The sequence below is a fragment of the Struthio camelus genome, chromosome 2 (genome assembly GCF_040807025.1).
Source record: "Struthio camelus isolate bStrCam1 chromosome 2, bStrCam1.hap1, whole genome shotgun sequence".
In the NCBI taxonomy this organism is placed as follows: Eukaryota; Metazoa; Chordata; class Aves; order Struthioniformes; family Struthionidae; genus Struthio; species Struthio camelus.
Genome location: NC_090943.1, coordinates 122,981,752 through 123,270,109, shown reverse-complemented (window position 1 = coordinate 123,270,109; position 288,358 = coordinate 122,981,752). Strand labels below are relative to the sequence as shown.

General features: G+C 39.3%; 1 protein-coding gene across 1 annotated transcript; it reads left to right on the top strand.

The window, feature by feature from the left end:
• The first annotated feature begins 125,831 nt into the window (after positions 1-125,831).
• Positions 125,832-248,369, top strand: CDH2 (cadherin 2). The gene is made up of 16 exons (XM_068932426.1): positions 125,832-126,526; positions 138,749-138,860; positions 208,154-208,380; positions 210,219-210,365; positions 211,403-211,558; positions 213,368-213,512; positions 214,599-214,771; positions 219,134-219,271; positions 219,639-219,824; positions 222,073-222,329; positions 223,817-223,959; positions 225,210-225,443; positions 225,777-226,010; positions 228,184-228,323; positions 239,838-240,002; positions 246,964-248,369. The coding sequence occupies exons 1-16, from the start codon at positions 126,452-126,454 to the stop codon at positions 247,168-247,170; spliced, it is 2,739 nt and encodes a 912-aa protein (XP_068788527.1). The 5' UTR covers positions 125,832-126,451; the 3' UTR covers positions 247,171-248,369.
• Positions 248,370-288,358: the final 39,989 nt, after the last annotated feature.

The following is a 288,358-nucleotide window of genomic DNA, read 5'->3' as shown; positions in this document are numbered from 1 at the left end:
ATTCAAAAACTCATATCCTCACCTGGGGACTAGGTGGACTTTGCCAGTCAAACATATAAAGCCATAAACTCCTAATTTTTTCTCAGGTTTAAGTTCATGAGCCAGGACTCCACATAACACAAGGGGGATCAGAGTTGCATTCCCCTCCTCCCAAGTCTTTTTTAGAGCTTACGTTTGCTGAGTGAGAGGTGAGGAATCTGTTTTGAGCTAACCAGTTTTCATGTGGACAGTAGTTTGACATTTCCGTGACATGAGATATGGCAGTTGCTTTGCTGCCTTAGCTAAATAGGTAGCCAGAAATGTGATGTTTTCCACTGAAGACTGCTTGGGGCTTACATTGGGCCTGCAGGCCCAGATGTTTTTCTGACTGCTGTCTAAAGTCTGGAAAAGTTATGAAAATAACTCACTAATCTACAGGGACCAATGTGCCTCAGAGGAGTATCTTGCTATTTACTAGTAATCTGCTGACCAATGGACGTAACTGGGAGAGGTTACGCTTTTTGTTTCATGGAGTGTATCACCATATTGGTTTGGGAGCTCGGCTGGAGGGCATCCCAGGATCATTCTCACATTTAAAATAAAAGCAAAGCGGTAACAATAGCCAACAGGACAAACTTGTGCCTTGATGCCAGGGTAACTGTGAGTCTGTCCATCCTTTAGTGACCATGTGCAATGAGTAGGCCATGTTTCCAGTCACCAAAAGGCATGACAGAGCACTTTATAAGACATGCTCTGCCACTGAACAGTTCTCAAGGAACTGAGACTGCAAACTGCTGCTTTCTTACCAGTTACATTCAGGACTATTTCCCAATTTCTATCTAAAAAGGCAGCTGTTAGTTCCTATTGCAAATTCCTCAGTTCCACAACTTCACAGCTAATGGACTGATTTCTAAATTGACCTCTAGTGACTGGGAACTCATAACTGCAGTAAGAGAGATCACGAGAAGGTTAGGCCATCTCTAATTCAACTGATAAAATCAGTCCCCTTGCAATGATGGAAACGTCAGTATGCACAGAAAACAGGGAGGGTTTTCAGTGTTATTGAAGAATTAGCCAGGGATGGTGGGTTTTGGTAATAAGAAAAAGGCTCTTTCGTTAACAGTGTTAACGATCTTGGAGGAGAAAGGTATTCAACACGATTGCATTGCCAGAAAGAAAATTGACATAACAAAGTTTTCCGGCTTTATAACATATATTCACTGAGGTAGGTAATCTAGCTGCTAGCGTGTTGAAAATTACCTTTTTAGTGTACTCAGAGGTAACTGAATTTCAATGTAAACGTTTATTGCACATGTTAGTTTTGATATCTCTCACTCCTATTTGCTTTTAATGGTAGCGATGTTTTTATTTGTTTGGGTTCTTCTGTTATCTTTTACGTCAAAACTTGAGATTCACTAGACTAGAGATTTTTAGGACAGGGATTATGACTAGCTCTCATCAGATTAAAATGCTTGTACCTCTTTCATGTTACCAAATGAAAAGACAGCCAAAACTAGAAGCTGACCATTTAAAAGAGAGCAGATGGAGAATCAGTGCTCCAGAACTGTGGTTACAAAAGGTTTGGGGATTTTTTCCTCAAATAAACAGCTCTCACCTAATCATGTAATAAAGAGGAGGTCTGGCTTTGAGTGAAGAACCATTTGTTAAGACTGCAGAATCAGCCTATTGGAAGAAAAAATATGTTAGCAACATATATTTGAACAGTTAAAAAAATTCCTTTACATTATTTACTGAAATAACACACAAGATTAAAAAAAAAAAAAAGAATTCAGAAGAAAACAGAAAAAGAGATAAGGACAATTTGCTAAACTAATGCCTAAGTGTGAAACTGTGGTTTTAAAATTATGACTTTCAAGTGCCAGGTTGCCGGGGAGCCAATTGACATGGTGCTGCTCTCCACCATCCAAAAGCATTCAATCCTGTTTCTGTGAACCCTCTTACTAACAGCTGCATGTTAGATCTTTTGGAAGGTCTAAGGGCCTCCAGTTAATCTCCGGAAATTTAGACACATTTGTCTCATTCTGCAGCTCTTCTCTTAACATCGTATAGAAACCTGATAGACACATACATTTCAACCTTGACTACATAAAATCCAAAGTTGCCAAAACTTCGGCTGCACATCCAACAGGAGCAGTCTGAAATCTGCATTAACAATTTATTCCTCTGCCTTGTTGTACAGAGTACATGATACCTGTGGTTTTGTGACGAATGATCTTTGTCTTCCTTCTGTGCTCCCACTGTTAAGATACATTCCACTAGCCTCAGCTTTTCTGCCTTTTATGAAACTATCTTCTCGTTTTGTTTTATGCAGTTAGGGTTAACTTTGGATTCTCTGGAAGGTCAACTATTTTGCATCAAATTTGGAAAAGTGATTGACAGGCACTATTGGGCTTATTATTAATATTATTCCCTGTTTGAATCTGATTCTGGTTTCTGGGGATATTTCAGGGATCATTTTTCCCCACATTTTTGGAAGTGATAACTTAGAAAAGGAAGAAGCAGGTGTTGCATTCTTAAGCTACTGTAAAAGTAATTTCAAACTATGCCAAGGACACCTACTGCATATTCTATAAACTATTCTATTTCTAAAATACCTAAAGGATTTTACTCTTATGATTATCATTCTGAGTTGGTACCTTAGCTGGTAAAGCAGTTGATGGATATGTGAGCAGCAAATTTAGTGTATGTTGTTGTAAATGTCAGTATCATTGAAAGACACAAGAAGGGGTCTGGTTTCTACTTCATAAATAAATAAAGTCCTCTGACATTATAGGAAGAAAACATGGATTAACTTTGCCCTTCCCAGGTGCCTACCTCTGTCATATGTACCCTGATGCATTTCTGTGAAGCCACGAGGTCAGGTTATTCAAAGTGGAAAATTTCCATTGATTGTGATTCTAAATTACTTAGATGTTTTGGAAAATTCTGCAACAAGTCTTGCCTCATTTTAAAATGAGAAACTGGCTTGTCTATCTTTTAAACAGAGATGAAGGCCATCAGAACAATTATTGTGCATCTTTGGTCTTTGAAAGATATACCTCTAGAAAACAAGACAGCTCTTGTAATCTGCTGTGCCTTATGAAAATTTTCTGTTTCCCTAATTTTGCAAAATAAAGCTAGAAAAGCAAAACAAAATTTAAAAAAATTTAAACCTTTAATAACACAGCAAATTGTTTCTGTATTCTAAGGTTCTCAACTAATATAAAGCTTTTCCGCTCCATCAAATTTAAAGTAGCTAGCCAAAGTACATCAGCTATGGATCTGGTAAAGCTGTATGTTAATCCTCTTTCTATTTATTGAAATGAAAGGATGAAGGTATTACATAGCCAGATTCTTCCTCCCCTTGATGCTATTATTGTCAACATCGTATTGATGTTGACAATCCTAGCCTGACCAACCAGTGTAACAGAGAGCGGTGATTTGTGTAAGCCAAGGGTGTGAGTGCCTCACAGGCCTATCTCAGAGAAGACAGCAATTTCCTCTTGCTCTTTTTCAGTATTCTTTATACATAGCTTTATGAAAATTTATAATATTCCCAGAGACAGAGAGAGGATCTAGCTAGCCTTACTTACTCAGATCTGAAAGCTTTAAAGGTTAGTCTTGAGGGACCTTATTACACTGCAGGTCAGTAATGCCTGGTAACCTTTGCCATGTCTCCTGAGGGCGAACACACATTTCATGATACCCTGTTCTGCTACAGATGAAAGCCTTTGGAAAGGCTGGTTTAAGGTTAGGAACTTTAAGGAAAAATCCCCTTGAGACTACTCCGTAAGGGTACCGAGAGCATGTGGAACAGCAGCACGTTTGCCTCTCGTGCTCCTCGCTCTGATGTAGCTCTGTCTTCGAAGAAAAGGGACTAATGGAATTCTTGGCGCTAACAGAAGCTGACAAAATATTTCAGATCCAAGCTTCCCAGACCAGGTGTTTTTAAGGGAAGCATTTTGGACTTTGCCGCCGATGAATTTCAAAGCAAATTGAAGAAAAGACTGGGGAGGAGGCTTGGGGGGTGTGGGTGGTTTGGGGGGGGTTGGAGTTTTTTTAAGATCTCTTGAATTTAACATCCACTACTTTCTTCTGCACTTACAAGTTGAAGTTTTTGTTCATTCCTTTTTGTGATTTTCCAGCTAAGCATGAAAATTGCTCCAGGAAACTTTCAGTGGAGAATCATTTCAATTTTGTAATGCATTTGTTTCAACAGTTACCATGGCCCTTATCTTAACCTCCTAAATTAGAACAAGCACAGAAGATTTTGCTTCAGTGATAGACTGAAGAGTGATAAACTCAGTTTTTGAATTACAGTCTATCAGATTATAGTAGTGAGATTAAACAGTACTATTTAAGTTATTTGAAAAATCATACTTAAAGGAAATACTTGAAATCTAAAATTTCAATCTATAGTATTTTCTCCTCATGCTTTTCTTCCTTACTTACTGTGCACTTTGGCTTTTGTATCTCTGACTTTTTGTATTTGTATTTTACATTCTGACTTGAGTTGAATGTTGCTCTGATTAGAAAGGAGCCTAAAATGAAAAAGAACAAGACAATTCTGTCTCCTCTTGGAAATTCCTAGAAATTCAAGGTATTTAAATTAAGCTCTTTGCTTTCTGCTCACAGCAGAAGAGTAGTTGCAAAGTTAAGCTCACTATCTAGTCTGCAGTTCTTAAATTCCAGCAGTGCTTGAGGTTGGATCATGGGTCCACCTTTACTAGTAGGGGCTTGAAAGACTAGCAGAGAAAATCACATCCTTTGCTGGCATGAATAAATGTTGCTCAGCTGAAATATGTTTTTCCACACCAACTTGAACAAGTCACAGATGTAATTTGTTAGATGTATAGGAGGAAAAGTTCAATAGTGCAGGAAGTTCATGTTGCAACAAGCCTTTCTACCTGTTTTGGCTGTGAGAAACACATTTCAGAAGCAGCTCTGCCTCCAACTTTCTGTTTTGGCCCAAAAGACTAATATCATAGGGTACTGCACTCTCAAAGCAGAGGGTTTCAAAACAGCTAATCACTTTCAAGAAGCATCACTATCAGGTTCTTGAATTTGTTGTAGTTTTTTTTTTTTTTAACTTTATTTTTGTCCCTTCTAGATTCCCTGCCGAAAGGTTGGCTTTCAAGTTTGAAAGAGGTCCACAATCCGATTTATCTTTGTTTTCCTTTGTATTTTCAATGTCTATTTCTTCCTTTGTCAGTTTAGTAAGGTACAGCTTTCGTGGTTTCTCTAGAATCAAAAGTAAGCCTCACAGTGTTCAACAGCAAGGAGCATAGCTAGAAGACATGCATAGTAGAAGCAAAGATTTGTTGATACAGCACAGTATTTTCCTATCTGATTTTCAAGGATTGACAATTTGCTGTTAATTATGTGTGTGTGTATGTTCCAACAGGATTAATTACTTTTGTAAATCCAGTTTTAGTCTCGCACACACACATTCTGATTTTGCACGTTGCTGAGCAATGAACCAGGACTATCAAATCTCAAGTGCTGAGTGTACGTCACCTACTTGGCTCTTCTTCACTCTCCCCTGGATTTAGGGGTACTCCTCAGTCAGCTCTTTACCAAACACTACAGTGCATCTCTTGCTCTTCACATCACAGACCAGATGCAGAGGTATTCTGCTATCTACAAGACACATCTTCGGAATAGTCACCCTGTGTGGCTTATTCCACAGATGCAACCTGACCCCACAGCCGTTGTAGATAGGCTGCAGATAGTGCCTCGTGCATCAGAAAAGAAGAAACCCAAGTTTTTTCTTTAGTGGCTTAATGGGACATAAGTAGGCTCAGCACTTCAGAAAATCAGGTCACTTATTTAATCACCTAAATGTGGATTTAGATCCCTATTGTTGAAAATCTAGGCCGCAGCATATGGGCCATTTTTACTGGGACACCCTGGCTGCTTTTCATAGCTCTAGCAAACAAAGCAGCCATAAATCTGGCTCGGTTTATGGCTGTTCTGCATTAGTAGAGCAGCAGATAGCAGCCAGAGAACACTAATGAACCTGTCCGTATATATCAAATACTTGACATTGTCCTTTTCAGCTGTCAGCTTTTCAAAGAAATAAATACATACTTTTTAATATCTGTTGGATACTGGACAACGATAGTTAAAGAGCAGTTATCTCTGTATTCTTGGCCTTTCCACTGCTGAACTCTTAACTTTTCTAGGAAAAAATGCTTTTCGCTTCATTTAAATAAAACTACTTGTCTTGAGCTTCTGGTTGCAAAGCAGTGCCAGTATATAAATGATTTCACCTTTAAGTGCTTGTGATGAACAGATAGCACAATATACACTTTCATTATTACCAGTCAAAGAGCACACAGAACGAAACACTCTGTACCTTTCCAGCATCAGAAAAGGTGACTGTGTAAGTGAAGGTATCACAAAGCATTCTGAGATGGAATAGAAGACGAATTGGGTTTGTCATGCAGCTGAAGGCTTAGTAAGCCATACTAACCTATGATGAACCGTGTTCATACACAGATGTATGATCTACATATATACGGTCACATTCTGAGAAACAGTCTGTAATTTTGCATTTTCTTGATCATCTTTCCACCAGTCATTCACAATCAGTTAAATGTATCTATTTTCTCTGCTTATGTAGGAAAGTCTGCTTTGATAATTACATTCACTGCACACACAAAGTGTTTTGGTAAAGTCTTTTAATCTGAACAAACTACTGCTTTACTCTACATCACAGCTGGTGGATAGCCCTGCCATTGAATAAGTCAATTCCACAGTTAGAAACTGGTTGGGAAGTAAGCCAAATCATAGATTTATACATTAAAATAAAATAGATGTAGTCTGACTACATAATAGGTATATTCTGTGCTGTGAACATACAGTCACCCTTCACAGTTACTTCATTTTCCACTTTCAGGCAATCCTTCCCTAAAGAGCATTTCAGTGTAAATATACTCCCAATAGAAAAAAATAATAATAAGTAGTAATAAATCATATATAAAACATAAAAATGTTATAAGAAATAGTATGATTTTGTGAAAGTTTATTCTCATTACAATATGAGGCCTTAAAGAGTGAAAATCAATTTATGCTAATTATTTCTGTCACCAGAAAGGAAATCAGCTGGGACTTGTCACAAACACAGATATGGCCTGCGTTTTCTCCCCTAACAAAACTGCTCAATGACCTTCCCACAGGGGTAGTAAATGAGTCACTACTACTGCTAACGGCAGCCAGCGTGTACATTCTATGAAAATATCTATATGTATATAATTTCAAAATAGAACTGGTGTAGTTGCCTCTGTTGCATACAGGAATCTCTCCACTTGTTTTTACACTGAATGTGATGATTTGACTGTATTGCGGATATCAGGATCAACCAAATTTTTGCTTCATCAAAAAGAAGTCAGGGCATAGCCATTGTAGAGTCAATTTTCGATAATACCTCTACATTCTTTGTCTTACTTTTGCAGTTTTCCTTCAACTAGCATTTGCTGCATCTCCTTAAACTTTCTTCACTTTTCGTTCTCTTTTAAGCCCAAACTTTGCTCTTTACAGTTCATCTTCACAGCTGAAAGAGGGATTAACGTGAAAATATGTGCAGTTCCCTCAAATGCTGAGGTAGTTTGGAGCAGCCTTGTCTTGGGTCATCCACCACTGACCCAAGGAACTGAAATTAACACTGTAAAAGCTTTCTTTGTTCATTTTTCTTCTCCTGGCCATGTACCTGATACATCTTCTCTACTAAAGGGAGCTACAGCTCATTATGTAGGAGATGGGGGTGCACCAAGGGAAGTGAGGAAACAGATTTACTTAGAGAAGGCAGTTAGAAATATGTCTTTCAGTATCAACACATAACAATCAATATTCCAAGTAACCAACAATAAATGATTATATAAAAGATTTTGTGCTGTGTGCCAAACTCTCCAAACACCAGTGATGGACATTCAGCATTGGCCATAAATATCTGTTCAGTGTTCGGTACTGTGAAGTGACTGGCTTTTGGTCTGAACTCTGATCCATAACTGCAATTCTCATGAGATAGAGCTAGAACAAAGGAGTATTTATTAATATACAGGTAGCATTCATGTGTTGGACCAGGACCACTTCATTCGTTCGAATACAAAACTACAAACAGCACCTTCCCCGTAGACCTAGCAAATTATGGTCTCAGTTTACAGCACATCTGCAGAAAGTGGCCATGTGCATGTTTTAGTCCTGCAGTAAATGTGAAGTAATGCAGTTCATCAGGAAAAGGAAGGAGAAACGCATCCTAAAAATGGCTATACCTTTCAATATGGGGTATAAGATATGCTTCCTCAGCATGAATAATGTTATACTTCAAGTAACATTACTGGAATGCAAACATACTGCCATAATTTGGATATAAATATTAATATATATAATATAGTTATATATATATATATATATAGTGTACACATCGGCAAACTTAGCCCAAGATTGTATAATATTTGCAACATTATTCTGCATGGTTGTTGCTGGTTACGCCAGCTGCATTCAAGATATCATTGCTATTTTGAGAAATCAGCTATTAATAGATATATGCATATGTAATAGTATGCTACTGTTAGTATATGTTACAAAATACAAGTCTTCGTTCTGAAAGTAAAACTGACATAAATTTACTTGTTCAACTTTTATGGGGAAGGCTGAGGTCTGAAATAGCAATGGTGTCACAGGTTAAATCTCTTCCAGTTTTAACCTGATAACTAGCGCCGCTGATCATCAGCTGGAATTTTGGGGACAGAGATGTTAACAGTGAATCGAATTACTTATTTGCTGTCTGGTTTCACAGTTATACATATTGCATCAGTAGACAAAGCCTGGGTAAGAAATTTCCTCTTACAGATGCACTGAAAAGATACTACTGATAAAAAAACAAAAAAAAATGAATAGCTTGTTTTATCACAAACTTTTGGGGGAAAAATATTAATTTGGGTTTTAAACATTTTAATTTTAATCTATATAAATTCTTAATTGTTTTTACATTATTTTGTAACACACCAGTCACAAAGCATAGGAGGAATAATATTCTATCATGATGTAATATTTTTAAATATTCTATTTATTATATTTTTAAATTAAGATTTTACATAGTTCTGATTGGAATACCTTTTCTGAATCAAAACACCTTCAGCTTACTAGTTTGGCTTAAAGTTTGTGATAGCATATATAACTACAGAATTAAAAGGAGAATTTTAGGACAATTATGAATCTCTATTAATTTTATGGGCATGGTTTATCAAGTGAAAAACATACTGAATGTTCAGAATAAATTAAACTAGTTTTGCCTTCATATTTTCTGCTTAGACTGGAGATTTATTCATAAAATAATTAGGTATTTTAACGTAGTGTCTGTTACAATCCCAAAATTGCTATCCAAAATACCTATTACACTACAGCTCTAATTTTTATGTAAACTGTCTTCTAGCTCTGATTTGATATGTGCTCACCACTGCTGGGAAATGTTGCCTAAAGGAAAATGCATTTCCTGACAAAATGATTAGAAATTAGCCTGATAAGAAATGGTACGTGAAACGATAATGTTGGAGGAGAAGTGGTCTCTCTGTGATAAATTCAACTGTTGAAACACATTGATTAAATACGGTTTTCAGTGAAGTTCCACAGCCTTGTTCTTAAGTGTTTATTATTCTGTATCACCCCCAATATATGTATAATGGTTCTATTTTTATCTCAGGAAAAGTTAGTCTATTCACAGCAAGATATGTACCTGAATACCTCTAATTAAAAGGCATGTCTCTGTTTTTAACACCCAGAGCCACCTTTTCCCACAACGTGTGGGATTTGTCCCACCTCAAAACATGTGAGTGGCAGTATAAATAGATGTTAACATTAAACTAAGACACCACTGCTCCAAATGTTTGAAATGTTAAAAGCTACTTTTATTTTCTGCTTCATATCTGCATATATTGAGTTTCTCCTGTGTGTCAATGTTAATAATATGTATATTTGCTAATCATTTGGTGACTTAATATAGTTAACTATCCTGACCCATTGTAGTAGTTGGAGCTGTGGTGGTCAAACAATATAAAAAAAAAGATAGAAGGTTTGTCGATTTTATTAGACTAACCGACATTGTGGGAAAGAACAGACAAGCTTTGGAGAAAATAAACCTGCTTTATGTTATTTTTGGCCAGATTAAACATTATATTGACAACTCTGGCATCTAGAATGGATGTTAGCAAATTTGGTACCATGGCAGTGAGTAGAGGAAAACCTCTGTGTTCCTTTTAACAAATAAAATTTAAAAGAATTTGAGTGCAACTTATTACCTGGAAGAAACATCTGTGGCATTTCTAAGCCATCTGTCAAACAGGCATCTGAGTGCTAGCCATAGTTCAACTGACTACACAGACAAATGTTAAAGACTCTGATCATACTCGTTCCATGACAGGAATGTTGTTTATTAATATGTTTTTTAACAGTCACTCCACATCTTAACAGCTTTACACACATTAAAATACAACTATTTTTCTACACTCGGTTTGAACACACATTGTTGAGCACTTGTTAGCTAATGTAGCTTCATTTTTCCTTATTTCCCTCTTATTGTCTGCAACTGCAGATTTCTCCTTAGTGGGGGAGGATGAGAAAATTATGACAACTTATGAGATACCATAATGCTACCTCATGAAACTATTTAATGATACTCCACACGATATATGGGCTTCAGAAAAGGAAAAATTCTCCATTCTACTTGCAAAATCTTGAACTACAGGCAGCTTAGTACTGAATGGGGTCATTCCTAGGTTTTTTTCTTATCTGTACATTTTTAGTTTTTGAACTTAAGATAATCAGCTCTATTTCTTTACGCTTGATTTCAGGTTCTGAAAGCCATGCTGTCCTGCGGCATTGAACTTCAAAACCAAAGGGTGTCACATCCCAAATCCTATACTGTGTGATAGTCCAAAAGATTATTTTCCACACTGTAGTGATTAAATTAGGCCAGAAAGTACCACAGCCCCTGATGTGCATGTGGTAGTATTCTGAAAGAACTGAAACAGTTCCCGATAGCTTAAAGATTGTCCAGCACAGAGTAACTGCTGTGCGGTCTTTTATCTTCCTACAGATAACGTCGAGCATATCTACTGCTGTGTGCGTTGTGTAGCCTTAGTAAGTGAAAGAAAAAAAGTCTGCAGGACTATAAAATACAGCTAAAACTACCACTTTCTCTGTATACGCTGGTAGATATTTGGGATTAAAATAGCATAACTCCAAGGTGTTTTGTTTGTTTTATATATAGTGAGGCCTTAAAGGCATTTAGATTTTTTTTTTGAAGTTCCTACTAAAAAAATAATGCAGCTATAATACATGTAATAATTACAGTAGTCTCAAACAACTTGAAATACAATCACAGTATACACTGACCTTAGAAACAGGTCAGATAATTACTGTGCAATGTCAGAAAAAACTACAGGTAGCAGAAGTTGCTGTCACTGCTTTTGCTCTTAGTGGTGCTAATGCAGCATATTTAAGTTACATAATAGATTGATATGTCAAATTAATCTTTCCCCCTGCACAGTCTCCAGAAAACACCTTTGTTTCTAGGTACCCTTTAGGTACATCCCACTGTGAATCATCAGTCTATGTGATTAGTTTCCTGCATTAACTATGTAATATCATGGAAGGTGACTTAAGTAAAGTGACCTGAAGTACTGCAATATATTGCATGAGCTTGAAAACACCATCAGAGGCAGAGGAAGGAAGCAATCTCTCACAAATGCCCATCCATGCTTTATTTTATTTTATTTGATTTTGTTTTATTTTATTTTGTTTTGTTTTTAGCACAGTTTTCTTCTAATCAGTTTAAGGCTTTTTGACAATCCTGTTGATGCAAAACATGAACATGCTGTGCATTGTCAAATTAAACACACATGTACTGCAACAGAAGCACAGTTATCTATATTAAGAGGCCAAATCCACAATCAACCTTTATTGTGCCTAAGTGTATCCTGATCATGTTTTCCTTGGCAGTAAAGGCCATTTAAGAAGTTCCCGTGTTCCCAACCCTCCCACGAAACAGTTTTTTCTATTATTTGACTAACTCTTTGAGAGGATTTAAAGGTTTGGGTCAATTCTTTGTTGTTGTTTGGGGAGAGATTTTTGAACCTGTGTGACTTCGGTGATCCAGTTCCTAGCTGGGCACCCCAGCCAGGCATAGCACAGTTGAGAGGAGCAGCAGTTGAATGGGCAGGTGGAAACAAACAGCACTGGGCAGAGGAAGGAGGGAACTCCTCCAAAAGACATAATCATATCGTTACGCTGAGAGTTTATGGTCACACTTTTGGGATCCAGTGTCTGGCCCTGAGTGCACTAACAGGCTCCGCCACTCCCCACCACGCAGGGACCTGGCTACCTACGCTCAAGGCCAGCTCTGACCAGGCACAGCCAAGAAGCCTGGGATCGAGCGGCTGTGAAAGAGCTGCAGGAGCCAAGCTGGGAGGAGCCCTGCTGGGGCCCCTTCCTTAGCCTGGGAGCTGCTTTTAAGGCAAGAACCTGAGCTACATCACAGCTGTGCCTGTGCCTGTCCTGTCCGTGGTCCTGGCTCGATTCCTAGGGTTGTCTACAGCCTCACTGCTATGGACTTGCCTGGTGATCTGGGTCACTGGCTGTCCTTCGTTATCGTTACCGAACCTACTCTCCTCTTTTCGGCCAGACATCATGGAACCGCATCCCTTATTAGAAAGGGCACTGCCCTGCTGGCCTTGCTGCCACTGTTGGCTCCTGGCTCCCTTTCCCCAGCCGAGCAGCCGGATCTGCTGCTCCCTGACATCCAATTCCAAAAAAATGTAAATAGACCTACGTTAGGACTGCTGAAGTCCTGTTTTTGTTCATGCATTCCTCTCCCTCCCTTACCCAAGCTACAGTACTTATCTGACTTTATATGGACCCACTTCCAGGTGCTATAGCAACTCCAAAAAATCACTGGTTTTGGTAGGGTTGATTTTATTTTAGTTAAGGTTTGGTTTGGTAGAGTGAGTTCAGTTTCATGAGCAATCTCAGCTTAATTTTGATGTAGGGGAAAAGATGAACAGAAAGAGTTGTTCAGATTAGCTGGTCACTTCTTAGATCTCCTTAGCTGTAGTGTGAAACTACTTTTGAGGCTGAATGAAAGTGCCTAGGCAGGCATGAGAGTCCTTTGGCCTCTAATGCAGGTCAGTTCTTTGTCACAAAAATGAGCCAGAGGGAGCAAAACTGAGTTTATTTTCTGGTGGTTAAGGAACTTCTGTTCAAATTAGTATTTAATTAGCTATTCAGAGTAGAACAGCTACAACAAGAAACTCACCCCAGAATACCTCTACCTAACCCCTAGGTAGAGCGTTATGGCAGTAATACATAAAGAAAAAGGGCTGAATTAAAAAATGCTTCTGAAGAGACAGGGTAAACTCTTTTAAATTAAAAGTAAACACACTTTTTCTTTTTTTTTTCCTCCACCAAAACTCCTTAACTAAGTTTGACCCAAACTCATAAACTATTCTCATCAAACTTGAAATTACATTTTTCAGCAGATAAAAAATTCACTCAGTTCTTTCTTTTCTATAGTTTCAAGATTTCAGCACTGCCTAAACAATCCTTCATGGATTCATCTCTCTTAAGTGAGGCCTTCTTCTCAGGCAGTTGCTACAGGTGGCATCTGTGTTAAAACACGGACAAGGACTGCGATACACGGTTCTTTTCAAACTAGGCTGAAAATGTTATTTCCACAGGCTATTTTCCTTGCCTCCCCTGCAAAAGACTGTCCACATTACAGAGGCAGCAGAGTAAGTAGCATGTCTACTCCTGAGCTATCCATAACCAAGAGTAGTAGCTTAACTGATCATACATTTTTGTTTTGAATGTCAACCTCCAGGTGAACACACCACTCGATCAACCTAGGCAGTAACTACTGCCAGGGTAGGTGGCTGAGGTCATAACCTTTCCAGACACTCAGTCCAGCAAGTCTGTATGTAGGATAGGACAATCTCACACCAGCAAGTTAGCTAGTTTTGAAAAATTAATGCTTTTCACCTGAAACAGACACTGATCGTTTGTCTATTCCTGGCTAGTTTTCAGTGACACTCCAGCTAATTCATTATGTTTCGCATGGCAATGACTTAGGCTTTCCTAGCCCTTGTGGTGAGTCAGTAGCCCCTCAGCTAAGGCTGTTTAAAGAAGTGTAAACCAGAGCAGACAATGTTCTTGCTCCCACTGATGTGCTGGCAACAGTTTTGACTAACTCCAGAGTAAGTCCTTTCAGAGTAAAATCAGCCCAAACAAAAAAAGAGCACTTAGTGTGGGGAGAATTTCTCTCTCTGAACTGTTTCACTCTGCAGGACCTAAAAGTGCTGATGTCAGCACAAGAAAAGGAATGGAAATATTTTTCAGGAGATGCCAATAAAGGCAGAACCATAACCGTGCTTAGACGGACTTAAACCGACACAGGACTGTCCCTCTGGGGACAGTAAATTTCCAGCTGTAGGCAGTAGCCTCTTAAAAAATAGTAATTCAATCACTTGTGATTGTGTGACCATAACCTGAGATTAATGGCTGACACCTGTCCATTAGGTGTAAATGACAACCATTGTAGGCAATGGGTGTTTGGGCAATAAACATTTCAAATCTAGTTCTTGATTAAGTTTCCTGTTTAGTAGCCATGCCATGATAAAATACCCTCTCAGTTTTATTAAGTAGCCTGATGGATACAAGTGCTAATGAAAATGGATGGGTAGGTAATGAGGGAGGTACAGCCAGAACATAGGATTAAAATCAGGTACAATTAAAGTTCAGCTCCCTAGTCAAACATAGACTCCTCTGGGGCCCTAGGTAAATCATTTATGCACAGCTTCTTAGGCTTTAAAGGGAAGATAATAATATTCATTATCTTCACGCGTACACCTTGAGAGTATAAGTACTTTTTGTGGGTTTTTTTCTTAACTCTCAGAAGTGCCCAGAGTATCAATATCATGAGTACAATACTAGGCAGAGCTGGAGCTAGGCAGAGGGTGCATAGGTTTCTTCACAGAGCTCCACTAATGGATTTCAGACCTCCTTACCCCTTATGAGCTATGCTATTCCACTCTAAGCTTAAGACAAGCTGCCAGGAAAATACCTGTTGCCTACAAGAGTGATGCCACATCATGAGACAATCAGTGCTACTCTAATGCTATTCCCAGAGAAGCTGCCTTTAAATACCATGTCTCTGGTAGTGACTTGAAAGACTTGGCAGACAATGGCAGCACAAATGTCAAGTATCTAGTGAGGGAAAGAGCAAAATACCTGTCCTACCCAAAGGTTGTAAAACAGAACCAAGCAATGAAGACAATTGCAGCGGAAGGAGTGAAGGGGGGAGCCAGCAAGAGGGAGAGAAACCACAACATAAAACCGTCTGGATTAAAACCAAATCAGTAATTCTAAATTGGTGCTTGAGTGCTGAGCAAATGAGCTAGAGGAAGGAGAAAATCTGTCTGTTTGTATAGCTATATTGCAGGGCATTAAGGAAGTGGTGTTTTACATTTTAAACAGAGGAAAGTCCGTGTACAATCTATTAGCTCTGGTTGATATTATGAAGCTGTTACTAAGTCAGGTGTATTTGGGGATGTCCCCGTGCACATGTACTGCTGACCGAGGGCTGCATTACAGCCCTTCCAGATCAGGGACAGCAGTTAGTAATTAAATCTTAATGGTTATCTGCTGAGATGAAAACACCTGGGACAGTGAGAAACTGAAGTTTATGAGGATCACTTCTCTGTAGAGAGGGAGTTTAGAGCCAGGAAGAGTTATTAAAGGCAAAACAAAGATATTAGAAGGCTGGCACAAAGAACAGAAAGCAGAGAGATACTGAGGGAAATTAAGAAAGAAGAGATGGGTGTGTTTGAAAGGAGAATAGCTGACTTACTTGGGGGACAAGCCAAAGAGAGAAGTTAACTCATGAGCTGCAGATGCAGCCTCGGTTGTCCCAGAGTGAAGAGAAACTCACACTGGAAGTATAAACAGGATGTAATATTTTACATAGGCTTGAAGATTTAATAGAGAAAAAAGTTTGTTTATAGCACCACATGCACTGGAGAAGTGAGTTGCAGCTGACCAAGCATACTCTCACACTGGCTGAAATCTGGGGAAGGGTGAGCTGGGGGGCAGGACAAATGTCAAGGACTGAAGTTAATCCTAGGACTATGCAGATTTTGTTCGGACTTCAAGGCTTAATGCACACATGTTCTAGTGTCTGGTTAACGTCTAGCCAGGGAGCTTAGCCAGATCTATTACACATGGATTACGTCTACATGCACATGCCTTTAAACAACCAAGCTTGTGCTTTGTGTATGGGAGCAAGTGCAACAGAACGGCCTCCAGACCATGTTTCATTGTGCACTGAAGTCTGTCCAGAAAGCAGATGGTAGTCTAATGTTAATGATCCATTTCACTTCCAACTTCACTTTCCCCCCAAGTAATCTGGCAGGGGCAGGGGGGTAAGGGGGGTGTGGGTTTGTTGTTGTTTTGTCTTTAATGTTGTTTAGGAACATGAATTGAACTGGTGTAAAATTGCTCTATACTCAAGAGCTTACACTCACTGTGAGAAATGGTCTGACATGGTCTGCAGTTCCAGGAGCCTGGGGAAAAGGGGAGAAGAGATGCTATTTACAAGCACTTCACTCATCCACTGTGCCAGTCTAAGACTGGAAAGCGAGAGGGAAGGAAAGTTTTACCCACAAGCATTTACTGGTGGGAAATGGAATAGTTGCAGGTACTGGCTTAATTATCTTTCCTATTTTTACTTTTCCACCAAATGTAGTTGAAATTGGCTAGCAAGGCTGAAAGTTACTGAAGAGAACACTAATATGTGTTCCATACCCATGTGGCCATGTGAACCCTCACTTCCTTAGAAACCTGGATACAAATATTTTGAAGTGATCTTCTCAAGTTTATGTAGAGTCTTGGTTTGTCTTCTTCTCTCACTTTACACCTATATCAAAATAATCTGAGATATGATAAGGGTTATTGTTTAATTCCTTATTTTAGCTCCCATTTAACTTAACCTAAGTTAGCTCAAGTAAAGGAAAATATCTATCCTATGATGGAGAGATGAAAACTGCAGGTGTTCCACTTATCCTTGATCGTCCTCAAACTTGTTTAGCGATGAAATAGCTAATGCCATATTTCATCCTGCATGCTCATGAAAGTCCTCTGCTTGATGATGTCCAAAGGCTGGTATCGTGCTAGAAAGCCTTTTAAAAATACTTGATACCTTCACCAAATTATTTTTTCTCTAAATAACAACCCATACCTTCCTTTAGAAAACAGCACTTAAAATGAGAAGAAAATTCAACTTCCAGTATGAAGTATTTTCAACACAAAGGGGAAGGAGAATTTCCAAGGCTTCCAAATAGAAGACATTCTGCTTCTGAATCTAACAAGTTGCAAGATCTCTGAACTGGAATTTTTGGTGGCTTTACAGTCACCATATCATTCTAGTCTGGTTCCCTCTGGAAACATTGCTTGTACAACTGCTCTGAGAGAATATACACACATATGAGCGCATGCCAATATGGTGGCTCACCTCAATTTTGAAGAAAGACATGAATCTCACAGAGAATTTTTTGCAAATTTCAAATAAATAAATAGCAGAGAGAAACTCTTCCTGTGCTCTGAGGCAACACTTGCAGCATGAAAGCTCACTTTATCAGACACCAAGAAATCCACAGTGCAGGATCACTGCAGCACAGGTTACAAGCAGAGCTCATGATCAACTGAAAGGTACAAACCCATTAGCAACAGGCTTCATAAGGTCTGACACTCTCAGAATCAAGTGTTAAAAATTACGTTAGCCCCATGAGTATAAATAACCCTAATAAGCCATCTGAACATCCTCTGCTTCCTTTTTCTTTGCAGATTGGAGTATTGCCAGAAAAAAGATGAAGAAGAAGAGCAAAAGGACTTCATGCAGGTGCTACATTTGTGCTTTTGTTATTTGAAATAATGTGGTGCTCCCAAAATAGGCAAAAATGTTTATATCATAGCATGCTGCCTTCCCCTCCTCCCAAACGTAATATAACAGTATATGTTTAGAGTCCATAAAGTCTAAGCAAAATTTTGAACCACAAGGAAGAGGATGAAGCTACTGGAAAGTGCTGGCCAAATTACATTGTTCAGAAAAATACATACTAGACAGATCTATGACTCTTATCCATTGCCATCTGCTAGACAGAAATAAGCCGTCTTTGCCTCATTAAGGTAGAAATGATCCTCTTTTGTACTCGATGACCTCCTGACCTGGACACCAACTGCTCACATCAAGAAGGTTTGGGTGGTTGATGCTGTTAGTACCCATTTCCATCTCAACCTAATAAATGGTAATTTAACCAATCTTCCACTACCTTGTCCTGAAATAATTACTCCAGGTCGCAGCATTAGGACTCAGTCAACTTCTCCTCCCTCCTGCTTGGTTGAAGCAACAAATGTAATAAACTGCAGAGCAGACATCCCTAATCAAAATAAATTCTCCTTTCTCCTATAGGCTCGTGAAACTTGCCTGAGTATGGGAGTGATGTAGTTTAGTGAAGCCTAAAGATCAGCTCCATGGGTATTTCTTATATATTAGCACTAAGAGAGTAGGAGGAACTCATACAGGTCCCCACGAGGAAAAAGGCCAGAGGAACAGCTCTTTTCTGGCTCTCCACACATCTGGGGACTTCCAGGTGCTCCCTGCAGCCATGGAGCCGCAGAAATGCTCATGAAGAGGTCCTGCCAAGTGTGTGCCACCTGCGACCTAGTGCTGGTGGCCTGGGAGTGGAGCTGAAAGGCACTGAAAGCTTTTGGATCCAAGAATTCAGGTCCAGATTCAAATATAGTCACATCGCACTGTGTGCACCCATCTGTGCTGGTGTGTGCAAACTGAGTGTGTGCATGTGTGCGTGTGTGCGCATACATGCATACATGGTCAAATTCTACAAAAAGCTGCATTTCCTGACCTCCCTCAATTCCAGAGATATCTTTTGGAAAAAATAAAAACTAGATGGGGGTCCTCTTCTATGTCAGCTGATCCGCGCATTTCCAGTAATAGAGCTCACAGCATCTGTAAGCAGGTGGTAGCACAAACCTGTCAATTTTATGGAAATGGATGAAGGTAAGGTTTTTATTCTGGGAATTTACAGTTGTTTTACAGACTGCCATCCACTCACTTGTGGAGTCCAGTTCAGTACACAGCCTGCAAGCTGAAATACTAGGAAACTCAACTGCTGAGCTGGGACTATCCTGAGATTATGGCCTTTTCTGTCATCACATGTACAGCATCCAGTTTTCATAACATCAAATGGCTTCAGAAAGGGAATTCACATACTTTTGTTGCAAATTCTGCAAAATTACCTTCCCTTGAAGATGAATTTCACAGACATTCCCATACTCTAAAGAAGATCCCTCCTATCTGATTCCCTGATAAAATATAGAGGCACTAAAATAAAAGATATTCAAGATTTTCAACTTGTGACACTTTAAATGCTGAAATATGAATCTTTCCACTTTTCTTTAAGACTGGTGAATTATGGGATCAGAAGATTTCTTTCATTCCTTTCAACCCTTCCCCCTCAAAAAGAAAAAAAAAACTTTTTATCTATATTTTATAAAGCACCTAAGCCATGCTGAAGTGTGTCTGACTTCGTGCAAGTAAACCAGTCCCATAACAGGAGAATTTCCTTCTAGCTCCTCACAAACATCACTCCTTGCTGCCATGAGAGCATGGGAAGAACAACTGAAATGGTTTGAAAAGTCCAGTGTTGCAGCTAGAGGCACCCAGGGTGGTTCCTCGGAGTGCTTGGAGAAGATGGGGGTCATGTGACCTTTCCCTTTAGGGTGATGGAATTTGGAAAGACCTAATAGGTCTGGCTAGCCCAGGAAAGCACAGGTGTTTTTTCAGCCTCTTTTATTTGAAGGCCCCAGGCAAATGTTTGAAAAACTGCTATGGACAGTTTTGCCATGGACCTTTCCCATAATTGTCTGACAGAAGGTGAAGGGAAGCAATAGATAAATCAAATACTTAGCACTTTAGTAAATACATATTTTTGTTTTGCTTTGCAAAGTTGTAATTTTATTGTTAGAATTAGCATCATTTTAATTAGGCACTGACAGAAGTCAAAAACTGGCTCCCAGCTGTGCCTGCCTGCTCAGAGACAAATACCTGCTAACTGTGGAGGAGTTGAGCGCGTATGTGTTTAGAAATGAACTGCAATCATTTCGTAGCTTGCTTTCTCAAGTCAGACTTCCCTGCAACGATATCTGAAACACAGCCTGAGTTACCCCGGGCTTGGTAGGGCACATCAGTGAGATGGCCAAGGACTATCTTGGCTTGGATGAAAAGTCCTTGACTAATAGCAGTAGGAGAGTATTACACTGACTGCTGATACTGATTCTAACACCGCTTTTAACTAATATTTTCCTTATTAAAAATTCCTTGTTTTCTTCATCTGGCAGCTCTCTGCACTCACCGTTCCAGTGCTGAGGGTTTTTTTCCTCTCTGCAGGCATAAACTGTTACTGGCTGACTGCAGTGACAGCTTTAAAGTTCACTTTTTTAACTGGAGTCAGGAGCTAAACAGCTCTGAATACCTGAGTGGGGTTCACCGGGTGGGGATGGGGGTCTAAACTAGTTTTCCAACCTTGCAGGCACAAACATCTGTTCCTCTGAGAACGTCTTGCTCATTGAATGATTTTAAAATCATGTTCCTGGAAGTCTGGAGTACATTTCTTTCTTTTCCCTCCTCTTCTTTTTCTTCTTTTTAAAGTATGGGCACTTTTGTGTGTGTGTCAAATACTACCACTGTCAAAAGTGTGACATGTAGTCTAGTGCAACTTATCAAATATAGGCTAACTGGCGCTTAATTCCCAGCACATAGTGGTTGTCTCATGAGCTGTGACAAAGGCATATATAGCTCTGATTTCTAGATCTCATGACTGACCCTGTACAGCTGCTGTTTACAGAGCTATCATATTCAAGCAGAGGGTTTTAATGCAAACCTTCTCACCCAGTAAAGATTATCTTGCAAGAGATTACTCAGAGGAAATAAAACAAGGAACAGATTTGAAAACCATACCTAGATGCTGCAAAATTATGTTAAATAAGCAATAAGGCCATATACAATACACATATGTACCCAGACATGCAGGTGAATATATTTATACATTTATGCATATATAGGAGTATATTTCTATGATTATTGAAAAAAACTGTAATGTACATGGATTGCATTCAGTTAATAGCATATTTCAGTACATTTTGCAGTCAAAAATGCGTAAATTTCACTTGCATAAAATCCTTTTTCTTTTACGAAAATCTTTAAAAGCAACTTCCTTTACTGAACCTTTTTTATGCAAACCAGTTTATAATAGAAGGGTACAGTAAGTATCCTAAACTAACAATTATAGATGACGACATTCTCTTTCATTATCTGGGATAATAAGCAATTTTCATTCCTTGGAAACAAGCAGATTCTAAAGCAAGCCTTCAGTAAATAGAAAGATGCATAAGAGATGCTAGGATCATATAATGTTTCCCTTAATTTCAGGCTTTTTTCTGAATAATAAAGTTATATTGTAGACTGTAGATTATTTAGAACAGAAAATAAGATATCCTGAAAGTAAGATCTTTAATTGGATTTTAAAAATACGATTTTGCTTTCAGAATTGATACTACCTTGTATGCAATGCAAGAAGAGGTGTTCTTATTCGTAGTTCTGGGGGTGTGCGTTTGTTCCTTTTTAACTGACTGCAAAAAACTTTTCTGACATAGAGCTAGTCCTCACCTGGACAGTTGCAGGCATTCTTCCCACTTGGCCTATAAAACAAAACACAGTTTTTCTAAAAAGTAAATTTGCCAGAACAGAGCAAGATCAAAAAGGAATATAAAAAGATCTATGAGAAATTTGCTGACAAACATTGGCAGGAATTAGATGGAAAACCATTTCCTCAAAAGCAGTGGATGAAAGCATCTAGCATCTTTCTTTTTTCTTAACACCCCTACCTCATGCATTGACTGGCCTTAAATGGCAGTTTAGTCAGAGACAAAGTGAAAAACAGTCTAAAAACATCAAGATTAGAACTCATATTCTGCTTTTAAAAGAAGACACTAATTATTTGTAAGTGGGTACATGGTATACAGGCTTCATTTGGGCTGTCTCACAGCTCTGGCAGATTGCTGTGCTCAGCCCACTCCTGATGCAAGCCCAAAGTCGGCAAAAGATTTACAAATAATTTTAAATAGATGAAAAATAGACATCTGAAGGACTTTTTATTTTGTTAAAGGTAGGAGAAGGCTGAAGGACTAGGCACGGATTTATCAGGGAGTAAAGAGGGCATAGCAGTGCCTCCCTCTTCCCTCAGAGCAACACCGGCCGCCCAGACAGTATAGCACCACCTGAATACGTACGATTCTAGCTGTGTCGCCCCCCACCTCCATGCATAATGGTATTGCATTACCTCTCAATACATTCGAGACTGAGATTTGAGATGTTTATTATATCCTTCCCCGAGGTAAAACTACAGGCTGTGGCCCCCCCTCCAGCTGTGCAGCCCCAAGTTGACGTGCAAAAGGGCTGAGGTATCAGGCGTACTTCAAGACACATCATCACTGAAATAGGGACATAGAATATAGCTCCTTTCCGGTATTTCAGAAGAACATCTGTTTAAAGAACAGTTGCCTCTTACACGAATGTCCCGATGGTAACTGAAGAAACTCTGTCACGTTGCTTCCAACCATACATGCCCACATTGCACAGAGACTGTTTGGGTCTTTGGTCCATCTTCGAGTCTTAACATACTTTGCAGCCTTAAATAACAGCAGAGGTAAAATAAAATGAGGGGTTATTCAAGAACCAAAAGATAAAAAGTACCTGAGATTTGGAAATGGGCATCGGATCAGACGTGGGAGAGAAAGAGTGGCTCCAGGAACAGGATCTGCAGAGGTGACAACTCTGGTCAAAAACCAGCAAAGATTATAAAAGCTATGAGATTACAGTGCTGTCAGTGCTTACAAAGCTCAAATCAGTTTGCATTCACTTCACACATATCTCATGGTTGCACACTTAAAAAGCAGTGCCTGCATATTCATAACATTTTTGAAACATATGCTTATTTTTGCAACAACTGTTCCCTATTTTTTTCTAAGTAGCTACAAGTCTAAAATGCATTGGTGTGTATGGAGAGACACGCAGACTTCAAAATATAGCATGTGCTATCAAAGTATAGTAATTCTTTGGTTTTGACTAGGTGGTTATCCATTTTGTGAAGTAAACAGAGGCTAAATGTCTTTCCTCAAGAAAAGTTGTTCCTTCCTGGCAGGATAGGTTCCTTCCTATCCTGCGAAGGGTGCTCATAATGGAGCATTAAAACAAAAGCTGACAAGAAAGAAAAAATATCTACCTATTTTATTCAAACTCAAATATTCTCTGTCACTTAGCTAGAAAAGAAATTGGAACATTCACATAAAATTCACCTTACCAGCATGATGAGGAACCTTTTTTTAAAAGGAAGATGGCTGGGGTAAGTATTTTTTCCAGTGAGCCTAGTGTAAAATGTCCTGATGCTTTAGAGAGACATTAAACAATTAAGTAGAGCAATTTTCTTTCCGGTTTGAAAAAATAGAGGATAATTTAGGGTTTGTGGCATAACAGCAGCAAAGTAGGACTAAGTTGTATGTAGACAATGGAATGAAAGAGAGCAGGAAATCTGTTTGTCTGAAGCTGTGGTATTTACTAATGGCTTATACAGCATTCTGCTAGTAAATACCATGTCCCTAGCACATGCAAAGTATACAGTAGATACTACAACTCAGCATTCTGCCTGATTCTTTAGAAAGTGGCTGATTTTAACTTTAAATCATTCAAACACTTCCAGCTGCTGCAAAGGTTAAGATCCATTCTTCCCGCACCAGGTAGGATGCTGTTGTCACATCCATACTAACATCTAAAGGGAATAGGAAAGCAGTACTAATCATTTATGCATACTGTTTGGAAACAATTCTCAGGTTTGAAAAGTGCCTTTCAAATAAATATAGACCAAGGAAATGCAATCATCAAAAACAACTTAGACATCACCCTCTTCAAAAAGAACAAATTACAATCACGACATGTAATAGCTCTTGAGCAATGTTTACATCCCTGTCAGGGGGTTTGAGAGATTGACAAAGAGAGATGTGGATATTAAATGTTTTAAAAAAAAAAAAAATACACATACACGACAGCAGCTTCCTGGCAAGCTGAACTTCACAGTTATTGTCACTTTTTACAGCCTGTCTTGATTCATATAAATTGCTATCTCCAGTACGCAAAGCTACAGCACAGGGGGAACTGCTGTCTCTGGCCGTGCACAATTGACCTAATTCTTTTTGTGTGGAGATTAAAACTGAAGACTCTGGAAATGTTGATGTCCTCTATCTCATCTAGGTTCTGGAAGCTCCACATCGCTCCCAAGTTATGAATCCTGGAAGCAAAAGCCTCTTCGCCAGCACTAGTTATTCCCTTCCACAACAGTTAAAATAAGAATGAGGCAGTTTCTAGAGTCTGCTTCCTTCACCCCTTGCCCCACAGCTGAAGCCCTGAGAACCCCTCTGATGAGCTATCTGGGGAGAGGAGGAACCAAAGGAAATCCTTCCTCCCTCTCCACAGACCACCTGCAGAAAGCTACTCCATTGCTCAGTGGTATAAAGGCTATATGTCTGCCTTCTCCCATTAAAGTATATCCCAAAACTATTTGTTCAAACAGGCTCAAAACTGGCTGATTACTTCTCCACAGCTTCAAGTGGCATGGGAGCAAGTCCACTGACCAGCAAGTGCTTCTTTCTCCCACAAGCAACCTTTTGCTTCTCTTTTTTGTTTGCTTTCTTTTCTGTAGTACTAAGGCAGTACAACGAAGCCTCTCACTGACAGGCCTGCATCTCACTGTGGGAGCAGTATTCATAGCCCATCACCTGTGAACCCAGCATGGCCCTGACTCCTCTCTGTAGGCTCCTGAAGAGGAGAGGAAGAGGATGGAGAAAATGGGAGTATCTTGTACGCCTTCCACATACTAAGCTTTCTTCCAGGTTGGCCTTTTTTTTTTTCTTTTTTTTCTTTTTTTTTTGCTTCAAGAATGCAGAGCAAATATCATCAGAGTGGTTCTCTCCACTGTGGTGCCCACTTCCCCAGACCTAAGCAAATATCCCCCCCCATCTCAAAAGGAAACTTGCATTCAACCATACTGGAGTTGCATTAATAACAATGGATGTATTTCTTAGAGGCTGTTTTCAAAGCATGGAGAATGAAATCCCCATCTGTTGCTTTATATCCTGCTGCTTTAATCCTCTGACTCACTAGCAGTGGGAAAGGAAGCACTGGACATGCGAGAGAGCTCTCCCATCTCCTTCCTGCCATCCTGCCACGGTTGCAGTAAGAAAAGCCACTCAAGCTGAAAAAGAAGATGACGGTTGCAGAGCACTCTCTCTGAGGAACTCACAGCTCAGGAGAGGACTCACTGATCTGAAATAGTGTGGGTCCGCTGATCTTCAGGGCATGCTACAAGAAGCATCCTTCTGCTCACAGAGTTGGTAACTGTGACGTCTGCAGGAAAAGAAGAATTTGTGGGAGTTCTGGAACAAGTGATGGGAGAGAGTGGCCACCTGCTGTAAGTGCTAACAGCAAATTACCAGTTTTTAATTCTTTCTTTTTAATGATTTGTATTGAGGGAAAACTTGCACACATCCCAAGAAGATGAGTAAATGGCACAGAAGAGCAGTGATAATTGTACCTTGAGCTCCCCTCACTCCCGCCTGTGCTCTGAGTTACTTTTAGTCTTTATTTCCTGACATTGTGCAATAGGCTTGTATTTCCCTTGTGCAGGTATATCTGCAGCCTAGCCAACTTCTGTAGCCATAATACTTTCAGCTCAGCTTTAGCCTTTGGGCACCAGCAGCTTTTCTCTCTTTAGCAGGGCTGGGAACAGGTGTCCTTTGTTTGTGTTCGGTTTGCTTTAGCGCAGGTTGTATGCTACAGGGAGGGAGATAAAGGCAGGGGATGGAAGGCTGATTTAGAACTGAAGTTGCTAAAAGAGAGGCTAGTGTCTCCTCTCAGTCCCAAGTGGATTTCCTTTTGTTTAGTCTACCAAAGAACAGCATATTTCCTGCTTTACATGCACAAACAAAAATATAAGAAAACAAAACCAAAGATGTTGAGATCTGTGGTCTCTTAGGAAAAAATAAAACAAGAACAAAACAACCCCCCCATCACCAGCTTCATTCAATGACACAAAGCATCATAAACAAAGTTCTAAAGCTAATATATTGCTGATACATAGTAATATATAATATCGCCCATAAAATTAGTCATGTGTTATTGCACAAAGTGGTGTGTTCCATATGAGCTGCCTATTTAGCAAGCTTGATCAAGAACATTAAATATGAAAATAAGGAAAAAACATTTAACATTGTTGAAAAGTAATTAAAAATATATTTCACCATATGCTTCTCTGCCATTACTTCATTTCAGCAAAACAAATGCCTGGAGCATTTATTATCCCCCATCATTTTTTAAAGAGGCCTAATGTTCCTACTTGGCACAGGAGACATGCAGATAAAATGAATCAGCCCTGAAATGAATTGTGTGAAATGCATTTGTCTGAACTCAAACAGCTTCCCTGTAGTCAATAAATGCATGAGTACTTCCGATCTCTCAAAATGCGTATCTCTGAAAACAACTATTTTTGTAGGTTATGCACTGTGTTTAATCTTTGCAAAAGCTGAAATGTTATTAGCTTTATTGGGGCTCTGCTGCAGTCAGCATTACAAAGTTTGTGTTACTAACAGCCTACAAACAACATTGGCATTAAAAGCGCAAAACAAAATAAAAATGATAAATAAAATACAACATATACATCAAAAAGCTTTCAGAGCACAGCTGAACTCATGAGACTAAGTTCATCCATGGTGCAATTATGCTCTTTCCTGTGCTGTGACGCCAAGAATAAATTTGACCACAGGCCTTTAAAGCAATTTTTTAATTCATGGTGGACAGAAGAAGAAGGTATCTTCTTTCATAAATGATGATCCAAAGAAAAGTAGCACGCACTGCTGCATTTTGATATTTATTTAAAAAAAAGTGATGCATCAGCCAATCAATTAATGGTGGGGGAAAACAGGGATATTATTTTTTGGAAGAACAATGGCTTAGTATAAAGGCACACTAATAGAAAAAAAGTCCTCAGTTGTGTCAAGTGTTAGAAACACCTATAATTAATGAAAACCCATACATAAACACAGCTGGATAAAGATATTCATGCTGTGCAGTTGATACTGTGGTTTATGCATTGCTGGCATTTAAATTTATGCTGTTTCTCTTTGTCTATTTTACGCTGACTCCTTTTGAACATGTGAAACTTGACCCAGCAGCCTGTACAACAAAGCTCTGACATGCGAGACAGCTCGCTGGCACTGACCTGGCACATAGCTGTGAGACAAGTGACCTGAGACAGAAATCAAACGTCGAAGTTTCTTCCTGGGTGACCGGAGGCGAGGAATGCGTTGGAAGTGATGTGAGAAAGCCCCGCGAAGCTCTCCAGTGACCAGAAATAGTCCTTCCCTTCCTAGGAGCAGGGAGCAGAGACAGAAAGGACTGAGGAGGAAAGAGCTCATTGCATCAGGCTAAAAGATGTGGCTTTCTCTGTCACTATGTGGGAGACAGCGTGGATGAAAACAAGGTAGGGATTGAGGCAAGGGATATGGTGCTCAGAATGGATGTGGCAAACAGAGCAGGAGCAAGCTTTCCCACAACACAGCAAAGCCCACAGCCTGCCTGTCCTAGCAAATAACATTTCTCTTTCTCCCTTCTTCCTTTCTACCCCAAAATGTCATTTGAGTTCAAACATCTCACTTTGTTTTCATCTGAAAAAAGTATGACAATGCAGCATTGACTTCACACAATATCTACTAATAGAAAGGTTAGATTGAAATTTTTCAGCTGTGAACCAAAACGGAGCTTGGTAGTCTGGAAATCCTAGCAATTCCTAAATGCATCACTACTGTGCACTGCTGACCACCATTAAATAATACAGCTGACCAGGAAAAACATATAAATAGTCATAACAATATCATGAGAGCTAGCAGAACTGTATGGTCTTCAGCAGGTGCAGTTTTATTATCGTTCCAAACTACAGAAATTGGCTATTCAGTTCAAGATTCTACAGATGTGTTCTTTCAGCTCGGGAAGTCTGTCTTTGAGCAATGCTTTATTTGCCAAGACGATAACACTGACGCAGGGAATGTAGGTGGTGAAGCTGGAGAAAGTATCAGATTTGCATCTTTATCAATGGGGACCAAGGACATACGCTGATCAGTGAGTCTCATCAATAAAATAATGTGTTTCTCAACACTGCTGTTTAAGTGAGAAAGTAATACAACTTTGAATGTGCTTCTTTACTACCGTCAATTTATGATTTGATCCATTCTTAAAAGTTTTGCTGGCCTTACTGTGCTGATCAGAAGTAGGAAAAAAAAAAATCACACTTTATACCAAAATGTATAGAGACAGTTTCTCAAGGAACATATTTTACTCTACCCCAAAAAATGAATTATTTTTCTAATATACTGTAGATAATTTTAGGTGCAAACCAGCCCTGTAAAATGAATGAAATATTTAAGTGCAGAATCTTAAGACTGTTGTAAAGCATAAACTTAATGTTTGTAAACAGGTGTGAAATCTTGAGATGAAAGATACTCTAGGAGCGTAAACTACTACAAGATTAATTACTGCTAAAAAATAAATATGTTAGTAATTCACTTAGCTGAAAGACTCATACCAGATTGTCCGTGCTTTTATTATGTCTTAAAGCATCTATAATCTTCTAAATTCAGCATGGAGGATTTGCAGTATCAAGCTTAGAAGCAGAGGGAGGAGAAGCATCAATAATGCTTGGCATGGCCACTCCCTAGATCAGCTGTATATGCCCATCTGAGCCCTACCCTACGAATGAGAGAGGGATATATGTTCCAGGTGTCTGTCAGCCTTCACACCTGTTCTATGAGGTTGAACAAAGCAGCATTATAACATTGCTTATACTTATTCTGCTGTTACCATGCAAGATATAGATATTAATGCAATATATGTTTTAATTAACTAGTATTTTTAGCTACTGAGAATGACCGAAGCTCACTTTACTCCTGAAAAGATGTATATTGTGTAAGGAAAAATTAGCTCTATTTTGAGTTCAGAAGTGGTGCGTAAGAATATTGCTGTCCTTCTTCAAAAGGTGAACTTCTGACAGAAAGAGAGGAAATAAATGAGTGTCATGATCATAAAAGGAGAAGAGAAAACACATATGTGATTTGGAAACAGGATTACCCATACATTCAGTTAACAAATCCAATTACCTTATTTGATTCATCAAAACATGGGGAAGTAGTATTTGATATTTATTATCAAATTAAGTTATTCTTTGGAAGTCATCCACTTAAAATAATTGTTTTGTAGCATCAATCAAAAGCAATCAGAAAATAAAGGAACATAAAATGTTTTTCTATTGCTACGTGCAAGACGTTTGTTCACCTTTTTTTTGAGCACCAATTATCCCATTATAAACAGTGGCAGAGAAACTCAAGAAATCCAGATAAGTAAATGGCTACCTCTTTAGCATCTCTTACTCAAGCACATAGGAGATAACCACCTGCTACGGTGGTTTAAAAGCAAGAGATCCCACACTCCAGACTCCAAATAAAATGATCTTTTGGAAACCTGGCAAATCAGCTACTGCTGAACTTCCTTTCCTCAGTGAAATAGTGTGTGTGGATCAAACTTTGACTCTCGGTACTGAAATGCTCTGAGGTGCATCTGTTCACAGGACATTACTTTCTGTGTGCAAAGTACAAAAATAATAGCAATACTGCTTCACCAGTATTGGTATGAGAAATATTGGTTCACCTATTTCAGGAGTAATAGTTTAAGTAAAGGCGTAGAGAGATTAAAAAGTCTAGTGCAAGTAATCCATTTTGGCTACAATGTGTTCCCGTGACTCACTAGAATGGGACATGCAAATGTGATGTATGGAGTAAAGTAGGGAGAAAAATACTTAAAACCTTAACCTTATGCTTTTCTAAATCTTCTTTCTGCAAGTTGACCACATTCGGTACAGTCTTTGAACTTTAAAGCAGTAAGATACCTAAAATGCTGTCTAATATTCATTTTGCTATACGAAAGAATTAAGCATCCCCCTGGTTTTTGAAAAGGAGATCATCAATCAGACCAATGGAGAAAGGGCTTTTTTTTTTTTTTTAACTATCAAAGACCTGTTTCATCTCATGCAGAGTGAGATCCAATAGTTGGATTAGAAAGGTTATCTGGCAGCAACCAGAAGTTTTTGTGTTCACTCTCTTCTAGGCTGAGAAGGTTTTCATATGTCTGCACAGGAAGCCTCTGGTGTGTTTCTTTGTTGAATCACCTTCCTTTGCAAAGCTAAACATGATGGCTTAGAGTTTAGGACAAAACTGTGCCTCATTGATGACAGATTAAATTTTAGGTGACAAGTTTTCTAACTTTGGAGGAGTGACAGTTTGGAGCAGCTTTCTACTAGTGTAAGTGTTAAACAAATGATCAATATTAAGCTGGAATTTGAATAATTTATAAAAAGTATTGCATGATGTCATTGTCCATGAAAAGCATCATTATGTGCAGGATGGATTTAATGACCTTTTATTCCTTTCTTACCTATATTCCACATTCCTAAATAACTAGGAGCTACAGTGTTGTACCACCAGTGTTCTCTAACCATAATCCTTTGGATATCCGGGTTGTTTAGCTTTATGCCATTGCATAGGTTCAAGCTGGGGTCTAACTTAATAATGGATGAGCTACAGAACTCTTCAAAGTTCACTTATTTCAATGCAGCAATATAATTCTGCCTGGTGGAGGTTATCCTTACTTATCTAGGACCACATTGCTTTCAGTTGGTGGACAGCAATCTGAAGGCGGCATAATCACCTGTATACAATTGGAAGCAAAATGCTGGAAGCTCACAATACCTATAAATCTTAATGTAACTGCATGCAGAAATATGGTAAATATATATACAATATTGTGCACATACAGTTTGTAAATACAAATGGATAAGTAGATTTCTACCTGTAGAATCTTGTGTCCTGTTTTTTCTTGTAGCAGACATCAAACAAGTTAATTTTTAAAGATTCCTCATCAAGATGTTTTTATACACTACAGTGAAATATTTTGGTTTAATTTTGAACAAATTATAAAAAAGTGCATTTCGAATGTTTACAAAAAACTGTAATTAACTATTATAATATTTTACAATTTTAAAGATTTAAATAATCTTTATAGCAGTAATTATATGTATGAAAGCTAAATTAAAAATATTCAGAAAATATTAAAGTGTTAATACAATGTCTAGAATTGCAATTATAAGCATTATATAAAACTTATCACTGCAAAGTCAGCTTCTGAGCTAGTTTAATCTATCCATTTCATTTCGTGATGCTCATTTGCAAATAAAATTGCTGTACTTGAAATTTTAGGGAACCTGAATGGAGAACAGTTTAGATAATAATAACTGATGTTGTACCAGAATGATGATATTAGGATAGTTAAAAAGGGAGAAAACCAATAATGATTCAAATAAATGAACAAAGAAGAAAACTCGCAGATAAAAATTAAATCAAATACCTTTAGGTTACTGTGAAGTCTGAAGCAAAGTACTACAGGCTAATTTCAGGGAGAAAAATCAGAGGCAAAATTCCTCAATGATTGTAAACAAAGTATACCTTGACCACAAGGATTACCTGCAGAGCACTACGTGAAAAATTAATCTCTTTTTGTCATCAGGATTCTATGACTTCATGTTTTTTTTCAGTTCCACTGTAATAGTATTTTCATAGTTCCCAGTTCTCACTATGTGCCTCACCTATATTAGTCCTCCAAAGTGGAGAAGATCTAGGCTTCTCTAAATCTAGGCCCCACCACATTCTCTGGTTTTCTCAAAAAGAAAACAGCGGACTGTGATCAGGAGGGAACTATCTTATGTTTCAGTGGTGTCAGAGTCCTCTGACCAGGTTCTTTTAGATGCTCCATGCATGGAGGGTGTAATGTTTAATATCAAGTTTACTTACTTGACATGTAATGTTACACAGGATTTTTGATTTAGCAGAGTGATACAGCAATATACTGAAATCAGAACACAAGTGTAAAGTTGTTACACTTAGCAAAATATAGCAATTGCAATATACAGTTCAATCACAATACCTAAATGATTCCCACTACTGGTCTCTATAATATGCTCACTGTCATGATGCTGTGTGTCCCCAGTCACCAGGTAGGAATACGTAGGTTGAAACCAGGTTGGGCCCATTGCTCTCTTAAAAATTCATCTGTTAGTTGTTCACTTTTTATACTCTGTATTTGGCTGAGCCACATATACACCTCTCCCATGCTGGTCTGGTTAACTCAGGGAGACATTCACACTCTTCTGATGAACTCAGGAAGAAATATTTACACCAGTTGATCCACTCAGTTGTGATGTAGTCAGATGATCCACTCAATTGACAGAGCTGTTTATCTAAAACAGATGCCACCCTCTGATCTCCCTTGTGTTGAGATAAATTCAACTTTCTCCGCCACAGTTGTGGTCAGTAGGTGCCCAGAGAAGAAAATCAAGGGTGAATCCTAAGGTGTTTCATGGGGCAGAACATCTGTGACCGGGCAGACTTCAAACCAACTAATTAAAAATTGTGGTAGGCAGAAAATTCTAGCCCTTTCCTGCCTTATTTTTTGTAAACTTAAATCCTCTACAAAAGCTAATTTGTAGTAAGTCCATTCCTTGGACTTCTACTAAGTCACTCTTACCCTGCATAGGCAGCCAAATCCAAATATGGGGTGTGATCTTACAAGATGCCTGGCTTCTTCAGCTCTAGCTTGTCATTTGCAGAACTGGGCTTTTGAGCTGCAATTAAACAAAATATCAATTTGGTGTTTAAAAAGAGAGAAATGATCAAAGCAAACTCAGAACATGCAAATATTTTTATTGAATAACAGATTATGAAATATTAGGCGATATGGAGAGTAATATATTTTACACCCAAAGGCTAAGTTCTGAGTTTATTCATCATTTTCAAAACACTTTATGGGATAGACCAAAAATTACCTGCAGGCACTCAGTCACATGGCCCCTCACAACCATGGAACTCACATCCAGAAGAGATCAGAAACCTTGAGAACCTCAGTACCTTCAGAAACTAGCAAAGAAGCTACCTTTTATGCTCAATCTTTCCTCAGGAACTCACAGAGAGCACTTTTATTTTTCCCATCAGCATGGAGAAAGCAGAGAGTCACAGAGATCCCTTTCTGTCTATCTGTACATGCACTCAGATACCACAAAGGCAACTGTAGTATGGCAACTAGCACTTGTAAGGGTACAGATGTTGACCTTTGTTTAGTAGAATGCAGCCATTATCCTTCGTGCTAAAAGGTGGTGGGCTGCGTTTTGATGTGCTAGAGTTAAGTGGCGTAGTGCCATTTATACTTCTTGAAGGTCTGGCGCAGTGTCTCTGTCGTGGTTTGTCCTTTTGCTAGCTGAATTCAGTGAACTCAATTTCCATTCGTACAGAGAGAACAATCTTTGAAGTTAGCAGGGGCAGGTGTCAATGTTATCATCAATAGCACTTTTGACATATGACTTCCACTAGGATTCTAACAGCATTTTTGCCAATACACAATCTTTCAACTTCCTCTGACTTAGCATAATTGCATTACAGGAATTTCAAAGAGTTCTTTGAACCAAGGTACAATTAACATCGTTTCAAAGGACATTCCCACCCTGCAGTTACCCTAGGTAAACTTCCTTTCTGAAGAAAGAGTCTGTTTGAATGTTAATCGGCTTCTTCACTTCTGTGGAAATTGTCTTTAGTCTCTTCTCAGATACACTTTCACACCAAAGACATCTCCAGGTTTTATGCATGTTATAAGATACATTTTCAGCTATCAAACAGATAAACAATGAAGTTAATCGAATAGATGCAGTCAATTATCAGAAACAGGATCTCTACATCTAGGTTACTAAATAAGCGATCCAAGTAAGCAAAACTTTCAGATACTGCATGTCCAAGTGAAAAACGTCAGTGGTCTTCAACCTTTAATCTAATTATCAAGGTGTCCCCAGAAATCCTTACTGCAAACTTCAGTTCATTGGAACCTGAGTGGCAGCTGTAGCAGGCAGATTAAGAATTGTCTGAAAGGAGCAAGGACTGAATGATCCTTCCTGTCTTATGCCCACTGTTGGGTAAAGAAAAGACTTCAGCCTGCAGAGCTGTCATTTTAGCACCTTTATAGAGCACTAAAACACACATTTAGAAAAATCCAAGTGCCTTAATCTCTGTGCAGTGTCATTTAGGATATCATCCTACATTAACTAATCATGCATATCCTCTTTCCTTCCCTAAGCCAGGCACTGCTGCTGAATGGGAGAAGATAAGGAACGTATTTTTAAAAGCTTTTAAACGACAATGTTTAATTTCATCATTATTTTTAGGGAAAAAACCTTTATAAACCTTTTAAATAATAGTCCACGGCCCTGTGGTAACATCTCTCCCGGCAATTATAGGTGAAGGTACCATTATATGAGAAGCTTTGAAATATCATAAGAAATTCTTCTCTTTCCTTCGCATCTAATCATGCTACAGTTGCCAGGCTATACTGCACTCAAGCCATGCAATTTCCAGGGAGAGCACAGTCATGTGCTGTAAACATTTGAGTTGTACATCGTACAGTATTTATTAGAATTTGGATAGAAAATGAAGAGTTTTAATGGGGAAATTTTATCATATTTTTATAAACACATGCAAAAGGGCTTCAGCAATTCCATCTTTTTTTTCTGGGATTATCAAGGATTAACTTAATCATTTCTTGTAAAATGGAACCCTCAAAAAAGGAAAGAGAGGAGAAGGAGAGCAGAGTTTTGATCATATTTAAACAAGGAAATCGTTGCTAATAGTTGAGCAGTAGCCACGAAAGGATCACTAGTACCATCAGCCAGTTCTGCTCAGGTTGGGTTTGTTCTGAGCTGACTGCTCAACTTTTAGATCTCTTACATTGCAGATCTCATAAGCTTCATCTCTTTTCTGAAATATCTGATGCTATGACTAAAATCCTATCTTCTTCATCACAGGATTTTAAGTTAAGAAAACCTTTGTTCACAAGTGACATACAATCTCTTTAGCTCTCTCAAAACATCACTTAACTGTCAAGCCATGGCCATACAACCATTCTGCAAAGGAAGCTAAGTACTATTAAACGACAATTTTAGGAACTGGAAGAAGAAATCTCATTTAGGTGTAGCTATGAGAGTAGTTTGCACTACGTATTCTGATATTTCTTGTTCAAGTCCAAAACAGGAACAAAGCTGACATTTCATTTGGAGAATACACGGTAGAGGAGAGCTAGGCCTGTGTTCCCGAATTAGTTCTTTCAAAGTAGAGTTAAAGGAGGTTTTAATCAAGCAGTATTAATAAATGCCTCAAGCCCTTCATGAGGATCATTAGGGTCATGCTTTCAGAATATATCATAAATCTCAAAAACAGCTGCTCTCAAAAAAAGAAAAAAGAATAAAACAAAACAAGCCTAAGCTCCTAGAAACTTAATCCTTGCTGTACTAGTCCAGACTGTCTGGGGTGAAGGGATAAAAAGCATTGGATTCACACTGCTTCAAAAATGAGGCAGAGTAGGGGTGAATCACGCCATTAAATTTATAATCAGATCTGTTGACTGTCCATAGTGCTTTTCATTCTGTTCTATTTTAAAACAACTGGGGTTTTACCTGAGAAGAGGATATATGTAACAGATAGGTTAGCATCCCTGAAAAGCTGTTCAAAAAGGATGAAGTCTCAGATTGCCAAACTTGCCAATTCCATATAAATTTCTAGTCAAATTAATTGATCACAAAGCCCAAAGGATTTGTGAAAAAGGCAGTGAAAATGGAGCCGCCCGGGGAGCTGATCTGAACTGGTCGTCATTTGTCTTCCACTGAGATGGACGTGTTCCACTTTGTTGCATTCTTTTCTTTTTTTTCTTTGTTATACTGACAGGTTACACCTGCCAGTGCTCCCTTCTTCCTCCCCAGAAGAAAATGGAAAAAAACAAACCTAAGGCTTTCTGGGATTTATTTAGCCAATAGATTCAATTTTTCCAGGGATAAAGAATATGTAGTGAATGCAAAAAAAAAAAAAAAGGTTATTTAGATTTGCTTATGCTAATTTCTATACTAATTTCTTTCTCACACAGAGATTTGAAACATTGCTTTTAGACATGTGCATACATGCACACATACATGAATTCAAATATTGTATTAAAAGGTGATTCTTCTCTTTGCATATTTAATATATTTTGGCAGAATTACCTACATAAACAACAACAACAAAGTTAGCAGGTCCTTGTTGGGAATAACACTAAACAGCTATACTTTAGTCGTTTGGTGATCAACCTTTGGTCAGAGACAGGGAGTATTATATATTTCCTCCGCAGCTGTGTAGTCATTTCTCTTGTGTACATTATGAGTATATGAAATGGACATTCTTTAAACAAAGACAGCAAGAAATAAAGTCATCTTCAATCACTGTCATGAATATTCTGTTTCATTGCTGATGGCTTTTACTTCACTGAATTAGAATGCCTTGTCTGTTGTTTTGCAGCTGAGCTTTGCTGCAGATGAAAAGATATAGTGGACTCCACTTGCAGTTCTCAGGAGACCCAGAAAAAGCGCCAGTTCACACCAGTATCTGCTGTGGGGTGAGGATGGTGCTGCAAGAGGGGACAGACTTTCCTCTGTCGAGGCAGAAGACAAATGCCTTTCTGAGTCCTGCTTTCTTGATTGAAATGACACATCACTACTGCTTTCCCTCATACATGATTCTTACAATCACAGCTCATTATTTTTGACCTGTCCTTAACACTGTACGGTCTGCCTAAAATACAGGCTGAAAAGACTTTCTGAGTGTTCTGTTCCCACAGAAAACTTTCATTTTGTCAGTAGCCATAGATTTTGAAAGAAAATCTACCTTGACAACTCCAAGAGACCTTGACTGTATCAGGAAGGAATTCTATTCTTTTAATAGAAATATCTCCCCTTGACAAGGAGTAAATATAATGCCCCAAACTGCCTTTGCTATTTTCCTGTTTGACGTCCAAAAGAGGAGCTACAAACAGAGTATGTGGCTGATTGGCCATGGAGAAAACAGTAATTCCATCCTAATGAGGAAAACAGGCAATTCTGGAGGGAATCCAGCATCCAGAGAACAGGAACAAGAGTCAAAGACGAGTCCTGATTTTGATGGCCACATACAATAATCTTCCCAGTTTAGAAAATGCAACATTCTTTTGAAATGCCTAGAGAAACATCTGCGGGTTTGTGGGTGAAGCCCGCTTAAATGTTAACCATTTAATGCCACAGAGTAGGAACATTTCATAGTCTGTAATCACTTTGACCAAAATACTGCAGACAAAGCGGGATAAGTTTTCAAAAGCTATATACCCAAAACTTAGTAAATCTAAATAATATATTTCATCCTGGCCACGGCTTGCCTTGACGCAAGAGCACAAAAGCTGTCTTGCCGTTGCTGCTGAATGATGGTCTTTCTGTCTAAATTACAGTTGGTGTGCCTAAGAGTACGCTTCCTGCGGGAAGCCAGGCGGGTTTCACAGAGCGCTGAGTCAGAGGAGCTGGAACCCAGCTGCAGAAGGCACCCACCGCGGGAACCGTAGCTGGCAGCCGGCCTGTAAAATTCATAGCACGTGTAAAAGGAACCGAAATAAGAACGTTTTTGGGCAAAGGGAGATAAAGAAAACCTAGGAGGCAAAATAAACTGGAAGGCAGGGTAAGTTACAACAGATCATTTCCCAGTAGGGAATATTACACTGTAGCACTTTGATTATATAGAGAGTAATGCCTTAATATTTAGGACTAAGTCTTTTGACATATTCATGTGCCCAATATTGGACTAAGGGCTCAGATATACAGGCAGGTCACCATACATCAGCAAAGTGATCTGCCCTGGTAAATTTGAGGCAATTTGACCTAGTTTAGTTTTCTGTGAAAGAGACTTAAGAAAGCCAGCTCGCTTTATGTTTGCCTAAGGACAAGCACATAGGCAGCTCTTGCAGGTCAAGTGATAAGCTGTGGCTTGTTAAGTGACAGTAATTCACACTAGTATCTAATGCACATCATGCCTAAATACTTGCGAGAGCTTTAGCGAACTTTTTCACTTCGGTAAGGGTAAGAGTTTTGGCACCTCAGCTACCTGGACTTGCCTTCCACAGCTGGCTCTGGAAGGCAGGAGAGGCGAGGGCCATGCAGCCAGTGCTGAAAAGAAAGAATGAAACTGTGGTTTACTTCTTTGGCTTTTTGCCTGGAGATGGGAACATGAAAAACAGTAGGAAAAAAATAAAGAAAAGATAGGGAAAAAATGGTTAGGAAACAAGTGGCAAAGTAGTTGTAAAATGTTCTATTTGCTTCACAGGGGAGTACAAAATATATTAACTCGGTATTTTCAGGGATCAAATTTACTATCTGGAATCTGTGGACATAACTCTCAGGATTCAGCCTTTACCTGTGGTGTGCTATATTGCCAGAAGATGTAGTTTCAGAGAAAAAAAAAAAGGAGGGGGAAGGGAAAATTTGCCTAGGCTCCTGCGCTATACATAGATGGTCTGTGGGTTGGCATTAAAAGCGGTTTAAGCAGCTCCCAACCTCCCCAGCCACTTGTTCCTGCTCCCTGTCATCATCTGTGTTGTGTCTGTGCAAAATATGTGTGGAGCCACAGTATGGACTATATTAGAGATCTGATCCATCCGAAAATTAACCCTCACCAAAACTGTTTGTTTTCCAGCCAAAAAAGTAATTTGGCTCTGTATACAAGCTTTGGGGTCAGAGTAACAAAGAGGGCAAGAAAGAGGGCTGCAAGGCTATTTTAGCCAGCACCACAGTAGAAAAATGTCCATGTAACCACAACCTTCTTCATAATCCTCAATGTCTTTTCCTGCTCCCAGCTCTAATTCCAGCCACCAGGGACCTGATCTTGTTTCCACATAAGTAAATTACAGCTTTGTCATTGACCTTGATAGCAGTAAGATTGGTTCTTGGTAAAGTAAAGTATATGATTTTCCACTTCTCACAAAAGGCAGCATAGGTCTGGAGTAGCACACCAACATCAAGTCCAGTCCTCTGCACTAAGCTGTTCCATAGCAGATGCTCAGTCCCCAAGGGCTCAAAGAGCAAACACCATAAGCCTGCCGTAACTTACAGAAAGACTCCCAACACCCCAGCACAGCAGAGCAAAGGCCTAGCGAACCCTGGCTGATACCACCACGATAGGAAATGCTGAGAGTTCTGTGAATGTGTCATTTTCATTAGCACAGAAGGTAAGTCTCACACGTAGGGTGTCTTTCCACTGCAACCACAGCCCACCTAAGTCTATTCTGCTGTAATCCCAGCTCAAAAGAAGGGACATGAAAGGAGGGAAGGGGAGACCCATATCAGCAATAACAGTAGATGGTAACTTGAGATGCAGTGAAACTCTACACTTAGGCTACCAAGTTCAAAGTGGACAGATCTAAGCTTGTTTACAGCTTTGCCACAGGCAGGAAGCAAAAGCCAAGCCAACTGAAGCCTTATTTAACCTTGTAAAGTTGCACAAATGGTGAGCAAGTTACTAGCCCAGTGCAATTAAGGCCCTCAGTTTGGTCTTTTCTTTCTCCATTAAGAAAGGAAACATAGCAAGTCTTTATTTTTTTCGTGGTCACTTGGAGCCTGACCAATTCCTCACCTGTCACAAGATGTAGGGTTTTTACTTAGAATCTTTACTTAGAATTCTTTCTTTTTCTTTTTGCTCTCCCAGCTTTTACTTTAAAAGGATTGCTGGTGCAGATAAGCTACAAAAAAAAGGCAAACAGAGCTGCTTATGCTCCCTTGTATCTTTAAATAGGCAAAAGAGGCTGAGCACCAAATTTCAGCAACACCATCATGGAGCAATGTTTTGAGAAGCAACTAACTGATCAGTGCAGTGAAATGTTGATGAGTACCTTATGGAACCAGTTATACAATTAAAAAATAACAATTTATGCCACTGTTTTCTGTATCATACCATTTGTTTCAAAGTTTTTTTCAGGAACTACATTTATTACAATTAGCAGAGTCTTGGCCCAGATTTTAATTTGTAAGGAATGTCATACTTTAAGCATCTCAGCTTATTCATGCTTGTTTTATTTATTTTCTCTAAGGAAACATTTTGCATTTCAATGGAAAATATGAGGCAGTTTTCTTTAAACCATTTATTAGGGTAACTTTTAAAGAACGCTACCCACAGTACGTTGAGGAAGAGAACGATACAGATGGCTTTGGGCATTCAAATGTCAGGATGGACATTTGTGTGCTATCAGAGCAACTTGTAGGCTTTCTGCAGACGACTCAGCTCTATTTTATATATACTTTCTCATCACTACATGTTATTCTTGCTCATAGAAGCTCACTTATTCGTGCCCTTTCATTCCTTAATATTTTTCCAGATGAAAATCTGCCTGGAGCATTTTATGTACTGATAGGAGTTCTCTTCTTTTTTTTTTCTTTTGATTTAGGTTTTTATTTCATTTTTCCTAAGAAAAATAGTCAAAGCTGATAAGTCGGGGTATGTAAGGACAACAGAGACAAACATCTAGAGAAAGAAATGGGACTACTGCTCAAGAAAACCATACAAGCTTGTACAAATGCCAAGTAAAGCTGCCTGGAATGTACAGAGAGTCCCTGCAACATGTATTTTCTTAGTAAACTCCTTTCTCTGCTCCTGGCTTCTTTACTTTTCCTCACTTCCCCCCGGCAACGTCTTTCAAAATGTCTTCCTCATTTTTCCTCATGGCCTCTCACCACAGAAAAGTAACAAAGTCTATGGATAGCAGAGTAATCAAGCATCTCTTTAGCACGTGTCCCCAAACGCAATTCTATCTCCAAAGCAAATAGGCAGATTTGTGCTGTTTCACAGTTGTCAATGACTGTTTTCTGTCTGACTCCAGTTTTCGTCCTGTAGCTGTTGAAATAGTCCATAGGAACTAACAATTGTAGGCTGCTCTGTTAAACAGGGGGCAAGTGGTAAGAGCAAAACATCTGCTTCTGTATTTCCAAGACTGAAAGGCACTTTGACAAACACTCAGTGCACTGTTGCTCACAGAACCCAGTTACAAATGAACTTTAAATCTCTCTGCTGTCTTACTTCTAGAAGCGTTAAGGAGGTAACACTGTGAGGGCTGGTCTATGCAGAGACACTTAGAACTAAGTTATGACCTGCTAATGGCCTGTTAAACAGGTTACAGGAGCATAAATAAATGTAGGATTGCATATTTTACAAGATTTAATTTTATGCTCATTACTGTACTAGTTGGTTTCCCTTTTTTTTTGTTTTAATCTGAACAGCATCCACAAAGGAAAACTCCCATCCTTCATACCCTCTTAGAGAATTCATAGTGATAGCTAACTACTGCAGGCTCCTAAATTTTTAGCTTTAAGGGCAAGCAGTGCCTGCAGAAGAAGCGCAATGAATGAAGAGCAGAAGAGCATGCGTACCAGTTTAAAGGGCCATTATTCAAAGTCACTGCCCCGGGGCACAGCATCTCTCTGTCTCCGCTGCTGCAGTGAGCTCCCTCATTAGCTGCCACGCAGGAAGGGGTGAGGCTGGGAGGAGCGGGGCCGACACAAAGTGCTCTATTGATGGGTGCGGATGTCTCCCTTGGGCCCTCTGCGAGGCTGGTGAAGGCCACTGCTGCCTCTGAGGCTCTTGGACTTTGAAGTGCTAGAGTTTTCCCTCATGCCTTCTTGTGTCCTGGTTGGCATTTGGGATCATTTTCAGGCAGTAAGAATAGACGAGGAACACAAAAGATCCATTTAAAAAGTAAATGGGAAGTTTTAGTCATAAGGGAGGATTGGAGTAACCACATATTTGTATGATTTAGAAATGACTGGGCGTGTTGCAGGGTCAGAGGTCTTACATCCTATGGCATCCCATGGCTACTCGATACTGGCAGTTTTATGCTAAGAACTCCAGGTTTGCCTGTGGTGCAAAAAGCATGAGTGTGGCTTGTATCTCAGTAACACAGATTAATCATTAGTGGTATCACCTGACTTCAGTTTACCATGAGTCTAATATATTTGAAATCTGATTTTCTTTTTGGGTAGGATAGGTTCTTAAATCCCATGGTGCCTTCTTATTATTAGAGCATATATTGCCCCTGTTGAAATCATATAATTGCCTATTCATGGCCAACTCCTCGCGTTCCCTAATCATGTTTGGACAGGGCACTGAGTTTGTTAATAGCAAACAGCACTTTCTCTAGCTAGCCCTGCCCCAGATCAATCCAAAGGCTGATATTTTTGGATAAAAGAGAGTTTGATGTTCCAGCAACAATCAGGAAACCTCTAGCTATAAACCTTATTTCACAGACAGAGCCACCTGCATGTTGTGAAACCAATAGCTAATTTTAGGTAATATATCCTTAAACGTAGTACCTTTTCAGATTAATAACATTCTACATTCCTCATTTTTATGTTAGGGTTGCCCCATCGATTTAAATATGAAGTTAAAGGCTAAGTTATATTAGGGCCAGATTGACTCGTGGCTTTGCAAGATACTTAAAAGAAGCTTGTAGCAGCAGCTGAGGATCTTAGTGCACATTCTCCCTTGCGCTGCTCTTGTAGAGTGAGGGTGCAGCTAATATAGCAGCTTACTTTGGTGATTCATAGATGCTGTAACTGCCCCAGGGGACTACTGCAGGCTGGCAGAGAGGAACAGAACAGCCTTGCTCTTCCACCCCCTACCACGGGATCTGATTTCCCACGTGTCCTAAAAATGGAGCATTTATCTGTGAAACCAAACTCACCATAAAATGAGGCAAGGAAATAACTGGGCGACAGAACAGAGGAGCTGCCTCCATGGTCGTGTTTTAGTGTGGTTGCAAGAAGCATTAGTCAGAAGGCAGGAGCTCTAGACATGGCATTGCCAACAACAATGTTAATCATGCCTTTGAAGAGGCAGAGGAAGCAGTAGTCCAGAGGTATTAAACAACCTTCAGGCTCAGTGTCTAGTTAAAATTAATGAGCCAGATTCACTAGCGTGCTCTGGATGCTTTGCACTGCCCCAGCTATGGAAAGGAGATATAAAACTAGTCTGATGGGCCAGATAAACGCCATTTAAGATTGCTTTAAATTTCTGTGGAAGCACAAGGAGAGTTGGTACACCCGATCCAGCCTATTTCCACTTCCCTCCATAAGTTATGATGATATTTAATGGCTAATGTTTCCAAACATATTGGAAAATGTATTAATATGGAAAGAAGGCAAATTAAGAGATCTAGATTGTTCTCCACCTTAGTGTGCTAATATTGATTATATTTTATAAGGCATGTAATTATATTTCTGAGCACAGCAGTAAAATACACTGACAGGCTTTCAAGTACTGATCGAAAAACATACATTAGAATGACAGCAGTATTCTTCACTTTCGAAGGAATATAGGAATTTGACCATATAATTGTCTTCATCTCAATAATGAGAAGAAAATATGACTTGCTAGATCCACAAAATCGTTTAGGAGCCAGTGCTCCATAAAAATCAAAAGGAGGTAAGAGATTGAATGGTTTTGTGGATCCAGCTGGTATGTAAATGACAGAAGTCCCTACCTCTTCTGCCCTCTTTATTACAGGTGGAAGACAACATCAGCTGCAGGGCCAAGGGGGCAACAGAAAACATTACAAAACTGAGATTACTGGTATTCACAGCTCCAGGAGTATAATATATACTAAGCAATGTAGATTTTTTTGGGGGGGTGGGGGGACAACTTATCCTGATGTTCAGTAAGGAACATGTGCTTTCTGTAGTGAGGCCTGCACTATCTGACTCCTTAGTCCATTTAAGGAAGTATATAGGAAATGAATACCTCAATATGTTAGGCAATGGTTTGAGGCAAAAGTAGATGTTCTGGACAATTGAAATCTTTTCTGAGGTTTTTATACTTAAGAAAGGATTGATCTTCTGTCTCTGAAGTGCCTCTAGCTCACATGGATTTCAAAATAGCTTTTAGATTCATAACTATTACGATTCAGTTGCCTTTATTCTCCACAGATATGTATTACTTACGAATGATTTTAATAAAGCGTGTTTCACATAAAAAGAAGCAAAAAATTACTTTTTGCTGAGGTCATCTTTTATTTCATAGATATGAATTAGCAAAATGTGCTTACTAGGTTGAGAAGACTTCATTAAGTCAAGCCAGTGAAATACCTACACTTTATATGTTACAGAAAAAGGACAAAAATGTATTCACAAACAACATAATCATCACATCAAGAAAAAAAAGGTTGTCACATCCCATCACAAATATCAGATAATCAACACTTAAATCCAAAAAACACTCATGAGTAAACAGGACCTGATTCTCCCTTCCTTAGCAATATTGTAAATAAAAATAATTCTGTAACATTTGTGGAATTACTCCAACATGGGATAAAGAAGATCAGACTAATAAAATGCAAAACATATCAGCTCAAATAACAGATTCCAGATGGATTAAGAATAAAAGCAATTTTGACCAAGCCTCATCCAGATTGCAGGCACATTTGTGCCACTATATCCATAACATCCCCTGATCTCTTCGGAAGCCCTTGCAGCGCACTGCTACTGTTCCCAGATATGAGGACAGCATCCAGCATTTGGCTAGACCATCAGAGCTGGAGCCAGAACAGCTTCCTGCTGAGCAGACCTGAAAAAAGTTGTCCAGAGGGCTTTGGTAAAAATTAGTGGGCTTCAGTAAAATTGCTCAGCAGACCTTAGTGAAAATTAATTGCATAGCCTAGCCTAAAGCACAAAGGAAAGCAGTACCAAATGAATGGCCGCTAACTGTGGCTCAAGAAAAGCGGTACCAAATGAATGGCCGCTAACTGTGACTCAAACTGGAGAGTGCTAATTTGATACTGGTTAAAAAGAGGGAATTTATTTTGTTACTGATTCCAACAGTAAATGGAAATAAAACTTTTTAAGGGTGTATGTTGAGTCACCCTTCTGAAGTTTTCTTCTTTATACTTCTGAAAATTATATGCAGTGCCAAAGTATCTTCTAGTTCAAACAATGTTTTGGCATGCCAAAGCGGGGAGGAATGTGTGCCATGTTACATGGTTTCTGTAATTCAACATAAAGAAGCCGATGAGGCTGGTTTGATCCCTGTGGAAATCTAAGCTATATTGAAGACTTCTTGTGTTTGGTACTGCTTTAATCAAGAGGTTCTGTATAATTCAACATCACTGGAATAATAGTTAATTTGAGAAGAGTACAGTGATAAAAATAGAAAATTGAAGAAATTAAATTCAGCAAGCCTGCATAAGACTTCAGTGGGACTATGGACAACACAAAACTATTGAGGCAGCAGATTGCGTTGCTTAGAAATGGAGTAATTGTTTAGTGTAGCTTAAAAAAAATCACTCCTCCTCCAGGGGTCTTTATTGTCAACAGCTTGATTATCTGTTTATTTGCTCCCTTTATTAGAGTGCAGGTGAGCTCTACATAATCCAACCAACTCATATCACTGTGCAAAAAAGCTCTGCATTGTTTTGGGCAGGGAATACCCACATTTCCATGGAAAGGGACCCATTTTTCAAAGAATTATAGTATTTGGTGACAGAAAAGACCTATTAGGTCGTAAAATCTCTTCCTCTGCCAGCACAGGATTTGTTGCATCTATGTACATTCATTAGTGTTTTGTTCAAGCTGTTTTTCAATAGAAGCAAGGGGACTTCCAGTGCTTAACTAGGGATACAAAAGCACGCCTGAGTAGATCTTACCAGAAACTTGCACTTACACCCTGTCTACGTTTACAACTGTTGCATTAAATACACATTTTTTCCAGAAATGCCTCTGTACCAGCAAAATGCTTATCACAGTTGCCTGTTAACTTAAAGGAATAATTTATTTTCTTTCAGATAGCTGTTGTGTCCCATATTTAGTCAGAACTGTGGTGACTGAAATTTAGGAAATGAAAATGTTTCCTACTTGAACCTTCCCATGTCTCTGAGTATGGCAAGCAGGATGTAGGGACTGGCAGGTGACAATTTTGAAGAAAAAGCCATGTACTGTGTATCAACATGATACTGATATTTATATCACCTGTCTTTGTCTTACCTGAATTTCAGACAAATCTGCATTATGGAAATTTATCACCAATTTTGAAAAGACTTCAACCTATACTCTAAATCAAATGGGAACTTGCATATCATTAAAGTCAAGCCCAAATAAGGGCTCAAGGCCAAGCATGTATTAAACTATTTTAAATGTCTTTAATGAGCTCACTAGTTTAAGAAAAGCTGCAAGATAAGTACAGTTTCTTGTTCATATTCATAAATGATTTTTGGTATAAAAAAAATGCCTAATTCTGCCCAAATCCAAGTTTCTTAGCTGTAATTTCAGTTCAGCTGTGTTAATATAGAAGGACTTATTAGAAAGCACAGGGTCATATGAGCACTGAAAACCGCGTAAAATCCCTCACAATTTCATGACGCACACAAGTCTTATTCTCTGAACTCTTTGTTCTTTCTACTTTCTCACAGTTTTAAATAGGATGTTCTGTGCATTCCCAAAGGTAATTTGGTGCATTATTTTATTATTATTCCTACACTTCTTGTGGATGATAAAATGGATATAGCTTGAGTGCCTTTAGCGATAAGCAAAATCTCTGTGTCCACGCTGGCCAGAGAAATCATCTTAGCACTTTTATAGGTGGATAAAAGAGACAGAAAAGTGCTAAGATAATTTTCTTGGCTCCTGCACGTAGGACTAACTGTTAAGTTTTGTAAGCCAATCTGTAGTGTGGTTTGGCCCCTTTGTGTTGACCGGGTCTTAGTATTCAGCACTTTTATAAAAACAGCATGCATAAGGATAATGCCCTAAATAGGTATTAAGATAGTTTTTCTTATGATATATTGGAAATTACGGACTTTTTTTGCCACTTGACTTTGAGATTTGGCTTCACAACAAAAATTACTATCAATCAGACTTCACTGTGTATAATATCAACATATTCAACTATTCAAAATCACTTCAGTGAAACTTGGCTATGTTCATCTAGAATCATCAGCAGGAAAGAAATTTCCTCTGGGTGTGCACACATGCATGTGCATGTGCATTTGTTGACAAATTGTTGAGATGAAGGGAAAGAGCTGAGAGAAATGTATATGATGAAGGGAGTGTGAATGAGGTTTCTAGCCTAAGTTTGCAACCCCTCTGAGCTTTCGAATTCTTCATTTTTCTGGAATGCCAAAAGGTGGCTTAAACTAGGAGCATACCTTTTCTTTAACTCTACCTAACAAAAGGAAGGCAGTCTGCAGTGGACTGCTTATTAGGCAGAGCAGAGCATATCAAACCTCAGAGATCTACACTAACTTTAAAGAAACAGTTAGAAAGATTTCAAAGGTAGCTGCCAGACCACGTGAGTCAGGAGATCATAGTGGTCAGTACTGCTGGTGCTGTAATCAGCAAAATTGCTCAGCCTCAAGCTCCTTCAGTATAAATAGGAAGGTGGGACTGACAAGATATTTTCAAAGACCTCCACTACGAAACATATATTCTCAGTTATTGAAAAATCGAATCTATCAAACTTCTGGCTTCCTACCTGTCTGTATTCCCTCTGGCTTCCAGGGGTAGGTTTCCAGATGAGGTGATAAAGATTGAAAGCGGTTGGTTGTCTTCACAATAGCTGGTGGATAGACATTCTGCTAAGGCCTGCCTGTCACATTATTTTTATACATATTGATAACAGTATATTCTAGTTTATGAAGCAGATGATTCATACTATGTAAAGCTTTTTATGCATCTAAAAATATATATACATATGTATTAAAAACATGGTGGGAATTGTTGTTGCAGAATATGCCTGCATAAGGAGAGGCAGTGATTCTTCTTGAAGGGAAGGACTCACAAAATTGAAGTGACACTCTGGCACACTTAAATGCTGAGATGCCGTACTAATGAGATAAGCAGCCATTTAAAATTTGTATTCTACTGTATTTTCAGCTACTGTATTTTCTATGCATCTAAAACTTTATTAGCAGTATCAGGGTTTGTCTGGAAGTAAAGTGAATTTATTTGTACATATTTTACAGTAAAAAACATGCTTAAAAGCCCAGATAGTTTGTTCTTTGGTTGAACGATGGTCATACGGGATTTACAATTGAATTGTAAGGACAAGCAGAGAGGCAGAAGACAAGTGACAAAGACAAGAGTCTCTCCGCCAGCAGGGAAGCAGAACTGTAACGAGTAAAACTCCCAACTTGATCTAATTTAGAGCCAAGCAGAGCTTCAGGAATGTGTGGGAATTAATCTCTGTATTTATCCAGAATGAAAGAAGAGAATTAAGGGCAAGCAGAATAGCAGTGAAATGGACAGATCTGTATTCCCTCCTGAAAAATGATGCATCTAAGTGCCTGACAGCTAAAGTTCATAAGTGCAGCAGCAGGTTTTTAAGAAACTGTACAGGCTCTCTGTTTTTCCTTCTTTGATGGGGGATGGGAAAGACAGTCGGGGTTTGACCAATAATGTGATCATTGTTGGAAATCTAAAGCAGTACAAGAAATGAATGGGCTATATAGTCATAAGAAATAGGAAAAGAAGAAAAAAAAGAAAGAAAAAAGAGTAATAAGTTTTCCTGACTTAGGCCTCTGCTAAGCAAAGTGTTTAATCAAAGAGCCAAGGATTTACTGTTGAACCTTTCAACGCGAAAAGATGTGATCAGCATGTCAGCACGGTTATGGTTGCTACTAATCTGAGTTCTTGCAGTTTCTAAATTATTTCAAATCTCCACCTGCCTGCTCAAGTAATTCAATGTAAACTTAGACAAAATTAAATATATGAATGACCAATGGAAATAATTCCATGTTGGGAATTTCATAATATTTATCTTGTTCTTTGACATAAGCCAAGTCATATAGTTGGACTTAGCTTCCACATAGACTGCTTCCTATAGTTGCTGGCTTTTGCACTCACGTGTTTTTTTATGTCCCCTTTCCCATGAGCTTCTTTCTTCTTTTATTTTGGCAACCTGACAGTATAGTAGCCAGATCCCCTATTACATGCCAATTAATCCCTTTTTGATGAATTTGAGCCATTTGTACTTTATTGTACACAGTACAGTAATGCATCATGGCAAAAAATAGTATAAATAGGGCATGGATTAGTCAAGTATAAAGCCTTTATTGTCTTCTACTAGATATGTGTTTATCGTTTGAAATTAAAATAACCAATGTACTGCTAGAGTAGCCTTTTCCATTGTCTGTGAAAAGCTTTTTAATAAAATCCACTCTGATATAATGCTAACAGTGCAGTATGTTGTATTTTGTCTTAAGACTGTTTTATAGATGAGATACTGAGTTGCAGTACTGTGCGTTTCTAAAAGATAGAAATAACTGTGTAGTAGTAACTATATGCTGCTACATAATAGGCTGTAATCTATTAAAAAGGCAATTGCAGTTAAGGTTTCTGCTTACCTGTGACCACTGCCCAGAAAAGATCATATTCAATCCTATCAGCCTGAGCCCCTGGCGGTCAAATACACCCAGCAAGGTGGGAGCATATGTGTGGAGGGGCAGCAACAGGTCCCGGCCAGGAGCCCTCTTAATCCAATCCCCATAGGAGGGTGTCAGATCTACCTCCTCTTAAATCTGGCTGACTTTAGTGAGGCTCCTCCTATAAGCTAAATGAGGTGCTCAAGCACATCAGTGAGCTGCAGACTTCACCATGACATCTCTAGAGTCCAGCCTCACACTTACCTCTCCCTCCACTTTAGCAGATTTGGCATTTGTCTGATCCCTGGGTAAGTTGATTCAGTGTACTCTCTTAGTAGGAAAAAAAAAAAAAACATATTCACTCTTTTGCCAAGTTATTTTCTGCCATTTTAGTAATCTGTGTTGCTGAATAGTGCTCCAGGAAGTACCCAGGCCAGTTTAATGTAAGGGGACAGCCAGGAGTGAGAGAGGAAGAGAGCTTGGGGGGGGAACTTCGTCCTCATTGCAGTAGCTCTTAATTGAGATCAAGTTGCATCAGCCACTGTTTAAAAGCAAAGTGACTTCTAAAATTATAAAATAGTGTCACATCTTTAAACATCTGTGTGTTCATAAAGGTCTCGGCTGAACTCATCTTGTTAAGCCCAGTTTCAGTTATAAAACCCTACAAAGGCATTTTATTGCTTAATATTATTATGATGCCTAGATGCTTCCAGCAAAAATCAAAAGGAATTAAAGCTCAGATACACAGGAAAACTATGTAGCCAATTTGAAGACATAAACTGTTCAGACAGGAATGTCTGTGTGTTCAAGAGTAGGAAGGATTTCACTTCTAACCAACCTTATAACACACACTTGTATGTATCCTTTACTTGTTAATCTGATTTTATTTAGTTCTAAAAAGGAGCTTTGCATACTAATTTAGATTAATCAGGTCTGACTGCATGTAATTAAAAATTAGTTAGACAAAGGCAGACCCTAAATCAATTCTTAAAGAACATCTTCCTTCAACTACGAAAGATTAGACTTTATGCATCAGTTGCTCTGAAAGGAAAAACAGTTATTACAGAAGAGCATGCTAACATTTTATCATTAAAAAAATGAAGCACGTTTGCCTAACAAAATTAAATGATCCAGCCAATAAAACACATTTGCAGAGATCAAGAATGATAAAACCAACAGTACGGTAAAATTCAATGCAAAAATATTAGAGCCTATTCCTGCAGTGAGCTCCTGGCAGAGGACTGCTGCACAGTAGAGGTCAAATAGCATTTCAGGTTTTACACTGGATATAACCCAGAGAAGTAAATCTGAGCCCACAGCATAAAAAATACCGCTGTGCAATTCATACACAAAGCCCCCTGCAACTTAAGTTGGATGAAAATTGTGAAAACTACCTTAATCATCTTTTTTTTTAAATAAATTTTGAAATTATTTGAGAAGCTTTATTCACCTAGTTTTCTACAACTGGATAGTGCTTATCACAGGAAAAGACGAGTATTTCCAAAGCTTCTCCCCAAAACTTTGTTACAGGGACAGCAAAATGGCCCAGACCAGATACACAACTTTCCCCTTCACAGCTAAGATCATGTCCTTAGTTACTTGGTGGGAAAGGAGCGAAGGAAGGCTAAAATGAAACTCTGGGCCCAGCAAATGGGCCGCATTCCCCCCTTTGCACGTCCTATTTGTGCTATTTAATGTGGTTCAAAGGAGACTTCAGGCCAGCTTAACGTGCGGATAAAGATTCCTCAATCTCTGCCATACTTACAAGGGCAGGGAACTGCAGCCCTGCAGCCAGCAGACGTTAGAACCAGAGTGAGGATATGATTACGATGGCAGGGGAAGTCTCACTTTGGGGCCTGAAGGCAAACCACAGTTGCCATCATTGTCCATGTAGGAGACCCTCAGGGAGCAGTAGTGCATCACGCTGTGCTGGCTTGGAGCAAACTGTCCTTGGCGAATGGAGAACCTCACTTACCGAAAGGGCACCTGGTGGGGATGTGACATTCACCTCCACCAGGTAACAGTAGTTTGCCACACCTGGGATGTCAACTGCATTTGGCAACTTGGTGGGCCAATAACTCCAGAAACATTAGTAGAGAAGATTAGTCTTTACTAAATGGACCACAGAGTCCAGCCTTTTTTCCATCCTTTCTGTAATATGAATTTATTGATAGTAAACCTCAAAAGCTGTGAACAAAATTAGAATTCAATATATTGAATTCTCTTATTCCAAGGACATCTAGTCTCTGTTGCTGTGACCAGTGAAAGTCTTATTGACTTCTCTGGGGTCAGCATTTGATTATGAATGCTGTCTCATCCATACCACTGGCTACTTATAAATGGCCACTGCAAGCATCTGAATAATAAGGGACTTCAGAATATGACACAGTTACAGTTGCAAAGTTAATAAATATAGAGCTTAGACTTCTCTCAAGATATATAAGACATCCTCTGGGACAGCTGTGCAAAAGTAACCATGCTTTCTATTTTTGGTGATAATTAAACTGTAGTGCAAAGTGTTATTAGACTAAATAACAATGTAACACACAAAAGCAAAATAGCTAACATTCCAACATGATGCTTTCGATACTGTCTTATACATCATTCTTTTCAGCTATATTGCAAATGAAAATTAGAGTCAATGGAAACTAAAACAGTATGGTTTTGTTATACATGGGCTAACATATTTAGCTAATTGAGAAAATAAATGCTGTTTACCTATGGCTGTTTAAAAGTGCAAATCTTTCCTGTTATACCGATTTGCAACATATAAAATTGCTCAGTATTTTTACATATCTCATGCTTATCTTCTAAATCAGCAGAGATAAAAACAGAATTTTGAAAGTAATAGAGTATATAATAGGAAATTCCCTTTGTCATTTGCATTAACACAGTGCAATGAAATACAAAAATATAAAAAATAAACTGTGATTCTGACAATAATCAGTTGGAAGATAAACTTATCATGGATTATATACTCTCTTTTAAATAATGCATCACACGCTTTTCCAAACCACTGCAGCAGTTCCTTCTCAAGGTGTTGTAAAAACTGAGCAACCTGAAGCATATTTATACAGATTAAGTGGTTTCTAATACTCCAAAGAGCACTTAATCTGCATGAATGTGCTTCGCGTTGCTATGTGTCTCTAAAGCCTGAACAAGAAGCCTAAGTGATTCTGAAAGTCTGCAGCACATTTGTATTTTGATAAGTCAAACAAAGGCAGAAATGGAAGAAATATGTTAATTGGCCCTGGCAAGCAAGACAAGCAACTGGCAATCAGACGCTTTACAGTCTAAGCTTCTTATTCTCCAGCCATGTCCTTAAAACATCTCAAATTATACTAATAATGCAAATTATTATGCTAATATGGACTCAAAAATGGAATATTGCTGAAAATGATGTATCCTCGATAAAATGTTCCATAATCACCATGACTAATGTTTATTAAAATGCTGCCCTGGAAACTGAAGGAAAGGCCAGATGTTTTACCTTAAGGGTTCTGCTACCGTATTTTTCAAACATTATGTGTTTATCACTTTTTTTACATGGATCATCTAAATGAGAGAAAAGTTGCATAATATTCAGCAAAAGAACCTTCAGATTCCACAGCCTTCCTCTGGCAAGGCTACAAGCTGGGTGCTCAATGGGTAAACAACATATCTATAAGATATCCTGAATGAAAAATATATACATAGGAAAAGAGATCATTTAAAAATAAAACTAAAAGTGACTTTTATACCAGTTTTGCACTATGTTCTATATTAATTAAAAAAGGGGAAGAAATTACACCAGCAGAATTAGCACGACTGATTTTGCTGAATATTGTGGGGGAGCAGCTGCAACAGTGTGTTTGTTGCAGATGTGCTTCCTCTTACAGTGCTTGAGAAAAGGACACAGACATGTCTTGTAATGGGCAGGAGGCAGACAAACTGCTACTCTCTTGGCTAGCAGGAAATGAGGAAAAATGGTGGCAGGTAGATTTGGAAGGCATTATGGCATACATGGAAATTTTTTCTCATGCAATTCATAATGTTACGGAGAAAACCTTTGAAAGAGTATCAGAATACAGCAGGGTCTACTATATAAGCTCCATACAAAGTTTGTACAAAGCATCAGCACCTTTTTTTTATTTTACACTATGCAAAGTAAGAGTGTGGTGGATCTTGTAGAACATGTAACAAATATTCAGTACAAACTTATTTTCCAGCAACTGGTTCCCCGAGCGGTATAAATATCTCCAGAAAGTGGTGCCCAAGGCTTTAAGAGTATGTGAAATGAAAAGGATACATCCGTCAAATGGTATGTAGCACAGGAGGCAAACTGATGACTAAATTGGCAAGGGAGAACAGAAGATGATAATGAAGACAACTTTAAAGACACTAGAAGAGATGGAACGTAACATTTGCTGGTCTTCATTTCAGCTTGGTTCATGGAACTGGATCATTTGGAATAGCTCATCTGCTCCTAAGGCATCAAGGTGTTTTCTTCACAGGGTACTCGTCCCAGATATCTTCTACTGACACCTCACCTGAGAGACAGAAACAGTTTTCTAAGCTAATAAAGAATTCAGAAAGTGCTTGCTGCCAAAAAGCAAGGAATATTTGGGGTTTATAAGTCCTGCTGTAATACCTGTAGGAAGAAAAAAGTAGTAGTGAAGAAAAAGAAAGGTGAATGGCGTAGGGTTGTCATTTCTTCTTCCTGTTTCTGATTTTTGTAAGTTTATTTATTGTAATTTTAGAGTAGCATTTTAGAGTAGTATTCTAAACTGGCCTCAGCCTCAGGAGAGAAGAAAGTCTGCCATAATATCTTTGAAAGGGAAAGCTACAAGTGGAGAAAAACAGAGACATATAAATGGATGGTTCAACCCAAACAGTTAGGCTGCAATATTAAATTCTTCACACAAATACATTTGTGTGGGATATGCACTAATTTCAACTGTTCAGACACCTACGTGTTGAATTGGTCCTTTGTACGTATAGCGACAGGATGTTTTCTACCTTGTCAGCTTAAAATGTTATGTGTAATAAAATCAGTGCAATGTACAAAACATGGCACATACTGAACTGTTCCTTCATCACATTTGTTACTTTATTGAAGCCATAAATCTTGGCAATGCAGGAGGAAATCATTGGATTTTTTTCTTTTTTTTTTTAACGGTGGAAAAGTGGTTATTTTGGTGGTGAAGCTGGATCAGTTTATTGGTGGAGGAGCACAGAGAGATACTCCACCTTTTTGTTACACTCCCAGGGAGCAGAATTCTAACATCCGTCTCAGAGGTGCAAAAAAACTTTCCCTGCCATCGTTAATACTTTCTTACCATTTCTTGCATTACTTGCTTACCTGAAGGTTTTAATAGACCTCTGAGGTGCCCCAGGGAAGGAACTTCTGCAGGTCAGCTAAACCTTTGGCTTTTTAAAAAGCGAGTCTAGCAGGTCCAGTAACAGAACATTGCATTTAATTTGCATGTTGTAGGATGGTTGCTCGTGTATTTTGCCACATACTTCTTCCAAAATAAATTAGGTCATCTGCTGAGCAATTTGCCTGTGCATACAGTTTACCATCTTTGCCTCTGAGAGGTCTGGGTATCCCAGCAGGAGTGGACTAAGACCTTTGTTCACACAGTAGTTTGCCTGCTGTGAAAGGGGACCCTCCCCCACTGCCAACCTATTGAAGTGCTCTGGGTAGCATGTTCCCTGATGTTTGTCCATCTCTGCTATGCCACTACTACTGTTTTCAGATTACCATTTCTGCTTCCCCATTGTCACTGCCGTTCCTGTGCTCAAAACATATCACATTGCTACCTCTTGACTTCTGCAGGGCTGCACCTCTCCTCTTGCACCTCTCCTGGGAAGGTTGCATGCTTGACTGGCTCTCTGAAATGCCTGTATACCAGTGTGCTCAGCATGGGGAATAAACAGGAAGAGTTAGAGACCTGTGTGCGGTCGTAGTTACAGAGACATGGTGGGATAGTTCACATGACTGGGATGCTGTCATGGATGGCTATGTCCTTTTTAGGAAAGACAGGCCAGGAAGGCGAGGTGGTGGAGTTGCTCTTTATGTGAGGGAGCAGCTAGAATGTATGGAGCTCTGCCTCGGGGTGGATGAAGAGCAAATTGAGAATCTATGGGTAAGGATTAAAGGGCAGGCTAACATGGGTGACACGGTGGTGGGGGTTTACTACAGGCCACCTGATCAGGAAGAAGAAGACGATGAGACCTTCTACAGACAGCTGGGAGTAGCCTCACGATCACAGGCCCTGGTTCTCATGGGGGACTTCAACCACCCTGGCATCTGCTGGCAAGACAGCACAGCCAGACACAAACAGTCAAAGAGGTTCCTGCGGAGCATTGATGATAATTTCTTCACCCAGGTGGTGGAGACGCCAACAAGGAGAGGTGTGCTGCTAGACCTTGTTCTAACAAACAAAGAAGGTCCTGTTGGAGATGTGAAGGTTGGGGGCAGCCTTGGCTGCAGTGACCATGATATGGTGGAGTTCAGGATCCTACGAGGAGGGAGCAGGGCAATGAGTAGGATTGCAACCCTGGATTTGAGGAGAGCTAACTTCGGCCTCTTGAGGGACCTACTTAGGGGAATCTCATGGGGCAGGGCCCTAGAAGGAAGAGGGGTCCAAGAGAGCTGGTTAATAGTCAAGCATCACTTCCTCCAGGCTCAAGATCGGTGCATCCCTCTGAGGAAGAAGCCAAGCAAAGCGGGCAGGAGACCTGCCTGGATGAGCAAGGACCTCCTGGCAAAACTCCAACAGGAGAAGGAAGTGTGCAGAATGTGGAAAAGGGGACAGGCCACTTGGGACGAATACAGGGACATTGTCAGAGTGTGCAGGGATGCGACAAGGAAGGCTAAGGCCCAGTTGGAATTAAATCTGGCAAGGGATGTCAAGGACCACAAGAAGGGGTTCTTCAAATGCATCAATAACAAAAGGAAGACTAGGGAAAACGTGGGCCCACTGCTGAATGGGGCGGGTGCCCTGGTGACGAAGGATACAGAGAAGGCAGAGTTATTGAATGCTGCCTTTGCTTCAGTCTTTACTGCTAGGGCTGGTCCTCAGGATTTCCAGACCCTGGGGACAAGAGATGAAGTCTGGAGAAAGGAAGACTCTCCCTTGGTGGAGGAGGATCAGGTTAGAGATCTTTTGTCCAAACTTGACATCCATAAATCCATGGGCCCCAATGGGCTACATCCACGAGTGCTGAGGGAGCTGGCAGATGTTATTGCTAGGCCACTCTCCGTCATCTTGGAAAGGTCCTGGAGATCAGGAGAGGTGCCTGAGGACTGGAAGAAAGCCAGTGTCACTCCAGTCTTCCAAAAGGGCAAGAAGGAGGAGCCAGGAAACTACAGGCCTGCCAACCTCACCTCCATCCCTGGAAAGGTGATGAAGCAGCTCCTCCTGGAGGTCCTCACTAAGCATGTGGAGGACAAGAAGGTGATCAGGAGTAGGCAGCATGGATTCACCAAAGGGAAATCATGCTTGACCAATCTGATAGCCTTCTATGACGGAATGACTGGCTGGGTAGATGAAGGCAGAACAGTGGATGTTGTCTACCTGGACTTCAGCAGGGCTTTTGACACTGTCTCCCATCACATCCTCCTAGGTAAGCTCAGGAAGTGTGGGCTAGATGAGTGGACAGTGAGGTGGATTGAGAAGTGGCTGGCTGGCCGACCTCAGAGGGTTGTGGTGAATGGCGCAGAGTCAAGTTGGAGGCCTGTCGGTAGTGGTGTCCCCCAGTGGTGAGTCCTGGGTCCAGTCTTGTTCAATATATTCATCAGTGACCTGGAGGAAGGCACAGAGTGCACCCTCAGCAAGTTTGCTGATGATACTAAACTGGGAGGAGAGGCTGACACACCAGAAGACTGTGCTGCCCTTCAGAGGGACCTGGACAGGCTGGAGAGCTGGGCGGAAAGGAACCTCAGGAAGCTGCACAAAGGCAAGTGCAGGGTCCTGCACCTAGGCAGGAGTAACCCCAGGCACCAGGACAGGCTGGGGGTTGACCTGCTGGAAAGCAGCTCTGCCAAGAAGGACCTGGGAGTGCTGGTGGACAAGTTGACCATGAGCCAGCAACGTGCCCTTGTGGCCAAGAAGGCCAATGGTCTCCTGGGGTGCATTAGGCAGAGTGTTGCCAGCAGGTGGAGGGAGGTGATCCTGCCCCTCTCCTCAGCCCTGGGGAGGCCTCCCCTGGAGTCCTGTGTCCAGTTCTGGGCTCCCCAGTACAAGGGAGACATGGCACTCCTGGAGAGAGTCCAGCGGAGGGCTACAAAGATGATGAGGGGACTGGAGCATCTCTCCTATGAAGAAAGGCTGCGAGAGCTGGGCCTGTTCAGCCTGGAGAAGAGAAGATTGAGAGGCAATCTCATTAACGTGTACAAGTATCTGAAGGAAGGGTGTTGAGAGGATGAGGCCAGACACTTCTCCGTGGTGCCCAGCAACAGGACAAGAGGCAACGGGCACAAACTGAACCGCAGGAAGTTCCATCTGAACCTGAGAAAAAACTTCTTCACTGTGAGGGTGACGGAGCACTGGACCAGGTTGCCCAGAGAGGTAGTGGAGCCTCCTTCGCTGGAGATATTCAAAACCCGTCTGGATGTGATCCTGGGCAATGTGCTCTAGAGGACCCTGCTTGAGCAGGGAGGTTGGACTAGATGATCTCCAGAGGTCCCTTCCAACCTCAGCCATTCTGTGATTCTGTGATTCTGTGATTCTGTGTAGCTTCAATTTTTGTATCATCTCTGAGCTCTAGGCCTGCCAACCTTACTTGTCAGGTGTGGGAATACTGTGATTCTTCTTCGAGTTGGCTGTTGTGGCCAAAGGGTCCAGTTAGGTCCAGGATTACCCCTTTGGTTTTCCTTCCTCGGACCTTCAGATCAGCAATGGATACAGTGACCAGAAGGTCCTCTTATAGTAAAAAGGGTTTTTGCTGTTACTGCTCTTGGTGTGTGTCTCTCACCACTGGGAAGAAATCATAGCACAAAGATCTTCAAAACAGCAAGAGCTGTACCCTTTCTAAAGCTTCCTTTCATGTTCACTTCAAGTGAAATTTAAAGTTCACAGTTTTTATGTCACCTTTCTGAAAGATTTCCATAGATTCAAATTTACCCAAACTCCCCTTTGCTCTCCTTCGACTTTGTCTTCCTGGCTGAGCCTCTTACCAATTCTGCTAATGAATCCAACATAAGCAGGCAAAAGCAACACAATAATTCAGTCAAGATAAAGTAGTCCTAAATTGTTACAGGCAACTCCAAATCCATTCTGCTGTTGTCTTGGTGATTGACTAGGAAGCACTAATACTTTTTTTGTTTGTTGCACATGTTTACCTGTCTTCCGTTTCTCTCCTTCCTCACCCACTTGGAGACTTCCTTTACCAGCCCTTGAAATTTCCACCTCTCTTATTTTAGTTTCTTGTGAGATGGCTTTGGAGTTTAGCAGTCCTTGAACCTTCAGTGGTATCTGCAACTGTATCTTTTTCTCCTTTTCTTTTTCTTCTGACATAGGCAAAAGCTCAGGAGCACAGGATTCTTATTTCTTATTTTTTATTTTGCATTACATTTAATTTTCATATATTGTCATCTAGCCTTGTATAATTTGTCAGGTTAATCCAGGATCCAGTATATCACTGTATCAGTGACATTCTGCTGCTTTGCCTTCTTTTGACTCCTTTCTGGCAGACTTACTGATATTTCTACAACAGATTTCTGACTCAGAGGAAGTAAATAATGGAGATGACCTCACCTCAGAAAGTAAGGTGGTCTTTTATCTGGACGCATTGTAATAATAGGACTGAGGAAACCATTTTGCCTTGGCCTTGCTTCTTTGCGCTTTTCTTGTTGTACGTGTACTCTGCAGAGAAGAAAACGTCTAAGTTTTTTTTAAAACCCAAAGCTAATAGTTTTTATGTTTTTCATTCTCTGCCCTTAGGTTGATTATGGTTGATGTTTTCATGTTGTCTGGAGAATACGTAGAATTAAGAAGATTTTACCTTCTTAAGTTATGCAGGCAATGATGGAGAGTCATATACCAAATATTTACAGGTATAATTTGTTTTTTATTCCATCTTCTGTCAAGAAGGAGTTTAGAAATTTGCCTATATAAAGCATATAATTAGTATGGCAAACTACAAATACAGAATGTGTATATATTTGAAACTTCAATATGTCAGAATAAGAAGTTTTCAAAAGCAAGAGAGACATAATTTCTATTGACCTTCCTAATTGCCTTTGCTTCCTTTGAATGCCCCCGTCCCACCCCCCACCCCAAAAAAAACTTTAAAACACTATATAAGGGTTTAAACACATTATATTTAGGAATTAGTTGGAGCTGCAATGTTATATCACTATAGAGCACCATTGTGAAAATCTGTCACTAAGAGGGCACAATGTAGAGATACTCTTTTATGTAAAAGTTGAAGGGGGAGAGATATTCAGTGCAAATTGGGTCATTGAGATGGGAGCTCAACACCATGTGTTAGGACTAACAAAGTAAGAGGGGTTTACTAATCCTAGTACTAACCTCAAATAATAACACAGGTGGCTCATTGTAGCACACAATTATATAGGCAATTCTTACAGGGGTTCCCTTTTGTTTACTAAATACAATCTTGAGAGTAAAATTCTTGACTATTCACACATGGGATTGTTAATTTCCGATTCCCAGAAATATTCGCGCTATTAAAGCTCATACCATGATTACTTACTTCAAACAAAGAGAAATTGTGACGATGGCTGGAGTTCATTTCAGCTGAGTGAACGCCTGCAATACAGCTATATGTGGAATTAGCTCTTCTTTAAAATTCTTTTGTAATATGTACTTGCCTGAACATATATCAAATTTACATCTGAGACCAGAGAAAGACCCAGGAAAATGATGCCAGGCGTATTCTTGGCACCCATCAATGGGGTAATGTTGCCAAATACGGTATACATTTTCTCTGAACATGCTGTAAATTCTGCTTATCTTGCCTCATCTACAGACATACAAACAGGAGGAGATGAAGGCTGGTGACAGCCTGGTGACCAAACAGGGCCAACAGGTGGCCCTTAAACGCCCAACAGCATTGACTGTGTCAGAAACCACATTCAAACAGCCAAAAATAAAAGAGGAATCACCAGGAAAAAAAACATGCCCTGGAAGACCCGTTCAGCTGGTATAATAAAATAGAAAGTAACATAAAAGCAAGAATAACCCGGTGTGCTTTGTGATTGCAGCATAAAATTCATTTGTGAGCAGAGGATCCAAACAGACATTGGCAAGATGACAGAGGAGGGAAGAAAAGCTGAGGAATAGCATCCGAAAAAAGAAAAGACAGGAAGCCTCAACTAGGTTGAGAATGAAGAATACACTTGCTGTCAGGATAGAAACAATAAATGGCACCCTCTGGCAACAGTTATTCGGGGCTTAGGATCGTTTAGAGAGTCTCCACCCACCCTCTTTTCCTGCTGCTAGTTCTTCCCCACAAACATACCACACCTTCACCTCTGCTGGCACTGTCATTTATTGCAACCTGGATAAAGGAATTGTTACCACTTGAAAAATAAACCAGCATATGAAAAAAAAAAAAAAAAAAAGTGAAAAGCAGGACTGTTGTGGAAGGAAATAGATGAAGGGATGGGGCTCGCTCAAGCTGGCGCTGTTATAGGAAAATGAACCTCGTCATCCTGCCCTGTCTGTGTTCTTCGTAGTAACGGCCCTCGCCAACTCCACTGCGCTCTAGTCTAATCCCTCGCAAAACTGAACAAGGTAGAGTTAATCAAATGTTTCACCACTCCTGCCTGGTACATCCCGTTCCCTCAGACAAGGCAGGGCTCCACTCCTCCAGGAGCCCCAGGAGACAGGCACCCACGGCTCAGGCCTCTAATAATAACTCGATTATTTACTTCCCTTCGGTCAGACGTCTGATTTAAAAGGGCAAGCTAGAAAGGTAGTTAGAAAAGTCCAAAAAAAGACTCAGTGACCTAGGGATTAAAGTGCCATCAAAGAAGATGGCTGGGTCCTGCCCGCTGTCTTTGTAACTGGCATAGGTTTGTAAAACTGGAACCCCAGTCTCAGCTCAGCAACCTATGCGTAGGCTACAAGGTCGCGCTTGCATTCCTGCTTTGGCTGGCACAATAAATATAACTTTCCCTTCTGCGCAGTGGCACAGCCTCAGAAGGCAACCTCACTGTCCTGCCCTCCTCCCCAAGGCAACCTTGCCTAGGGTTCCGTTATTAATGCACTCTCCAAGAAAGTGGAATTCTTAAAAACACATTTTAAAAATAAAATTGCCACAATGACATTTTGGGAAGTACCCAGCATGGCTGTTAGAGGTTGGTGTGCAGTGAAAACACCTCCACAGGCAGCCACTCTTCCTGATTTTGGGATTCCAGGTATACAAGATGGCATAACTGAATGTGAACATAAGTCTGCAAATGCAGAAAGCCAAAACTATAGTTTCAAGAGTATTTTCAAAGAGTTACCACTTGTGAAAGACCTGAAAAATTCAGATCCCTCCAGAGCTGAGAGGGGTTTATTAAACTGTGATTTTGGAGCTAGGAAACTAGGGTACTTCTAAATGTGAGCAGTAGAAAGTTACCAATTTCTGGAGGCCCAGAGTGAGCCAAAGGTCCAGATGTGCATTCTGGCCAGGTCTCAGCTTCTTATCAGGAAAGATCCTGATGTATACCATCCCCTCGCCTCTCACTTCAGCCTTTGGGGGAGGGAAGGCTGCCTGGGCTGAGCATGGGCATGGGCAGAGAGCACACCCCTCATATTCAGTGCACATCATAACTGGAGGTGTGCTGCACTACCCACCCAGCTCCATTTTAAGCATCTTCGCTTATATCTGTTCTCCAATTCTCAGTTATATTGATATATGCCTTAAGTATCTTAGAAAATCCAAGCTTAATGCAGTCTTCCTGATAGGTACTCAAACATACTATGTGGATGCCTGCACTGTATCACGAGAGCTACCCTGAGCCCTGACCTCGTTTACCAGTGGGTGCTGTAGAGCAGGCTGTCTATACGTCACACTTCTGGATAGTCCTTGAGGGTGGGCATAGGTGGTAACGTAGAAGTGCTATGTTGTTGAGCACTTAAATTGTATCCATGATTTTAATAGCGAAAGACTTTCTCCTCATAATAAGTGCTCTGGTTATGTGCTCGTTAGTTCAGATATGTGCACATATCCATATTTATATGCATATGTGTATGTATATGAAAATATTTAAACATATTTTGTATTAATTTATTATATACACTTTATATTAATTTCTTATATATACTATCTTTTCTAAACAGATGGTGGCGCAGAAAAATGCAGTAGGCCTTGTTCAATGAGTAATATATCTATCAGTGGACACAAAAAGGTATTTTTTATTACACAGAGCATTCATCTCATGTTAGTGTAGGTTTGAATCACATATGGGAGCTCACATCTACCTGTTTGAACATAAGCTCTTCATCTTAACAGGGAATGATTTGCCACTATATAAGAAGCATTCATTTTTTCCTGTGCCCCTATCTTATTTGCAAATTAATGCACAAGGCAGATCTTAGGAAGCCTTAATTTAGCTTGGTCTCTTAGCTCCCAAATGCCTCATCTGTATACTGCCATCCTGCACAGCAGGGGTGTCAGGTTCCCAGACCAGAGCTACTCTGGTCCCTCTAATTGAGTGAACTTTGTCTACTGCTTTCACTGAGGTAAAGGAGTCCACAGGGAGCAATGATCAGCTCTGAGGTGTAATGAAGGTCACTGTCATCAAGATATTTATTTCTTTAGATTAATAAGAAGGCAGAAAAACACCTATATCCTAAGCCCTAAACACACTTAGCTACAACCAATAGATAAAACTGTACTACATACTGAAATAGCTTAATGAGAACTTCTGCAAAGGAAAATGAAGAAAAATATACCATCTGCACTGCCCATTACTCATTAGACTCTCCAAAGTCTCATTTTACTGCTAGCATATCCCTGCTGAGGTGATTGGCATGCAGCTTGCAGTGTGGAATAGCTGCTTAGAGTTTCCCAGGCTTCACAGGTACAGCACAGGCAAGCAACCAGAGAAGCTGGGAAGACAAACAGAGGATAAACAGAAAATCTTTGTGAATCACATTTGCTGTAACTCAGTCGGGTAGGGTATCTAAATCAGCTGCAAAAATGGGGCTGTATTTGCTGTCTGGACAAAGTTAAGCTAGTTGAAAAAGCAGATTCTTTCATCCTTTAAAGAAAGGACGTGTTTGAGAGAGATAACACTGGGGGATGAAGTCTCCCCTTTATCCACAGCACAAAGAGAGCATGAGGAATAAGTGGCATTACTGGGACTTCAGTGCTATGGATGTGCCTATACAGTCGTAAACTCGAAGCTATGGATTGTTGATTTCAAAATCAAACTGAAATCTGGGACTGAGGAACGACACTGTTTTTTAAATCTCTGCAGAAGAGATCCTAGACAACGTTCTGTTTTAAATAGTTAAGCTCAAGAAGCAGATCCATGCTTAATGTTATGGATAGGTTCGGTTTTAACCTTCAAACACCTTCAAGGCTTCAGAATACAATACATAACAATGTATTTCTCTATGTTAGTGCTGCAAATCCAAGCACTGTTTTGGGGGCTATTGCAAGTGATGCCTAGGTGACTTTATTTTAAGTCAATATGCTTTAGCAGTCTCCTCTAATGCAAACAAACAAACCAAACAGCTACTAATATTCTCCTCTGCAAAGTAAAACATCATTCCAAGGAAGACAGAATGGTCTATGTGAATGAAGTTTTCTTTACAATATTAATGACAATGTGTCTCTAAGGTCTAGTAAGAATGGGGCATATGGCATATGGAAAGTTGATCCTATTTTCTTCTATTTTGGTTCTTCAGAGCTCTGTATAATTATCCTTTTCTCTTTCACAGAATAAATGAGGAGAAGAGAGCTCTTTGTATTTTCTAAGTAATTACAAACCAGACAGAAAAACCTGGCACATCGTTTCTTTCAGCTATTTGAGGCTTTTAAATATAGTACATCTTCCCCACTGAAGTAGTCACAGTGGAGCTGAAGTATCTTTGAAGGGCCCAGCTTTTCCTTCAGAGACAGTATCTCGTGGAATGTTTTCATCCCTGCATCTTTCATTTCAGGTGATATTTCAGCATGCTGATTCTCCAACTTTTAATCTAATATTCCTATATCAAGCTACCAAACCTTACAAAAGGCTTTAAATTCCACCTTTTTTTTTTTTCTGTTATGAAGGAATTTAAAGCTGATTTTTTGGTGCAGCCTGCATGCTTGACTCCTAACTGTGCTCTCGTTGACATGGCTTCTGGACGAACTGACTTTTATATCCTAAAACACTGACTTGATGATTTCGTAACTGTGTGCTATTCTGGTCATCCAAACAATCCATCCTGACTGTTGCATGCAAGTGTAGAAGCTGGGAAAGTTTTCCTCAGATATATCTTCAATGCATTCCTAATGGATAGAATCTTCTACTGAGCAGAAGTGCGTCTGAGATTTACTTCAAAAAAGTACATTTTCAAATTATTATTTCTGCCTGGGATTTTGAGATAATTCCTATCCTCTATTACTTAGAAAGTTCTGAAGATTTCCTCTTTTAAGGCTATAAATATAGGTGGCTTTTTTGCTTTTTTATGAAACTCAGCTATTTTGTTTCCTTCTGGTGTCTCTGCTAAATAACTGTTTAGGATTTTCCTTTGTAGCCTTTTAGAAATGTGACAGGCATTGTTCTGTCTTCACAGTTCAGAACTTCAAGTAAAATTTCAGTATTCTGTTTTGCCATATAGCTGTCATTCACAATATGTAACATAGCAGAGACGAAAATAGAGGCTGTTCTCTTGAAAAACTCTGAATACCTTCCATCCCACTAATTTCAAGGGTACTCTAGTCTATTAACAGCTCTGAAGCCTGACTTCCCCATCGTGACCAGTCTTGATACTTCTAGTCTCTTGCTGCTTTGCAAAGCGTATAGCAAATATCACTACAGGTAATAGCAAAATTTTCCCGCAGTACACTGACTGACGTCTGTTTTAGCTAAAATAAATGGGTTTAAAACTGTCCCTGTGCATTTATTTACCAAAATCCTGTTTATAATAACCTTTTTGCTTAAACTTCAATTCCTGCTTCCTAAAGTTCGTCCTGTATGTAAAGAAAGGAACACTTTGCTCATGCTTGTGACCTGAATTACTGTGAGCTGAATTATTATTTCTCTGTGTCCAAAATATCGTGCAAAAAATCACACCATATCAATGTTGAAACACTGAGAGGCTTTTTACAATTTTCCATAGCTCTTGTTTCTACTGTATTTTAAGGTACATGACCAGAACTTCAGATGATGTAAATGAACATTTCCATTAAAGAGGCTTTGCCACTTTGTACTAACTGAAGTTCCGGTAATTTAAATAGATAACAAAAAAAAGGAAATATACGTCTTTTATGTTCTCCTTTTCTGAGCTATCAGCCATTTTCTATTAAACAGCCCCACAGTCTTCTTTCTTCTACAAAAGACACAAACATCAAATACAACCAACTCAGTGAAAAGTTTTACTGGCCACAGTACCTTTACAGATTTGGACAAAATATATATATATATATTAATAGAATATAATTCTACACTGGAAAAATTTAGCCTTGCAGCTATCTAGTTTTTCAGGAGCAATAATGGAAGCTTTAGGGTCAAGATAATACAAGCAAGTATTGTCCTTTGACCAGGCTTTGAACTTATGCCTGTTCTATGTTCTTCCACCTCTGCTACTACCAGTGGAACAAGATAAAAGAAAATCTTTTCAAATAAAAATAAATGTTTGTAGAGTAAGTGTATCTTTGGTGTTGAATACTTAGTAAAACTCCTGACCTTCAATCCTGCTGAATTTGAAACACAAAGAAGGCTTTGAAATGCCGTAAATCAGGCCCAGTTGACATTTAAACATCAATTCTGAATGTGTCCACACCCCAATATTGATGCGTTAGAAGTGGGGCTATTGATTTTTCTCAATAACATGCTTCAGCCATCTGCTTTCCTTCATCTAGTTTTACTTCTGTCAGTTCTTAAAATGAATTTACTCTAGCTGGGGGGTTCATGTACAATAAAACCTCTCATCTAAAATAAAAATGTACAAAATAACTGTGTTTGCCTGAAACCAGTGGCCAGACCTTGTACAATCATGCTGCTAACACTATTCCCTCAGCCCCTACTAACAAAAATGTTCCATAAAGCAGATATTGTCTGTGAAATCATTGCACGGAGGGCCCCTGCCCTGGAGGACAACTAGTCTCCAAACCTGTAAATTCCTGGGATCCGCTCTGCTTTGATGCATGCGGCCTCCTTTGGGCAATACCCAATATAAGCCGCATGTTTAGCCTGGGATTTGGTCCACAGACCTTCCCAAGCTATTGTTCTGGAGAGACTTTTCTTCCTCACGTCTGCGCCAAGGCAAGCAGAATACCTTAAAGCACCTTGGATCTAACTAAACTGCCATTAAATGCAAAAGGAAAATTCTCCTGGACAGATTATCTATAAGTCTAATCATGAAGTTCTTCTTACTCAGCTGTTCAATTCTGCCCTTCAAACTGGGTTTCTGTGTCACTTCTTCCATGTGGTGGCTGCAAGGGGGAGCGTAAGAGTGGATGCCCTTCTTCAGGTGTTAGCCCCTCTGCTCCCCATGCCAGAGGGCTTCAAGGCTGGGGATAGAAGGTGCTAAAACTGATTATGAGATTTAACTTGAGTAATCTGTGAATTAGGCAAAAGCTCAGGGCCAAGCCAAATATGAACTGTAGACTCAGATACAGTTTTCTTTCTTTCCCTCTTAGTGGGTAATTCTTTCCACTATTATAAGCTTTCTGGGTGCATCTCTGGAAAGAAAAGTTGAAAAGCAGTGGGCAATAAGATTTGGAACCCTATATTTTAGACCTGAAGAAGGCAATAGAAGCAGGGAAGTGTTGGAGGAGGAGCTGTACACCATGCTGCAGGTACTATTATTATTCTGCCAGTACCAGCAGGAGGGTACCTGTGATGGAACATTTATTTGGCTAATCATTTCTGAAATGTGCTTCATTTATTAGTGCTAAATTAACCCTTATTTGTTGTTGGGCTCTTCTAGGGGGGCGGGATGTAATTTACTCTGGCCTTTTCAGCTATGAGTGCTGGCGACCTGGCTGGCCGTATGGCACTCAAGAACAATTCTGCATGGCTTCTATTGTTTCCTACTGCTTTGCATTCAGATATTTCCAGGTGCTTTGCAAAGACTGAGGCAGATCATTTTCGCCATTTTATGAATGAGGAAACTGAGACAGAGATAGCAGGGTTGGTTCAGTTCCGCTCAGGAAGCAGATCTAGGAATGGAGGAGCCTCACCTCTTGGCACATTCATCACTGGAGCAGAGCATTGCTTAAGAGAGCACGATAAATGGCATGCGGTGGGGTGAGTCAAAGGTAGACACAAGCTGTTCCGTTTAGATTAGTATTAGGTTTTAAGTGCAGCCTCCATTTTGCATCTGAAAAACAAACTGATTGTGCTATTATGTTTCTCCTCACTTCCAGATGAAGCCAGGTGCATTTCTGCTCACATCAGAGAGCAAAGGGCATGCTCTCTCTCTAAACCCTAAATATAGGTACTGGTCATATAAGCAAAAATGCACTAACTGATAGTTTTTTAAAAGTCTGTAATTAAAATAGGTACAAAAAAGTGGATAGAAATTTTCAGTGAACTGAAATTAGGTAAAAAACAATAAAAAGAAAAAATGAACACTTCGCTTTTAAATCTTTGAGGCCTGGGATGCAAAGAGCCCTTTGTAGTTAATGGAAAGCCAGATGAAAAGTCTTCACTCCTTGATCTCCAGCTCCATTTGTAATGTATTGTCCTAAGCCACTTCATCTGAAAAATCTTCCAAAGAATAAACACGTTCATAGCTTTTACTGTCATGGCCCAGTATATTTAGTCCAAGAAATTGGGTCAGTGTACTTTTTATTTTCTTTCCATTCTACTAACTCAACAGGATACTGGCCAAATTCCAAGCCTGCTGTGTCCCATTCCTGATTTCATAGACACTGAAAAAAAAATAGCACCAATGAAAAAATGGACTGTGGATGGCTCAGCTGACACAGCCACGGGCAGGAAATGGCTGGTGTTGCTGCACATTATCCACAGAGCTAGCCAAGCTGTAGGTTTTGTTATTTTATATTTCACACTGCCAACCAAGTCCATTGGCTGTTGCAATCAGAGCTGCTGCTGCTGCTGCTGCAGGGTAAAAAGCAAAAAATAAAATAACAAAGATGGAACAGCAGAAGCAGCGGCTAGTGCTGTGAATATACACAGTGCAATAGTGTAGGTATAATGTGCTGCTAGCTCGATCAATTAATCAGTTTCTGATATTTATTTCACGTTACTTTTTGAGAGCACTACATTGAGGCCAGTAAAATTTGTCATTTGGAGATGGAAATACTTTGTGAAATAAAATGTCTTCTGAAAGGGACACTCTGCAAGGTGCCTTTGGGGTATGTGCTGAGGAGGAAGGTTTATAGATATATATATATGTGTACATACATGAGTGTGTGCATATATATATTATATGTGTGTGCATGTACATATGCATGCATAATCCTACATATAGAATAAGTATATATAATCATATATATAGGACTAAAATCTCCTGAAATCGAATATCATTTTCCAAACATTTTACGTAGCTATTATCTCTCCTTAGTCATTTTAATATCATTATATAATTGAGCAGTCTCACTGTAGAGGAGGAAGCATTGTACACCTACCCTCGGCATAATGATGATATACATAGAGGGGGTTGAAAAAAATTAAGAACAAATTAGCTTCACCAGATCACTGCTGAAATAAAACGAATGTGCCTTGTCATTTGAGTTATCTTTGAATGATCTATTTATGAAGGGAATAGCTTTTTAAATCTTTTCTTGTTCCTCAAATGAGACTTTTTTTTCTTTTCCCAATCTAGAGAGACTAGAGAAACTGCCAGTTTTAAGAGTGTGTGTGTGTGTGCATCTACATATATGCAAACATATACACTCATATAAATATATATTATATACACACATTTGAGAATATATGTGTTTGTTTATATGTATGTATGTATATATGTATGTATGTATTTATGCGTGTGTGTGTGAGTGTGTGTATAAGCAATGGGAAGAGCTTAAAAAGCTTGATTAATTCAAAAAGGTTCAAAGAAGACCAGATGCTGCACACAGCCCCACAGACTCAGGTTTTCAGAGAGCCACAGCAGCCTCCAGTGCTGCAAGCAACCCCATTTAAGCTGAAAAGGGAGTACCTGGTAGGGCTGGGACAGTGAGGATAGTTAGCTTATGCATAATGCTCGACACCAAGACACAAGCTGTAGCAGTCTGTACAGGCACGATATCTCTCGTTATTGCTTGGTGATTAATTTAATGTCAATCTGCTCTTGGTAAGTGTGGAGCAAACCTCATCTTTAACTGAAGCAGAAAACGATCCTGGCATTTTCCTAGCACTCATAAAAAAAGGCAAGTAACACCATTATTGTAGTGGAACTGAGGCTCTGGGGCATCCCTAAGTAAATCACTGACACAGCTGGGAATGAAAGCAGGACTCCTCAGTTCACAGGCTCGGACGCCGAGGACAACTCGCCTTCTTTTAGCCATTGGGGAAAGGATAGCTGAATTCCCCATGGGGAGGATCCCACAGGTATTCTGTAAAGTCTTGCAGTTATAAGCAATGGGTTTTATTAAGGGTGCAAGATAGCTCCAATTGTAATACACACATTGTGTGAAAACAAAACCACAGATGAAAGAAGGGAACTTAAAGAACATGGTCTGTTGTTACTGAAGTAGCATTGTTACATTGTTAAGATAATAGTCTATTCTCACCAGACTGGCGTCTGAGAGCAATCATGTTCGTGGAAAGTTCGTCACAGGCCATCACACAATCGTTAACAGCGATACACCTACAATCCCACACAGGAGAAGACACTATTATATCAGAGATATAAATGAATAAAAAAGGTTCTAGGCTATAATCTGCAAATTCTACCAGGTAATGCAGAAAATGATTCCAGGATTTTTTTTTGTTGTTTGATTTCTGTTTACTCCTGGAGTAAATGAATGTTCTGTGTAAGTAAAACCATCAGGACATGTCTCTGAATGAATTGTCTGAAGTCTCAATGTGTTTGGCAGTATTTGGAATAAAACCCTAATCTCCGGAGTCCTGGAGTTCTCTCATCAGTAAAGAACTACAATCAGGGCCTTGTAGCAGTAATCAAACAGAAGTGATTGTAGTGAGGACAGAGCACATAGAAAAGTAAGAGAAAATTGGATAGGACTTAGGACAAGTTAAGCGATAAAGAGGTGTTATTGAATGAAACCTATAGCGAGAATTCCTGACCCATTTATGCCAATTTGATTAAGGAGGTGAAAAGCAACTAGCAAAGCGGGTAGAAGCTAGCTAACAACTGATTATGGGAGGGTAGGCGTGACACTGCGTGACTCTGCAGTGGAGCACGCTCAGAGGAACTTGACTCTCTTTTAACCAGCAGAACTTTTTCTGTTTTGTTTTGGTTTGGTTTTTTTGTTTTGGTTTTTTTGCTCCTTTTTTTCCTACTAGCCCCATCAAAAGAGTGATCCTACTGCCCATCCTTATAAGCGCCCTGCCATTTGGAAGCCAGGCACTGAAAGAGGCAGGATTTGCACTTTTCGCTCAGCACCTTCAGCATGAAGGACACAGTCCACCACAACAGCGTTGGTATGGCCCCAGGTGAGGAAGGTGATACACAAAGCCCGGGCGACTCAGCCGCCTCACTCAGAGCATTCGCACTACAGAGCATTCGCACTATTCACCCCATCTGTATTTGCTCCAGAAGTCCAATGTTGAGGTGAATTAAAGGGTAATGTAGGAAGTTAAGACTCGTAGACTCAGTGGCTACGCAACGGCCAGCTTTGTCATTAATTGACTTTTTTCTAGGTTACCAGACTTTTTTAGCCTCACACAGAGTTATCCTTAGAGCAGAAAAGAAATAGCTGGTAGGTCTGCATGTGCCAGAGAGTTTACAAGGAATTTCACTTGGATTTTTCATCAGTGTCATAAGCAGCTTTTTTTCTCCTGGATATAGTTACATGAGCCTTGATTTCTGTACAAGTGAGTGGGGAAAGCTCTGTTAAGTGCAGAAGTCATGAGTAAGAACTGAAGCTGCAAATTAACTGAGGGCCTAATATTACATACTGAAATTAGTTATCTGAAAAGAAATCAGCACAGTCCTCCGCTGTGTGACCTGAATTTTATTTCTTAGCTTCAATATGCCATAAACCTCTTCCCTTCCAAATGCAGTACATACTTAAATAGTCGTACTTAATTTTCTATTTTCCTAAAATCCAAAAAAGAAATTACTAAGGTTCCACATGTTCTGTCAATTACAGCTATAACGAGGAATTTCCAAAAATAGTTATTCAGAGGTGACTGTATTTCTGTGGTGAGCAAAGTGATTTCCATTACAGCTTTTGCTTTTTACGTAACAGTAAAATATTCACTGAAAACACTCCAGATTTCCCCTTTTTGGGGGTTTGGTGGGTTTATGTACAAATATTCTTGAAAAATGTTCCTGGGTCATGAAAATTTCACCAACACAGTCAGAATTTGTTTTCATTGCCTGCAGATAACTAAAAAATTCAGGCCAGCTTTTTGGTGCATTTTTGAGTTATAGAATAGGTTGCAAGAAATCAGCACATGATATAACATATGTTTGATCCTGCAGACAGATTTGAGCTTAACAGTAAGCATGTGGTTAGTCTAATTTAGAGGAATTATAAAATTAGGCAGGACTATTTGCAGAATTGGATAAGAGATTCGTTTTTAGACCACAGCATTTGAAGAATTTGATCAGTTCTTTATTTTTACAGAATAATTCCCTTAGTTTCATTGCATTAGCTAGCTTACACCCAAGAGTTCCGGAGTGTCTAAGATAACTGTCTGCTCAGGACAACAGCTTAGGGTCCTTAATTCCTGTAAAAGAGGTAATTCATGGGAGTAGGTGCCTTGCCAGAGGTGAGCCAAGGACATCTGATTTCAGCAGGACCCATTTTTTACAGTCAGTATTCCCTGCTATACCTCACCAGACACCTCACCTTGGTAACACTACCTCTGACAGAAAAAAAAACCTCTTACGCTGCTATAGAAAGTAGGAGTGGCTTGTGTTTTAAGCTACTGACTCTTAATAGACATGTCTAAACAAATAAGTGGGTTTTGCTTATCCCTTTTAGCATCTTTATTTCCTCAATGTTTTCTCTGAGAAACCTCCCACTGACTTCGAAGGAATCAGTATTTTATTCTATATATTTAATATTATCTATTGCATGCTCACAGGTTTTAGCTAAGAAGCACGGGAATGATGACATAGCATAAGCTGTCAATACTTCATAGATAACCTTAGCTTAATCTGTCCTGTTGGATAATGTTCTGTCACAGAGAATTTCACAGGCTGGGAGTGCCAAATAAAGATATGCTTTAATAAAGATTTTTATTAAGCGTAACACTATTTTTCTCTTTTAAGTCCAGAGAATATACATTTAGAGTTATAATTCCCCAGACCATTTTAGCTTGACCTTTTACAAACATGTATCGCAAAGGAACATAAAGTCTTCATCATAAGGTAGCATATGCAATGGGGACTTAACATTTTGCAAGACTTTTCTGTTTATAAATAGAGGTTAATCATGAAGAAGCACACATAGTGCAGTATTTTTGCCAGAAAGACATTTTATTCTTTTCTGTTGAAGCTCAGAATAGAAAAGTAGCAAGGTGAAAGGGCAACTGATAGCCATTTTTTCAGAGATTTCTCCAATGATGATCTATTTTAGGTGATTTCTTCTAAAAAAAAGTCCACAAATGTGCTGTGCTTTCCTCCAGACCCCAGTAAACTGTCTGAGACATTAAATGCAAGTGTTAACAGGTGTCATTCATTATATTTTGCATGAAAAGTCTGTGCCTTTCTGATTGTTCCAGTTTAAGCTGCTTCTTCCTTAGAGGCATCAAGAAAGAGTTGTTGCTGGTGTGAAAGAAGAAAGCGTTTTGCTGCTTAGCTAAAGTTCCATTTCACACTGCTAAGAGCATTGCCCACTCTTTCTGAATCATAAAGCACAACAACCCCAATTACCTAGCATGAAGTTTCTTTATGAATAGTGTTTAATCCTCTCTGAAAGGTCCATAACTTCTTTTGCTCATCAAACCCTTTTTCATCAATTATAGCTTCACGGAACAAACACTGTCTGGGCTTTTACTCTAACTTATATTTCAAAATTGCTTCAGGAAAGTTAAAAATGTCACAGGTTGATCTATAATAAACCCATAGCTTTGTTTCTGACAAGGCGTGGTAACTCACTGCAGTAAATGGAACTCCAACTAGTCTCCTCAATAAAACATACCTGTTAAAACAACATTAAAATTTCATCACATGCTTATACCCCTTACTTTTGGGTTTAAAATTTGGTTCCGTACCGTGGCATATCTTGTCTTTTGCTTCCAGATTTTTGGTTCTCTAAACTCCCCCAACCCTTTTCTGCATGGCATTTTTCCTGGATCAGTTCCATGAACAAGCTCGCCTTCACCATCAACACTTCCACTGGCACAACAAAAGGAGCAGCACAAGCTCAGGAGTAAGTGGTCAAGAGCATTCCTCCCACAGAAATATCTGTTGAACCCAGCTGGAGTGATTGCCTAATAAGGAAAATATCCATAAAACATCCAAATACAAGCTGCTCAGGTTTTTCAAAATATCTAAAGCAGACACTGGATCTTCAAAATCATGTAAAAGTGCATTGAAATACAGCTATTGCAGTTAACACAAGTAATGCTAATATGCTCCTAGCCAGTAATTTATTTTTTTGTAGTAAAGCCTAATAATTTTGGCATGAAGAGGTTGACCTAAATATAGCTTTTAAAATTCAGTAATGTGCATGTTTAGAAATTAAGTTTCCCATTGGGTTTGCTAGACTGCTGAAATCCATGCTTAAAGTAAATGCAGCCTTGCGCCAGTTTTAGCTTGGTTTTCTCCCTGGACTCACACTAGCAAACCCTGCAGCAAAACCAGTTTTAGGGGTTTTATCCCAGTGAGTCCTGGAACTGGCAAGCCAAAAGGGTGTATAGTATAATACAATGGAAAGGGCCAAGGATAATGAAACCCTACTGTCATAAAAGCAATATATATATATATATATATATATATATATATATATATGTATATATATGTCTTTTTTTTAACAGCCATTTGGAGAAGATTGAATTTGGAGTTTTTAGGATTCGACAAAAAGATGAATCAGCTAAGGATACATGACATCCAGTTTATCAGCTGAACTGAAAAGCTGAATTGATATTCATACACAACAGGGACAGACATTGTAATAAGCCCTGACATACCTAGCTAGATAACTCTGCCAGTGCCCTGCCTGCTATTTGTAATGCTCTATGCTTATAAAAACATAAAAGTGTTCGAGAATTTGATAGGGCTCTTTTTTGTTTTTTATAGCATTACTGGAACCTTCCCGAGAGTGCGGAAACAGCATTTGTTGGAGAACAAGCCTCATTAAAATAAATGACATTGTTGCTACTTCCTCAGATAACTTTGCTCCTGCCTCAGTAGAGGTAGACCGGCTCTATTACTGGGAAATAGTCGCTATTGCCAATTCTGTGGTAAAGGAAAGGCATTCTAAATTTAAAAATCCTCTTCTATTGATCCATGTTTATCACATAATACTACGCTGGCTTGCATTAAACAGCGGAGATATATTTTCATCCCTATGAAGGGAATTAAATGCCCAATTCTTATTATTGTTAATAGTTGTGTGCCTAATGCCCAGTGTGCCTTCCTGCAAACATACCCCCTTAATTGCCTAATGTGCAATCTTGAGAGAAGCGGATTATTCGGCTTTATGTTTTCACATTTGCAAATATACCAAGGAACTGGTGGCTGCAGCACAAAGAGCAGATTTGTCAATTTGTTTATTTTCAAAACAGGACAGCACAGGGACCTTGTTCTAGCAAATCTTGGCTATAGCACTGTGAAATTCTAAAAAAAGGAAGTATTTTAACATATGGATTTCTACAGTGTGGGAAGGCTATGCTTTGCATTCAGGACTCTTTCCAATTAAACTGAATGTTAGCTCAGCCCATTTAAAATGCATATAAACTGTACTTATGGGTTTCCAGTTATGCTTACACTCCTTCTGAAAGATACCACAAAGGGCATGACCAAAACTGCAGCAGTGTTTTAACCCTGAAGTTTACAGCCAGATGTCCTTTATTTTTTTCTTCAAATGGGAAAATGTAGATCCCTAATGACAGTTATTTACCACAGGTTTTCAAAATAGTTCAGAGATATGAAATATAAAGTCTGCATTCTGAACAATGATTTCTATTAAGTGCTGCACCAGAGTGAAAACACTTTTGATCATATTGAGCAGTCTTCAAAAAGCTTTGCTGACTTCAACAGCACTAAGCCTGGTGTCATGTTAGTTCCCACAATGACAATATGAGAATCTAACTGTATTAAGTGAGACATAATATTAAGAATTTTACACGTCCAAATACACTCCAAGGTTGGGAATAATTCTGAGAAATTCATGCACATGCTTTCGTAGTGATTGAACGTGTTTTAGAACCCAAAGGTTTTTGGAGTCCGTAGTGTGCTAAGTCGCTGTATCCTTGGTAAAGTCTTGTGGTTGAAGTTTTCTTCTTTTGTAAAATAACAAAGGTGTTTTAAATAAGTTTCTCACAGAAGCTGTCGTGAGACTCATTTAGTGCAGCTCAATCTGTCTGCATTATCTCTGTTCACACATCCCAACCACCTCTATTGCCAGGAGAAAAAAAAGCACAGCTCAGAAAAACATATAAACAAATAAATAAATCCCTTTTCCTGTGCTTTGACAAAACCAGAACTATTTCCTCCTGAAGAAGCCACAGAGAAGAAGGTGGCTAATGGAAGACACGTATGTCAGGCAGAAGTCTCAAGGGTAACAAGGGTGATGAGTTGCTTCCTCAAACACAGAGCTGCATCCTGAAATGTTTGGTGTCTCAAAAACTAGCGACTCTTCCTATGCTTTCATCTGGAGGGGACTGCTTTGCCCCTGTGTACCTCAAGTCTGTCACTAAGCTCCACCTAGGGAAAGTGGATCTTGGCTGTATTCTCTCTTGGCTGTTGCTCCTGGGTGTTCAGCCCCCAGGCCAAAAGAGCCACCCTGTAGCTCACAGCACCACCGCGTCTACACTCCTGGATTAGGTAGAGAGGAGGCCATTATCAGCTGCTTCACGCACCCAGTGCTGAGGCAGGTCAGAGGCTTACCACCCGTCATATCTCCCCATTTGCTTGAATAATTTTCTCATCTCTCAGATGGGGCAATAGCTGAGAAATAAAGCTCTTTACTCTGAGAGTAAAGAGGGAAAGCACTGAAAAATAAACCTCTTTACTCTACTGTATCCCTGTAAGTGAGATATCCTCATTAGCAACTGCATGAACCAGTCAGTCAGAGTTTTCCCAAATGCTTCTTAGCATCAGCTAAGTCACATAATATTAATACCACCGACGTCTGCTACATCTCTACGGGATTTTAGCAAAGAGAGGATGTTATTAAAAGAGCTGGTGTAGCTTTCCCTTCATTTGTTCTTATACTATTCGTTAAACAAGAAGCAGTTCTTCAAGTCACGCCAATCAAGTATAACTACCTAGTTATACTACGTTCACAGCGACATGCAGAAATTCAGTCCCTAAAAATGCCAGCTGGGTGGCAGGAGGACGGTATAATGGTATTGGGAACATTTCCAGGTCACTAGGTCCAAACCAGCTCTAGCTGGCACTGACCAAAAATGGTACTGTTGCCTCTGTTAAGTGAGTTGGCACTTTCTCTCCACTGTTGACATCAGAAAAATCATTAGCCCCGGTGGCACTTACTAGAGCCTTTATTGGCCTCCTCATTACGAACTCCCAGGTTTTCTAGGTCTCTTAAGATCTGAGCACTTCTTGGGAATCCCCTAGGCTTTATTGGCTTAACCAGAGGGGAATAATGGGTGGGAAAGGGGAAGCGCAAAACAGTGCATCTCCCCATTAAAATGAATTTATTCCACTGCAGAGACAGGAGAGAGACAACTCAAAACTGCATGAGCAAAAGCTGAAGACTCCTCTAAGCTTCCCATACTACTCTACCTCCTAGAGGATACAAAGTGATAATTTATCCAAACATTGAAACAGAGTTCCTGGGCTAGTGTAAACAGGAGTTTACCCATTGGCTCTGGCCCTCCTGAGAACAAACTCCCATTGACTGATAAGCGATCCTGAGGATAAGGCACTATTGTTTGGCAATTTCTAAGAGCTGGCCTTCATAAACTAATCCTTTCATGGGTGCCATAGGCACCACATTCTAAAGCACTAAATTCACTTGAGAAATCCCACAATTAGGAAAGCAATTTGACTTCCAAGTTTTCCTGCAAAGATTTTATTTTACCAACCTATGTTAAAAGGGTGCAAATCTAGATGCAATAAGATTAACAGTGCATGAATAGGTGAAAGGGAGGCGGGGCCACCTGATGTGTTTTCAAATCAAATCTACAAAGAAATATCATGTGCGCAAGGGCAATTATAGTCATGCAATTGTAGGTGACTGAAAGCCATGACTAATAAAAATTAAACTGGCCCAAAATTAATCATATGCAGAAGGAATGATTTGATTCATCCAGATTAGTTGCTAAAATGTCTCTAGAGGGTTGGATTAGCAGAAGATACGCCCTTCTATCTCCAGGCTCAGAAAGTAACATCTTACAAAGGCAAATTAACAATAGAATACATTAGCTAGTTCCTTCTTGATCTCTGCAATTAGAAGAAAGCAGAGGAGAATATGACTGTATGTGTCAGGCAGTTGCTGCATTTTCTGCCTCTACATTAAAACTTACTGCAGGAGATACAGCTCATGGCAGAGCGGGCAGTGAACAGGATATCACACAGTAATATGTATAGCACGCTCAGTTTTGCGTAACTTGACAGTAAAAACAGAATATTCAGGACAGATGTCTAGTATATAGTATGATGGCCATTAATCCAACTTTAGAGCAAGGAGGTGGACTAAAACCAGCTGATCTTTTCAGATTCCTTCCAATCTTCTCTTCTGTCACCTGAGCAAGCTTCTCCCTGGCTGGGAGCACCTGGTGGTGGCTAAGCCACTAGGCAGCACACTGGGCCAGCTGGCATGCTCAGGCAGATTGAACTCTGTAAATTTTACAGAGAGACAGTCTCTCATATATGGGGCCACACTTGCAAATTTACTGTTTGGACAGACAGTTAATCTGATCTGAGTGTGGCTTCAGAGTTTCTCTCAAAGCACACTGGAAGGATGTGATTGTCATGCTTCCCACTGCCAGCGCCTGAGCTACACATGGCTCCTCTGGTGAGTAATGATAGAGCTTTTTTTTTAATATATAATCCCTTATGTGCCCTTACTGTTTATACTTGTAAGCAGCAAACGAACAGGGGAATAAAGAAGAAAATTATGTGCAAAGATAAAATGCTGCAAACATAGTTCCCTTTCTGACTTTTTCCATAATGCTTGGTTTAAGTTGCTTAACTCAAGCAAGGCTACACATCATATTTATTTACAAGGTTAATTAAATTCAAGTAATCCCTCTTCACGTTATACAGTGTTCTTGTCTCACAGCTACTGACCCTCAACTGGCTGCTGGAAACCTGCTCCAACAGAAGACCCTCCTGATGTCAGGGAAATCCCATGTTCTTACAAATTCCCAAGTGGTGTGGAGCAAATGCAACACAGTCCATGGTACCCTTCCAGCATGCCCAGGAATATTGCAGGTGGGCTAAGGGTTATCCTTTGTGATTTCCTGCCCAGTTAAATAATCCCTTACATGCCAGTGTAATTTAAAGCAGACTGTGAGACACAATGGCAAAGAAAAAGAGCCTAGAGGCGTTTATTCCTCCCCCAACTCCGTCCCTGAGTCTAGGATTAGACGTATACATGCTCTTTTTCTGATTTGCCTTTTCGTAAAGTTTTATTGGTTCAATAAACAGAATAAGTATAAGCAAAGTATAAAGAAAAAGAAAGATGTCAAAAGTAGATAGGGCTAACCCTTGTATACCTAGATCAGCCTATACATCTCCAATAGTACTTTAAAAGACTTCCTTTTCTATTAACCCAGACATAGGTACACAGCTGGATTTCCTTCATAGTAAATGGAATTTTTGGCACTGTCCTTTTGGTTACCTTGAAAACAGGGGGATAGCGTAATCCTAATGGTTTGCTCTTGATTACTTGTGTTTATTTCTATGAACTACCAGTTCTACCCTGTATCTCGTAAATATATAATATCACTGAACAATTCCCTCCACCAGGAAACAGTGTGGTTCTGGTAATTTGGGAATGGTTTGCACCCATCGGTCATTCAACTGCTCCTTGGAGCTAACCAGTTAAACCGGAAGAACGTCACATTCTCTTTTATCCTGCACTGCCAAGATGATTTTTTTTCCATACATGGTCAAAATATACATTTAGTTTTCTCAGCAGCTGAACCCGACACTGAGTAGGAATTTTCCCATCATCTGATGTAGACTAGGACTGGACTACCAGCATGACTTTCCAGCTTGCTAAAGTCTTTCAGTCCACTCACCCTTATAACAGTGACATTGATCCCGTAACCTCTCACTTTCCCTTCCAGAGCACATAAAAATAACCCTTGTTGTTCTCAAAAGCTGGTTAGGAACAATATCTCTAATGAAACAGTTTTGTAATGTAGCTGGCTACATTGCACAGTGGCTGGTCACTGTGCTAGAAGCTGTTTTTAAATTTGATCCTAACGTGAATTGACTGAATTCACCCCAAGTATGGACAGGGCCTCATTTATCTGAACTCTGATTTATAGTAAATAGAAAGAATTCAGATTTCTTTTACATAACCCCCTGAAGGTGTATATTATACATAAATTCACTCACCTGTTACGTTACTGTTCCTTTTTCTAAACCCTGGCAAAGCTGATCTCTCCAAGATTATCTACTGAAAAGCTTGGGGGAAAAAATAGAAGAACTGATACATATAGATGTTTTTTTAATGTTGGGTAGGGATTTAACTGAAGCAGTAAACATTTTTATTTTTATGAATAGGATTGTTAAGGAGATTTCATGACATTAGAAAAGCTTCATTAGTATAGCTTTCCTTGAAATCATTATTGAATCAAATATAGCTCCAAATCTTCAGTATATTTGGTACTTATGCTTGAATCATCTTTTAAATTTTTCATAAGTCACAACCCAAGAGAATAAAAAAGATGAAGTCCCAGTATGAATCATGTCAAGGGCTGATATCACTCTGCAATTAAAATAATCTTTTTAAATCAGATTCCTATGCAGATCAAAATATGTCCATTGTGAGCATGAGCTCAGTCTTCTCCCCTTACAGGAATTTTTAGATAAGATTTTAAGCCATCAGACATCACACTTGAAATATATTTACAGTGAGGATGGTTCTCAATGCTATTTTCAGAGACTCATAGGAAAAATTTAGCTTAGAAGAGAGCTGTGGGCATGAGCTAGTCCAACCCCTCGGTCAAAGCAGGGCTAGTTTCAAAGTTCGGTCGGGTCACTTAGGAGCTTGTCCAATCCAGTTCTCAGTATCTCTGAGGAGTGAGATTTCACAACCTCTCTGGGTTCCTGCTCCAGTGCCAAACCACTCTCACAGTGACGAATTGCTCCCTTAAACTTCGTTGTGCTGTGCCGCAGGTGCCTTAGCCTTTTGTGTTGCTAGGGGCCTTCTCTCCGCAACGCTGTAGTCTGCTGCTTGTGCTCAGCTCTGTGCCCTTTCACCCAAGCTGCCACAGCAATATTTTCCAGAGCTTTTGTGGCAGTGCCTTTCCCTTGCTGCTCTGCCGCGGTTGTTCTCATGCTGATACACTCATGGTCTTGCACTCGCAAACGGCGAGAGCTTTGTCATGGTGGGGTCTTGTGGGAAGAGAGCGCTGCAGGTGTGAGAAGTGAAAATCATCCTTTTTTCTCCTCTTTTCCTGACCTTCCAGCACAGCTTTTGTGTTATGTGAGAGGATCCAGTAATGTGCATGCCCAGACCATAGCCAGCCAGCATGCAGCACCTGCCCTAAGCAAAGCATGCTCAAATTAGCACTCATGGCCTCATAAGCAGGAGTCTGAGCAGGTCCTGATGAAAACCATAGAGTTACAGTGGGAAATTATTATAGAAGGACCCGCTCTGTGCTAGAGAGGATGATCAGGGGAGGACACTTATCTGGGGACCTCCCCTCATCACTTCCCTTCCCAGATGGCCCTGGAGCAGATTTTTCACTTTACTTTTCTTTACTTGTTTCTGTCTCTCTCCTTCACCTTTTGTTCATATTTTCCCCACAAGTAGCTTTCACCATTAGGATAATATATACCAGCAGCTATGGACACCGTTAATACATCTTCATGCATGTGAACCTGTCTCAGCATCCTTAGTGCAACAACCCTACGTACATAGGGTACATGTATCCCAGGTGCAGGGTTTTGTATTTGCCTTTGCCAAAATTCCTGAGGCCCCTATCAGCCAATTTCTCCAGCTTATTGAGGTCCTTTCCCCGACAGCCCTGTCCTCCAGCATGCCAGCTGCATCTCCCAAACTGGCATCACTTACAACCTTGCAGATGGTGCATTCGTGTCATCCCATCACCCAGGCTGTTGATGAAGAGAGTGAACAGGATCAGCTCCAGCACCAGCCTCTCAGGAGCACCACTTGTAACCAGCTGCCAGCTAGACTTCAGACACTTAACCACTACTATGCATCCAGCCTGTGTTTCCTCAGTCAAGATACCTGCTTACTCTGTGACACTGTGTCAAAAACTTTGCTAAATTTGAGGACAACATCCACTGCTCTCCACTTGTCCACAGAGACAGCAATTTCACTGCAGAAAGCAATCAGGTTAGCAAGCATAATTTGCCTTTGGTAAATCCATTCTGGCTGTTCCATCTTCAGAGCTCTCTCAGAGTTTCCCTGTTACTGCAGCATAGTGTTCTTAACTCAGCGAGGCTTCAACATAGACATCTGTGATTCTTATATTCCTAGTTGTGTACAGATAATATTATAGCCTGAGCTAGCTTAATGGTATTGTGCAAACATATAAAGATCTTAAGAATTAATGACTTTTACATTTCCTTCAGTTTTTCCCCAAGAGGTTTTCAGGAGATGTATGGTACTGCACTTTCAAAGGGGACATCCTCATTTTCATCTTTTGAAACACTGGACCTATATTCCACCAAGCAGGAATGCTCTTCTTTTAGTGGCTAAAACTATGAAAAAAGTGAAATTTTAAGGGCCATATCCTCACTTGTTTACATCAACCAATCTTCAGTAACTTCAGTGTAACTGTACTAGTTTTTGCCAAAGGAGAATCTGGGCTCTAGTTTCTATTTCCAGTTCTGTTTTGCTCATGTAAATGTAACAGTTCATTTGGAACATATGGAAGAGGTAGGGGGAGGGAGCTCCTGCTCATATAACTCGTGCAGCTAGATTGCTTTTTGCTAAAACTTAAAAAAAAAAAAAAAAAGCCATGTTTAACAGTTGCTGTCCTGCATATCTAATACAAATTATACTGTATAAGAAAATGGGAGTGTTAGTATTTCGTAGCATGGCAGTTATGCTATGCAACACTTAACCTGCCTGGGAATACAGTTATTTCCATTTTCATAGTAATGGAATATTCTATCCCAAGATGTGTTGAGGGAAAATGCACTAATGGGCTTTTATGTGAACACCTGGAGGACCAATTTATACAATGAAATGGGACCAGAATTATTTGATTAAATGCAAATCACTACTGTTTGCAGTTGTTGTAAACAATACAAGTGGAAAGTAAACCAAAACTGAACATGAAATAATGAGAAAAAAAATGGGCTTTACAGTGTTTGAAATGCACAGGTGAACATGCAGCTTCCTCAGTAACTGCTGAGGTGATTTTAGAGTAGAAATGCTTTTTTTTTTTTTAACTGCAAAAACAACTTTCATTTGATTGACTGGAAGAGACATATTGGGCTACTGGGCATTGTCTCTATGCCCAGGAAACTATTCCTAACTCCTAATTACCTCCCCAGTTTCCCATTCAAAGCAACTGGAAGTATGAATCCTATGCATTCTGTTGGATCTGAACTATATAGCAAATGAATCTCTTCCACAGGAGGTGTTTAGCTGGAAGACTCAGCATGAAAAGAAAGAGTATATCACAAATGAAAAGGAGAGGATAGATGATGTTCCGCTGTCCCCGCTAGGATGTGGCATGTTCCCACGCCCCCAGAGAGATGCTAGGATGTTTAGACAAGCAATATGGCAGGAGCTAGAAGAGACAAAAGAGTTTAAGATGCAAAGACAAAACATTGCAGAATAGGAACAAACAGAGGGAGAACATGAGTTTATGTGTTTATAAATAACCATTTCCTATAGCAAAGCTGGGATATCTGAATAGCTGAATTTCTATTGCATTTCCATTGGCAGGAAGATGGGGAAGAGAGATGCGGAAGTAACATCATGCCCCCAAGTTTCTCTGCTGCTCTGTGCTGGGTTGTCTAAAGTGGAGCACTTGAACTGTAAAGGTGCAAAATGCTGTTCCCCTTAGGTAGTGTTCACATTTACAAGAACTGCAATAACGTGACCACCTCAGGAAACAATCCTTCTTTTTTTTTTCTTTTTCTTTTTTTTGTCTTTTTCCTTTTTTTTTTCCTTTAAGCACTCACAGTCCAGATTTAGGTGCCTAACTTTAGACACTAAATGAGGTTTAAGATGTCAGCTTTCATGCCCAGCTTGAATGCTTTTTGTGATAATATATTTACTATGGTCAAATGTATCCCTAAAGTAATTTGGTCTACTGTGCTTGTAGTCTGCTTAACTTTTATTTTCTGATTATTATTTTTGGTTTACCTTTGTTTTTCTACCTTGCGGCAAATAAACAATGCTTTTATTGAAGATAGCTGGAATTGAATGTGAAAACTCGTATGTATTACTCACTGAGGATGCCTTAGAGCAAAGGGAACTACCTTACTTTTCTCTTCTTTCATCAACCACCCTTGTAATGGTACAGAGTATTGTTATTATCAAGGCATGACTCAGAGAAACATCCAAAGAGACATTTTAACAGACAGGATAAACAACTTCTGAGGAACTTGGGTCCTATTTCTGTCTTTTATGCATTCTTCTCAACCCCTTGCTGGGCTTTCACCAGATGCTCTATTCAAATCTCATGAGTTATGGGGCTTCCCTGCATAAGCGGCAGCTCCAAATTCACTGCCGTCTTCTTTCTCCAGTGAACCCTGGAACAAATAAGATTCAAAGACAACATTCAGCCAGACACAAATTAGTTTGTGGTCGGTTTGAGATTTGGCTTGAGGGCTGAAGCAATTCTTCCTGTATCCCCTGCTAAGCCAGGTTGTTCATGTCTCATTTTAAACTCTAGGTACACTTCACAGTAGTATGGTATGCACTGTTTCCTGTCAGGCTGATATGAAAAGACTTTCATATCTGAAAAATATTCAGATACAAAACCATCAGGAAATTTGGAAGATGGAAAAATTCCAGCTTTACAAATATTCTCCCAGAAGGATCTGCTGCTAAACTGAGATCTATTTGTTTATTGCTTTTTTAACTCTCTCTGGGAGACACAGCGCTGAGACAGTGAGCCATACAGATAATGAGCTGGGAGGAAAAAATACTGTAACAAATATCCTCAGCTCCAGGGAATGTAGTCTCTCTCACCATATTTCTTTCTTCCTTTTTTTTTTTTTTTAAGATTATATTTGGCAGACTAAAAGCTGTCACTTAAAAAGCACTGAATTTCTAGCCCTAAGGAGATTTATATTTAATCTTAATAATAATAATCAATAATAATAACCATAACGGTTGTTCCATGAGCAGCAGGACTCAGGAAGCCAGATTTCTTACGGATTTATGTTCTTTTCCTCTCGTATCCATCTCACTGTAGGAACCTCAGGGCAGTCTGTACCTTTTATGATACCTCTCACCTGCAGAGGATGATACGTACTACGGCTGCTTCGGAACTAAGGTCAATCAAATGAACCTTCTACAGTCCTAAATAAAGAAACACACATACACAATGCATATATGCATATCAAAAGACTCCAAAGGAAAGAAAAGCCCAGAGTCTAAGACCTCATATTGGGGTAAATCCTGCCATGCATCATCAAGATCTACCCTATAAGCAGTAAGAACAACCTGCAGGGGAAAAAAAAAAAAAAAAGAGTACCTAGTTGCAGGTTTATAGAATCCTAAATCTGCTTTGATCAAGCACTGTTATGGTTAAAACAATGGCAGCTGCTAAGACCTGCACTGTAGATCCGTTGCCAGTAAAACTAAAGGAATGCCAGAGCAATGGTAGTAATGTACAGTGAAAATGTGAATTTAGAGAGACAAGACCATGTAGAGTGAAGCTGCCTCACTAGAAAAGGGATGAACTTCCATTCTTGTCAGCTTCAGAGCCTAACCACAATCTCATCAGGACCAATTCTGTTAACCTTAACATCTTTGTTTTTAGCAGGAATCATTAGTGTTTAGCAAGGCTGGTGAAAAAGAGAACTGTAAACCGAGTTGATATAATATTCCACCTGCCTATAATTTACAGCCCTAGTAATGTTTAATCCCACCATAGATTTGCAGTATTTTTATGAATCAGAATTTTGCCATAGTTATAATGCAGGGCTTTTACATGATTAAAAGTCACTGAGATTCAAAACTAATTAAGAAAGTTGATGTGGAAAGTTAATATTTGTATAGTGCCCTACTTGAGTCTCTAAATTATTTCAAAATTTAGGCATAAGGCTCTCTGTCTTCCTCAAAAACACACATCAAACAGATTTCATAGACTTGTGATAGGGCTGGGAAAATCCCTATTCCCTGCTTAAATTCCTTTTGGAAGTACTTGAATTTCTGTTTAGCTTCCAGTACCAGAATTTTGTGAAAGCACCCTATAATATGCATGTCTGCAATTCTCTTTTGACATTAATGTTTGTATTAAAACCCTCAAATTCTTCCCAAATTCAACACTAGTAATCCTAAAATGCATTTGAAGTTACAGTGGACGGTAGCTAACTCAAAGCTCAGAAATATAGTGGCACTTTAAATGATATTATCCATTGCCTTGGGGAATTAAAAGTGCCCTCGTTTCAGAATCAGAGGTTTCTTATCTAACTGAGACTCCAATGGGTAGCGTGTGGTGGTCTTTTGGCATCCTTTGAGTGCTAAATGTTATGTGGGGAGGGTTATTTGAATGATCACTCAAGTCACTCTCATAAATGCTGTTTTCACACTTCTCCTCCATCTGACAGCACAATAATACTGAAACAGAGAACTTCGGGAATCAGGTCCTATGAGTAAAAATCAAGACATCATAGAATCAATCCTTCGTTTTTCATGAGAAATTGCTTTAGTGTCCAGTTGTAAAAGACTTTTCCCAGACCTTTCCAGATCTATTCCTTATGCTGCAGCTTTTTACTCTATGATAAGAGAAAATAGTTTCCAAGTATGTCTGTGAGAAATTCTTCTCTCTTCATGTCATAATGAAAAACTAGCAAATCCCACTGGTGTTACACTTGGAAAGGGTTAGCAGAAAAGTAGCTCTGCTAATGTAGTCCCTTCCCTTTTGTCAGATGATGAAACAGAAATACCCAAAATGGTAGTGTCCAAGATCAGAGCGCTGATTGCGGCAGTTTCCTCTGAAGAGTCCAACTTAACAGTAATGGTTTATTCTTCACGAACCTCCTGTCCTCTAATTGTGGAGCTCTTTGCAATTGGGAAGAACTCTGTGTTCAGGCAACATGCCAGCTGCAGTTTCCTAAGAAAAGTGCAATTGTTCCTAAGTAAACATTAACAAACTCCAGACTGCACATTTATCAGCCAATATATACATGCAATGTGTAGCAGAAGAGCTTCCATATTAGAAAAATTGAGTGCTTTTGAATAGAACTACACAAATATAGTTCTGCCAGTGTAAATTCAGATGTGGTTGGACAGTACTGAGACTGAAAGAAACATAACCTGTCTGATGTAATAAGGATGGGAGGAACCCCGCTGGAATCTCTGCTTTGTATTAAATCAGAGCATCTATATGAGTTCATATACACGTAACTGAACTGATTTAGTTAGATCCCATGAACATTTTAGGACCATGTGGTCACTGGCTTTTGAGTTAATATCTACCTTTTGGGGAGCACTCCCTTTGGGATATTCAGATATATAGTTCTCGGGACTTCATGTGAATCCTAGTAGTATTAGCATCTCAGCCTTGGATCGTTTTGCAATTCATTAGCTCCCTAACCAACCCAAATATTCATGGTGATAACTTCATGTCTTCACTGGATGATTTCCTTCAGATTATCCACCACTGCATGGCAGTGCAGCAGAAGTCACTCTAATGTAGACCAGCTTTTATCTGTGGAGAGTAGACTACTTATTAACATACAGCCGTTCTCACAGGGCTGTCTATCCTCATGCTCCTGCTTTTACTACTACCATGGAAAGCATAGGATTGACATTGAGGGTAACAAGTGCCAGAATAGGCACAATTAACACCAATACCTTCACGGCAGGATGTAAGCAGGCTGGCAGTGTCTGACGGAAAAGGTACAAAGCTCCTGCTACAAATGCTGGTACTGTCCTCTGCCCTACAGAAGGGAGCTGTGGCCATAATCCTATACCATGTCTTTCTTGCTTTCTAACTGTCCTGGCAATATACCATATCCCTTTCCTCGGCCCAAGAAACAATCTTTCAGATTTTCTGAAAGAAGAATCCAGAAGGAATCAGCAGAGAGGTCAATATTCTAATATTCGCTTTTAATGCCGGCATGACTTCACAAAACAAGCCTTAAGCTTTCATTAGTTTTATTATTCAGGAAAAGATATAACATTGTATAAATATTAGCAGTTGAAACTAATAGAGGGTTATCCAAATAATAATTCTTATGGTGCTCTGATTGGAATATTATTGTTCTCACTTTACTTTAAAGACTGTAAGATCCTTGTTATCTCATTTATAGTCTCTATCATAGCATTTTAGTTGACATTTATAGGACCATAGGTAGTGCTCTCTTGAATGTCTTACTAAAATCCAGATATAATGTACTTTCATAATGAGGTTCCCTATATGTTTTAAATTGGCAATTCTATTATAATCCATTTGATCTGTTTGTCATAGTCTACTTCTATTACTACAATCTAATGGGAGTAGTAGTTCCTGTTACTTCTAGTAAGTACTACTTACTAGTTAGCTGAAGTTAGTATCATTGGACAGTTTTCACTCATATATTCATATTTTACTTTCCTTATAAGTTAAGGCAGTAGGGACTACAAAGATAATTTCTTCTCTTGTCTTACATTGTCTTGTCTTGTTTTAAATTTAACGAAAAATGAGCCTGAAAACCACTGACTTGGTGAGACAAAATAGCTATGTACAAGCTGTGTTTCAGTCGTAGTTGTCTTTATCTTTCCATCCCATTCCCCTTCTGTTAGTTGTTTTAGCAAGACTGCAAAGTCTTTAGGGGCAGAACATCTCTCCCTATGTGTCTGTGTAATAAAGAGAAATGGGCTTCTATCCCAGCTAAAGTCTCTGGGCACTATTTTGAACCATGAAACACTTTTGGATCTTGGCCCAAAACAGACAGCGGAGTACACAAGATCGTAATATCCCACCTCTCTCCCTTGTTCCCTTTCACACGTAGCAATTTCCTTGACAGTAGATCTGATAATTATTGAACGAATGGCCTCTTCCACTCTCAGCCCCCAGCAGCCATTATCTTAATTCCAGTTAAGCTGGAGACAGTACAGTTTCTCTTCCCACAAAAATCAACAGCATCAAGATATACTTTCAGTGCAAGCAGCTGTAACCATGTAAGTCTCATTCAAGGTGTTATGCACATCACTTCAGCATATTTCACCAGTGCCTCAGGTAAAGCCCACTCAGCCTTTGTAATGGATTGGAAGGTATAAAAGTTATTCTGTTGAACAAGGTTCTAGGCTTGGAAAAATCACAACCTGTTTGTGAGGAGGTGAATTTTAAAATATGGTCAGGTGGAGTTTTTTTCTTTCACTAGCTGGTAAATAATTTAGAGCCCATTAACTACTGATGACTTGTATCTGAAGGAAAGCTACATATGAGAAGGGAAGAGTACAACCTTTTGGTAGATCCAGATTCACAGAGATTTTTGGTGATTAATTTTCCAGTAAGAATAGGAAACTGGTTAGCAGGTTGCAGGGTATTTATGCTCCCAGTTCCATATTTGGAGGAGCAGAACAGACTCAAATGCAGCATTATCACGGTGTTTATTCTGACAATACAACATGTAATGAATGAAAGAACTTGTTACCAAGGAGATAATTGGAGCTGAACAGTGAGACTATCTCAATATGCCAATTTTCAGCATCAGTTTTTTCTTTTACTGTGGCTGTGAATTGTAGCTGGCCACATTTTTCTAACAGCAAACTAAGGTCTTTATCTTATTTTTGTGTGGTAGATTCTGCAGTTTACTATATTACTGTAGCAGGGTTTTAATACAAGGCTTGACCTGATCTGTATTAACAACCATTTTTTAAAATAACTACAATTAAAAAACAGAGTATTAATAAGAAAGGACAGATTAATGACATGATAAAAAAGGGAAGAATAAACTAATATTAGTCCAGGTATCACCATATGAACAATTCAAAGAATGCACAGAAAATCTTTTGGAGGAGACAGGAGCAATACATTTTCATGCCACGTAGCAAAAGGACTGTAGCACACCAGTCTGGCAAAACTTCATTATCACATTAACCTTCAGTCTTATTACTTCATTCTTCATTACTCTCCACTTACTAATATCTTTTTCTAGGCCTCTCTGATAGCCACTTTTAGCATATTATCTGCAGATAAAATCTCTTTGACTTTTTTTCTTCTCTTTTTTCAAGAACAGCTTCAAAACTACAAACTTCTGAGACACGCACATCACACAGAGTATAACAAATTGATTAAATTGCCTTCTCCTTAGTCTAAATCAAAGCACAAAAACTAAGTGTATATGACAATTACTTTTAATCTTCAGTTGATGTTTGATTTTTGGCTGCTAACCATGTGGACGGATGTCCCCGTTTGCCTTATTGTTTTCTGCCTTACTTGTTGAAGGCAAAGCAATCAAAATCACCATTTTTTAGTTACCAGCTGCAGCTAGTGTTACACTTCAGTACTGCTAAGTTTACATGTCAATGAATTCCCCATATGAAACACACAGGTTGTATGTAATAGAAGACAATAGCCTAAAGAATTGTCTTTAGTTATTACTTCACAAGTTTTCTTGCACCTTGCTAAAGTTTCTAGCAGTGCATTTTAGAACTGTAGTTGCAATTAAGGCTATGCACTATTGTCATCCAAAGTCAGCTGCGCCAGCTGAAGACATTTCCCTCCTCAATGTCACAAAATGGTTGAGGTTGGAAGAGACCTCTGGAGATCATGCTGGTAAAAGCTAGTGAATTAAAATGCACACAATAACCCACCTTTTTTTGGCCACAAAAGACTCGGCACTATTTACAGGAGTGGCTTGACTGGTAGGTCAAGTTCTGGGGACAGCAACCCCCAGAATAACCTGGTACTGATAAGTAACATCAGCTGCTGCTGATGAGGAGCAGGGAATTGGAAGCACAGCTGGCAGAGCTTTATGCAGCACACTTTCTTCCACAGCCTTAGTTGTACTACCTCTTCTTGCGCTGCAATCATTCATTTAGGTTTCTTTCCAGCTTGTAGGAGGTTGTTCTAAGATTCATAAGTCGACCACTTTTTCTTCTATTTTCATGAAGATTCACTTGCAGATCTCCAGATGCAGAACCAGATATAATGTCTCTTCTACTCAGAGAAAAAAAACATTCATACCTTTTGCAAATAAACATTTGACTGCCATACCTGGAAAATATATGTAATATCAATCTTTTCTGGATCACTATGCTAATCCAGTTCCACTCCCCTCCCATGATTTCCTCCAATAAAACAGTAACATCATAGGATCACGTTCTAACTGTAGGTGCACAGTTTGCTATGGCAGACACGAGGAGATTTGCTTCCTGTTGTCATGACATAAGAAAGCCTTAAATAGCTGTGGAGCTTCCTGCACAGGGATTGTTCTGTCCTATCCCCAAAGGAATAACTAGGGAGCATCACTTAGTTCATTCACCACAAAACCTATACTCTTTTGCACTAACATATGACAAGTACATAGTGAGGGCAAGTTCTACCCTATCAAGAGATGTGGTACCATGTATACTCTCTGCATGCTTACCAGATGTAGAAAACCTCTCACCACTCTCTGCCCCATGTTCCAGGATGTGCCATGTATGAGAAGAAATGAATGTTAAGCTGCCTAATCATTTAAGACTCTTAATTTAACTGGAAATTCTATGTTGTGGCTGTTGGTGGCGGGATGCGGTTGGCATGGTCTGGGTGTAATGGAGGAAATAGAGCTAACCAGAGACCTCTAGGTTTTTCTGAGTCTCTTCAAACAATGGCCTCTGTGCAACTGCACTCCTAACAGGCAGTAGTGATGTCTACACTTTGCAAGACCTTGACAGCTTCTGCTTATTTTGCTTTCAAGCTCATTAAGGTAGCCGGGATTAACTTCTATTACAACATGAAATGTGTTAACTGGGGTCATTCTTTGACTGTTTTATTGTTTTGAGAATCCAGTAATCTTCAGGCAGCCTAATAAATGTCTCTCTGTCCATAGCTATTGAAACTTAACTAACCTGTGAGCTTTAAAATTGTAAAGATGGGGAGACAAAAAGGGTAACAGGACCTAAAAATTCTTTATACCCTAGACTCTAAACAGTGAAATTGAGACAAGAATTTAAATCAATGATGTTACTTTCTTTTTAGATATTTCTAATGCAAGAAGCTTTCTTCCTCCTCTTCAGTTAAATGGCTAAGAAAAATAGGTTGTTGATGTACTTCTGAGAGTGCTATGCACAAAGTATATTCTGATATCATCTTTCAGCTTTACCAAAGAACATTTGTCATCAGTTCTGATGAAACGGGATTAAATTGTGGTCTGCATCTCAGATACCAGTTGAGAAATAAAAATGTGGAAATTCATGCAGAAAATACTAGTACTGACATTAGCATGCTGAAGAATGCAATGATGCAGAGGCTTTGTACAGACAGAAATATGGTATGGTCTCTGCAGAAATCTCTTATTGTCCCCATTCAAATTAAAAGGAGATTGAAGGAGTATGTGAATATGAAAGTAACAGTAAAATAAAGGTAGTAGAATAATCTTAATTGCTGCAAAATGAGGTTTAGAAAACTTTTTTTCTAGGAAATTTAAATGTTCTATTTCATTAAACTATCCTGATTATAGCCATTTTTAGTTTTTGTTTTAAATCAAGAAGAAACAAACCTCAAAGTGAAAATATTTTATCCAGCTCTTTTCTAATTTCCAGTTCTTTCTTTGTCAAACTACATTACTGAAATTTGTCCGATCAACAAGTCTCTCTTCTTCCCTCAATTTCTGGCATCCTTTTTCCCCGAATCAGTAGTTAGGCTGTCAGTTGCTTCCCATTCCTCTCCTAGGTACTTGCTCAAGGCTTGTCCACACTACAGAAATTTATGATACAAAGAACTGTGCTGGGCTTCTAAGGATGCTTGTAAAACACTTCACATCCATACGCCAAAGTGCTCCAAGTGGTCTGTATTTCTGCCAAAAAACACTTGGATTTTTCTTGTGTTCAGCAAGGGCTAAACTTGACTTGATGCCAGTAGGGACAGCACTAAAGTCGATAGGATTCAGCACTCATGCTACTGTCCTACAGAGACACTCTGTATGTTCCCAGAATTCACTCTCTGTGAGAGCTGTATTGAGAACTAGGAGGTGGCTACCCAAAGGGCTTTGCAGCTGAAAAGGTTTAGAGAAATACTAGTGAAGATGGTGGGGGGGGGGGGGCGTGGAGAGAGGACAACAACACTACTATTCAAAATAAGAGTCAGCATGATACCAGTGGATATAACTAATAGTTTGTATTTAAACCAAGGAACCAGAATAGGCTTAATTTGAACCCCTCTAGTTATAAGAAGAGAGATAAAGAAGAGAGAAAATGACACAGGTGATAGAACGGGTTGGTGCTGCTCATTCATTCCCTCGCCCTGCCTGCTCTCCTCAACCTGACATGCAGAGCTGTCTGTACCCTCCTCTCAGTCAGGATCTAGGAAGGCAACATGATAAAAGGAGAGGGGGACTTACTTTCAAAATATAAGCAAAAAGCTCTTCTGCAAAGTGTAGTTGGAAGTATAAAAGATACACTTTGCAGTTTATATTGTTTCACCAAAATGAAGACTATCTAAAACGAGCGTTATTAGTTTTCTTTATTAAGGATTGGGTGGTAGAGAGACGAAGAATGGTTCTTACTGGTGCTTTGTTCCTGTTACTTAACAACTTTTGTCCTTGAAATATTCTCTGAAGTGATGAGGAGTGTATGCAGGCTCTAAGTCACTCCAAGGTGGGGAAAGGAGTGTGAAGCTTAGAATATCAGGAGGAACTTGTCTGCAGAACACTTGATTTTTTTTTAAATAATCTAGAGTAATTTTGTCAGGAAAGTAAGATGCAATTGTAGAGAAGGATTTAAACTTAAATTGGAAGGGATTTTAAGTGTTATTACTAAATTTTCTGTATAACACATTAGACACAGCACAGGGAATCCTGCTTTAACTTAATGATGATCAGATTTTCCAAGTGAAATAGTGGGATTCCTGCTGAGAACAGACCTCAGTTCAGTCATAGAGATTTGAGGTGAAAGCAGCACAAAAGAGGAAAAAGTAACTAGTTTCCCCCCTCCTCTACTGCATTCCTCCTCACTTTCCTCCACTTGAGTTGTGAGAGACAGAAATTCCTCCCTGGGTAAACCCTGTGACAAAAGCAACAAACAGTAATGCTGATAAGGGCAGTCAAAAAGGGTATGCAGTGCTAGGCTGCTGCTTATTTCACTAATTTGATTAGTCGGATGACAGGCAGAGCCAAGTAGGGATTTGGTTTGCCCATCAGAAGAACATTTAATGCATCTAAGTCCTTCTCAGGGCACAGCGAGGGCAGGAGGCTCCATGAGGGGGATGAGCTGGGGGCCACTCGACAGGGCTGAGTACGACCGCAGAGCTGGGCGTTGGTAACAGGCTCCATCAATAGCCCCAGGCACGGCCAGTGATGCACCAGGTCTGGGTGCAGCCAGGGAGTTCTGTTAGGAGCAAAGAAAATGGGTCTGGAGGCTGAAACGTGAGTGTGCGGGGTCCATCCAGGGGGCAGGCCTGGGCCTGGCACCACTGTGGCATCACGGAGCGAGGGCCAAAGGCCCCAGGCTGGGCTGAAATGGGTGCCTAGGCAGGTGGGAAGGCCTGGGCAGGTGAGCAAAGACAGGGAGGGCTGGACCCTCAGGACCCTTGGAGTCCTACTTATTCTGCATGGGGCAACTCTGGCCCTTTGGAAAATTCTCATGAAAACCTACAAAGGAAGATTGTACATTCATACTGCATACACACTCAGACTCAACTCCTCACTCAGTCATACATGAGCAAATTATTCCTGAATAAAAGGCTTATTTTGCTGGCTAATGCATTTGTCACATTCTTTCCACGATAACTATCAAGAAGTCTCAATCCTGTGCATACTGACATCCAAAGGAACCATGAGATTTTTCACAAAGCAAAATTGTTGGGTTTTGGCCAATCCTACTTAGCAGTCCTGCCTGAGGGCACAGGACATCCTTACCTTACCGGTAGCTGGGATGCAGTAAGGGGGTCTCCAGCCTTTTGTTCTTTCCTGCATTACTTCAAGCAAGGCCCATTGAGATAACAGCACGTCTGTTAGCTGAAAGAACCATCTCACAAGGAAAATTTTCTTCTTCTTCCCTATGTTCTCTTTCCTCAGAGAACCTTGCCCCCAATTCTCTCAATGACCTTGAGAAATATTGTTCTCTCCAAAAGCACGGCACCTTGTCTGCATGGGAAAGACCTTTCAAAGTCCAGAAGAGGTGGCAGAGAACACCTCTGCATGGCTTATATACGTTGTACTGTCTGCCACTTGGATTTGTTGCACAGAATATTTGTACACCTTATATGAGAGTTTTCTTCCAGATAGGAGCACAATTTTTATGTGGTTTTTTTCCCTTTTAAAATTCCTCTATTGCATATAAGCCATAACCAGATTAGAACCTTTACTCTTAAATGAGGCAATTTAACAGCTAAAAAGAATAAGGCTAGGTTTGAAATAGTGCTTTCACTTTCTACAACAGATATAACTTTTATGTAAAATACTGATGGGACAAGCTTAAAATATCGTGATGGGGAGCTCACAGATACGTGGCATCTCTGAAACTGGTTTTTGTGTACAATAATATGATAATGCCATGACAGAAAAGGACTACTGGGATATTAAAAAACATATACAGGCACTGCAATTTGCTGCCTTACCTCCTGTCTGTCAAATACAAGTCTTGCTACTCTGTTTTCCGTCTCCACAGTATCTGGTCATTTCTGTCTGTTCAGACAAATAATAACAGCGATAGTAATAGTCATAATAACAATAGTAGTCTAAAACAGGTTTCTCATCTCCAGGCTTAAATGCTGTAACCACATATTTTCTGATCTCACCAAAATTCACATTGTTTCCATTTGCCTAGGGAGGTATTGCTGCTGAAACCACACTTGCTGACCAATGGCCTCAATATCTCTTTTTGAATGTATTTGCCTCCCTGTTCTTTGCTGCATTGATCCCCAGGTCTGCTTCCCTTCTCTTTATCTGTTTTTACTTTTCAGTGTTTGGCCGCCACCTACTCTCAGTAAGTAATACTAGCTTCAATATCCCTGGTCTCCAGCTATTTCATTGTGCTTCCCATGTCGCTCCAAACATGCACAATATCCACCCAGCGCTCTCCTTGGAACCATCCTGTCCATTTAAGTCTTCCTGATGGTTCTTTTCTGCTGACACACGAACTTAAGTAATGAAGATATCTAATTATTATGAATACAAAGTAAATTATGAAGTGCCACCACCTCACCACGCCACTCAGCAGTTTTACTGACTTCCTCCCCTTTCTCCTCTTTTGTTACTACTCCATAAGCACACTATGTTCAGTATTTTTGTAGGTTTTCTGGGGTATGTTCTCTCTTTTGTGAAGCGGGTTGCACACAGCATTTTACCACTGTTTTTGCCTGCACAACTGCTGCCTACCAGCATGTAAGGATCACCTAGATACGCAGTGGGAAGTAAAGATTGCTCATTTCTTCTGTGCTTCTAGAGTCCAAATGTCTTCAAGGAAACTCCAATGAAGGTCGAATCTGCTTGAGGTCTTTCTCATTCAGCCCAGCATTGCCACAAAATGGTGCCTGATGGATATAGAAGTAGCAAGCTGGAAGAAGTCTGCATTTAAAGCTGCATTTTCAATAGCAGATGTCACTGTAAAAGTTCAAGATGAACAGCTAGACTACATTCATTAAAAGGCCAGAAAACTTTACTTAAAAGGTACAAAGAGCCTTGAAATTAGACACATTTTTCCAGGGTCAGTGGATGTCAGGGACAGTATTTCCTCTCATTCTTCACCTGGAGGTACAAGTGGGAAGAGAAAGAATCATAAGCAAGACATAGGGCACTTCAATATTCCCAGTATCAAGGACTACCTACACAAATCTGACCCTGGGATCAGAAAACATATCCTGAATTTTGAGCTCAGAAGGGAAATTTAGATTAACATTTCTATAATACAAAATGTTCAATTATAATAGCACTACTACACTTCCTGAAATTCAAAAGTTCAGATTCATAATTCAAGACAAAAGTTGATTCTTTTCTCATCATGAGCAATGGAGATGTTGGTGAGGACAAAACCATCTGTTCTCTTATAAAAACTCTCCGTAGCTATATCAAAGCCAAACCCAAACTCTTTTTATAGGTTTAGGAGCCTGATTTAAACTTCCTCAAAACAGATTATTATTACAGAAATAAGTACTTATTAAAGGGCAAAGGGAGAAGAGGGAGAATAGGAGTGCTGATTATATATCTATGCATAAACAGTTCAAGGAGCAATTGAAACTTTCAATTTCTAATCTGCTGTGTTGTCCTTTTCTATCACTACTGGCCCCTAGGTTGCCAGGTATATTCCAACAGGCATATTCAGAGAGGAAAAAAAAAAGAGAACACCGTTTTACAATGCCTGGAATTTATCTTTGGTGTTAGGATGCCATGCATTCTTACACCAAAATTGTCTTAGAGATTAATATCTTTTGAAAAACACTGCGCAGAATTATTACTGATAGACCATCGAACTAGCACAAGCTTATCCCAGCTTTCCTTTCTGCAAGGAAAACGATATGCTTTTCTGAAAACATTATTCTGATGGAATAGTGTTTCCCTGAAGACACTCTGAGGGTCACCATGAAGGATGCTGTGTTGGTACTACTGTCTATGTAAATGTGTTTGAATATCCAAGCGTCCCAGGCGAATTCAGTATTTGATTAAAAACGAGCTACTCAGTTGTCTGCAAAGTGGATCCGTTGCCTCAGAAAAATAAAATGCCAAACCAACGTTGTACATTGTCTCAATTGCTAAAGGAGTGCACAAATGCCTTCCAAGGACATATCAAGGAGTAGCAGTCCTCAGAGAAGCTAGAGAAATAGTTCTCCTTTTAGGTTCTTCTTTTTTCAATTCTCCTACATCTACTGTGAGATAAAAAAAGATTTATTTCTTGTAAAATGAAACATTTTGTCCAGCTTAAAAGGACACGTTTCATTTTGGTTTGGATGTTCTTAATTATTGCTACATTAATCATTACTATTTTAAATTCATTTTTAAAAGAAATATCATTTTGAAATGAAGCCAAATAAATGTATTTATAAAAAATTAAAATATTCCAACCTTCTCAATTGAAATGTTATGTCAAATTGCATACAAGTTTCTGAAAAGGTTTTGCTGGACTCAAAGACACATTTTTTCAACAAATATTATGTGACAACAAACATTCTCATCTCAGCATATCTCCATGATTGCTTCTTAGCTGTTACTCCTGAGGAGACTGATTTACACAGCTTTGTGACACCAGAGATGCCCAAAATATCAAGAGATTCTGCCTCTCTCTCTTGATCTTCAACTGGCGATAGAGAGAATCTCGACATGGCGCGCGGTTCAGACGACAACAGCGATCTAATGAAGTAGGCTGCTATGCCAGAGCCTGGAGATCTTTGCTGACTGCTAATGCTGCTACTGCTGTCACCGTGCCAGTGGGAGGTCTGGGGCGGTGGTCGTTCCTGAGGTCCCAACCCAGCCCCTCATCCAGGGCAGAAACGAGCTGCTCTCTACACAGCTCTCTCCTAACTGCCCATTTCAAAGACAGGAGAGGTTTGGCCCCGGCCTCGTCCCACTTTCTGAATCTTCGGGTAGTGTAACTCCATTTTCATTATGCGGCTGAGAAACTCTAAATTGGCTCTGTGCCAGTCAGGCTGTATTGCTATGCTTTGGAGGCTTTCACAAGGATGAAAGAAAGCATTTAGGGAGGTTCCAGAAACGATGCTGATGGCTGCCATGCTAATGCTTGTAATGAATTCTAAATTGGTAATGGGACCACTTATGGATAACTAAAGGCTTATTCACTTCCCTGGATATCTGCTTTTTTCCTTTACCACTTTTTGCGGGATTTAGTGCTAGCATTCACTTTGCACTTTCTCTTTTCCTCTTTTTCAATTCCTTTACTTTCCTACCCTCATCTCTCATGCTGTCCTCTACCTCTGAAAATTATCACCTCTCTGACTCTTCCCTTTTTCTACCAGCCTTACTGCAGTAAATGCATGTTCTACAAATCTATAGGTAGCATTGCTAGTTCTCCCTTTCCCATAAAGAACTAATCACTCAGACTAGCTTGCATGATTTTTCAGTGACACAATATGGATAATAACATTTCCACAAGCATATCATTTTATTTTACATCTAGTGGATAACGCAAACTGCCTTCAAACTACCTAGAGATAGGTGCTATAATAACAGGTGGTAAAATACGGTGGTATAATAACGAAGGATTGCATTAATGGGCAGCAATCATAACTGATATAGAGCTGCAGTTTCTGGCTGATGCAGGTTTAAATGATATTAGCGTTGATTGTGGTGTGTCTTACTGCCTTAGGAGAAATGTGTTAAGTATAAAAGTTTGCAGTTAAAATTCTGTGAAGCGTGAGACTCCTCTGGAACGTCTGTCATGTCAGCAGAACTGTTAAAGTGTAACTCTGGTCAGAAAAAAATGACACTATAAAAATGACATCTATCATGTACTGTATTTATTTCCCCTTGGTGATTTCCAGATTAAGTCTGCTCAGTTTACAAATCAGAAGAGACTTTTTTTATCTGCTTTTTTTACCCAACAGTCTATGTTCCTAGTTCAGCCTTTGTTTAAAAAAATTAAACTATGTTCTTTCTGTTCTTTCAGTTCACCATTTACAATCCACTCACAACAAAAATTCTCCAGCTAAAACACACATTGTATTTGCACTGACATGGAATCAATCAGAATAAACTATATCTCACTCATCATTCAGATGAAAGTAAAAAACATTTTTTCCCCAGAAACAACACACATATATAGTTTACATGGAGTGGCCAAACTGGTCATTTTTACTCTAGCAAATTGAATAATTTTCCATATTAAATATATAGTTAAATATGTGTATATAGACACAATATACATCTGTATGTTGCTACACCTACATATTTGGATCATCGTAAGCTGTTCTTAAGCACAGTCCTACTCAAAGGTACCAAAAGCATTATGTATCTCTAACAGCTGTGCCGATATCTTTGAAATGTGTTTTCAGCCTTTTTCCCTTCCACCTTCAGGAAAAGAACCATACTGGAGTTTACTTGTGTCAAATAACTGCAGCCCCACAGTGCTTCATCTGTGCTGGAGAGTATTAGGATTATCTGCATCATTTCCTAACCTTTTCCTCTCCTATTTGCTCCCCTATATTTCATTAACTCTATTTTTTAACATGGCTGAACAGTGTCAACCTGTGAATCTTTTCAATTTATAACGTGAAATACAGTTACCTAGTTCTTGATATCTGTTCAGAGCTTAGTAAAGATGTTATGCACAGTGTTATATCATAGAATGGACATGTCTAGTTAGCAGTTATTTTCCAATAACATAGGAACATAATTTCAAACAAAAACTACTATCAAGAAATCCTGTATTTAAAATATAAAGATATGGGTTTTTTCAAGTTAATATTTAGTTCTACTTCATCTTCAGCACTAATCACTAGGATGGTGATTAGATCATATCATCTCATGAATGAAGAATAGCTATAGGAAGATGAACCTAAGCAAGACAAAGGTCATGCAGGTAAATGGAATATACTTTGTGGCGTTTGTCGTGACTGCGTGTACTTTGGCAGAAAGTATGTATAGCAGTTTGTCAAGATAACTTACAGGTTTGGAGCACTTGCCTATATGAGGTTCCTACACAACTTTATTTGTGAAGTATCTTTCCTATTAACTGTATTTGGTAATGTAAATCTGGTAGTGATTCCATCAAATCCTAGAGAAAAATGACCTGGGTTGGTCATCCATCCTCCTGCCCCATCACAACTTTATCATAGGAATGCAAGTTACCTTGCAGGAAATGATCAGGCCTTAGGAATGCTACTTACATAGAAGTGTGCTGAAGCACATGTCCTCAGTAACGTAGCCTTACCATGAGCACATCTCACTCGTTCTCCACGCCCTGTGCTGAGTCACAGCCTTTGTGATAAAAGACAATTGTTGGCTTAGAGCCAAGGTAACTAAAAATTGCCTAAAGCTCTTGAATGAAGATTAGAAGATGGTAGTTCTGTTCTTCAGGCACAAGGGTGATTTTATGATGGAGGTAATCATAAACTGTTGTCTCTGCAGGACATTTTAGAGGTGGCTATGAGGCTATGGAGTAACCTACCACACAAAATAATGACCACTACAAATCTTACCACTTTCTGCTACAACTGCATATGATCAATGTTAATCATTTCATTTAATGAAATGCTGAAAGGTAAAGGGGAGAACAGGAACTGAGATAGAATTAAAGCCTCAATTTGTCTGTATCAGTGGTTGGCTTACAATATAGCCTCTTTTTAAGTCTTAATGTATTTGTGTCAGTTAATAAATCTGCTACAGAAACCCTACAATAAAACTGTGTTAAGGTTGACAGTATATATCAGAAATCTATACTAAAACATATTCTCAGAGTGTTAGACATTAAATCTGTATGGGAAACAATTTAATCATCATGACAAAAGGTCAAGATTTTGTAATCTCTTTCTACTCCAAATCAAGAAAAAAAAAAGGGATCGCAAGAATACTCAGTTCAATCCAGCTCAATTTAAGTAGTTCAGTCAACAATTCGATCAATATCAGCCACTTATTTAAAAGTTTTGATTTAATTAACTTAAACTTGTAACGGAAAAAATATTTTGAATGATAAAATGACCAGTTCTTTTGTTTTCTAGACAAACTATCTTGAGTTTCAATTTTTGAAACTGTCAATTTTTTGTCAAAACAAAATCTTCCACAGAAAGTGTTTCTGATGGAAAATCCTGCTCAAAATTTGTTTGACCAGCTCTACTGTATCTCTCTGCCCCAAAACATCATACATAATAAATTCAAAATTGTAGCTTAAATATACAATATAAATATACATATAAATCAAGAATGCTAAAAGTTAGTTAGTCCAAAACACTAAGCTAAGACTCTGCACAGTTGAGGAGCACAACTGACATCACCTCTGATCTCTGATGGCTGCTAAAATCTTACAATAACTCTAATTATGACTCAGGCAGTCACCTGGATCCTCACATTCAGAGGAATATTTATGAAAAGGAATGATTCTCAAAGATTTATTAAAGCATCTTTTTATTTTTATTTCTGGAGGTATGAGAGCTCACACAGCTGAGGTGTCCAGTTTGGGTTTCCTCACAGCTCCCTGCCTTTCCCCGCAGGATCACACACACACAACGTGGGCTCCCTCCTGCAGTACTCTCTGTGTGTGCACAGGCACGCATTCACCCCTTGTTCTCTCGCTGTCGTGCCCTCCACTTACAACAGATGCGGTACAGTAGGCACAGGGTTAGCCTTTGAAATCGACTAACAATAAAAACACAGAACTGAAACTTATTATCATTAGAAGCTGGTGCACATTTTTTTCAGAAAAATACAAAGAATTGTTCTATTTCAAAATGGCTGCTATGTCCCATTGCCTTCAGCAATGCTGATGCTAAGCCATATATAAAGACAGGGGCTTCCCATGCTGAAAGAAGAAAGGGTTTTTAGAATTATGTTCAGAAAAAGGAATTAAATGCTGAAGTGTATATCTACTTGGCTAAGTGTAGTCACAGATTTATCTTGGCTGAGCTCCAAGCTAGGAAGTTTTGAGTCTGCTTTGGCTCAGCAGCCAGAGAGGCAAATTAGCGCAGTGCTAATATACGCTGCCTTTCAGCCTATTACTTCAGGTACAACTCTAGACCAGAGCTGACTCATGTTTGGGAAGCTCGGAAAGAAAGATGAGAGAAGAGGAAACTGTCTGCTGTTGATCCTCAGCTTTCAACTAAACAATTTCAGGAAAGCGATTCCAGAAGGAAAAGAAAATCTGGAAATAACTTTACAGCAAATTTTATTTTACCGAAAACATTCGTAAGTAGCATCATGTTAATATACATAAGTAGTATCATACCAATGTAAGAGAACTGAAGGAATTAAATGGTGAAATTCTTATAGCCTGAACATATTGTATGTTAGAAAACATAACGGATAGCAATAATTTTGTCCCAGCTTTGATTGTCAAGTCGTGAGTTAGTGAAAGTCTCATTGCATGACTGCAATGACATGAGTTCAACCCCAGAGGACCACTGTGCCGACGAAGAATCCTTCTTTTATTTCCTAATCACTAAAACAAAGCAACTTTAATGCAAAATGATAAGAGTATGTACTGTATTTGTCATTCAAGGTAGACTATGCCCTTTATCTTACTGTTTATAACCGGTAGCTGTGTAAACCTGTCTGATTTTGTTCAGTGGCAAGTGCTAATCGTGGAGGTGAAAGTTTCATTCCTTACATCACTTCTTAGCTATAATGATTTCCACTCTCTTTCTGTTGTACCTCCTTCCCCTATTTATTTGGCCTATCTCAAATCTTAACTCATAATTTTTTAAGCTGTAAACCTTCTACAAAAAAAAGGTAGTGATTAGCATTTTTTAGCAATGCTAGTCAATGTTATGCCCTCTAGCATATTCCACATATATATCCTATTCTTTTTTTCAATTAGGAACAATGTTTTTACTCTATGCTTGGATAGTGCCTAGCCAATAGAGTTTTGGTCCGTTGCAAAGGACTACAGCACCTAGCTATTACTGGTAATTACTGCTAGTAATCCACCATCATCTGACTAAACCTCTCAGCCTTGAACAAAACACACCTTATGTAGGAAGTAACACTTACCAGGGGTTGAAAGTAAAGACTAAGATGTAGTTAACAGGAAATGTTGATAGATAGCTATTATTTTGTCTCTTATTCCTGATTTGCTATGTTCTTTGGATGAATGAATGAATACCAGCCTTTGAGTCATTTTTGCTGTGCTGGCCTGTTCTGTACTGTACTGACCAAGGATTCTTTAGTGGGAAGGGCCTAGATGTTACCTAAACATTTTCAGAGAGCTACTTTCTGTCGCATTCTGAAATAATACAGATAATACAGGAAGATGCATTTTTAAGAAACCTTCAGAATGCAGATACAGACACCTTCATGGTGGAGTGATAGTGGTGTGATATGATAGTGGTATCACAGCAGTCTAGGTTCAGAGCTGTATGCAGTATTCAGCATCACTGGGTAGTCTATATCACAAAAGTAAGTTTTTGGTAGAGGTGCCATGCTCCACTGTGTGCTCAATACATACAAACCAGGCTGCTTAATAGGAGAAATAGAGCTCTTTCATCCCCTCGGTTATCTTCCCTTGAGATTGTACATTTTATGTTTCTCACTGAGAACAAATTACAGACCTCCTCCAGTCTCTTTTCTTTATGTAATATTAGTACCTTTCAGGGGATGCCACCATATAAATGCACAATAAAATAAGAGAGAGGAGAAGTTATCGTGCACACCTACTTGATCTCCAAATACAGTTTTTTTTTTTTTATCAGACTAATAAAGGGTCTACAAAATTGATTTTTTACAGTTGTTGCTGTGGGTGGAAGGATGCAAAGGATGTGAGTAAAGCAAGCTTCCTAACAAATGTTCTCGAGGTTGAATACACTTTAATCTCTTTCAGGAATCAGAAAATCTCCTTAATTCTACTTTACTGTTGAGCAATTTATGTTTTCTTCAGTAGAAGATAAACTGATGGCAAAGTCTGAGAGCAATAGCAATGGAAAGAAAAAACAGTCTTTAAGTTGAGTTTCATAGCCTCAGCCATCTTGAAGGCTATTGTTTTATTCACCCTTTCGCTGTATTAAGTCTTAAGGGATTGTTATTTACAGTAACACTGTAAATGTGACAATTTCTCTGTACCATGATTTTATTTATGCAAAATGTGAAGATAGTTTTGGCAATGGTTGAATGGCATATGACTGGATAGATAGTACAGAGACATATATAACACATCAGCAGCAGGAATAGCAAAATAGCCACTGAAATAATGGTGATAAAAGGTATAATCAAATAAATCATCAAGGATTGAATTACTATTCAATTCAAACATTAAAGAATCTACAAGTCAAGGAAAATCACTGGATTTAATATTCATTGAAGAGGACCTCTTATTGCTGCTGAGTTTAAAAATTAATTTCTGGATTAAAAATCAACAGAGTTCTGAAACTTGAAGAGAAAGGAGTTCTGATCACGCTACAGACCCAGGGAAAAGATACTGGAAGTGGAAAGGAGAATAATTTCTCTGCTCATTCTGACTTATTGTATAACATACCTGTTTACCTTTTCAAACTCCGAGAGACTAGTTCAAATATTCAATAATCTATGAACAATTGCTCAGCAGCTCAGTAGATGTGAATACAGAGGTGCTTCCTTGCTTAAAAACAATAGCTGAAGGTTCTTTAGTTTGGAGTTAAGTTGTGGCATGTTTTAGCAGAGGTTAGTAGACTCCCTTTATCCAAAAGAAATGCTGACAATTCCTGCAAATATAATCGATATTTTTTTCACCAGCAGTCAAAGAGATAAATGGAACTTGCATATGTTGTCCTTGATTGTCGCCCGTGGTCCCATTACATCTTCTTCCATAAACATGCCTCATCCGCAGAGCGACAAAATGTCTGGTTTTGATCCCATATTTGCCATTTGCTCCTAATTTTTTTTTATAAAGCCGTCCTGGATAACGGGAAAAGGTTTATCTAAAAGAGAATTGATAGTCCGTGCTTCTGTAGGGACAATATTGGTTTACTTTTAAGACAAATCCTGTGACTTAATTGCCTTCATAGCTTTACAAAGTGACACAAATTGACAGAAATTTCTAGCCTCTGTGTCTACCTCCTTGAGACCATGCTTTCCACACCATAGCTTAAGTTAAGCGTTTGTCACATTTGCTGCATACATGTCAAAAAAATCCTTGACAAAATTAGATGATGTGATGGGAAGAATGATTCAAAGAGAGACGGTAGTGCTTGGACAGTGTTAATATTTCCTATTGACTTCTTACTTAGAAAAAGGCAAATTCCATTCAGATTGTGAGATTGAACTTAATAGTCTTGTCATTATAGAAGTTATTTCTTCCCTGTAATGCAAACCTGGATAACAGTTCCAGCTTTGTGGACAGAGGAAAGAGACGAATTTCAAAATCTTAAATGGTAGCAGTAAGTAGTGTAAGATCTGAATATTTCCTGGTCTTGTAGAGTGAAGACTGAAGACGAACTGAAGATCTAACAGGCTTGAGTGTATTTTAAAGAGCTAAGATTAAAGTGGCTTATTTAACATAAATGTTACATCAATTTAATATAAAACTGTAAGAGAGGTTTTCAAGCTTCTTTATGGGTGCATTTACTCAGTTAGCTACCAAAAGCTTTAATACAGATTTTTCTTTTTTTTTTTTAATAAAATTTTCTTTGGTAGTTTTAACTTGTATATTTTTATAAAACCTCAGCAGAGTGTTCCAATAATAACTGTAATATAAGCACTAATCAGAACTCTAACAGCGTAAGTCAATGTTTATTAAGTTTCAAGTACTGTGAAATACCAGGTGGCTAAAAAGTCCTGTGTTATTTCTTGTCTTTTCTCTAACTTTAGTGCAATTTGGGATTTTTGAAATGTAGGAGTATGCAGGATGGAACCTTCTCAATTTACAAAGCCTTCTTTCCGTGGTTATCTTAATAGGTTCATTTGGTGCCGACATCCCTTTGCGATATCATGCTCGTAAGTCAAGTCTTGTCTGGATAATGGTACTTTCAAGGATAGAGAATGCACGATCCCTTTTCGCCATCCTGCTTGAAGATGAAGAATACCATCCCACTTTCACTCCCGTCCGCCACATCTAACACTATCCTCATTAGCTCGGGAATTATTTTTCTTCTTTGTTTGCATTGTGCTCAGAACAGAAGGTCCAAAACTCAATAGAAGCCTGGTAAGCAGTGTCAATGACGTACACGAGTCAGAGGTTTTGTGAAGAAGCTCATTAGCATGTTGCACATTTTTCTTTCCACAGAAATCCTGTTATTGTATTATTATAGAAATAGAAATAAGTATATAAGTATACCATTACAGAAATAGCCTGTTATTACCACCACTGATGTTTTTTTGTTTATAAATACAGGCAAAAAAAAAATCAGTACTTGCTTTATATAATACTGAGTTATTTTAGTTTAAATACCTTGATATTCCACTGCATTATGAATGCAGAGTAAGAAATAAAGAAAGATGAAAAAACTACGCAGAGAAGAAAGAAAGGGATGAGAGAATGCACGCAGAGGATGTAAGAATATGACTTTCTCTGGATTATCTTGTGACCAACCGTTTAGATTTGGACCAGGATTAAGACCCCATTTTGCTACATCTCATATGAACAGACAATGAGAGAAGCATAACGTGAAAGAGGGCTTCTTTCCCTGAAGAACTTACAGGCTAATTAAAGCTCAGTTCTGCAACACTAGAACTCCAAAAAAGCTTATTCTTTTCCATTGAAGCTTTAAGCAGTGCTATGACGCCTGAAGAGACCAAGAGTCTGAGCAAAGGAAGAAAAAAATGCATTAATGTTTCCAGTTCCATGTCTTGAGCTAACGGGCAACGATGAGGAAAGGCTGGAGGCTTGCAGCCAGCTGCAGAAGAGCAACTTGTAGAGGAGAGGAGGCAGAAAAAGAGTATGTGGGAGTAAAACACTATGGTGGCATTCACATTTAAAGCATCTAGAACAACAAGATACCCTCTTTGTAAGGAAAAAAAAAGAGATTTTGCCCCTCTGTTCCTTTTTAACCTGTTAATAGAAAGGATAGTTACTTTTTTCCCTTAGCAATGAGCTCCTAGCTTTGCCTCACTAAGAATTATTGCTTGAATGGGAATAAGACCTCTTGAAAAAAACATTTTAGCTAAGCAGCTTTTGCAGTTCTAGTCCTCACCTTACTTATAATGCTATTTAACCTTAGCTTTAGCACAATGCTAGAATAGATTGCCTACTTTTATCAGGAGCCAAAAATAATACAGCGCTCAGTATTTTTCTCTGTAAATATTATTAAACTTGGGGGAAGGAGGGAAATAAAACTGACCTGAGCCAAATGAAAAATTGTGCTGCAATTAAAGAGACTCTTAGCTGTGGTAGAGAGAGGAAGCAAGAAGGGGAAAAAATGCAGCAGCATGTGAGAAATAAACAGTAATTAGTGAATGAAACTATTGCTGCTTAAAATTGGTATTTAAAACTTGGAAGAAGATCAAGCAACTTTCATGTAGCTTTCCTATATGAACGTGTACAATAAAACTTCATATCGGCAAACTGCAGCATAAAGAAGTTATCACGTTATGTTACCATTAAAATAGCGTGAAGAAGTCTTGGAGGGAAAAAGAAAGGAATCTGGGGGAGAAAGGTTTCTGCAGTTGTACAAAATGATTTATTTTTTCTCATGAGTATCGGGCAATGAAGATTTAACTTTTAACAATGAAAAGGACTGTAAGTATTGTGGTTAATGTTCTACACAGAGGTACTTATATTCCATAGGTTTCTGTGCATTAATGTTAGAACTCCGTTGTTATGTATAGAAAGGCAAACAAATTACACATAGTAACTGTATTTCTGGTAAAAGAAGAACACTTCTCAAAGCATACTTCATTCATTTTTCAAATGTTATAAGTGTCCTCTGTTCCAGAGCTAGAATATATATTAATATTAATCTAAAATGTTCATTTTTTTTGCTTAAAACAACAAAAGATGGAATAGTTCAGTTGCTGTAATGCATAAAAATCATTACAAATACACCTGTCCCAAAAATATCTTTCAACAACACTTTTTTGAGCTAGCAAAGCCCCTACTCTCTCTAGGAATCCTTTCAAAGTCCATCCTATGTGAAGGCAGGCCTGCTTTAGTTGGCATTTATACGACACTTTTCATGGACATTGAAGGGAGGTCACAGTGCAAAATGCAAGTGTGTGTTTTTCATTCCTAATGGAAGAGAGATTTTAAACACGAAGCAATTGCTCAGTCCTTCAAGAAAGATAATTTATCTCTCCTCTTAGCACAGTCAGATTCTGGAGACTTGCCACTTCAATTCTCTGGGACTTTACAACACACTCTACGATATTAAAATAAAATTTTACTGTATTGTGGAAGGAGGTGAGGGAGAGAAACTGTGTTAACATTGATTAAAGATGAAACTTCTGTTCTATGAAGGTCAGGAAATACAAAATGGCTTCCCATAGCATCTCTGCTCTGCTTCATGCTGTGAATATGCCAAATGCTTCTTTGCAGAGAGCTGTGTGATCATGTGACAAAATATTTTATTATATTGTTTGAAAACAAATTAATTTAAAGGTGCTCGGGATCTCACATTCAAAAAAAATCCTCAGAAACATGAATAACTTTTATTTTTTAATCTGTGCAGTAAAACTATTTGTTTTCCTTGTCTCTAGTGTTTGAAAAGCAAAGTTATTAGCATCCAAAAGATACTAATGGCTCAAGAAAATTTAGACTTGTTATCAGAGATTTTACCGGTATGATTTCCAGTAAAGCCTGTAGTAGCTGAGCTTCAGAACTCCATATACCTCCTTTAAAATGTACCCTTGGGCATGTCAGCCATTAATTTGAATGGTAACTAAACCGTCCACTAAGTCTTCAAAGCCAGTGGAACGCCTACTGACTTAGTATTTCCAGTGCTTTCCACAAAATCAAACTTTCATATTTTTTTAAGGCAACAGTAATCATGTCATTGCCTTTGGACATAATGTCCAAAGCTGAGTGTTTTTTATAAATTAATCCCATTATTCTGTCAGACATCTCTCCCGCTTTATCAGTTGAAAAAATAGCCTCCTGTAGAGAGTCAAATCTTTTATTTATCATTTCAGTGCTAGCTACAATTAACTTTGTTATTTTAAAGAAGTTGTCCTCTTACTAAAAAGACCTGAAGAAAAAAAGAGTCTTCAGTTAAAAGGACACATACTGTCAGCATTGTTAGTCTTTGAAAATTGCCTCATATTGTGGATTTTTTCTTGGGGAGTACAGTACATAATTTACATACAGATGCATAACTGGCTGGAACACTGAATAATAAATATTAGACTTGCTGTATCTTCCTCTGTAAACAAATTGATTGCCTATGTGTGCTATCACCTGGCAATATTTCACTTATAGCTTGATTTAAAAAAAAAAAATAACTGCAGGAATCTTTAAAACAAGAACTTCAACATAAGCCAGCCACCAAAGTCTAACAGCTTGGCTCTATTTGTTTAATAATGTAGTAGCCAGTTCTTTATGTAACATTTGCTTAGAATCTAAGAGATGAAACCAGTGGTGTTCTATGGAAATTAACCTCAAGGTGAATTCAAGGAATTAGGATAAATCTTAGGCATATAGGATCAACGCAAGTGAAGGAGCAGATGGGGAAGTAAAACTCAATTTAGTAGAGGGCATATGGTACATTCCCTGCAGTAGGAGCTGGAGGAAAGGCATATTCTCAGCTTGGGCCAGATTCAAAAACAATTGAAGTCAATGGACTCACTTATAGCAGCAAACGTTGGCTTGGGCTTCACCAAGGAGAAGAGGGGTTCAAACATGACCATTTAGCATATGGTTAAAATGTTGACTGCTTCTTTTTTTCCACTGACTTCTAGATTTTATTAGCTAGTTCATCGTAACAGCAGGCTTCTTTGCCAACTCAAAACAAATTGTTACCCAGGCGTCTAATTTTTAGGGGTCCAACATTTCTGACAGGTGCAGACTCTTTTATTCAAACCACTCAGGTGTCTCCCAGCTTTACGGTTATCAGAAGATCCACTGAAGTTACTCTGACTATGGGAGTAGTTTTGCCATTTCTATTTTTGAACTGTTGTCAGGATGCTTGAAGGGATCTTTCTTAATGTCTTCAATATATAAGGACATGAATAAAATGCTTTTGCTTGTTTGGGAACTTATTTTAAGATGTATTTTTTCTGTAGGAACTAAGAAGGTATTTCCTACTTCTTTTCTGTACATTTCCCCACAAATAAAGAATTACAGAACTGATTCTTAGATGCTTAGAGCTCTATAAAACTATGATGTTTGTGTAGCTAGATGAATGTATCAGCTGTTGAGAGCTATATATCTGATTTTTCCATCAGGCATTCTGTGTAACACGAATAGAATAAAGGGTTTTGTCTTATTTTATTTTTAACAGTCAGTTTACTTTAATCTTTTTTCCCTTTTTTTTTTAGTTTGGATCTAGATGAATCATTATCGGGACGGAGAGCCTTGTGGTAATAGGATTATTATTATTGCATTTCCTCTTAGTTGGAAGCAAACAAAATCATTCACTGATATCATATTTAATATGTTGGGTTAGGAATTTTTTTCAGACCCAGCCTGATATGAACAAAATAATACTGTCCTTCAGTTGACACTGACAATGTTTAAATTTTTTTTTCAGACTGTGCAAAGAATTCTTAATATTCATTGGCACTGTACCCTATCATGATTTCATATAGCTAGGATAATGTCAATTATTTTATACTAAACACTGACATAATTTTATTCAATGATATTTTCTCATGTAACAATATTTTATGGGTGCTGAAATCATGCTGACTCTGAGTGTTGGAATGGTCTCACTAAGTCACACTGAGGTTAGCTTCAATCTTAATTCTACATTTCTATATGTTTATGGGGCCTTGCCCAATTTCTAGACAAGAATGAACTAGGGAAGAGCTGCACCAGTCAATGAAATAGACTTCTCAGTATCCTTTGTTATACTTTTTGACAGAGGTTTGAACAAAGAATAGCTAGCACGATGAACTGAGAATATGCTGCACATCATACACCTTCCTGAGGCTGCACCTACAAGGGGTTGTACATAAGATGAAGCAGTCCACTCTAAGCACAGCAATTTAGCAATATCGCACACATGTGTGTCCATATCACTTCATCCCACAAGCTTACAGTAGTCTTATTGTTCATGCAATGCAATTGCATACACACGTTTCTGTATTTCTTCAAATGAGCCACTCAGTAGTCTGGAAAATTGTTGTATGGTGTGATATTCCATCACAGGCCTCTATAGTCATGGCTTTTTTCCTCACAATGCAAGATAGTCCACTGCAGAAGACAGAAATGTTCAAACCGCAGCTCAGAAAAAGCACTCTCAAGGCTCCTTGCTTTGCATCCATCACTTCTGTGAGTTCTATTTTTGAACTGCTGTGAGGATGCTTGAAGGAATCTTACTTAATGCTATGAATATAAATCTTATTAATACAAATAGAATGGTGCCTACGCAATTGGAATTTTATAGCAGATGTATATCACTGTGCAGTTTGGTATAACTTCAGAGGTCACAGTCGTCCAGCTCATGGAAGAGGAATATCAGGCTGAGCAGATAATTGTACAGAACATTTACATGGAGCAGTTTTTCCTAGTGCTACTGAGATAAGGCAACTGCTCTGACAAGAAGGACCAGAACAACTATTCAACAGTGAGATGCCCAACAATCACCACAGAATTTCAGGATTACAAAGGTTGCTTTCCTATGTATCTCCATGGGTGTTCCCACATCTCGCTGCCATCACTTTACCTGTTGATTGCTTATCTTCTGCTAACCATTTGAGCAGATCACAGTGGAGTAATCATAGTGAAGATCTGAAGTGCAGTAAGGAGAAGTATTGTTGTGCCGTATGACAAACTTTGTTTTTTCAGAGAGGTCTATGCATGACCTTGTATGGTTGGATTCCTGATTCCTTTTGGACTATTAGTGGGATGTCCATGAGTAATCTTCAGCAAGGTATCAAGCCAAAATCTTCATCTACAACATAGGATGTTTCTTTCATGTTTGTTCAAGGCCTCACCAGTTACTAAGGAAGGTTCACTAATATTAATGTGGAAAAATCAATGACACCAAGAGGTGGGATTCATTTTCAACAGTGCCCAAAGGAAAATTTGCTACCTGGACCATCTGGACATTAATGATGTTAAGATTCCACACCTCAGTAGGGTAAATCCGGTTTATTTTTGATTCCCTAGCATGTGCTGCTTTCACTAGGTTCTTCAGGAAAAGGAAAGAATAGTTTGGCTTCATTATGCTTACGTCTTAAAATGGAAAGTGCTTTTGGGTCACTTATGGGAAATGCTGGATTGCTCTCAAGGACCTGTTTTACTCTGCAGGGATGAAAGAAGAAATGATTGATTTTGTGGCAAGGTCCTACGGTCACTGTTTGAAATCATGCTCCCCATAGGGGTTGTGGCAGAACTCCGGGCCGTGCTGCTCAGCCTTCGGCTAAAGGTGTCCATTCACATAATTTCCCCTTTCAGTTTCTATGTTCTGACTCCTTCCAGAGCCTTTTGCTCTGTTTTGGTCCCTTGGTCCTAACCTAAGAAAATATTCGCTTCTTAGCTGTCTCTTCATGGCAGCTGTTAGAGTAAATTCAATAATCCCTGGAACAGATCTTTTCTTTCTTCTTTTTTTTCATGTGGAGATTTGTCAGCTTCTCCATGGAGGACAGCTATCCCCTTTCCTCAAGATGTGGTATGACAGAAATACCCCAGGCACTTAGTGTCTTCCTCTTCATAATTTCAGTGCCAAAAGCACAAAATAATTCTTCTCCCTTCCCCACTTCACCCACAGTTTTGGGACGCCATTTCCAGCTTCTGTTCCACCTTGGGATTTCTTTTGACTTTTTTTTGAGAAGCTGAGCTATATTTGAAGTTGTTTTCTACTACATAAAGCTTCTATGATAGTGGCTGGGTATTTGGCCAGCAGTGTTAGGTTTTGGTGGGTGAGTAGAAAAGGGATCAGATGGCTGCTAATGGCATTCTGCATTCCTTAAAGCTATTCTTACTTTCGAGGATGCTACTCAGGGGCAAGACTTTCCTAAGGTATAGAAGGATCAGATTCAAAACAGGCAATAGGCCAATCAGAAAGATACACAAGGGGGTTCTTTATCAAGATCTTTTTCCTCATCTTACTGCCAACCATATATCCACTCCAGCTGGTGGAACAGTAAAGGGAAACACTAGCTATCTGAATAGGCACAGGAGAGCTTTTCTTCCCTGAAGTTTGTGCACCTTAGCTTTCAGTTCTCTTTTATTACACCTACAAATAAGTATAAAGCACACTGCAAAATTAATAGCATTCTGCAGTAACTATTTAAGGGAAAGTAGTTTGTAATACCTTAAAAATCTCTATTCATGTTTGAAATGTCTCTGTAATATGATTTTGGCCATTTATGTCATGAAATCCCAGCAGCAGTAAAAGCTGAGTGCTCTAATGAAGCCATGAGCCAGGATTTTTTTTTTCCATTATTTTTTCATTCTGGATCTGTCACTACCATAAGCATCCTTGCTTTGCAAAGTATCACACGCATGGTCATTTTTTCGTCCAAACTCCTGTTTTGTCAGCTTTTGGAGGAAAAGTGTCATTCCTTAAGCGGAGAACTCACAGTTTCAATTCCCCAAGTCCAGGTGCGAGCTGTAGCCACATCCCATCTCTATACTGAAGTGACACTTAAGCACATATACATCCCACTTGCCTGTTATCTGTAGGAGAAAAGATGATCAGCCGACCAGGACTCGGAAACCTGTAACCTTATAATGTTTTCACAGGAATCCACTGCAACAAGTTGTTATGCCATGGAGAGACTCATATTAAGGAATACTGGAGGAAGGAGATGTGTTGAAATCAATTTATACAGGATTATTTGGATCTATGTATTTATTGAACATGTGATATCAGCAAGAAAGCAAATATAGAAATTATTTCTAAATCAGCTCTTCCTAAATGATGTGCCACCTTCCTCGGCAGGACTTTTAAGATACTTCTGGGGAGACGCTGTGAATAGATATTACAGCATTATATTCATTCACACAATTTGCTCACTGGAGTTGAAAGGGAGAAGAGTACGAATAGCTGAGCTCACCTGTATTACAAAGTTGCTGTCAAAGGAAAACAAAGCAGTTAAAATCCCATAAATGTTTAAATGCTCTAGGAAAGTGGACCACAATGGAGAAGAGCCACAGATCTCCTCTGTATTTGCAAGCGATGGTTAGGAGTTTGTTTTTGGTTGTCATGCAGCAAAATACTGTCTTCAGCAGCAATAGTCATAAGGTTTTTGTGCCCCTACTACTCCTGAAGAAGAGCCAGGATTGTGATTCTAGGGGACTGCTTCATGATATGGATGTGCATGCAAAATGTGCAGAAGCTACTGAAAGAATGAATCCTTTTCAAAACTATTAAAAATTGCTCAGCAGGCATTCAATTCAGATTGAAGCTTACAGAAATCATGCAGCACTCTGACTCTGTGGATGCAACAGCATCAGGAAGCGGTAGATGTGAGGCAGAGTAATACGCACGCACAAAACTCCAAGCTGACACAAGGCCTGGTATTCAGTGTAGAAAATGGAAAGGTACAGAAATAAATCAAATCACTTTTGCTCTTTATGGATAGCTAAACATCACATAATTCTTTGTTTTGATGTTAACATGACCCAGCTCCTCACAATTGTGTCATGCCTAGTATTAGTAGACCTGCTCTGTCCTTTGTCTTTCCATTCTTCTATTGCAACTCCTTGGCAACCAATACGAGGTCCACCTTTGGAGGGACTTCTTCATTAGCTCTGAAAGTCTGGTACATGTTTACAACTTAGTGACTTGTCTCCAGGTGGATCATATATGCTTCTCTTCAGAGGTCTGGGACGTGTTCAGGCAGAATCAAAGGGGACATGTCTGCTTTAATGCATTTGCAAACTCACTATTACCTAGTGCTGGAATGGGGCACTCTTGGCTGCCCAAGGGCATTTATTTGTAGAGGCAGTTTGATCATGATTACTCCAAATCAGTGCAAGGAGAGAATCCAGAGAGATGTGAAGTGATCAGTGTGGGCTGGAAGTGGAAGACTGCCAGAAGCATAGCTGCAAAGACTGTATTTACAAAAGCTTCAGTGCAAAGGAAAATCACAGTTCTTCCTGCACAAATTAGACATCCGGGAACAAATACTATCTGGTGTGTTTCAGAGTGAGGAATAGTATTTTGGGAAACTGATTCTGACTGAGGAGTCATGACTGATAAGCAGCTAGACATGAGTTTTCAAAGCAGTGGTGTGACAAAAGTCTTAATATGATCATTGTATTTGCTAACACCAGAGTATTGAGTAGGATCTAGTAAATGTGTTACTTCTGCTTTTCAGACAACTACAGTTGCTAGAGGAATACAGTGTGCAGTTCTAGCAACAATATTTCAAGCATTATGTTAGAAACTGGAGGGTCAGGGAAGAGCCAGAACATTTATTAAAGGGTTTGAAAATATGTGTTTTAATGAAATACTCAAGAAGTTTGATTTAGTTTAATATGGACTCATCAAAGGTAACTAGTCTGTAGTTTCAGACAATACAATACAGGAAACAGAAGCATGAAAAAACAACTCTTCAGCTTACTGCTGAAAGAAATAACAAGAGTCAACGGCTGGAAATTAGACAAGTTAGATAAATGCAGTCTAGTCATGGCATAGACATTTTTAAAGAGAAGAGTGACCATCCACTGGAACAACTTAGTGCAGGTAACATTAGATTCTCCATCACTAGTAATTTTTAAATTAAAATTGGATTTTTTGAAAAAATATCTAGTTCAGGCAGCAATTACAGAATCACAGAATCACAGAATCACAGAATTGTTTAGGTTGGAAGGGACCTCTGGAGATCATCTAGTCCAACCTCCCTGCTCAAGCAGGGTCCTCTAGAGCACATTGCCCAGGATCACATCCAGACGGGTTTTGAATATCTCCAGGGAAGGAGACTCCACTACCTCTCGGGGCAACCTGGTCCAATGCTCTGTCACCCTCACAGTGAAGAATTTTTTTCTCAGGTTCAGATGGAACTTCCTGCGGTTCAGTTTGTGCCCGTTGCCTCTTGTCCTGTTGCTGGGCACCACGGAGAAGAGGCTGGCCTCATCCTCTTGACACTCCCCCTTCAGATACTTGCACACATTGATGAGATCGCCTCTCAATCTTCTCTTCTCCAGGCTGAACAGGCCCAGCTCTTGCAGTCTTTCTTCATAGGAGAGGTGCTCCAGCCCTCTAATCATCTTGGTAGCCCTCCGCTGGGCTCTCTCCAGGAGTGCCATGTCTCCCTTGTACTGGGGAGCCCAGAACTGGACACAGTACTCCAGGTGAGGCCTCCCCAGGGCTGAGTAGATTTTTTTTTTTACTTCAGCAAAGTTTTATAACCAATATTACATCAAAAGTTAGCCTATAGACTTTTGTTCAATTAATTTAGGATATATAACATTTCCAATCCAATGATTTTAAAGCGAATCACAAGCACGCATAAATAATGCCTCGCTACAGACCCTGTGAAGCAGATAAGCATTTTCAATGTTTATTTGTTTTTCTCCAAAAACTGTTCTTGGCTGTGGAATAACTGCCATGTGATACAGACTTTGCTGAGGTAGCTTCAGACTAGGTAACAACAGCACAAAGCTCAGTTCTGGATGCAAAATCTACCTGCAAATCAGAATGAGCACTAGGGTGCTTAGCCCGTGCTGAGCTCCATGCTGTTGCCAACAGTTCAGGAATGTGAACAGTCTGCGTTACAGTAGCAGCTGATGTGGTACCCTCTCTAAATTGGTTCAAAGAAAGATCTAGGAGTGGTTGAAAATGTGTCTATAATTGACTTGTAAAGTAGGGCTTTCCCCAAAGACCTATATTCAATACCCTCAAATGAGATAGTCAGTTAAAAAATTGGAAAATTTAACTGTAACAAGACTTGTGGTAGATTCTGTCACTTTAAATCAAGCTTCCATGTCTGCCTTAAAAATATGCCCCACCTCTGACACAAGTTATTGGCCTTGCTAGGAAAATTACTAGGTAGTATTCTCAAGCCTGTATTATGGTGAGGTCAAAATAAATGCTCAAAATGGTTCCTTCTGACTTCAAAATATATGAAAAACAATGGTTGTGATGCATTAGCAGTGGCAAAAAAGTATGAGTTAATTTAAAGGCAAAGATTTAAAGTCCTAGATTTTTTTCAGAATCTGCTTATGCACGTGTACTGAATTGTTATCCTTAATACGAACAAGCAGAACCAAATTTGGAGCTCTGATTTTAGAAAGAGAATCCTAAATTTAAACTCCTAAATACTCCTAAGACTCTGGAAAAAAAAACAAAAAAACGGGCAAACTTTCAAACACATTAAGCACTCAGCAAATTCCACTGATCCTAAGGTCAGAAGAAGCAGGGCAGGTTTTATAAGGACGAACAAAGTCGGTTTAGGGCTTTGACAAAGGAGCCCTGGCTAATCTTGCCATGGCAGTTAACACCTTGGTCCAAACATCCCTCCTGCTCCTTGGCTTGAGACTTACCATGCCTTTTGGTCAATCAGTTGCCAATGAGCTACCTGAGGGCATATTTCACCTTTTTAGCTTACTGTGTTGATGAAAACGAGTTTGAACTAACATGATGGACAGCAAACAGGAGAGGAGGGCTACAGGCACGCGTTCCCCCTAGCTTTGGGGCAGAGACCTCTTGAGACAAGACAAGGTGGACAACTGTGAACAGCAACAAATTACAGTGCCAGAGGAAAGGGTTTCACAGATACAGCTGTGCCCATGGAGTTCAGCCATTCCACCATCTACCTCAAAATGTGTTACCTAGTTTCTGCAGGAAGCATATGACCCAGCAAGGACAAAAACTAAAACCCCTCAGCTTCCAAGGGTCTACTTTAACCAAAGGAGAGCATCCTTCCTCTCTTAATAAACATTTTGAGATTTTAGTCTAAAGTTCAGATTGATGGTCCAGTCATGTAAATTCATAGAGCAGTTAGGGATATTAAAACTTGTGGTATTGCAAAACAGAAAGAAGACCCTGGAAACGTCATTTCAGAGAACAAATATATTTTGAAGTCCTACAAATGTAAAAAAACATTCAAAACTAGGAATTTTCTTTTAATCGTCAAACAGATTTGTCTGAAAGTATGTAAAATATTGCTGCATGGGTATTTCAGTGTGTGTCAAATTTTAACTTGGAGTGGATTTCTACAGCCAAACTGTAAATGCCTTGAACAAGAGCACCACTGTAATCAATCTACTTGTCAATAAAAACGATCCGTCAGGTGCGTGAATCCATGACTTCCTGATTTTCTAAATGCTCTAAACTTCTTGATCACTTGAAAAAAAATATATAATACCTTCATTTTAATCTGCAATTTTTGGGAATATTGTGATCTACAATTCAGATTTTGTCATTGGGTTTTCTTTCCTTGAAACAGAAAAAGGTATCAACAGCGTATCAATTATATTATCACTGTGGTCCATTTTATATTCTACCTTCACGTTACCTACGGAAAACTTAATTATCACTATTATAATCCATTACAAAGGAAGGTATCTATGAAGTGTAACCGCAGTTTATATTGACAATTGTCTCTTCACTGAAAGAAGATGAATGTTTTGTCATTTCGTGACCCAAGAAATCTTTAAGCAGTACAAGTTTATTTTCAGTACTGCATCCAAGAGGAGTATTGTCTCAGTCTTTTCCTTGAGCCTACCCTTTGATATATCAGTCAGACCCAGCTCCTTCTCCACGCTGTCAGGGCCTTTCAAGGGGAGCAATAAAAACATCATACAATAGACAGTCTCCACCATCTCTCTGGTGTCTAATACAACAGAGACTCTGTGAACATCAGAGTAGCTCCCGTAGTCTCCAAACAGGGTAGGCTCACCGGCTCTGTGAAGATGGCTTATATGCAGAATTTCTGCAACATAGGAATTGTTGGGGGACTAAGAGAGATATTAGATGAAGATAGAACCCTCAAGCTGCCACTTGTTTCTGAACTGTAACAATGTAAATTTCAGATCTATAACAATCCCAGATTTTGGTCAACTTTAACAGGAATTGTAAAATGCACATCCTCAGTGTAAGGACTCTGGTCCTTCCAAAGTCTATGCTCCAGAGCCTGATAGTAAAATCCCTCAATGACCTGGCCATATGAATTTTGTAACAAAAATAAAGCAACATATTTTTCCCTTATCTCTTTCTTCAAAAAGGACAAAGGATTTTTCTGAAGTATTCAAAAAGCACTTGGTTTGAAATAGACAAGTAACCAGCACAGAGAATTCAACCTGGTGGCCTAAAAAAGGAAATTGTTACGGTAAATGAAAATAAGACTTTAGAATAGAAAATAGTAGACAAATATAACTGTAGGTGTTGTTAAAAAAATTGTTTTATTAATGAAAGTGGCAATCAACATGACAATTCTCTCTTACAATTCAATTAAAGCAACTTATTATCCATGCTGGTTAACTGTAAACAATCAAGGTTCCAGTTTCTTAATTTTCATTACCTGGAAGTCAAGAGTAATAAGATTAGTCTTCTGGAAATTTCCAGTGTTTCTTTTTTGTAGATATTACATACATTTCTAGAGAATCCAATAGATATTCTTGCCAACTAATTCTGGGTAGGGCTAAGGAGGAAGTTTGATACTCTACAGACTGCATGAGTATGAAAAGGAAAAGCTGACCAAGCAAAAAGGAGTTAGCTCATTTCAAACAAATAAATTATCAATAGAATAAAAAAGAAAGAGCTTTACTAATTGAAGCTAGCTGTTTAAGAGGCAGGTCGAAGTCTTTCTGCTGACCTATGAGATAACCAAGCAGTTCTATGGAACGGCCAAACTTTCTTGTGTGATGACAAAATTATCATTGGTTCTACTACAAGTCATTCTTTGAGCACTTCATCACATCATAAGATTTGGGTCTTCTTTTGGAAGAATTTTTTTTTTAGTTGAAGATAGTTGCTTTTGAATAGAGATGCTATACTGATCAGAAGATCTCTTTCTCTATCTTGATTTTCAATAGAAACTGTCCAAGGAGAGAACAGCTTCCAGGGACTGGGCAGTGATGCTGAATGAGATCTCTGGAGGAATGAATTACATGTGCTGAGCTTGACCACACTGATTCCCAAATTAACATACATAGTGTATATATATAAAGCAAACTATGCTGTACATAAGTATGTTGTATTATGTCTGGATTACATACTCTTAGCTTCTCCCTAGGGAAGTCTTTTGCAACACGTACTAGCAATTAACAGAAACATAACTATAGTGACAGACATGATGTAGTTATCACAAAGAACAACTGTCCCCTTCCACCGAATCACTACATATAGCAATTAAGAGATTTCTGTTGGCGAGAGTTGCAAAGGCGGAAATAAAAATGCTGTATACAACATTCTTTCATCCTAATCTAGCCGATTTTCAGATCCAAGCAGAACATCCTACCAAATGCTGCAGCTTCAGCTACCCTTCCATGTCGTGCATTGTCTTTGTGTTATGGAGATGTAAGAAAACAGTCTGGAGAAACATGTAGGTCTATGCATGTTAGGTAAACAGATACAAAAAGGACAGCGCCAGAAAAGCGCATGCAGATAAACTAGTTAAGTTAGGTAATAAACTAGAAGATTTGGTCAGATAAGGATTACCTACTCCTAAGACTGTATTTTTTTTTTCCTGAGACAATTTCCCTCTATAAAAGGACAATTAGGAGCTGTATTTTTTCAGTTCATATAAGTGATCAATGTGAACAGTATATTTAGAAAAGAACACTCAAATTGGATAATTAAAAGGGTCATATTTATTTTACTGAAGTAATGAAAAGACGTTTTTACTATCTCAATTTTTAAATATTTAAGCTGTTTTGTATACTGGCACCTGTGTCATTTCATTTTTTTTTTCCCATTTGACACTATCTATATAAAACTGCAGTCTCTCTGACCATACATGATTATCTGCTTCCTAAAACAATCATTTCAAGTGTTGCCAACCACTAACAATCTCTCAATTCAGAAAAAACTCCCCCCTTAGGAATTTTACATGTGTGAAGTTGCTGTATAGACTATATAAATAGCTTTTCCGTGTTGCCTGTCACAAACTATTCAGAATCAGTATGGGGGCTCAAGGGGTCCACAGAGCCAAGCTGAAAGCCACTGTCCTAAGAAGTTGAATTTTTGTTTTTGTTAGTGTTTCTTACTCTTCTAACAGCCCAAAGAATCTTAGTTAGCCCATGATGTTGTGCAGCTTTCTCTTGTCTTACCATAATTAATAACCGCTAAAAAATAACCACTATTTTTCCACTCTTGTGATAAAACTCAGTAAGAATTGAATGCACTCAGAAAAAAAATAGATTGCGGAGAATGAGGAAACTATTTTTTTAATCAAATATAAATATTTCCTCATAAGTAATGAGGAAAATAAGAAACCTAGGAAAATTAACATGCCCTCAGTACCTTTGCTCAATATGTTTATCCTTCTGCTATTAACTCTAAATAATAGAATATGGCCTCCATGTTGTAAACACTTAGGCATATGAGTAGTTGTATGCCTGTGTGTAAGCATCACTGAATTTGCTGAGATCACAAGTATAAATGTTTGTCAGCTCAAGGCCTAAACTGTTAGCAGAATGTTTAATTGGCATAATTTGAATCGAGGAAAGTAGTTGTGGCAGTACCTGGCAGATTAAATGTAAGGATAGACTCGCAAGGGAAAAGGTGTTTTTAAAAAAAAAAAAAATTGATGACATAAGCAATCTAGTATGTTCCAAATCGAAAACATTCATATTTTTACAGAATTTTTATGAACCCTAGGAATGAAAATTAATTTGGACAAGTTGAAAGAGAGACTCAACTCCATGACTAACATGGGAATTATCCTAATCCTCTCTTCAACTTAATCATGGAATTTTAACAAGGTTTTTCTGGAAGCCCTTGAGATCTCCTACACTGAACGTTAACTTACATCCATTATTTTTATACTACTTTAAACACACTCATAAATGCAGTCTGTGCTTGGGTTATAGCATAAACCCTTTAAATTCTAACTCACTTGTTTGAATCTTGGCCAGAAATTACTATCATTTGCTGTCTTGTGCATGACGTATGTGAAAAGGGCAGAGGATCTTAATCTAGTATTAGTTCTAATTCTGAATTTCCATCTATGTCCACTATTGCTAGACTATTTCTGGAACAAGCTGCACTTTTGGGCCTCCACTGTAAAGGAACAGTGGAAGCCCTGAGGAGTCATCCATGTCTGTGAACAAGTCACAAGTTCTCTCTTGCCCACTTCACTCTGTTCTCTCTGCCCACTTCTCACAATTATATGCCTCTCACCTATAAAACAATTCAGTTTGGAGATTTTGCCTCAAAGGTATAACCCATCCCTGGTCTATTAGCTGCTCTTGATCACAGCATTCAGAAGAAAGAAATGCCGTAAGCCAGAGGACGATTTTGGTTACAGCTGCGTAAATGAGGGAAGCCAACTGCTTGGCAGAACCTCATACAAGGCTAAAAGATTCAGTAAAAACGGTGTCAGTGAAAGCAATTTTTCTGTCAGTGCTCCTACTTCTCCTAAGTAATTTAATGGTGGCAGCAGCAGAACTGTAAGCAGCATCAGCCAGAGCTCAGATCTGGTAACCTTCCAGACATGCTGCAGAGCTTTTTTTTTTTTTTTTTTTTTTTTTCCCCAGGCCATTAGGGATGGACAGGTTGAGGAATATGAGGGGCCAGGCTTAATCAGATGATGAGTAATGACTCTCATTGAAGAGTTGGTTTATGGAGTTCTTTATATTATATGCTTTGCATTTTGTAGAATGCTTGTAAGTTTAAATAAATGCTTAAATACAGTAATTAATAAATGTTAATATCATGCTCACCTACCAGAAAATACAAATGAAATCTGTTAGTCAGGGAAAGTCAATATTTCATAAGCAAATCTAAGCAAAAGCTTGGGGTAAAACATTAGAATCGCTAAATAGATGGAACACATGCTCTGTCAGGTGCACACTCAGGAAACTCATCCTTGTAATAGGATATAAACATCAGCAGTGCCGTTGTAGTTTACTTTCTCTCAGTCCTGGGCTGAATTTTAATCCAGAAACTCATTACCAGACTTAGTTTCGCTCATTTATTGTTCTTCACAACTGTTGGCTTCGATACAGTTTGGGGCGGGGGAGGAGGGGGTGTTTTTCTAGTTGAGGCTGGTTCTCCTTGGCTGAGTCTCATTTGCTTGTAACGCTTTCAGGTGATTCCTCCCTTCTCCACCTCCAAAACGACCCATCCAGGAGGTATTTCGGAAGGAGCTTAGCCAGGTGCTGAGTTTCCCTCAAAAAGGAAAAAGAAAAAAAAAAAAGCCGCTGCACAAAAAAACGCATACACTCGCCACGGAAGCGCAGAAAGCGCTGCCGCCCGTCGGTCCTGCTGCCCACGAGCCGGGGCGGGCCGGGCGGGCCGCTGCCCGCTCTGCCTGGCCGCGGCGTGCAGGACTGCGCTACGAGGGAGCCCAGCTTCCTCCTCCTTTACTTGCCTTTTCTCCCTGACTTGGCTAAACAGCTGCATCGCAGCTCGCAAATGACCGGTATTTTCAATTTTCGAAGCTAATGAGATCAGCATCGCACAAGTATGCACTCACCCCTCCTTTCCCAACAAAACGTAGGAGCAAATCTGCTGTTTTCTTTCAAAATATGAGCATGGCGTTTTGCGTTATTTTCGAAAGCAGGGGAAAAAAAAAACCAACAGAGCCTGAGAGTATTTTTCTTGCAAGTTCAAGTGTAAAATAAGATGCTTTTAAAATAAATAATGCACCACTTTGGATCAACGCTGTATGAGATTGTCTAGGGGCCAATGCCTACAAATCCTCCCCTTATTATGTCCCAGGATGGGAGCTCTGATGCATGGACACAAAACAACTTTGCTCAGTGACCTGTGGGCGAGGGAAAATCTTTGCCAGCTCTGCAAATGACCCAGCACTGATACTTGCTTCTGTAACTGTTCGCTCAGCAACACTCCCAATTTCCGTTATGCACGCTGACATTTTTTGGACCCGCGGACTGCAGCCCCGGCCAAACCTTTGAAAATATTTGCTGATAAATTAAGCAGGTAGTTTGGAAACAACGTAGCGAGACCGGGAGGGAGGAACGGGTAAAAAAAAAAAAAGAAAGAAAGAAAGAAAGAAAGAAAAAAAAAGCAGTGCGCGAAGCACTAAGAGCTGACCGAAACTTGCGGTGCAGGTGGCCCCTCGCTGTCGCCGCCGAGCAGGGCACCCCCGACGCCTCCCGGCGTTTCTCCCTGCATTTTTGTCCCCTCCCGCTGAGGAGCACCACGGGCCCGGCACCTTTCCCCCTCCCCAGCAAGTTCCCCCATCGCTCTTTCCACCTCGCCCTACAAGCAATTGCAGCAAACCAAGTTAACCAGGCTGGCGTGGTGGGGTTTTTTTGTATTGTTTTGGGTGGGGGGGAGAGGGCGTTGTCGCTGGAGGGCGTTAGCACTCGTGGCCCCCGCCGCACGCTGAACAGCGGCTGCCCCGCGGCACCGACCAGGGGCAGCGCGATTTGCAGGCAGCAGCGATCCCCGCCGCTGGCCGAGCCGTGCCGTTCCCACTGGCCGTGCGGCCGGCAGGGAGAGCCGGCAGGCGGAGGCGAGCTGGCAGCAGCCGGCAGGCAGGCGGGCAGGCAGGCACCGGGCGGGCGCGCACACACACACACACACACACACGCGGCGCGCACAGGGCGGCGGAGGCTGCTCGGGTATTGTTGTCATTGTGCTCCAGCGGAGGGTTTGGCGTGCGGGGAGGGGGGAGGGGTGGAGGGAGGAGAAGAAAGAGGGAGAGAGAAAGTGCAAGGCGAGTGCGCAGCAGGGCCGGGGCGGCACGCCCGGGGTTACGCGCCGACCAGAGCCGCCCGCCCGCCCGCAGCTCGCCGGGGGCCCGGCGGCGGCGGAGAGAGGTGGAAACGATCCGGGCGTGGGGAAGGCAGCCGCCGAGCCGCCGCACCAGCCGCAGCAGCAGCGACTACTTCTTTCTTATCTCCCAGCCTTTTGTTCGCTCATCCTCCTCCTCCTCCTCCCTGCCCACCCTCTGCACCGCGGAGGGGGCTCAGGAGAGAGAGAAAAGCAGCCTGACCCAGCGCTGAGTTTCACCCATCCTCCGCCTCTCTCTCTCTCTCTCTCTCTCTCTTTCTGTCTCTCTCTCTTCCCCCGCTGCATCGCTGCCCATGAGCTAAAGCAGCAGCCGCAAGCAGCCAGTGCCGCGGCAGCCGGCTCCGGCAGGCAGCGGCGAGACACCGTCCGCAGCCGCCGCAGCTGCCGGTGCCCCCCCGCCGCCGCCGCTCGCCGTGCCCGGCTCCCCGGGCTCCAGCCGCGCTCCGGGACTGCCGGGGGCCGCCCTGCCGCCGCCGCCGCCCCTCCTCGCCTCCATGTGCCGGATAGCGGGAGCGCCGCCGCGGATCCTGCCGCCGCTGGCGCTGGTGCTGCTGGCGGCCCTGCAGCAGGTAAGCGCCGCCGGCGGCTGCGGGGAGCCGCGCCGGGCTGCGTCTCTTTGTTCCCCTGCGGGCGGCGGTGCCCGCGGAAGGCGGCGGGATGGGATGAGGTTTTGGGGGGCGGGGGGGGGGCTCCGCGGCCGGCCGGCGCGTTTCGGGAGCCGGGGCGGCGGGGGTGGGGGAGGGGGGTGGCGGCAGCTGCTGCCCCGCAGCCGGGGGTCCCCGTCTGCCGCCACGGGGCCACCTGCTCGCGGCGGCTCTGCCGCCGGGCACGAAGCCTCGGCCGAGCAGGCGAAGGGGAGCCGGAGCCTCGGGCTGCCGGGGGGGGGGTCTTGGGGCCGGGGGGAGGCGGCATGAGAGCTGGTGGGGTGTAGGTGGCTGTGCCTCTGCCGAGGGGAAGGGGAAACACACTTCCCCCCCCCCCCCATTTGGGAAAGCAGGTGGCCGGGGGGGGGGGGTCCGGTGTGTATTTTGGCGGGGAGGAGGTAGCGTCTCGGCACCACGCTGAGTGTCGCGGGTGGGGGGGGAGTGAAGTACCGGGGAACAGGGAGGAGCGGACCTAACCCCTCTCGGCCCCGAGCCGGGAAGCGGGGACCGGGGGCCGTAGGTGCAAGTGCACAAACCCCACTTATTCCCCCCCCCCCCCCCCCCCGCCTCTCCTCGGGCGGCTGGGGCAACAGCCCTGCCCAGGGGGGAGGCTGCAGCGCGGCTGGGCTGCGGGGAGCAGGGCGCGGGGAGCCCCCGCCGGCTCCCGTGCCCGCTAATCCCTTCCCGGGAAGAATTTAATCAGCAGCCGCCGCCGCCGCCTCCTCCTCCTCCGCCTGGACGCCGGGCTTCCCCACCCCCCGCCGCCTTTACGGGAATTTCCACTGGGACAGGCCCGGGCTCCCGAAGTACTTAATTTATATCGAAAGTCTTGTCACCTCGCGGGCGGGGGGGTGGGGGGGGGCGCTGGCCGGGGGCGGCCCAGGCGGGCTCCTCGCGTACCAGGAGGAGCTGCGAGGTCCCGGGCAGGCTGTGGGGGAGCAGCGAGCATCCCCCTCCCCCCCGCCTCCATGATGTGTGGGGAGGCCCCGGGGAAGGGGGGCGAACGGTTTTCCGTGGAGGGAACGGGGGGGGGGGGGGGCTTCGCGCCAGCCTCCCTCGGAGGGGTGGGAGGTGGCGGGGGGGTGGGGGAAATGTAGATGAAATGGATCCTCAGTGTGCCGGGGTGTCCCTCGGAGCGGGGCAGGAGGGTGCTCGGGGGGAGCCGGGCGGGCTGGGCGCCCTGGGCTGAGGGGACGCGGCGCTGCCTGCCCAACGGTCGCGGGGGCGCGGGGCTGCCGGCGGGGGGAGGGTCCCCGGCGGCGGTTGGGGAGGGGGCCGGCGGCTGGTGCCCCCGCTCCCCCTCGCTTTGTGCTTGCGGAGCTGGTATCCGGCGCGGTGCAGGGGGCGGAGAGGGCGGTAAATCTGAGGGACAGATGGCGCAGATCATCGCCTCTTAATGGTATTTGCGGATGGGGCATTTCTGGCGGGCCGGGGGAGCGGGCTGAGGGCGCGGCGGGGCCGGTGCCCCGGCGGCGGCGGCCTCTCCCGCCGGCCGCGGAGGCCGGGGGAGGCGGTGAGCGGCAGTCACTGTCCATGGTGCAGAGCCGGGCTGCCCCCTCCTTCCCCGCCTTCGCGCCTGGCTTTTCACCGCTGACAAGGGGACGGCAGGAACTCGCTCTTCCCCTTCTCTGCTTTTTTTTTCTTGTTTTTAGTTTTTTTTTTCCCCCCCCTCCTTACCTTCTTTTTCTGGACATTCCCCCCTCCCCCCCCCCCCGCCGCCCCGCGCGCTTTCTTTCACGAGGTCCCCAGACATCTGATTCCTCCTACACGGTTTCTAAGCCACTTGCCGGACTCATGACTCGCACCAGGCGAGCAAGGTGCTGAAACATTTATCCGCAGCAGCTGGGGATTTTCTCTTCCGTCTTAAGAGGACATAGGGCCGTCCGCCGTAGCGGGGAGGTGTGCGGCTGGGCACGACTGTCTTCTCCGTGTGAAACCAGCCACCCTGTTCAGAAACTTCTGATATGCCACTTTAAAGATTGTTTTGTTTGTGCTGGCTGATTTTTGGGTGGCCTTGCCCCCCCCCCTTTTTTTTTTTCCTTAAATATTGGTCTTGGCAGACCTATACCTGCAGGTTTTTTTTTTTTTTTTTAAGTCCTTATGTGCTGTTTATTTTATGTGCTTTCAGTTCTGTTTAGCTTTCCTATCTCTTAATAAATCTGTAAAGCACAAATTATGTTTTAAGCTTTTATTCCATCCTTTTTACTCTCCTCGGCAGGTCTGAAGTTAAAGCACAAGATGTGAATTAGGGACGGGAACTAGCTTTATTGCTTTTATGTATCACTCAGCATCAGTGGCATGTTACGGTTGGGGAATCCAATTTCCCCCTTGTTTGGGTATCCATTAAATCAGGTTAGGGTTGATTTTTAATAGTGTATAACAAAATTGGAATTCGTGTATGAGATCAGACTTATAGACCTGTGTCTGTACAACACTTAAATTTTAAAAAGCTGCTTTTCTCTCATGCATACTGCAGAGAACCCTGACAAGCTAGATGGGATGCTAACTTTTTTTTTCTTGTTCTTATATCTGCTACTTTTGATTTGCTTAGGTTATCAGGTTATCTGAGGTTATTTTGAAATACTGAAACTTTTTACTTTATTACTTATATTTTTGTGTCCTTAAATCTATACAATGCACAAGTCATCTGTATTTATTTTCTGAAGTTACTGATGACTGTTATTCATCAAAGAGGTAGAGAAGCTGTCATTATGGAATAACTTGAAAGATCATAGCTGGAAGCATATTGCAAGTCAGATCTCTATGGGTTTATTTTTGGCAATATGCAGTATGTATGGCAAATAAGAGAATGGAAACTGCACTTTGTTTTGCTGATTAACTAGATCAGTATGAATGTGGGGGTATTATGTGAAAGCTGGACAGAAGAGAGGATAAAAAGAATGAGATTTGCTTTTCTGTTCATAACATCAACTGGTTTTGAAACTAGGATAACAGCAAGATTGAGGAAATAATGGGAAAGCTGCACATAAGCCTTATGTTTACAGGAATTAAACTAATATTGAGAAGTTAATTGGAAAGAGGAATAGAAATTAAGTACTCAAGATTTTTTTTTTTTTATGTGTAAGATGACTGGATGGCTCTGTAGATGGTTTCTAAGTCCGAAAGAAGTAAATAGTAATGCAGTTATCAGGCCTTTTGTGTGTAGGTGACTGGTTTGAATTCAAATTATGATGACAGAGGATGCAAGTTATTACTCTCTGCAGGTGATTTTGGTCTTATTCCAGGCCTTAGCAAATGTATCCAGGTGATAAAACTACTACCTTAAGTGACGTTCCTGTTAGCTGCCTCGGCTGAGAATCCAGCGATTGAATTTCTCATCAGCAGAACCTCTCTCTTACCTCTAGCAGTGGTCTCTGGTAGAGTCAGGCGTAAGGCATATTAATAGGGTGCTGCGTGGAAGTGGCTGTTAGGTCTTCTCTTGTGAATGCATCTTTTATCTCTGATACTATGCGTATGTCTTAATTTTTTTGTAAGCAGTATATCTTAGATAACGTAGCGAATGCATGACTGCATAAGCACAAAAGTCGGTTTGAGAGTTGCTTTTTTTAACTAATCGGACTCCAGCATCATTGCCCCTTTGAAAGTGAATTGAATGCATTTTATGAAACCTTTCATAAGGCCCAGAACAGAAGACTAAGTGAGTGGCTCAGCCTATTCAGCTGTGGATGTTTTTGTTACAGTTTTGCTTTGTCTTCAAAGAATCAATTTGAAAAGTTAAATGTGGCAGGATATTGTAGCAAAGAGCTCTCTGCTCCTTATCTGGTCTAGGTGACAGTGATACCACTGAAACTTTCTCAAAATTAAGATAATGGCAGAACTGGAAAAAAAAAATAAAAAGGAATATCTCTATTTGGATATTAAACTGGATATATTACTTTGTAATACATTTGTGAAAAAGCACTTTTAACTGCTGTTTACATCTATTACAGAACAGATAAGATCGCGTAAGTTGAAAATGAATTGCTGGAATTGAAATCAGTGGTGAACAAAACAGAAAATAATTTTATATATTAAACCATTTCTGATTCTCTGAGCAGCTGGAAGCCCAATTGTGTATGATGTTGATATAACAGAGGTATATGTTAACTTAAATTGTCAATTTATGTATTTTCAGCTCTAATAAATAATACATGTTTTATAGAAAGCCTTTTACCATCTCTCTTCTACTACTCTCTCCCTTAGCGTGTAGTGCTGCTACCTAGGCATGTGACTTAATGTGTTTGGAAGAAAGAGAAGTCAATTAAACTTTCATTTATAATTTTTATGATATTTGTTTTAAAATATTGCCTGGAATGATCATATTTGAGACCTATTTAGTTGAGAATATGTGTATTCCAAACCTTCCCATATATAGTTTTTCTTTCTGCTCCCAAAATTGGAGGAGCTCCCAGAAATGTCACTGGAAGAACCCTGTCATGACCTATCTTAATTAATTTCAATGACACTTTTATGTCAATAATTTCAATTATTAATTTTTTTAATAACTGAACAGAGTAAGACTAAAAATGTAGCTGTGATAGAAGTATGTTCTGTATATTTAAAAATAGCCTGAGGAAGTTGTGAGTAAAGTTATTTTTACTCATTGCAGACAGTCTTGCGTAAGGGACTTCTTGTCACATGGTAAAGAGAAGGAATTGTTGAATGGCTTTTCTTGCCTGGATAAGAGAATCATTTACCAGTTAATCTCCTTCTCTCTCTCCTGCCCTCCCCCCTTTTTTTTCCCCTTTCATTACTAACAGAACATTTACAAAACTGTATCAGTTTAAAAAAACTTGCGATAGTTGCAGTAGTTCTTCAGGGCTCCCATTAGGATAAGAATTTATTTTAAATGCAGTACATACACAAAGCATGGGTCTGTTCCCCAAAGAATCTGCAACTTCTGATGTTTCCTGGTATGTGTGGGTTCATACCCACACAGGTATGGGTGGGTATGAAAAAATAAAAGTATTCTTATTTTTTTTGAATAAAACATAGAAGGAAAGTGTTCTATCTTTGCTCAGTGCGCTGTGTAGTTCCACGAACTCAGTGGAAGTTGTGAGTGCATAAGATGTAATGAGACAAATCATGGATGAAGAGTGATGAGAGTGAAATGGATACCCGGTCTTCTGCAATAAAAATCACCTGTCACTTGTCTGAGACTCACTGGTTGGTTAATACTGACATACCCAGGGGTGAGTTTTGAGAGAACGTTAGGAGAAAAAGTGTGCTTTTATGTGGGATGAGCGTAAGGAGACTTTGTGCTTCATCAAAGCGCGTTTTGTGGTTTGTGACTGACCCGAGAAGGATCTTTCTCATTTGGGTGCAAGGCTGTGTTTCCCTCTGCAGTTTCTTTGTTGTGGCAACAGTAGATAGATCTATAACCTAATCTGCATGATTCATAATTTGATTTGATCCTGTACTTCTCACTGAAGGATCATGGGAGCTCTATCTGAATAAAGATGGAAAGGCTTTAGGCTTTCAGTTTTTTAAATGACTTACGAGAACAGATATAGGATATGCACCTTGCAAGATGGCAGGTATATCACTGTCAAATTTCATTTAAAGTTTTTGATTTTAGTCCATATTCGTGCATTAAAGTATCATATTTCTAAAGGGTGTGTTTATCCTCTCCTCTAGGTACTCCTTGACACATTTAAAAAATATATTTATACCAACAGACTCCTCTAGAGACTCCCCTGTTCTTTATAATTAGCATATAATTATTGCCCAGTAGCTGAAGACATAGTTAAAATGTTGTGATCCCCCAGCAGAGTCCTTCCAGATAGGGAGATAAGCAAGCCTTGCAACCTCCCCTGAAGGTCAGCAGCACGGAGCTCTCTCAGTACATTAGCAGCAGTTTTCACAAACAGATAATGTCGAGCATGAGCAGTCTCCAAACCAGATCAGAGTGAGGAATTTTGTCTTTTAAATAAATGAGCATGCATAGTCAAATGTAGATTTTTTTTTTTTGGTATAAATATGCAGCTTTAGACTTACAGAAACTCAATTTGGTTTTGCTTTTCCTGTTGAAATTTCAGGACCTTTTTCTCTAATGGAAACTGATGTGTCTGGAGAATCAAGTGTTTTAGAAGATGCAATATTGCATGTTCTAGTTGCAGGAAGGGAAAATTTTAAACTGGATTACAGCTTTGTGTTATATCAGCTGTGCCAGTCTCTGAGCATAGTAAAGTGAGTGAACTGAATCCCTTTCTCACATTTTTGGGGTTAAGCGAAGAGAGTTGGAACATGGTTTGGGAGAGTCTCTAAGTTGTAAAGTAGTAACCTGTGGTAACCAGTGGTGGTTTAAGGCAGTTCATTTTCAAACAGATGGTAATGTAGAATTTGTAGATCCTGTTATTTTGGGAAAGTGAGGGTTTTAACTGTTGGCTTAAGAAGTTACATATTCTGATCTAAAATCTCTTGTTTCATGAAGTAGAGCCCTAATTAGAACTGAAGGTACCATAATCAAAACTAATTCTGGTACTGTTGAAATAGAGGTAACTAAATTACCTCAGGGAGGACTTAGTCTGGCACTGACTTTGGAAGCTCTTTGCTTTCAGAAAAAAAATTGAATGAAAGGCACTTTTCTTTTTCTCCAGTTGCAATCTGTAATTGAAAACAAGTTGTAGTTTACAATACTTGCTGGAGTACTGTGAGGGTGTCTTAAGTACCATGAAGGTATAAACTGCTGCAACTTTTCTTTGCAGTAAGTCAGTGATAGAGAGAGGTGCTGAACCTGAAAGCATTCCACAGATGTGTCTGTGATCCTGCAGAGTATCTTTCATATGCCTATTATTTATATTATGGTAGTAAGTAGAAGTTCTAGTCATAAAATAAGACTCATCTTGTCCAGTATATCCCATTGTGTCAGATGGTGTATATACACAAAACTAAAAGTGGATGGAGCAATTCCAGTTTACATAAGTTAAGAATGAATACTGGGTACAGTTTGGGCCTTTAAAATTAATGAGGAAACACCCAAATCTTTAAACACAGTCGCAGTGTTTCTGTGATCAGTGCATAAGTTTAATACTACTGTCACAATAGTAAATTAATGTTGCACGTTAAGGAGGGAGATCTGAAATATCCAGTTCCTGCTCTGTTGTGCATATAATTATATAAGACTTTATGTTGAGCTTCACACAGTAATGCCCTGTGAGCTGGCAGGAACTGACAACTAGCAGTTGTAATGTGGCCAATTACAAGTGTACAGTATGATATTTCCTCTGATGCACATCCCTCTGATTCTGACTTTACTGCTTAGGCTTTAAATTTCTATTGGAGTAAGCCACATGCAATGTAAAAGAAAGCTGCCAGACTCAAAATCTTTTTAAAAAAAAAAAGCTTTCTTTGCATTTTGATACGATCAATATTAAGAAATCTAATGTTGTAGTTCACTTGTTACGCTTATTTCCTTTTTTAATTTCTCAATTTTAGCAATGAAAGGAGAAACTTCATATTTTTTCCATTTGTGTTCATTTCTAGTTCTTCCAGTTTTATAGTTTATTATGTTTTTAGTTTTGTTTTTTGGAAACATCTGTCTGCTTAACTTTAAAATTTGACTCATCATGGTGTTGAGTTCCTAGAATGTTTTCAGAACACAGGTATTTCGTGTACTGGGATGATAGTTGCTGATACTATAAGCAATATTGCCTTTCAAAATAAAGCCAAGTTCAATGTTATTGTTTCAAATGGAAACAAATCTCTTTTTGCAAAATGCTGTAAGCTTATACTAGACTATTCAGGTTTTAAAATCCTTTAAAACATTTTAAATTTAGTGATGTATTTATGTTGGTTCTCAACAAGAACAATTACTTAAAAAGCATATCAGTTGTAGAAAGCTATCAAACTGGGTAATGTTTACTTACTTATGTTAAACAAACTTAGAGATCACTCTTATTAAACAATGAAAAAGTGGAGTTTGATTTTTCAGATTAATAGATCTCCAGTGATGTATGGCATATACAGACAGAACTAGACCCTCTGCTTGAAAGCAGTGTTTACTCTAAGAGCCCAATTCCGCAAATTCAGTATGCGTATTATGATATGAAATCGCTCTCATAGTTGTGTGGCAAGCTTGCATTTTTAGAGATGTTTCTTTACAGAATTATGTTCTAAGTGTGGCTATTTTTTTTTTTAGTGTATGCAAATAAGAAAGAGGGATTAATCTAGAAGTATAAACAGTAGTGAAACAATCCTGGCTGGTTTTATTCTTGTCTTAATACACAAGCTTTTCACAAGTATGAAGTGTATATGGATTGAAGAGTCATACTGGTATTGTTTAGAAAAACATACAAACATGAGGCCTTTAAAACTCTGAAATTAAGTTTTTAAACTTTTTTTTTTTAACTGAGCTGAAATACAGCCTTGAAATGAAACCACAGGTTTATAGCTACTCAAGGTATCTAGGTGTAAAACTAATGTAATTGAGGAGCAGGGTACATCACTGCAGGCTTACCTGGCCTAAGTGTATCAAAAAGGCCAATTCTGTATAGAGGACTTCTGATTTATATCATGTACCTTCATTATTGCAGTTTGCCTATTGCATTTATTCTCAGATCTGCAATACTGAGTTTATCTCCCTGATCTTACACTGCATTTAACTGGGTGTTATGATTCTTCAGCACCTGGAGATGATAATGTTTGGTACTCATTTTGCACAGCTTAATAGGACTGAATACGCTATAAGGAGTCAGGAGAGCAAAATAGTTATTCAGTAGCACCTCTTGATCTTGCTTAGCGAAGTCTGTTAGTACTCCACAGAATAATTTTTCAAGTGCTGACCTTGTTCAAAGCTTTGTAACTCCATTAAGTAAGTTTTATATGGGCACAAGTGAAGGTAATTGCTTTCCATCCTAAAAGATATTTTTTAGTAGTGTTTTGTAGATGAACATGCAAGTAATATTATCTTATGTTTGAAATAGTCTTGGGAACTGTATTAATCACACAAAATCCCGTAAATTACAGTAACGTGCCCATAATCTTCACTAGCTTTCCCCTTTTGCCCAAGATGAGGGGCTAAAAATATTTCAGCATCCTCTTTTTGCCGAGAGTTAAAACGGTTTAAGTCTGGCAGTACTTCTGGACTGAACTAGATGTGACCTCGTGTGTCTGAAGCTACAACTTTTACTTAATTTAATATGCTTAACATAGGGTGATTAAGAATTGCTGAAACTTTGAATTCTTACTTCCTTTGTGTTTTTAGTCTCAAACAATCCTAACAAAGGACTGTTTTTGGAGAGCAGAGTACAATCTTTTGTCTCTGGATAAAATTGATGGCTGCAAATGAAAGAATAAAGAAGCTCTCTATTCATGTCCCCAAGTCTTTGTTTCAGTGGGCATTGTTTCAGTTTATAAGAGTTTAGTACATATAGATGGTTGGAAAGGCTGAAAGATTCCCAGGCGCATCAGTGCAGACTTGTTAAAACCCTGTTATCTCCTCACATGCCCACCCAGGATTTTTTTTGTTTGTTTCTAGGATATTGCGAAAGGTTATTTTTTCCCCTCTACCACGTTTGCTTTGAGGCCACCTTTTGTATAGTAGTTTAAACAAGTCTTACTATTTTTCTTTCAAATTAGGGAAGCCTTGTAAAACCTGTGATTTGAGTACTAATGCTGAGGAAACAGGTAATTGGATTCACAATTATTTTTGATTTACTACCTCTTTACCTTAAAGAAAAAGAAAAGCTCAACACACAAATTGAGTGTTGAGGCTTGGCTACAGATCCAAGTTCCAGCTTTGCACTCAGTGCAGTCCCTTGATAATTTAAACTTTACCCTCTTCTAGTATGTATTTGGTTTCTCTTTAAGGTTCTGATCTAAAATTTTTAAAATATATAAGTAGTTGTACACAGGTGAGAGACTTGTATACTACTTAAGTCACAATGAAACCCACTCCACAAATTAAGTTAATTGGACAATTGATAATTAGAAGTTCTCCTGCTTGGTGCTTACCCATATAATATAGTAAGCTGGAGGTAGCCAGTAAACTTACTAGAAATAAGTCTGAAGTATGCTGATGCGTTTTTCTTTCTTTTTTTTTTCTTCTTCTTCTTTTTTTTTTCCTCTTAAACCGCTTATTTAGGATCAGGTTGATATAAATGCTTCTGAATAGGTTATAAGCCTCTCCTCACATACATGATAAAATTATTGTAATAGAAGTTGGCATACTGAGACTGGCCATATATTTCAGTGGAGTGAATACGTTTCTGCCTCTGGCCCCTGTTAAGCAAGGAAACCCTTGTAGTTCAAGATGCAGTTGTCCCATATCTGTTGTAATGCTCTTTTTCTGAGATTACTGCCCCCATATTGGAGACAGCAGAGTGAAGGCAAGTATAGTTTTGCTGCTCCAGTTTTACTTGTCCTCTTCAATGCAAATTCAGCTTCATCAACAGCTACCAAAGAAAAGGCTCCTGCTCTTGGAGTGTCTCCAGTTGGCTCTCACTGCTGCATACTAGAGGGTACTGCCTTTCCAGATCTGCCACCATGGTGGCTTGGATAAGCACTGCACAACCTGGCTCAGCCAGAAAGGGATTTGGTTTACAGAAGACACAGTTAAAAGCACTGAAGCTAATCTGAGCCCGTTTTGACCGGGCTGGGAAAGAAAGCAATTACAGATGTCTGTGGGCTTGATAAAGTTCAGTGGAAAAGTGTTGATGAACCTGCAGGCAGGCTCATCAGATTATGGGCTACAATTTACCAAGCTCAGCTGAACCTCAGCTGGAACTTAGCACAGGCTTTTTAAATAAGTGGCACAACCACTGCAGGTGATGCATAGAGTTCTTGCTCCACTGTGCAGAGACTGAACAAACAAGGAGCTTAGGGCTTCAGTGTCCAACATCCTGTGTGAGTGCTGTGCTCATTGAGCATGCTCTAGAAAACATCCTCCATCATGTCCTCTTCCTCCATCCCCCCCTTTTTTTTTTTTTCCTCCCTTGTAGGGCTTGTTCTGGTAAGTGTATGCAGCCATGCTTTGAGTAGGCCTACTTATTGGAAGCTCATCTGAGAAAATAAAGGAAAATCTAATTTAACAACCTTGGTCAGATTTAGGTGTGATAGAGCTGCAGAGCTGCTCAGTCTGTTAAAGACTATACTACATCTGAGCACACACATGGATAGGCCTTTACTTAGGGTGTAGGTGCTTGTGAGATTATGCAAGGGCTCTTACGGTTTCTACTTGTGTATCTCTGCCTTGTACAGTGTGAAAGGGGTTTTGCCATATATGGTCATTTAGCCACATGTAAGCTAGCCTATTTCATTCAGCGCTAAAATGAGACAAAAACAATCCACTGAGAAGAAATTGTTGCCCTTTGCCACAGAAAATGGGATGTGATTTTTGTTAACTGGGCAACAAATTGTCTTGGAAACCATTGAAGATATCAGAAGGCATAGCCTGTAAACATGAAACGCTTGCAGAAGGAAAAGTTTCCAAATACTACATTTTTTAATGAAAAGTTATTTATGAAACTCTAAAAACTATATGTAATTTGAGGAAAAACTCTTCTTAACAAGTGAGAGAAGAAACAGTTTCAGTGGGGAGTCTTGTTGTGCAGACTTCATAATGAGCTTCTGTCCTTTTAATGTTCCTTTGAAATAGAAGGAGGTCACATTGGAAACATTTGACTTTATATGGTATCTGTTTGAATGCTAATGCAAATATAAGTTCTGTTTAAGCTACTGCAAATATAGCGTTTTCTTCTTAATTTGCTTATACTGGTGCAACCTCACAGAGAAGTACCCTAGATAAAGGATTTTAAGTCAGCGGTTAAAGTCTTTCTTTTCAAATATATCTAGCTATGAAAAAGCTGCTGATTGGTTTTGTGTAACATTTATTTCCAGAGGAAGGAATGTTTTTGTTCCCCCTATGCTTCCACTTCAGTCTCGATGACTGTTCTAGTTGAAACTTTCAGCTGTAAGAAGAATCAAGATTGTGTATTATTTAAATCTTACCAGACAAGTGGGATTTGTTCCTTCCATTCCAGTTATCAAAAAGATTAACCCTTTGCCCTCAGACTTCTAATTGGAGTCATTTAGAAACAAAGAAGCTGTTTGTACAGGATAGCAGCAAAATCGAGTGTATGCCAACTGGAATGTTTTTCTGCTGAATGACGGTTGCAAATACTACATAAATTTTATCTTGCATTTCAGGCACCAATAAAAGCAACTTGTGAAGACATGTCATGCAAGACTGGATTTCCTGAAGATGTTCACAGGGCAGTTGTATCGAGGAGTGTACATGGAGGACAACCTCTTCTCAATGGTATTGTTAGAAAAGATGTTCTGATTTTCTTTTCCTGTATTCTTAATCATAAATCATGCTGTTTCAATTCTTGACTTAACTACGACATACTCTTTCGGGGCGGGGGTGAGGGGAGTCAGCTGTTCTATGATTATTTTCTGATTACCATCATAGGACTTGGGGAAAAATCTGTTGCCATTAATGAAAACACATTCGCCTCTGTTGACAGGAATTTGAAAATACAGCCTTACAGGCCTTCCCGTGGCAGTCCACTAATTCTTTCTCAGCAGGACATTCACACTGATGTATGTTTTTATTACTATCTTGACAATGCATATGCTATCAGACTATAATTGGAGCCCATGTATAAGTGATCAAAAGGTACGGAAGATTCCCCTTCCACTTTACATCTCCCATGAAGGTACGGCAGTTATACCAAGTCGTGGTGCTCAGATTAATGTGGAGGTTATTCCTGTGGTAGTAGATGAGGGCCATAGTTCTGTCTCTGCTTATATATAATTTGCTGCCCACGAGGCTGTTTGGGAGGAAGCTTTTGGCCTTATATGGATAGTTTAGTATGTACACTTCTTACGTCTGCCTTGGGTGGGGGGAAGAAAGGCCCAAACTTCTGTATACCCACAGGCAGTGGTACTGAGTGAATACTGTACTTATAGACAACAATATACATTGCCTTTTTTTTTTTTTTTTTTTTGGCAACCTGAGGAGAAACATCTATGGAAAGCAAGACACAGGACAAAGAGCAGCATGAAAGAGTTGTTGCCTGTGAGCTCTGTCAGTGACCACTGCACTAGGGACTATGAGGAGTCTTGCCAAGAGAGGCAGAGTAATTCCAGTGCTATCTCTTGGACGGTGTGCCTCTGTTTCACCCTGACACGTATCTCTGTCTGGATGGCGTAGTGCCCAGAATGAGGCTAGCAAAGTCCTGAGCTAGCTGCAAGCTCTGCAAGTGCAAGCCCTTGCATCCATGTGGAGTGCAGTGAAGTTGGTAGGTCTCTCCACAGGCCCAAGGGTCAACTAGGGTGGGAATTTGGTTCACTGCTCTTCTTGTGCCTTTTTTTTTTTTTCTTTCCTTCCCCCACGAGGTAGAGGTTTTGTTTATAAAGAGCACAGAGAGGCACATATTCTGAATCTTTCTTAGATTGCCCAAACAGTTGTTTGGTATGAAAGTTTGTGGAAGTGTAACACTTGAAAAACGTGTGTTAATTTGGCTGGTTTATAAGCTCCTGACATCAGTGAGCTTCCCCCCCCCCATCTAATTTGGAAATTGTGGAGCTGACTAAGAACATTAGTTTTAGACAGTTTCAAATGCATCTTAAATAAGGACTAATTTAATTTAATTCGTTGCTTCTCTCACATATAAATACAGTTACACAGATCAAGACATTTAAATGAGAAAAACATTTTAATGAGTCTGCAAAACAAATGAAATAAAAGCTGTAGTCTTGATTTTACATGCGGTATGTAGCAGTATTTTTCCTTAATTATATTTTACAGACCTTTTTTGTGCTTTTTAGAAGCATAATGGAAACTTGAATGCAGGATGAATTGATTAGCTTTAGTGTATTTAAATTTGAGTTATTAAAGCTTTTCCTATTTAATTTCAGAGAAGTATATTCTGCCCACCACAGAGATTTGTTTTATTTCATGAATTTATAAGCTGTTCTTTATTAAAGTAAATGTTTTGCCAATTGAGCAAATAATGAAGAGGAAAGAATTTTCTTCACTTTCCTACAAAATGGGAGTTAATATATGATTCAACTGTAAGCTCCTGGAATAGTCGTCAGCACTGAGAGCTCCCTTGGTAGGTGATGTACAAACCCAGAGAAAGGGGCAGGCACAGCAACAAAGATCTCAAAAACTAAGGCAGGTGCTTTCCAGAAGTGCTCTCTTGAAAGCACTGAATATTTCCTACTGCTTAAGTGTACTTCTATTGGTTAATCCTAAAAAGGAGATGGCACACATTTTGAGGCCTGCCCTGTTGTGTGAAAGTTCTCTTTGTGGAATGGAAGCCCCTCCTGCAGTTTCTCTCTCTCTCTTTTTTTTTTTTTTTTTTTTCTCCCCCAATCAACTAGGAACTTCACTGAGCTCTCCACTAATTCTTGGTTGGCATTGGTCATACAGATCTGATGATAATGACTGGCCAGACTTAAACTGTTTCTGAACTAATGACATACAGAGAAGATGACTGACTTCCTTATCCATTATTCATCATAGTCACACAGTTCCTTCTGCTGCTTTTTAAAACTTTGAAGTAATGAAGCAATACTGTTGATTTGCCCTCGAATGGGATTAAAATGCATTGCATTTTACAGAAGTAGGAATTGGAAAAACTGTTCAAAGCATACAGGATGTATCACATCATATGAGATAGCATGAACTAGATGAAAAATGACCTGGGGGAGTTTTGTTTCCTACCACCATTTCCTCAGTTGAATTACTGCAATGGTTAATTCTCTTGAAAATTCTGACATGCTTAAAAGCATGTAATTTGATGGTTACACATAAACATACAGTCCTCCATTGCATAGCTTTGACTTATATTTAATTATATTGTCATTTTGAAATACTATTGTTGTCAAAAGCCAATTTTCTGGTTATTAAACTAGATTTAGATGACACTGCCAGTAAAGTATAGTTGTGTGACATTTGCTTTTTAAGGCAAGCAAAGAGCCTGATTTTGCTTTCACTTGCCTCATCTCTCTAACTGCACTTTGTACTAGTATTAATTCAGAAGTGAGGCTTAGACTGCAGGTTTTCTATATGGTTTAAAGTGAAAACTTTAATTTTCTTAATTTTTGCGCATTGATACCACGTGCGTGGAGGCTTTAGCTCAGCCAGCTGCAAAATAATCTGAAACTGATTTGATGTTTTGCTTACATATAACTGTCTAAAATACTGACCAAGAAAATGACCAGATATTTAATAGTGTTGTTCCTTTGCTTTTATCTTGCAGGCTGGGGGACAGGCTTTTAAAGCCTTCAGTTTCCATCTCTGTCACTAAAACTTAAATAAAACTAGACTTGTATGATTTGTTGATGTGTGCCTTTCAGTTGTTACAGTAATATAGGAGATAATTTTTTTTTTACCTATTACTATAAGAAATAGTTGCATTAGAGTATGAGGCAGGATTCCATTCATATGCTTCATGATACTTTATGTTCTGGAGAGATTGCTTTTCTGTTTCTCCATTTCCTCAGGTGGTGTTTGTTTTCGGGGGAGGGTCAGGCTTGTTCATATTACATTAACAAAAAAAATTCTGTGATAATGGCTCTGTACATTCATTCATATGGCTAGTGTGTCAACCTTTACTTGTTTCTCTCATGAGGGCAGGAGAGGCCACTATCTGTGCTCAGCTGGTATCCATGTACTCATTTGTCACTATACACGGAGCAAGCAGTGAAGCAGAATGCTAAGAAATTGGAAAAGAAGAACAAACATTTACTAATGCAAAGTGAGGAAGGAAGGAAAGAGAAGAAGATAGCTGTCTTTGATTTCAGGATAGGGATTTGAGGGAACAGGAGTCCCTTGTAGGAAAAAGATACATGTGTTGAGAAGGCTCCAAACAAAAAGTTGGAAACTAATCCTTCAATGGGCCGAGACTGAGCTGTGTAGGAGATAAGTCTAAACTATAGGAAATACCTTATTGCCGCCTTCTGGCATACGGTCTCTGATGCGCGGTGCTCCCGTCTTCCACTGTTGCAGCCTTCACTGGTTACAGCCTTGGAGACTCATAAAAAATGATGTCTTGCACTTTATCTTTCATATCTTTTTGTAGTATAAGACTAGTTAGTAAAAAGGCCCACCTCCCCACTTCACCATTTGTAGTTGATTCATGGCAGGTCTGACTTCAAGACGCGTTGTAGTCAGGTCACTAAACACATGCAAGCAAAATACAATAGATCTAACTCTGAATATATTTAAAATATTTTACATGTTGTTCCATTTGGTAATCAGTCACTTCAGTGGAATTAGGATATTTTTACCATGGCATTAAGTGAGTTAAGAACCAGCACCTTCATTTCTGTAAAGAAAAAAAAATGCAAATCTCTGTAACAAAATCAAAAGAAGTTTCATGTATCTCTAAACGATGTGGCATGTCCCTGACAAAACTCTGCAGTTATTTGGGCTTCCCATCAACTTTAACCTCCGTTCTTTTAAAAAAGATTAATCTATTCTAAATTATTTTAAGATTTAAATATTTGAACTTATATATATAGCTCCTATGCAAATAATTACTCGGTAGCCCCCCCCCCCCCCCATTGTAGAAGTTGATCTCTAGAAGTACTGTGCATTAAATTCAGGTTAACTTGTTTCTTTAAAAAAATGAAATCACCTTTTGGAGTAATACACATGAAATGTGTAGCATTTGGAGAAGAGGAGGGTCAGTTCAGGAGGGAGGGTTGTCCGAGATATTTAGTGTCCTTGAGTGTGCTGGTTTGTTACCGTTTTGTAGTTCATCCTGGAGGAATGCTTGTGGCCATTTGATATGTATGTCAAACCTGTTTATCTAATCTTTGCTCTATATCCTGCAAATATTAACAGGCATAAAAAAACCTATTAAAAGCTATTAGAATCATTCACCTAGGTAAGATTACTTGGATGGCTGTTTGTAGAATGATATCTTAAACTTTCATGTTCTTAATCTGATTATTTATTTTAGTATTTTCATATCTTTGAAATATTTTTGTCTACCCTATTACCGGTAATGTGACAGAACTAATAGTAAGCAGAGCATCCCCCCCGCTGCCTCCGTCATTTTGTGTTGCCTCTTGTTTGCTGCTTTAGTTTCCCCTCTGCGTTTAGTGTCTCCCTGTATCTTGTCACCTGTGGTATGCATGCATGTGCATTAACAGAATTTTGCAGTGTCTGATCTGAAGGCCGCCTAGTGTGAGATCATAAGCTCTGCTGATGTTTTATGATCATGTGGTTTGGTAACGGGACCAGCCTGGCCGTGGAGAGGGAGAAAGACAGCAGGCTGCTGGCATCGTGCTCTGTTCCTGTTGCTTTTTCCAGTTTGGGAAGAAGAGTTTCTAATGCCATCCCCATGTTTCTTTGCCAGTGGGAGTAGGTGTAGAGTCCTTAATTCAGTATAGTGCAAAGTGCTGGTACATGTGGAAGGGTTCCCAAGAGCTGCTTGCGGTGAGGAAAGGCAGGAAGAGTTCAGGGACAAAGAGCCTGTCTTCTAGCATGCTCCAGAGTTGCATGGCACTGAGGACTGCCATTCAACCATCTTCATTACTCAGCTTTGTGTGACATAAACTGCTCCCTGTAGGGGCCCATTTATTCTCCATTATCTGCGAGGCAGTCTAGAAGCTTGTCTTAAACTAGACACTTAAATTCTAGGTGGGCAAAGTCAGGGAAGATCAGTTCCAAGGTTAATGTCTAAAATTGCCTAACATTAAAGACACTACTGTTCCCTCATGAAGGAGTGGAGGTTACATGGGTGCTGTCTGTCGCAGATGAAGCCCCCAGGCTGCTTTTGCTGCTTGTATTATCTTCCATGCGTTATCATTCAATCCATGAAATTGTCCACTGTCAACTAAGAATGAAATTCCGTCTATAAAGGTCATCATACTTAAAACTTGAGCCAGCAGTGCTGCTTTTAAAGCATGTGTTTCCTTCCCTGCTATAACCAACTTCTGTATAACTGTATTCTTAACTATGGTAGCAAGCTAGCTTCTTCGATATTCCTATGCACGTTAATAGTAGAGCTGGAGGGAGTGTTTTAAGCAGAATCGTATTTTCCAAGGGGGAAGTGAATACTTCCCCCAAAAATTTGTTTTTTCCCGTGAAAAAAGCAAAATGGTAACTGCTTTGTTTGAAGTCTCACTGCCTTAAGCAAAAAGACAAGTTGACAAGTTCCTTCCAGGCAGACAGCCAAAGAATGTCAGATGGATGGGGTCTCTTTATGAGCTGCTAGCAAGCTGAAAAAATTGTTTAAATTCTTCCCAAATGTGTTCCCCCCCAAAAAAAAAGTTTTTTCCTGAAAACCTTTTCCCCCTTCCCCCAAAAAACACTCTTCAAGTTTGACTTTGAAGTCTCAGTGGGAGTGAGAACTTTTTTTCAGAAGCTCATCTTGGGAATATATTTTCTCAACAGTCCTGCTTAACATTTAGCCATGTTTGTTATTGACCTCTTCAGTGCAAAGCTGCGTAAATTTTAATTGTGTTACTTGGTGATGCTATGCCTGATGGTTTATTTTGTTACAGTTGTATTCCAGTTCTCGCTGTCACCTTTTTTAATTCTTTTTCTGCCAGTCTCTTCTGTTGCTTTACTGTTTGTCCTTTTTCCTAAGCCACAGTATCCTAAATTCTCCTGTGTCAGTATTGGGCTTACTATCTTGAATTAGTAGAGCTTTTTCTGTTTGCTGTAACTGCACTAGTACAGTGCCTGTTTTATAATTTTCATTGTCTACTCACGTACGAAGCTCTTAACTTACTCTCAGATACTTGTCTCCTGAAAAATAGAGCTTTCTTTTACTGAAGCAAAGATTGCTTTTCTTAAAATGTGGATTTTTTGCTCCCTTTTCCCTTCTTTTAGTTAAATGTAGAATATATCCTACGGTATACCTAAAACATATATTTGCCTTATTGAAGAGTGCAGTGAAGTATCTGTTTAAATTCTGACTCCTTTTTACTCAATTTCTGTAAACTTCTATGTTTGATTTGCATAGGTTGCCAATTTTATTCTTTTATAGTAAGCTATTCTTTATTTTTGATATTTTTGCATAACAAACTTGTATATAAAGCATATATAGAGAGAAAAACATCAGAGAGAATAAATGTCAGTAATGAAATTCAGTCATGTTTTGGATGTGTGCAAACTACAAACATATCTTGTTACAGAAATGAAATTCCATTGTCCCTCGGTAAACCCTAAAAGTGTTATGGAATGTAATATTTGAATTGGTTTGTATATCCAGTGTCAAAAAATTTGTTGCTTGAGTTCTGGATAGTAAGCTATTCTCAAAGAAACCTGTAAACTTGTACCAATCAATGTTTTTTTTTTGTGTGTGTGGAATATCTGAATAAAGGGGAAAATTTATTTTGTAGTTGAAAAACTCTAAATGCACTATTGTGTCCACCTTTTCCACGGAAGGAACTTGCTTCACCCTTATTACTTGCAAAATAAATCTTACTTCTATTTCCAGTGTAGCATCTTACAAATATATTCTTGATGTATAATTTCTCCATAAGCAGATTTTTCTCTGCAAGTCCTGCAGTGTTCTGGGATGTGTAAATTAATCTTAGTTAATTAGTTCATCTCTGATATTTATTTCTGTTTATGGTGCATCTACTTGGGAATAAGGACTAACTTAGTCAGTGTGTTCCTTTTCCCATATTGAGCTGGTTGCTTATGAGGATCTCAAATGTACTATTCTTTCAGTGTGCAGAAATAGGAATTACAAAAGCTGAATTGTCATCTGTCCCCAGTAAACTCTGGGCGTGGCTCAAGAAGGGATGGCAAAGGAGGTGTTTGTTTCTGCCTCTGAAGCTGGGTCTAGTTCTATACTGTTTTGACACCATTTAGTGCACCTTTAGGTCTGTTTTAATGTCATCTGGCCTTGATTTCCAAGGGGTCATTATTCCTCTTGGAATCACTGTAGTTGGAGTGTTCTCCAAGGCTGCGGACCTGTGTTTTAGGAGAGGCTGAGAAGAATGGTCATTACAAAGCTGTGCAAAATCCCTTTAGAACAAAGGTGTCATTAAATATGGGAGATGTATTCATATACTAGAAGAAGAGTTCCTCCTTATCACTTGGCAACAGTAATGTTAAATACATGTACGTATATACGTACATGTACACACACACCAGTATGTTGGAATGCGTGGAGCAAAAACCCAGGTGAGGCAGTCTGTGTTCGCATAGTGTGTGACACGTACATAATTATTCATTCACATTCTATGTAAAGGCTACAATACATCTTTTGTTGACTTGTCATCTTCCAAACAATCCGGAAGACAACATTACTAGAGCATCCTATTGAACTGATACTATATGAAAATGCCCTATATTACCATACTAAATAGAGATAAATTCCAGCAATATTTAAACACCTAATGACTACTTTAAATTAAATTTACTGTGCTGAAGAATTTGCTGTCAATCAGCAAATCCAAATAGTTTGAACTGTTCTGATTTTGGTTGAATGTAATGAGCCAGCTTCATTGCTTTTGATTGAACATATGATGGCCTGACACTCAACATGAGGATATTTGTTTATTTGTAAATGAAAATGTTTGGAACTGTTCACTTCCAAACTTTCAAGTAATGTCCTAGGCATCATTCAGCCGTGTTGAATTGGGAGAGTAGGAAAGGCAGAAGAAAGAGTGCAAAGAAAGAGCATCAGATTGTGGAGGGAAGACAAATGGCCAGAGTTGCTGTCATCTTCTACTTGCTCTGTAGAGAGAGGAACTGGTTTTTGGTACCTATTAATGCCTACCGAGTTTAATGCAACCGAGCTGACTTTCCAGTGTTGTCCATATTGCCCCGTCTGAGTGATCTGGCCCCCCAGGAGGCAAGGAGAATAATGTTGGGGGATGAGTGGGGTGAAACTCTGAAGGAGGCCAGTGGTGGGGTTAGGATGGAAGCAGAAGAATCCTTGTGATGATGAATGTCGGGATGAGTGGAGGAATGAACGGACAACCTGGTAAGGAGAGCTTTAAACTAGGAATGACGGGGAGGGATCATGCAGTCAACAAAATGGGGCTTAAGCAGGTGCACCTCAAGCATCTGCATGCAGGCAGGGAAGCGCCTACAGGACAAACTGTGGGGAAACTTCTTGCATTCTTTCTGGGAAATCAGCATGCTTTGGTGCCTCTCTGGAGTGCCAATAGACAAATGCATGCAGCGTGGGGAATAAACAGGAGGAATTAAGAGATCCAAGTGCAGTTGCAGGGCTATGATCTCATTGTGCTTACAGAGATGTGGTGGGAGAGCTAGCATGGCTGGAATTCGGCAGTGGATGGACAGAGGCTCTTTAGGGAGGACAGGCCAGGAAGAGGAGGAGGAGGAGTTGCCCTTTTACGTGGGAGAGCAGCTGGAATGTGTAGAGCTCTGCCTAGGGGTGGCCGATGGCTGGCAGAGAGCTTGTGGCTAAGGATGAAGGGGCAGGCTAACGTGGGTGATGCTGTTGTGGGTTTACACTATAGGCTACCTGCTCAGGAAGAAATGGATGAGGCCTTCTACAACTAGAATTAGCCTCGTGTTTGCAGGCCCTGGTCTTCATGGGAGACTTCAACCAGCCTGATATGTGCTAGAGGGACAACACAGTAGGGTGTGAACAAGCCAGGAGGCTCCTGGAGAGCATCCGTGACAACTCTGAGAATCCATAAGTGTCTATAGAGCTGTCTAGAAAATCACTTACTGTAGGTGAGCTGGTACCAGTAGTGGTTTTTCATCACTTCTCACCCTGCTTATAGTTGTGCAGTGTAAGTACATGTGGAAATACCAGCCTTCAATAAAACTAGGAGTGGCTATGCTGAGAGTGCAGCTTTCTCTCCTTGAGTCATATTAGGTATATATGTGTATATATATGTGTGTATATATATATTTCAGTGATATCATTGGAGGATGAGTAAGTTAGGTCACCACATTGATCTGACACAAAACTATTCCTGTTTTTGTGGTGGGCTAGTTCTCCCTTGGATCAGATTGCTGTGTTGACTTACCTTATGGCTGATGGTGGCTTAGTTCTGACGTGAAGGAAGCAGTGATGAACCTTAAGCATGGTCTTTGGACTTGAATGACGTGTTTTCTTCAAAGAGAGATCACAAAACAGCTGGTCATGTTACTGCCTCTGTAGCTCGCAGTTTTCTGCCCCTGCAGCTGAGGAAAGCGAAGGATTTGTAAGGCTGTGCTTCCCAGTGAAAAGGAACTTAACGTTGCCTCTTATTGCCAGGACCTCTGGTAGGCAGCATGTTCCAGGGTGCCAAGAGTTAGATAATCTTAATAGCGCCTTTGCTGGCCAGCATAGACATAGAATGTGATTCCTTTTCTTTGTGATGACAATGTAATTAAAACAAGCTGTAGATTTCCCATGGAGACGTCCTTCTGTGTCTGAAAAATCATCAACCAGTGTAAGGCTGACAAAAGTTGCAGTGACATTTCTTGCATATTTTCTTCAGTCTTTCCTGCATTTGTGTTTCCTCTTCAGATTTGCAGAGCTTGGCACAGAGGGTGGGGGAGGGAGAGAAGAAAGGGACCTGCTGTGGAGAAGGAGATAAGTTAGTGAGAAAAAGGGTCTGATACAGGTAATGAGAGAAAGGAGGTCATAGCTGAATGAGACTCCACTGTGCTGGATTCTCTGTTAGTGGAAGGTGGTATCCCCCCCCCCCCCCCCCCCCAGTGTAACTGAGAGCTTTCTTCCTGCCATTTTAATTTATCCCAGGATTGAGCAGCTGAGGATCAGCACCATGTCCATCCCTTGCTGTCCGCTGCATCCACGCTCCATTCAGACATAGCGCTGAACTGAGCCCGTAGTTCTTAGCTAGGTTGCACATGATAGTAACCAATCCTGTTAAATCATGAGTCTGGCTGCAGATAATCCCTGAGAACCAGGGCACCTAGTTCTGCCTGCAGCTGTGCTCGCTCACCCTGCTGACTTGGCCCTGCCAGCGTGGAGGCTGAAGGTCCTGGCAGAGGAGCAGCAGAGGAACACTCGGGTGATTCTCCTGCATTTCAGAGCTGCCTACGGGACAAGAGTTTCAAAAATTGACCCATTTGAATTTTTACTTTGTACACTGTGTAGCGTTTTGGCAGACTTGTGAGCAGTGACCGATGTTATGATTCGTCGTCTTGCCTGCAGGAGAAGGGTCGTTCTTGTTTGCTGAGCTGCCTTTCAAGAACTAGGTTTTGTTTGGTTTTAAAAGTTAATGGCACATGCTTCTCGAGTTGTAGAACCACTTAAGCCCCTCTGTGCGTTCCAGTTTAACGTTGCTTTAAATAGGAAAGTTAGGAATTCCTAAAAGCATAATTTGTAACATAAAAGCTATCAAAATTGCAGTGCAATCTGCTAAAGTGTTTAAAGATTTGATTCTCTGCAGTTTAAAATGTGAAATAAATGTGCCCTAATTGTTTTGAATGGAGATGAAGACAGTGTTTGAAGCCGGTCTTTAAAAGAACTGGTTAGATAGTGCTGCAGCTAATGGTGGAGCACTATTTTTCTGTAACCAGCTCAGCAATGTTCTCTAATTAGCTTGCAAATTGATATTCAAATATAAGTAAACTGGCAATCAAATACAAGCAAAACATCTATGTAAAGAGGCTGTTGGTTTCTGCATTTAGCATACCTGTATTAAAATTACATGTGCGTGGATGGGTAGCTCTTGGTTGTTTTTCTGCATGGTGGCTCACTGGTTACACTAGGTCATTGTTTTGGTCCAAGTATGTGAAAAGAGACAAACCATTCTCTTCTGCCAGTGAGTGCCTTTTAAACATTAGTAATAGATAATAAATGCTGAGCACGTATGAGGGTTTTTCTGCCTTTTTCTTTGAAATTTTATCAGCTGGTCATACTCATAGGATTTGATGCATAGCTGAGATAAGTGGAAGTTATTCTGTTGATTTTTCCTGGACTTGGATCATGTTTATATTCATTAATAGAATAAAGATGTACTTTCTGTAGTACAGTTATATATTAACTCTTAAGTTTTGTGACAGAAACCTGATGCATAAAATATTGATGTTGATATTTTGAGGTTTGGTGCTGCATAGAGCACAGTCTTACATTTGTCTTAATTTAATTAAATTACATCTCAAATTTATGACTGACTGTTAAGTAGCTTGCAAATTTATTTTTCTACAAAGGAAAAGCGTAGGACAAGACCGATGCTTAAAAACTGTTGTGGGGAAAGGTAAATAAAGATTGCACATTTAAATTTGATTTTCAGTGTTTAAAATTCTTTATTTTCCAATCTGTAAAACCTCTTTGCCATTGACTTGCTGATAGTTTGCTAACTGCCTTCTGTAAGTGTGTTAGTTGTTAAACAGATAAAAGTATGACTATACCAGTGAGTCAACTATGCATTTAATCTTCTCCACATCCTCTTTTCATTAGCTGTCCATAGTGTGTGTTGTTCAGTGCTGCTTTTATGTTAACAGTTCTTTCAAGCGTATTTTTATAAAACCAATTCTTATCACTGTTCATTCTTTAGATCCGGTTACTGTTGTCTGCACAGAATTAGCTTTCAGTGCTCTAGTTATAGACTGAGTTTTTCAAGAAAGGATTTTTTTGTAAATAGTTCTCTGTAAAGCAGCTGGCACACTTTTTACATCATAGAAATAGTAATGTCAGTGAATCTTTGGCTTTCTAATTGACTATGTGCTTCTCTGTTCAAATAATTACCATTTTCCTTTACAGTGCTTTAGTGCATGTTTATGCTTTTATAAAAATGGATTAATTCAGTTCTCAGGGGATGGCTGATGGGGAGTTTAGGTCCCTCCTAAGTCACTTGTTCAAACTCAGTCTGTCGTGTGTATTTAGTAGTCACTAACTAATAGCTTTTGGTAGGTTTTGGTTAGTTGGTTCTTTTGAAGGAATTTATATGATACAAAGGTGCCCATTACATTAAGAGTAGAACTATTGCTGAATGTAGTGGGAACTGGCACAGCACACTTGCATAGGGAGCGTTCAGGTATATGAAGGTAGCAGGAGAAGGTCAGCATTGCAGTGTTGTTTTCAAACTGCCTGGAATAAAAAAGTTGTGAAATGCAGTGAAATTCTGACCTGGTAATGTGTGTAGATGCAGAGCTGAGATATATTAGGGCAGGAATTTGGGCAGCCTGGATGCAAAACGTTCATCCAGTGTTGTATGTGTTGGAGCTGTGTGTGCCTACCTGTAATTGATTCCGCACATTTCCTAGAACCTAGAGTACATACCATGTTGGAAAAAAAAAAAAAAAATTGTGCTGCGTGTCACTATATCTGCATTTCCAACCACGATAAGTCTCATATTAGTCACATCTTGTCATAATACTTGTATATCAGTCTCAAATATTTAATTTGCACAGGTGATTATTTATAAAAATGAATCATTTTCTCCTCAGGAAGGGTAGTTTTCTCTTTGAGTGTAAAAACTACAGATGATTAGTTTCCCATTCTTCTGATTTTACAACAAAGCCTCTGTAATGTAGAGATGCTGAGCAACAAAAACAAAACAACCCCTCCCCCCCTCATGCTTCACCCTCAGACACTAAAATAAAATGAAAGATCTTGTCAGACTTTGGGTTTTTCATTTAAATGAAATTTAGACTATGGTGAAAGTACAGGTGGGGCATCTGGCTTCAGGACCTAGTTTTGCAACAGAGAAGTCTTTTGTTTTGTGATCCATGCAGGGCTTCCCGTGGCCACCCTGGCCTGCCAGAGTAGGTCACAATGTGGGGTTGAAGCCTTACTGCAAGGCAATTGCAGTCTGTGAACCTGTTTTGTTTTAATATTCCAACTGATCTTAAAATAAAAGCAAAATTATTGTGTTGTGATAGTATGGAGTTGTACTGAGTCATGTGTTCCTCCTAAATAGCAACAAAAATACAGAAAGTTGCTTCATAATTTTGAAGATGCCTTTTATAACTAAGACATCAATAATATACTGAATAAGTCAGCTCTGAATCTTTTGTGTTCATTTGAGTGAATTATTACTTAAGCTTCATATTTGGTACCCAAACAGCAGCTTAGAAAAATCCTATTTTTAAGACTGCCTGCTTTCTGCTCAAAGGCTATAGTGTAATTTCTGTAAAAGAAAGTTCTGCTTTGGTTTGGTCAGGGAGGAAGCTGTGGTGTATTGCTGTCTTGTTTAGCAGTCCCCAACTGCACATCGTGCGTGGCCTCACGCACAGTTCGGGGTTTAGCTGGAACCGATCGATAATTTCAGAACCCGTTGTTTAGTAAGATCAATACACTGTAATGAAGTCTGTGCTCCAATTCCCTGTTAAGGACCATTGTAGGGGATAGGAAGGTGTCTCTTCTTCTGGAATGAAGGAAACTGAAAATCATGTTTCAAAGTTTTTTTCCTATTATGTAGGGATCAAATTTTTTTCTTATTTTCCTCCACACAAATTCTGAAAATCCTTAAATATGAACTTCTATGCTCTCTGTGAACTGAATGCTACAATGTTTTTTTTCATGATGACTTCTCTTCAAAATGCTGTGACATAAATTGATAACTGCTGTGATATTTAAAAACAAAGAAATCTGAAATTAACCAAATCTTTGTTCCTGTGGGTCAAAATAGATGGTTTTTAACTTGCAGACAATTAAAATGTCAGGGTAGGAGCCTAGGGGATGAGCAGAATCTGGTAAGGTTTTTATATAATTTCTTACTTTTTTTAATTGTAGCACCTTCTTAAAAGCATTTCTTAGAAAGTGTGTGGAGATAGATAAACGGTTTGATAGATGTTACACGACTCTTTTAATGAAGTCTGTCATCAGCCACGTGTATTTATGAAATGGAGAATGTTCCGGGCTTTATATAATGTTAAAATGTCACTAAAGGTCAAACATGGTTTATTTGCTTAGAGATCTTCTTTTTTTATTTGGTAGTATACTTTTGCAGTCTGTTAATGTTATTACTTTAGTAAGTGTGTTGCTGTCTTTCATTTTAAGATTTTTACTAGCCATGTGCTGATCTGCTACAGGATAAGATGAATCTGCCTTACAATAAAATATGGGGAAAAAGCAAACATTTGTGGGATGAAATGAAAACTTTGTTGAGATAGTCTACCATATCCTTCATGTTAAGTTTGTTAATTTTGTTAAGTTTGTTAAGTTTGTTAATTTTAACAGCAACGAAAAGTAAAAATGATTCTGTTGATAAAACAGGAATATTATGCAAGTCTTTAGAAACAGCTGGAGATGCCAAGATGGTAGTCAAATCTGTCATACTCAGTAAAGGAGAAGGAAGTGGTTTTGGGTTATTTCAAAACAAAGCAGTGCATAGTTCTGATAAAATGATCAGTGGTAAATATTCATTCATACACAGTCTCTTTACTAGCCTTCATGGCTAATTTGCATGCAGAAGAGCATAGCATTTATCATCTTTTGAGTTGCTGTTTCTACAAAAAGTTTGTGGTAGATTTTTTGCAATATAATGGATAGAAAGTTAAATAAAAATTAAAGTTTAGCTTGTAAAATAGTTTTGCCGCGAGGCATAGAATTTTTAGCAGTTCCATGAATTAAATCACCAGGGCCTTCTTTGAGATAACTGTCGAAGGGTCTAGGCAGTGTTAAGAAAGGAAAAAAGAGTTCTCTATGATTGAAAGACTTGAAAGATGATGGCGTAGGGTTATTGACAAAAGGCTGACTTCAGGAATAGGAGATTAATTGCTCTGAGCTTCATCTACAGTAACAGTACAGTTACCCCATTTAGAGCCCATAGGCTGGTGCGTACTCTGAATTGTTTTGTAGAGCAGCGGTTCCCAAATAGCAGGCGTATCTTGTTAGTAAGAGGCAAACATATAAAACAGGTGCGGAGCAGAATAAGGTTTGCTGGTACCAATCTGGCTTGTGCATCCTTCCTAGATCCAAATGCACTGACAGGTTTGTTGCAGAGGTGCTTAAAATGCTCTGGACGATGTGGATAACTTTTAAAGTTTGGTCTGTGTTTTGGTACAGTAAAAGGTAGCAGGGCCAAAGGGTGGTAGACTGGGAGAGGAACGGAAAGAGAATGAGTTGTACTGATAAGGGACTGAATGACACTGATTTTCTGATGTGAGCCATACTTCAGAAAAGATGATAACCCTGTGGAGCTTAGGCAGGTATGTCATCTTACATCCAAGGCTGAAGTTTTGTATTGCATTTAAGGTGATCTAAGGGTAAGTTACTATTGAAAAGGGCAGTCCCACATTTTCTTTTAGCCCTATCTTGAGTTCCTAATGCTTCTTTTGCACTGGATGTAGCAGTTGTGCAGCTTCAGTATGAATCGATTCAGCTGGCTGATCAAATGGAGGGCTTACCCTGAAGCGAAAGAAAAATGATATTCCGCTGGATCGGGCAGATGAATTGGCTTGTCCTGCGGCTGCACTACAGCTAGTTCTGAGAGAAGATGGAGATGGGATTGTGGCATTGCAAGACCACCTCTTTTTGCAGCATCTTGTACTTAAATCATTTTAACTGTAATATGCAAACTGCATCCTAGCTGAGCCTGTAAATATCCCTCATCCTTTGCTTCCATCTTCATCCTACATCTCTGGCCAACAGTATTGCTTTGCTGTCGTTTTAAGTGCAATAGATCTGCAAAACCGGAGTGGTTGAATTGAGCATCTAGTATGCAAACTAGATGACCTTTTCACTGTGATTGCATTTTTTATGAATGTATAAATCATGGTTATTTTACCATTAACTGGAGCCCTTCTGTGAAATAACGAGAATGATGGGCAGCATTTTAATCTTTCCCATGTCCATCCATTCTCTCTCTGTGCTCTGAGAATCCCTTCACTAGTAAAAGCCTAAGCAAATGGTAGTCTGTTCAGACAGTGTCATATGTATCTGCAAATATGCAACGCGCAATGAAGTGAGCAAAGCTGACTACCATAGTTGTAAGTCAGCTCTGTATGCATCTCATCTTGAACTGTCTCTGGAGTTAATGTGAGATCTATAAAACATAACAGTCTACCTGGGCTACTCAAGGGGCTTCACTGGAATGCTCTGCTCCTCAAACTCTTCATATATTAAGAGGCTGGAGGGAGTGCTCTGCTGGAGTCTTCTGCAGCAGTTGAAGATGCCACTGCCTCCATATAGCTGTGCTGGCTCTCTACTGGAGACCTCCATCCTGTAGCAGTATTGGTCAAACCTACCATGTGCCTGTGCTTCACCTCTCCAGGTCACAGCTGTGTTTAAATGTTCAATAAAGATGTGTAAAAGCCAAGAGAATGGAATCAAAACTAGAGCAGCCGAGACAGGGATGCAGGTTTCCTTGTGTCAGGTCACGCAAGGCAGTGCCTCCAGCAGAGGGGAAGAATAGGCAGCTGCGGAAGGCAGTATTGCAAGGGGGGGAAAAAAAAAAAGCCTAAGGCTCCACTTTTGGTCCCAAGGACTTTTAAGGCAGTCTTCAGAAGTGGTCTTACCGCAGAAAACAATTGTAAGTTCTTGTGAGGGGAGGGCTTAGTATTTTTAAGACATGAAATAGAGCTAAGATTGAAGTCTTATTCCAAATGTTTTGATTGTGGCACTTGGGTTAGAAAAATGAGTGATTAAAGAAATTAAGGAAAGATTCCCCCATCCTGCTACTTATGATCAGTTTGATGGTGTTTGAGTTGAAAGGAACAGGAGTGCTTCCATTTAAGCTGAAGACTACAATTTTTTTTTAAGTGGCATTTTTAAAGTTTCTTTTTTTTCTTTTTTTTTTTAAACAAAAAGGTCTTTTAAATAATCTGCTGCAAACATCCGAACATCTTTTTATAGTAAGTTCTACTTGCCCTCTCAAATTAGTGGTCAGCATAAAAGTAGTTCATCCAAACCAGTGCATTTACATAAGTATAAATGTAGTGTAAGAAAGGAAAATTAGACCCAGAGTTTCTGAGAATACAATTCAAAGCAAATCTGCTTAGTAGCCTAAAATCAACCACAAATTTAGTTAAATTTCTAGTATTTAGATTTTTGTTTCTTCAGAATATGGAAGAATATGGAAGAATATCTCACCTGGAAAGAGAGACTTCTGTAGAATCTTCTGTAGATCTTATAGTCCGGGAAAGGTGTCTAAGTTATTTTTATGTATATTACATGTAATATGCGAATATTGTGGTGACAAGCATGCTGTTTTTCTGTCTCTGGAGACAAATAATTAGTGCACTTTTATATAAGGCATAAAGGATATATATGATGGCGTAGGTATGTTTCTTCAGACAAAGATTTTTTTGATAGCGGATTTTATTTTAATCGGAAACAGTGATCAGGAGTTCTTTTGCTTGCTTTTAGCTTTTTGTATTATGACTTAAACATTTTTTTACTGTGAATTTTTGTTTAACTGAAAGCTAGATGTTTGATGAAAAAAATGTTGGTACTATCAGAATGCTGATGTGCAACTGCATAATCTAAACATCTAACGTAACACTAGGGTTTCATACTGGTTTCCATGGATTTTTTTATTTGTCCTTGACTTCTAATGAACCTATTAGCTACAAGCTATGCTGGTGCTCATGGGCAGATCCTGATTCTAAAAGTAAAAGCTGACAGCTGTGGCCAGAGGGGGCTTTTAAATGCAATACACTCTGGCTTTGCCAATAATTTTAATTTCCTAAACAAACTTTCTGGAAAAAAAAAACTTTTATTGGTGAGGCCAAAAATTAATGAAAGTGACTTTTTTTTAAACTTATTTTCATTAAAAATACTTTGTGCTTTTATAAGAACATCAAGAAAATAAATCTGCAGAATTGAGACAGAAGTATTCCAGAATGATTTCCTCATCTGAATTCAGTGCCTGCTTGCTTTGCACCACTTATAGCGGTCTGAAACCTCAGAAGTAGGTTGTAAAGATGGAAAAAGTAGAGCAATCTGAAGGAGTACTGGAACGTTAGTAATGTTCAGAGTTTCTGAAATCCAGTACAAGACACTGAATTTGAGTATTCAAAAATGAGAGAAAATTAAAGGTTGCATTAAGAAAAAGAAACCCACATAATTCTGACAACTTAACTTTGACAACTACAAGGTATATTAAACTAGAGAGAACAGAGTTCTACTTTAGGTAATCCTTTTGCTTCCCAAACAGACATGGTTGCTGCTCCTCTTCAGAGCAAGTGCCTGTGTCCTTTTATGCGTCAAAAGGAATTTCAAAGGATTGCTGGAGATTTGGAGCATTAGTTGTAGTACTTGCTGTGCTTGCTGTAGGCTGGGTTGGCTAAAGGATGGCAGCTGCCAGAAAGAGTTCTCTTTCTTTGTTCGGCCCCCCCTGCTCTCCAGGGATGCTTTCTCCATCTACTAGAAATGGAGGTCCAAGAACTGTCTTTTTCCCTCCTCTCTATACTTTATTGCTTCCTGCTCAGCTCGTTAAAACCTTGTAGTAGGGAGGAATGCTGAAAAGCAAGGCCCTGACAACTTCAGAATCTTACCAAGCAAAGAAATGATCTGTGGATTTTGCAGAACATATAAGCAGTGCTGCCACTTTCCTTTTCTTTTCAGAGATCATTTGATTGTTAGGACATATGCTATTTGTAACTGTGTAACAAAAAAGATAAATTAGTACCAATATTCATATTTTTTTCTTTATCACACAAATCCAACGCAGTTGTTTATTGTTTGGGAACATCTTTAAAGCTATATAACGTTGAGATTAGAAAGTGAGCACAACTTTGTAGAACTCATAAGAAGAGGATTTCTGGAGTTGGGTCCTAAGAATTATTGACTAGTTTCAGAAATGTACAGTGGTGTTCAGTTCAGTTTTTAAAAATATCCTTCTTGTGTTTTTACATAGTCTGCTATACAGCTTTTCACTATCTTTATACCATTCTTAATGAAACAGCTCAGTATGTAATTCCACTTTTTTGACATCTATACAAGTTTGTCATCTTCCATAGATGTAGCCTTTGCTATTAAAAGGGTATCACCAGAAGGATGGAAAGTATCTAGCTCAGTATATAGTTGCCTTTACTGAAACAAAATATTTTCTCCTTAAAAGGTGTAATTTGTCATTATCTGTCATACTACTTGGTTTCTTAGGTTTCTTAAAACAAAACAAAACAAAAACACATCCCAGAAAAAAAAACAACAAAAAAAAACCCTTGGTGCTATGAAACAGGGTTTTTTTCTTATCCTTTCTTGCCATTCTCACTGAGCAGGTACAGCACGTTGCAAAATATATTACTGCAGTGGTTGGCTGGAATTTACTATGTGTTTGGGTTAATCTAGAAACGTCTGCACTGTGCATGTGGAGTTGAAAGTACTGGAGACAAGAAGCTCTGAATAGAGTTGCACTTACTAATTGGATCTCATTGCTTAGCGACAGCCGAAGCGAGGCTAGACGAAGAGGTATTGGCAGCCCCCAGGTGTGGTGGCACTACCATATCTGTGAAAGGGAGGGCAGGTGGGTAGTGAACAGCTGGATTTATCGAGGCATAGGATGCCACCAGTTCTACCAAGCCAGGCTAATCTCCAGTCTAAAGGAATTAGGTCCTGTGCTCCATCCTTGCACTGGAGCCAAACTCATGTGGGAATGAAGGCCCTGTCGCAGTCTCCAGGTCTTGGGTGCCAAGACATTTGTGCGTTTCTTAGCAGTGCATTTTAAAAGAAGGAAGATAATCTTCTTTGCTGCTTGGACTATTTAAGAAGTGTCTAGCTATAGAATAAGCCTTTCAGAGACTACTTCAAGTAGAATTGCCTTTAAAGAAAAATAAGTCTTCTCAAAGAGAGATTCTCTGCTGTAAGTTTCACCCATAACAGGGTAGGAGACAATGTAAGAAATCCTAAAATAAAATCTTTTTGCATGTTCAGCTGAAATAGTCTTCTGTAATCAAAAAGTGAGAAAAAGTGAGAAACTTCCCCCCCCCAGCCCCAGCAGTGACTCATAGTTAAACTGCTACCTATTACAAGGGTGTCAGTAACTGCTGACTTGGGGCTTTCAGTATTTTAGCCCGTAGAAAGCTGAGGATGATGGTTTAACTTTTTTTTCCCCCCCCTGCTAGAGCTTTCTAGCTTCTAATAATCTGAAGATTATTATATGCTTTGGAGAAGAAAGTTTTTTTTGTCATGACCATTCTCTGGGTAAGATATATCAAGTGGTTCTCTGTTCTTTAATACAGTTCCTCCCTTTTTTAAATGTCTTCTCAGTGACTTAAAGAAAAGTAATTCAGTGGAATTCAGAATGAGACCAGAAAAAGACAAGTGCATCAAAACTCTCTTTGAATGCTATAGATGCCAACACTATTTAAAGCAAATTATATAAAAGGTATACCAAAGAATTAATAGCCTCTGTCTCTAGCTATCACCTTGATGTCAGTTCCACTGGAATTTGTGTGTGCGCATGTGTAAAGTGTTTCCAGCAGTCTTCCTGCTTCAGCTATGCTGAGGTCAGTATTTGAATGGGCTTCTGTTCATTTAGCTCGCCATGTGGAATTCTTCAGGCAAATATCACTAAACGGCTTCTAGGATGATAAAGGCAGAAAATGGCTGTGGTTTATTTTGGTCCAGTGACTTTGTCTGTGACCACAGAGCAGAGATATGAAATAAAAAGAACTGCATGCCTCAAGAAGTGTGTAGTGGGTGTGATTTAGGAAGTTGTCTGCAGATGATAAGGTTTTCCATAAAGTTTAGTGCAGAGATATTGACTCCGTTTTCTACAAGATCTATTATTAGTTGGTAGCCGTTTTACACTTTAACTTATGTATGATACAAAAAGTGAAACTTTGAATCAAAGGCAAAAATTAAGACATCAAGGGAAATGAGCAGTGAAAATTTGAACTTTGAAAATTTTTAATAATGCAGGGAGTATTTGACTTTTGTCTCACATTTCTGTGGTTATCTCATGTAGCTGAAGGAGGAAGAGTCAGGATCAGATCCTACCATACTGGGTGGACTAGTCATTTGTTTCTCCACTGGAACAGTATGTAAGGTATGACAATAAAACATGCAAAGGGGACAAAAACACTAGTAAAGGAAGTGGCATAACCCTAAGGTTAAAAAAAAAAAAAAAAGGAAAAAGCTTTATAATATGCATGTAAGTCTAGTGCTTTCCTTTCCTTTTTCTGTCTGACTGTATAAAACAATACAGATCTATTAATTTAAAATAACCAGAGCAGTAATATGAAGAATCTTGAGGTCCTTACTGTTAGGTCGTTAGATGTGACATAAAACCTACCCACCTGTACCCTTTGCCTGCTAAATTAACCCTGCCTTTAAAATGCCCTAAGAAATAATCAAAGGGAGGATAGCATTGCACTGGGGTTCAGCTCCAAGGACGTTTTTTGTCGTACAAAAGGACAGAAATTTGAAATTGTGACAATGTGTTTTGTTTTAAGAAACAAAATTCATTATGTTAGCAACTAATGTCCTGGCCTCTTTAGATTGACGCTGGCTCAAACCAAAGTTTTAAGAGGAAATAAGGAGATCTTTGTTAGGTTCATATGTGACTTCCAGATTCTTTATCAGCTAAATAGATTTAATGGACTTTAGTGCTCACAAAAGCTGCTGGATTAGGTGTGCGGAAATCTGATTTCCATACGTTATAATAGATATGAACAGTGCTAGCCTGGAAAAAGTTTCTTGCTTTAATCTCCCTAACTTTTACTTGAAGTTTCATCATGATTTGGGGGGGAAAAAAAAAGTTTCAGACAAACGATCCTCTGCACCTTTCTAAAAGGCATGACTACTTTTACTGTGCTTGGTTGTGAGGAATCACATCCAGTAGAGTAGGAAGACGTGCATGTCTTTTGATCTTAAGATGGATTTTTTCCGGTAGTTGGATTGAGCTCACAAATCTTGGGTGAGTGCTTAACAGTTGGTAACTACTTGAATGTTTTTCACTAATCTAGGTGACTGCTGACATGTATTGACTTAGAGGGGAGAGACTATATCCGGTTGCTTCTTAAACCAGCTGTACCTTGGTAATTGTGGAGAGCTTACCTTGATGTTCTCTCTCATGAGAGAAGCCTCAAACCCTCAATTTTCCAATGTTAGTCCTTTGAACTGTGAGCAAGTGTGGTTCAGAGAATAAGTATAGAATTAATAGATCAGAGAATGAGAGTGTCATTCAATTAAATCAAGGCTGTCTTCTGTCGTCTTTTACACTGAGAGTGAAGAGACTTGAGTGAGAATACTTAAGCGTCAATTGAAGTCTGAAGAGGGTTGAATCCAAAAAGGAAAGTTGGGAGGAAGATGTCAGGAGTTTGAAGCTCTTTCATATTTTTCCAGGCAAAATTTTGTCTCAACTGTTGTGGGGATGTGTTTCCTTTGTTTGCAAAGGAGACTGACAATGAAAAGCCCTGTGGAGTGCAGGATATAATTATTGCTGTCCGTGGTCTAACCGTCACACACTACCCACATTTTGTGATGCCTGTAATCTTCTGTCAAGGCGGTACTGGTGAAATGCCACATAAAGTTTATTCCATCCTTTTTACTAGTTAGCTAAATTATCTTTAAGAAGCTTGTTTTGCCTCATGGGAAAACATGGAAGATGTTCTCTAGGATTTTCTGTATGTTGGAACTAATAATTATGTTACAAAAATAGCCCCAAACTTGCTTGACAGAATCTGTCTGCTCCACTGCTCATTTTTCTATTTGATCTGACAGTCTTTTCACAGTAGCTACACATAGGCTAAATTGACCTTTTGACTTAGTTTGTACTTTGCAGTGACAGGCTCCTGAATGAGTTGATTGAGGACTCCCGAATCTGTCTTCCCCTGTACTCCCACTGTATTCCTCCCTCCCTAAATTCAGAATCCAGCCTTGTACCTCTGCATCTTTTCCTGACACTTTCCAAAATGCAGATCTCAGCGTTGCTCTTGCCACCTTTTCTACCCTCCTCCTACTTCATATCCCCAACTTAGCAAGTCAGAAAGGCCTTGTGTTTTCAGTACTTTACCTCAAGAGCTGATTCCCACCATTGCTTCAGCAAAAGAGGATCCTGAGAACCATTCTTTCCTACAGGAACAGGCTAGTGCCTGTCATTTAGTAGCTGGTAACGGCATTGTGCATTTTCTGAAGTTACGCCACATCCAGGTGGTGAAAGCTAACATCCGTTCCTAATGTAAAAGGCAACAGCTTTGTAGGTATAACGTAGATATTTCTAGTACTAGTAGTTCTACTTGGACCATACTACAAATAGGCCTTTTAGTTTCTTGTTGTACAGCCTTTTACTTTCTGGTATGAGACAGTCGTGTGAAATATTGGGGGTTAAGACATCAGGCTCAGATGAGGTTTGTGTACTAAGAACTGATCATCTCATAAGACTCGAGAATTCATGTTATGGAGTAGGGACTAGTTTTTGTTCTTTCTGAAAAGTTCTATGTAAATTATATGTTGAGTAGTATAATTACTGTTAACAAGAGATTGAGTGCTTTCTTGAATATGTAATAAAAGAACAGAGATACAGAGATTACACAACAGAGAGGCTAAAATAGTTCTGAAAGAAGGGTAAAAAATGTTCTGTAGCAGTTGTCTTTTGCTCTCTTGGGATGTGGTGTAAGACCTAAGTTAGCTTGTTTTGTCGTAAAACGTATAATCTGTCAAGTTACTTAAATGTTTGCGGTTACACTTTATAGGAAGCCTTTCCACAAGATGCTGTACTCAAAGGCTTATATTCATTCTCAGAGCAAGATTACAGGGTGGGGGGAGGTTTTGTTATCTTAGAAATAAAGGAGGGGAGGTGAACTCCCCCCTCTCCCAACTTTCTTTATAGTAATGTTAAGACTAGACTTTTTGTTCAAGTCAGCCTGCATTTTAACTTACTAATTTACTGAGGGAGGAAAGTGTGACTGGTTGTTTTTACTGTGATGGTTTTGGAGATGACCAAGATATTAAAAGCTTTGCCTGGATACGCTTTAATCAAAATAAATGAATTTGAGTGTATTTCAGTTCAGCTGGTTGCTTAACTCTCTCCTGTTTGAGGAATGGAGAGAGAAAAGTAAAAGCTACTATGCAGAACTGTGGTGGTTTCCTCCCTTCTGTGCACACTAAAATTGTGGCGTTGTGTGGTCATGATCCTGTTCTTGATGTGGTTGGTTCTTTTTCTGACCAAAAGCCATAGTGCAAGGCAAAACGTAGGTGGTACCGGTAGGAATGCTGAACACATCAGTTTCAAGTGCAAATCATGTGTTTCACAGTAGAACTCCCGCTATGCAAAAGCCCTCCATGAACTCTTGTTCGTTGTTTGAATCCTCTAATTTCCAAATTTTGAGGAGGAGGAAGGCATTTACTCTGCTAAGCTGTTAACATTTATATAATGCTTTTTTTATGCTTATATTACTTTAAAAGAAAGAAGACACGTCCTGTAGAAGAAGTTGTTAGTTGAATGGAACCAGTACTAGCTTAGAGAGGATTCTTGAGACCAGGGCACAATAGTTTGATCCTTTAGACATGGCTACTAGAAATCTAGAACAAACAGATGAACGGTATGTCGTCTTAGTACAAATGGAGCAGAAAAGTTTTTCCAGTTGTGAGACACGTTAATGTTTAGAGCAGACTTGCTTTTTAGTAACTCTGCATTTGGCTTACTGCTCAAGTTGACTCTCTTAATGGGCTCTGTAGCAGCTATGTGATTAAAACCTGAGCACCAGCCTATCAGGATGCCTTAGAATTGGCAGAGCCTCAAGTGTGTGTGATTGCATTTCATCTGTTTGCTATCGCAACAGCTGGACCTGTTTAACTGAGTGTTTGCAGTTTGTCCTTCAGCAGTGGCTAAAAAATCCAGTGACTTAGATTGCAATTAGAAGAAAAAGTTAATGCGGGCATATGTTAAGAATGAATAAATGTTCAAAAGAAGTTTACATTTACAGATATTCTGAACGATTGGTAGCTTGCAATACTTGCTTCCTTGCTGGGAAGGAACCTCTTGGTCAAATGCCAAGCCTAAAGTATTAGAAAATGAGCCTGTTATCTTTTTACTATTTGTCATGCTTACTGAACATCTAGATTTTTTTAATTAACAGTCTTGCAACCCCAACCCCCAACATTTCTCACTTTTCAGAGCACCCTGATGTCCCTCCTCTCCAGTTGCTGGGTTATTGCTTTGTTTGCCTACCAAAATGGTACTAGTGGGTTTTTTAAACAATTTCAGTTTAAAAAAAAAAAAACTGTATAATTGGGTTTAATTTGTGGCAGAATAATATTTGTATTGTAAACAAGCAGTTCTTTTAAGATAAATCTTGTCAGTAGCTACAGGAAGGATGCTAAAGGAAAAACAGTCTTTTAATGCCCAAAGTGGGAGGGTTTTCTTTTGATAGACAGCAAAGTCTTAGCTATGAAAGATGTTAATTGTTAGTCTTCATCTCCTTTATGATTTGCAAGTTGGCTAATTAAAATGTATGAAGAAAGTTTTTGCTTATTCTTTGTAAGAAAACGTTGCCTCATTGAGGCATTTGCAAACATTCTAATTTTTCTTTGTGTGGGTGAGCTAAAAAGCAAGTTGTAGATTGGGTGCCATTTGGGGAACACTAATCAGTGTACATATATATAATGATTTATGGCACATTTTTGTATACATCCAAGAATTAAAAATTTGTTCTAATACAGTAAAAGATCAATTTCTTAAACTGAGTTTCCTTACACGTTTATAAAACATATGAAATGATCAAAAAAATAGGTATTCTTGTTGGATTTCTTTATAAACTATTTTTCATAAGTGCATTAATTTGAAAAAAGATAGGAGACTGTCAAATTTTTAGTGATTTTTATTTGCAAAATTGTTCTTGAGTTTTGTTTTTTCTGTGATCATCATCTTGATACTGAACCATGTTTTTCCCAACATCTATATTAGCTATTTTGACATGCCTTAAAGCTGCCTGTTTTTCCTGAAGTTTTGATGTTGATCGTTTTAAGGTATCAAGTTAATGAGCCAGAAACGAGGTAGCCAAAATGCTGGGCTGATGCTCAATTTTGTTACCAGAAGGGCAAACTTACAACACAGAAGGTTAGCATACGAAAGCGTGGGTCTATTTGACAAAAACCCTTCCACGTTTCCTCTGCTTTTCCATTCCATCTCCGCCAATCTAATTTATTGATGCTATTCGGAGTTCCATGAGAGAATTGTAAGTAGACTAAATGCTGAGATTAATCTAATGACTCTCGTGTACTTTTGAACTGTCTATGTAAGTAATATAGAAGAAGATTAATGCACAAAATATACAAATACTGAGACGCAGTAATTGGGGTTTGTGGATGAAATTGTCTCCATACAGATGGCCCGTTTAAGACTTCTCTGCTTGACAACCCCTGCCAAAGATATGCTTGTATGATTGAGGAAGGGTATAAAGGATGAAATGTAATCCTGGCGCCACACAAAAGGAGAAACTGTAGGCATCTCACTTGATACCTTGTCCAGAATTTGGGGATCAGATAACTTGAGGTGCATTTCTTCCTTCTAGTTTGCAAAGTATTTGTTTTGGGGATTGCAAACATTACTTGAGCACTCCAAAGAAAAGTAAAACAGGGCGGTTTGGGCTTAAGAACTTGATTATTTAAGGGAGCAGCAAACAAATTACAGAGTAGGAATCACATAGTCTTAAGTGCTATTCCTCAAACAGTAAAATCTAATTGCTATCTGGTGTGCAGAGCCAAGGGACACTATATTGAATAAGGATTTAAAATTAGGCTCCAAGAAGGGAAAAGTAAATTCTGTGAACTGTGCCTGAGTTATAGGGAAAAAATCGGAGGGAACCAAGAAGCAGGCTGACAGTAGGGCTGCAGGAGGTGGGGAGTGGAAGTGCCCTTTCGAATAGCACCCTGTTGTAAAAGCAGTAGGCCAATATGATCACGTTGTTTTGTTAAAATAAAACTGACTTTGGAAATGAATCTTGTTTGGAGCAAGAGCATCATATAAATCTGAGATTATTTGGGGCCATTATTTGTATTTACAGCTATTATTAACAGATAGCTATCACATTTAAAGGAAACTAATGACACTTTTCTCCATCTAGAAGATAATTACTGTAAGCAGCAAGCATCAAAGGTCAGTGTTGCCAGAAAATCTTTTAAGGTACTCTGTTATCTTTAATCTTTAAGGTACGCTATTTCTAATTGTCAGGATAGATCCCACACATAAGGAGTACATTTTTAAATGTAGTTAAAAAAATGTGGAGGAAAATCTTATAGAAGATTTTAATGGCATTTCATCTAAATTTGCAAGCTCTCACACTCATAATAACATTTCACAGAATAGTACTTACTCCAGAAATTAAAACTGAAAGCTGTGGCATTTTCAGGATTTGGACAATGAGCTAACACACAGAATCAACAGAGGACACTGTTCTGTTCCCACCTTAAAATGTGTGTGTTCTGGAAAGCATACCTATAAAAATGGCTTTGTATTTCCCTGTGCTTTGTTTGCCAAAGGGATCTATACCAAACATGCATACTTTACACGTTTAATTATGTTCCCTCTAAGTGCTAGCCCTGTATTTTCAGTCTAGAACCTAAGTTTAAACTGCATTTTTCTTTATCATTTCCAGTATTAAAAATTCTGTTGATTCAGCTAAGCCTTTATTTTTGTAGCTCTAGTCCTAGCAAGTAGGCTTAGCAATACTGGTGCAGCCCCATTGTTTATAGATATGCTGCATACTTATAAATAAATGAAACAGCATTATCCTGGTACTTAATCAAACCATTCCCGACAACGTCCAAAAATAATTTTACTTACTCTTTCATAGGTGTATTGGCTTTTTGCATTTGGCTCAGAGTTCATAATCAATGCATTACTTTGTTCAGAAAAGCATCTTTCTAGAAAGGATGCTATAATACCATTATTTGTCCTTCATATTGTGTATATGTAAGCCTCTCTTCCATCCCTGCGTAGTACTTGTATCCAGTATTGTATTTAGATTTTTTATTTGTTTTTTTTTTTTTTGGGAGGAGGGGGGGAAGGGGACTGGACTTATTGCGTAACTTCTCTTGTTGCCAGATATTTTTGATAGATTTTCTTTGCATCCTCCTAGAACCTTTCAAAGACTAGAGATATGCAGTCAGTATCTTTGCTCTTCCTGAGTGCTAACCTGGAACCTTAGCAGGCACTTCCTCCTTAATTTTGTGGAGTCGTGTATAGGTTTTCCCAAGTGAGACATATCCAAAAACATTGTCTTTTTCTTTTCCTGTGATACTCGTTCTAAAACAATACGAGCTAGAGAACTGATAGGAGGACATTTCTATATAGAACTGTGTAAGGTGCTGAGATTTAAACCTTTTATCCTTTGGTGACTGTACCATTTTTCAGTGCTATGGCGAAGAGTCACCTGTTCCAAGCATAATGTGAAAGCCAGTACTTCAAGTCACTACAAAAGCTACCTTAAAATACCTTCTTTGGTTTCCTCCCTGCACTTTTCACTCTGAGAGGCTTCTTTCTTTTCATCACTTCTACCTCCGGCTGGTTTGATGCATGCTTGAATGTTCAGTTTCAGCAGTGTTACTGGTTTGCCTCTACCTGGTAGTGACTTCTTTTCTCAGTATCAGTATCTCTCAGGAAAAGTGGATATTCGATCTGGATATTCAGTATCTCTCTGGAAAGTGGTTCCTAAAACAGTTTTATGACTGTTCTTCAGAGGGATGTTGTAACTGGAAAGACCAGTAGACTAAAACTTAGTAGCTCTTAATCAATGCCTTTTTTTTTTGCTATTCTTCTGTTTGTGATCTTTGATTTAAAAAAAAAAAATCATTTAGTATCACCATGTACTTGGTTGGCCAGTGATAGTCAGTGCTTTCTAAATCGTTGTTTTATAATGCCTACCATACTAGTAAAAGCTATATGAGAAAACATCAAAATTGCAGAGGAGAAGACAAATTCTGCAGGTGAATGACACAGATTGGCCGCTGTAATGTAGCTTGCAAAGAGAAAGAACTGGTTCTACACTAAGAGGTATTTTTTTGTAGAGGTGGTACAGAATTTTAGAAACTAAACAGGCAGTTTTTTTTTAATTGCTGCTGAAGCATGTTTGCTCAGTTTTCCTTTTTCCATTTAACAATTTCCATGTAATGGAGTGTTTATTTCTTTAAACACAGCTGCCTAGCAAGTGATGCTTATGCAAGTCTTTTCCCTGGCACTGTCTCCATTTCCTTGATCTAAACAGCCTGGTGGTCTAGCTGTACCCTGTTGGGTTATGCTGCCTTATAGAATTGCTCTTCCTCCCTGTTTTGCGACCTTCAAATATTTTGTGGATAATTATCAAGACTCCTTCATTTGTGGCTTAGCCAGGATATACAGTATATTTAGCTCTTTAATCTTTCAATATAAATTAATCTCACCAGGCTCCTTCATGTTTGTTGCTCAGCTTCCTTTGGTATGTCTTTTTATTCTCCTCTTTCTTAGACTTGGAAAGACAAAGGCTGTGGAGGATTAGTAAGAGAAGGTAATAGACTAGCTTGAGCCTTTATCGTTAGTTATTCTACCTCTAGAATTGCATTGACAATGGGAACGCAAACAGCATGCGTCATATTCCTTTTCCTTTGTAGGACGTTTGAAGAGGGTCAAAAAGTCATCTCCAGAATTGCATTGACGTAGAAGGGAGAGTCAGTTTGAAGTAGAAAGATGCAATGAACATAAGGGTTTTTTTTTTTTTTTTGAGGGGAATATGATTTAAAGAAGTATAGGACACCAGCCATGAAAACCAGCAGCAATGGTTATGAAAAGCTTTAGGTTTATATCCCGTTGTAGCTTTTTATTTATTTTATTTTTTATTTTGACCTGGTAACTCTTAGTCACTTTAAAAAAATAAAAAAAAATAAACAGCAACAATAAAATCTTCAAACATACAAAGATCACAGAGCAACTAACAAAACGAAGGAGATTGCTACAAATGCAGATGATAACAGCTCTTACTCTAGTGAGACCTGGTAGAGTTTTCATAGCAACATACAGAAAAAAAGATCTGTGAATTATTGCCAGACATTTTATGTCAGACAATTAAAACTATTTAGGAAAGTTAGGTATCTGAAAACAGAATCAGAAAGCAGATCAGTCTGGGGAATTGTCCCATCTGGCAGCTGTCTGTAAGAGATCACTCTAAGCAAGGATGATCTCTTCTGTCCCCAAACTAATATATGCTTTTCCAAATTTAACAGCAGCCTTTTAAGAAACTTGTGTTTGAAGTTCATTGTCCCGCTGGGTGAAAGTGAGGAAAAACTGATTGCCGCATCTATCCTAGTTTCACACCGAAGCAAATAAAAGGATCGTTACTCTGCAGAAGTGTTTTCCAATAGGTTAAAATCTCTCAATCTCAGATTTTTCTTAGCATAGAAGATTTTTTCCAAAATGTTTTCTGGTAGAATAAAGCAACAAATATTATAGAATTTAAAATACATTGGACAGCCATTACTTCCTTGTCTGTAATAGGCCATCAGCCTTATTTCTCTTGTAGATCTTACTTTGAATAAAACAGCTATTTAATGACCATGTTTTCAGTCTGTTGCCTGCAGACTCTGGAAGGTCTACTAAAGATATATTAAGAAAAGAAGGTCCATTAACAGTTGGCTGAAGTTTAGTAGGTAAAGATGTACATGTCCAGTGGAAAACATTTTAGGCATCCACAAAAGCAAAAAAGTTCTCAACTCTGTATTACCATTACATTTGTAGCTCTTCCTGGATGTGCTGAGGAGAGAGACAACTCCTCTCTTCATTTTTCATCTGGAAACTTACTTTTGGATTATAAAAAAAACAGTGAGTGTACTCTGAGTGTATTCTATGAATTTTAGCTTCTTTCCTCAGATTACTGCCCTTTTCCAAATCCTGTGTTACCTTTCTAGTAGTTGAAAGAAGTATTTCAGAACATATAATCATGGACATGTAGTTTTCCTCTGACAAGCTCACACGGGGGATGTAGTACTTTACAAGCCTATCAGTGGTATGGTTTTTAACTGTATTCCTCACTAAAGCATTTAGTGAAGTGGTGAATGGTTTTTTAATATAAACCACTGGACACCACAGTTTGTTTCAAGCAAACTGGGAAAACGTTTTGAATAAAACTGCCTGGGCGTTAAATGCTGAATATTTATATATTTTTTGGATAATCCTTGTAGATACTGTTTAACAAAGAATGTTCAGGTTAGCAAAGAGTCATTTGTAAGCACACACACTTTCTTATTTATGTGGAAAATATTTTTTATAGAACTCATTTCCCATGTTTTGGCTTTCTCCAGCCTGATTATTTTCTATTGTAAGTCATCAACATTTTATTGACTCCTGTCTCTGCAATACAATGATCCTTTATAATAAGAAGCTGCCAGGTTAGATTCAGAATGATTTCAGCCATAAACCTTGGCTACTGTACGAATGCATTTGTTCATGCCTAAAAGCCCCAGTATTTGAGGGAAATAGTTTATGAACTAGGGCAGTTGCTGTTCATTTAAAAAACAAAACAAAACAAAAAAACTTAACAACTGGTAGACAACATGAATCAGTATAGTTTCTCTGAAAGTTTATGGTTAACGTCAAAGCAATATTTTTGAAACTGTTATTTTTCTTTGCTCTTCATAGTTTCATTGGCTGTTCAAGGGTGCATCATTTTTAATCTGCTCTAACAGCACGGAGGTGGTGCCATACATAGGGAGCTGAAGAAGTACAAAGATAGAAACCTCACAAAAGAAGTTTACGCTGTTCTTTGCATTTCAGAGACCCAATTATAATGTATCTAACTGGTCTACCTGTTAGAAGGAGAAACGAAGCTTATTCACCAGGCAGTCCTCTGAGCTGTTTTAAAATAGCAAATGTCTACTAGATAGTGTAGAGATAGAAAAGAATATTTCTGGAATCCTGACCCTTTTCCTCCTTCCCTTGAAAAAACAAAAACATTCCCAAAATGCTTTTAGCAGTGGCATTTTATAAATAGTTGATTGCATTCTACTCTTGTTCTCATGCTGGTGGAAATCGTGCTTAATTTTGGCCAGAGTTAAATATTTGAATATTTTGGTGGTGGTTTTGCTCTTGAAATGGCATCAAAAAGAACTGTGTGTTTTGCAGTATGTTTCCCAGCCTCTGTTGTAATGCATGATGTCCCTGCTATAGCTGTCTCTTTAGCACATACTAAAGCTGTGTTATGCTAAGTCACATGAGGAATTTTTGTTATTGTGGTGAATTTACAGGAGACTTTAGTTGTGACTCTGGATTTATGATGTGGTTTGTAGTACTGTGAAAACGTTACCCAGTGGGATCTGGTGCTCCAAAGGAAAAGTATGCTGGAACGTGAATTCTGCTCTGAACTGGATAATACATTTCCTTTCTGGAAACTGGTTTTGCCTGTCTCCCGTTAATATGATTATTCATAAATGAAAAGAGAACAAAAAAGCAGCTCTTTGATTCAGCATGTCCCAAGGTGTTGAAATAATGTATCTTTAAAAGCCTTTGTATAGTATTTTATTTCAGGCTTTTTCACATTTTAAGTTGGAGTCCCTTCCAAAGAGGAGAAGGTTGAATGACTCAGCGTTTGTCATTATGACCTTAATAAAAGCCTGGAGATGAGTGCCTTTAAAGCAATATCTGGGGTTAATAATGGCAAAATAAATAAATAAAAATTATGTGATTTCTTTAATGTAATTGTGAAGGTGAATTTCTTTTGATCAGTATTTATTACTATTTAACTATCCTTGATCTAGGAAGATCATATTTTTAAAACATGATCTTCCCAGATCAAGGATAGTTAATTTAAGAGCCAGTGTTTCAGACTGAACAATTTATTATATGAACGTGTAAAGGGCCTGCAAGGTATTCTTGTGCTGTATATAGGAAGAGTGCATATTTTCTTGTCCACAGAAATGGAAAAATGTATCAGCCATGCAGTTCTGCTCTTCAGAGCATTTTTCACATTTTCTGCTTAAAAACCAGTAGGTCCTGTGCTGAAACTGTATTAAGCACGGATAAGGTCTGAATATCACAAAAACAAAAAAAACCAGATAGCTGGAGTAAACTAAGTGTTTAACAACAGGCTGATTTGTGTGTTTCCTGAACGGAAGCCCTATGAGGACAGATGATAAAAGTTTAATTCAGACAGACTCATAGCTGGTGGAATCAAGGGGCGGTGGGAGAACACTGATGTTTCATTGCAAATCCTGTCGTTCTGTAATGTTGTAGCAATGAAGTGAGACACGCTTTTTGCATTGGTATAAGATGCTGTTTATTTTCCATTGTATAAACTTGGCATCAGTGCAGCTGCATGGGTGCATGGGCTAGAAACAAAGCAAAAACCTGACTAAGCAATTAAACTGGCCTTGTATAGACAAGGCCTAAAATTAGTTCTGTCCAGTCTGAATTTTTGTTACTGTTCCTATTGGCCTGTCTCTAAACAGAGTTATGAGAACAGAAACCAAGGGGCTTTTATATCTGAGTAAAGAATAGAGAATCTAACAAGGTGGGATTAAGAGTTGAGAAATTAAGAATCTGGTTTTTGGAAGAGCCAGAAGGCGACTTCCCATTAGGCTAAATCTATTAAAAACAAAACAGAACACACACACGTGCTACTGACTGGAGTTTATAAACAGTGTTTTAATGGTCTTTATCTTTGTCTTCAAATGAAATTTCCCATAAATTTGCAACTTTGTTTTGAATTCTATTAAATGGATGGCTTTATTGCCACATAAATTAAATAGAGACCTGAACTGCAGAAATGAATCCTGTCTGGAGTCTCTTCTCTAGCATTACAATTTCATTGGTCAACAGTGCTGTTTTAGGAGCAAATTCACTTTATACCCACTTAAACATTATCTGAATGTGGAACTGAGTTTTTACATTCTGTTTTCACAGAGGAAGAGAAAGAAAGAAGCTCTCAGTCAGGACTAGTACATGTTGAAACTGTCGGAGTTTAGCATGACAAAATACATCATCCATCGATATACATTGTCAATCAACCAGGTTGTTTTATTCATATATTGAATTTATTTGCGTAAACTGTATTTAACAAATTGTTAAAATAGAAGAGTAGAAAATAGAATTGTGTGTGTAAAATGAATGTTAAAGAAACCAAATTTGACATTATGTTATTAAAGTTCTTTGCAGATTTTGAGGTAGAAAATTAGGTACAGCGTTGCTGGGTTTTTTACTTGCTCTTTTAGAAAAAGATACATGAAATCTGTGATGTACTTTGCATCATGTTTTGTAAATAGTAGATAGAAACATTTTTGCACTATTTTAAAAATATCTCTTCTAGGCAACTCTGCTTTGTGAACTTCTCAGAAAATGCAGTACCTATCAGTCTGAACTTCATGGTATTAACAAAGTGGTTTTATCAGCAGATTGCTAGTTCGGTGCTTTAGTTCTATGCTCATCTGGATTTGGGGGGAAAAATGATTACGGAAATAGTTCTTTGGTGTATGTTCTTATTAGCAGTTGCCCTTCCCCCGGTCTCTTTATCTGCCCTGTGTACCTCCTGCAGTACAAGTGTACTCTGCATGCAGTGATGAGAATTATTTGCAAACCTATATGACTCTGTTTAGAGGAACAGGACTAAACTGATGAACAAAGAGGAAGAGGATTATTGACAAACTCATGACATGTGGTCCTTGCTGTGTTCTTTTTTGTATTTTTTCATAAAAAGGAAAAACCTCTAAATGTAGGGGGGAAATGAGAACTGCATCTCCTATTTTCTGTGCTTGTGTTTAAAGAGGCTACAGTAATTTTAGTAAGAATATTCACGTTTGATTTTTTTTTTTAATTATTTGAGATCAGTAATGTTTCTGAAAGCAATTCCATTTTTGAACTTATCTCAATATTGACTTTTTTCCAAAGACGACCAGTTTTAAAATAGCGTGATGAACTTAAGCTGTTTTCTTCATACAGTAAATTTCTTTGGAGACTGCATTTAATAAATCATTAACACATTATTCTAGTCTTCTATGTTAACAAAATGAATGTTTGATGAGCAGATTTTTCAAAGAGCCACTATTTTTTCTTTTCACGTGATTGTAAAATTTAATAGTGCTCTTTATGTAATTCAGTTTTAACAACTGATGCTTTTAACCAATTGAAAAATAATCAGTTTTTCTATTATACAACTTAAATATTTTTCGCTAAGTAACTAGATTATAAACTTAATATGCATCAATTATTTTGACCAACACAAAATAACAGCTCTACAGTTCTTACTTAGTTTTATTTTGTAATGGCAGATCAAATGAATTAAAAGTTCGTAAGGTAATTCATACCGTTTTCATTTCATGGAGTGAAAATAGCATTCTACCTTACAAGCAGAAGGTTGCATAAACAGAATTAAGCTGAGGGAGCAGGGAGGTAACATTAGAACAGCTGAAAAGTCAATGTCATGCCTATTTAAGCTGTTCTGTGCTCCATGAAAATTTGGAGAGGGTTTTAGAGAGTTAGAGGCAACAACATGTATGGAAATACAGATTGTTGCAAGTTAGGTTACCATACTGACACAAAATCTAATCTGTGAATGCTTTTATAGTAACATGATTTTAATATTTATAACTTCAGTCTGAGGTTTTATTTTTACTGTCATAACTTTGTACTTGCAGTGAACTACAGATAAAAAAAGAGTAGGTGGATGAATAACTATTTACATGTCACTTGACATCAGGCATGGCAGTTCAACGTTAAAGAAGGTGCTCTACTTAAAATTACAGTTTGGGGAAAAAATGGTTGTAAAATTTAGTGTTACAGCTAACACAGGGAATTACCATAATGCAGAATGTTTAGAAAAATGTTTCTTCCTAATCTTCAGAGAGTCGCGGAGTTAGAGAGAGAGTCTATCTCTGTAGTTTTCTGCAAAATCAGACAGGGAAGGCCCAGTCCTACAAAGTAGCATGAGGATCTCTACTTTCTTGCATCCTTTCATGGTTCACAGCTATACCGGGACACAAGGACTGTGTAGATAGTAGACTCTTTTTGGCTTCTTACTGTCCAAAGTTGTGGTACTTCACATGAAGGTGGAAGAGCGAAGGAATTTAGGATTGTGGCTTGATGGTGTAACTGATCCTGTATAGGCAGGGTTTTTTTTCTGTTCCTATTTACACTAGCATGCTAGTATCTCTATGGTATATGCCATCATAATTGTCTAGCTTAAAACACAATGATAACAACAGGGTACTTCAGAACAAGAATTTGGCCTGTTTTTTGGCACGATTGGTCAGGATCTCCAAAGCGTATTTTAGTTGGATTCACTGAATCAATAGCGTTTGCCTCTCTTCTTGAGTGTTTCTTGAGCTCAGTTTCTTTTTCCTGTTACGTTTTTGTGTGCGCTTTTGTTCCTGCTTTAGTTTGTTTCTTCCATAGTCTTTATTTTACATCATTGCATTTTAGTGGTTCATCTTGGTTCAGTAGTAGAACTGCTTTATCATGCTTTTCTTTACACAGATGCGCAGCCCTTTGTGTGCTTCCCTTCCAACTTTCATCCTGCCTTTTGTCTCTTTTGCATGGAAATTGATCCCTCATAAAGAACGCTGTCAAATTCAGCAAGTGGTCAAAGGATACCATTTCAAAGGTGGAGGAGAAAATCGGCAGACTCTGAAGGATGAGAAAGTCGGCCTGCCTGCTTCAACATGGCTGCTTAGCTAAAATATTAAAGCTGGTGGCATGCGGCTAAATCCCTTTGTGCAGGCCATCTTAAGAATTTTGCAGTGTGAATAACCTCCAGCCCTCTGACTGTATGCAAGGCGAGGAAGCCTGAATAAGAGCATTGTGTTGCAAAAAACTTAACATGAAGCAGGACTAAAAGCCCAGTTTTGCTAGTTATTTTGGACATTTAACATTCAAATCATGTCTAAAAGAAAGAAGCTCATTATGACTCAGTTCCGTTAATTAGACGTAAATTACCGTCTTTAGTGCCTTTACACAAAAGAAGGTAATGGGAATTCTGCAGGACCAGAGGATGCAGAAATTCTAATTAGATGAGAGCATGGGCTAGGAAAGGGTAACTGAATACAAGGCCCCATTGAACATCAGTATTTCGCACTGAAGTGTGTGTGCGTGTGCACGCGTGTGCAAGAGCTGTAGTCGGAATAATTACTTTAAACCTCCACCTATATTTATGTTTTATACCAAGAAGATTGATATGACTCCAAATGGTGTGATGAATGGATGTAGTTCCTCTAATAAAGACTTTATAATTACAGAAAGCTTTAAGCAATCACCTTTTTAAACAGATTAGCCTTTAATTCTTTAAGTTCAAAGAACCAAAATATTTCCTGACTTTTCATAGTCCTGGGCTTCACATAGTATTTGACATGTCTATGTCAAGTATATGCAAGTAAAAAATATTGTGCATCTCACATATTATCTGATAAAACTTGTCCTTAAAATTTTGTGCTAAAAGCAGAAATGTAAAAGCATTAAAGAAATAAATATATGCATCTCTATTTAAGAGTAGGTAATAATTTTTAGATTAAGGATCCTGCCCCTCATGTTCAATGTTTTCTCCATTGCTTGTAATATTAATAATCTATAAAATGTATAATTAAAAAAAAAGTTTTAGTCTACCAAAAAGGACTTCTAAAAAGCGTTGTCTGCTGCTTCAAATTCTGACCTTAAAGAATTATTTTATTTAGTGTAAACATGAGAATGTTTCTTGTCCACCTTAATAATGGATAACAACAACCACAGTTGTCTGTCTTTGCCAGGAGTTTGTCAAATGGTATCACTAACAAACCTCTGTTTTGTGCACTAAACTGTCTTTGTAGTTTTTTCCCCCTCTCTCATCCTGAATTCTGTAGTAATGCATTTAGTAGTGTGACATCTAAATGATCAAGGACAAGACAATGGAATAGCCATTTTTGAGACATCCTAGAAGAAATAGAAATATTTAAAGTAGCATTGAATTTTTTTTTAATACTGGTATCTAATGAAGGCAAGCTAGTTGTAGAGAAATAATAAGAGTAGGGCGAGTTTATTCCTAGAAGATGAACATGGTGAGTATTCTGTTTGTTCCTGCATTGTTATCTATCTCACTATTAAATGAATACTTTTTAGGGCCAAACGATAACTGTTTTTATAGTCTTTTATATTTTTTCTTCTAGAATAATTTTCTGTTGTTACGATAATCACGTTATTATATAACTAGGCTGAATATATGGAGAAAAGTTGGGATTTGTGGTCTTGCCTCCTGATTTTTAGATTTTATCCTTTTAGCAAAAAGCTGTTAGCATTAGGAAATAGTGCAGTAGGTTGCTCAACACCGTTGAAAATCCAGCATAATGAGGAGATAAGGGCAGGCCATACAAGGACTTGTAAGTAGACGTAAATGAAATGTAAAGTTGCAGGCTTTCTTGAAAAACTAGGACAGAATGAAGTGGTCATTTTAGGCAACTGACACCATATCTATTATTAAATATATAAGAAGGAATTGCTGGTTAGAACATCGCTACTGGAAATGCAGGAAACTGAAATGTTAATTTCTGTAGAGACTGTCATTGAACAAAAGTAATCATGTTCATACTTCACTATAGGAATTAGTATTTGATCTGTTTTTAAATATTACTTATTTTTCTAATCACTTAAATACTTTCTAAGTAACAACCTAAAAGGATAGGAGTAAAATTTCCTCAAATTTTCATATTTAAGAGGCAAATCATACCCACAAATATATACTTATCCATAGGCATATTTGCTACTTGAAGTGCTACTGGTGACTCTTAAAGAAGCTGTTTTGAATTTATGCTATTGTAGAATTATAAAAGTTTTAACTTGTTCTGAGGTATCCTAAGAAAGTGAACGGAGTCATTTCTTTGAACGAAGTTAATTCTTTTGTCACATCTCTAAAGTTGTTTGGCTTGTGAATCCCTTTTTAGCCTCATCGGTTACTTCAACAAGGTGATAGAGAAACGCTACTTTCTTCATTATACAGTCTTATTCATTAAATGTGGTCACTGTAAATCATTAATGTCCTGTTATTCAGTTGTTAGTTACAGGATGCAGGATACTGTATTTGTCCATGCAGATGGAAGGCCATAACTGTTACCACCACAGGTCATTTCTGGATGCAGAAGGAATAGTAGATACTTACTTTACTGAGAGTTTTTCACATGAGTAGGACTAAACGTTTCATGAATCCAGTCTGTAAGAATGTTTTGTACAAAGAGCAAGTTCTTCTCTCATTAAAATGCTGCCAGCTGAGAGTAACTTTATAGATGTTAGTGATGTGATTCTTGTTTTACACAGGCCAGACTTTTGCACTGATTCTTTCTAGTCAATCAATTTACTGCATAGGCCATTTAGTGAAATGCTGATTAAATAAGAACTCTTATGAACTATACAAATTGTTTGAGAAACAAACTCTGAAACAGGCCTAGGAATCTTGCTATAACAGCTCATATACCCACCTCCTGCATCAGCACTTCTCTAATATGTTGGAGTACATAAGTTAATTAGTTGCCAGGTTTGTGTCTGAGGAAAGTCCAGCCTGTTCCTTATTCCAGTGTCTTAGCACGTGTGTTTCTCTCTGTCCTGTTAATCAGTGGAAGAAAGACTATAAAAGGGCTTGAGTGAAAGTTCTTAAAAATATGAAGAGAATAAACAAAGAAGTATTCAGAAATACGGTTTCTCATATATTTGGAAGGCTCTCCTTCCCAACAATGGATCTTCTGCAATTAAATAGTTTTTAACAATAAATGTATAGTATGTAATCACCTCTACCAGCAGCTGGAGGCTGAGCTTTTCAGGAAAGCTAATTTTACTCTTTTCTACCTGTGTGCATTTCTTACCTGATGGGAAAGTGCCTTGTTCTAGTTGTCCAAATTCATGTTTTGGTTGACTCCTTGGTGACTTAGACATGGATACATGAGATCTTGTCAACATAGAGGGAAGAAATATATCCACAGGTTCAAACAAAAAACTTTTTGCATCTCCTTTGCATCATATTCGATTTCTCTATAAAATCACAAGTAACCTTTCTCCATAAATGATAGATTTATGTGAATACTAAGAGTGAAGCAGAGCCTCTTGGTGGAAGTGTACTGTAGTACTCCTTGCGGACATGTTTTGAAAGAAAGCAGTTGCTTCCTAGCATGTCTGTAATGCTCAGTGGCATGATAGAAGCAGTTTTCCAGGTCTTATGTTTTAATGGTATAGTTAATTGGTTATGGAAGGAGGAGGAAAAGTTAAAGCAGTCAAACGTCTGCCTCTGTGTGAGACTGCGAGGTTGAGCACTAGTGTGCCGGGCACTCTCGTTTGGAAGGGAAAAGAGGACATAACGTCTTACCCATCTCTTGAAAATGAAGTTGGGGGCATAGTTAAATAGCAGCACAGTACTTCTGGATGCGTAATAAAGCCAAGCACAGCTTAGGCTAAATACAACCAGAACCTAGTAATGCATGTTTTTATCTGACTATTGCTCTCAGAGTTGCTTTGTGATCTTTCTTTTCCAGCACTAGTTTCTTCCTGCTTCTAACTGGCGTGTACTCGTATGTATTAGGCCTAAAGTGCTTGCTTTGCAATCTTCCCCTATTATTTCTATAGCTGTTTCATACTTAGCTCATCACAGTTTTCTTCAATGGCCTATTAAAGCTTCCCTCCAGATTTCTTCCTGCTCAGTTGGGTACTGTTCAACAATTTATGGGAAGCTTTTTGTTTGTGCCTGTCAACTGCAACACAGACTAGAGAAGTCGTTACTCCTTGTCAAGTGGCAGTGCTAATTGCAACCTACATTGGGTATATTGTTAAGGCTATTTCAGATCCGGTGGTGGGAGTCTTTGCCAGGTCAGGTGGTATCCATTCAAGGTCAGGAATTGTCTACAAGTCTCTGAGGGGCAAGCGTATAGAAATGGAGCTATAGTTCACTGGAAGGGTTGTGTCAAACCAGAGATTTTTGAAAGACCAGTCACCCTTAGACATTAATTCTAATCTAGAATATTTACCTACAGGCAGTCTCAACCTCAGAATTGTAAACAAACTTATCAGTAATTTTTCCCTGTGGATATCTGTATGTATAAACTATTTCTGATCTGTACTGACTCACTCTTCCTTTTTCAGACACGCTGCCTAAAAACAGGCTCTTGTTTTAGTCTGGGTAACCTTATTAAGCACAAATCTGTTTAAGTGTGAGATTATATTAAAAAATATTTGTGCCTCCTTGCAGATGGTTGTGCTTTGACTTTGTGGAAATACTTATAAAAATGCATTAGGCCATTTAGCAACATTCACAGCATTAGTGGGGTCAGGAGTTCTCTTGTGACTTGAATTGGTTTCTTTTGTTATCAGCGGCCAGCCTGGTTATGTAGTAGATCACACCAAAGCGCTTTCGTTCGTAATTTAAATGTGCCCTGCTTCCTGCCTTCTAACATGCTAGTTACGTCCTATGAACGATTCAGAAATTCACTTCAGACGTGTTTCACAAATCTGTTTTTGTTCAGTGCAAGTGCATCAGATCTATTAGAGAAGTGATATTTCTTAGGGATTAAGCCCTTCCAAACGTACATCCAGAACCACTTATCTTTGGCTTAGTTTACACTGTAGCGTTAGTCAAATCTTTTGACTTCATGTGTTTGTGTATCCGTAGCTGCAAAGTGAGAATACTTGTCCACCTGACAGTATATTGGGGAGATTTTAAAATGACCAAAAGAAGGATTTGTATCCCCCAAAACTTGTACCATTTTTGAAGTGTGCAAGTTGGCCTAATGAAAGATGCTACTAATTCATATAAACCTTATCCTTCCTTGTTGGGCAAGTAAGTTGTCTGGGCTTCTGCTGTCTCCAGTGCAGAGGGAGTTATCCTTAGGTGACTGTTTGACCAGCCTGTCTTTGCCCTTTAGGAAGGTAATTTGTCTTTCAGCAGAGTACGGAAACTGCCCAGATGATTAGGCACTTGGGGTCACTAAAGCTGGTCGAAATAAAGTCCGCTCTCTTCAGCTAATCACAGTTATCTGTAAAATGTTCAAATCTATTTGAACAATCCAGCGGAACATAAGACGGAAGATACACCACCTACGTTCTGGATGTCTGGTTCTTTGGGGCATCAGCTGAAGAAACGAGCCTTTTCATTTGCCTCTTGCCAATGAATATTTGCAGAAAAAGCTCACCTGCCACCAGTTCAATATAACTCTCATACAAATATTTTGTCATAGTTATTAATTGATTACTGATTTGAATATTTAAGAGCCAAGGTATTTATTACCATTGTAACTGCTACTGTTGTTATTGTTAGCAGCTGGTCTCTGCTCCATTGCATTTGTTTCCATCCTAGGTATTGGACTGCCATAAAATGTCTCTGAAATTACGGATTGGAGAGATTTTGGCAGTTTCATTTCTTTTGTGATTTTATTGATAAAAATAAAGAATGTGTAAAAGTTTATCTGTATGGAGGAATTACTTTGAATTAGCTGAATATTGCACCTTTAGTTAATTTTTACTTAGATTTAATTTATGGAGATTGAATTTATCTTAATTCGCTTTAGTGTAGAACATTAGGCATGGTATAAATGAAGGCTACAAAAGGCATTTTGTAGTCTAAGTAATCCACTTTAAGAATTTATCTTTATAACAGGATTTTCAGAAAGGACTAATATATACATTTTAAGTTTTTTGCAAATCTATCTATGTTGGAGTGTGGAATGTTCCCATGACAGCATGGCAATGCTTCTAGGTTAGCTCAGTTAGAAGTTAAACATTTTTTCTTTTCTTTTTTTAGTCTGAGTAGGCTCATCCAGTTATTATGTTTAATTGTTGTAGTAGATAAATACATATTGATCTTCGAAAAGAAAGTCTTTGAGTAAAATAGGTAACTAAAGTAAAAGAAAACCCAGACTCAAATATTTTTTCTTCAGCTGTTGCATATTTCTTAAGTTATATTCTCTTTGCATAATAGGAGTTGTACGTACACACATTAAGAGAAGGATGTAAACTTCTGTATCGGTGTATATTTGTTAATGTGTTTAGTATATGTCTGTATATACAGACAACACAAATATCCTAAGATATACAAACTGTTGTTTCATATTCTGAATAAATATTGTAGATTTTTCTGTATGCTCAAATATTAACAATCTCAATCCTGTTAAGAATAAGCTGCAATTCTGAAAACATGCTTGTTGGCAGTCCTTTTTAATTTATGTGAGGTTCTCACATGTATCTAGTACTTGTCTCTGCCGGACAAAGGCCAAAAAAAGATATTGTTTTTTAATGAACGCAAGTTTTTATGAAGAGATCTCAGTTCATGGTCAGTTTTTCATTCTTCCATTCTGCTCTCAAAATTCAGATGCTGTCTTTGAAAAGTCAGGTTCTTCAGCTGTGTTATTAGTGAACTTCGACTCTAACAGAAAATTTTTAATGGCAGAACTTGTATATTTTGAAGTGATTAATTGTTGAAATGATTTTTGAAAATAAGATAGCTGTTCGTCAAACTTGAATGACTCTCCTGTGAGAGCTGAAGCCGTTCCGAGTCTGTTTAGCAATTTCACAGGCAACGAAATCGTTTGTATGTGAAGTGTACTTAGCTTTGTCTTTTAATCTTATGAATATTGCATTAGGAAAAAAACATTTAATTGTTAATGTATAGTTTATTTGGCATTACTAGGCTTAAGCAGTGATTTACACCAACTACATGAGATATACACACCTGTAATTTAGAAGCATGTAATATTTAAATTGTTGATTATAGAACTACCATTCCTGTTACTTTGGTTAGCTAGCTGTTGCGCATACTGTCATACAGTCTGTAATATATGTATTACACACCAGGATTCCCATTTGGCTTTTCTCCCCACTCCTCCCCCTCCCCCCCATACATGTTTTCTGTAGACTGGAGCTTTGTCTCAATTCCCCCCTGTACAGCACGGCTCTGAGCGTGCCGGTAGGAGTAGAGCAGAGCTGATGGGATGTAATTCTAGCAAACTTCCCTTTGCTGCACAGCCCCGCACCTGGAGCGTGGGCTCATTTTGCATGTTCTGCTTCTTCACTATAGTAAAGAGAATTTAACTGGAGAAAAGAGGAGGAAGGATATAGTACGCAGATTTAAAAGAGGAGGGGGAAAATTGAGCTAGAAAAAGAATGCTGAAATATCATATTAAGGGCCTGCTTTGCTGTTCTTGAAGTGATTTTTTGCTATCTTGGATGCAGAGGCACTAAATAAAGCTGATAAAGTCAGTTAAAGATACCTTCTTACTTGAAGCTGCTACCAAATTCTTTCCTCTGGTAGGTTCCACCAGAGTAAAGCAGTATAAAACTTAAATACTCTAACTAATTTATGAGTACAGTGATATGTTAACGGTCAAAGACTGCACCTCCACAAGATATTTATATATGTCCAATCTGAAGCACATAATAGTCCTGTTGACTTACACTGAAAGTATTTGTATTACTACAAAAAATGATTTTACCGGTTCAGTCTTTGCTTTCCAGTCAATCAGGGAAATAGTACTTTCTGATTATGTGTTATAGTACTGTGTATGCTTACACTTTGAACATCTCATTCCTTCGTGTTCTGCCTTTATTCCTGTGATTTTGACTTCATCTGTTAAGGAAGAAGGTTTGGCTTTGATAGAAGACTTGAAACTGGATTTAGAACTTTATCCATAAAACATGTAAAGCTTAATACCAAAGGCTAAATAAGGAATGGAATTCCCCTAAAACAGTAATGGAAACAAGTGACTTGTGCTCCAAAGAATGAGAAGACCTGTTTTCCTTAGCGTAACAAAGGTTTTGATATGTTAGTTTTTAAATATTTATTTAGGCACCAGTTTTGTGAAAATTCAGTAAACTGGCTGATTAGTGCTGTTATGGAAAGCATGCAGAGGTTTATAATCCAGATGTTAACATGGATGCAGAGATTCATTCTGTTCTATGAAAAGAGAAGGGAGGAAGGAAAATATTCCTGGTCTGACATAGCGATGTCCTTTCCTCTTGTTGTTAGGCTGTTTTTTGGTATGGGAAGGTAGTAGGTGGGCCAATAATAACTCTGAAGTTTGACATTCCATGTAGATCTGCTACATGAAACACAAGATAAAAGGTATAAGTGCTGTAAACTGCTGATGCAGTAGATTTTGATCTGGGGGAGAGGGGAAAGGTCTCTGGAAGCAGCTAACTTCTAATTTACTGTTTCCCAGCTTTGCTGTGGTGGAATAATTTTAATAGACGTTTGATACGGCAAAAGAACAATGGAGTGAATTAACTAAAGAATGTTATCTTTTCAGATGTACCTGGCTAGAAATAGATATGGTGGAAAATCGTAATTACACTTTATCTTAAAAGTGGCATTAAAACTTTCAAATTTTTCTGGGAGTCAAGAGGTAACTTCTTTGCGTGGTTCGGAAGTTTTTGAACTAGATGTGGCGGAAGATGAAAGGACTTGCTAAAACTTCCGTTAGCAAGGATGTACGTTACAATCTTCGTCTAATTGTAAAGTCTGTGGACATTTAGTAAAACTTATTTAAAAAAAAAACTCCTGGCCTAATTCTGAGCAACGTTTGAAAGCATCCCCTAAAATAAAGCAACAACATAGGCTGTGGCTGGGCATTGAACCTTAGAAGTGGTTTTGGTGCAGAAGTGTATGCAAATACAGTGTGTTAATCCTGAAGTTGCTCTGCTTGCGTATTAGAATGTGCACCGTGAAAGGGGCACAACGGCTGCCTGTGTGAATCTCAACGAATGCTTTTTTGGTTTATTGACAGAACAGAATTGAATGGAGGAAAACCGTTCTGTAGTGTGTTCTTCCTCATGTATCCTCGTCAAAATATATTCCTATGTTTTCTAAGACTGGTCTTTATTGTTGGGATCAATGTATGAAATGGTGATAGCACAGCTTGTTTTTTTAGTTCCCAGAAGCTCCACAGCAGGAATCATGATACCCTGAGTGTTTCTGCAAAATTCACCTAGCGGTTCTTAGAGGATCTTTCTGTGGGAGACAAAGTCTTTCACTCTACCACTGATATTCCCCTGATCTTGGATGACTGAGTTTTTTGTTTTACTGAGGGAATATTATTATTATTACTTTTTTTTTTTTTTGGAATTCTCCTCTCTTGTATGCTACACAAAGGAATAGTTTGAAGGGACAGATCATCTATGCATGGAGTATATCAATTTACTTACCAAAGAAATTCTAAATGATGTATCAAAGAAGCATTTTTACTCTGCCGGATTGGGAAATGAACAGTTTTCAGTGTTTTTCAGGTTCATACTTGCAGTGTTGGGTTTTTTTGTTTTTTTGTTGTTATTGTTAAGAGCAGTAGTGGCAGATTTGCATTATACATAATAGGAGTGCACACTATGCACTCCTCCTGTGTTTGGATGATTGACAAGTCAAAGACTGCACTTCAGAAAGAATGGCCAAACACTGGCCATTAGGATGCTGTAGTCATAAGTGTTTAATCTAAATTCCTTGGATTTTTGGCTTGTACTTACGAAAAAGCTGAGATACTGGTATTTTTTGTTTCAAGTACAGATTCATGACGTTATAGACATACAGAAAGGGATTTGTCAGTGTCAGCCAGTTAGGTAAGTTTAATGCTATGAGTATAAAGTAGTATAGCCAATATGGGCAATATGTTCCATGTGTGGTATGCCTTTGCGAGAAGGCGTTGCTGGACGATTCTGAAGCGTTAGCAGAAAAGCATGCACCACGGATTGAGCCTTGGAAGGAGTACAGCCATTCAGAGTCCTGGTGGCAGTTGAAGTACACTTTATAAGAGGGGACAGGATTTCTAGCTTTGCTGGAATTTCAGGTTCTCCAGCTCAGAGAGGTATTCTGCCTTCCTGCTCTCTTGGCCTGGTCTGGATGTGCTTAAGCCACAGAAGCCTGAAACTGGATTCCAAAATCTGTACTTTAGCATCAAAATAGTTGGATTTTTAGCAGTCCTAAGCACAGAGCATTGTCAGTGATTGAGTTAATACAATATACTTTTTTACATTTAGTGGTAAGACATAAGGACCAAAATTAAGAGAGAATGAGCTTAACGCTGCTTTATTGCTTAGGCAGATCTGATTCAGGGACTGCCGGCAGCGGCTGGTCCTGTCAGGGTCAGTGTTGCATCATTTGACCTAGGTTCTCTGCAGCTGCCAGTCATGCTTCTGAGAGGGTAGCAATCATCTACTGCCGATGTGTGATTTTACCTGAAGAATTTGAAAGATCTTCTAAGGCTTGGTGGCGGTGGTACTACTGATTATTCAAACATCCCTTTGTCAGGTACCTATTTATCCATCCACTTTATAACCTTTCGGAACACACTAGGAAAACAAAGAGTTAACAGATATCTTTATATAGCCTTATTCCCTCCCTCTTTTTCAATCAACTGTGCAGACAAAAGAGAGGAGCAGCATGAAAGAAGAGGAGGTTATGATGTGGAAAATTATCAGTTTTTCCCTGTTCATCTCATCTTCACCCATCCCACTGTCAGTCAGAACTAAATGTGGATATATCATGCACAATTTTTGGTGTACTCGCAGAATTTGCAAGTGGGCCTATAAAAGCCAGCAAAATTATTGAAATTATTTGCATGAAATCAGGAAATTCACAAACATTCATGCAAGCAGCTGACTTATGGCAGGGGTAGAACTTTGATCTTTTCTGTAAGAAATGGATACAACCGCCGCAGCCTCTTTGCAAATAGCAATCGGTGTCATGTCTCATGTCTGTCCAACAGGTTAAGATGTGGCGATAGGAAGCCAGAATCCTTGCAGCATATGTATTTAGGTGTGTGTTGTCATTCTATCGAGCTAAATGTTTGCACTTAATTCAAGGACTGATAGGGACATGTGACGGTGTGTACCTAAAGCCACTAGTTACTACTGTTGTCATGGTATCCTCTGATGTAGTTCTGAATTACATTATCAAGAAAAAGTACTGCAAATTGAAGATACTTGTACCTGATGCACGTGTTAGTATGGCATAGAAGAGATCCATTCAAGCAGAGTGCTGCTTCATGGTAATAGCCTTCCTTTCCTTGCAGGTGGAAGAAGGACAAAAATTACAGGCATAGCCTACATTCTCACAAAGCCAGGATCAGATAGTTAGAGTTCAAAATGGAAGTTACAGATTATGGAGTTGCAAGAGTAAATCCGTAAATGGAATAGAAAGGATTCAGTGTTCATTCCCTAATCTCTTTAAAAGAAAACTTTCACTGAAATTCTTTTTCATGCATATCTTCTGTTGCAGTGAGATAGAAGTTGTTATTTTCATAGTTACAGTTTAAGTACCCCTCACCGCTCTATGGCTCTGGTATCCCAAAGTAAATTCCTGAATTTCTTTCTGTCATTTGGAAGAAGTCTATCAGAACGCCACTCAGTTAAGTGGCAAGAGTCCCCAGTGCAGCTGCAGGGATGTTACACAAGCTTGTAGATGCTGCTTTCTTTATTTCTGTGGGTCACAGACTGCTTTTCTAAGAGTTCGTTTGCCAGTTCTTTTGGCTTTCCGTAATCATATTAAAAGTAGAAACATTTCTCTGCAGTTACTGATCATCAGATTCATAAAAGACTAATTGCAGTTAAAATCCCCCATTCACAAGTGTCTGGTGTCAGGAGAAGCCAATATAAGGCTTATGAAGTTAACACCCCTTATTACTGAACCACTTGATACCTGTGAGTTTAAATTCCTTAGGTAGAAGGGTTTAACACTTCCATGGTGTTAAACCTTTGAAATGAGCAAACTTCAGTCTCATTTGCTAGAGCTACCATGTGCTGTGTTCACTGGGGACAAAGGCTGCCCTGAAGTTGTATGAAACGCTGCCTGCAGAGCAGAGCTAGAGCTCTGCCTCAGCGAGCTAGTCCTGTTGCCGGCATTCTTTGCATACCCATCCCGGAGAGGCCCTCCTCCATAAACTCTACATGAAAGAGAGCAGACTAAAAGCCTTAGAAAGTGCATCCAGCTTTTTGTTTCCTTTGTCATCAATACAGTGTGTTCTGGTGTCTCCAAGACAACCATGTCTAAAAGGCTGACTGCATCTTTACTGCTGCTCTGTAGTAAGCTTGCTAAGATTGGCTGTGAAGGGCAGCAGTCCCCACTCTTCTTTTTTTTTTTTTTTTTTTGTTAATCCATGAGTTTTTAGGGTAGCATGTAAGTACTTCACCCGCTTGTTAGGATTTAGTTTTTTTGCCAGAATTGAGCTTTACTTTCATCAGTTTTACAGACGTTATTTCTGGATGTCCCAACTCCTCATTCTCTGAATAATTAATAGTTAGGATGTTTCCATTAATACTTATTAGTATGTACGCTTTACAATGTAGGCTTTCTTTGGATTTCTTTACAATGTAGGCTTTCTTTTGGATTTCAGGCCTATTGGACATGTGATAATAGATGTCTTCCTGTCATATAAATAAAGATGTACTGAATATACTTATGTTCTGTTTGCTTTGTTGCCCATGTGTGCCTTTTTCTTAAATAATTGCTAATTGCAAATTTAAGTATAGATAGTCAAAATACTTACAGTTTTAGGGTTCCTATAGAATTGTCAGTCACAGTTTTCAGATTTGGGAGGAAGAAATTCATTACCACTATCTAGTCTCTGAGCAGCAACATCAGAATCCTTTTCCAGTGCTCATCTACCTTCAGAGCTGCAGCCTCTATAGCCCTTTCTGTATAAGGCACTCTTCTGCCGCTTGCTCATAGAAAACTAGTGGTGAACAGTGGTTTCAAGGGCCGTACATGTTATCTTCTCCAAGGTCTGGGTCTTTGGGAGTTAGAGTTGCTCTGTTTTGCTACAGTTGTCTCTAGCAGAAGTTAGATCCAAGACTCGTGGTCTCTTATAGCTAAAGGAAGCAGCAGTTAAAGATATATCATTGTTTATATGTTATTGGTTTCACGTTGTCATTTATCAGCAACAGTCAAGAACAGCATCCCATCCGTGGGATGAGCCTTGTCAAGGTAGTTGACAAGATATCTGAAGAAGTAAAGTGACTGTTTCCCCTAATACCACTTTCAGAAATTGGTGAGACTGTTATGGTGACCCATTTGCTGTATAAAAGAAAAAGAGAAAAAGGAAATGTCTATCATGGCAGGGTTTCAGCCTAGCAGTTGTAATTTTGTTCTATTGGCAACTCCAAAATGGACGTACCACCAAATAAATAAATACATAAAGATTTCGCACATTTTATTTGTTTGTCAGTTCTGCTCGTCTTGTATATGCCTTCAAATCCATCTCGGATCCTTTAGATTTTGCATCCATTTAGCATTTGTCACAGATCATTTACTTTTTTGCATAGCAGAATCCAGCATCCTTAAGATAAAATAACTTCTGTAGGCAGTGTTAGCCCAGTCATGTAGTCCCTTAGCATCATCCATTTAGAAACATTTCCTCTGGTTTTCTGCTGATCATACTAGTCAAACATGTATGCATAGCGGCCTGTCAGAGCTGCAAGGGGATACTATCAAGGAGGGAAGAGACTGTGATCGTTACAGACCCCAGTATGTACTTTATGCTTTATCAGCCTTAATTCCTCCCTCTTTTTCTCTTAGTGATGAGAAATTTTAGGAAAAAGTCATTGGACCAAATCATCCATCTGGTAGGAAGATTCCAGGCAGCAGAAACACTGTCGTCGTCCCTTTTCCGTTCCTTAGGATGCAGCTTTGTAGTTCTCATACATATCAAACTCTCCAAGATCAGTAAGAGTGTATAGTGCAGAGGGGTTTGTGGTATCTGCTTGTTTCCCTGTAGCATTTTCTCTGCAAATACAGTGGCTTTACTCTGAAAAACCTGGCCTTTGATTTTTGGTGTTTGTTTATTACGTAGTGATTTGTGATACTTAAGCAGGAGCATTCTCCTTTAACTTTCAAATTACATCACAAAGGAAAGTTACTTTATTTCTTTTTCTCTTAGCAGTTTCTTCTCCCCCCCACCCTGTCTTATTTAAGGCAAATATAAATAGTACCAAGATTCCCTTAACGCTTTCTGTTCTGAGGTGGTTTTTTGTGTGCTGTGTGTATGTCTGCCCACGCACGCACATGGTTTTTTGTTGTTATTGTTTTTGTTTGTTTTTGAAAACAGCCTTAACTCAAATAGCCAGTAGACACCGTCCAGTAATTTTTACAGAGCAGTGCAGTGAAGAATGCCTACAAGTCTGGGGGAATTTTATTTAAGGTTTTACAGATTTTTAGAATTTTACGTAGGCCTGTAAGAAGACAAGGTTGATTTGATTGGACTTACAGTATTAACAAGGTATGGCCGGTTCGTTCCATTGGAACAGGCTTTTCTGGTCTAGCTTAAGTTCACCCTGATACTGTGGCTGCCCTGCTTTGGTTGGTCAGTTGCACGCTAAATCATTTGTTTCATGTGTGTGTAAAGTTTTTAGTAAATTGGCTAATGTGAGCATAAGAGTTCCATAATTATAAAGACCTTGAAACTGTAATTGGTTTTAACTTACTGTGCATTATCAAAGTAACCGAAAAGACAAAACAAAGGCTTTTTCTCTGAGTTATTGTGGTTAGTGGCACTTAATAATTTAAGATTTTTTTTTTTTTATGTCTAACGTTAAATTAACATTTTTGGTTTGAAAGGTTGATTGTTCCTCTCTGTAAATGGGTCAGTATTAACCAAAGTCACCTTCTTATTCTTTGAAGAATGTAATGTTTTACTGTTGACGTTTTTCATACGACAGTCTTAGCTGTTTTGACAAAAATTCTGGTTTTACTTAGGTAGGGAAAGGGTGGGGGGAAGGGGATAAAATGATAGTTCAAGAGTGTTATTGAAATTCTCCCTTGTTGTCAGCTGTGTTGTGATTTCTTATGAAATGTGATAGGAGTGTTACACAAACTAAATAAATGGCCCATAAATAAATTTTTTAAATCCACATTTACGGTGCTGCTGTTAATGCCTGCTAGCAGGCACTATCACTTAAGTTCTGTCAAGTTGTAAATAAAACCCCTTCCCAGCAAGATATAACTTCCTTTAACTTGCGATGAAAATTTTTAGCCTAGGAGAGATTTTTTTCACCGTGAAATCGACATAGCGTTGCGTTATCCTAGGGGGGGTTAGGGCAAATACTTACTTAAGTTTGCCAAACACCGAGTGTTGGAGAGAGGGATTTGTTTGCCTGCCTTTTGCTTGGTTTTGGCCAGTATGCTTCATAGCGTTTCTGGACATGTCACGTGGTGTAGCGGAAGAGAGCTCAAAAACGCCAAAGTGTGTCACATGCTGCGGGGCACCTGGCAAAGCTGCTGCAGAAGCGGATCTAGAAGCCGATCCCGTTTCTTGAGACACCAGTCAAGGACGACCGCTTTTATAGCTGTCACTGCCCCTGGCAAACTGGGGAGAATTACTGCCCCTCCTAGTCAGAAGCCGCGTGCCCAGTAAACAAAATAGTCTCTAAACAATTTGCTGCCCTTGATATTTTGTTGACCTGTGTGACCCCGTACTCTGCCTATCTGACAGAGCTGGCCCTGCAGCAGCTTCAAAGGAAAACTCAGGGCTAAAACGTTTTTGTGTCATTTGATATCTCGTCCTGGAGTTGTATGTTTGTACGTCCAAGCGTCAATTCCGTTTCTGAGGAGAGGCTGAGAACGCTTCTCTTCCTTGGAAAGAGAGAGGTCTGCAAAGGTGATGGGAAGAGTAGAAGTTGCTTGTCGTTAGGGATCTTTGTCTCTAACTTTGTCTCTAAGTCAGATCTTAGTTACGGTGACTTCTGTGAAACTCTGTGGGCCCAGCCGTAGTACCAGTAGCAGTGACTTCTTGTCACCTTTCAAGTCTTGATATCCCTTTCGTATGTGTAGAGGAATTACTTCAATTTGATCAGTGGGGGATGTTCCTAAGGGTCACACAGTAAATCGGCATTAATAGAGGCAGGGATAGGCAGGGTATCTAGTTTTGTCTCTTTTACTGGACACTTTTTATTTACATTACATTATGTTCTATAGTAGATGCATATGAAGCCCCTAGAAGAACTTCTTTTCTGGTGTATTTATCATCAGTGGTAATGAAAGGAAATGGTAAAATCATGTTTACATGTGTACAAATGTTTATCAGCAGATGAGGAAGGTAGACCTGACTATTGGTCCAGTAAATGTAATAAAGTACCGCTTCAGGAGACATAAATGCACCTTTTAAAACCTTGATAAATTTAATTTTGGAAGGTAACAATGTTTTACAGCACTACATTAAACATTATCAAAACTCTACTGAATTTTGATGAGCCAGTCCTATAACTCAAAGGTATATACACTTGTGGAGTAGGCCATGTAAATGTATTTCAGGCTTAGAGGAAGAAAGTATAGAACAAGGCCTTCTCTCTTACAGTCGTAAAAAAGCACATCTCCGTCTTCTTGGGTTTATAACCACAACTAAGAGGCTAGAAAAGTGGGAAATCTGTATTAATTAATACAGATTTTTGAATTAAAAAGTACTGCCTAACTGAAAAGATATATAGGGACATTTTAATACTGAGTTTTCCATTCTGGTCATCAAGTACCATGGACTCCGGTATGCTTTTGGCCTGGTGAGGCTACAAAGAGAGAATGTTCCTATTTGACAAGAGAGGAAAAGTCTACCTGAATCACACTATTTTTTTTTTTTTTTTTAAATACTATACCTGATCCAGTTTAAGTTGTGATGGCTTTTCACAACAGTGTTTTGAGAGTGGATGTTTTTTTTCCCTTGTCCATTTTTGCCTTATTCGGTTTTTCTTTCCAGTTGTTCCTGTGCAGACCTTTTCTAGGTCTAGCACAGGACACAGAAATGTGGCAAAAATGTACTGGGTATGTAATAAAGTGTCAAGACAGATGTCCCTCTGACTTGTTTTGCGTCTAAATATATATACACCAGTAAAAACGTGTTACCTTTCCCATGTGGGAAAACTTGTGCATACATAAGCAATTCATGTTGGATTAACTGTGTCATTGAAAGTGGTAAGGTACCGCTTTACAGTATCCCAATTTTGGTATGCTGATAAGGCCTCAGTTCTGGTAAGCTCACAACCAATGGAAAGAAGAGGTACCTGCGTGGCAATAGAAAACTCAGATTAAACTCAGTGACTTTCCTCCAGGCTCCTCTATGCAGCTGGCTGACTAGATAAGGATCTGAAGGGTTTCCAGACGATCAGTTGGGTGAAGAAGAACAGTCTCAACTTTAGCACTGTTTCCTGATTCCTTTCTGGAAGTATTCTGAATTTAGGTCTTCTCTGTCTGTTAGAATGCCTGTAGAATTGTTATCTTATTCTTTTATTACGATAACATGAGTTAAGTTCACTCATCATTTGGCATTATGTAAGAATATCTCTGGTTCTGCTGGGGAAGAAGCAGCTGACGGAGCAGAGGAAAGAAGTGATGTGTCCCTTGTTGTTATATCTCCTAGACTACCATGCAGTAAGCTATCCTTTGTGAGGAAGAGGCTTTCCCTAAGGCGTTAGTGTTTCTCTTGGCTCTTCCTCTCTGCATCAACATTTTCGGAAGACCATCTGACTGTCATGTTTGCAGCTGAGGCTATTTATTCTCTCCCCTTACTTTTGGGAGAATAATAGAGGAGACCTTCTCACTGGGTCGCAAGATGCAAGGGCTAACATAACAATAGTATTGTCCTGAGCAACCTGGACACATTTTATGGCAAAAATTGTTTGGAGACACCTAGGTGGAAAATGTGAAGGCAGAGAATCAGGTTGTGTCATATGTACAAGGCAGCTTAAGAAAAGACATGGCAGGGATAGCGCGTGTTAAGGAAAGGGAGAGCAATTAATAATAAACCAAGTTAACTTAGCAGTACTCAGAAAAGAGCAGAGATTTATCTGATCTGAAGGTAAGCTGAAGTATAAGCAAAGCTGTGCAGCTCTAAATGAGGCGGTTGAATGTAATTTGTAAATAGATTGAATGCAGTTACTGATTTTGTCCTGAGGGCTTTTTGAGTGTCACAGATAAATCATGATTGCCTGACTTGAATATCAGATTTCCCAAGTTATTCCATTTCCTCAATCTACAAAGTAGAAGTTAAATTGCAGTATTGAAAGCATCCAGCAACACAGGAGTTAAAGAAAAAGCATGCTTGCTTGTAGATCTGTGCTATGCATTTTTGAAAATCGATTAGTTATGTTTATAATGGGCAATTGCCAAGAGTTGCACGTTAAAATACACATCTGCCCATTTTAAAAGAAAAGATACTGTAGTGAAAATGTTTCTTCTAAAGGACAGCAGTCACGTTGTGTGATTGTGAGCCAAAAGTATTGTTAATTTTACCCAAATGCCTTTCTCCATATCCAAATCACTGTACATAACTCATTTGTGGCATCATTTATATGTTCCTTGGTAATTTTTCTGATTTATGACGATACTAAGCATGAATGTTTTGGGACTGTCACATTAATATTATTATTTTATGACATCATAGTCTGTTGCCTTTTGTAAGTTACGTATACAGAATTACAAGTTTGATTGGAAAAGGGATGCAATTTCTAAATAGAGTTCAATTTTCAATGGATCTTTGCTTTCTCTTGGCAGCATATCAAAGCAAAGCAATAATGTCTCAGTGCCAGTATTTTAAAATGTAGCTCAGATGTTTAGTGTGGGGTCGTATCTGTTCAGTTTCACTTCCCTCTTTCTCTTGCTGTCAGAGAGACTGCTTTTAGTTTTCAGAAATCCTTCTCTCATGAAAGGAGGTGAGCTTTAGATACCATCATTTGAGCCCTGAGAGACAAATCAAAATAACGCGTCCCTCATTTACCATAGGCATTGCTGAAATTGTAAGAGCTGTTCCAGCTTATGATCCAGACTCTTGAGTACTCAGCTGAGATGGCTGCTCAAACTGATTATATTATCCGCATACCTGTCTGATTACCTCTTCAGTGTGTTATTCACCAGAGTCACATGGACTCTCTCCACTAGTCCAAAAAGCAACCGGCGGGATAGTCCACAGTAGGGCCCCTGCAGGCAGCCTGTCCAAACAAAGCTGGAGACATGTTAAACCCCGCATTTGGCAGAGTGCGCTTCAGACAACGCCTGAGTCCGCGTTTCCAGGCTCTCTGGCTGTGTTTGATCGGGAGCCTTATCTTGAGGGCAGCTGTTCTCACTTACCCTCCTGAAGCTGTCACCTTTCAAATAAGTATTCAGTGTGGTGAGGTAGAGTAGCGTGGATTTGGGTTCATGCTCCAGTTACAGTGTACACCTTTTAGTAGAAAATACATTGTAGTGGAGAGCACCTGCATTGAACTTACCTGAAATGAATATGTGGGGTTCCCCTCCCTCTTTTTCCTTCCTAAAATGCAGCCTAAACCATAATGAAGTAGATCCTAACTCTCAGAGTTTGACTGTAGTCCTTGCCTGTAGGGCAAAGCTTGGCCAGATCTGCCGTGCAGATGGCTGTCAATTGCCTAAGACTTAGGTGGGAGGAGAGGATGGTTTTAGCTGGCACTGATGAACATCAAGCTCCCAACATCTGATGACAGGTTGCTATTTCACGCTGTACAGTTCTTTCAAAAAAAAAATTCAGTATGTTGTTTCACTGAATGGCTTTGGCTTTTCTGGATAGGTGCATATTGCATTTATGGACCAAAGTATTTTCGTATGCATATAAAAACACATCTTGGTTATAGTAGTTGTCTGAGATTTGTTAGAAAGGAACTGCACTTCATGCATTAGGAAAGAAAGAATCTCGCCATGAACAACTTTAGCAATTATTTAGTTAGATCATGAATCTGCTCATATTGGCTATCAAAGCACACCACTTAGGTGTTTTTTTTTTTTTTTTTGTACAAGGTGTTCATAATAATGCTTATCCAAAAATAAAAACAAAACATTGCAGCAGTGAGAGTACTTGCTGGTCAGGGCTCATTTCTGTAGGATATACTAGATGATATTTTCTCAAGTGCGCAGTAAGTGTAGCATGGCTCTTTATATTCCTTTTCCAAACTGGCATTGTTTTTGGGGGGAGGAGGTGGAAATAAATGTATTTGTTCTCAGGAGTGAATACCACAGGTGCTTTTTTGGGTGAATTTGAACATTTTAGCAAAATTGAAAGGAACATAGCAGGCGGCTTAAATAGCCTATTTGTTACAATGTGGCTTTTGCTTTTAGATTCCTTTTAGAAAAGAATATTTAGTGTTCTGGTAAGCAAAACAAGGATTGTCTCCCTAGCAGAGTAAGATAGGCTTCTGTAGGCAAATTTGATTTCATTTTTGTGATGCATTGATTTTGCAAGTTACCAGTAAATGGATGTTTATGTTCCCTAGGTGCTTGGACCATGATTGTTTCGTGAAAGTTGAAATTATTACTATTTTCATCTAGGACTAGAGAACCTCTGTCAAGGATTAGTCCCGTTACACCGATTGCTGAAGGGATGATTTCCAGATGATCTGCGTTCTAGACATCTAGACTGTGATGCTGCGTAATCTTTACTTACTAAGAAACTTAAGATGTCATGACTAACAATTTAAAAATCAAGATTGCATAGAGCGCAGCACCTCACTGCTTCTCAGCAAAGCATACTCGACTGAGCAATAGGTTAATTGCCACGTCCAGAAATGAAACGTAAAGTTTCTCTTTAGGAACCATGATCACATGTAGAATTTTCATTGTGACATATGTAACTGTAGCCTTTGACCTCCAAGCTCATGTAACTGTTCAGCCAGTAGAGGACTTCAAAAAGGTAATATCCTGCTCCAGTACTTAGGCCTTTCTAAAAGCAGAATTTTAGTTCTAGTTCAGGTCAGTTAAGCCCCTGTCATTTTCAGGCATTATTCTAGCCTAACACAATTTGAATGTCAAATATCTTCTGTTTTGCGCTAGCAAGACCCACAGGAAAATCCAGACCAAAAAAAAAAAAGGCTTCATTTGTCATAAGAAGCATATCTTCAAATATATCATAACGTCTGTTCATTTTCTTTTCTGTTCTTTTGTGGCTGGACTGAATCATGATTGGTAAATGTGAGTGTAGTCAGCCAGGTCGGTCTGTCTGTTCCCCAAGAAGGCTGTTACCTGAAATAAATTGCATAAATCTGCACAGCATTGTCTTGGCATAGGATCCTAAAGTATGTCTTAATTTTGGAATGACTGTATTGAGAGCTGCCTCTTGAATGAAGTCTGTGTCCCTCTCATTTGTCTGCATTTTGTGTGCAAGGATTTTTTGTTTCTTGCTGTATTTTACCAGGTACCATGTTGTGTTGCTGTCATGCTGATCTGCATTTTTACAAGAAAGCAGTTTTCATTAGTTTTTTTTTTTTCCCTAGCATAACACCTCCACCCCTCCCTCAATTTTGTTACTGTCAATTTGAATTTAAGTGGATTATTTGAGCCTTGTAACTTTGTAATCCCTAGACAGGCTATGTAAAGAATAATAAGTGTTCTTGAAAGAAAGTAGCATCACTTGAGTTTTGACATAAATTGTATATGCCTACAGACCAACAACCTACTGTTGATCATTTTGAAGAGTTTGCTCTATATAGTGCAGTCAGATGTGAAATGAAGATACCCCTCCTGCTTGCAAATAGTGTTTCGCTAACTTACCTAGTGCCAGGTAGGCCCTTCATAAAATAGTAATTTGAAAAGACACTCGAGTCTGAGGTCTGGAGTCCATAGCTCATCATTCACGCTAAAGTGAAGTCGTATTTCTCTTCCTCTTTTGTCTTACCTTTCGAGCTGTTGAGATTTGGCACTGTTGCAAGGATTTACGCTTTTCATCTTATTAAGAATGTGATTTAGGTAACCAATCAAGGGATTTAAGTAACTAGTCAGTGATCCAGAGTATTCACTAAGTGCTAGTCACTAAAGAGTATACTAGCATTGGATTTTTTTTTTCTGATGATTTTACTTTAAGATGACTTCTCCTGAACTAAAATAATAAAAGCATGTACTAATTACAGTTTGCTGCAGTCACCTGTGTAGGACTAAATACAGCTTTAAGGGTTTACTGTGGTGATAAAATGTGTCAGGAGAATTCTCATGGTCTGCAGTGTCAGAAGATTCCCTTCATCCTTTACATTCATTTAAGCTAATAACTACTAACGTGGCTAATAACTACTTTTCCTTTGTTTATTTTTAAGGTATATAAATGGAAATACTATGTCTAGGGTGGATGTAAGGTGCATTCAGAAAGATACAGTGAACTAGCTTCTGAATGAAAAATTCAGGTAAAAAAGAGATATCTTCAAGTACATAAAATTAGTGTTTTCCTGCCAGTTCTCTTGATACTTGCTCCTTTTTAATTAATCACTAATCAATTAATCATTAGCACATTACTTCCCTTACTCTTACTGTTTTATATAAAGAAAGCTATACATAGGGGGAGAGAATATCTGTTTATAGGTTACTCTCCCACACATATACTCCCTGCTAACAAGGCAGTCATAGTGCTTTTTTGCTCCTTGAATCCTCTACTTAGTTATAGGAATTATTATAGCTTGTATGTGAATTTCACCATAGTAGCTTGTGCAAGTCACCAGATGTTTTTTTCCTTTTTTCTTTTTTTTTTCTTTTTATTTTTTTTTTTTAGGATCAAATAACTATATTTAATAGTAATGATAATACAAAAAATCCTAAAGACTGACTAGATAACATTAAGCTGCCATGGCAACTAATTTTCTGCCTGGGGCCTACTGGACACGATCCATTGATAGTATAATCCCAAGGATTTATGATTTTTATTGCGGTCTAACACATCAGTGTCAGTACTACTCGGCTGTCTGTGCTTTTCTTGCATCCTGTTTGGCAACTGTAGGTTTCCTGCTCTTTTTTAATCTAAAAGCGCTGCGTTCAGACAAGGAGGATATCTTTACACCATTATCCTTTTGCTGAGGTAGGGAGCACCCATGTATTAAAACAGGTTGTAGGGTGGTTCCGGTTTGAGATGGGCTATGCCCGCAGTTTGCACTGGGAAGGCTGGGGCAGTTGCGTCCAGCTCTCCTCACTATGCTTACTAGGAGGTGCTCCGAGTCCCCTGAAAAGCAAGCATGCTATTTAGAAAACAGAATTTGTCTTTAAGGAAAAAAGTGGTGCACATAGCTGCAACAGTAATTCAAAGATGAATAAAAGACCGTTAAATATCACTGTGAATAGTTACGGTTTTTTGAGGTTTGACCATAGTATCCCAAGAAGAATGAGCTGGGGAGAGTGATAAACACCACCAGAGCGCTGGGCAGACCAGAGGGACGGAGAGACAGGGGAGTTAAAAAACAGCAGTGATATTTGTGTAGACTTACCATTCCCAAATCTGCACTGGTTTCCAAGGTTAAAGAACAACTTTAGGGAAAACTGTCCCATTTCCTCTTGCTGCACCCAGAGCAGCTCAGCGTGTCCAAGGAGGCAGGTCCAGGTGGTAACCAACCAGCCCATGAGTTCACTGAGCCACTTGGGAGGGGCTGTAAAATGGGTGGTATATGGGGTTGCCACCAGAATATAGGTTATTAAATGGTCCCTCATCTGTGTGTTTTAACAGTCTTTTTTTTTTTTTTTTCTTCATCTGAAGCAGAAACATTGACCAAATTACTGTCATTTTATCGGAACTGGAGTTTTTTGTTTGTGGTAGTACTATGCAACGTTTCCTTCTACCTGTACAGTCCAGTAATGTGAGGGGGGGAAAAGATCCTTATTATTTTATTTTTTTTTATTGTGAAAAGTGAGATATAGGCTAAATGTGATATGTGCATACCTTCCCCCCTATATTCTGTTGTAATTTTAACCCCCTATTAAGGGTGTGGATTTCAGCCACCAATAAAAATTGGCGGCCAGTTGAACTGGTGAAACAGATCATGAGCTCATTTGAAAGCACATGTACCCTGTGGGTCAACACAAGCCCATCTGATTTTTCAGCATGTCTTGGCTCTCTACAGAAACTCCAGGAGTCTGCTTTTTCTTTAAGTCAGCCTTGAAGCCCTTGAAGGGGTCTGGGCCAGGAACAATTAGCAGAGAGAACATAGTAAAAAAAAGTCTTTTCTCTGTTCTCTCCTTTCTTACTATTAAAGAGGAAAAGACCCTAGCTTCTTTTTTTACATTTTCTAAAGGTAGACTGAAAGGCAACTTTGCTCCTCTAGTCTTTACTAGATATTTAATATTTAAGTCATTGTTGTAGCTTGTTCTTTAATTGCTACACCATGATAGTAGGTATTTGTTTCTTACACTGCTTAACGTCACCTAAAAATGAATAGAGGTAAAAATAAGCTTGTGTTAAGTGCCTGAACTTGAAGCTATTTTCTCCTAGCTATCTGTAAAGACAGTACTTTCTCTTTAGTCTCTTGGTTTGACTGTTCAGTAGATATTTTTTAATTACCAAATTGGATTTTAGCAGGTGTAGTCAGTTGATGCATTATGGGTATAAGAGATTAGTGTTCAATCCTTCTCTTTATTACTGTTGTAGAATGGTATACTTGGGAAAGTATTAAAGGTGCATTGCATACTCCAGAGTACAGAAATGACATTTATTATTGAGTTTTCTTTCAGCTAGCACCATCTAAGTGGGAGGAAAATCAAGCAGAACTCTGCAGGGGCGCATAGGCCCATCTCTACCAAAAATGTGTTAGATAATGCGGAGTGGAGGAAAAGGGAAAGAAACCTTTTTGTTTTGTCTGTTTTTAAAACAAAAGCAGTTGTCGAAATACAAATACCTCTCCTCCCCAAAGATGCTTATTCTCTTTTTCTGCATTTTATCCTTTGCTAAACTAAGGACAAAAGGGGTGTCAAAGTGCAGAAGATCTTTGTGTCAGTGAGCGGTAGAAGCAAGAACTGAAAAGGATCAGTGAATCAGATGTAATTTGGACTCTGTTGGAGATACCAGTTCTGTGTTTTGCTGATGGCTGGTATTTCCATTTTGAAAAGCTGCAGAGGCATTTTTATCAAATAGAAAGAACTTTATCCCTGTTTTCATTCTGGCATGCCTATTATGACTTTGTTCAGTAAACAAAAAGGATTATGGGAACTGGAAACTAGGTGACATTTTATTGAAGGACTGTGCAAGCCTTTCTTTGTGAACTTAAGGATTGGACAGTCTTTTGATAAGTATTTTCTTTCACAGGTAGCTTTGAAAATAGGCCCTTGTGTTTGAGCTGGTAGGGTAAAGGAGGAAGCAAAGTAGCACTGGAAGTGCAGCGTGCATGTAGTAAAAAACTGAGATGCATTTCAGCTGCAGTATTTCCCATTTGCACCTTTTACCAAAAATACTTCTAAAAATACTTTTTTAAAAGCTCAAAATGCACTTCTTGAAATTAAAAATAAAAATAGGTGCTGCAGAAATAGGGAGGGGGAAGGCCTATTTCCACCAACGCTTACCTGCCGTCGTGTAGCTGCCAGTTGCTCTGAAAGTACAGTATTTTAGGAAGGGTTTATGTTCTTCCGTCGAGAATTAATAGTCTAGGGGGTGGGACAAGGGTGGAATTGCATTGAATGAGCAATAGCTGCAGTGACTGGTACAAGTTATTTTTAGTAGGGTATTGTACAACTTTTCTTACAACTTTACAACCTTTCTGCAATGTGGTACTTACTACAAGGATATTAATACCACAGAGTAAAAGTGTGTGTTCGTAGTAGGCTTTACTTAATGCCTGCTGCAAATCACTCTGCTGGAACCGACTTCAGTTAATGAAATAAGTGAACAGTATGAGTTAAACCTTAACTATTGCAAATCCTTTTTATTTTTCCATTTAATTATTATTTTCCTCACTGACTAGAGAAATGATTAAGCAAACAGTACGGCATGGAAATGTGGAAAGTTAAGCTGCTAAGAGTCAGATGGTGAAACATCTGAAGATGGTAAACAACTTTGAATGTATCCTCACCATTATCTCGATCGAGACTTTTGGTGTGATTGTTCCCCCCCCCGGTTGCAAGCTTCATAGCCTGCCTTTCACTTGGCACGCGGTTGCAAAGCTTGCAAAGTGAAGTGAAAACAGAGGAATTAAGAAGCAAATAGCCTTATTGGACCCTTAGCAAGTGGCAGGACCCCAGTTCATTCCTGATGTTCATTGAAGGAGCCTCCTGCTCCACGCGAGGGAGGGTGGCAGGAGGCAGTGTTGGTTAGGAAGGTTGAGATTTTCAAAAGCGTTAAGGCAATTACTGAATAATCAGGCTTACTTTTCAGAAAATGGTGAGCAAGCTGCCTTTTGACAGTCAGGCTTTCTTTTGAAGTATAACAGGTTGGTTACCCCCAAATGCTCAAAATGAGCAGTTTTTTTGAGATTTTCCTGGATGATGAGGAGTACAGTATAAAGTACAGTGCATTGATAAAGAAGGACAAAAGAGAAAGGGATTAGAAGAAAGACTGGAAGACTCTGTTAGAAACAGTGCTGATATTCAAATCCTTTTAAAGGATATAATGCCAGATTGAATTATAGTACAGTTAGGAAAATGCCTCTGTCTAAAATGACCTAATTAAGTTCCGTATTTATTTTGCATCAGTAACTTCCATATCTAATTTTCTCAACGTACAGGTGAGAACAAGACATTCTCCTGGCTGCTCCAGAACATCCTTGTATCAAAAAAACTCAGAAATTAAATAATGCTTTTAAGCTGAGCTCAAGAGGTTCTCAAATCACAACTACTCTCGCAGTGCTATTGGTGGTGCAAAAGGCAAGCTAGAATATAGTTCAGTTCTTCACAATTGTAATGGTCCACCATGACGTAAAAAACTCCCATCTCTTAACTCTACATATAAACTTGAAGGTTATCTGTACTTGCAGTAAAGGATGTCTCATGGGCACTTCTCATGTCACGCGGAAGAGCCATGAGGTGAAATATGAGCGTGTGCATTCTGTTAGTCCAACTAATGGATCACCTTACAGGTACAGAAGTAACCAGTCTGAATAAATGACTAATTTATAGAGTAGTTAATTTAATTTTGTTTTTAGGATGATTTTATTCAGTTTCTCTCTCTGCAAGAGTAGCAAGACTTTTTAAATATATGCTCTGTTTTGGAGAAGGTGCAGCGTTCAAACACTAAGTGTGCAGATAGTCAGTTCAGCAGAATGTTCCCAGGTAATTTCTCATACTGTCGAAGGTAAAGCTGTTATGTGGCAAATAGTTGTATGTAAGCCACTTTCTTCTTCTATTTTATTTGCTGCAGAGTGATTCTAGGTGGATTAAATATGCCTGGGTTTTCCCTTTTATGATACACACTTTGAATTGTATTGCTGGAGTGCGTATGTTGTTAGCACTTGGAAGTTGGTGCAATTTCCATAATGTTCTCTGAGTGAGCCTTCACCTTGAGGTTGATGCTTAGGCACTGCAAGTAACATTCAAGACAAGTAATATTATTCTAGTAGATTAGCAGAAGGAAATACACTTTCTGATTTGTATACAAGTTAATATTATCTCGAAATGAGTTTGGTATTTTTGAATAGTGCCGAAATCCAGATGGCAAATTCAGCACAACTGTCTCGGGATCAAAACAGACAATGACAATTATTTATTAATAATTCTGTATCGTACATGAATATTTTCATGAAAAATTGATGTTACTATTAGAGACTCTTACATCATTCTATGCTCAGTCCTTGGGTAAAACAACATTAGTGAGTTTTGCCTAAGACGAAAAGAGAGCAGAAGCAGGTTGTCAAGAGTACAAACCGACGTGAGTAGCTGAAAAGCGGTTTTTACTGTCTGAGACGTGGCTTTAGATAATTGAAGATTACTAGTAAGGTACATGAGATTAGAGATGTGTTTTACAGATATTATGATTCATTCATATCATTAGACATGAGTGTGAATAGGGGAGTTCTCCAGTGTACTCTAAATGAATTTGCATGTTTAGTACTTCAAATTTTGTACACTACACATTTATACACATGTTGTAATTACTTTCATGCAAGAGTGTTAATTTTAAAGCTTGCTTCAATACCGCAGAGGTGTAGGTTTTCATCTTAAATTTTGTTCTTATTCCTCCCTCTCCCTCCCTCTCCTTCTCTCTCCCTCTTTCCCTCTTTTTTCTTTTTTGTTAATAAAACATTATACTTTTTTTGGTTTTAGTACAAGAAAAGTCTACCAAATTAGGATACTTACTGTCTCCTGTTGTAGGTTCTAATATTTAATATTAATCATATGCCAATACTAAATGTAATTTTTCTTCAGATTAAGGACCCTGTTTTTGTAAATCCTCATGCACAGGCTTATTTTGAGCATGTGAATTAATTACACTGACTCACATGCCCCAAAGTAGGCGTGTGTATGATTGTTCTGATGTGACATAAGGTATTCTCTTTAAAACCAAAATAGTTGTATTTCAGATTATAACTAAATGTTTCCTGATGCTTGCAAAAATATGTTTAGAAATATTTTTAAAAGTAGCAAATATTTCAAAAACTCAAAAGACAAGTTTTTAAAAATCTGAGTTCCTTCTACAGCTTGAGATAACTATTTTTAAAAAGCAGTAAAGAAGATATTTGATTATTGTTTTTATTACGTATAAAATGAGTAAATTATGTAAAATAGATAGTTAACTTTTAAAATAAAAGAATCCATATGACAGACTGATCAACAGAAAGTGACTTTTGAAAAGTGTGCCTCCCTTCAGTGTGGTTAGAACATGATTGGTATAAATAATCATTATTCTCAGTGAAAAAAATTGTGTAACAGTTTTACAAAAAATTGTGACTAAAATCCTAAGGTCAGAAATCACTCTTTGTTCATACCAATTGCACGCTGAAAAATGAAGCAGAGTGATCTAAATTGAATTTACAAGACCGGCAGCTGTACTGTTGGGGAGAGTAGCTACTGCACAACCTGCACTCTGTCAAGGTTATTTAATTATGGATAGTTATAGTTGAATATAATTTGTTAATGTGTGCTTTTTGCAAAGGGAGAATAATTCTGCTAGAGCATTGACAATTTTATACATTTTTAACAGGATGCTGTCTAAGGAAAGGTGTTTTCATTGAATTTCATAATGTACGGTTGCCTGGAGGAGGAATATCAATGGAGTGGCTAACACCTTTTTTTTAAGCTATTAAAATCTATATGTAAGAAGGTTCTTGTTGGGGAGAAATCCTGTTCTTTATTAATTTGAATATAAAAAAATGAATTTATTATGTACTATGTAACAGTTGGGAAATAACTTTTTATAAAATATCATTCTGATCTCTTAAATAGTCTTATGGGCCATAATGACTGTGGTATTCATTATAACCTTTTCCAAAAACAGTGATGATCAAAGTTTCAATTAGTATTAGTTCTCTTTCCCACTCACTGCTTTTCAGAAGTTAATCTCAGAGAGCTAGAGGTGAATCTTGGCCCTTTTGGTGAAGACAGAGCAGCTGTGGTTGGGGTTAGAGGCTAGCAGAGACGCAGAGCTATGGGTTGTATTCCTTGTTCTTTATCCTCTTAATATGAGCGGTTTCAGAGAGTTTTGTTTGTGAACAGAGATTATATTTGAAGCAAGCCTGGCTTCTGCTGTGCTGTGGGTGGTGAGCACCTCCAAAACCCAAGGACGAGCAACATTGTGCTGTCTTCTCATCAAAATCTGCAGTAGCATGATGAAGTTATTAGGACATCACGTGTAGCAACTTCGGAGTAAACTCTTCTTTGTCGCTTCTTTATTTTGGTGCTAAACAATCTAAGATACACAGCTCTGAAGGTCAGTTAGTCAGAGTTATGGAATTAGGACTGAGATAATGATTTCGGAGGTATTGGTACAGTTGATTTAACCACTAGTTTTATAACCTTTATTTAGAATCATACATTTTCTCAGGAAGCTGTTATATTTCACAAAACAACCGTGGTAAAGAAGTTGTATGTTGAAGAGAGTGGGGTAAGATTACTGCTGTGGTCGAGGTCTGGGAGCTGGACTTCTGCATGCAAATTTTCTCCTCCCATATGAACTGTCCTACAGAGGCCTGCTGCCTTCTCTGAATCTTGCAGACCTTCGTTATGGCCGTAGATCCATTATAAAGGATGAGTCAGTTGTACCTTATGTAGCGTTAGATGGAGCTGAGGAGGGGCCAGCCTTAGTGAGCCACATCTATGAAAAATTAGAGGCTAAGTATTTATTAACATTTCAGTGAAGCATACTCACTGTTGAGGAGGAAGACATGAGGCAACATGTATAAGGAGCTGTAGGAGGAGCCTTAGCAACGAGATGTAGGGCTCTTACCCAGCTAGATTAGTTCTTCCTTGAGTCTGTGCCCTGTGGTGTGTGACTTGGCCTTTTCCCACAGGTGAGGCGGGAATTTCACTAAGGAGCCTTTCGATCCCTCAGAGTAGTCTGGAGGAAGCAGTATTCCTGCACGGCTCAGCAAGCTGACGATTAAGGAGGCTGATGTTTTATCATTTGTTTTGAGTAGTGCAGCACTTTGTTTTATTTTTGTAGATGATAGGCATGTTTAAAGAAGTATTTCGAACAGTCTCTTTTGTCAGGGGAGGGCAGATGGGAGATTCTGGATAATTGAACGGGTGTAGTAAAGAAACAAATTTTATCTGTCATCTGAAAATCAGCTCAGTCCTTGAAGTTCAAATAGTAAAATAAATGATCCTTCTTCTCAGTATATTCCTGCAACCAGTGCATTCCAGAAGAAAGCATATGATGCATGGCATTTAGTAGTGATTTTTCTTGAGAGGGACCTTTAGTTTTTGAACCTGAATAGTTTGTGCATGGTTTAGCACAATATAAAAAGCCCGATAAATGAAATGAGGCATAAAGCATCATTTCATCTTCAGTATGTGCATTTTAGCGCAACCTTCGTAATGATGTTTTGCACGTCTGTTGCCCATGCACTCAAAATATTTCATAATGCTTTGGAAACATTAAAGAGCAACCATTGGTTTTAACACCATACTTCCATTTTTTACCTACTATTATACTGAGTAACCCAGAAGATAAGTGACAGTGAAAACAATTGGATAAAGAAAGCAGCAACCTGTTATCAGTTCTATTTTGTGCGTTTGACGGCGTTATCTACCCAGTCAGTTTTACTGACTGCTTTTTTCATAGTGCATCTTTGAGATGGCACAAAAGGAAGGGGGCGAATTAAACAAGAAAAGGTAACTCTTGAAAGGATGTATGAGCATATGTGGTACATCAAGCAGCTTAAAGAACAAGCAAGTGTAAAGTGAATTCTTTGACTTAATTTCCTCTGTGAGGAAAGTATGTACTGCTGCCTCTGTTTTACAGATGAGGAATGAGGAAAATTAAGCACAGAGCCTGTAAGTGACCCACATGAGATAATACAGCTGGCTGCTAAAACATCGGCTGAGCTAGGAATTGAAGTTACAGTCTCTTCACTGACTTCTAGCTTTCTGCTTTACCCCTGTTATCAGAGAAGATGCTGGCAGCACAGCTGTGTGTGATTCTGGTTATAACATGATTACATTTATTGAACATTTCTCAGTTTCTGGTGATTTTTGATTTGACTGAATCTTTTTCTGCTTGAAGTGTAAATCTCTGTAGACGTCCCAGGGGAATTGGAATGAAGTGTACCCACAGGATGTGGGAGAAAATAGTTTTGTTGTTTGAAGGGAGGCAGTTTATCTAATATTAAAATTTTCTCTCTACCTCACAGTCGTCTTAAATAGAAAAGTCTTTATTTTAGCTGCCTTTGTCTTTGATACCCTTTACTTTCAATTGTGTAAATGTCTACTAATGGTGATAATTTCTACTAAGGTTACCTGTCCTAGATTACATTGGGAAATAACTGTCAAATCTGAGCCTTTAATTTACTGTAAGGATTGCAAGGGCTCTCTGAGGTGAGAACTGGAAACCGAATCAGTGCTCCACATACCTTCTGTATAGGTACACTGTACATACTGTTACATGGGCTGACTCCTAAAGTAGGATTCTTACCTCATAATTGCATGCATGTAGTATGATAATAACAGTAACAAGTTACTTTTTCCACTTTTGAGTTGTGCTTAACCCTTTTAAAATCACATTGAGTTCAAGTGGGCTGCTTCTTCATCTTTCATTCTTCTTTTTATGTCCTTCTGTTTTACAGTGAGGTTTAGAAGCTGTGATGGAAACAAAAAAATACACTTTGGAAGCAGTGAGCCAGAAGATTTTAGAGTAGGTGAAGATGGTGTGGTATATGCAGAGAGAAGCTTTCAACTTTCAGCGGAGCCCACGGAGTTTGTAGTGTCTGCTCAAGACAGGGAAACCCAGGAAGAATGGCAAATGAGAGTGAAACTAACCCCTGAACCAGCATTCACAGCACCTTCAGCAAAGGTAGGAAACAACAAAAAGCTGTCTCAAGAAACATGACTAAAAATAGGGGTGTGATTCTGTCTGTCATGCATTTCCACGTGAGACACTTGGATAATAGGCAACTAATGCATGTATAATTTTAAAGCTGTAACCTTAGAAAGAACTCTCTTAATTGATTATTTTGGAGCGTTGCTAAGACATGGAAACCCCGTCTGTTTAAGTATATAGGATTCATTTATGTTCGAGGTTTTTGTTTGTATTATTTGAGATTTATACCTGAATTTAAGTTGGACATGGTCATTTCTTTATTTTAAATTGCTTGAAAGCATTACAGTATTTATTCAAGCAGTTAAATATAACCGCAAAATAAGCAGATCTCTGCTAGAATGCATCAGTCAAGTTTATTAGATGGGAGCTGCAGATTTACAGCAGTAGTAGGAAAGCATTTCTGGCATGGAATATTGGCTTTGTCTTGTCCCTTCGTAATCAAATTGGAGTTTGTAAATTATTCATGATTTCAGCACTACTTGGTAAAGAATGGAGTCTCCCCCTGCTGGAAGCTGCCATAGAATAAATCAAGTGCTATAACACAGATCAGACCTAGCAACGTACAAATAATGTAATATCTTTACTTTAGAAAAACAGTATTAGGTCTGCTATACCTATCTGTTAGATTACTTGGTGCCTGCAGTTTCTTACCTTCTCTTACAAAGAGCTTAAATTAGAAATAAAGAGCAACATTTGTTCATGGATTAATATACCTGTAATAGGTACAGATTAAAGATTTAAACATAATTTTAAAATAGTGTAATTTTGCAAGACAGTTCTGAGCACACACTGGAACCAAAGCTGTATAATCCTCAGTTTTTTCTGTTTACCTCTTTGATCATCGTTTTTGGTCATCTAAGGCAAATTTTTAACAAAGAAATATTGTAGTTTTGTCTATGGCAGAAGTCTAATAAAAGAGGAGGTACATAGATATGTGAGGGCATGCCCTGTTCCTTCCAGAGATCCAGTTCTAGCCTCCTTAACATCAGTGGAATATAGAGCAGCAGAGTCTGGCCTTCCGTTGTGCTTCTGTTTTTAGTCTCTGACACGTTTGATTAGATAAAAACAATGGTTTTCTCTTAAAAGATTTAGAAAGTGTTTTTGTCTCCCTCTCTCCTCCCTCAAGCAAGCTAGCATGGCTATATGCAAGCTGGCATCCAGAGTTAAAGGCTGAAGTGACTGCAGATATAGAAAGGAATAGCAAAGGAATGTTGACACCCAGCAGAGATTAATGCCCAGTGTGTAAAGTGGGTCATCTACAGCATCCATCTTGGTTGACATAGGTTTAAAATAATTACAGCATTAATTCTATGGGATTTAATAGGGTCATAAATATTTGAGACATTCCTTACCAGTATGTATTAAACTTCTCTTGGAACTGAAATTATATTTTAGCACACCCAGATCTAAATTTAATGTACAGTAGCACATTACCTGAACTGAAGTTCCAGCTAATGAGAAATACATAAAGGCATACTATTAAATTCTGCAAAATATTAACTACTTTCCAGAAAGCGCAGAGTGGTTTACACAGTGGTACCGTATTATAAATGGCTTATAATTCTGTTTTTCCTCCAACTGGAATAAGGAGGAAAAAAAAAAAATAAAGAAGAGTTCTTAAAATTTAATAGTACAGTTGTAAATAATATTGCTTATTTTCATACTGCACTGTGAATGCAATTAGAAGTTCTGTCAACACAGAGAAAAGGCAGCCTTTCAGTCAATTATGTAATTATCCAAATGATGTTTTTAACATATACTAGCAATTCTTCTTCTAATACGTGCTTAATTTTATCATGTACCTGGGAAAGAACCGAAAGAAAATGGAAGACATTATATTTCCATGGCAACAATATAAGCAGAGCAGCCACCTGAAGAGACAGAAGAGGGACTGGGTTATCCCTCCCATCAATTTGCCAGAAAATTCCAGAGGACCTTTTCCTCAAGAACTAGTTCGGGTAAGGATGTTACGTGGTTTTCAGGGTCCTGTGGGGAGTTCTGGAAGTGGTTGTGGGAACAATGTGTTCCCACACTTAGAAAACAGATAAACAGTTGGGCTGTTGCTACCACCATGCAGTGGAAGGTGTCCTTGATTGAGGTGGTAATTGCCCTGACGAATTCCTCCTGGTAAAGGAAAATCTCTGGCGGTTCAGAATTCTCCCAAAGCGCTCCAGCATCCTGCTCCAGAGTCTTTCCCTCAGGGCCGCCTGAGGGAACAAGCAGGAATAGCAGGAGGCAGGCAGGAGACAGCGGGATGTGACAGTGAGGCACGCTAGCTTCTCAACAGGCCGGCACAGCACAGCACAGATGTGGCAGGTGCCAAAAGTCCAGCAGAGGACGGGGCTTCCCACTGCAGCACTGGTCACAATCAACTCGTACAAGGGTTTGTCGGAACTTGTATGAATATTGGCACAGGCTGATAGTCGGAGCATTGCTCTGCTTTGGAGATGTGCTTGCTAGTGGTTCAACTACCTCTGGAAGATGCACTGCCCATTAATTGCTTTCTTGGAAGATGAGACCAAAGTTCAATTTTTAAAAAGAAAAAAAGAAAAGGCACTCAAGAAGTTTCTAATGAGCTGCAGTATCATCAGTGGTGGAAGAGAATCTGTAGCTTTGGTCTGGGAAGATTCAGGATAAAAAAATAGATTTTATTTCTCATATAGTTTTGTGTTAGTGTGTGTTTTGTGTACTGCTCTAGGATCTAAGCAATTCTGTTTAAGGTAAAAAGTACTTGCTTATTTTGTTTTAATGCAATTCTTCCTGTTATGAGAAATAAGTTGGGCTGATCTTATGTTCCTGAAAATCCATAAACTAGCTATCTAACAAAAGGAGAGCACAACTGAAGAGCTCAAGCATTGTGCTAGCTTTATGCCATTTCCAGAAAAACTGTTTTTACAAGTCCAAAGATAAAAACAAAAGAACACTACTGTCTCAGCAGCAGTTCCAGCCACTGGCTGTTTGTAACTAATATAAACATTATCTTTCTGACCTGTAGATTAGGTCCGATCGCGATAAAAGCCTTTCGCTGCGGTACAGTGTGACTGGCCCAGGAGCTGACCAACCTCCGACAGGAATCTTCATCATCAACCCCATCTCAGGACAGCTGTCTGTGACAAAGCCTTTAGATCGGGAGCAGATCGCTTCTTTTCATGTAAGAGTTTATTTACTACGAATCAGATTATCCAAGTTGAAGATTAACGTCTGCTTCATACATGACTTGAGCAGCCGGCATAGTTTTCTATGATACGATTTGAAGAGTTTGTAACAGATTTGTGTTTATATTTACTGTACTTACTAAGGCTAACTCTCAGTAGGTTTAAACAACTTAAATACATAAACACACATAAACAGCGATTTAATGCTAACATATATAAACAGTAATTTAATGCATTTAGACAAAGTAATTAAAAAGGTTGAAATGTGGATTCTGTAGCTTATATTTCAAATACAGGCCATTGATCACAGTCTGCACTGTATTGCATACTTGTCAAAAGTTTACTTTTAATACAGCAACTTAAATTAGGACATGACTACTGTTAGAATTGTAGCAGTTGTGGTTTGAGAAATGGATGGGAAGAATAACCTACCAATTTTCATTTCCAGGGGCAAATCTAAGCATTTTAATGGAATTGTAAATTAGGTCTGTCAGCTTATGAAAATGATATTCTTTGCTCTAACGAAATGGACAAAGTAGACCAAGGATTCACATGTTTAGCGGAAAAGAAAGGTTTGAAGGAAAGGGGGAGACCAAGCCTGGGCCTGAAGTTGTCTCCTGCTTTTGAAGAGCACACATTGAAATTGTTATGGAAGTCACTCAACAACTAGAGAGGGTTTCCAGGATGTCATGGTGTAAAACCATGAGCCATTAAAAACTGGCTCTCTAGGAAGCTCCTGAATGGAGGACGTAGCAGATGGCACTTGTGGACGAGGCCTGGCTATTGCAAGGGCACAGCACCTCCAGCATCCAGGAGGTTTTACTGAGAGTTTGGCATTGGAAATTAAAGATTTAGTAACTTAAGAATTTACATTTATATGAGCCATTTCCAGAGTGGTGAGTTACCCATTTGCTCTTTCTTATTAGGTTTGTAGTCAGGAGATGTATATAATGGGCTTCAGCAGGCCTACATACAGGAAAAAGTTGCCAGGCTCTGGCCTGGATGTGTATGAGTTCACATTTTCAAAAAATACTACATTTAGTTTGTTTGTTTATTTTTGTTTCGCTATTCATTTTTATATGATTTAGATAAGCCTAACTGTCAACGGTAGACGTTAAGTCCTTTTTGACAATCAGGGCATTAAATTTAAGTCTCAAGGGTCTTTGAAATTCAGGCCATAAACTGTAGCCTAATTTTAGCCTGGAATTTCAGTCTGTTTACTGACAGTGACTTATCACAAACTTTACCTTGGTGCTCCAAATAACAGATAAATTCCATATGCTTTCATTTTTTGTTTAATATATATTTATATACACACACATATATCTGTATGTCTATATAATTATTAAATCTATTACTACATATTCATGTCTACTGAATATGTTCAACATCTGTGAAGGCTTCTTGAAAGTGACACCAATGTTCATTCCCTGTGGATTGTTAATAAGGTCTATCTATTAAAGTTTTTATCTGTTTCATATAGATCTGCATGTTTCTAGAGTCTGTTTTCTAACAGTCATTATTAAAAAGAGAAATATGTATGACAACACACATTGGTGTTACTCGAAACGGTGTTCAAAATCATTTTGAAGAAGTCAAAGAAGGCTGCAACTTTGAATAGTTTAAAAGTTTGAACAGAGTTCTGTTAACCTGAAAACTTAAATGATCAAAACAGGGTAGCAATTGCAGAAACCAAAGTACCTTGGGCTAAGAATGCATGGCCTGAAACTTTATGTTACTGTTACTGGTATCTGTTTGTGCTTGTGTGTTTTGCAAATTCTAATACTTCCTAATGATTTTTGCAGCTGAGGGCACATGCAGTGGATGTAAATGGAAACCAGGTGGAAAATCCTATTGACATTGTCATTAATGTCATTGATATGAATGACAATAGACCTGAATTCTTACACCAGGTTTGGAATGGGACAGTCCCTGAAGGATCAAAGCCAGGTGAGGCATGGGCTTTCTGAGTGGAGAAGAGGTACGCGATAACATTTTGGAGATGACGAAGGAGTGTTTTCAGACCATATAACATTTTCCCAGGTGACTTATGAGCAAAACCTCAGATACTGTATTATTGTTTCATCTCATTTTTAATTCACATTTTAGCATGCTAGGATTATTCCCAAAGAAGAAAAGTATGAGGCATATCTCAGGTAATCTGAAACAGAGGAAGTTTTAAGAACATGACTTTAAGGTTCCTGCTTTTGAAAATCCTATTTACAATATCATCATTCTTACAGTTATGTTGACAATAGCAGTTGACGTTCATCTAGTTGATAAGTCAGGGTATATGAGACTTTCCAAATATCACCGCATTCAATTCTAGTTTTGAGTCTTGGAGGCTTTGGAAATACTGGGATCTGAAATCAAACATTTCCGTTTGAATTCTGGAGAAAACCTTAAATATTGTATTCACATCTCATTTAAATTCTAATCAGCTCATATTTAGTAGCATGTGCTATGGCTAAGCACATGCTAAGCACTGGCTAAGGCCAGTTTCTTAATTTTTCAGTATTGCAAAATTAAATTTTTAGAAAAGTTAACACAAGAAACGTATTTTGTCACTTTGCAGTCTTGATTTCGCACTTGTGATGGAAAGAATGTGTGTCTAGAGAAAACCTTTGAAAAAGTACTATTTACATTGATTTTCATTCGCTGTCAGTCTGTGCACCAATTCTGAAAATTAAGTGTATTTCCTGTGGCCCAATTAATAACATTTCTGTAACAACACAGCTTCTCGTGTTTAGATAAAAATGTTATTTATGGCAGAATTGTAGGATTTCATTGTTTATGAAGCTTCTTCAGTCATAAGCAAATCTGATATTTTATAAACATAAAGTATTTTTATCTCCTCTTCTGTACTTTAATTACTCTATTAGTGAGTTTTGGGCTCTATCAGTTTGTTTTAAGTAAGAGAAGGAATGCGCAGTGTTTACCAAAAGAAATATATTTTGACCATTTTTTACTTGTAAGTGACCTTGTGTAATTGGAGTAAACTATTTATATAACAGCAATTATTTATTCTGCTGTTAGGAACCTATGTGATGACAGTTACCGCCATAGACGCTGACGATCCCAATGCTCAGAATGGGATGCTGAGATACAGAATCTTGTCCCAAGCCCCAAGCAGCCCCTCACCAAACATGTTTACAATCAACAATGAGACCGGTGACATTATCACTGTTGCAGCTGGGCTTGACAGAGAGGTAAGGCTAGTCTTAATCCCATAGGCTGGATTGTATTTAATACTGCAAGGGTGCGCGTGTTGTTCTAGTAATTTAGAATTTTTTTTGTTTTCTCCCCTCAAATCTGAGCTTCCTCTCTTCCTTCTCCCAGCCAGCTCTGGTCAACCTGTTTTAGGCCCAGAGAATAAGAAGCTGGGGCAGAGGAAATTAACCTGGAGAAGAAAATTACACCCATGCTTTTTGGACATGTAGTTTTCCCCCACTTCTGTGGGGTCATGGAATGAGTCTAGTCTCAAAAATCTGAAAAGCCTGCTTGCTTTTAAGAGACAGGTGCACGCTGCAGCAGAGCTATGCAGGTGAGGACTTCGGGTGCTAGCACTGGTTCTGAAATGGGAGGCTCCACTGCTCAGCTCCAGTTCACCCCTCTTGCTGAGCTCCGTAGGCAAAGAGTACCTGGGGAATGGAACTGTTTATTTCAGAAGGCGCAGGAGAGGAGGACAGAAGGAGCTAACCTCCCTCTGTCCTCTTCTAGCTCTTTGGATGGGGGGTTCATACTTTAAAACTTCTGGATGGTGTATTGCTAAATTTGCAGTAATTACCTGATGTGAATTTTGTTGATTAAAATAGTGAAGGGAAAAGTTACCAATTTTAAAATTTGAAAAGTATATCTATAAAACATAAAACAGTCAGTAGTGGAAACTGTATAGTTAGAGGCTGTTATTCAGGCCTGGACATGCACTGAAAAATTTTAAAAAAGAAAACAAATTCTGGCTCCATCAGTAATTTCCTCCTGCATTACGGGCAAGTCCCATTCTGTCTAGACTGTTCTTTGCTATTGCAGCCACTAGAGACGGAGGCTCTGCAATTCTCTGCTGTAGTTCACCCATCTGCGAGATGGGAATAAAAATATTTCCCTCTTAACTTCAGGTCTGTCACATGGACTGTGTTTTCAAACCACTTTAAACTTCACCAGAGATAAGCGTTATTTTATAAATAAGCTACAAAATCCAAATGAATCTTTTTTCCACATTTTTTTGTACTACTTCTGTTTTACTAACCTCATTTCAGGTTATTAAATCTGAAGAATTTTTTTTAAACTGGATTTACTGCTCGGCTTTTAGGTGTTTGTTTATTTAAAATGGAGAACAAAAATACTTCCTAACGTTCTGGCTTGGCTATGAATCTTGTGCTGTGCTTCACAGTTTGCAGGTGGCTGTCAGAAGATTTGAAAAGCTAAAAAAAAACTGTTAGGTGTTGCGATTAACTTTTAAAGATTTATTAAATTAAATTCTATTTAAATTGTTTTTAAAGAGGATGACTTTGAGGAATGGAAAACACTGAACTTTACAGTATTACCATATTAAATTAAAAGAATGGTGGGCGTCGTTGTCTGCCCTTGGTTTTAAAATCCCCTGGTCATCTTCAACAGGTGAATTTTCAGAAGAGCAGAGTGATAACTGTGAGTTTTATTACTTAGTGAGTAGCTGTACCAGAGTGCTTTAAATCGGAAGAAACCAATTGTCTATAGAACTTATACTAAACCTTCCAAATATTAACAGTTGGAGAAGCCTTGGTGTTTGCCATCAGTTTTTCTGACTGATCACTGTACTGATACCCAAAAGAGTAACTTTTTATAAACATTTATTTCACTTTTTGAATATTAATGATAAATATTAAATCATTCAAATATTAAATTAGACAATTTAAATTCAAATAAAATAGAATGACTTCCTTCCCAAGTCATAGTTTTGCTTCCTTTGTTTCCTGAGCTTCTTGAAGTCAACTAAATTACAACAGGAGCAGTCTACAAAGCCAGATATGAATCATGCAGATCTTCTGAGCATGAGCTGGGGAGAGCTATGTTGCCTTCTGGCCTCCCTCTGGAGATGGTCCCCAGGAACCTCCTCAGCTGGGGAACCCAGTTCTTTTCTCTAAGTCGTGGCAGTCTTTATAAAGCTCTAACTGAGCTCATAAAATTTGAGACACAATTTTAATTTCTGAATTTAAATGACACATTATGAATGTGAGCGTAAGTTCATACATTATCTATTGTAGATGTGCACGGGGGAAAAAAAAGTCCCGATCCAGTAGTACTTTAGGTTAACATACAGTGGGGTGCCTATACTAACATATACAGGAGGAGAACTATTAAGGTAGGGTTCTCAACTAAAGAGAAGGAATTTCTTACTTTTACTTTCCCAAAAGATGCTCTTTCATAAGTTCCAGCTGTTTCTTGTTTCTTTAGCTATTGCTGTGGAATTCACTCCAGCATTAAAACATCTGCCTTTACTGCTGGAGGTGCAGAAGTCAGGCAGGGTGCTTCAATTTACACATAGGCATTCCTATCTCATGTGAGGTTAATTCAGAGAAGTGCTCTTTTATTTGGCCTTTGTTGAAGTGGAAAGATACGACCTGATGAAGCCTGTGTTCTCTCCTGAAGCTGCCAGTTCATTTTGAGATATGTTGCTGCGAAGTCTCTATGCAGGCTGCTGACACATGCTCAACTGCTTATTCCTGGCTGCTTCTCAACCATCAGTAAAAAGAGGAGAACCACCTCCCCTTGTTTTCCCGTGCTTGGAAAGTTGGCCTATGTTGTGTGCTTGTTGACTTCCAAAATTTCATCCGCAGCAGTTCATCTTTTATGTGAATGCATGTGATTACAAGAAAAAGAAATATTTAAGTGGCAAGCTCTTGGGGCAAGCTACTGGGGCACTTCTGGGGAAGGTGTGGGGGATTTTAGCATGCTGCTGCTTTTGGAATTAAATAAGATTGTGTGAAAGTTGAGTTGCTGTGTAATAACAGTGGAGTTTTCTTTAATGAAATTTGCTTCTTGGGATCAATGTCTGGAGGCCCAGATGACCCGATGCACCTGCTGTTTCATAGTAACAATAACATAGTATTATCTGACTACAAGATTTGCTTCAATATTGCTCTAGATTTTACTGCTTCGCAATAAATCAAGTACTTTTTTTCCAGATAAAAGCAGTAGAAATATTTCTTTGATTTTGCCATGACTGCTTCCCTTGTTTGTGGCACAAAGGAAAACTTTAGGCTGTTTCTGTAAGCCTTTTAAATGTCACTTTGCGAGTATATTTTCTAAAGCAGAATTTGTATGTATATTTGTGCATTATTAAACTGTATATTACACTTCTTTATAAATAATATTAATGTTGATATCCATAGTCTCATTTTGTAAAATATTTCCACAGGAAATAATCTGTTGTATACTCCAATCCTTTAGGGGTAGGAGAAAATACGGTACTGAATGAAAACCTTTATACTTTTCTTGAAGTATTTCATTTTACCAAAAAGTTTTTGTCCAACTGCTTCAGTAAATCTTTCGTAAAAGTGGTATTTCAAAGTAATATCAATTTTGTACGCTTGTGAATTTTCTTCTGGAAAGAACTGAACTGAAGACGGTAACACCTAGCTCTCTCTGTGCTAGAGTTAGAACTGAACTGGTAAATGAAAAAGCATACACAATATTTACATTGCGCAGTAGAAACTGTGGGTGAGTCAAATACAATTTTAAGCAACTCTGCATAAAACCCATCTTTCTAGCTATTTTAAAAAAAAATACAACCTCGTCAACTTAGTTTTATAAAGCTAACCAGTTTGAGGTCAGGTCTCAGTGGGGCGTTTCTTTTTCGTAGAAACGAGGCTTATGCTTCAGGGAGTCCTGGCGTGATTCCAGCAGTGACTTCAGAAAATAGAGCGCCCTGCTCGAGGGCCGTTACTAAAGGCAGACGAAGCAGCGGACACCAGCGGAGCTGGGGGAGGCGGCGGATTTCTCCTCTGGAATGCTTAACATTTATGGGAATAATCCGTTTGGTTATTCCCTCCCCCTTTCTGCCCGTGCCCTTACTAGTCTCTGTTAGCCTTGACATCTCCGGTTTCCATAGTGATAGCAAGAAGTTGCAACTACAGTTTTATACTTAGGATTGGCTAAAACAAAAGCCTTGGCAGTTATGGCCAACGAATGTTCTTTGGCTCGGTTCTCTTAAATGCTTTTGAGGACTTACTCTGTTGTGGTACAAAATATGCTTTTTTTTTTTTTTCCCCTTCATTTGGAAAGTATTGTTAAATCTGCAATGATAACGTTAACTATATAAAGTACTTTCTGTTTTTCAGAGTAAGAAGTAGGCAATCTGCCCTAGTCTCAGTGATAGCTGAAAAAAATCTAGCTGTTTAATATATTTAGGTACAACCTGGTGCTGTATTTCTGTGGTATAAACTTTGCTCCTGTCGTTTCAAGTGATGCTAACTAGAATAAGCAGTATGATCAGCTCATTGCTTAGTGAAGTGCAATTTAGGAAACACCTGCTGTCCTACGGTAGTGTTAGTCTTGCCTATAACTTATGTTGGTGTCATTTTGTGTTTTAGAAAGTACAACAATATACATTAATAATTCAAGCTACGGACATGGAAGGAAACCCAACATATGGTCTTTCAAACACAGCAACTGCTGTCATCACGGTGACAGATGTCAATGACAATCCTCCAGAGTTCACTGCTATGACTGTAAGTACAGGGTAGGAGTAACTGAAGGGTGTACGTAGCTATAAGCATTTCCCTCTTTTGTCATTATAGTTACAGATAGTAAATATTTATTAAACAGTTTACAGCAGGTAGGATTTAAATACAGGCAGAATATATCCCTTACATACAGCAGTCTGCTTAGTCCAAAGGGCAAGAGTTGACTAAGGAATCAATCAAACCATCAGTTTTCTGGGTGGTGTGAGGTAGACTTTGTTAGATAAACGGTCAGAGCTCCAGTGAAGTAAGATATACTCCCTAATGTTAAATTAGATGAATGCCAACCTGTTCAATGTGATGTTGGTCTCGTATGCTTTTATGACCATGTTAAACTGCTTTGTTGTTTTTGCAGTTCTATGGTGAAGTCCCAGAAAACAGAGTGGATGTTATAGTAGCGAATCTAACTGTGACTGACAAAGATCAGCCGCACACGCCTGCTTGGAACGCCATGTACCGCGTGACGGGGGGAGATCCCACAGGGCGATTTACTATTCTGACTGATCCCAACAGCAATGATGGGTTGGTCACCGTTGTGAAGGTAAGAGATGCTTACAATTCAGTGAATTAAGCAGAGATGGAATAAGTGGGAGAACGCTGAGAATAAATGTGAACTCCTGAGGCCAGCGTGAGACTCAAAAGTCAAATAAATGGACACTGTCTGTCTTGTGGAAGTAAGCCATTCATCTTTTGCACTGTTCCCTTAGTTATGGTATCAGTAGTATTCTAATTGTTCAATTTTAAAACGTGGGTTAGGTTGTTGAAAATGACAGGTTTTGAACGTGTATTTGTCGAAAGATAGAACTTGGCCTGCGAAAAAGCATTTGCTGAGTGTTCGTTGCCAGTGTGAACAAACAGCTTCCTCCCTCTTGGCCTCCATTAGTAGGCATGCTCGTTGTCTGCTGGCGTTATGTCAATATGTTCCCATTACGGAACTGACACAGATTAAACAGTGAAGACACAATCAGAAAGGGAAAAGTGATAGGTAGGAGGCTACTTCTACAAGAGGCTTTTAAAGACAGGCTATTTTTAAAACCTCATTTAAATGCCTTTTATGGAATAACCTCTCTATCTTCGTTCTGTAACCAGCATAGCTCTGTGTTGAGGGGTGACTTTTTCAAGTGATGATAACAATGCAGAACTATAATTAAACCTACCAAGTGGTAGCTACCTTTCCTCGTGGCTGTCTGATAAGTGTCTCTTCTCTAAATTGACCTGTTCTGGTTTTGGCCATCCACTTATGAAGTCAAGTGTGAGATGCCAATGTTCCAATCTGGAATTTTAAGCACTCACTTTTTTCCTTTCTTTTCCTTTCTCCTTATCTCAGAATCTAGATGGGATGGGAAAAAGTATATATACTTTTTATACAGCTATAGTGATATTTCATGCTAATTTTTTTTTTTTACAGTACTGTCTCTGTTCTGTAACTGTGCTTCCCCAGTGGTTCCAAGTGTTATATTACATTCTTCCAGCAAGAATTATATGAATGTCTGTGCATTTTAATTGGCCGTATACCCATCTTTCCCAGATCTAGGAAAAGTATCAAACTAGAAACCTCAGGAAAAATGAGTTTTAAAAAAATGCTCAGATTAAACTAAAGTAATATAAAGATGAGCAAACTTAATATTCCAGGTTTGTAATGTTTGGTATAGCTTTACTCACTTAAATTTGTTTAAAAAATAAAATTGCATCCCCTGTACTGCCAGAGTATCTCAGGGCTTTATTTACATATGACTTAGTTTAAGGACAGAGTTAGCAGCATGTGGAAGCCTCAGTAAAGAAGGACTTATGCCTGAAAATATGGCCTGTTACAAGGGGGTCAGCCGTACCATCTGAAATCGGATTCTTAAACAGCATAGGAGAATTACCTTGAAGTGGTAAATGACAGTCCTGCAGTCTAACCAACAGCACTTCTTTAAGCATCCATACGCAGAAAGAGTTGGAGGCTAGCTTGTGATTTTTGTTTGTAGTGCAATGAGTTGTTCTTTGATCTGTCAAACGGTAATGTTGTTTATCGTCACATGTCAGGTGCCACCTGTAAGAGACAGGGCTCCTTCAGGTCTAGAATTAGCACAAGCAATGCAGTGCATAGTATTAATCAGAATCAGGCCCCAAGAAAAGCCTCAGCCATATGCAGCATGATGAAGGAACTCTAGCCTCAACCTATTTTTACTTCTCCTTAAGCTGGACTGCTGGCTTAGTGCGGAAAGCCCCAAACTGAACGGTGTCTGGGCTGTGAAGCTGGGAGCTGCAGGGATACCAGCAAGGGAATTGGCTAGAATTACAAAGTTGTGCTAACAAAATATAAGAGCATGGGAACCCTTGATCTAGAGGGATAGGTTATGATTATGATCTTATTTGAAGGAAAAGTTCCTTTTGGTAGCATAGAGAGACAGGTCCCCCCATGAGAGAGAGCTCCTCAGGAGACACAGCTGGTCAGACAAGCACCTGGCACCAAGCTGGAAGCTTCTACATCTCCCTCCCATCTAGCTGTTTCCTCAGTTGTCACTAATGGCAGTACCAGAGCATGTTAAGTGTAAGAATGCCAAGGTGTTTCTAGCTCATCTAACTTTGCAATTGCTGCCGCTGCTAAGCAAAATCCCGACCCAGTCATGTGTTGAAGTATTACATTCACATGAAGTCATTGCATTCTCTTCAGACTCTGCTCATTTTTATTGAGAAAGTGGTCTAAATACTGTCTGAAAACTCACTTTAATATAAAAATGCTATTGTGTGTCCATCACTATGGTGAGTAAACATTAACACTCCCTCCTCTTTACTTTTGCCAGCCTATTGACTTTGAGACCAACAGGATGTTTGTGCTCACTGTAGCTGCGGAAAATCAAGTGCCTTTGGCTAAGGGGATTCAGCATCCTCCTCAGTCAACAGCGACCGTGTCCATTACAGTCATTGATGTGAATGAGAGTCCGTATTTTGTTCCAAACCCTAAGCTTGTGCGTCAGGAAGAAGGGCTACTTGCTGGTAGCGTGTTAACAACTTTCACTGCTCAAGACCCAGATCGTTACATGCAGCAAACCTCTCTAAGGTACAATACAATATTACAGTTATTCAACAGTTGGATAATGTCCTTCAGTCCTGAAACGCAGTAGCTATGTTTTAGAGTGGGTGGAGAGCAAAGACACTGAATGTTAAATGATTCCATTTTCCACCACACAGAGCTAGACCAGTACCTCCTGTACCTTTTTTGCAGCCCACACAAAAGAGAGTTTTGGCTGTAGGGAAAGAGTGACCTGGCCACCATTCATAGATCTGTAAATAGAGGGGGCTTTACAGTCATCTTCTAATGCTAGGTCCCAGTTCATCAAGACAGCTAGTTTTTTAAGTGTGTGTGGCATCCCTATGAATACAGTCAGAGCAAATACATGCTGGCCTGATCTAAGCTTGTTTTTAATTTAAATTAACCAGTAGTTTTGGTAGTGTAGCAAAAACAAGTCGGATTGTGGGCCAAATCATAAAGGCTTTCTTCCTCGTCATTTATTCTCCAGCAGTACCAAGTACTGTTGTCCATTTGCGTACTCTTGTATTGATAGCTATTTGCCTAATGTCTAAAACTAATCTAAATTAGGGAAGTGGAGAGGATAAAACAAGATCACATAAATCTTAACGAGTGCTTTTGCTTACCTTGTTTAAAATATAATTACTGGCTACAAAGCTGAGACACAGCTACTAGCCTTAGGCCAGGATTCACTTGTGTAGCTTTTCCAACAGCCTTTTAGTTTATGTAGAAGAAACCCCTAAACTTTTTTTTTATGGCTTTCTTTCCAAATTAAAGGTTCTTATAATTTTATTTTTACTTTATGTGGCTTAGCTTTTGCTGATATTTTGCTCTTTTTTTGGACATAACTGCCACAGACATGATAGCATGAGAACTTCAGAATATATGCATTTTTAATAAGCTAAGATAGCTTGCACTTGGTTAATGTCAAAGCAAAAATATATCAGATAGAAGGATGGTTTTGAAAGACACTTACTTCAAATGAAGATGAGAAGTGTGTAGTAAAACCTAGACCTCTGTAGAAAATTAACTTTAAGAATACCGAAACCACTAGAATAATGCAAATTAGTGCTACCGAGCACCATTTATAAGCTTTTAGCTCTCTCCATCTCTCCTGCTTTGAGCGCTCCCAGAACATATAAGTTGGTATGAAGAGCTCCCTAGGTACACAACAAACAAGAGGAATCCGTAATGAAGTGTTATAATTGAATTTCTGTGTGGATGTCATATAGTTTAAGATAACCATATGATTTGCTAATTTATTAAGTATATATTCATTATTATATATATTAAAGGTACTTAAGTTACATAATAACTTACGTGGCAGGGCACTTAAGAACAGTCCTATGCTAAGAGTATGTGTTTTCAAGAGTTTTAGCAGTAAAGCTAAATGGAAATTTGTAAGATACTGTGTCCAAACACCAAAAACATGTGTTGAGAACACAAATTAAAACATTAACTTGTCTCTGAAAAGTGTGTTGGCAGATAAATAACACATTTTACAATCGAATACACAGGTACTCAAAACTTTCGGATCCTGCAAACTGGCTGAAAATTGACCCTGTGAATGGACAAATAACTACAACTGCTGTTTTGGACAGAGAGTCAATATATGTGCAAAACAATATGTATAATGCAACCTTTCTTGCGTCTGATAATGGTATGTATCATTGTATATGTTTTCCAAAACCTTTCTTCTGCGTATTTGAATGGCGTTCTATTTTACCATAAATATATGCTTAGAACATATCTAGCTGGAAATTAAAAGTCTGTATTAATATCAGACTTTATGTATTTCCCAGCTACTTGGGAGAGAGACTGGAGAATACGTTTGAGTTTGGAGAAAGACAGTGATTTTAGTACCATTAGTCATTCTAGAGAAAACTAGAAAAGTCTGCAGAAAACGGGTAGCTTGAATGAATGTGCACAGCCTGAGTGGAGCTGATGATTTTTAGCATTGCTTTACAGGGAATAACGTGCTGAAGGGGCGTGTGGGTTGCATTTTTTTTTTACACTCTGACTTTAGCAGTTCAGGGAAAAAATTTCTTTTCGATATCAGTTTGTTAATGAAGATCTGTGCTCAAAAGTGACTCCTTTGAGTTCAGAAAGAATGCTGTGCTGATTATACCCAGTATCAGAAAGATGGAAAGGTATAATTAGGAACATTCTCACGTTAGAAGGGAAACCTGAAACACTGGGGCGATTTACCTTGGAGAGAAGACAAATGGTAAAATTATGCAAACTGATTTAGTATAAGCAAGATCAGCTATTTCTGTTCTTTTGGCCCCATTCTGGAGAGCAAAATTAAATGAAACTGGAACAAGATTTATAGAAGAAAAAAAGGAGAGAGAGCCATTGCTAATTATACTGAGAAATTCGGTGCCGCCTGTTCTCATAAATGTGTGAATTTAGCAAGGTTTAAGGAAGCATATCACATTCAATATGGATAACAAGAATGTCTAGAAGTATCAATCTGTGCGCTGAAAAGTATTAGAAAGATTTTAAATAGCATGCTTGAGGTGAGAGGGGCTCATAAGTATTCAAAGTTATAAAAGAAATTTTCCATACGATAAATTATCCCAATTCTACACTTTTCTCTGAAGCATTTGATGTGGACTGTCTCTGAAGAGGACTATCTCTCCGATCAAGTAAAGTGATTGCATTTCCTCCAGTCTGTGGAAAAGCAGTTATTTGCTGAATTTTGCTGAATGGGGCATTCTTTTTGTAGACAGACTATGTAAGGATTTGTGTGTTTGCAGGAGCAGTCACAGTGTTAGATTGACTAGATAAAGTCAGAATTTCAAAACTGAGGTGTACGCACGTACGTGATAATTGAAAAGTGTTGGTATGATATCATGTAAGTGACTTTCCAATTGGATACAGACTCAAGACCATTTCCTTTTCTTGAAGGAATTCCTCCGATGAGCGGAACTGGAACACTTCAGATATACTTACTTGACATCAACGATAACGCCCCCCAAGTAAATCCAAAAGAAGCCACAACTTGTGAAACACTACAGCCTAACGCTATTAACATCACTGCTGTGGACCCTGACATTGATCCAAATGCAGGCCCATTCGCCTTCGAGCTGCCTGACATGCCTCCCAGTATTAAGAGGAATTGGACCATTGTTCGAATTAGCGGTAATTAGTGTTACAGAAATCCTAAGTGTTTTAAAGGAACTGTTGCATGTACTTTTCAGTGTTTTACTTTGGTGTTATTTCACGACATACATTAATTTGGTTAGTGTGACTAGGAAAGCACCTTAGCGTGAGGTCCTGAGGTCCCCAAAGAATGAGAATTTTTAAGAAAGAGATGATGTTCCTTGTAATTAAGTTTTTCATCCTGAGTGTCATGCAGCAGGTTAAATAACAAGTTAATGCAGAGCTCAAAGACGAAACGCTTCTGCCATCACTGTTTCCAACCCCTATGAGCAATACATTATCTTTTAACAAGTACCTTGTTTTCACCTGCAGGTGATCATGCCCAACTTTCTTTAAGGATCAGGTTCCTGGAGGCTGGTATCTACGATGTGCCCATAGTAATTACAGATTCTGGAAATCCACATGCATCGAGCACATCTGTTCTCAAAGTGAAGGTTTGCCAATGTGACATAAATGGGGACTGTACCGATGTGGATCGAATTGTAGGCGCAGGACTGGGCACTGGCGCCATCATTGCAATTCTGCTTTGTATCATCATCTTGCTCAGTAAGTAGATGGATCTCTTAAGCTTAGCTTTTTTATTCTTAAATCACAAGTACCATCGTATGTTTTAGTGCACTGACGAAGAGTAGGCAGTGATTGAAGACTCAAGTCCAAGAATTGTTGCTGTTTACTTTAATGTCTTGGACAAGTATGAAAAGTTTCTGATGGTAAAAGATTAGGAATTTGTGAGACAGAGTATAACAAGCTCTTCCATAGATACGTGGCAGTTAAGAGCTTGTTCCCCATGCTGTGCTTATGGAAGAGGCTTTCCATATGTACCCAAGGGCACATGTTACATGAGTGAGTGACCAGGATAAAGAAATGGTTAGCCCTCAGAGGTCTAGTGTCTATCCTGCTGCTGGTTTTGTGTGATTTGGGTGGTAACAGTGCCTGTAAGGAAAGCTCTGGTATTACTTCTGTTATGCTTCAGATTAATGTAAGTAGAATATTCTTATAATTTGGAAAGTAGTACATCACACCCCTTCATATAAGGCCTGACAAGCAGGCAGCCATGCAGGAAGAGAGGTGTACGTGTTTAAGTACTGCATAAAGTTGTACTGGTATTTTATTTTTATCTCTAGTATAAAGTATTTTTCATATAATTATATTCCAGATATATTGGGATTTCTTTCCGTGAAGATGCTTTCTGTTTATAACTGGAAACACGTCTATTGTATTAGAAATTCATTTACTCACATTTATTCCATGTTTTGTTTCTCTCTGCTTTCTTTTACAAGTTTGGTTCATAAACAAACAGGATAACTGAAAAATTGTCAAGATTAAAGCAAAGTTTAAGAATGTATAGCTCTAAATACCATTGACTTTCTCAGTCTTGACTGTTTTTGCCTCTGAATATAAATCTAAACTTCGGCAACAGTATTGTTGGGTAAAACAATAAAAAACGCACACCGGGTTAAAAAAAAAAACCCTTCTTTGGTACAACAGTGTGGTTCGTTCTGGTGAACTTCTGAGCCATATGTCCGCATGGATCAAGAAACTTGGTGATATTCAAAGATCAGAATTAGTTAAACTATATAATATGCCATATATTCTTGAGACTTAAAGAAATACAAAAAATATAATTTTTTAGAACTCTGTCACTGCTGGGACGATTCCCTTGTGAAGCCAGTGGTTTATGAGGCTCAGGCTTTCTTACCTCCTTTAACTGCGAGTTTATTTTGCAGATGTGGAACAGATATATGACTTTTATAGCCTGAATATGTGATTGATTCCCAAATCAAATTGTTTATAGTACATTAAGTTTAAGCATCTGTTGTTCCGACTGCCTTGATTTAGCGTTTAAAAAAAAAAAAAATTACATAGCCAGAACTAACTTTGGATCAATCAGGTTTACTTCTAAACTATGAGAAAATAAATAATAATGATACATTAAATTCACTGTGCTCCAATCACTTAGCTTATACGTATTTTCCCAATATAAGTCAAGAGATACTATGAGATCTGTTGGGTAGAGCGCCAGATATGTACTTTAGTATGTACTTACCTCTGTAAGAATATGCTTTGGCACTTGTAGGTTCCAACTAATAATACTAGACTTTAAAAAGGCAGCGCTCTGTCCTGCAGGAAAGAGTACTGCATGGCTTTGTGAGAGAGCCCACGACATCAGTCCACCAATCTGCTCTACCACACGTACCATGCCCAAGCCATTAGCTGTATCTGTACAGAGTAGGTAACAAAATCATGTTCTGTTCTCAAGAAAAGTTTTAAAACCTCCTGCCTGAAAATGCCTGAAATGTTCTTGTTTGTGGCTTCTTAATTTAGTAATATCGTGTCTTTCTTTTAACATAGTAGCTGGGTATGCAATATGATATAATTTGGTCATTCTACCTCTGCTTAGGCTGTGTTAGCAAATTTACTAGAGGAAAGGCTTGTTTAACAGACTCTCAGGAAATATCCCTGAGCTTTCAGGTAGGGCTGCTTGAACAGTTGTGCCAGTTCCCATACAGGACTGGTGTCGTCAGCAGCAAAAGAAAAGAAGTTTGTTCTTCTTGAAAGGAAACCTGAGCTGACCATCTTACTCATCCTGGATTACTGAAAATGTCACACCTAGAACAACCAAAGCCAACAGCAATCTCTTGATTTAAATTTGTACAATTTTCCATGGCTGTACTTCAGAGTCAAGACATGTTTTTGTGTCTTTCCTTTTACCGTGCAGTTTTAGTTTTAATGTTCGTGGTATGGATGAAACGCCGTGATAAGGAGCGTCAGGCCAAGCAGCTCTTGATTGATCCAGAAGATGATGTGAGGGACAACATTCTGAAATACGATGAAGAAGGTGGTGGTGAAGAAGATCAGGTGAGAAGTGATTAATGCTTTTTGTACAGAGGTTCATGCTTCACACTGCATTTGATCTGTTTTTGTTTCCATTGACATGTTATAATAGGTAGCCCGTTTTTGCATCAAATACAACGGATACTAAGTAAAAATTTAAAAACCTAAAAGACCACATTGCTTTCCCATGTCATTTTTGCAGTTCTAGAGGTGTCAATTGCCTGCCTTTTGGATGAGATGTAAAACTGGTATCTTGCTCACTCACAGACTATAAAACAGTCATAGCATCCTGGCCATATTCCAACAAAGGCAGTTACATTTAAATGAAAAATAAAATTCACTGTCATTTCAGTCTTTAAATATTTTTTACTCCTTGTCCAAATACTGTTGTACGGAGTCCCTAGTGTAACATGGCTAATATATTCTACTCAAAATACGACCCTTTTTAGTGGTGGGTGAGTGACTTTCTAGATGTTCTGTAATGTTAGTTATTGACAAATTTGCCGCTGCTGGGATTTCAGTTTGGAAAGTTTTTGTTTCAATAGCTGTCAGGGAATATCTGTGTTTATTCAAATACCTTTCCAGGCAGCTGCCATATGCGTTTGCTCTCATATCACCTCTGATTGAACCATTACTGATGCTTCAGAGGCCTGGGATTGATGTCTGTATGCTAAGAATAGCTTCACTTTTCCTTCCTTTCCAAGTTAGTGAATTTCCCAGCAGTGTGATTCCCTTTGGAGGAGAGGTTTATTAAGTATTTTATGAGCATGACAAACAGTAGATTTGTGCATTGTATTAGTGGTGGAAATAAGTGTAATAATTACAAAGTGAACAGTGTACATAATAGAGCATAAGAAACTTTCCAGTAAAAAGCCTTGAAAAATTCAGTATAATTCTTCCGAACATCCCCAGTCACAGTCATCCAGCACTTTAGTTTTCTGAGAAGTCTCTCTCTTCACCAGTACAGACATTTATAGCTTCCCTCTGTTGTTTTGTTTATCTCTCTGAAATTTATGTTCCCCTTAGCAATTTCCATGTTTCATGTATTTCCCCAGGTACTTTCCTAGTTTCTGGCTTTTCTGCATTACTTTCTTTTTAAGCAATTTGCAAAGGAAACTTCGGCTTATGCAATTTTGGAAAATTGCTTATATTGCTGATTAAACTGAAGACAGGCCTTTGAGTTTGTATGTATTCCAGTTGTTTGTATACAGATAGTTTTGAGTACAAGAATTGCATCTAGCCTGTGCATCTGTTACCGCACAGCTGAATTACAAGCTTAAAAATGTCAAGAAACTGAGAACTAATTTTCCAGTTCACATATTCCCGGCTCTTGTCCACCCACAATTCTTTGCAGGAGCTATTTATCATTTTTTACATGGTTTGGGTTTTTAATTATAGTCCACACAATCCTTAGGCCAGAGTCAGTAAAGGGCATAGAGTATATGCTGTTCTTCAGGAAGGTCATAGGTGATGCTAAAATAGTGTTGGGAGAGGTTGTGCTGCAGATCAGAAACCTTATGTTTTGTAGCAACTCCATAGAGAAGATTAATATACTTAATTGTTTTGAAATGATGCTGGAACCTGCCCTGTGTGCATCTTACATTATGGTCATCTCCAGTGAATGTGGTGTCTTCAGGAGTTTTATAGCCAGGGAAGCGCAGGAGGAGGCAACATTGTATGCGTGCAGTAATGTTTAGCAGGAGGTAAACCACCCATAAACGTTTCAACATTTCACCAGCTGCAGCTGAGCATAGTTCATGTAATGAAAGGGGGAGCTGTCAAAGGATGAGGTGGCAGTAAAGTGGTAAGAAATGGGGGATGAGGGTCATTTCCTCTCCCAGTGAGCCCAGGAAGCACCTAGAAACAGGGAGGTTCGAGGACTTCTTTAGAAAATTGGACGGCTTAGCCATGACTCCCCTGCTGACTTCCTGAAGGCAGAAACTTTGAGGGTGTTGTTGCAAATACCACTGCCAGCCGTGTAGGTCAGGTACGCTGGTCCTTGTCGTGAGCGACTAAGCAGAAAGCGTTAGTGTCTGATGGTCTAAAGGAACTTCATACACCCAAAAAGTTGGGAATTTTTGCCTCCCCAAAACATCTGAATAAGAGCACAAGCTTTTCACTTATGCACGTAAATTAGCTGTCTAAAATGGATGATGGAAACACACCTTATCTTGATTTTCAGGGAGGTATTTTTACTTTTTTTTATATTGGTTTGATATTTTGCCTTGTAAAATCTAGATTTCTGTCTGCGCTTAATTAGTTGATAATATTTCCTAGGTTCACTTGATTGAACATCATTGTCTCCCAGCCCCATGGAAAGAGAAAGGATTTTATTTTGATTTTTGTCTTATTTTTTGCAGGCGTTTTATGTGAGTTTTAAGATCTTGGAATGCTAAGCATTTGAAATCTCTCTAGAAGTTCCCTACAAGTAGTGATGACATCTTTGCAGACTGTGGCTTAGTAGAATATTGCACAAGCAAAGCTATGTACAAACCATTCAAAACAATGGACCTTGACCATCAATGTCTTTATGTGTTTGACAAAGTTAAAGTAAGGGGCTTTTCCTCTCTAGTGTTCCCAAAAAAGCATATGAGACTTCCATTAAAAATCTGTTTTTAGAATAAGACCTCATAGGGAAAAACCGCCACCGTTCTATTAAAGTCAGGAAAAATTATTTCACGTCAACCTTGCATCCACAAGTCATCAGCAAATGACAGAGAAAATTCTTTATGTGAATGTTAATGTTCTGTGGTACGCTCTCCCAGAAAACATCAGGGCTGACTGAACAAGCGACTTCAGTGGGAGACAGTGTGTAAGGTGACTTTACAGCACAGAACCATCCAACAAAGCACCCATCTCGTGCAGAAAAAATTAGAAAGGAATGCTCAAAGCTTCAGCTGACTTTCAGTGAAAACGCAGCATATTTTAACAGCTTCAGATATTTTCATAATACATTACTTTAGAAATTACTTATTTTTATTTATAACAAGCAAGTTATTTAGGCATCTTCAAAAGCATAAGCTTTCTGAATAAATACTTAAAAGGTTTATCTGGTGTGACTTCATCTTTTTCTTGTTTATGCTGAATGTTTAGGTGACATGAGGCTTATGGTTGTCAGGGCTCGAAGACAAGTGATATAATTTATGACTCTGTGTATCGTGAACCAAACTACTTTTAGACTTCTGTTTTCATTTTGATATTTTCTTTATTTAGAAGCTATGCAGTTAGATTTCTTACCTGTCAGGGCAGACTGAGAAACTCCTAAAGCAGGTTCATCATCTTTACTCAAACTCTTTCTACAGGAAATCAAAGTAAAGTCTCCAGTAACAAATTTGATTAGTTCCATATTCAGACTAGTTCCTCTGAGTCATAGCAGCTGTCAGCAAAAAGGTCGAGTGCCTGTTTTTATTATTTATTTTTTTTCCCTAAGCTAGCATTCCTAAGAAATTTTGATATTTATCATAAAAGAGCAGTTGATTCTGTCTTGGAGACCACTGTTAATCTCATCTGAGGCCTTCTCAGCTCCCGGAGAAGTGGTATTTTGTTCACTCTGATAGAGTGAATGCTTGTAAGGAAAAACAAGGTTCTTGAATGTTTTGTCCTAGTCTGATAGGCTGCAGAGGCAATGCACGTTTTTGGCTGGATTGATGTACGGAGGGTTGTGTGATCTCTACAGCAGTTGAGAAAAATGCTTTTAATTCCCTCAGTCAGAAAAGCTCTAGAGCTGTTTGTCATAACTGATGTTAGCCTGCTCCCCACTGAACAGCGTTGTCAACACAGGAAATGTGCTGCATTTTTTTTCACCTAAACTTACATTTTCTGGAAATGTGGACAGTAAAACTGGCTCTGAAAGCTGTACGGCACCTGTATCATTCAAGGCAGAAACATTTTTTTCCTGATGTCTGGAAAGATCACTATTCAGTTGGCTGAAAGGCATTGCTGGACAAAAGGTGATATCCTAGGTGGGTAGTGGGGGGCAGGAGAGGGAAGAGAGACTTCTGGATAGAAGGTCTGTGTAATTTATTCTCTGGACTTTGTATTTAATATTTTCCAGTTGTAACAGTTTGGCTACCTGAGTACAGGCGGTGGGCCATGAGTGGCTTTGGGTCATCGTCATTCCACTGAAGTCAGTGGGGCTGTGATTGTGTTGTGTTTTTCGATTATTCCATCTGAATGTTTGACCCAGCGATTCTGCTGAGGGTCGTGGAGTGGGGGAAGCATTGCCATTTGCTGTATGCTGAACTGGATGTACCTAGTTTAAGTACAGATTCTGAAGTTGGCAGTGACAGTCTTTGATTGTTAACGGACCACATCATCTCGAGGTTGTCGTCGTTAGCAAACAGGGTAAATGTAAGGGACAAATGACTAGTATTCTCCCTCGATGTGACATGCACTCTATTTCTAAAGCTATAGTCAGTTCTAACTATCAGAACCGTATGCTGATCGAGTGTTCAGGCACTTAGCACGTCTGCAGCATCGTTGAAGCATAGAGCAATTACAGCCTGGAAGCATCACTAATTTGCTTTACCATGTATCTCGGGCCACTGTTGTGATTTACATTGAGGCAGCAGGTGTGCTCAACTGGGATACTAGCAGCAAAAGTTGACCTGGTAACTGTGATACATGTCTTTCATTTAATTGACTTTGTATACCTTTCCTTTAGTAATAGTTACAAAGATGATCCTACATCTCCTTGAGCCCAATTCTATAGTGTTTTCTGAATTTTGGTAGTACTTGATCATGGAAGTGGCCCTGTTGAAGTAAATAGCCTAAGTGGTGATATGTCTTGAGCCTATCGCAGATCTTGATTTTGAACCTGTATTTTTAATCTAGCCCTCCACGTTCTTCAGCACAAGTGTTTCCAACGCAATGATTTTGCTATTACCCGAAGTGTTTTTCTTCTTAAGAACTCTGCATGTTCCTTCCTGATTCACTTTTCTTATAGTCTATTCAGACATTACTCAACAGCTTGCTTTTTGTCATTTTTTTTATTACAGGTTTATATAGAGAAAGTAACATTTATTTTAAAGATGATAATAACATTAAAAATATAATGGGCTGTTTTTATTCATGAATGGATCTAAAATTCTAAACAGGAATTGCATGTATGCGTTTGACATATTCCTGAGTAATCAGGCTCATTTATTTAAAAAAAAAAAAAAAAAAGGAAAGAAAGAAAAAGTAGCTTTGTTCCAGCATTTGTGTGTCCTTGATTAAATAAATTGAGTAATCTTCTGGAAAAAAAATCAGATTTTTTGGGGGAGATTTTTGTTTGTTTCTTTTTTTTTAATGTCAAACCTGTCGGGATGCCTGCATCTTAAGATGACATTGGTCTTACGTAGCAGATTTTTTTTATAGCCTCTATAAAAGACATTCTCATGTTTATAATCTACTCTATCAACATTATAAATCTATGTGATTATGTTTTATTTTCACCACCTTATCTGAGTGTTATTCAGATCATTTAGTCTCCCTTTTTAACCTTTATTTTGCATTGAATTCAGATCGGAACATACTTTATGTTAAGAGATTTTAACAATAATGAATGCAATAACTGTTGTTAAGATATCCCTTGGCATCTACAATATTATCATTGGAAAGAAGTTCTTTTGGGGGTTGTGTTGCTTACGAAGACATTGACTTTATTTTTTGAATTAGTGACTCATGCAGTGCTACTGTGGAAGAATTATTGTCATTCCTTGGTGAATCTTTATCTCATCATAGGAAAAGTAATGTTTCCATAATTCCATTACGGAATTATTTTGTATTTTATTTTATCCTATCTAGAACCTTTGCCCATTATTGTGTTTTATTGGCAGCTGGAGTTTAACTTTCAACTTTTTTATTAATAAAAAAGATAAGCCGACTTCTTGGTTATCTTAAAAATGATTAACTTGTAGAGCTCCAGATGTATCTATAATAAAAACAAACGAGAAAAGCAATATGGCAGAAAGTAACAGAAAAGTGAACAGCAAGTAAAGAGCAGCTGCTAGCACAAGCATTTTAACTAGCCTCCCACCTGCAGCCTACATCTAGTCAGTCTTCTGTGCTTGGCTTTTTTTGGAGTCCCATTATTTCAGCAGATGTCAGATTTAGAGGTTTTGCACCATTTTGCAGAACTGGGGCAATATTTTATCTGCACATTTCTTACAGTTTTTTTAGGTTAAGGTTTGGTGATTTGGGGGATGGAAGGATAAGATGTAGCAGGAATGGTTTTCACTTCCTTTTCTTTTTGTTTTTAAAGGACCTTGACAGATGGTCTCTGGCAGATTCCGCTGTATATGTTTGAAATATTTCCTTCCTTGATTCTCCACCAGATTTCTCTATTAGAGTAGACAGTAATTCTCTTTGTAACACAAGGGCAAAGCCGAACATGTGTTTTCTCCATAGGTGCTTCAAGTCACAGTCTGGTGTATCCTCTTAACTCCATAATGAAATTGGGTTATGCTAACATACCGTCTTGTAAAATTGCACGCAAAATTGCACGCACATAAAGCATTTAGATCACTGCAGCTATATTTGTCTAGTGAATGCCAGTTAGAGATCTCTCAGTCCAATTAAGTGATCCAGTAACAATTAAACTGATTATTTCTTCCGTTGGAATAGATCTGACCGTTCATGTATCTTCACAAAGGCCAAATGCCTTGAAAATGAGAAACAGGTATAGTGATATTGTTATATCAGTCATATGTCCGGGTCTGTATTCCTGCATAGTTCTATATAAGGATGAAAAACGAGTCATCCCTAAAAGTGTCTAACATAGTCTAATGAATGGCCAGAAAATGCACTGATAGCTTTGAGATAACAGAGAAATCAGATTCATAAATCATTAATGAATGTGTCAGTCATGTTACATGTACTAGTCCCTCGACCTGTTGGCAACAGTCTTCCTAATGCAGCCTGGGACACTGTTGGCCGCCTTTGCTGCAGGGGCACATTGCTGGCTCATGTTCAACTTGTTGTGAAACAGAACCCCCAGGTCCCTTTCTGCGAAGCTGCTTCCCAACCAACCAGCCCCCAGCGTGTACTGGTGCATGGGGTCATTCCTCCCCAGGTACAGGACTTTGCACTTTCCTTTGTTGAACTTGATGAGGTTCCTCCCTTCCCATTTCTCCAGACTGTTGAGGTCCCTCTGAATGATGGCACATCCATCTGGTGTGTCAGCCACTCCTCTCAGTTTTGGACCCTCTGCAAACTTGCTGAGGATGTACTGTCTCCCATCACCAGGTTATTAAACAGTATTGTCTCCAGTTTTGGCCCCGGGGTACTCTAGTAGTGACTGACCTCCAGCTGGACTTCATGCCACTGATCACAACCCACTGGCTGTGAAATGGAGAGATGTCTTTCTCTCAGTAGAGGCAGTTCTTTAAGGGAAGAGATTCTGAAGGCATTATCTTTTTGCACTGTGAATTAATGATTAGTGGGGTATATAAAAGATTATGTTGTATTCTGGTCATTCTTTCTATCCAAGTTGAGATACTTGGCCTGTGCTTCCAGCTACTATATAGAGATTCATAAAGAAATAATTTTTTTGAGTTTTGAATCCTTTTGCTTACTTACCCGGTAAGGTGGTTCATTTCTAGGGCTTGGCTAGCTGATTAACATTTAGTACTGTCTCAGTTGGATCTCATTTCAGGAATGTGAGGCAAGAGCTAGTAATGTTGTCAGTTTTTGATTAAAGCTGTCTAGCACTAGTTGAATAGCTATTAAGGTCATTGTTTGAGATCAGCATGCTTTTTTTCCCTTTTTTTTTTTCTCTTGTCTTTAAGATTGTCCAATTTCACAAGATGCAACTTCTGATAAAATATCCTGACTTTATTTGCTTTCTTAGACAAAAACAAATCAAACCCAGGAGTTTTTGTGCTTCAATATAGGTTTTTTTCAGCAACAGTAAACAGTGGTGCCAAAGATGCTGATCAAAGAGACAGAAGTGCAGGTGGTTACATCAGAAGAGTTATAAGGAGAGTTATACTATACGTTAAGGCAGATTTCATCTCATTTACCACCAGATATCGAAAAGGTAGCTGTCTAGTCTCAGACAATTATATCAGCAACCCTTATAAACAAGGGGTCATTCAGCTTGCTTTGCTTAAACCCATATGCTAGAAAGGGAGGCATCTGTCTCCCTGTTGACTGTATAGACTTAGACAGAGTAGTCTAAATGTCTGATTTCTAAAGGCCCGAATTTGCTAAGATGAGTACAACCCAGATGCAGAGCTGTCAGAAAGGGAACAAACTAATACATGTTTTAACTGTCTTCAGTAGAAGAACCAATATTAGGTTCTTCTGGATAAGCTTAGATGGGGGACAGGAAGACAGCTGAGGGGGAGAAACCTCGAACCCCTAGACCAAACTTGCTCAAACCCAAACTGAATAATGGAGAGAAAAAGGATTTATTGGAGTTAGGGCTAAATAGCAGAAAGAATGAAATAAATGTCTCTGATAAAGTTGGCAGCCATACAAGTTGGAGGCTTTCAGTCTTTGCTCAAGTATGTCCCCAAAGTAGGACCCAGCCTTTTCCTCATTAGCTCCTCAGCAGATTTAAATGATGAACAAATAATACTGAGGAAGAAAGGAGCTCAGACAAAGCATTGTTGCCTTGTGCTCCGGGAATTAAGGAGGACGTTCTGGGTCGTTATTTTTACTCCAGACTGGCTGCCCCAACTTACTCCAGCATGTTTTGTTCTCTCTCTGATGTGCCACAGTTTTCCATTAAGTTGTCATTTCTACAGCTAACTATGTTAACAAACTCTGCTAGAGAGTGAACTTTAAGTTATGTTCAGGAGCTTTAGATAACGCAGGAAACGTTTTTCTATTTGTCTAGTTGTGAAAACAACATTAAGCAAAGAGCTGGAATTTCAGCAGTCCTAAACAGCTTAAGCTCTGGCTCTTTAAAACATTTTTCATTCTTTTACTTTGTAATAATTGAGTAGAGTTGACTTCAGAGTTGAAACAGCTGGGGACTTCGTGTGCTACTGTGTTTGTATGGCATTAAGTTAGTTTGGGGAGAAGATGGATGGCTTGCCATACCTGGCTGGTGTACAGTTGGTATTGATTTTAAAGATACAAGAGAACTGGGAGTCTCTGGTAATAAGCACAATGGATCTTCTCTTTCTCTTCCTGTCCAGACATGAATAGACCTGTAAAATAAATTTCCTCTGATAGAAGGCAGTGTCATAAATTACCCTAGAGAAGAAAACAAAAGTGGGAGTCCACGTAAGGACGCGTCCTGCAGCAGTGTTGCCTTGCAGAAGGCAACTGTGTTTGTAGCTATAGAGCCTAGAGATGTTTTGGAACAATGCAAACACACAAGAGGAGGGCCTTAAGTGTGACTGACTTGTTTAATGTTACGCTTCTGTGTGACTGCTAATCAAAAAAAGAGCTGGCTGAGTGGGTGGAAAAAAACATTTATCATTATAAAAATGAAATGACCAGATAAGCTCTTGTGGTTTTAATATTTGTATTTAACCATACCTGTTTTAATTCCTCCATATAAAAATGCTTAATATATTAAAAAACGTTAGGGGGGAGTATTTTTCATTTCTCCTTGCTGGTGTTATCTTTTAGCTTAGATCACAGTTTTATGAAAAGCACTTTTATGTTACATATTTATCAGTTCTACAAAGTACATTCTCTTCTATTTGATAGGATTCTCTGTTCTGATAGCGTGGTTTTTATTTTACGTAATAAAAAGGGAATGGATAAAAAGCACTTTCTCCCGTTTACTTTTCTCCCGTTTGTGCAGCTTCATGGAGATCTCTTCGTATTCTGTTTGGTGCATTAAGAACTGAAGGGCAGGAGTTTCAGCTCTGCCCCAAGGAACTTGCAATCTAATTAAAACATAAGAGACTGCATTCTCAGAGCTCAGCAGAGCTGTTCTACCTTTTTGGACTACGTGTTTGCGTACAGTCAGCAGAGGACTTGAGTAACAAATTAGAAGGTGTAATGCATTTGATGATCAGTTAAAATTCTCCCAGCAACATACCCTCTCTGTCGGCAGACCTTTCCTCTTGTTGGAAAGTATGAGACTTTTCATTAGTCTTTTTGGGGGACACACTAAGTAATATTCTCAAAATGACCTATATCCCGTGAAATGACAGCAGAGATTAAATACTTGTGTTCCTTCCTTGGGAACTATTTAGGAACCACTGAAAATGTAATTCTCTGTACAGACAGCTTCCAGCATGTTAAGATTATAAATAAGAATTTTACCAAAACAAGACTGTTGAAAAGTAGAGACTGATAATAAGGGATTTTTTTTTCCCAAAGCATAATTCACACAGTTTAACTCCTTGCATACCCTTCCCTGAAGTGCATGTGGGCCCACAAATGTAAAGCATGATAATGTGGAATGGAAAGGGTAGCAATACATAGCTTGGTGTTTATCAGAAGATGAATGTGTTGTATTTTTATTCCTGGAAAGAAAATACAATCCTTCTGGGGTTATTCCCAGCAAGGAGGCTGTTTTGACAAAGTTAATCTACTGTACAGCCTCCCTAATCTCCCACTATCCTGTGCTTGTGTGGTATGGGAGGATGCCCACAAGTTCAAGAGCTTATTTAGGATGGTCCTCAACTGCTTGGATTCCTTGTGGGGCAGGATATCAGGCATATAATAGAGAAGGCACAAGTCCCAGCTTACTGGTAGCTCATGAATTCGCTTTAGTTTAAGCTTTTAAGCATGTTCATTTTGTTCCATGTTTTTACCAATGCATAGCACAAAGGGATCCTACAGCATGACTACCTTGTAGACATCGCAACAGTGAGATGAATGACAATGCTGAAATGCCTCACACTGCGCAAATAGTATCTAGACATATCTACCTTAAATGCATAAACATTCATCTAGTTAAAAAAATTATATACGTACATATTGCTTATTGGAATTCATAGCACTATGTTAGCTTCATCAGTCTGCCAGAGTTTGAAACGGTGGCGTCAAGTACTTAATAAACAGATGCACAAATAATCTTTAAAAAGTGCTTAGAATTAAGGCCAAATCTGAGAAGCTTGATACTTCTCATGACTTTTTTCCCTTTTTGGCTTCCATATTATGGAAGCCACATGAAATCAGCAAGGAGTCCTAAACTCATTCTTTGAAGGTATTATAAAACACTGCAGAGCAGTGCACTTGCTTATTGCTCAGAATGAGTGTGTCTGGCATTTATTTGCTTAGAAAAATAAAAGTTGGATTTGGCATCTTCACTCTATGCAGTAAATCATTACTAGGCAGTGTTTAGTCTTTTAATAGTGCTACTCAGATCCTTCCTTCTCAATGGAAAATTGATGAGAAGCTATGCAAATCTGATGGAATAGAATCAAAAAGGTAGACCTGGGGAGTATAAATCAAATAACATCCTGTTGGTATGTAAGTAATAATCTTTTAGCCTTCGTTCCCAACAAGTGTTAACAATTCTCAAAATAGGACTTCTGATCAAATGATGCCTTCTGTGTCTCCTCCTTTTCCTCCTCATGTTTCCCTTAAAAAATATTGTTTAAAATTTTCCTTACATAACTGTCTTTGTTTCATATGTTGCAGGATTATGACTTGAGCCAGCTCCAGCAGCCTGACACTGTAGAACCAGATGCCATCAAACCTGTTGGAATCAGGCGACTTGATGAAAGGCCAATCCACGCAGAACCTCAGTATCCAGTCAGATCAGCTGCTCCTCATCCTGGGGACATTGGGGACTTTATTAATGAGGTAAAAGAGAGAAAAAGAATTTCCTTGTAAGATGTGATAAGCTTTTATTTGTTGTTAATTGTACTCTGTATGAATGGCTGTTATGTTTGAACATAATAACTTTTTAAAACTTAGTAAATATGTTCTTTTAAAGTGCAGACAATTTTAATTAACTCATTCAAAGAGAAAGGGAAGATATATCAATTAACTTCAGTACATTTGTATTAATTACATTCATAATGTGTTATCAGCCATAACCACAGTATCTCCGAGCAGGATTATTCCATGGGTTTCAAGTAATAAATAGACTAACAAAATTATAGTTTAGCCTAAATTCATTTATTAATTCAGAGTAATTTAATAATGGGAGAAGTTCATCTTCATTTTCCTCATACATTACCCTTTGAATCCAGATAATAGTGGAAATTCAGTGCCTTCAATAAGACCAAAAGAATTCCATCAAATACGATTAGCGAGCAGGGAGGGCAGCTAAATTAAATGTTATGTAAGTGCTTTTAATACTGGTTTTGTCAAAGAGCTTTAGAAGTCTTTGCATTACCTTCATTCTTCCAAACTAATAAAGATAAATGTAAGATTCAGATTATACCAGATAACTTACAGTTCTGAAAGAAATACTCCTCTACAAATATTTGTTTCATTATTTCTATCACGAGTGAGTCTTAAGTCATTGGATTTGTGGAATTTAAGATACCACAGTTCAGTGTGTTTGTTGTGCTTGCTGTTTATAGGAAAACAAATAATAATAATTTGCAACCTAGAAGTGAACTATGTTCTGTAGATGGATAGTCGTAGTTAATTATATTTGCTAATTTTCTCATATCTTCTTTGGCAGCTGGAGCTGGGCAAGTACTGTAGAACTGTCTTTGTGAATATTTGTTTTTTCTTGTCTGCCTTAAAGAAAAATCAGGCTAATATACTTAAGTCTCTCTTGTGTTAGCAAGCTACAGAAAATTGATTTTACTCCTAATAAGGAGTAAAATACAATGATGCAATTTTAAAGAAACTACAGGGAGATGACTAACAGAAAGCATATGTAATGTTTCCATTAGACGATGTATTTTAAGAGTTTGCAGGTTTGGGAAAGAGGTGGATTAGAAAGAAATATCTTGACAAAGAGGATTTTTACATGCCTTACATTTCCAAATAACATTTCAGAAAGACTTAATCTGCTTCTGGAAAATAGTGGAGCCACGGGAGAATAAAAAGCTCAATTTGTTCGCCAAGACAGTACATACATAAGAATTTGTGCTCTGTCCTCATCGTCTTCTGGACAGTCCCTGAGTTTCCATCCTGTTCTCGCATAGGTGTTACCAGACACTCCCTATCTGGCAAGCAGTGGGGAAGTATCGCATACCCCTTCAGTTGTTCCTCACTACTTTGATTTCTCTCTTCCTCACAGCAGGATTATAACATGCTCTCTACACAGCCACGTCAAGGAATGAGTGTAATTCACCCGGATAGCCAGAACGGGGCTAGAGTTGTCCAGCCTCCTATAATGTATAAATTGCTCAGCGAGCTGTTCTTGCAATGCTATTTTGATATGTTGTATACTCCTGGAGAGTACATCAGTGTGTACAGACTGAGCTGTAGAAACAGTAGGTGCTGTCTTGATTTAACCCAATATGTTTATATCCCAGTACAGAGAACCCGGGAGTCATTTTCTTTCTCTGTTATATTATATCAATACCTTGCTTTATGCTTAACCTTGCCCTCCACCAAACCTCCCTGCAGGTACCGTTACACAGTAAAATGATGTAAATAATGCCAATAACTAAAATAAGATTAACCTTGGAAATACATACGTGAAATAACAGAAAACATGGCAATTTTCTTGTTCTGCAAGTTAACCCAGAACTAATTATATCCTCTGATTGAAAGAAACTATGTGAGGTAGATAACCATGTTTCAAGCATTATAATTTAACTTCTTTATTTTTTTTTCCTTATAAGGCATTGCTTTTTTAGGATTCCACAGCAACATGTCATTATAATGTGCGGCATTTCACCTAGCCTTCTTTCCAGCAGTCAAAAGGGGCCAAGGATTGTTCATGCTCTGTCTGTTCTGCCAGAAGCCTGAGCAAATTGGAGATTTTGTTTCCCCAAACCAGTTTATCTTAATTTGTGTTTTATTTTACCTTTTTTCATGGCAAATGTGATTCTGAAAGGAATTATTGGAAACAAAAAGCAATCCGACCCTGTAGTACGTATTATTATAATTAAGTTTCCAAATGATCTGTGTCTATAGTATAAACAATCAGGTTATACAGTTTTTCAAACTCCTTTCGGTGTATTCCACCTAAAGTTCATTGTAAGCAGTCCTGGAAATAGTACACCCAAATTGGTAAATTCCACTCAGTTTTACTTGGAGTAAATGGAAAAAAAAAACCCTCTGGTAAAACCTTGGCAAAGTACCAGATGTTTCTTAGGACAATTCATATAAATGATATGTTGAGCTGTGGACACAAGATAGTGAGATAAGAAAGAGCAAAGTTAATATTTCCTACTTTACTTCAAAGTTCAATATCTTTTCAAACTAACTACCCTTGGAGTCATTGTCTGGGTAGCAAAATTTGTGTATTTACCCCATCAGTTTGAAAAGATGCAACACTATTTCCAGAAATCAGTCTGATCTTTTGGAGTGTTTGGCCTTGTTTCCAGTGATCCTGATCAGTCTGGTCTTTTGGGATGCCGGCCCATGTGTGGGAATTAATTTAGTCTGTGAAATGCTCACCAGCACCTCAGACATGCACCAGGATTGTGCAGACTGGCCTCTGAATTACCCCAACTTTTGATTTAAAAAAAAAAAAAAAAGTCATCTATTTCAAATTTTGGAGAGTTTAGCTACCATCATCTGAAAAAGTATAGGGTATTTTTTTCCTCTCACTTTTGTTACAGAGCCATAGAAACAAAAATGAAGGAGACCTAGTGGGTCATTTTTACCTTCCCTTTGGCAGTAAGTTGTTTCTTGTGGTATATTAGTTTCTAGTTGTCATCAGCTGTATTAAATCTACCTAACTCAATGAGGCGTTACATAAATATGAGCATTTTGTACTGTTCTAATGACTTGTCAGTTGAAAAACAAGTTACAAGTATGATAAAGCCTTCAACTATTTTTGTAACATTTATAAAGTTAAGATAACACATACAGAGCTATGAACCTTCCGAAATAAGAAAGTTCCAGTAGTGCCTTATAATCAGAATATGTTTTGCAGGCAAAATGACCTCAGGGACTTTCTTGTTTTGTCTTTTTCAATGGATAGATGAATCTCTAATTTTAAGGGTGAGGGAAAAAACTCAATTTCTTCCAGTCCAGTGTACAAACAAGTCAGTGAAGTAAGTCATGTGTTATTAAGAATCCTCTGTAGACATTGTTTTCAATTTTGAGTTTTTTAAAACATAACCTACAGAGTATAGAGCATAATTAACGCTTAGAATAGTCAGGATTTGCAGGATAGTATAAATTAGGCCTGTTTGAAGCACCTTCGTTAAGCCAGTTTTCAGGAACTGCCTATGCTGTCCCTAGAAATGTTAAACAAATTATATTGCGGTTGAGAGCTTGTGGCTAAGACTATATTTCTAATCAATAGAGGACACAGCCTGAGGTAAATGAAATTTAAATTAAACTAAAGGTCTCATCCCATGAGGACATTGAGGACCCTCAATTCTTTCTTAATACAATGCACCTCTAAGCGGAATAGGGTCCCTTAATGTTTTCTATTTTCTCTTGTCAAATAAAAAACAATTTTTAGATTGATACAATCTTTTGTATTTCCCTGCAGAGCTCTGTTCCTCCTTCTCATCAAGAGGAGTCTATTGAATTTGATTAAGTAGTAGGATTAATGAAAATAAAAGTATTAGATCATTGATTCTGTAATGTTTCAGGTTAGTTCAGGATTTTGTGGGTTTAGCTCTCCTTGATTTTCTTTGTCTTTTCCTTGATTTGAAACAAATACATTGAGAACATTACACATACTGAACAAGTATAATTAATCATCATTCCTCAATCAAGGTCCTGTGGTGTCTCCTTTCCCTCCTCATTAGTGAAAGGAACTGGGACGTATGTGGAAGAGGAAGAGGGGAAAAAAAACGAGATTGTTACCCAGTCCGTCCTGGGTCCAGGCTCACCTTTAAGCAAAATCAGAATAAGCCATTTTGGGCAGCCATTTATTGCCTTTTCAGTTGTGCCAGCGCAGCAGGTTGTGGTGCCACCCACCGAAAGGAGTGGCACGCTAAGCTGAAAAGTGGCAACACTGAAACCCAAGGGGGCCTCACAGCCAGTTTCCCTCCCAGAGCCAACATGGAGCAGCTCCACCTTTAGACGTGCTGTAGAACCAAACAAGGGAGCAGAGCTTTGCACTGACTAGGTTTTGAGAATGTGTTTAGCAGCAAGAAGTAAAAAATTTCTAATATTTTCTTTGTCATACCTTAGATTGTAGCTTGCCAAATAAATGTGGCAGAAAACTTGGTTGTCTTTTGAAGGATTAATGTTAGAATTGGACACTAAGTTGAGTCATTATCCTATGAATCTGAGGAATTTTTAACCAATAACTTAGGTGCAAATGTCAATATGGAGTTGAGTCAGTACCTCCGTAACATGGACCCGTAGCTCTCCTTTGTGAAGGAAATGGGTTATGCACTAAGCACAATCTTCGAAATAATCAATTTGTCAGTGAGGTGCTATTTTATAAACTCAGCAACACAAAACCAGTTTTATTTTCCAGTGTGACCATGCTGCCAGCACCAAATTACAAAAATCCAACTTCCCCCTTGGGAAAAAAAATAGAAAGAGGCTGCCTACCTTCATGACAAAGTGACTGATACATATCAGAATTTCTACAGTGATGTAGGAAAATGTTCTGCTCACTAATTTTTAATAAATTAGTATCCCATGGTTGGCTGGCAGTTCCTAGGGCAGATCTACTGTAAGAAGTGCAGGGAAATAGCATTTCTTCTCCAAGCCATCTTTGTAAATGATGTTTATGCGCTAGTACCAGGGATTCATACCTTAGCACTCCTAATGCTCAAGCCACGTTTATTCTCCTTGCCTGTCACCTGCATTGCAAAGCACGGGAGTCTGTTGCCCCAAGCAGGCTGCAGGGGTCGGACTGAAAGAGAAGAAGTAAATATCGTAAGGCCAGTTGCTACCTGAGTAGCAGAGTTGCATTTCTGCTTCAGCAGCAGAAACGGGCAGGAAGCCTAGGGACTGTTTGACGCTTTGAGGCTGGACGAGGTAGTGCTGTTCCTTCTAAGAACCTTGAGCCGTTTTTCCTTGTAGTGGCTGTCAGGATGGAAAACTCCAAAGAGGAAGATAACAAGTATCACCAATTATTCTGATCAGATAATTGAGAAATTATGCTTCTAATGCAGGCTATTACTAATCTGCTTGATGTTGTTGTAGCAATCATTTTAAGTCTAAAATGCGTTCTTAATTTCAAGTCATTAATTTGTTGGGCCTTCCCTCCACTGAGTTGCAAAGTTATTTTAGATTCATTCTGCACATTTATAAATGATTTTAGATAAATGATAAAGAATCGAGCTTCTCTTCTACTATTTACGTGACATATGCTGTAATTAATGCATTTTGCTATATTTGTGTTTCTAGAAGGAAAAAAAAAATGAATGTCCTTTTCAGTTGCATCACATTTATGCTTGACAGTATATGTTTGAGAGTAAAACAAACCTTTATTTAAAAAGGGGGAGGGAAAGGGCCTTTAAATATTTCCAGGGAGGCAGACTCAGTCCTTCGGGTTATCAGGAATATATGAAAGCTGTTTTTAAATAAATAAATATAATAATAAATATAATAATACTTTTTAAAAAAACAGCGCATGTAGCACCAGTTAAAATTAATCTAAAAGTAAGCAATTCAAATCCTTTACTAAACCTTAAAGAATTTTGGCAGATATATTATCCCTGGTCAGTGGCTGCCAGCATTGAACATTCAAAGACAGATTTTGGAAAAGCATTGCTGATCTCGTAGAAGAAACTGCAAGGTTGAAAAATCCAGAACACAAGAGGGCTTGCTTTACTTTTAACTTAAGGCTTCAGCCTTTTGTATTCAACTTGTAACTCTTCCCAGGATAAGCATAGCTGGCCACAGAGCAGTCTTCTCGTATCCTACAATTAAACTTCTCTCTAGGCTTGGACCAATATGAGAAAACACAGAAGAGACTTTCGTCTTGAAAAATTGCAATTCTTTCCTAACTTTCTCCTTGCTCAGTTTGTTTTGGTTTTAGTTTGGGTTACTCAGCTGTAGAGAGTAGAAATTTAAAATTACTGAAGACCTGGTATTGGTGTGTTGATAACTTAAATGCTTTGAAACAAGGAAACAAAAACAGTTATAATCAGTATGTATTTAGCTTTAATGTCTTTTTTTTTGTATGTGTCTGTTTTTGGAAGAGCAGGTGGAATCTTGTGTGTGGTTAAGACAAAGCACATAAGGCTTAGGGTAACAAATTATATCTTTTTCTCAGGCAGCCTACAGAGTTAGATGAATTTTATAGGACTGGCTAAATACGGCTTTTGGCACATACAGATGGAATGCAGTTCAGCAATGTCAGTGAATTCCCCATCTGTTTAACCAGTCCCGTATTGCCCATGGCTCAGGTTGTGAGCTGTGTAACTCAAACTGTATATATAGTTATTTATTAGCATAGTTCCCAATGCAGTGATGTTCTCTTAAGGTTGTGTTAGAGCTGCATGTATAGTTATGTTCATAATGTTGAGCACACTAATGCTGGAAACCTGGCCATTCTCAAAGAGATTGAAATACGCTATTGCTGGAGTTACAGAAACACGAATCCCTGCTGTCTTAGTTGAAACTGAAGTAAATTGCAGAAGGGCAAGAGCTTAGTTTCCTCAGGTCGTGATTGATACATGATTGCCCTGAGATACTCCAGTTACATCTTGCCTCTCTCTCCGATACAAAACTTCATTTTTTTTTCTCCCTCTCCTTATTTCAGGGACTTAAGGCAGCTGACAACGACCCCACAGCCCCGCCGTATGACTCCCTGTTAGTCTTTGACTATGAAGGAAGTGGCTCCACTGCTGGATCTTTGAGCTCTCTTAACTCCTCAAGTAGTGGTGGTGAGCAAGACTATGACTACCTAAATGACTGGGGCCCACGTTTCAAGAAACTTGCTGATATGTACGGTGGAGGTGATGACTGAACTTCAAAGTGAACTTTGTTTTTGGACAAGTACAAACATTTCAACTGATATTCCCCAAAAGCATACAGAAGCTAGGCTTTAACTTTGTAGTCTACTAGCACAAGTGCTTGCTGAAGGCTTTGGCATAGGCTGCAAACCAATTTGGGCTCCGTGGAATATCAGTGATCCAATGCTGTTTGGAAAAAAAAATATATTGAGCTCAGTTACACTTGAATTTTACAGTACAGAAGCACTGGGATTTTATGTGCCTTTTTGTACCTTTTTCAGATCAGAATTAGTTTTATGTTTAAGGCTTTAATGGTACTGATTTATGAAACGATGCATTAAAGAGACAAAATATGTTGGGGTGGGGAGGAGTAAGGCAAATCACAATATGCTTCAACATGCTTTTGTTACATCGCATTGCTTTTATTAAAATAAGGAGATTAAAATGAAAAAACCGTCATGGAACAGTTTTATTATCTGGGAGAGAAGACCATGAGGTTGAACAATGTACATTACTTCTAGTTTTAGATGTTGGGATTTTTTTTCACTAAAATTCTAAAACTTATGCAGCTGGTTGCAAATAAAGGGAGTTTTCATATCACCAGTTTGTAGCAGAATTGATTTTTTTTTCATATGCTAGAATGTTAGACACATTTTGGTCTTAATCCATGTACACTTTTTTTTAATTTCTAGTACTTTTTTCCCACTTCACTGTAAAAATGGTATGTGTACATAATGTTTTATTGGCATAGTCTGTGGAGAAGTGCATAAACTTCAGAACATGTGTATGTATTATTTGGACTATGAATTCAGGTTTTTGCATGTTTATATCTTTCGTTATGGATAAAGTATTTACAAAACAGGTTGCAAACAAGTGACATTGATTCAATTGTTGAACTGTAGTTAGAGTACTCAATATTTTTTTTATTTTTATTTTTATTATTTTTTGTTTGGGGAGGGAGAAAAGTTCTTAGCACAAAAGTTTTACATAATTTGTACCAAAAAGAGAAAGGGGTGGGGTGGGGGGTGGGGGGGCTGGCCTAATACTGGTGGCACGAGTAAATATACAGTATGTTTTGGGGGTGGGGAGGGAAGGGGGAAGGAGCTTTCAAACTGGAGAGACTTCTGAGAACAGCTTTGCCTCTGTATTGTGTACCAGAATATAAATGATACACCTCTGACCCCAACGTTCTGAATAAAATGCTAATTTTGGATCTGGTGCTTGGTTTGGCATTTTTTTCTACCTGAGCAGCCCTGACTACAGTAAATAAAAACTACGCAAAGTGCATTTGAATATAAGGAGAAGTATGTGCACTTTTTCTATCATTCAGTACTACTGAGCTGAAAATGAGCTGCGTATAGAAGAGAGTTTGCCACAAACGGGGAAGCCAAGTTCCCAGGTGAAAGCAAAGTCATCTTTGACGTTTCTGGGAGTTCAAAGCTTTCAGTTCCAGGGAAGTGGCTAGCTCTTTGGCTTAATGTACATTATCTATATAACGAAGCTTGCATCATTCTTTGGCTCATTTCTAAATTGACAGTTTAATGATAGCATGATTATGGTGCTGGTCATATAAATAAAACTTAGATTGTCACAGTCGTCTCCTGCCTGAACTTCCTTATGCTGAACTAAAGACAAGCCTTGTGTTAACTTAATGTGTGTCAGATCATGTCCTTCAAGGAGTGAGTTGCAATTACAGAACTTTATAGTAAAAGTTCTGTTAGACAATTAATCATTACTAGATGCATTTACCGGTTACATTGATTTGCAAACAAAGCAAATGCAGCAAGTACAGCAATTCTTCCTTCCTTTCATTGACTTGCAACAATCTGCCTAGGTTTAACATCTGCATTTACGCTCATTAAAGGCCTAATTGTGAACAGTGTGAAGCTCAAACTCAGCAGAAACACCACATTTACACAGTCTGTTGAGAGAATTGAAGCAGTGGGAGAGGGTCCAGGCCCCAGCAGTAGTGTAGCTGCTTTCTGCGGCTAGTAAGGGTTGGTAGGCAGTGACATAGTCTGTGGGTGTTGTTCTTCAACATGAAGCGATTTCAATGTTTCCTCAGCACTCAAATCATAATTTATGTAATTATAATGTGACTACCAGAGGTGAATGCTGAAATCTAAGCCTGGGGAGTTTTCTATACAGCTTATGGCTTAAGATTATGAAATGAGGTATCTCTTCTTCGCTAAGCTTTTCATGGGCCTGTCTCCTTTCTTTTTTGTGTTCCTGCTAATGCCTGTGAAAGTTCTGAGATGTAGCTAATCTTCTCAGATCAGGATATATCCCTCTAGTGTCTGCATACCTGGCTGTTATTTATCTTGTATATTAGTAAACAGTAGCTTGTCGTTGAAACAGACTAAATTTTTGTAATACGTGAAAATTATCATTGAGCTTTTTAAGTTATTTCCTTATTAATTAGCAGTGGGGGAAAAAGATATAGAGCAGAGCACACAAATGAGGATGTGGCTGTGCATGGTTAAGTAAAGAAAGCTTTCTAAGAGGCGGTATTTAAACTGTAAATGCACATTAAGTAAGCAACAGATCACTTTTAACACATTGATTTTCCGGCTTCTGTAATTCATGTACAGCTACATTTTAACAATGCTAATTCTATTATTGTTGTTATTTGGACCCAACAAATGGGAAATATTAGCTGAATTTATTTTTATTGACATCGAATGCTAAGAGATAAGGAGGGAGAAATATTTGTGAAAAAAATTCCAGTTTCTACTGCAGCACATTTTTTCTTAAAATGGAGTAGATGTCATTTTCTATGAACACACAGCTCTTTTTGACAGGTTTAGGAGTAATACTCGTGCATTTTGAGTATTAATATATCCATTTATCTTCTGTCTTGGTCAGGCAATCTTACAGTTCTATCTGCAGCTACTTTGCAATTTCAGCAATGGTTGTCAAACCTGGTGTTATGTCTGTTGAACAGAGGAAAGAGTAAATCATTTTGGGGCATCTCAGTGCTTTAAAAAGAATGCATTGAACTGATCCTGTTTCATCAAGTTTCAGGTCTTTTCCCATTCTAGAAATGTGGAACCAGATTTTGTTCCCGTTATCTATACTTGAATCTCCTGAGAGGACTGCACTGAAAGGAGGATCGCCAGCTTCTAGACCCTTGACTTGGGAAATTCTGGCAGCCTGTTTTGGAAATGGGATTTAGCACTGCTTTGCATAATTTCTGCCTTACAAACACTGTATCCAAGGGAAGTTACTGGGACGAAATAAGGCCTTACAAGCTTTTCACAGTTCATATTTCCTTTCGGTGACAGTCCCTCATAGTCTAGCTCCCTATAAGCTTCAGTGGCTGGAAAGGTGAAAAGGAAGAGGGTGTCTATTGGGATTAAACCTCTTAAATGGATACACAAGACCTCACATGTGGCTGGATCTACCTTCCTGTGTTTACTCTGGGACTTCCAAGTTTTGGTGAAAGATGTTATTACTCACCCAGTAACAGTCTAAACTATTATCATGCTCCATCCGAGAATTTGCCCTAATAGTTGAATACTCACCTGCTGATTTTATTGGTGATGATGCAGTCTCTGGCTGTGGTGTGGCACTGTCAGGCTATAAAGCTCACTGCGTCTTGCTAAATACAAAATCCCATGTAAATCAGTTTGATAGGGCAAACTTCTTGACTCTGCTTTATAAAATGTTTATAAATTAATGTAAACTTTAAAAGGAGGGTGTTTAATTTCGCATCCGAATTGCACTGGTTTGCAGACAGAAGATTCTTCTCAGTTGCGAATAAAAACATTTTAGTCAGCTGCTTATTTTCTTTCAGTGCTAAAGTGGCAAAGTCATTCAGATGCTGAGAGCCACATGAAACCTGTTTCTTGGGAGTTCTCTTTGTTCGTATGGAATGGTTCTGGAACCTACCAAATGCCTGATCTTAAAAAACATTTATATTTACTCTCCTGTGATGCTATTCACCTTAACACACAAGGGAAGATGTCTTCTGATAGGCAGCTGGACACAAATTCCCGAAAGAGTCTCTCAAACCTGTCTGCAGTCATTCAAGATGTCAAAGGTAAGCCACTGCAATTCTTACCTCAGGTAGCTACTCCCACCTTCCTAAGGAGCCTTTCTTCCAGCAGCAGTAGCATGGTTTTGGCAGACTGACCTTTCTGGACTGGGAACGCGAAAGCAAAGTACCCGACTGCTGTGTTCTGAACGTCCCAGTTGCCTGAGTCAGTATTAATTATTCAAATAAAATGTAGCAACGTCACTAAATGCTCTGACACCTAATCCACAATGGTATATATGTTGTTTTTGCCATTCAACAATAAATGATCTAGACTAGTGTGATTTCCTTTCTTTTTTCATTTTCTTTACTGTCTCTGATACTATGGTTCTGTTGGCAAGGTTCTTTCCTATGAGTTGCTCTAAAGCACAGGATAATTGTCCTTTACTTAATATATGTCACAGAAAAGAAAACAAATAATGAGGAATTTTCCTTTTACCGTCAAAGCCCAGGTGAGAAACAGAAAAGGAGAAGAATGGTTAAGGAAAATAGGCCAAGTGCTTCCTGCGAAGAATCAAGGTCCCTGTCGTCATACGGGCAGGGAAAGGGCATCCCATTTCTTTGTGACCATTTGATGGTACCATTTATCAGTCAATGTAAGGCACTCTCCACCACCTTCTGTTTTGGTCAAACAGCTTGCTCAGTTTAATGCAGAACTTAAAGATGCCTTTTCTCAGGAACTCCCAGTGTAATGGTGCTGCCTTTCCTACTGGGGTACATTTCACTACCAGGCTTTCCCAGTTTTCCCTCTCAGTTCCCCCAGGTGCGAAATCTCAAATCAGACTCCACATATTCTTCAATATACAGCCCTGCAGAATCATGGTCTCAGTTTTGTTTTGCTTCTGTTGTCTTGCTGAGGACTTGAGGACGTGCTCTCCACATAGCAATAACCAGGAAGACTTGCCTTCCTTTTCAAAGTTTAGTATCCCAAGCAGTATTCTTCCTCTCCCCTCCAACTGCTGTGCATTTCTAGAACATCTAAAAATGTAGCAATTGCCAGCGATATAGCAACTGCTTATAATCTGACTTAATATTTGTATGCTGCTCTGATTTCGCTGTCACTGAAGAGCATATACTATGTTGCAGTGACATGAAGATGCCAACCCCACAGAGCTCTCTGGAAAGAGTAATCAGGGGAAGCTGGTGTCTGTGTGCACCCTGAACTGCTCTCTATGTAGCTTCAGCTGCCGAGAATGCACGTTATATAATCCGTATGTATGTGTATAATTTGTTGATGCTCAGAAGATCCAAGTAGAGTCACAGCCCTCTCTTCCCTGAGCAGAAAAAAGCTACGCACATTTTCCCCGGCAATGCACAAGCTCGAGCTTGCAGGTGTTTGCATATCTCTTTCCTTCCAAGCATCCCTTTTCATCTCTTTAATCAGAAGCTACCTGGACATCTTCTTTGTTTTCTCTTTGCTTGCATCTTTTTTCTTGCCCTCTAATAAAGTTATCTAGGATCATTTGTTTCTTGTTAACAAAGGAAATTCTCTCTGGTTTAGGAATTATTATTGTCATTTGCTGCTATTTTCCACTCCTATTGTACTTATAAAACCCCCTTGGTTTGCATTAACAAATTCAACTTTCCTGCTTCTCATGCCTCTTTGCAAGCCTGAGAAAATATTTCTGTTTTCTCCTTCTCCCTTTCCAGTTTCTGTAACCAGTTCTTTTACTACTGTTTTCAGACTTTTGCTCAGTCTCCTGAAGCTAAGCTAAATGGTCAACCTCCTCTTCCTGGAAGCAGCTGAATTATTTTCCTTCTAGAGGGGGACGTTCTGGTTGACTTCATATTTTCCTGTGTGGCTTCCAGAAAAAAAAATTAGATTTTGCACTGTTCAAAACTGCTTATATTTCTTATTATTTCTTAAAATATCTTTCTCTTGAGAGGCTGTTTTTTATACGCTAATGCATTTGTAAACCTCATGGTGGCATGCATTTATGTAATTTAGTGAAACCGCCTTCAAGTTGTTCACCCCCTCCCGCAGAGCCTAAATACTGGTAAGGAAAGCAACGTATTTCACTCTAGGTATGAATAATGAACAGCAGCATTGTGCAAATTATTTTTATACTCCTGTCTCTGAAGATAAAATTTGTTGATGTGGTATGGGTATAGATAGACAGATCTGTAGGACCACCCCTTCTGTGTTCCATGTTACAGAAGTTTGATTATTATATTACATTTGTTATCTGCAGTAATGCAGGGTGAGCTTATAAAAACCCAGCTGTCTCTGTGCTCCATAAATCGAAAGTAACGACCAGATAATCAAAATTATGTTCCAATTCTAGAACATTCATTACTGATGGCATTGCATAAAGCAGATATAAAAACAAGCAGAGTTTTTGTGCTAGGATGATTAGAGGGAATTACACTTAAAAACATAGAATCATTATTGGTATGTTTTGACTGGAAGCTAATAAAGAGCACTTTGCTCAGAACGTTATTTTAAGATAAACTACAGAAATAAACAAAAACGAATCTTTTAGCCTAGAGCAGTCCAGAAATGATATCCAAACCATCTTTTGGAGAACTGATTTTTTTCTCATTTGGACGGAACCGAGACAGCCAAGCAAAATGACCAAAAATGTAAAACCTATCCTTAAAAAACTCCTCATACATAGAGAGAGGCAGCTTCAAAGTCCTGCTCTGCTGTCATGGCTAAGTAAGTTCAGATACAAAGCTCCTGAAGTCAATGCAGATGCTCCTTTGAATATCATTCAGCATTCAGATTAGATAAAACATCTATTGTAATATTCCTGCAGCAGTATATGATACTGTATGAAGCTAAACAGTCTTACATAACTATAATGATTCTAAGTTGCTTTGAATTGGCAGTTGACTTCTTTTTTGAGAAATGACCTTTAATACCTTTAAATTTATTAAAACTCATTATATCCACTAAGGTACCATCTTTGCCTAACTCTGGATGCACACAGGTGACCCTGTATAGGTGAGCTTTTACAGAAGTCTATTTCTGAACTGAATATTTGGAAGAGAATTTTGATGGTGATTTTGTTGGTTGATGGGCTCAACAAAGACTAGACACTCAGACTTTTAGTAGTTGTCATGAGGATATCAGGTTGGCTGCCATTCTAGAGCAGGGAGTAAAGATCGCTCCAGGAAATTAAATTTCAACATTGCTTCAGTCATACAAACAGTAGTAAATGAGTATAGGGTAAAACAGTGCTAGGTCACGAGGTATGTGTTGCATACATGTTTATTGTAGGACTATATACTGCAATTCCTAATCATTCAATGCAGCTGCATAGTGACGGTGATTTTACAAGGACAGAATTCATAATTGATATCAAATACTACATCAGGTTTTCATGAAAATCATCACAGGGTTATTTGTCCCTCCCAATTCACATGAATATGTTGTACTTGCACACATTTGCACGTCGTCCTGTGGAGAGAGTGATTTTTCTCCACCACTGAAAATTCTTACAAGTCTTAAGAGTGTTAATTTTTACTTAAATATAACACTATGTGAGAGGCCCCACAAAAAAGTGTTTGTTGATTTAATAGCATAATAAAATTAGAGTAGAATAGTGCAAATTATAATGGTACCCTGTTGGCAAGAGCGTTTAAATTTGCCTACTGTAGACAGTTAAAGAGATCCTTCATGAATTTTGTTGTGATCTTTTTTTAATCATAAACATGCTACAAAAGGGGTATCATATTGGAAATAGAGAAGTAGGTAAGGAATGGGCACTTATTCTGTTTTCACGAAGATTTAGGATTTGTGACCCCTCACTGAAAATGAAATTGCTAATGTCAACCCATCTCTGGCAGACAGCATCTCACATTGATCTTATACATAATTCAGCACAATTGACAGCCTTTTCAGGACTGGTATATTATGGAGGCTAAATTGCTTCTCCCTTCTGGAAAAGAGGGTCCCTTGAGGCCACCAGTTATGTTTACTGGTGAGCCAGTGACTGTGAAGAAGCAGGACTGTATTATCCCTGATGTGAGGATACTCACAGTGCAATAGCGGCAGAGCCAAAAACTGCCTCCACTGAAATTGTTATTGGCATATCCAATGAACTCTTTTCCTCCCCGTCTTGCCTCAAACAGTAGTAAAAGAAATTAAAGTACCTTACCCATATTTAGTTTTGCATATGGAGTACCAGAGATATTGTCTGTGTTACTGGCTGGCATGCCATCCACGGTAAGTCCGATAAGCAGAGAAGAAGATCTGATAGGAAAAATAGCGTGCTTTCCTTACCGCTGATCTTCTACCTTGGTCACTGACTGTAGAGTCAGACAAATGAGCTGCTGTAGGATAAACCAGATGTAAAAGTGAAGTGGATGCGTTTCTTTAAATGTCTATGTGTGAGCTTCCCCATTCAGCAGCTCCTGGAAGGACGTGCTGGGATATCTCCAGGGTAAGAGCAAATGCACAAGCACTCCTAAGGCAAGTAGCTGCTCACCCACACCCTCATTCCCACCACAGGAATTTGTGCATCAGCCCTTAGTACCCTCTGAACGGCTTCTTGTACTGTGCCAGAGGCAGGAAAGCAGCAATGGCTTCTCGTCTGATTTTATGTAGGTCTTTGAGTTGCCGAGCTGGGTTGGAGCATGTGGTCTGTCTGATCCATCTGCTGCCTACAGCACTGGCCAGTACCAGCTGCTTCGGAAGGAGATGTAAATGAATGTTTGGGTAGGAACTGTAAATTAATAGCCTTAAAGATACCTTTTTTTCTTAACACTCTCATGAAAAATCTTTCTACTCCAAGAAGCACAATATCTGCCAAAGAGCTGGTGAATAGTTTTCATCATGGTGCCTGGCTTGTCCATATAGATGCCCAGTCTTTCCCTCCCACAAACCTCTTCTAGGATCAGACTGGAAAACAGAAAAAAATTATGTTCCTGACCTGGATGTCCCCAGCATCCCTATTTTGCTGTATACTTTTATTACTTTAAAATAATAGCAAAACTGTGTCTGTTGTTTGGGTATAATAATAGTTGAAACTCAATGTTCTATCTATCTTATGTTCCACTTTTTGTTTATGTGAGTCAACGATGAATACAGCTATTCATTGAATATATGCAAAATTCAATATATGTAAGAAACTCTGTTCTTGCAGTGTAATCAGATAATTAGAGGTGTTGTCACTGTCTTACTGTTTGATATAAAGTACTTTGACTGACAATATGGCAACTTCTCTCCAGCAGACTTAACAGGCTGTTTGCAAGCTGTGAGTTGAGTTTAATTGGGTGTCCGGAGATTTACTACAAAGAAGGTAATAATGTCAGGACAATAGCAAGAGGCTACATCTTTTCACTGTTGTCAGTATTGTAAATAAAGACTAACTTTCCAATGGGCTCGCTCTTTCTCCACTGATCAGGTCTACCAAAAGAGATATAAATTGATCCCATATTCAGAAATGAAATAATTTGTGCAGACTCTGTGAGATACAAACACGTAAGTGATCCAAGTGGCATTGTGTATGAATTGTGTGGGAGGGGATTGAGAAAAGAGAGCTACATTTTGAAATAACAACATGAATTTTATTGAAACAGTAATGAGTTGTTTGCCCTTTTATTTAGCCATTATGATAGCAAATAGAAATGATTTGGCTTGCCAGTCAGACGTAGAAACGGGGAGGGGAAAAATAACCCCAAAATCTGAGTGCAATTTTGAGTCAAATGATGTTTGGATCAAACTCAATGCAATTTATTTTTATATAGTGTCCTCCATACAGAATACTGCAAAGCAGTTTACAGGGAGAGTCAATCATCAGAAGTTAAAGGGAAAAGGAAGGTTTTAAAAGCATGAATAATTCCGTAGCTCGGAGGAATTATGGGGGTTTTACTGGAGTTCTGAGAGAAATGAGAAAATTCTCAGGTAAAACACTATCCTTTCTATCTTTTGCTACCCAAAATATTGCATTCACTTGTGTCAGAAAATTCCATGTTCTTGGTAACGGAACCACCTCTGACTGGCTCATTTGGTGAGAGGCTGTCTCATGGTGTTTTGCCACCACGGATCTGTTCCAGTTCGGCTCTCTGTAACAGCCACATGGCGTTCTTGCCATAATTAGTAAACATTATTGCTGAAATATAGCTTCATGCGGTAAATGTAAGCTTTTCTCTCATAGTATTTTGCAAGATGTGGTATTCAGAAAAATAAGATTAATTTGGCCCATTTTGAAGTTGAGTTTAAAAAAAAAAGTAGAACAGAGTGCTGTGATAGTATTCTGGTTATACTAATGTGTATATACACATATATACACACACATATAGATTATATTTAATGTAATATTATATCATAATATAATATTATGTTATTATATTTAATATAATTATATAAATATACATAATGTAATGTAATAATAATCTATTTAATAGATGGGTAGATCCCCCTACCCCTATTTCAGTTATAACTACTGAAACCATTCAGGCTAGGCTAATTTATACTAGCTGAGAATATGGCCTATTTTACTTGTTTCATATTTATAGATAATAATGAGTAGTTCTGAATGTGTGATTTTTGTGATGCAGGATGTAGAAGAGACTCCAGCCCCGAGAAAGATGGTATCCGTGTAGTCAGCATTCCCCAAGCTGGTTGCACCTCCAGACACTCATGGGCACCCCAAATCACAAGCTGTTTTCCAGACCTCCACAGCACTCCAGACAGAATCTTCACCTGATGGCCCCACTTCCTGAATTTCCCAGCTGATACTGTCCTTCCTTCTAAGAGCACATCAGTCTCTGTTGCTTGGTATTACATTCACTGACAGGGTTTTGTCTCATTGTCTTATACTAATTGCTCAACCTGGAATATACCTCAGGAAACAAGAGGAAACTGGTTAGAAACCCCTCACCTCCCCCCGCCCCTTTGGCTTCCAGCGGCATGGAATAGCTCAAAAGCTCCCAAGCTGCACTTTAGTGGAGAGTAATTCCCAGCTTAAGAGCTTAACCAAGCAAATCATTTGCTGCTGTTCAGATTCTTCAAATTCTTCCAGCACTTGTACGTATGAAGTGTTCAGACAAAGAATCTGATCCACGAGAGTTGTCCCAGCAGAGAGACTGGATCCTACCAGCCTGGAAGATGTTCATTCACATTCAGGAAGGGGAAGGAGGTGTAAAGTAATTACAGTCCCCGTGGAAACAGAAAAAAGGAAAGAGAACAGGCCTAAAGATGTACAGGCTGATGGGCCTACATCAAGATTGGGTGCTACCCTTAAACAATACTTGTCAAGAGAGGAAGCAGCCCTCTACACTCCGTCCCAATGAGGAATTTTATTTCAGCATATAAATCGAAACTGGCCAGAAACATATGGAATGCTCTCTTCCGACTGGTCAGAAACATATGGAAAAATATTGTGATAGAAAACTCTTGGTTTAGTTCGCAGAACGGGCAAAAAGAAGCTAAATGCCTTCTTTGGATACAGGTGGTATGAAATACTTTTGTCTTGCACTCATTAAAGATGTGAGTCTAAGAAGCACTGACTCTAGAAGATGCTATGCCTCAAACTCCATTTGAGAATACTTTTAAAATATATTGTGATTCCACTTACCACTTTTCTAAATGACAGCTCTTCGACTACGCAAGTTTTACACAAGTGTAACTTCAATGGCATTGCTATTAATGCTAATCAGTATGAGGTAAGAGTCAGGCCTGTGACTGTCCATGTAAGGGAACAATGGTGACTCTAGACTTAGATGGCACGTGCTCCTGTATTATAACACTTGTGGGTAATTACAACACCGGCTTCTGGATATGAAAACAAAGAAGAGTATGTTTATGGTGAGCTTTCTGGTTCAGAAACGTCAGAAATCTACAGCTGCCTCATATGTGCTTTGTGGCCACCTTCTCATAAGGCCAAAGATATACAAATAAAAACAAGATACCTCCATTCACTTTTCCTATCTATTTACCGATATTTTTACTCTCACTTAGCTGTCTCCTATTTTTGTTTGTCTGTCATGCTCATGGTCAGGTCTGACTAAACTTCCAGCTTTATCTAATGCATCTAGTAAAAGTATGTCTTTAGGAAGCTGGTAGTCTTGTTAATTACTTATTCAGGAGACCAGTCCTTCCTGGTTTAAGAAGAAAACTAGGCATCCATGAACCAGCTTTTGTTTTCAGCCTGCCACTTTTCTCTTAAGATTCAACCTACAGTATCTTGATGGCAATAGTGAGAAACAAGATTTGCACGCTTTTTGAAGGTGCCCTTGACGTCCACCATCTTCCAAGCTGAATATTCTTTAGTAGTACACAAATAAAACATATAACCACTAAAATCTCAAAGAGAATATCACTGCACTGCTAAGTTTTCAAAGCATATGTAGACACACTGATGCGTGTACACACACACATTCATTCAGTCACTCACTCACTCCTTAGTTTTTCCAGTTCTGTATAGCATGTATAGTGAAATACCCGGGGAATTTTGCAAGCTCAAGGATTTTAGAGAACAGAGGCAAAAAAAAACCCAAAGGTTAAGTTGATGAAACAGAATCAGAGGATTGAATAGGTTTAGAAAATAGCAAGTGGTTTAGAGCTGTAATGAGGAAAACAAGCCTCTAGTTCAAAAGCAAGTACTTTCTTGTCCATTTACAGGATAATCAATATCTCATCCTAAAACATCTGTGAGCAGATACTAAAAAGAATGCTTTATTGTAGAAAAAAATTACTGACCAAGCACAAGTCCCATCAAAAATGGAAGCATAAATAACTGTGGAATATTGATAATGATGCTTAGAGAAAAAGAGCTGAATAAACAGCACTGAATAAAATGTGAAATGGCATTTTATTTTTCTGTTTTCTTGTAAACCTCTGTGCTAGCAGATATGAACAGTGTCCGCCTCTAGCATTTGATCAGGATTCTTTCTCAGTCAGCCTTTTTTGTTTCCCTCCCTTATTTTAAGCATAATTATTAAATTGATAACTATGTGCACCAGACATAACATTAGCAGAGCTTGGATTCTGAATTACTGCAGGACTGTTTTTTTTAAGGAGCAGAAATGATTTAAGACTGGAAAATGAACATGTTTCACTGAACAGATTATCTTTTGCAGCTAATAATAGTTCATATCAAATGCCATTTTGTGAAAGGTAGAGACCAACTTGCAAGCTCGATGCAGAATCAGAGAGGAAAATGTTCCCTACAGTACTTACACATTACAAATTACAAATTAATAGGACTGAAGGACACTTTTAAATGAAGTTTCAATCCTAACGTAGGTCTGTATGTTGCTGTGCTCCCTATATACATATATCTATGTATGTATATGTATCACTGTTAGCAGTATAAGGACCCAACAGTGCTCCTATTTGACACCCTGTGTAAAATTAGGTTTAAATTCACAGTAATCACAGAATGGCTGAGGTTGGAAGGGACCTCTGGAGATCATCTAGTCCAACCTCCCTGCTCAAGCAGGGTCCCCTAGAGCATATTTCCCAGGATCACATCCGGACGGGTTTTGAATATCTCCGGCGAAGGAAACTCCACAAGCTTTCTGGGCAACCTGTTCCAGTGCTCAGTTACCCTCACAATAAGGAAGTTTTTCCTCAGGTTCAGATGGAACTTCCTGTGGTTCAGTTTCTGCCCGTTGCCTCTTGTCCTGTCACTGGGCACCACGGAGAAGTGTCTGGCCTCGTCCTTTCAACACCCTTCCTTCAGATACTTGTACACATTGATGAGGTAGCCTCTCAGTCTTCTCTTCTCCAGGCTGAACAGGCCCAGCTCCCTCAGCCTTTCTTCATAGGAGAGGTGCTCCAGTCCCCTCATCATCTTTGTAGCCCTCCGCTGGACTCTCTCCAGGAGCGCCATGTCTCTCTTGTACTGGGGAGCCCAGAACTGGACACAGGACTCCAGGTGAGGCCTCCCCAGGGCTGAAGAGAGGAGCAGGATCCCCTCCCTCCACCTGCTGGCAACACTCTGCCTAATGCAGCCCAGGATACTTGCCTTTGTTGAACTTCATGGGCTTCCTCTCTGCCCAACGCTCCAGCCTGTCCAGGTCCCTCTGAATGGCAGCACAGTCTTCTGGTGTGTTAGCCTCTCCTCCCAGTTTAGTATCATCAGCAAACTTGCTGAGGGTGCACTCTGTGCCTTCCTCCAGGTCACTGATGAATATATTGAACAAGACTGGGCCCAGGACTCACCCCTGGGGGACACCACTACCTACAGGCCTCCAACTTGACTCTGCGCCATTCACCACAACCCTCTGAGGTCGGCCAGCCAGCCACTTCTCAATCCACCTCACTGTCCACTCATCTAGCCCACACTTCCTGAGCTTACCTAGGAGGATGTGATGGGAGACAGTGTCAAAAGCCTTGCTGAAGTCCAGAAAGATAACATCCACTGCTCTACCGTCATCTACCCAGCCAGTCATTCCACCAGAGAAGGCTATCAGACTGGTCAAGCATGATTTCCCTTGGGTGAATCCATGCTGACTACTCCTGATCACCTTCTTGTCCTCCACATGCTTAGTGAGGACCTCCAGGATGAGCTGCTCCCTCACCTTTCCAGGGACGGAGGTGAGGCTGACAGGCCTGTAGTTTCCTGGCTTCTCCTTCTTGCCCTTTTTGAAGACTGGAGTGACATTGGCTTTCTTCCAGTCCTTCCAGAGCTCTCCTGTTCTCCATGACCTTTCCAAGGTGATGGAAAGTGGCCTAGCAATAACATATACTGGAGGCATCCTGACTTGAGTGGCATTTTGCTGCTTCTTCCAGATGCACCCACATGGCACAGGGTCTGTTGGGCCAGTTGCTTCCCTTGAAGCCGTGCCCAGCTCCTCCTCAGCCTGGAAGGCGCTAAACCTATTACTCAAATGCAAGTCTTCAGGAGGAGTAAGAGCCTTTCTCCTATGAAAAGTGACCAGTTTCAAGCCTTCTTCAACAGTGTTACGAAGTACCATTTCACTGGGCACAGAGCCCTCTGGCAACTCCACTGCTGTGGGGGGGTTGGGACTCCTGGAGCTGTATGGTCTCTGAGAATACCCTGTCTATCTCTTGCTCATCTTCTCAGATGCTATGCAGCCTGCTGACTCCTTCACCTGACGACACAACTCATCAACAACAATACACCTTTTGCAAGAGAGCTGACTGTCAGCCCAGGCCTCTCGGAGAGGTCTCAAGCACCCCCTGCAGCCTGAGACCTGTAGAGCTGCATCTGCTGTCAGAGGGTCCGTCTGGGTCGAAGCTTCTGACACAGCTGATGCAGAGATTCCAACGGCTACTGGGGAATGTGCCCTGCGGCATGTCATGACCACACGTGAGGAAGCGTGCACTGCTGGGATTGGAAATGAAGGTACCTTCTTGCCTTCTGGCACCCTTCCGCATGAACCGCTGCGCAAACTGCTGCGTCTGTTCGCTGCCTCTGATAGCTGCGCTCTAACAAAAATGGAGAGTGAATTGTTCACATCTGGAGAATTTTTGTATTGAAAGTTCGAGTTAGACCCTATAATACATGTACTAGTTTAAGCCAAGCATCTAATTCTACTTTCAGTAGGTCAAGATATTCTTTCTTTGCAGCTCCATCACAGAGCACTGGTCAATTTGCTTTTCTGTTCCACTAGCCAAGGCTCGCTTTCCATGCCAACACTCCTAAAAACAATCTTTTCCTCCTTAATATCACAGATTTTCTGGAAGAAGGTTTGTCGCTGACAAGCTCAACCTCAATATCTTTAGGGAGTGTCCAGCTTGCTACCTGTAGGCCACTTAAGGAGTAACAACTTTACTGCCAACAGGAAAAGATGAGCTTTGTTCAATCAACATGCTCGATCCAACGCTATCAAACCCTGTGTACGACTGGACCCTGGACACCATGATGAGAGAGGAGGGTGGTGGTCTGCCAACCAGCAGCTTGCTCCATGTTTCTCACACAGTGCTCCTTTCCTCCACTGTTTATCATACGCAATCAGCAGTGAAAACATCTGTTATACAGTGCTTTCTAACTCACTTGGTGTCCATAACATAAAGCTGGCAACATGCCTGACTGTGACATGTAGCAGGGTTGAGGTGAGATCTCTGAGCTGGTGCATTTACTCTTACAATAGGTTACTTGACAAACATGAGAACAAGTTTCTGAAAGAGACTTGGGTGGCTTCTCACTGAGTTTTAAAAACAACAGGTCTTAAGCTGTTTGCTCTAAGGAGTATAGTATTTTTAGCCCACGCCTCTTACAGGGCCATTACTGTTATACACTGTATCTAGGAACTTTAAATAGTCTGGTAGCAAAGTCTTGGAGAGGCCTGAATTGCAAGATTGGAAAAAATATGTATTTTGGATTTGCTAAGTCTTGCACAGGACTATCTTCTGGAAGACTTTAGCTTTTCCCTTGAGCAGATAAGCAGATAGGTGTGTTGCAAAGAAATACTATGTATTCTGAACCACTGGGAAAATTGCTTGCAAGCTTGTGTACCTGATTTAAAGCACTGTAGTGTGTTATAGAAACAAAGAGAATATACAGCAATATTGTCCCTGCTCCCAAAGAATTTTGCAATTTATGTTTACTGCTTTCAGAAGCTGTACCCACATCCTGTCTGTGTAGCTATAAAGGCTATGTTACTGCACATGCTTTGCAGCTCTCCAACTTCAGTGGAAACAAGAGGTCAGCAGAGCATTCTACATAAATATTTTTGTCACTTCTTGCTTGGTAACTAAGCCTGCCAAAGGATAAACATCCATGATTTCATCATCAAACTTTGAATGGCAAGGTTCTCAACTGCATGGAACAGCATGCTGTGGTGATGGGGCAGAAGAAGAGCAGTGATAAACGGAGCACAGGCTAATAATTTGATTAATCATTTGCATATGAGCATATTGTTGGGACCTGAGAACTTCCTAGCTTTCTTTGTGGTCTCGTCGTATTTCCACGGTACCACTGCTACTTTGGGAGATGATGATATGGTGCAGAGACAAAGCTATAGACTCTTAAATGAGAAGATTTATGTTTCTGTAACAGCTCTGAGGAGAAATATGGTCGGAAGCAAGTGCTGAACAGTACAGAAAGGCTTTGAAGCCTCTAAGAAAGGAGTCATTCCAAATACAATAATAAACTAATTAAGTGCTAATAGAAATACAGTGAAACTAGCTCTGAGCACTGCCTCCCACAGGCAACCTACTGTCTTAAATAAGTATTTAAATAATCCCCATATGGATTTTGGTACAATTTTGTCTGACCTTTATTTAAAGACCACCAGCAGGGCAATTGATCATAGCTGGTCAACCTATGTGAATTGGCTCTAACCTAGAGTCAGTTCCCTTTATTTCCTTGCCTACATTGTTCCTCCTCTTTCTTAAAAATACATAGTTATCCTTTTAGCTTTCGTCTTTTCTTTATCAAAGTTTGCAGCATTTTTCCATCCTCCTGTGGTTACTGGTCTCTTGTTTTGTTCTTCCCAAAGCTTTTGTAGCCAACCTTAAATACTTAGGGTTTTTTTCTTTGTATGAATCAGCTTTTAAAAATAAAACGTCTGCCCTAAAAGTCAGTCTAATACCTACTCAGAAAATGCAGGACTGCATTCATCAACCATGTCAACATATCTTAGCGGAGGAATTCTCTTTTTATGTTCTGCCTTCCTCTAGCACTACTTTCCTACCTGGGCCAAGAGTTGAATCTGTTTGAGATGTATCCGTACCAAGACTGATAGAGACAAGAGAGTTCATCATTGAATGGCCAGTCCTGCCTCTTAGAGCCTGCAAGATGTTTACTGTTGAATAAGGATTGCAGGATCAAATGAGTCAAACTGAAAACGTAGACACAAGCTGTGCATGACCTACCCAGTCATTCTCTGCCTGGGTTTCTCCACCTTTAAAAGACAAAAAGATATGGTGCTCCAATATCAAACGTTTTGAGACCATTAATAAATTACTGCTGAGAAGCGTAGCCACCACAGACAAAAAGATCTTTCAAAAGGTAAAAGACTATGCAATAATATTTCCTCACTTTCAGTTCATACTTTTAAAGAAGAGGGACATATACAGCTGTTTTGCTGTCAAAGAACACAAAAAGAAGATTTGGAAGGTACTTTTTTCCTCCCACATTTAGCATATGCCTTAAACATGCTTAAGACTTTCCCAGAGTAGAAGGAATAAGAGAGGAGGAGGAGGGGCAGGGAAGAGGAAAAATCGTTCAGATGCAGTCTGAAGTGGTTATAGAAATACTCATGTTAACTCTACATATTTTTGAAGATAAGACTTGTTCATATCAATCAAAACAGAGCAGCAGCAACAGAGTGAATTTGCTTCAAGTAGTTCTGCTTGCAGAATCTGATGGTGCACTCTGATATGCTTGCTCAACTGTAGATAGTCCCTAATGTCACAGACACAGCTTGTTACCTACAAGCTATCACAGACACAAGAGTGAGGGACTCTCTTCCACTGCAGGTGTCTCTGTCATCAATATAATGGGTCTTTCAAAGGCTACCCGTATTCTGAGGGCCCACATCCTCTTCCATTTTAACTTTGTCTTATGAACTAGTAAGTAAACTGTTCTTATGCTTTCTTTTTTAAAAGTAAGGACTAACGTGCAGCAAGTGCTGATTCCAAGTAAATAACACCTTGGGAACTAGCCCTTTTGTAAGAGGAAGAAGATGGTGCACATCTACTGATGGAATGGGGAAGCAAGCAGGGTTGGTGGAACCGTAGCGACAGCTGCCCAAGGAGGTGAAAACACCACACAAGTCCCAGGTGCAAAGTTAGTGCCAGAGTTAGTCCTCTGCAGAACTAGAGCTGTGGGAGAAGAGTGGAAAGACTACAGACTTTCACTTTTTAAGCTCATTTTAACTTGTTATACCTAGTGCAGCAGCTCTTAGACCTAGTAAGCTGGCTGTGTCCAGCGATACCAGTATTAACAGCTCCATTGCCTCCAGGGAGAATACTGCTGGGGCTGACAATTGAGCACTTCTGAAAATCTTACCCCAGAAAGTATTGTTCTGAAGAACTCAATTTTGGTAAAAAAGGTGTGCTTTGCAGATGAACAGTATTTATTTCAAACTCTTTGGGCTGGAACTGTCTAAAAATGAAGCACTGCTAGTTTTCTGACAACAGATTCATGATTACCTTCTTTTTAAGTTAACTATAAAACAACAGGAGAATTTTGATATCCTCATTTTTCTCCCTTCAATAAAACAGAAAACAGAAATGAATGAAAATTTTAACTACGTTTTTGACTTTCAAAAACATCATTATTTTAGTTTTGCAGCTTTGAGGGCAACAATTTTGGCAAGTTCTGACTGTATATGAATTGCTTTGCATCTGATTGTGTAAGGCAAATGGAGAGATGGCTATATGTAGCCTTCGTCTATAGCTGGTGATGGTGGACAGTCAATAGTTGCCCTAGAAAGTAGTTTGTTGGGGGTTATATGAATGTGATAAATGTTAACTGTTCTCCTGGAAGCAATCTCTCTATATTCATCATAAGCAGTGCTGGTCACTCTCCAAGGTTTGAATATTTAACAGCTTGGTAATGGGACTGGTGTAGAGCCACGCTATCCTAGATTGACTGTTTCTTGGCTTAGAGATGACAGACTGCAGCCTTGCAATATAGGATCCATCCTCCCTTAAGCACTGCTAAAATTCTATGAGGAAGGAGGTATGGGCCATTGCCACTTGTGATGAAGAGTGGCAAGCTCAGAAGGCCAAATAAGTGCAGTGTGCATAACTAGTGGTATACGGAGTCTGTTAGCTGATAGCCAGAGAGCTCTGAAGTGCCTTTGGATACTGTGTTCAAAGTACCCCCAACCATATAAAGCTAGGACTAACCTTGGAGAGAGGCTGAGATATGCTCAAAGCAGAATTTTCACAGGGAAGGACAATAGGGGCTCTTTTCCAAGAAGTGCTATGCATTCAGTAGATATAGTGAGGCTTCATCATCATCTAGGTACATCCAAGAGTGTGTTCAACACCAAATTTAGAAAGAGAGGCTTCTGCATGCCATGCAGCTACACTCTTACAGACTGCTTATACCTTCCCACCTGAAAGCTGCTCTTTGGAGTGTTGTTTTATCACTTCCTCCCAGCAGCTGTGCGAATGCTACAGTCTGGTATTCTAGCATAGGGGAAAGGATTGTAAGAAGAGGCGGTGTAGAACACACTAGTCACTCAGTGCATAAATGTGTCAGCAATGGAGTGCACTGAAGACTGTCTGTCCGGAAAGAGTCCTAAGAACAAATAGAACTACTCACCGATCTGCAGCTACTCACAAAACTCTCAGTCAAGTCACAAAGTGCTCATCAAGATGTTGCTAAACAAAACGTTATGTCTTTGGCATATAGACCTGGGAATGAAGTATGCTCAGTGGAAAAGGTTGCAAAAGCCAGTTCAGTTGTTTCCAACCTCAATATGAAATGGATCACATGGTTTTAACAGGGAGACAGCTAGAGCTAGTTTGTAACATGCTTTTCTTGACACTTGGAGATAGATCCCAGATTGTCACTGCCACTCTAAAATGCTGCAAGACATATTAATAAACCTCAAGGGTAGCAAAACTGCAGTAATCCATGCTACTTGTGTCATCCATATAATGGCCATTTATGGGACCAGAGAAACTGCAGTAGATATGGCAGGCTTGCCAAGTTGTTCAGATTTAATGTCCACATATTCGCAACTCTCAGACATTATACATGGCAAAAATTAAATAGACACATTGCACTAAAAAGTAGTCATGAGCATCTCTAGGAGGAATCCAGGCTAAATCCAGGATATAGCTGGTGTAATCTTGATTAATGCCCATAGCCAAATTCGCATATGGGTCTTAATAGCAGCAAAGGTAGGTATAGTAAACTTTTCTGTCTACTCCTACCTAATATTTATAGGCCTTATTATTATTACAGTAACAGAATGATCAAGCTCTTCAGAAATAACAAAGAAATGTGTTTTAGCATAAAAATCAGCTATGATTCGTAGTGATCTCCTAGCTAATTTGCTGGCAGTCAAGAAGGGAATATCTGTGAAGAAGAAATTTGTTTGAGCTTGACAGACAGAATGTTTTGGCATAAGAGGAGCACTTTGCTGACTGCCGTTGCATTTGGTAAATTTACAGTAAGAGATGTGCATCAGGTCATAAAGCTGATCACATGCTATTAAGGTTACTGTAACAGAAACGAAGTCAGAAGGAAAAATAGGCTTCTTTACATAACTTTATCAGTCACCTACCCAATTAAAACTGGAGTAGCTACAAAATCATCAGACATTCACTCGAACAGCTGTAGACACCTGGAAAAAATTCAGTGTGATCCTAGCACTTTAATCATACTATTTATTGATCTCTCTTTATCTATGTCGTTATTGTATTTTGGATTCACTTTTGTCTGTGGTCTTTTTTTACTTGACCTGCTAGTTATCACATTCAGCCTTTGCATGAAAGACAGAGCCAACCCTGTGCCCTTTTGTATAGCCACAGATAGCCCACAGAGCATTAAAGTGGTCATCATTTTGCTGATCATGTCACGTATAGGTGGTGAGATGTAGAAACATCCCCGGTCTTACAGGTATACTCCCTAAGTTAGCACAGGATGGAACAGGAGACCAAAATAAACAGATAAATTCTATTTAACCTTTGTGATTGATAGAAAACTATAATAAATTACAAAAATGATATCACAAGAATGAAAATGGCAAGGGAATAACAAAAAAATCATTCTAGTGCAATCGATTAGCGTATGTAATTCTAAGAACCAGTTCACTATTTGACATTTTTGGCACTAAGAAGTCTTAATGTTAAACATCTGGACCGATTTCTTCAGTTAAGATACAAGAGCTAATAGTACACATCCTGTGACTTTTTTAATAAATCCTTTAGCAAATCAGGAAAGATGAAAACTGACATAGAGAGTTTTATGAGGAGACTTTTATGGTATTTATACATCATGTACAAGAAATTAGAAAACAAAGACAGTTTAGGAGCAATTCTCTTCCTCTGAACACACCAAACAGGGCCTGAAATGATTCTCTTTAAATTCAGTGAAAAAGCCCCATTACCTTTAATGAGTTGCATCAAGTTCCCACTGTGATAGTCACTAAAATGTCAATATTTACACTTGTCACCAAGAAACATCAAACTGTTGAGAACACTCCCTTTTTGATAATGCACAATTAGCTCTCCTTGATTAATACCACGCTATCAATATAAGAAATAGCAACCATATTAAATGTAACAAAATATTTGATGAAATCCAGACACTGAAATCCACAGTGCCTTTCACTCAAAACGCAATAGGTCTGCAGTGGCACAGCAAGTAACTCCCACATCAACTTCCATTAGATAAAATAATTAAGTCTACAGTAATGATTTGGAATAACAGACCATTGTCGCAGCATCAGTGTTGTGTGCTTGGAAAAAGAAGGAATCTGAGCTGCACCATGCTATTTATTTTCCATAAACACCTTGCCTTGGCTTTGGCATTCTTGCATGTGCAGGAGCCCATTATCCTTGGAGAATATTCTATTCCACTGACAATTATCTCTTAATTATTTCTGTCCTTTGAGTAGCTACTACTTTCAGGATTTATCATTATATGATGTAATTTTCATTACTGAAGCTCCTTTACTTTTCACTGACAGGAGTGAATTTTTTTATTAACCCTTGCAAGTACCCAACCGTACCACCTAGGAGTAAACAATCTGGTGCAGTTTTGATGGCTGCAATAGGATGATCACTGTTCAGAGCCACTGCTTAGGAATCAAGTGGTTGTATTTAGGCAGCCAGCAGGGACAATAGAAATCCCAGGGCTCAGAAGAAATGAGTAGATTTAGGCTTTTCCCACATGCTGTTCTACATAATAGGAACTTTCACTTAAAAAAAAAAAAAAAGCTTCCAGCCTTTCCAATTGCAAAAATAGTCCTCGCTATGTAAATCCCATCACTGCTGTTTTGTTGAGTCTGCAGCCAGACAGACTGAAACAATGGCACCCAAAGAGCCCACAACTCCCTTGTTGCATCTTAATGGGCTGTTTGTTAACTTCAAAGCTGACCATTTAAATGCTAACATTATTAGGCAAGTAATCCAAAACATAAGCACCCAGCTTGAATCATTAGCATTTAATTACCTAACATTTTCTCCTGTTTAATCTACAGTGCAATGCAAACTGGTCTTAATTTTTGTTTTAAACACTGTAGCACTCACGTTTATTTCTCCCTATGTGGAAAGTCACAGTCTCCTGAAGAAAAAAAAATTGCATATACATGAGGGGTTTTTTTATAAAACAAAGTACACTGGTTTACTCTAAAGTTTTCTTGGAATCTATTAGATTTGTTTAGGTTATTTCTCTTGACGGGGATCCTGTATCACCTGTTGAGGACAGAGTGTGTTGTTAAGAAGTAAGAGAAGATTTAGCTGCTAAATCAGGGTTGTTTCCTCTCTTCTTTCTTTGAGTAGATGGAAAAAAAAGAAGTTTCTATTGCTTTTTCAAGGTAGCGTAAAGGTCACTGACAATAGCTCCCCTAAAGACGACGATGTGTGACATTTTGCCTGAATACAACAGGAACATGATAAGCTTAAAAAAATTCAAATTCTTTTCTAGATAAAGCTGTTTATCAAATGTGACCTATTCCTTAAAATAAAGCACAACACTTAACTCTTACCTTATTAATCTTACCTGAAGCTTATAGCAAGTCTCCTGAATGTAAAAGACTACAAAACGATGATGTTGTAGCACACTAGTCATGTAAAATAAATACAAAGAGACCTGTACAAAGACAATCTAATGTCTATAAACTGATGACTAAAGTAAATAGATGATTAAAAGTTGCAGGTTTTAGCAGCAGAGTTCAACTCTGGAATAGCAGCATGGATATTCCATCCAAATCCACAGAGAGATACCCAGTAACCAAAGAATAATCCCCAAATTCCTTTTTTATTACTGAGAGGTTCATTGTTTTGCTTTTCAGAGATGCTGGTAAGCCCCTAGCAGTGCTCTAAGTGCATACAATATTGCTAGATACGGTGGCAACCTGCAGTGAATAATCAAGGTTTGTCCCAAAGAGTTTAGGATCTAAATTCTTTTTTTTATTGGGAAAAGATTTGCATTTAAGTAATTGTTACTAATAATTGTTCTTATTTATTATATTGTACGAGCCATAGAACCTCGGGCTCTTTAATTTAATTATATTTCAGGGAATATAACCTAGACAAGTACTGACAGGAACCTAAGCAATTACCAATTTTTTAAACAAAAAAGAGGTAGTGACAGCAGAAGATGAGGAAGGTGACAAAAAATAAGCAGCTGTGGTGTATTCTTGACATTTTGGTCCCTCAGAGTTCTGTTCCACTATTTATTTCTTTTCTCAGTGCTTCTCTGAGGTCTTGTCTTCATTGCTACACGAGCAGTGTTTTTCACCTTGAGCTAAGAAGTATCGTATATCCCAAGGGAAAAACACAATGAAAACAACTTTACTAAAGTTTCACTTCAAGGTAAATTCACCCAGATCAACCCCGCTCCCGCCTTGGGGTTAAGCACAGAGTAAATTTACCTGGAAGGAAAAAATAACACAACTTGTCCTCATTGTATTTTTCACCTCAGGGTGGCTCATTTGTATTAGTTTCCCTGCAGTTAGAAATGCAGCCTTTTTTAGCTGTGAAGAGAGGCGCTGAGGTAGATAAAGATATCAAACATACTTACGCAGGAGAGCAAAACTACAGTGTGGAATTTTTAGTGAAATTAATGCAGGTGGGGAGAGATATGTGGTACATCTGTCGTCTTCAAGTGGGAGACTGTCCACTACTTTAAAATCATTTATTTGTGCCTGCCCAAGCACATTTCAGTAACAATTTAGCTTGAAATGTAATTAATTGATCAAATATAGACTCTTACACTGCAGCTCTAATACTCCTGTTCCTCCCCCTCACTCTTACAGCTTTGCCTGTACACTTAATCCTCGTATGCTGATCAGTTTTAAACCACCCCTTTTTCTTTTGTTAGTCCACTGCATTGACTAGTGACATGATTAATTTATAGAAAATGATTTTCTGCAGATCCTGTAAAACTGTGCATTCACCATTATCCAGTGTTAGCATATGTGCACTGCACTGCTACATGGTGAAGAATTACACAAGAGATCATTCTCATCTTCGGATGAAGAAAGCATTCCTAGGCAGATTCATCATCAAAAAAAGAAGATTAGGTGGAGCTGCCAGCTGTCCTTCAAGGTCACCCAAAAACCAGTGTGCTAATTATGTACCTCACATCATGTGAGAACAGAAGAAGGTTACTGTAAAAAAATTAGATACACATTGAAATCAGTCACTGGAGGAATGGAGTTTGGACAAGAACTCAAGTAGGCAAAAGTGGGCCAAAAAGGATGGGAAGGCACAAACTACAGTCTAAGGACTGGATAGCAAACTGTATTTTAAAGTGCTATTTAGTCCCTGGCTGCCTATAGAGCTTTTCTTTTCTTCTCTCTCTTCCTTAATAAACAAGCAATTAAACAAACCCCTCTATCATCCTACAGCAAGGTCCTGCACATGGCAGTCCGTTTCCATATTCTCAGTCTTGGGTCCCCCAAGAGGCCTGGTATGGTTCTCCAGGCAAAACCTGGGCTGAGCTTTGCAAATTTACCACAAGCCTTGGTAATTTCACAAGGGTTTGGCCCTTACCATTACACTGACTTGTTCAGTCCACTCTTCTTAAACACAGTGATGAGAGTTTGATGAATCATTTTGTTGAAGTAATAGAGTAATACAATATTGTCATGTAGTAATGGAGGATACCAGCAGATGGTAACATATATAAATTGCTATAAGGATTACATGCAACAAAAGATTCTTTAGGAGGTATAGACACTCTGAGTAATTCTGCTCCCATTTCTAGTAATACCCAGAAAAAGGAAAAAAAAAAAAAATCTCCCTTTCATTATTTCCAACTTGGCCTGGTTCAGCTGGTGGCAGCTGTTTGGGGACATTTTTGTACCACTCAGATAATTTTGTTTGGCATTGATGCCTGAGTAGCTGCTGCAAACCATCTTGGAAACTCCTACAGAGTATGTCTACATTATGGTTTTTTGTCGAGTATTTTTTTCCTTTGCAGAAGTTATTACCAAGTGCACTGTTTACTGTTTATTGTTGATCTCACAGGGGAACCAGAATGCAAAATAGATGGCTGTAATAGCCACAGGGTAGTATGCTGGGGGCTAGCAGAGGAGAAATTCTAATTCCCACTACCATTTCCTGGCCCAGATGGTCAGGACTTCAGTACACGATGGTTTAAAATGCTATTATGAGTACAAGCTAATATCGATTCTGCAGAGAAGACTTTGGCAAATCTATTACCAGCTCTTTTAAATTGCACCTCACTAACAATTTAGGGTAGCCATTCATCCAGAGAAAAGAAATACAGCTCTGGGCTTGCTGAACACTTCTCTGGGTTGATCTGAGGAGGGAAAAACTTTGCAAAGTCACATTAATGCTTTTTTTCAGCAAGAATGAACTGCAGATATATTCCACAGAAATAACTTGCCCAAGCAGCAACCCTATCCTCATATCCCATACAGATCTATCTGTCTCACTCATTGAGTGAGAAAACACTTGTGGACATTGAAGGTGTTACTGCCTTGGCTGTTTATTTGTAGCCCATCCACCAGAGGCTTCTATCTAAAAATAGAAAGGACTATGTGTTACCACTCCACTTCTCTCCAAGCAGTCCAAGCTTTCTTCTCCAGTGGATCAGTCTGTGAAGGGAGTGCAGCTGAAGCACAGAAATGTGCCAAGGTCTCTCAAGCCTGCTAGGTGGAGACTTGGGGGTAGGGTGGCCAACTGCAGGCACCAGTTATACCCCTGTGGCAAAACTACCCCCCGGTCCTCTGCTGGAGCTTCACAAGGCTGCTCTGGTTGTCCCTGGGGTTGTTCTTTTGCATTAGCACTAAGTGATGCCTTTTGGAAATAGTCAAGAAAATAAACCAACTGGACAGCAGTAGTTGTGGAAACAGCAAGGTTTGCTGAACCGTAGGCAAGTTTGGTTTCCTACCAGGAGCTGTCCCACATATTCAGAATAGGGAGAAGAAGAACTCAGGGACAATCAGCAAATACTAGAAATGGGCTAAAGCAGTATAAAACCCTAAAGCAAAAAGAATAAACTCAGCTTTCCTCACAGATGTGGTCAGAGTCATCACATGCACCCAACACATGCCCAGCCCTAATTTGACTCAGGTTGTTCTGAATTTGCCTTACCTTAGCTAAGCTGGTTTCCATTGCCAGAAGCAGCTCTTTTTCCAGAGCTTAACTATTTTGACCCCACGACTGACACAAGTGGGAGTTATTCTCAAAGTTCCTCTTTTTTCTTCTCAAGGTTCCTACATCATCCTGTCTTCTTTAGGTTGCATTTCATTTAGTCAGACTGTGGAGACAGCAGGTCTCTTCCCTTTCTAGGTAGCCCTAGAAGCTGCATGTGTTTCTCTGTTCAAGAGCAGGGATGAGCCAGCGCTGCCACTTTAGCACAGTTATTGTTAGCTGAAACCCTTTTATTGTGGAGGAGATCTTTAGTTTAAAAATATAGTCTTAAATGCTTGTAAACTGTGAGAAAGTTCAAACTTAGAATCAAGTGCTATAATTTGAATCTAACCCTTTTATTTTGGAAAGAGTCATTTTCAATTCCTTAGGATTAAATTTTTCTTAATAATACAAAGTGTATACTTGCAGCTCCAGGATTATTCTCCTACAGGAAGACATTTCCCTGCAAGACAATCACTTCTTACTGCTTACAAGCTTTGTATTCCTGGTATGACTGCCCCTAAGTGCCATTCACTCACGAGGCCATTGTTACATAGCATGTGCTCTCCTGCGTAGCAAGCTCTGTGTCCATTATCACTGATATTTTTGTACCACTCATCACAATTTCACCAGCTCTAGATTACCCTGACCTTTTCTTTGAGTATGTAATTTACCTATGTCGAAGGCTTGTTGTTTTCGATTTATGGCTCTAATAGGACATTTTGAGGTTGGATTTTTTTTTTTTTTTGGTTGCATAGCCTTGGGAACTGAGACGTACCTATAAATACAAGGCTGTTTGTCTGCAACAGGCAGGTCACTGAAGAGAGACGTATCCCGTTATGAGGGTGTGGAGCACTGCGTTGTGATCATCAAGTTACCCTGCTCAGAATAAATCAGAGGAAAAAGCATGTAATGAGGAGCACTGTGTGTATACAGATGACTGTGTGTAGATATTGATGCTGCAAAGCCTTGCAGAGTTCGTAACATGAGTAAGAGCGTGCTCGCCTTTTCAGCTTTACTCTTCTTAGCAGGAACTGACTTCGTAGCAGGGCTATCTTCAGGCAAAAATAAAGCAGGTAACTGCCTACATGGGGCAGCAAAGGAAGCTGCAGAAGAGGATGAGCATTGCCCATTTGCATAGAAGTAGCATCATTGGCCAGGCTAGGGGATGTGAAAGTAAACGTGCCTCTGGTGAGCAGTAATAGGCAATAACAGGCAGGATGGCTTTGCACAGAGCTAGCTGGGCCTGGCAAGACAGAAGAGGGGAGAAAAGAGGTAAGGATGGTAACTACATTTGCGTCTCCTCTGCTAACACCTGCCCGTTCAGCATAGCCTTACCTATCTGTCTTGTGTTGCCTTACCATTGAATTTTGTCCCTGCTGCTCATAAGCTGTGAGCCAGCTCTGTCGTGTAGGCACAGAGCTGTCTTTTCCTGGAATGTAAAGCTCTAGTTCTCCTCCAGCCTCACTCTTAACTCCACATTTGTGCTGTAAGGACTCAAATCTCTTAGATCACACTTTCTCTGCCATTCTCATTCTTCAGTCTCTCCTTGACCACCATGCACAGCCATCGTGACAGCACACGGTACGTAAGAGCCTCAGATTTTTCTGTGCTGGGACGCTGGTGTTGTCTGGCAGTCACTGCTACTTAATTCCTGTACTCATAGTTCTTCTGAGGTTCAAAAGCCCTCCTTGTGCTTATAGATCACACAACTGCTTGATGGAATATGGGTAGAGTAGAATACCTTTGACATCAGATGTAGTTCTAACTTAAACCTGTTTTTAGGATATGGTTTCACAATATGGCCAAGCATGCGGACAAGTTCACTACCAACAGAAGGGGGAAGCTGTGCTATCATGTCCTCTTAACATTCTTCCTTTCCCCATCCTTTCTCCTCTTTCTCTTACCCACCTTCTATTCCCAGCCACCCTTCTGCTTCCTTTACAATGGTGCTCATCTCATCTCAGATGAAACTAATTCATCTTGTCCTTTTTTGACGTCTGATTGAGCTGCTGTGACTTGCTGTGTGACTTACTTACACAAGCGCTGGAGTTGTTTCAAAGCAAGCAGTGCGAGGGAGTGGCTAGGAGAAGGAACAACAAGGATACTGGGAAGGGAGTTGGACCTGCTTCTTCAGCAGTGGGAGGCTACCACTTTGTCTCAAGCTGATACATAAAATCGGACCCTAATTGTACCCATGTACAGATAGGAATTGTGTCATTAATTTTGTTTACATTTTAGTCTACGTATTTCACAGAATAATAGGCTCGGGGAATCAGCCACGTTGGAATGGACCTTGGGAAGTCGTTTAGGCTGCTCAAAAGCAGGGTCAATACTGACCCATTTAAGGTCCTTTGTGAAAAGGATTGATTGCTCTATTGATCCTAAACCTGTGCCAATTGACTTTATGCTCTTCTTCCCCGCCCCTCAGCTTTGTTTGTAAGATTTAGCTGCTGAGAAACTGTAGAGTGTAACTGTAGAGTGTAACAGTAGATTGACATGAAAGGAACCAGGTGGATTTAACCTCCCTGTCATCCCATGAAAAACATCCTCAGTGTAAGTGGCATTCACGGCCTCATATTCTACTTCTGAATCTGCACATTTTTCAAAATGGTTCTCTTGGTACGCTGGTTTGCTCTTTAAGATGTCTCTGGAATATTGTTTATTGCAGTAACACCCAGAAAGTTCAACTGGGAGTAAACACAAAGATGTTCTTGCCTCTTAAGTAGATGAGACAAAGGATGACAGGGAAGGAGAATATTATCTCCTCTTTATAAAGAAAAGCTTTGGTGAATCTTTTTTCCCTCCAGAGTGCCAGAGAGCATGTGCAGCAGCATAGGAATGGGAACAGCAACCTCCTGAGGCTCAGCCCAGTGTCTTTCCTGCAAAACTATTTTTCTTCAAAGTTGTCATCTATGAGGATTTTGCTACCTGGTCACAGCTCTGATATTTGTTGGGGACTTTTGCCTAAGCTCATTCTCTTTCTTGAACACAAGAATACATTTGTTTCCTTGATCTGCTATCACAGAATTTCTTTTTAAATTGAGCTTACTGTGCAATCTTATGTCAGCCTTTGCATTTGTTCTTGTGCCACATACGGATTTTTCTTTGTCTGGTGTGCCTCCACACAGATTACAGCTGCTCTGGTTTGTGCTATTGCTGCCTTACCCTCCTCACTTCTAAGACCATCTATAATTCCATTAGAAATTATTCCCTCTACAAGATGTTCCAACATTGATATGAAATATACTTGTAAGACTGTTACAAAGCAATCAGATGCCTCACGCTCTTTTTATTTCCAGCTCTTGAACACATGGTGGCCAAATATGCAGCTTTCATAAAGGTGCAACAATCCTGTAATATTTTGATTTGTACATTTATTATGTTTACTCTCTGTAAGTTCAGAGGTGAATGAATTATGTTAATCCCCTTCTCCCGCACAGTGTGAGCTCAGCTTCTCAGCTTTTCTCCACTGGAGTCTTCTTTTCCTCTTGTGCTGATGTGCACTGAAATATTTTCTTCTGGTTTCTTCAGTGTTTCCCCGTATTCCCTTCTATGCTTAACCGTTTGGGTGGATAATTTCACCCATTCAGAGTTATTACTCTTATTTACCATTTGAGATCTGTCTTCTTTTACCTCTCCTAGTTTATCTTCTCTTTTCAAGTAGTATACAAAGAGACTCTTTTGACCTTATTTGCTTGCCAGAGTTCATGGCCCTCAGAGTTCTGTGTTAGGAATAAAAATTGATGATTGACCCTGGTATCTTGGAGGTAATTCCCTTCTATTCATGTAGACCTCAACATGGAAAGAATCAAGCACTGGCAGGCAATGTATTTCCTCACAGCTCTAAGCCTTTTTCAGTCAACATTCAGCTTCAAGCTGTTAATTTTTCTCAGAGCTGCATTTCCAAGGTCGATTGAAAGAAGGGTTAGATTTGTGTTTCTGCTTGTTTTGTTGCACAGATACATCCACTAAAAACAACCACACTCATCCACTTAAAATTTTTGAGTGGCTCCATCTTGGTATTTTTGGGAGGCCAGGGCTGGGGTAGGGGAGCAGAATGTGTTTTACCTAAGAGATGTACAGTTTTACTACCTCAAAGGAAGAGCAGAAATTGAAGCCGTCAGTGTTCATCATACTTCCCCACCCCCTGACTATACTGTTGGTGCACCTAGAGTGCCCTTACTGTAAAACCAACTCTAAGCCACTAAATTGCTGATTATCTTCCAGTAATTTGTCCAAAAAGACAAATAAGTTCTCCAGCAATTCACTGAGAAGGAATCATGGAGCAGCTCCACTTTCTGCAGCCTTAAGAACCAATGATATAGGATCCAGAAACAGTAATGCAAGTGCATCACCAGTACAGACCGTGACATGATCTGGCTCTTCAATCTGGCTGCTTTTTCTGCTCATCCTTCCGAATACTAATTGTGCAAATTAACTTTGCAATGAACATGTTACCTCTCTGGTAATATGGCTGCATCTGTAGGCCTAATTACCAGAAGGCGTGGTCAAAACATTTCCTGAATCGTTGGCTGTGTGCTAAGGATGTGTAAAAGGATTTTGGAAGGTCAGTCACTTTCTGTGTAAACAAGATCAGATACCCTGAAATACACTAGCTCTGCTGTGAATTTCAAAAACTTTCTTGAGCGCTTCAGTTAGCAAAACTTACTTGCTTAAAGGCATATGAAAGGCAAACACAAAAGAGGTTAGAATATGGCCAGATCTAATTCAATGTTATATTCAAGTGACTATCCTCACGAAATATTTGCTTGTCACTAATTTTCAATCTAATTTCTCAGGAAAGAGATAAAAAAAGGAATGAAATAAATTTATATAGAAAATGTTTTAACATTCATTCAAGAACTTCTGCCACACTGGGATGGAGCAATGTCTGTAGACAGGAAATACAAAGATATCTAAGCACCTTGTTTACTGCTCGCTAGTAGGCTGAACTCCTCATGCCTCTGTTTAAATGGGCTATTCCACAGGTCATATTTCTCATTCTCTACAATCAACTTGCCACCTGGTTAATATTGCAGAGATTTACACTAAATTCATGAATGCAGTTTCAAGTGTCAAAGCTCCTTTAAAAGAAAAATAAAGTTAACTTGGGCAAAATGAATAATATAGATTTTACAGCCAAAGAGCAAGTTTCTTTTAAGCTTCAGAAGAATGGCTAGTTTCTACAGCCTGTGATTGCACCTATATTTTCTCCTAAGGAACAGAGAGCACTTATATCTTCTTATCCAATTCCTTAAGGTATGCCTATACTTATGAATTTAAGAATATTTCATCACTGTTCATTATGTACTCTGGCAGAAGTTGGGACAAGGTAAATTTTTGCTTTATATATGCCTGCCAAAGCATTAACAGTGTCACCCCTAGCACTTCCTCAATGTTACTCTTCTCCAAAGTGAAAGAGAAAGAAAAATACTTTTAAATAGGTGCCTCAAACTTTACCAAAGTTGCTTTCTACAAGAAAGGAATACCTCACTGCAGCAGTCCCTAATTCCCATGCTGGATTACATACAGCTTCAAACATGACATTCTTACACTGAAGATCCTGGAACGTAATGTAAATCTTATTTCCAGATATTAATTAACAAGGAAAGATTGCAGGAACTGTAAATGAAGATTGCAAAGGGTCTATTTGGATATAATTGGAGTTGAATTATTTCCTGTAGACGAAAGACAGGTGGAAGCTCTTATCAAACCAGGCCATACAATGCCACTTACGGAGTAAGATTGCAGTTTTCAGTGATTTGGAAGATATGCAACATTGATGTCCTGGGATAACATGACTGTGATTCATTGCCTCAAATGCAACCACAGATCAGCCACCACTTCCTCCCCCCTGGCCACTCTAGCCCACGTCAGAGTGAAGGTCATAACAATTTTCAGCAAGCTGGTGAATGCTCTGGGGATTTTGTAGTTTGTATTTGTCAGGAGAATGTGAACACAAGTACTGCTCAATTTGTCATCTAGTTTACAAGTGCATGGGGCTTAAATCCATAGCTATTACAGGTTAAAAGTAGTTAGGGAAAGCTAGGGCACGGAAGACAAGAATCCTTCTCTTGTCTTTGCGTATGTAAGTTTGCGTTTATGAACTGGAGGTCCCACTGGCAAAACGAATTGTGATGGATTCGACAGCAAAACAGACTCGAGTGCAGGAATTCTTCTTAATTTACGCCAATAAACAGAAACTTCTAATCTCTGTTTCAAGTATTCAGGAAAAAAGGACACGAACAAACACACAAACACTTAAGTAAAAGACCTGTCCCTAGTCTCAACTTACCTTATTTTCACCACAGGTTACGCTCAGTCCATAAAGGTCCCACAGCAAGGCAATGGGCAGCGCAGGAGGTGGGGACCTTTGCGTAATGCTTTGCTGCTGTCCTTTGCAACTTACTGGTTTTCCTGCCAAACTGTTTCTGACAGTCCCTGCCCTGGCATGGGTCCCTCAGGGGGTCCCTGTGGGTTACACGTGGCCACAGACCCACAGGGGTGTCCCTGCTCTGACGTGTGTCACCTGCAGCCCCTGGTCCCTCAGAGCTGTCCCTCCTCTGATGTGTGTCACCCACGGCTGCGCTCCCTCGGAGTGTCCCAGGTCCGATGTGGGTCAACTGTGGTCCCTTGGGGAGTCCCTCCTCTGACATGGGGCACCCATAGTCCCTCAGGGGTGTCCCTGCCCCAACGTGGGTCACCTGTGGTCCCTCAAGGATGTGCCTGCTCCAGTGTGGGTCACCTGCAGTCCCTCAGGGTGTCCCTGCTCCAACACAAGTCACCCACAGCCACGGTCCTTCAGAGGTGTCCCTGCTCTGACATGGGGCACCTGCAGTCCTTCAGGGAGTGTCCCTGCTCCAACACAGGTCACCACGGTCCTTCAGGGGCGTTCTTGCCCCGACGTGGGTCACCTGCGGTCCCTCAGGGGTGTCCCTGCTCCGATGTGGGTCACCCATAGTCCCCCAGGGGCGTTTCCCCTCCAACGTGAGTTACCCACAGCCGCAGTCCCTCTGGGTACCCCTGCCCCTTTGTGGGTCCCCACAGCTGCAGTCCCTCTGGGTGCCGTACCCCCTTTGGCATGGCATGTCCCCCCACAAGCATGTCTCCAGCCCCCTGTGCTTGCTTCTTTCTTAAATATATTTGAGCAGGGCTGCCCTGTGCTCCTGTGACTAGCTGAAGTTTTGGAGGTGAGTGGGACTTGATTTTCCCCCTCCTTTTTTTCCCCCCATCCTTTTAGTGACCAGCCAGAACAGGTTGGTACCAGCCTGCGGCGCTTCAAGGCTCCTCCAGGCGGGCGCCAGGGCAGCCCCCACTGCTTAAAACTTGGTGGCTTCTGCCCCTTTCTGGAGGGGAAGGTTTCAAAGGAAGGAGGGTGGTTAAAGGTGAGGCATGAAACAGCCCCTGTGAGAGGCAGAGCAAGAGAGACTGCTGAGCCCTGGCAGGGCAGCACAACAGCCAGGCGGGGACTGAGAACGCCGCGCTGCCGAGGGACTTTTAGGGGAGATTCATAGAAAAGGACAAGCTGCAAAGAGCGGCAGGAGGAAGGAGACGCAGAAGGCCTGGGAGAAGTTTTCACGGTGACGTTGAGGAAGGAGGTATTTCTGGTAGCGCTGAGCCAAGACTACCAACTCCCTTTGAAATTCGGGGTAGAATTCAGTTACATAAACTGAGGTGTCTAACTCCATTTGAGCTGCATTGCGCTCAGCCCTTTGGCTGCAGCTCCGAAACAACGCACCTCTCCCTGCAGGTTGTGTGCAGTCCCTGCTGGTAGGTCCAATGGGGCTGTCTCCACTACCCTGGGGATATCTGAAACAGCAGGAGGCTGCTGTGCTTAGGCACCTGAAACCCATCCTAGAGGCCACAAAGCATTTACCTCGGTGTCTATCACAGCCCCATTCTACCCTGAGACATGTCAGATACTCCCACTTAATCTGCTCTTAAATTTGCAGTTTTAATTAGCAAAGTTTTCTGCTTTTCGTTTTCCACTCAAAAAAAGAAGCATTTTGTAGTACTACTGTTGGAGAAAGTTGGTGGGTGGCCTGAGTCCTGAGCTATCAATGCCTGAAATTGCCCAGGGACGGGTGCTACGGAAACCTCAAGCGCTTCTCTGTTTTCATTCACCTCAACTGCCCTAGAATTCATCTAAACTGTGAAAAGTTCTTGATTTTTGAAAGAAATAAATGGAAACTTTGCCAGAACTTTATCAGAAGTTTACTGGTCTCCCATAAGACTGCTGGTTTTCTTCTCAAAAAAAAAAAAAAAAGGAGCTTTTCCCTAGATATTTTGGCATTTCTGTGGTTGGCAGCAGAACATACATCCATGCACATCCTTTAGCATAAACGTTTAAAGTTGTTCCAATGACTGCTTTGGGGTGAATGCTAATATATACACTTTCGTCCCTCATGAACAGAAACCCTTCTAGGGTCCATACTTTCATGTTTGTCACCATGTAAAGTTACTGCTGTGGTTATGAGTCAAAAATATAAGAGTACATTTTGAAGGAAAAGGCTCTAGTAGTAAGGTTAAAACCAGAAAAGAAGCAGTAGAAACCACCAATGATGAGTGGAGAGAGGCTCCAGAAAAACCTGACTACACAAGCAGCAGGAATGAGGGCAGAAAGAGAATCCCATTTTATCCAAAATAAATGCTGCAAAGATGATAGAGGAAAAAAGTAGGGAGGTTTCTAGCCAGACAGCAAAACACAACACACACATTTTTTGCTGTGCCATCAGTTTCTCTATCTTGCTGCTGTCTGGGCTGCAGTACACTGCCACATACAGCTGCCACCACCAAATGCCCTGCTAATTTTAGGATATTTATCTGTGCTTGAGCTTGGGTAAGGAGTTGTTTAGCCTCCATTTGTAAATGACACATGAGCTCTTCCACCTGCTGTACATCTCCTGACAACGTCCCTTGTGAGACTGTAAAGGCAGCTTTACAGTTGCGGGGTGAGAAAGAAGGGTCATATAATTGATTAGAAAACTGCTAAGTTGTCGACAGCATTGGCTTAATAAGCCGTTTGTTTTTCAGCCTGGGGAGGGGTTGACTAGTGAAATGAACCAAAAAACCCTTTGCCTGGAAGGGCCCTGCATATCACAGAATCACAGAACAGCTGAGGTTGGAAGGGGCTTCTGGAGATCATCTAGTCCAACTAGATGATCAAGCAGGGATATCTATTAATGATTGTGATAAGAAGTGAAGGAGGATGTGGCAGAGATGTGAACAAAAGAAACCAACATTGTTACGGCAAGACAGGAAAGAACTGTTATAGGAACATAATTTGTGCCATATAACTGGACGAGGGAGCCCCTTATTCCTGGATAGGACAAATTGCTCTAGGAGCATTGCAGAAAAGTGCGCATGAGGAGATCTGTATTCCTCTGACTTCTGTTCATTTCATTGTCCATATGCATATGTAGGGGGTGGATGGTGGAGTTACTTACATATTCAATGGGACCATCACCGCAGCGGGATGCAGGTGTACAGAATGACCTAAGTCATACTGGGAAGGAGTTGAGGGGAGCTCAGATGGTAATTCTTGGCCATGACTTGGTGCCTGTCTGGACTAGTACCTCTAAGTGTTTCTCCATGTTTGAACCTCAGGTTCGGAAGGGCCCAAGAAGGAGGAATCTAAACCAGAGACAGAATTCTGTCAGTCAAAGAATACAAAGTGAAGCAGATTGAAGGCATAATGCTGAACTGCCTGTGCTCTGATCAGCTGTAAATAATGTTTTGCCTTTGTTTGGGGGGGGGGGGGGGCAGGGAAGAAAGCTTCATCATAGTCTCCTTGATGAAAACCATCTGTTGGTGGAAGCTGAAGTCTAACCTAAATAAACAAGAATTTAATCTGTATTAAGAAAGAACAAGAACGCTGCTAAAAACATATCATTATAGAAACTGACAGTGTAACTTGACCTTAAATAGTGTTTACAATTCTCAGCACAACAGCTGAAAAAGGATGCACTAGAAAGCAAATGGGACCAGAGAAGGGTGAGAAAAAATATCACAGTGATAGGAAGATGTCTACTGCATGCATTGAAATTATAAAGGTGAGGGCTTTAGAGAGAAACACAAAAATGATAACACCACAGAAATATATCCAGTACTGACTAGAACTAAGAATGTCAGACAGAGGCACCTGTTTGCTTCTGTAATGGAAAAGTACAGGCACACCATACAGTTAAAAGGAAACCATTTAAAAACTGTTAAAAGGACATATACGAGAGTATAAATAACATGTAACTGTGCACGGACTGTTGCAAGACATGACTGAAAAAAGGGATTAGTAGGATTCCAAGGAGGACTAAAGACCAGATCTCCAATAGTATTTAGGTAGCTAGCTCCTACTCAAGTATATCTAATGGCTTCAATTAGTTATGAGCTCAGTTTTGGAGGTTCTGAACACTCTGGCTATAATCCAGCAAGACACATGCTTTGCTCTCAACAGGTAGATAGTGTCCCCGATGAGTACCACAGAAGTTGCATTCATAAAGTTAAGCACACATGTATGTTCCTTGTTGGAGTGGAGTAAGCATGTTCAGTACTTAGCCTTCCATAAATAAAATATACACAATTACATGCTCCATGGGAAAAAAATTGTTTCATTGGGGAAACAAATGCCTAACAATCTGCATACTTTAAACAGCAGCAATAATACTCATATAATAACACATAAGGGCTGACTGAGATATGAGAAAGAATTGAGCACCAGCTGGAAATACATGCTGGTTGTTTATTCTGCTAACAAGGAGCATGTTACATAAAAAAATATTTTCGCTTAAAGCCGCATTTCACTCTGTCTGACACGCTATTTTGGAAGAGATGAATAGTCTCTTGTCAGTACGCTTTAGTAAAAAAAAACATTTTCTTAAAAATACACCCACACCTAGAATATTTAGCAAGTGAAATAGACGAATCAAAGTACAGTAAATAGTTTAGAAGGCTTGAAGGTCTCTACATCCCTGTAGAGAGCTGTTAGTATTAGTTACCGGGTACGTGTTCTTTGGTGGTGAAACTGGCTTAAAACACTCCTGCCCTTCCTCTGCTGCCTTTAAACCCTTTGCACCTGCTCCTACACCCATTTAGACAGGCCAGCGCAACTGCTTGTGGGATCATTTTGTAAACCAGATTAGGGAAGTGAGCTGCATAAGGAAAAAAAAAACCTCAAACACCTTTTTCTAGAGGTTTTCTATTTATTTGCCCTGAATTGTATCTGAGTGTTTCACAAACAATTGTATTGCCTCTGTCAAAGAGACAGCAAACAGCTGCAGAAGGGCAGGAGCAGGGTCAGGGCAGCAAAAAGAAACTTCCCAAGGCAGTTTTGTCAGGAAGAGAAAATAATACTTAGCTGCCCCCAACCCCCGAGTCTTTTCTCTGGAGTTAGGGTTACAGCAGGATTTCATTACAAAGCTGATGTTCATCCCATCTCTTTGTTGCTGCACTTTATTTGTGTATATATGTGTGTGTGCACGTGTGTATAGGTACTCATTTAGAAAACATTAAGTTAAAGTCCCATTAGATCTGAGACTTGTTTTCCTTGAGGGGGAAAAAAAGGCAAAAACTGAGCTGTTTGGAGACAGATTTAGAAATGCCTGAGAAAACCCACTGAAATGTTTGTAAAGAGCTATACATTAAAATCTTAGCTGCCTGCCAGACAAACATCCCTGTCATGTGAATGGGTGTTTAAGCGTGGAGCAACAGTCCAAAAGCATGGCAGGGAAGCGGATGGCAGGTCACTCTATTAATATGGAGAATTACAGCAATACCTAACATTTTACAGGGCTTTTACCCCCTTGATCTGAAACTGTGCCACAAAGGAGCAAAGCCCGAACAGCTCCGTTTTAACAACGATGAACCTGCAGATAGACCTAACCAGATAGTTACCCATTCTCTGCCAGTTCCTGCTCGCGCCAAATGGCTCGTTCTTCCCTGCTTGCTGTAGTGTGTTTCGTGTCTATCAGTAAGGTGCTTTTCAGAGCTTGTATGTGCTGAGGTGCAGAATCAGCATGTGCACAGCCTTCCTCCCTGTCCCCAGGATAAATGGCAAAACAACCTGCCCACAAAGGTGAAGCAAATAATGGACCAAGGGAGGAGACCTGGGTCTCCAGGCTCCAAGCTAGCATACTACCTGCTGGCCTGTGTCAGTCACTGGATATCTCATGAGTAAATTTCTCCTAAAATATGATGAGAATTGCATCCTTCTTTAACCTATTAGATGTTCTGCACTTTAATATGATTAAGGGTTTTTGTTTTTTCATTCTAAATCTTCTTAATATTTCTTACCAGGGGTGCTTTATTAACATTCACCTGTCTGAGAAAGATTTGAGAGCTGAAATGCAGACTGCTCCCAGAGAATACAAACATGCGGCATTTTGCAAATGAACCTTGCAAGACTTCTGCACGTGTAAGAGCGTATTCCTGATGTAGCCACTATAGTCAATTAGGCTGGTGATGACCACAGTACATTATATGCTATGTCAGAGGTTAATTGTGCTCAGCTTTTTTTGTCCTTTCTCTGGCGGTGCTCCTACGCACCACCTTTCCCTTTCTCCCTCACTCCTGGCAAGTGACAACACCTATTGAAAAATCTGGGTAGTTTACTATCCAGTACCAGCTATGTTAAATGCTGGACTGCTGGAGTGAGGCAGCTCACTTCACTCCAGGGGATTGTATTGAGCACCTGGTGATTAACTGTTTCTGGCCCCTAGACTTTTGTACTTTAGAGTATTTAGCTTTTCTTTTTCTTACTCCCCCATGCAAGTAACAGGAGATTTGGGGGGCATTCTGGGAACTTATAATGCAGGAGCTGCCTCACGGTTTTCTGCTTTGAGACTGCATTATCGTTTGCACTCACAGCTCTGAGTTAACATTACTTGTGTTGTTTCAGTGCCTCAAATATGATAGGCATTGTAGAGACACAGGGAGGAGCAGCTCTTCCCTCAAAGAACTTCAAAAAAACAAATAGATACCTGGCCATCAATGAAGAACCAATCTTCAAATATAATCACACAGTGATATGTGAAAGCAAGGAGTGTACTTTTTTTATCTATCAACATAGTTTATTTCCAGCCACAGTGCTACCTGATCATTGTAAAATACACTCGTATTCCATGTGGTATGACAGAAATGGGATAGGGAGAGAAAGAATAAGATTTACAAAATCTCAAAAGCTGTGAATAAGACAAACGCAGAACTAAGGAGCGCTCATTGAAGGTTAGTAGGAGGTGGGCTTAAGACAGATAAAAGAAGGTACTTCTTTATACAGTGAGTAATGAATGACCTTTTGGAATATGTTGCCACAGAGGTTCTGCAGGCAGATACTATCAATGGATTCAAAGAGAGGTTAGACAAATTCATGGACCACAGTCCCTGAATAGCATCTGATACTGCCTTTACTTTTCGTTTTTTTCCACATTTCTACAGTTTTTTTGCTGATAGATCTAAGGAGAGGAGTTCACTTCCCTCTCCACCTTTTTTTTTTCCGCATCCTTTTCTGCAGCTGCTTTCACTTATTTAACAGGAACTTTAAAGAGAGGGACATAGGCCAGAACCTTATACAGGTTGGCAAATGCTTTGAAGTTCTCATCTCCTGAGAGGATGCAGGCCTTTTCCTCCCTATAAACATATCTGATAGCATAACTGATGGAGATAGATAGCTGAGTTGCCACCCAGAATTCCTCAACAGAAGTCTCATTTCTTAGGTACAGAAGAGATCCGCAGAAGAGTGGAAGAGTATCCACAAATATAGCCTGGAGCAATACTCCTTCAGTTTCTGCACACTGCATTGCAGGGACTCTGCATACTTGCTGCATCTCCAGGGATTGAAAGAGAGTCCGATAGCCTGGCCAAACTTTTTGAGGGCCAGCTTCTAAGAGCCTCGCAAAAGTCGCTGCCAGCATGAACTTGTGTGTGGTGCCCAACAATGGGGCACTTCAAAATTGGTGGAACTGGCCAGACCATGGGATATGAGATGGTGAGTCTTTACCTGACAGACCTTTCTCCT

Coding starts and splice junctions, on each gene's coding strand:
- CDH2 (XM_068932426.1), top strand. CDS start 126,452: ATGTGCCGGATAGCGGGAGCGCCGCCGCGGATCCTGCCGCCGCTGGCG. Junction 214,772..219,133: donor CAGCTGGGCTTGACAGAGAG/GTAAGGCTAGTC, acceptor TTTGTGTTTTAG/AAAGTACAACAATATACATT. Junction 219,272..219,638: donor CAGAGTTCACTGCTATGACT/GTAAGTACAGGG, acceptor TTGTTTTTGCAG/TTCTATGGTGAAGTCCCAGA.